The sequence below is a fragment of the Eucyclogobius newberryi genome, unplaced genomic scaffold (genome assembly GCF_026437365.1).
Source record: "Eucyclogobius newberryi isolate DKJ021-1_F unplaced genomic scaffold, fEucNew1.0.hap1 SCAF_3, whole genome shotgun sequence".
NCBI lineage: Eukaryota > Metazoa > Chordata > Actinopteri > Gobiiformes > Gobiidae > Eucyclogobius > Eucyclogobius newberryi.
Window position 1 is genome coordinate 27,723,057 of NW_027315945.1, and position 283,958 is coordinate 28,007,014.

Sequence of the window (283,958 nt, forward strand, 5' to 3'; positions counted from 1 at the left end):
ATGTTCTAAGAGACAAGAGGTTATGCACAGATCAAGGAAAACTAGAGAAAGAAGGGAAATAAAGTGATGTTTGTATTATGTGCTATAAAAAACTACCAATAATTCAAATATAACCTGCTGAAATGGGTCATATCTTACACATATAAATGTAAACGTATGTAAAAGTGACAGTCCTGTACTTACAGGGGCTGAGACCACATTTAAGGTTTTATTACCCATTTAATAATGACGTGTGCTGTGTTTAAACAGCAAAGCACACGCTTGTTTTCTATAGGAATGTCATGGATTTACTTCCATGGAATATGTAGAGATTTAGCAAACATGTCAGTTATGTTCTAACTTCTAAGGTTTAAACTTATGCATAAGTAAATTACTTTTGGTTCTAGCTTTATCTTATCGCCATAAGGCTTTGGCGTCGGGAGCGCGCACGTCACAGCAGCGCGAAAGACTGAGAAGAGTCAACACGGACTTTTGGAATAATTCGGCTTGAAATAGTCTGTTTACGTAACGTATAATGATGTTGTTGTATCCATCTATAAATATACATGTATCATGTTGTAAAGCTCTGATATTTAAGAGAATTATAAAGAAGTGTTAAAATAAAAAGTCTGGTTTAATGACAATAAATTACATTTAGAGGTGTAATAACGTCCTCATCATTTTCTGTAGTTTTTGGTTTGGGTATATATTTTGTTAACGTTTCAGTCATTTATTTACATAATATGATTTGGCCAATATGCTTTTTTTAATCAAATGAGAAGAAATATAAAATATAATCATCAATTCTGTTACATATAATGAGTTAAGCAGTATTTAATTATATTCACTTTTTCCTTTTGTGTCTTTTTTGTGTCATGTCAATCTTTGATAAATACAAAACACATTTGTTTATTAATGTATTTAATAAGAATAATGAACATGAATGAACTTGTTCAATAAATGCAAATCTGATTATAACTACAAATGATAAATTGATTTTAGCCACAGTTTTAGTTGAGTTTTAAAGCTACAATGTGGGAGTCCCTTATTAAGGAGTTTGAGTCTGTGTACTGTTCATTATTATTATCATCATTAATAGAATCAGAAAAGGTTTATTGCCATTGTCAAAGAACAGAATTTACAAACAGTGGAACTTGCTTTGGTGATTCAGTGCAACATAAAAATAGTAACAATGATAAAATAACCTGTGTAAGTCAAATAGAACATACTGAATAAGATAAGATATTCCTTTATTGTCCACACATGGGGAAATTCTGTTGTTGCAACACAGTAGATACAGAGGAAAAGGACAGAAAACTTATAGGAAGTTTAAAAAACACTCTTAATAGATCGATCTTAATAGAAGAACTCTTATAAACAAAATCTCATATAGACAGAACCTCTCATTTCTTAATAAGGAATGGAGGGGGAAAATAGAGATAAAAATAAAATAAAAACAGCGTAAGACAAAATAATACTAATAATAATGGTAAAATAAACACTCTTTTTACATCAGTTATATGCACATGAATGTGACATTATTGCGTTAAATACTGAATATCTCAGTATTTAACAAGACTTTGTTTCCATGGCTACGCAGTCTTCTGATGAAAAGGACTTCAGTAAACTCCTCCGTTCAGCTCCATCGTTTGACTGAGGGACAAACAGAACATGTCACAGCTTTAGATTATACAAGTCATTGAACATACACTTCATATGTTTGTCCTGAAGCTGTTTTACAGACACATGTGACACAGCAGTGTCTCTTTTGGTCATAATAAAACAGACATTTTATAAATTCAAAGTACTGATTCTACACTGTTTACTTTTAGTCGAGGCACAAGTTAATATTAAAATACCTTTTGCTTTGGAGTCGTCAGGAGTTTACTTGAGATGACTCTGTGTCTGCAGTGATCAGGTCTGCAGTGACCTGTAGAGCTCTGGACAGCACAGACAGACCAAACTCACTGGTCAGCACTGAAGATGAGAAAGATACTCATTAGAACATTGATATATTATGCACATTTAACAGAGAAAAGCTGGAATATGTTATTGACAGATTTACATTTCGCTCTGTAACACAAAAGTTCCTCTTTTCACATTAATTTTTAAAGCTAGAACCAAAAGTCATTTGCTTTTGCATAAGTTTAAACCTTAGAAGTTAGAACATAACTGACATGTTTGCTAAATCTCTACATATTCCATGGAAGTAAATCCATGGCATTCCTATAGAAAACAAGCGTGTGCTTTGCTGTTTAAACACTTAATTATGAAATATGTAATAAAACCTCAAATGTCGTCTTATCAGCCCTGTGAGAACACGACTGTCACTTTTAAATACGTTTACATTTATATATGTAAGATATGACCCATTTCAGCAGGTTGTATTTGAATTATTTGTAGTTTTTGATTGCACATCATACAAACATCACTTTATTTCCCCTTCTTTCTCTAGTTTTCCTTCATCTGTGCTTAACCTTTTGTCTCTTAGAACATTTAGTAGGAGAAATAATGAGTTATTTATTTGCAAAAGTCACGAGCCATCACGACGTGTCGTTCCAATGCACAAGCTAAACGTTAGCTTGTGTTAACTGTGTAATCGTTGTTTTACACTTCACATGGAACGATGTGTGAAACGTGAGGAATGACATACAAACACAACTTACGTGTATCGTTGGTCTCGTCTGGTCACATTCTTCTGCTTGTGTTCAGTTTCCGTCACATGTTCTCCGGAGGCTCGTTCATGAGGGTCACGTGCGCCCTCGGTGCGCGTACACCGTTCTCCGGGAGGTTAAAAATGTATTTTTAAAGTATTTTAGAAACAATCAAAGAGTGAAATTCCTTCTATTTTATTTTTAGACTACAAACAATTTAGCATGTTTGGTAATTTTAGAGGCCGAACTCTTGAAATGGTCAAACCAAAAGGCTGCATTCTACGAAGTGGCCACTACTCAATTTGGAGCCAGTGGCAGAGGGGGCGTACCCTATCCAGATAATATAATACATCCATGGCAGCTCCATAGGCTTATGGCGGCCATCTTGGTTTCCGGGGGCTTGGCTCTTTCACGCAGCACGTTCCGCCGGCGCGTGCGTCAAACGTCCGCTCATCAGGATTTAAGAGAATAAAAGACCTCTTGTTTGGATTAGGCATATCGATATTGACAAATTGATCATGTATTAAATGCAAGTATAACAAGAGGGTACTGTTTAAAAAGGGATATTATGCAGTGTCATTTAAAATTCACGTTATGGGCTTGTTATGGTGGTTCCTCGTCATTTAGTGTGATAAAAGTTGTATTTTAATAGAAATCTTCATGTTTAGTAATATTGTATTGTCCTGCATTCAAGGCTTGAGTGCTTTCACCTACCCCCTATCCCTGCTCACACTCCTGTTGTGATTATTTTTTTTGTTGGGTTCTTATATTAAATGTCTCGTCCTGCATTTGAGGCTTTAATGCTCAGAAAAACCCTGTTTTCACCCACCCCCTACACCTGCCCAGACTCCTGTTCTTAGTTGTGATAATTTTTTTCAGGCCACACATGTAATAAAACGAAGAAATGTAAATAACAATCTGCAGTGCGCTAAAGTGAAATGTCAAGTTTTGAACAGAAAGTCAATGAATCCATATCTGTAACGATCAATATTGCAGTTTTCAGAGATGTAAAATGTAAAACAAAATGTAAAATTACAATATACTTATGTTATAGTTCACTACCAAGTACTTGAAAAAAATCATAATATGCCTCTTTTAATGGTGTGTTTATTTTTCTCTCTCTCTGCAAGATGGTGAATAAAATGCATTGTAACATGTAAAAAAATTGAAGAAAAAACATGAATAGTTACTAGATACAGAGCAATGAGCGTGCAAAGTCATGTTAAAATTATATTATTATATGCCATCCCCACAGCAGCCTTCTACAGACTACAATCCTACTTCCAACTCCACTGACATTCTCTGCAACTTGACGAACCCGTGCGTTACTGGCGCTATTATGAAGGGCGCCCTCTGTAGGTGGAAAATCCTGGTCATTTCTAAACTAAAGGCTCTATTGAGTAATACTTTTTCATACAGTATAAATGTGAACATGCTTAATGACTAAACCAGTGGGTAGTAGTTGGGAGTTTTATGCGAAACCTGCAAAATCCTAAGAGCAAATGCAGTGTTACTGATTAAACCACCTAAAATAAACTATAACAATGTGCTATATCGTTATACAAGAGTGTTTTATTAAACATATGAGGTCTGACTTGTGAGTCACAGGTCAGTACAGCGTGAAGGCTGGATAATGAATGGATCAGGAAAGTGTTGCTGTTATTTAGATATAATGTAGGTGTTATATGTAAAACACGTGGCCACTATCGCTCCAATAATCACACCACATCACCATTTACTTCAAACGTTTTTAAATCTGCCTGTCACGGACTGCTGGGGGGAAATCAGTAACAAATATTTGCCCAGTTTTAGTGCTGTGTACAGTGGATGCTGATGAAGATGAATGAATGTTTGTACAAGAAAGCTGGCAGGCCTCACATAAGCCCACCAGACACCAGCATCTTTCAGCAGGTTTTACAGTTTGTTTTCACTGGCGCCGCATTAAAGCGTTGACTTTCCAACACATGCCCGCAAGTTCTGAATATTCATTTAGCAAAGCAATCAAATGTCCGAAAATATACCGCTTGTACTTCTAAGACTTGTTAAATGATAGTAAAGGAAGTGTTTTGTGTTGAATATCACTTTAAAAGGTTTAGTTTGTTGAAAGACTGTAGTCGGATGCTTGATATTGCTCATATATTTGTAAAACAGACATGTGTTACAACTGAAGCAGCCCATTGTCTGTGGCTGTGGTAATCTAATAGCTGCCAATTATAGGCTGTGTTCACACTTGTAAAAAGCACATCGAATTTGGGACTAAACCTGGATTAGAGCAGGACCTAACTGGGCTCAAACCAGTTCCAAACCCAGCCAAGAAGTGTGAATGAATGCACCCGTATTTCACCATCCGAGTTCCTGCTTTTTGTTTCTCTTCATCAACAAGTTTACATTCTTGCAGATTACTTGATTGTTAAAAAATGCTTGATCTATGAATTTGATTATCTATATAACCTTTATGTATAATGTATTAATAGTTTACCACAGATTTGGTGTGTTTGTTTAAAAAGAAACTTGGTAAAATGGTAATCATGAGAATTTTAAAAGCAAAAGTAAGTATTTTTCAATGTAAACTCCATAAAGGATAAAGAAATTAAATGTTTTTTTTTTTTCTTAATCCAACTGTTTACTTTATAATTCACAAAGTTGGCCACATACTAGATCAGGGGTGGGCAATTATTTTCCTCCGAGGGCCATATTCGAATCCAGGCAAGTAGCGGAGGGCCGGCCCGCGACCATTGGTGTGAAAAAAAATTATATATATTAAATATCAAATAAAATATCACTTTTCTGTCATATAGGCTATTGAATCTATTATTTAATTCATTTCACGTCATATTTATTAAGGATACAAGTGCAGATGTTGCAGAGAGTTAAAAAATATAAACTAAAATCTCTCTTGGGTCCAGATTAAAACATGCCGAGGGCCACATCTTGCCCCTGGAGCCAATATTTTTTTTTTAAATAATGAATCGGGCCGGATTATAAAGACAAACGGGCCGTATGTGGCCCACGGGCCGTAGTTTGCCCAGGTCTGTACTAGAGGAATGGTAATGGTTGTCAATATTTGTGAATATTAAAATTGTGCCGTTTACTCTCAAAATGATCGCTGCATTCCTAATGACATGCACGTTTAATGGATTTATTTGATCCGTGATTTTGACCGTTTCAGTTTCCTCACTTCACCTAAAAGCCATTGAAGTGCATCTTTCCACTGGATCATTTTCTCTTGACACAGTGTGAGCGCAAATGTTAGAAGTCAGAGCAAAAACATTTCATTTCCGAGATGACAACAAAAGCTCTGCGGTTCTCTTTTAGGGGCAACGTTCTGAGGGATAAAAGCGCCGGTTTATCATCAAAGGCTCCCACACCAGTGAAGAAAGGATAAGTCCGGGAACTGTGACGGTTTTATGATGATTCATTAGTTATTTCTGCTCGATTTTAGAGCATTGTACTGGCCAAAATGCGTGATTGTTATTAAACTGGTCTACATGCGAAAAAATTAATTGGTAACATAAATACTGTATATCTACCATTAAGTCTGTCATTTTTATTTCGTTGGAACGTCAAACAACTTTCCATAGAGTATATATAGGCTTTTTAAGACTAAACCTATACGTGCTTTTGTGTTCGTGTATGTGTGCGTGTGTGTATGAGAGTGTGTACGTGTGTGTGAAAGTGTTGTGTGGTTCCCCCTCTTTATGTGAATCACCACTGGCACAAGCGCTAATATTCCACAGCTCTGAGCCATGTACCTGAACAACGGTCGACAGGATAAACATCATTTGTTTTGTTTGGATTTTGTCAGACATTTTGAGGCAGTGATAAAAACTCGGTAACAATACGCCTTTTGAGTTTTCTCCCCTTCACCACCTTGACTGCCTCTCGACAGCTCGACTGCTTTTGGACCAACTACAGTCGAGAAAGAATTACAAAAAAAGCTTTCAGACAGGCCAATTATGGGGTTAATTACAATGCCTGTCCTTTTGCTGCACTTGGGGATTAGGGGAAAGAAGGGCTTCCATGTGTGTGATTCATGGAAGATAATTGACTTAAGAACATGATGCCTGTACAGCAAACAATTAGGTGCAAAGATTATACGGCTTTAAAAATATACTTTTCACAAATAGCGACAAGGGGGAAATCCAGTTCGCCTCTTTTATTTCAATGCATTAAAAAAACCTGTATTGTCCTTGTATATCTTTCCTTTGTATTCGCCTCCAAAAGGTATCCAGCAGCTAAGTCTATGTCGATTTAGTGGTCTTGAAGCATGACGAAAAAGTAAACTTGCCTTCTTTTAGAGCAGCCAATAGTATGCACCTTTGAAGTGCGGTGAAATAGCTGTTGGCCAACAACAAACAAAGGCCTCATTGTCAGGTTTCCCGCAGCTGACATGCAAAGCAGCAGAGCATTCATTCACAGAATTCAAAACATGCTTGTATGAACAATGGTGCCTCTCATCTGTCCATATAAACCATGTCTGATGCTCTATGAAAAAATATTAAGCCATCTTCCAACTGTTTGGCTTTAGGGTAAATAAGTGAATCAAGTGCATGCCCATGACATACGCCCATGTAGCTCCATGATAAAAAAAAAAATCACTTTGCAGAACTACTTCAAGTCATCTGTAAAACTGCATTACGGTCATTAAGGAGATTGATCCCTTTTCTGTGAGTTAAGTGTTTAGAAAAACAGGTGTGGTTATGAAATAGTTTGTGTTCTAAGCTTCTTTTAGCGACTGAAAGAGCCTAACCTTTTATTGTCTTGTAGGTCATAAAATGCTTTAAAAAAAAAAAAAGAACAGGCCTGCACACGCCCTCTAGAGGCAGACGTTTGAAACTTCTAGTAATTTTGTAGAACAGCAAGGAAAATGTAACTGTTTATTACTGTTTATTACAACTTTACAGGAAAAATATTGATGTCTTGTTTATGCAAAAAATATTCTAAACAATGTTCCACATTTGTAGCAAATGATTAAATGATTGGGTTTCCTTATCAAACACGGGAGAGAACACAGAAACGCCCAATACAACATAATAAAAAGTTATAGCTACATTTTATATAAAAGTAAGCCGTATGTAAACTTAATTCATAACAGTTTTATAAAGCAAACAAAAGCTGGGTGCTTGTGGAAATCTAAAATGTGGTTTCCCCTAAAATGTGTAGGTCATGAGAATACCGGCTTGACTTTAATGTCTTCAGATGCCATTGACCAGGTTACTTTTCTCCTCCTTCTGTTTGTCCACAGCTCTGGCCATTGCATCTAGGAACATCTCCAGATTCACAGTTGGTGTCTGAAGCAAATAAAAAGTAGTAATCAACACGCAAACCATTGTACCACTCCTTTGTGTTTTGTATAAACAGGAGATGGTGCTTACCTTGACAAACATGGCGTGGGCTAAAAATGGCAGCTTCCGGAGAGCCCTTCCACTCAAACCTTTGCTTCTTCTATTTTGGCAGAAGAAAGGAAAACATCAGCCTGAGGCGTTTTGATTTTGTGCAGACAGTAATAATTTAATTGAATGCCGTTACGTGATTTATGGCACTCACATTGCAATGCTCCTGAGCTTCAGACTGTGTTCAGAGACCTCGCTCTTTGCAAAGCCCATTGTTTCTAGTTCAAACATGGAGAACAGTTGCTGCCGAGGGTAAATGATCTGGCACTGCAAAAAGTCATACGAACAGAATATGACTTTGGGTCAATTACTTACAGTATATAGATCAGAACATGAACAGAACACATTTTTTACTTGTTAGTCAGAATTATACAAATCTGTTTTCCTAAGTAGGTGCAATCCTGTTATTTGGAGCTTTACAGAAACAATTATTTTCTTGTGAAAGTTTACCGTTTAGGACTTGAGCAATGTCGGAGAATAAATGACCTTACTATATGTACAAAATATAAACTTTATATTTACTCATTAAACTTTATTTCTAAACTTTACAAGCCTTTCACTTTTTACACTTTGATTTTATTTGATATTCTACTGCTTTGTTTGCAATCCTGAAATTGTGGGCTAAATAAAAGGTTCTCTCCGTTTATCTTCTCTTGATTTTTTTGTTCAAGCGCTGCTGACCTTCATGAGCTCTTCCAAACAGGAGAGGTAGATGTTGTAAATGCCCTTCTCTGAAGGAGGGCCGATGTACTGCTTGATGTCAGCTCTGTCCACAAACGCCAAATCAATCTTTTCCGTCACATTGGAGGTAGTCAGGATTACAACATTGGAGTGTCTAAAAACACAAGAACAGAGCAGAATGTGAAGGCTCATGCGAGTATAATAATGAAAATAAATTAAAAATAAAAATAATCAGCTAAAGCAGTATTTTCTGACCGTTTGATCTGGTCCAGCTGCGTGAGGACAGAGTTTACTACTCGGATGGCATCAGAGGGTTCCGTTCCTGCTTGAGATGCACTTCTTGCAGCTGTTAGACTCTCGACCTGCACAATATTAGAGCCACATGTTAAATACTGCATCAAACAAATCGGATTACCTCTATTCTTACTGTACCTCATCAATCAAAACAAACACAAGGGCTTCTTTGTCATCTATTAGCTGCTGGATCTTTTGAAACATTTTTGTTACCAGTTTGCCACTCTGTAACAAAAATGTCCAGTTGTAACATAGTAATTCACTCAAGCGATAAAAGTGTGTACCTCTGAAAACCACTTTGAGAACAAACTGTGGCTGTTTATCTCTACGAATTGTCCATAAGAATACCTGGAGGGGCAGGAGTCGAGAGTAAAATAAAGCCAGCAGGTGCATTATAATTACTGTTGTTTTAATAAATTAAAAAATACCGAGTTGAAAGTCTGATTGACAGCTTTTGTGCCAGAGCTTTACACAGTGAAGTCTTCCCGGTGCCTGGGGGCCCTGTGTGTCAACAATAATTACTATGAATAAAAACATCATAAATATTATTGAGCGTGTATTGTCAAAGTAATTTACCATGAAGCAACACAACCCGATTCCATGAGATCAAATTACTGTCAACATTTCTGTCTGAGAAGAAGATTGTTGTTGTGACATAATCCAAAAGCTAAGATGTAGAAATAGAAGAATGTCAAGTTTAGAATTGGTGTGGCATTAGCAATATTTGGTATAATGGTAAAAATTTAAGCAAATTACCTGGGTTTTGACTGCACTTTCATAAACCAGACTTTCCCAGATCCCGTGGAATTCAGCTGTTAAACATAAGGGAAAAATGTGGCACTTTAGTTTTGAATACACATTTTTATAACAGTTCAGATGCCTATTCACGGCATTTAAAACTTTTCCATGGAAATGTTTGACGACAGCAGACATGTTGGGTCTAGAAACAACCCTCAAGTGTTTTCAGACAATGGGCTACTCCCACAAAATCTAACTTTAAAGGTTGTAAAAGCATGCACGCATGCACGTACGACTTGTTTCCGTTACATAGAAACAAAAAATGTATGGCAATATCAGATGCGTTCTGCGTCACAAAGAGATGTGTCATCACAAATATAATAGAGCAGGAGTGGGCAAACTGCGGCCCGCGGGCCACATGTGGCCCGTAAAGCCTAGTACACACCGAGGCGTCAAATTTGCGCCCTACGCAGAAGTTAGACGCCTGTACATTTGAAGACAAACGCCCCGGACGCGCATTCTCGACGCCTCGGATTCATGTCCAGAAAATACACTCAACAGCAGACGTGCGTCTGAGTCGTCCTGCACATGCGCAGTGGGGGAGTTGTGCAGTGTTGCTTTTCTCGTGGTGTAAATGGAGTTTAATGGTGGACCATGGCTTCGGTTTATTAACTTTACAAAGTTCAAAAGTCTGGGACCCGCATATACTTCAGAGCTGAGCAGAGTTTAGTCAATATCATTATTTGCTCCAAGAGCTGCATCTAAAGATTTTTTTTTTATCTTGCGGGGTTTGTTTTGGGTCTTTTTCCGGGTCGTGCGTAGCACATCATCTCCGATTGGCTGCTGCGGCGCATCTGCCGCAGAAAGTTGAACAAAGCTGAACATGTCGCGCCGGCCACTTTGGGCGCCTCATACGTGCATTCAAAGCGTCGAGAGCGTACAAACTACGCAGGAATCGCGCCGCAAAAACGTAGAAATCGCGCCGCAGAAAACGCAGGACGCGTTCGACATGCGTTTACATAGACTTTGATGAATGTAAACTGGACGCGTCGGACGCCGCGGTGTGAAGGCCCCTTTAGTCTTTATAATCCGGCCCGCCAAACATGCCAAGTAATATTAAAAAGATTTGCCCTTAGGCATCTGTCTGCACTTGTATCCTTAATAAATATGACGTGAAATGAATTAAATAATAGATTCAATAGCCTATATTTGACAGAAAAGTGATATATATATATTTTTTTTTCACACCAATGATCGCGGGTCGGCCCTCCGCTATTTGCAAAGATTCGAATATGGCCCTCGGAGAAAAATAATTGCCCACCCCTGTAATACAGGATCATTTACAAATGGACAATTGCACTAAAATACATTGTTCCGCATTTATGCATAAATAGGGAGTATTTCCAGCTGCTAATGTCATGGTCACAAACTGAGCAGGGCAATACTAATCTAATAAACATGGGGTTAAAGCAATAATTCTGCACTTTTGTGGTTCATTTTATGATCCATTTACGTTTTGTGCGATACTTAAACCGGAACCAAAACATTTACAGGCAAACTTTAGTACATTCCTGATGCAGTGTTAAAATGTCTTCAGAATATTGTTAAAAACTTAAATCTTCATTTTGTCAAGGGGGTATCAATAGAAGTATGTATCTATACATATCCTCCACCACCCCAGTCGACGTCAGAGTTACCTGCTGGTAACAACCAGTGATTGGCAGCGTAGAGTTCCTCATCATCCTCTAAATTCAAAGTGCTTGGTCCATCCTCATTTAGAGTGAAAATGTGCACAGAGACTGCACAGTTCTTCAGATCCAGGGGCTTAAAGTGAATTAAAAAGCTACATTTAAATATGGTGACAGGGAGAAATGAAGAAATAGTCTAATGAATGAAGAGTCAGACCTGGGTTATCATGTCTTCAAGATCAACTATAGCCACTGACTGGACATTTTGGCAGAGGAACTCTTCATCAAACTCTGTCCATCTGTAGTTCCCAAATATCATACTGTGACGGTTCAGCAGAGACAGCACATGGCTCTTCACGTCTGACAGTTTGGCAATGCTGAAATATAGTGAGTGAATAAATGTATTAAAATTCAAGCCAAAAAAAATAATTTATATATATATATATATATATATATATATATATATATATATATATATATATATATATATATATATATGGGCTCAAACTTACCTTTGAGATTTGACATGGACTTCGACATTAATATTTTCAGACTGCACATCAATCTCCATTATGATTTTTACTCTGTTGAAACAAAAACCTAATTATGGAAATAACAAGCAGAGTTTTCAGACTTCATACTTAAGTAATATTTATTTTTGGGTAAAAGTCGTAGTTACTTTTCTTACTGTGTGCAATTAGTGACAAACGCTTTATGTTGACAATATTAAATCACATATACTTGTGTGCTTCATTTTAATATACCAACTTTTGTGCAGCAATTAATGTTTTGACTTTCCAATTACAACATCTCATAAATTATGAACAAGGCAGCTCTGGACCACTAGCATTACGTTATACTTACAACTAAGCTACTCGAGTAATGTTTTGAAATCAATTGACTCTTACTTTAAGTACTTTTTGGCTACTCACCTCTGGCAGTAAGTTATTATATATAAAGTACGAACTGCTGTGCTAGACTACTATTTTACCAGTTTAGCTCCGAGATAAGCTAGCGCATGTAGCAGAAGTTTAGATCGTCATAAATCTGAAAAGACGAATGATTCATAAACACACTACTCACCATTTATGTTACACGTATTCTCAGTGACAATAAAAGCAACGATGAGCTGAAAAAGACCCCGCAAAACAGCTGTCAAACTTCTTTCGAAAGAAAAAAGTCAAATTCACCGCGCACATTTGCCAAAGCGGAAGTACAACATTTGTTTTGGAAGATTCACTTCCGGGATGCGTCTGCGCTCCTCTTGTTATGCTTTTTTTCTTGCACCGAACAGCTGTACCTCTGTCGTGAAACAAATATTCCCCTAAATATCGTTCTTATCAGGATGGGAAAGAAGCACAAGAAGCATAAGCCAGAGTGGAGGACAGTCGATGGTAAATACATGCACTTTGACGCACAGAGACCCTTTTGTTCCAGACTGCTAGCGTTACGTGCTAATATCGTAGCTAGCCGCTGCAACGCCCATCATTTGAGTCATTTGTTAATATTTAGAGGATGCAAACTGCAGGGAAAACGTTACAGGGCTTTAATATTATAATAATGCATTCATTTTCATGTAAACACCAGATGTGAGAGTGAATGCACACAGAGATAAACTGGTGATGTCAAATAGTGTTGTTTAATGAAAAATATGTGATTTTTTGTTGTGACGCAATATACAAGGTAACTATACAAACAAAAAAAAACAAAAATTGCCAAGAATATCCTCTGATGGACTATTTTTTTCCATACAATATTGGCTTTTCCTATCATATGTAAGTAAAGATGTATTACATGTAAGGACTGGGTGATGATGTGACATATTATATTTAAAAGAAAAAATAGTGTTCAATGTACACTATTTGTACATAATTAGACAAGTAAACACAACATGATATTCCACAAGAATGAGACAACACAAGATTCTGACATAACTGAGTCATAGTTACTAAATCATTTTCCATGTGCGCACAATCTTGTGGCAGTTTTATCTATTAAGTCCTAACTTTGCACCAAACCATATATGTGTTTACTAAGCCCTCCGAGGTAAAATGCCCCTGTCTGATCTTTGACAGAGACATGACTGATCTCGATGATGATCAGCTGCACATCACTACATAATTTATTTTCTTCCACTGCAGACTATGAAGACAAGGCCCTCGAGAAGCCGCTCAAACTTGTGCTCAAAGTCGGAGGAAGTGAAGTGACGGAACTGTCAGGATCTGGTCATGACTCAAGTTACTACGACGACAGGTCTGATCACGAGCGAGAACGGCACAAAGACAAAAAGAAAAAGAAGAAGAAAAAGTCAGAAAAGGACAAAGACAAGTATGTGGATGATGAGGAAAGAAGACGCCGAAAGGTGAGTAGACCTACATACAGTAAATGTTTCTCAATGAGTAGAGGTGGGAGATATATTAACATACGGATATTGCAATGGTCTTGGAGATAAGCATCTAGTATAGTTTATAATAAAAAATAAATCTCAATTGCAGTTTTGTGTACAAGGGATATTTTTTACTGAGTGATATAACATTTACTGACACATTTCTGCTGGGACGGTAATACAAAATAATCAAGATATTTGTTGTTGTCTATATCACCCACCTCTATCAGTAATTTACAAATCCTATTATTTGAAAATGAATAACATTAATTGTTGATGTCAGGAGGAAAAGAGGAAGAAGAGAGAACGGGAGCAAAATGAAACAGAAGCGACTGCTGCCAGTGGCGCAATGCCAGTTGAACAATTTACACCAAAAACAACAATTAGTATTTCATTAGAGGTAAGTGGGCCTTGTGTTGTGGGTGCCTTCAGACTTGTGCCTTCAGACTTGTGCCTTCAGACTTGTGCCTTCAGACTTGTGCCTTCAGACTTGTGCCTTCAGACTTGTGCCTTCAGACTTGGTTTGGTCCTGTTCTAGTCCCATATTAGCTCTGGTCTCATCTATGTTTAGCTCTAAGTTTAGTCCCAGTTTATATGTGGTGGTGTTTGTGCAATGGTCAACGCACTCTTTGGCAACAATTATTTGACATAGTTTATCTTTTTAAGCCAGAGGAGAAGAAAAAGAAAAAGGAAAGATATGAATTTGAACCTGATATAGAGGAGTTTCAGCCCAACATCAAGGTGGATGTGGAACAGCAAGGGGACCGGCCAATCAGAATGTGCAGGACACAACAAGGCAAGTTACCAAAAATGAAATGGTATTATTTATAATTAGATTACTTGCTTACCATATGTTGTGAAAGCAGAGAGTGAATCAACTCCAAGGCAGCAACTGCTGGAACACTTTTTACGGCAGCTACAGAGGTAAGAAGCACATTCATTTTTAGATGTTGTTTATGACTATTTTAAATTGCCTGTTGTAGAACAATATTGTAATGTTTTGCAGGAAAGACTCCCATGGGTTTTTTGCCTTTCCAGTAACTGATGCAATTGCTCCGGGTTATTCCATGATCATCAAGCATCCTATGGATTTCAGCACCATGAAAGATAAAATTCGAAACAATGACTACAACACTGTGACAGAATTCAAGGTGAGAAATCTAAGCGGCTCTGGCAAAATGAAACTCTGGCTTTGTTAAAAACAATCTTTGTCCTCCAGGCTGACTTTAAACTCATGTGTGACAACGCTATGGTGTACAACCGACCAGAGACTGTTTACTACAAAGCTGCCAAAAAGTTGCTTCACACAGGATTCAAGATGATGAGCAAAGTAAGTTTAAACTATTTGGATCAATAGTTAAGCGTTTGCTTCTTATTACCCATTAGTAGATGTATATTTGTGTTCGATCTTTATTTATTTCAGACCCCAGGCTCATATAAAGCCTTGTGTTGAACTAGGCTATTAAAGAGTTATTAACATGATCTTTACTGTCACTGTTTGCAGGAGCGGTTATTGGTTCTGAAGCGCAGCATGTCCTTCATGCAGGAGATGGACTATACCCAACAGGCAGCAATTCTTGGAGATGAGGACCTCACAGATGATTTACCTCCTCCTGAGATCATGCCTATAGCGGTGGACTCCACAAAGAAGTCAAGGAAGCAACCAGCTAAAGAAGTGATCAGGTATAGTTGCAAAACTTTTGAATTGACAATTTCCTATGGGAATAATCAAGAATATGATTTGCAATTACCTGGAAATTTGCAACTGTTGCAACTGACAACACAAAAGTAGAAAAGATGAAGATGAAGATTCAGGAAAGTCTAGAGCTTTTTGAGGCAGACACAGATCCATCCTCCGTCTGAGCAGATTCTGAGGAGGAGCATGATTAGGCCCGGCTATTTATTGATTTAAGAAGTTTTTTTTTTAAATCGTACATTCAGGTAACAATAAAAAGTATAGATCCGCAACGTTGTTGAACTTTGACCAAAAGCTGTTTTTGCCTGTTCTCCAACTTCTCCAACCCCAACTCTCTAATCAGTTGTCTCCAAAGAAAATGTTAATTTGTAATATGGTAGTTGCTTGCTTTCATATGAGCTCTGTATTATTATTTCTGTTCTCAGTTACTTGTTTGAACCAGAGGGAAATGCCTGTAGTTTGACCGACAGCACAGCAGAGGAACATGTTCTGGCTCTGGTTGAACATGCAGGTGATGAAGCTCGAGATCGCATCAACAGATACATGCCCAACTCTAAGGCAATAAACTCATATTGTTGCTTGATATTGCTCATATTGTTCTGAACATTACGTTTAACATTCATTTATTGCGTGCTTTCAGATTGGTTATTTACAAAAAGATGCAGAAGGATCTTTGCTCTACACTGTTGTTAATCAACTTGAGCCAGAGGCAACTGGTAAAGCTTGAATTACTTTTTTTAATGCACTTATTTAAGATTCTGTACAGTTTTTAAAAGAACACAATTTATTTGCAGAAGATGAGATCCACAAAATGGACCTTAGCTCACTGTCACACAAGCTTCTCCCAGGGTTGACGACACTTGGATTCAAAGACGAGAGGAGGCATAAAGGTCAGCTCAGTTCAAACAATTATATGTATTCATTGTTATATTATTAATTATTTTGATGCAATGTATTTGATGATTAACCCTTTTTGCAGTGACGTTCCTGAGTAACGCCTACAATGTCCAGACTCTGCAGAAGAACTCGGTCTACCCAGACTTATCTCCTGATGAAGTGGATATGCTCTACTCTGCCTATGGTGATGACACTGGGGTACAGTGCGCTCTGAGGTACAATGTTTTAATTCATGACTTCAGTTATAAAATATGATACAATTGGTGTTTACCTTGTTTACATTTTGCACAGTATACAGGAGTTTGTCAAAGGCTGTGGCAGTGTCACAAAGCATTTGGTGGATGGACTCCTGGACAAAATGACGGCCGGAGATCACACTAAGGCTGTGAATCAGATCAGAGAGGTGGCTTATTCAACATTTTTTATTGATTACATTTTAAAACATTGTATACGGTACATAAACATAACACAAACTAAACAAAAGAGGAAGGTGAAAAATAATCAGCCTTATTTAACCTTTTTACTGAGGATCTTGTGTTTGATATTGACTTAATATGAACATTTCCTTTCAGAAAAGAAATATGACACTTAAACTTGATGAGACCAAAGGTAGCATTTGTGACATCCAGGCAAGTTTATTTGAATATGATCTATTGAAACACTATGAACAATTTCAATGCAGTATGATGCTAATACAGTGTTTCTTTGTTAGATGTCAGATGGCACAGGTTTGGGAGACAGCAGCTCGGTGCTTGATTTTATGTCGATGAAGAGCTATCCCGACATGTCACTGGACATTTCCATGTTGAATTCATTGGGTACGGGTCAACAGAAAGTTTGTTACACATGGATTTTCTTTTTTAACCGTCTACTGTCACTTTGTAGGTAAGACATTAAAAAAGGAACCAAGTAATGAGGACAGCCAGCAGCAATTTGAGGAGGCAGACAAACTCCTGCAGGAGTTTCAAGACGCTCAAGTGGACAGAGTGGGATCCAGACCCTCGTCTAATCTGTCCTCTTTGTCCAATGTGTCAGAACGAGACCAGCACCATGTCGGTATGTGGATTACACCTAACTCCATATAAATCTTCTGTCATCGCTGGATTGGTTTAATGTTTGCTGTGTCCACAGGGAGCCCGTCACACCTGGGCGTCGGTGACCAGTCTGAGTTGGTTCATGACCCGTATGAGTTCCTGCAGTCTCCAGAAGCTGAGGGTTCAGGCAACAGCTGAGCACACAGAGCTGTGTTAACACCATTACACCTCGGATGATGAACTGTTAAACTTAAACATCCCATTCACTAAACATGTTTGTACAGACTGTTTGTAGGTAATAATTGTAAAACAATACTTTGAATTAAAAGCTTGTGTCTGTATTTTTACATAACTGTGCTTTAAATGGCATCAATGGATTGATTGATTGATTGATTTATAATGAGATTATGACAGAAAATATGACTTTTATGACTTGTGTTTACAATAAATACATATCTGTAGTGGGAAGGTAGATAAGTATACCTTATGTACAAGCAAACAAGAAGTGGAAATCGGAGGTGCTCTGACTTGAAATAAAAGCCCATTGTCTATTGGGACATCCCGACACATTCTGACCACATCTTGGTCTTGTGTTCATGATACCTTATTTCAAAATCAGAAAAGGTTTATTGCCATTGCCAATGAACAAGATTCACAAACAGGAACTTGCTTTGGTGATTTGGTGCAACATGAAACAACGAACAATTTACATTATTTTGTATGTGAAAAAGAACTTGCATATATCGTCTGCATACACACATATGGACACATAATCCATATTTCTCAACTAATACAAATGTAACTATAATGATGAGTGCATGTGCCACGCCTCCTGAACAGGTCAGCCCATTAAATGTGAGTGAATTCTCATTTAAATAAACAACCTTCAAATCCAGCTACTACTTGGCCCCGTTACACAAACAATAAACCATTGTAGCTCAAATGGAGTGGGGAGAAAATTCATTGATATAAACTATACAAACCACAAATAACAATAACTGCTTTGATGCCCCATAATAAAGTTGGTAAGTTTGTCAAACATGAACAGTGAGTTGAGTAAAAGCAGAAACAGAAGTATCACATTACTGAAGTGTGGGTTCCTTGTCTGTCACGAGAACAATGAACTCACTGTTGAGAGGATATTTATTTAGGGACCACGACGTTCAGACGCATCGATAAAAGACGAAGACGCAGAAGCGGCTCCTCTGGAAAAGCCTTCGCCTCGTAGGAAGTGCGCATGCGCGGAGGGAGAGTTGCCATAGCGCTGCACGAGCTCGAGTTGATTTGATCACGTCTGTCGCGTCCTTCACTGACTTCTGACGCGTGGAAACACTGGAAACAAGCACTATTTGTCTGTATGGATTTACGTGAATATATGTTTAGAACAATGTGAAGACTGTGAAGACTTAAAGCACCTGCTCGGCTGCCAATAATGGGCTTTCAAACTGTGGAAATCTCTTGGATTTAGTTAAGTCTGGTTGGCATTTTTCTGCACAGTAAGTTTTCTTCTCTAATTATAGATTTTAACTAGTGTTTTGTTTTTTGCTTTGTTTTTGTTTTCAACTATAATGGCTGAGTGTGCTGGTTTGTGTTTCTACCAACACATAGACAAGATAATTTGGGAAAAGCTTCCTTGACAACCTGATGTCACTTCAAAACTAATGGGCAAAAACTCTAATTAGCTGTTTTTATAGTTGCAAAAGGTTTTTCTGTCAACATGTGGTGGGAAAGTGTGTTTCCTCATATTTGCTTAGAATTGATTCATTCACATGCAGAGATCCATAAATCCCACTACGGTAAGATGTATGGATAAGCTGCTATACTATTTCAACCCAACAATTCCAGATCATTCTTTACTTAGGATGGAGACATGTAAATACAGTTTGTGTGTTATAGTGAATTTATCCTCACTGAAAAGTTTATCCATTCCATAATTTGTGGATTTTGATAATTAAAGTGAAATAAATCATATTATGATATTTATGATTAAATATATTCTAGCCTTAACATTGTATTTGAGAGTATAATTGGTGGCAAAGTATGTGATATATCTAGTAGATAATGTAATGTTTTTTTTGTAAGCATTTGGCTTGTAAAACCTAATGATTTTGTTTATCATAGTCTGGTATTAAATATCCATTTTCAGGGTTGTAGTCAGGAGCAGTTTTTTGAACAGCGACATTGGTCAGATGCACATATTTATCATCTATGCTGCTCAGAGAGAAACGAGGATTTGCGAACGGTACAACGGTAGAGACAGATATTCGAGGGGCTATATGATGTGAGCAATACATATTATACCCTCAGGTCAAATTTCCTTCCATTTTTTTATTTATTTATTTATATTATTACATTTTCTGCACCTCTGAGCAAGTGCCATCTTTTTTCCATTCCATTTGATTTCTTAAAGAGGAAAATGCCTTTCCCTTGAGATTTTGCCACTGGTTTCATGATCCAGGTGCTGCCAGGGCTTCTTTTAAACTTATCTACAAAAAGATAATATTCACTGGAAAGAGTGAAAGAGCAGGGGACAAATCCATGCAGCCCTTCTCTCTTTCAATGCTTTTCTGATATCTCTTTAGATTTTTCAGCATGAGGTTTTTACGAGTCAGCTCATAATAATTGCGGAAATGGTTTATTCTTAAATGTTCCTTCATGTAAGAATGGTCAAAGTTTTCTCTTATCCAGCCCACGTTGCACCAGTTAAAGTCCCACTCTCCATCTCCTTTGACCTGCACCCAGCCTGGTCTCTGCCTCAGGACGTCCTTTGTGGTGTTGTTTCTTTGGACACATTTATAGTACACACAGGTATGAGCAGCTCTCTCTTTTTCACAGTCATCAAAGCCTTTGTTTCCAAAGGTCTTGCCTTTTGACATTCTGGATACAATTAATTGACAATTTATCGAACTAAATGTTTTGAAAGTATAAAGCTAACATTAATGCTAGTCTTTAGCTCATTTGGTTAAGGAGCGTGACTGTAGTAGAGTGTTTTATGGCGTTTGGTATCCAAGTGTTACATTACCGCCACCTGCTGTAGTTATACGTCTTAGACTTTAGACTTTCTTCTTCTTCTTCTTCCTCTTCTTCCTCTTCTTCTTCCTCTTCTTCTTCCTCTTCTTCTTCCTCTTCTTCTTCCTCTTCCTCTTCTTCTTCTTCTTCTTCTTCTTCTTCTTCTTCTTCTTCTTCTTCTTCTTTGGTGTTTTATGGCAGTATGTATCCAAGTGTTACATTACTGCCACCTACTTCTTATTCTTTTTTAGTAGAACGAGGCGGTAATGCAACACTCGGATGCCAACCGCCATAAAACAACAACAACAACAACAACAACAACAACAACAAGAAGCAACCGCCATAAAACACCAAAGAAGAAGAAGAAGAAGCCACTGGCTGCGACATCTGTCACCTCATCGAGCGATCACCAGAGAGGTAGAAGAAGAAGGAGAGGAGTCTAGAGAATAAAGTCTAAAGATGTACAACTACAGTATGTGGCGGTAATGTAACACTCGGATACCAACCGCCATAAAACACTAAAGAAGAAGAAGAAAAAGACTACAGCAAAGAAGAAGAAGGGAAGGATATCAAGAGGAAAATGGGGAAGAAGAAGAAGGATCAGCTCTGCGCAAAAAGCAATCTGGAAGAACAGGAGAGTAAATTGATGGTCGGTAGCGATTTAGAAAGCGGGAGGAGTTCCTTTTTGTTGCTATTGAGGCTTCAAGTGATAACAGGAAGCGTAGAAAGAGCTCAAGCCCCATCTGTTCAATTGCCGGTCTCGCTCCTGGCTGGTCCCACTTTCACTAGTGGGAACAAGCTGGAGCAAACAGATCTGGGGTGGCCCCAGACTAAAATGCCAGTGGGAACGCAGTTAATAGCTCTGCCTACAAGGGATGTGAAGTTAGCGAAAGAGCTGCTGAAGTGCAAAAAAGAAGAAGAGAAGGAGAGGAAGAATAAAGTCTAAATACAGTCTAAAGAAGAAGAAGAAGAATAAAGCCTAAAGAATAAAGTCGGGCGAGGAGACGAAGAGTAAAGTCTGAAGAATAAAGTCTAAAGTCTAACTGGAGTGGGTGGTGGTAATGTAACACTTGGATTCCAACTGCCATAAAACACCAAAGAAGAAGAAATAGATGGTGGTAATGTAACACTTGGATTCCAACTGCCATAAAACACTAAAGAAGAAGAATAAGATCTCACTCACATTTATCTCAGTAGTTTGGATTTGTTTAAACATCTTTATTTGTCATATTCTGTGACATATTGTGTTGTGTTTCTCCATTGAAATCACACGATGTTCCACTTCACAAGGATCTAACAACAGTGAGTTGCTAAACAGTGCAGGTTAGTCTACGCCGACGCCAACTATCGTTACCCGGCTAATTTGCCTAACCAATTTCCCCGTCAAACGAGGCCGTGGAGGCAGGGCATTATGTACAGTACACACACACAGCCCATGGACATTCACCGCTCTTTGTGTTTGTTTTCCAGATGAGCTGTTTCAATTGGAGGGCAAGACGCACAGCTCCTTTACGCAGCGGCGACAGTAGAAACGAGCTGGTGCCCTCCAAACCCGCCCGCATGAATGGGTGGTCCTGCCCCCCACAAGTGGCACAAGTCATCGGCTGGCTTGTGTTCATCTATATGGCCATTGTGAGCTTCGGCATCTATATCCCTCTTCTGCCCCCGCCGTGGAAGCATGTGGTCTATGCAGTATCCCTCGCACCGAATCTCACACTGAATCTGTCTATGCAAAGAGAAATGGCTCTTTCAGATTTGATAGACAAGATCGTTGTTTGTTTATAGTATAGACATTAGGCACAAGGCATTAGTTGTATAGTCTGATAGTACGGGCTGTGGTCGGACCAGACATGAGCTCAAAAGACTCTTATCAATTGACTTACTGTCACGAGATGAATGCCTCATGACCTCAACTAGTTTATTCAAAGCTGTACATGAACTTCTGCAACGTAAAAAAGAAAATTTACATGAGATACTTTGTGTATTTAGCTTTGGGTAGTTTTGTTTTTTTGTTTATTTATTTAGTACGTGTCTTGTAGTTTATTAGTTTTAAAGCATTTTTGACTGAATATAGCTTCTTTCTGTTTCTTGCTAACATTTCTGCCTGTGGAGTAAGAACATTGCAACTACAAATCAATTCAAATAGTCTTTCGTTATACTGGCATATAATAATAAATACATTGAAAACGGTAAAAAAAAAAAAAAAAGAAGAAAAAGTACTATATATATATACTGTCCGTACTGTGAGTTGGCTTGCTTGTTTGGCCTGGTTTACTTTAAAAAAATGACAAATAAAAGGCAAAGACTATTGTATCATCTAATTAGGATGATAATTTATACTTATGTGAATATCTTGCGGGTTAGCATGGCCATAAGCACAATGTCGAACTGAATTAGCTGTTAAGATAAGATAAGATAAGATATTCCTTTATTGTCCCACATGGGGAAATTTCATTGGTGCAACGCAGGTAGATACAGAGGTAGATACAGAAGAACAGATGTTTCATATTATGCCTTAACTCTGTGTTCAGCTCATTGGAACAGCTTTTATCTTACATTTTGTCAGTCACTTAGCAGCCGAGATCATCGATCCAGCCGATGCGAGTGTGCGAGCGAAACAGACCTACTCCAATCCAATGCCAATGTTCGATCGGACAAAACGGCCTCACGTCATCCAGGACCTGCACTGTTACCTGTGCGACGTCAACGTGTACGTTTTATTGCACCTTGGACTTGCATGATTAATTGTTAGTGTTATTATTATTACTTTATTACTACATTCATTCTCTGCATACAGGGGTCCAAAGGTGAAACATTGTGGCATGTGCAACAAATGTGTGCAAGATTTTGATCATCACTGTAAATGGCTGAACAACTGTGTGGGCGGCCGGAACTACTGGTAAGTACAAAATATGGGCAATACGCAATTACACATAATACAGATGAAGTTTATATACATTTAAGACAATAAGTGGCTGGAAGTAAGGCAACAAAGATGACTAAAGACACTATTACTATACTATACTACTATATAAACACTATTACCTCTATCATATCGTACTATAAGATGACCTCAAAAGAGTTATTACTATTATTAATATATTTAATTATGGATGAATAATGTATAACTCCACTGTATTTTGATGTATTTGATGTGACAGACACAACAACTACACTTTATTTTTGTGTTGTTTTTCGGGTTTTTTCAGGTATTTTTTCGCAGCATTGTGTTCAGCCACTTTTGGCACACTAATGCAGTTTATAGTGATTTTATTTATATTCATCCAGCACTATCTGCACCCAAACAACTTAAGGACTGCTCCACAATTCAGTAGTAAGTAAACATATTCAAGAAAATGTATTTGTTTATCTTTTTAAGACTTTGACCTCACAAAACGTTATTGATATACAAGGACATTTCTTGGACTCTGTAGCTCAACAAAATACAATATAAAACCACCTGATTTTTCCCATATTGTATAGATTTGCTGACAAACGAGACGTGGTTGGTGTTTTTGCCGGCCGCTCCTCTACAGACCACATCGGCTGGTCTCCTGGTTGTGGCCTTTGTCACAGTCTTATTGAGCCTCATCAGTCTGCTGCTGCTCACTCATCTGTTAGGCCTTCACCTTTATCTGAGTGAGAATTTACCCTGGGAATACTTTTGATTTGCTGTTGTCATAGTCCTGATCTAACCTGTAGCTTTATTTGTTGTGCAGTGTACAAGGGGATAAGCACGTATGATTATATTAAGATTCAGCGGCAAAAAGAAGCCAGGAACCAAGACCTCGAGGTGGAAAAGTCCAATGAAATGAAACATCATAGCAAAGTTCCAAAGGTGAGACGTGCGCTCTCAAATTCCACACAAAGTAGATATAAAGAATGTTACTTTAAAGGGGCACTGCGTAACATTAGAGGGGCCGCCACCAGGCCAAGTTTCAGGTCAGATCTGTGAGTTTCAATTCATTTTGGAGAAATAGAACCACCCATGATGAAATAAATGCTTTATAGTAGGGCTCAGGTCAACTAATGACAGTATTTGTGCATCAATTACCGGTAGTCGACCTTATCTGACCCAAACTGCACTCATGTCACAATCACTGTTGGTATAAAAAAAATACAGGTAAACTAAGATAAGATATGATAAGATAAGATAAACCTTTAATATCCACACAAGGGGAAATTTCGTTGTTACAACGCAGTAGAACAGGAGGAAAGGACAGGTTATAAGAAGTTTCAAAACACACTCTGAGGACTACGACAAAGTCTGAGGAATACAGTCTGGCGGTAATGCAACACTTGGATGCCAACCGCCATAAAACAACAACAACAACAACAACAACTCTTAATAGAACTCTTATGAACAAAACAAAAAACTCTTATTAACAAAACTCCTCTCCTATCTTAATAGGGAATGGAGGGGGGGAAATAAAATAAAATAGATAATAAAAATACAAAATAAAGATAAAAATCAGATAATAATAATAAAATAAAATAATGATAATAGAATAAAATAAAAATAAAATAAAGTAAAAATAACTAGCACAAGACTAGGTAATACTATTAGCAGGTAAGTAAACCGTATAAAAAACAAAATAGAACACTCTTATTTCCAGGTATTGCACATGGTTGATTATTATTATTATTTATTTTATTTTATTTTTATTTCCCGTATCATCTGTTGTTGTTTTTTGTTTTGTTTTTTCCTCTTCTGGTGTAATAATTGTTGTTGAGTTTGTGTATGTTTTATGTTCTGATTAAAAATAAAATGGTAAAAAAAAGAGTAATTAAAAAAAAAAAAAAAGTAAACACTCGGGCAATGTGAAAAAAATTAAAATTAAAAACTAGGCATTTAAAAAAGCAGAATAAACTCAATTACCATTTTACCACAAAATCCTTCTAGTAAAATAAATCAAAATTTGGGTCGACAAAGACACCATCGTCTGATTAATCGACTAAATGACTAAATACCTACAGCCCTCCCTCATAAATATGTTTATTGATATATTGTTGAACATTGCAGGCAAAGCAAATGTTACGCAGTTGCACCTTTAACCAAACCGTTTTCTGTCTTACTGTAGAGTCAAACCCGCGGCATTAATTGTGAGCCGACACTGGCCGCTAATTCAAGGTAATTATAGTTCTTATAAACTTGTTGCTTTATTCACAACATACAGCAAATACAATTAGATAATGATATTGTTTTTGTTTGATTCGTTTTGATTTGTTTGATCATTCAGCCGTCGCCTCTCGGAGTCAATATGCACTGAGGTGAACTCTTTTACTTTACTTCTCTTTGCAAGAAGGTTTTCTGAATTACTTTGCTTATTCTTGTTTAGTTGGAAAACTTCAAAACTCCAGATGAAAAGAACAATAGTCTTCATTATGGCACAGACTTAGATTTAGGTAAGCATTTTCTTCTTTGCTAAGAGTATCAAGTGAGTTCAACAGAATGAAAATATATGTGTACGTTGCTTGTGCTTCAGGAGTTTTGTCTGAAAGCAGCAGCAGAGTCTGGGGAGCGGGTTCAGAGTTTGGCCCGGAAGTTTCTGAGCGTTTGAGATCAGACAGCGTCCCGCAGGTGCAGGACCCTTTGGGCAGCTCGGTCATGACCCCAGATGAAGTTGGACCGCAACCATAAAACTCACAGTACAAACCAGAGATTGCCAGGTTTAAATGAGCTGTTGTTAGTTGTTATCAGTTTATTGTACATTTTATATGCCTACTGTTTATATTTTAAGAATTATGTAGCTTCCATTAATTATATTTGTTATATCGTCTTAACTTTGTTATTTTTAGGACAAATTATGTAGATTTTTGACCTTGACACCCAAACATGTCACGATAAAAGTGACATGTTTGTCAAGTGAAGCTAATGTAACTGTTGTGTTTTACAAGCCACGATTCAGTTGTTGTTGTTCTTGTCTTTGTTGTTATTGCAATAAAAAAAATACAAAACATGTTTTCTAAATTAAGATTGTAGAAACAATTTTGTCAAAACACAAGCTGTATTATATCACTAAATGTAAATTATTCTATACTAAGCCAAATAAAAAATATGCCGGACGAGCGTTGTAGAAGTGGCCCAATAATGGCTGTGTGCGTGTGTTTGGACATTACGTAACCGGTCCACTGTCTCCTCCTCGAATAAAAATATGAATATCGATCGTGATCATAATAAGTGGCTGTAATAAAACGTGATGATATTAACCACGGAGGGGCGCAATTGATACATGTTTTTGAAACGCTGTATGAATTATGTCATCCATGTTTACGCTTGGCTCGGACACCTTTCATCATCACACACCGCCGTGTTTCCCTTATCTCCCAGACACAGACAAAGCCCGCGTCGACTATCGAATCCAACAGTCAAAAGAACAACAGCAGTTTGTCCATGAGGAGGAGACAGTGGACCGGTTACGTAATGTCCAAACACACGCACACAGCCATTATTGGGCCACTTCTACAACGCTCGTCCGGCAAGACTACGATCGTATATTGCATTACGTGTGTGTGTTCAATGACAATAACGGAACCTTAATTCATTTATAATGACCACGTTTACGCGCGAGAAAGCCAATTCAGCCACGTTCCAGAGTCACAGAACCATCACGTCACCGTTACATTTCCATATAGACTCTTGTCACTTTCCAATTCCGTGCATAAACATGTGTAATAGTGTATAATCGTGTATAATCGTGTATAATAGTGTATAATCGTGTATAATCGTGTATAATAGTGTATGATCGTATCGTAGGAAAGACATTGACCGCTTATGTTCAAGGATCTATTTTGATTAAATTGCCGTTTGATTAGAATTAACCAAGCCCTTTCATATATAAATAATTAAAAATCCCCTAAAACACACTCAACCCGCTTGTTTGGGCGCCTCACTGGGCAATAACGCTCCATCACAGAGCAACAACAAGAAGACGACGACGCTGGAGCTGCAGCCAATCAGCGGCTGCGCCCCTGCTCAGCATCTCGGAGCGGCTGGAGAGAGCGGACACTTGAGCTCAGCAAGCGGGGGAAAACACACGCGCAACTGAGGCGACGCCGCGCGCGCAATGATGCTTTTGTGAGAACTATCGACCAGGGAGGCGCTGTCTTTTTTGTTGTTGTTGTGTCGTAGGTAATTACACACTATCTGATCTCATTGTTGTGTGTCGGTGTTTGTGGGGGATTGTCACGGTGTGTGGTGGTGCGCTTTGGCATCAGCTGATCAGGGGACGCGCGCCTTGTGTTGTCTCGTGTGTAACGAAGACTGCATGAAGATGGATTTGCATGGTCGTCCGCTCCTATGTTTTTCCCGTGGCACGTTCTGCAAAAGTGTTCTTTTTTTTTTGCGACGGTGCTTGACAACAACAAAGTGGTCACGTGGGGTGCATTGTGAGTTTCCAGCGTTTGGCAGTTTATGTAACACGTTTTTGTGCAAGAATCCTGCCAAGAAGAGACACATAGAGGTTCTGCAGCAGCTGCCGCCATATTCAGTAATATAAACACACAGCCTGGCCTGCACTCACTGTACTGTCAAAATGCAGGGCTTGGGATGTAAAGTGCTGGTGAATGACTGACAGTGGTTACATTTGTCACCTCTTTGACTGTCCTGAAATTAGGGAAGGATTAGAGTATGCAAATGTTATGTCATGTTGCTTTTTATAGCACCCGTATTGAGTAGGCGTGCTGTAACAATGGCACACTAGGAAATTTGAGGCATTTTTTTGAGAGAATACTGTATATTAGCTACAGATTTTGATTCAAAGTTTTCAAATTAGTGGTGAAGGTAAACACTCCTGTTTCTATGTGTTCTTTGTGTATATTCTGAGTGCCCAGAGTCTTCTAAAGATGTGTAAAATGGCAAGTTAGTGAATGATCACATGCAACTAGGAGCAATTGGCCAATATTAAGATAAGATAAGATAAGATAATCCTTTATTGTCCCACATGGGGAAATTTCATTGTTGCAACGCAGGTAGATACAGAGATAGATACAGAAGAAAAGAACAAATAACTTATAGGAAGTTTGAAAAACACTCTCAGTAGAAGATCTCTTATAAAAATCTTAGGATGTCCGCCAGGATAACGTGACGATCTCCGGGTAAGACGACTGGTCTCCGCAGTTTCATGAGTTCCTCCTTTGTGTAAACGCGAAAGTACAGTATCCGCCTCAGGGAGTACAGTATCCGCCTAAGGGCCATAGTTTCTGGTATATACTTTAATCTTCTATAATCTCCAAATGCAATAACCTGAAGAACAGAGTTTAAGCCACTACATGAAGTATTTAAGCGGCGAATGGCAGTAGTAGAATATCTGTGAATGGCTCTTGCGATACTATCTCACATAGGTTGGATTAGGTATGCATGAGAAGAAGACACACTCACCGAGCGTGTCCCAGATTGTTGTTTTCTGCTCTGTGTTTCATCACAGGGATCCAAGAGCCTCCGGATTCTGTCACCGACAATTAAACTCAGGAGGGGGATGTGTTTTATTTGTAATGGTGGCTCACGTGCAGGTCAAGTTTACCAAATAAAGTGAAAACTACAGTGCAAGATGAGTTGGTTTTACATGAGGAAAGACATTGTTACACTATTATTGCTTGCATTTCAGAGTAGCTTAACGTTTTGTTGTAGTGAGTTCAAAAGCTTTGTCACCAATATTCAATATTCAGTAAGGTTCAACATTATGAGAATACTGTGTAATCAAAACTGCCTCTTGTTCCCCTCTCAGAGTATGACATCAGATTTGCAGCAACAATAATCCATAAAAAAGCCTTTGGATGACATTAACATTACTGGTATTCCTTAAATAAATCAAGGTGCTTGTACACATCTAATTATCATTACAAATATTTTCCAATTGGGGGTCTATTGAGGACACTCTCTGCTCTATTTGAGTGTCCTACTTGCATTTATGGGGCATTAACTTTGTCAATGTAAACATAAAGTGACAAGGTATATGCTGCCAACACAGATTGCGGTATGGCTCCCAAATTCTATTTTCCGCCCCAGAGAACATGACGAGTAGGTGGACTCTTTCAGTTTAAGAGGTAAAGACAGACCCAGACTTTGTGGTGACCTCAGAAAGGAGCTATGGATGCTGATGTCATTCTGTTTCCTTCTTTCTACGGGGCAAGTGTGAGGGAGGTGGACTGTGGTGGTTGTGGTGGTTGCTGTGAGGGGGAAACAAACTATTACCCTAAACTACCACTCTGTATGTCCCCAAAACGATGCCTGGAAGTGAAGACTATTGTTTGAATATAGTTGACACTCTAATGTTATTGTGCAAAGAGCAGAGTTACAGCTTCCTGTTAACTGCTGACATTTTGAGGACTTGGACCATTCAAAAGATATATTGTGTTTTGACTTGGTAACAGCTATGGCAACCATGCTGGATTTTCATCACTCTGAAACACATGGAAAATACCTCGATGTTCTGATATGTGCAGTGTCTAACTTTTCTGCTATCTGAATATTTGCCAGGAATTACAGGTGTTTGAATTAAAAATACATATATATCATTCCATATGGATCCATACATATCCTCCACAGATCTGACCTATAACTTGGCCTGGTGGCACTATTTGTTTTAAGCTCATACTATGGAACATTCCAAGCAAAGCAAATACCTCTCGGGGAACGTTACATGGCGCATCTTTAATGAATTATACTATCTGGGGTAATGCTATGCTACCAGTTATGTTTGTTGGTCAACTCAGAAATTAAAAGTGAAATGTAAGATTACACTATGTATGAAGCAACAGTCCTAAATTTGTTGTGCATTGGTTGCCTGGGATCCAGACTGGTTATCTCTATATTGCATTGTACACATCTTCATAAAGTATTGGTGGCTTGTGTATTCATGGATGCCCGGCAAGAGTGTGACTGATCATGTAAAGATATGAGTGGTTTTGTATCACGACTATCATGGCCAAATTAATTGCGATTAACAAAAATATCACTGATGGTCTAAAAATGTGATGGATGTTAATCTATAGACTTTCAATAGACTTTGTTACGATCAAAATCAACCACAATCTAGAGGAGAACTTCATGGATAAGTGGCTTTTCCCTGAACAATCTGGGAGTAAAATGGTGATTATCTTGGTTGATAATTATGCCGATTATAAACGATTGATTAATGTTAACCCTTTTTATTGCGATAAACGATATTGATCAAATTAAGATTCCCTGTTGTCACTTCATCAATGAGTTTTACAGACAGACTTGTAAACCTGGCCAGTGTTTATGTAGCGGCGTTCGCTGTCCATGATGGTGTCCCTGGTTACCATAGTTACTGTCTCACATCCAATAATAAAATGACAAGCTTGCATTCCTGAGCAGCGTCTGGGAGAAGACAGCGGACTAGTTATACAACAGACGGGCTTCCTGCTGCCTTAAACTCAAACTGATAACTTGAAACGATTATTGATGTACTCTCAAAAGTAAACATGGAGATAAAACATAGTCTTATTATCATTCAGTGATTGTGATTCAGGTTTTTAGATTAGACAACATGGAGAGAATTTATACTTTTTTTGTTTTTGTAAAGAATTGGAGAATAAATGTAATCCTGGTTCAAATAATGTGGGGTTGTTCAGCTCTAACCAACAAAAACATTGCTGCATTTCAATTTCATCAGAATAATTGTGATTAATTAACCACTGAAATAATCGTTGACTGTTTTAATACACGTGCCATTTGCTAGAAAAATAGGTTTTATCATGAAGGTAGCACTGTTATCAAACCAAAACAAGACAGAAATGTAGTGATTAGTGATAAATTCTCAGGAAAAAAAATCTCCATTGGTCAATTGAAATAATTCATAATAATTCAAATAATCACAGACTTGACAACTACTAACATCAACTGCCCATTTTATAGCAAAAACCTGCATGTTATGTTTCAGGATACAGTAGATTACAATCGCCTGCGCTTCTCCTTCGGGAATGACTACAATGTTCTGGCCAGCGTGCGGCATTGTTGCTATGAATAGACACAGTTCAAAATGGGTCAATTTATGGTTAAAGCACTCATCTGTGCTGTGTATGGCCAGGAGGCGAGTGTATGTAAGCATGCTGTCATCCAGTCAAAGATTCTCTGGAGAGCTGCCCTCACACCAAATGCTTGTGGTGTAGCTGTGGTAAAGTGGAGCAGAGACAGACTAAGGACTAAAACGCTGTAAAATGATGTTAACGTGCACTTTTAATTAGGGTTAAACCTGTCAATGTGTCTAAAAATATCCCTTGCGACTTGATTGTTATATAACGTGCTAAATTATTCATTCAGAAATGTACAGCGTGATATTATTATTACTGTGGGGGCAGAGCCTATTTGCAGTGCACATGTGGGCTTTGGGTCATTCACATTAGTGCAGTGTTAATGACCTCTTATGTCGAGGCTTGTACTAATGAATAAGCCACTCGAGAACACTGACTATAAATGAAAGAGGCTCAAGCGGTTTCTTTGTTTCACATAGATTTGGTTTCCTGATAGTGAAGAGCAAAGAATGAGACAAAACAACAACCACACTGAGTCAAATGATGTAAGCTATAGGTTTTTAAAGAAGCAGGCCCTGTGCAAGCAAACGCAACAACACACGTGTTTGAATGGATACGTCATTGCCACATAATTACTGTATGTTGGGGTAGATTGACTATTGGCATGGTTACAGTCCACAATATATGCACAATTACACCAGCTAAGTCTAAAAATGCAGTTGCAAAGGGTGTTGTGGCTGATCCAAAGCATTTAAGCAAAATTGTCAGTAAGGAGATGTTGTTGCTTTGCCTGGAATGTCCCAAAGTATGGCTTTTGCTTACTAACTCCTGGAAACAAGCAGCTAGCCGTAGTAAGAAACTATAAAAGACTATGACTTTGTTTCAGATGACATCACAACATTATATTGTCATTTATCTCTTCATTTATTCTTATTGTTGCTGTTTAGTCAGCATTGTCCTATCGAAATATGTGCCTTTTATTGTTTATGAGCTAGCAAAAATTGTTATGAACTAGCACAAATAAACAGCGATTTACATTGTTATGGTGCAGATGGAGTAGCATGTGTTTCAGTGCCAACATCCGCCGTAGCAATTCACTCATTTCAATTTTAATTTCAAAATGAAATGAAATGTTACACAATCTTAAATTGGAAAAGCTTCTCAATAAGTCCCTCAAATCCAGAATAAGTGATCCCCTGAAACCCCTGAATATAAATGGATCAACCTTTACTCCCCATTATAAGAAAATAAAGAGATCTTATTTTAAATTGTTGCATCTATGTCTAATATTATAATACTACAAACTTCTTCTGTACTGTTACTCACAACCCCTTGAGACTTGTTTTACCCTCGTGATTAAGAGCTGAATGACTACAATAACTCACAATCCCATTTGTCTTGGCCTGAATGTGCGATGACATATGACTTCAAACTCAGCCATCCACAGTGTTGTCCGCGATGTCACTGCGCGTTTGTAAAAAAAACAAAAAAAAAACATGCGTCTACTGGTCAAGGCTGCGAGGCCACCAGCTCTGGACAATGGGCCCCCAGTGTCTGCAGCGCTCAATGCCATTATTGACAAACAGTGAAAATCCCACCAAGAATATACTTTGTTTTAATAAAGGCTGAGAATACAATGCTCTTGGTAGATCCTTGGTACTCATTGACTGGCGCGCATACTGGTTTAGTGGATGCTAGCGATGGGGGGCAGAGACAAACCCATTTACGTCCGTTTACATGCTTCCATTGGGGGTGTGGAGTCACTTTACGGGGTCTGTAGAAGGTTGAGACTGCAGGCAGGAGCAGATCGTATAGTGAACGAGACACGGGATCTTTTCTTGGGTTAGTTTGTCGTTTATGTCTATTTCAAATAACTAATGCTGTTAAATTAGGGTTGACAATGCCATGGTAACAAAGGATGCTTAGCTCAGTATGGGAACAGCTGGAAGGTGAGGAAAAGATGAACTAATATTTGCATTTTTGTTTTTTTTGTTTTTGCTTCTGAACATGGTTAATTACTAAATATCTTGCTTTGCTGCTTGAATTGTAAATTGTAAATCAATATGTTGTAAGGTAATAAATGTTGCTTGTACTTTAGCGGCAGTGACCAAGATAAGATGCCTGTGTCCTTGTGTGCAATAAATGTCTTGTTGAACAGGCATGGGTCAGATTATGCTGTTTTATTGACGTGTGAATGCTATAAAGTTTAACAAAGTCGTTTCAAAATGAGACGCGTTTTGATTTTTGCGTTGGCAGAGCGGTTGGTGCATGTAGTATGTGGCGTTTCCTGGTTTAACCCCTCCCCTTTACGTTCATGTTGTGTACCAACACATCCTCTCACGTCTTCACCTTTTGGTCTCATATTTTCCACAGCACAAAGAGAAAACAAAAGTCATCCACACTGAGCACTGCACAAAGGGACACGGGTTTCTGCACAGGCATGGCAGACCAGAAGTAAGTCTGGAACAGCACTTTCATTACTCTGTTTTAACTTTTCCTTTCTGTTTAAAACTTTAAAACTTATATTGGCACTACAGTTAAGCTGCTAGTTTACAGGCAGCACATTAAGAAAATCTACAGTCATTTTGATAGGCAGAAAGCCAAGGGCACTTCTAACAAGTTGTGTCTTGACCTTATTATCAAAGCACACTGTTTCTCAAGACATGCAGCGCCCCAAAGTTTTCAGTTTCTATAGGATGTGGGTTTTTTATAGCTAGAAACATTGCACTTGATTTGAACTCATTGTAGCTCTAGGCTTGTGGTTTAGTTGATGTGTCTCTCTCACCAAGGAATGATGCCGAAAAAAGTGAACCGTGATCGTATCCCAGTGACGACAGGCTATTTTGGTTAAATCATCATATTTTGACTCACAATTTCTGTGTTTAATGCAGCTCAGTGTTCAAATACAGACACTTTTCCCACCCACAGAGGTATGGCTCTGAGTGAGTGAACGGTGGATTTAACCAATAACAAGTGAGTGTTAACTCAGAATCAGAATTAGAATTAGAATCAAGGAGAAGCTTTAGTCACAAAACCATAAAATTGTGATCTGGCTCTAAAAATAAAAAAAATAAAGTGGTATTAAGTAAGTAAAATGTAAGCCAGTTTACTTAACAATAAATGTATGCAACATTTCTCTATTTGGGTCAAATGGGGACATATTAGCCACATATGTCAGTATTTAAAAGGAACCGTGTGTAAGATTATGATTATGACCTATCTGTGTCCCCAGATAATATATTTGACTGATTACAAGCGTTAGCCTTATTTAATCTTAATTACATAAACATCGGACATGATGTGATAATTTGACTGTGTTATTCTCAAAGCAATTCTCCAATCAGAAAGCAGAATGAGCCTCACATGAGGATCTCATTTGGTCCAATCCAGTGTGTTTAAACCTATGCATCTGCCCTGACGGTCACTGCCTTAAGCCCAGCTTCTGCCCCAATCATGACCCAATGCTAGTGCAGCATCTGCAGCTCAGTGAGGGAGTTCTGGAGGTTCTGAGCTGAACAGGAGTCATGGCGAATCCATAAACTGAGAATGAAAAAAACATATATGTGTCCTCCAGCTGCAGCTTAAAGCACTGGCAGCACAGGTTCAGTTGTGACAGCAGTTCTTTTACATACAGTTCCTTAAAAGAGAATTTCTCAACTTTACACCCTACAGAGACAACATAGGCGACTTTAAGGTCCAAACAGCCAAGCACCCGAACATCAGCTCTGTCCCCATGAGGCCCAAAAATGAACACTCTCGCGACCGCACCTCCAAAAGACTCTCCACCGACTCCAACGGCACGAGCGATGGAGGCATGGGCTCGTCCACGCCAGTCGAGATCACAGCTTTGGAGGAGTCATTCCGGCGCTTTGCCATCCACGGAGACACTCGAGCCACAGGCAAAGACATGCACGGCAAGAACTGGTCCAAACTGTGCAAGGACTGCAGCGTGATCGACGGGAAAAACATCACCCTGACTGACGTGGACATCGTCTTCAGCAAAGTCAAGTAAGACACCAGATAATTAACTATAATTTTGTTCATATGATGTTTGAGCATTTAAAAGAGCCATGAGTTTAAAACTAGTGCATAAGATTTCAGCCAAAACATGAACTAGAATCAAAGCACTTATTTTATTATGAGTGTTATTATTGCACTAAAAACCTTGAAAAACTTGTATTGATTTGCCAGCAACAGTGCAAATCACACACAATAAATAAAATGCCATGAACAAAACAGCAAAGTGTGGAGTTACAATATGCGGTGTTGCTTTAATATTGAGGTAGAGAGTGAGTCAGAATTGTGTGAGTTTTCAAAAAATCAAAATGCAAACTGCTTTTGACCTATGCTTATGGTTTATCATTTCTGTCAGTATTGGTATTGGTTGTAGATTTTCAGTTTGGTTATTTCTTTCCAGAACAGCGCATCGCCATAGAGTTATTCAGGCCCCTCCATCTGAAAACACTGTAATTGTAGTGCCATGTCCTCTTTGTAACGTGACCATTTTCTTCGTTATTTGATTGGGAACTCACTGCAAACTTGTCTGTGCATGGTTTAATATGGCATTTATATTTAGATGGCGTGCCCATGCACATTTGTGCTAGAGCATAGTAATGATGAATGATGGCACCTTTCGGGACAATATGCTATTTAATTTATTTATTTTTACAAGGTCAACTATTTACAGTTTACCTTGGATAAAATGAGAGCCATTAAACATTTCTTACATTACCAATTTTTATACATCCGTATTGACAAAAGTGATTTTGGCAGAAATATGTATTGGACAAATACTTTCAAATAATTTAGCTAATAATAGTAATGTGGCTTGTATTTACGAAAAATATATGAAGAGTTATTTTGCCAATGGTTACTTGCCAATAAACTCCAGAGTCAGGGAAGTCCTTTATGTCAACAACACACTGACTTGTTTGGTACAACCTATTATAGAGTCCGACTTGTCACAACCAAAGCACAAGAAAAGGTTTGGCTGTTATTTATGCCGTTTTTGAACTGCTGCCTTTTAAAACATGCATTTATAGTATATTATATTATATTTGCTTGTCCAACATCACAGACATAGTTGGTTGGGGAGTACTTTGGTGCTTGTGTTGCCTTCCTCCCAGTTTGAATAAACATTATTCTGCTACAAAGCACCAGAATAGGATATGATCGCTGCAGGCCATTCATCACCAGATCTCGCTGCATGAGAGGAAAGGCCACGCAAGTGTGCTTGGAAATACACCAATGATTTAAGTGAGCTTTTTATCTTTAGCTAGTGTCTTTTATATAGCGCCGCATTCCGCCAGTATAAGTAATAAGTGTATAATTAGTAGTAAGAAGAGGTGTTTAAAAGTGTGCAAATACAGTTTTGTTCTATTATTTAGGAAAACATTTCTAATAAAAAACAAAAGTGGCCTATGAGTCACTGACACCATTAGCTGTAATGAATGTTTACTGTTGGGGAGGATTTGCAGGATATTCAACAGCAACACTTGGACAGTCTTCTGTTGTTCCTCCGCTGTCCAATCTCACTGCAAAGGTCTATATCTGAACATTTGATGTAATACAATAACATAAATAATGTCAGAGCAGTAAATATTGTTGTTTCTCTGTCATGACAGTGCACTACACCATGCAGTGTGGGGGAGGTGCTGATTGTATGCACCTTTTACTCAGGGCATGACTGAGCCAGGAGACGGTTGCCATGCCAGAAATGCAGACATGAACTTTCCTTTTAATCAGTGTCAAAGCACTTTGCTTACGCATGAGAAATAAAACAACTTAATGAGCACCACTGGCTAATGACAGTATGGCTCAATGGATGCACATTTATCGTGAGAGTGAAGGTCTGTGGTTTCTGCCTCGTGGAGGCAAACTGTAATCTGGTATAGACTTATTTTAATGAGATGTATTTGATCTTATCATCTTATCATTCAAGATGCTTAGTTATTTATTTGCACCTGGTGCCCAAACTCTGGCCCATTGTAGAATAGCCTAAATGTTCCTTCACTCACTCCCCAAGGTCCACAAGTCTAGCAATACTGCCAGTTAAAAAACAAACCGCAAGCTCTGCCCTAAGTGATGACGTCCGTCCAACACTGGACTATGAATGTGCAGACAGGCGCAGACAGGTGCAGACAGGTGCAGACAGGTGCACAGGTTACCCTGGCTGTTTGGAGTTGAACGTTACTGTTATGTCCCAATGCTGTGGGGGTTGGGTTGTCAAAAGTATGAACAGTTAGATATTAATCAATACTAAAACTAGTATCAAAACTACATGCTCATTTGAGCAAGTATCGATACTAAAAAGATCACTTGAACTGGAGATGTTGACTTTTTCTGAACAACATTAGAATGATCTTGAGCTACATCAGACCACATAGTTTAATAAAGGGGTAGATCCCTATTTGTCCTCCGGTTTGTCTGTTCATGTTCAAAATGTTGGAGAGAAGCATTTGGGCTGAAAACTGTCACACGACTTTGTTTACAAATTGGCAGCTCACATGTGTGGGAAAGACACAGTTAAATTTGCAGTAAAGCCAAACCTGTGTTTACTGTAAATGGTTTCTATGACTCGTTGCCCCGGCACTTTACGGGCAGCAGTTGTTTAGGGAAGTATCTCCAAAGCAGTGTTTGTGTTTGTGTTACCATGAGCCTGTGAGTGGGGAAACGGCCACTAAAACACATTTAAGATCAGATATGCTTTCAAGAAAATAATCAAACCTTATTTATACATAGATTTTTCCAATAGCTGCAGAATTGTAAAAAAGGGTTTCACACCTTTATCAAACGTCAAAGCATTCCAATTATTTGAGGTAAAGTTTATACAGATTATTGGAACAAGGAACCTCCCCACTGAACCGGGAAGCACTGCACATACTGGAAGATGAGCTCCGAATGTTCCCAGTGCTCCCTCATTGTTTATGTCAGTGTTCGGGCCATCTCCACACTGAAGGATCGCACACTGCTACACAACTGTCTGCAGCCATTTCAAACTCAACAGTCTGACCTAAATGTGAGCCCGACTGCGCCTGGAGCAAAAGATGAGCACATGCTGTATTTTAGGCTCTTACTACACCATGATATCATACTGACAAGCATTTTCTACGTTTTTTTTACGTTTCAGGAAGAAATCGTGCCGAACCATCACCTATGACGAGTTCAAGGTTGCGCTTGGAGAATTGGCGAGGAAAAAGTACAAAGAGAAGAACGGTGAGGAGGCTGAGGCGGAGGTCTTCAAGCTGATCGAGGGAAAGGGGCCCATCATCGCAGGAGTTACAGTAAGAAATGTGTCAGATACTAGACTTGTTACGCTTATTCAGTTAATCCCTAATTGGAATTATTCTGGTCTCAATTTATATCTTAAGAACTAAAAAATAATAATTGTGAGAATTGTACGCAGCAAAAATATGTTAATTCTGTGAAATTTATACTAAAAAAAAAAGTCAAGCTCCATGTAAAGTTCTTTTTTATTTGGCTGTTTATGTGACAATATCATTACTTTTTCAATCAAAAAGTTGGTAATCTTAGACCTGTGAAAGAAAGCAAATTAAGGATGTCAAAGTTGTTTAGTCATAGTGCCAACAATTGTGAGTAATGGTAAAATCGTGATGTTTATGCTCAAAAGTAATTGTAACTTGAGCGAAAGTTTAACAATAGCTAAATATAAAATTAAATTTTGAATGACAATCCAAATGACATGTATTTACTTCCACAAAACACAGCAACCAAGATCTACATATAAAATGGTATCAATAAAACGATCACTGCCAACAATATATAGGAGAAGAGGTTAGAATGTTAGAATAATGAATACATTGTCTGATGAAAAATGATTTTAAAAAATATTATAAAATGGATAAAAATGTGTAATGTAATCTTTCAAACAAGGGTATAAGTGTGACCGGATCGTTCCTGCGTTTTGTTAATTAATCGAATGGCCACGAGACACGGTTTATCCGTTTATTCACAGGTAAACAGAAAAACACAAAATAAGTTCACATGTGCCACGAGGCAACTCCAGCCCAAACTAAATGGATATAACACAAGTAAATCAATATACAACATATAAAACATGAAGGACGACACAAGGGATGACTGACCTCTTCCCCGCACGGAGATATTAAAAGGGAAGAGGAACTCACGACCATCAAATTTATAAGGGGAACACACGAAGAAGAAGAAGGGGCTGGAGGACACTGTGACAGCACAATAAAACAAATACCAGGCATGTTGAACACAATAAAGCAAAAATAATAAAGATTTTGTGCGATTATAAAACAATAATACATGAACTGGTTACATAAGGACATAATTTACTTTTGGGGTTGATTTTTTCCGTTACTTTAGTGCGACACTTGAAGCTCAACCTAAACGTTTACAAGCACATATGATCAGACAATCATCAAGAGGATAAACAAATACAAAATCATTGTTCATTGTTTTTGGTCCTTATCACCCGTCTCTCATGTCGCTGGTATCTCCCTACAAGAGAGCTCATGTCATATTTTTGTCTCTTGCAGCGAGCGGTTGCCTCTCCCACCGTGAGCCGCCTGACCGACCCCACCAAATTCACTGGGTCGCACAAGGAGCGCTTCGACAACTCGGGACGCGGGAAGGGCAAGGCCGGGCGGGTCGACATAGTGGACACATCGGGATACGTCTCCGGATACAAACATAAAGGCTCATACGAGAAGAAAGTCACCAAAAATAACGAGGGCAACCCATGTGAGGATAAGAAGTAGGAAAAATAACATTTGACCAACTAGAATAATTTGCTATTAAAAGAATTCTCAAATCAAGCACAAAATAGTAGGTATTGATCTACAGTATTTTCCCATTCTTCTACGTGTGTGAGAGAGAATTTGAGTTTGTCTCGTTGTCATGAAAGTGTGAGAACTGGAAAACTGTTTACATCTATTTTTACAAAGTCACCAGCGACATTCCTATCTAAAAGTGAGTTACTGCCAAAACACTGAAAACGCTACGCTTTCAATATCGAACAGTTAATATAAAAAGGTCGTAGGTTAATTATCCAGCAAAATAATTAAGAACGTGCCAAGAAAAATAAACAATATGTTAAGACGCTGCACTTTTAATGGAAAATATCAATTCCCATGTTAAGTAAATTTTATATTTAGTTAGAGACGTATAAAGTATTTCAGGTAATCTAAACATCGGTGCCAGCTTTTGATTGATGGATCAGTATTTATTAATTTTCAAAAGCTACTCAGATTCTAATATCTTTTGCCGTGTTTGTGTGTCATTCCCATTTAATATATATTTTGATATGTTACCGTTAACCTGCCTTCAGCTTAAAGACTAGACTTTGCCAAGACATTACTTTTAAACTCAGAAAACAAAAACATGTCATATCTTTTGTGAACTTTTATTGCATAGAACCATTTCAACTATGCCTGCTACTGGTTTTTCCTGCTTTGTCTACCTTTTTATATTGGCCAAAAACCACGGGTCACTTAATGAATTGGTGAGCGCAGCTGAAGAAGGAAGCTCCGAGCTAAATTGTATAAGATTGTATTTTTTTTCTCTTCCATTTTTGAGTATCTCTCTTCCTAGTGGTAATATTTGTGGTAACGTTTGTGGATATTCCAGGCTTAATTTATGACACTGGCGTATTTTGAATTTGATTTTATGTTCATGTGTTGCCGTACTCTGTGCATGTTCTGTATATTGCATTTGATTCAGAAGCATATAGAAGACAGTGATGGTTTGTCATATCATGCTTGGACTGCTGTGCCTGTTGTCGCCACTGGACTGATAAAAATAACGAAAAAACAACAACAAAAAACGCCGTGAAATTGAGACCATAGAATTTGTATTGCTTGAAATCAATGTGTATCAATAACATGTACAAAGAAGCCGTAATGCATCAGTTGTTTTCGTCGTACAATAAGGTTGAGTCAGGCACAAAGAGAAAAAGCGTTTACACAAAAGGGAAAAAGAAATGCTACTTTTGTAAATGGGTATTTTTGCATCCTAATAATGACAGTATTTGTCAAACTACCTGTAGCCTAAGCTGATGAAGAATCATGCATCGATGACTGACTAGCAGCTCCAGTGTTTTACGTTTGCTACAGTAGTGCTTTAATGTGGAGGAAGTATTGTCTATTTTTTCATATACATTTAACGTACTATTTTGCCCTGGTGCATGCAGTGTGTTTTACTCTTCAGAGCTATTAATGTATGTTAATGATTTGTAATGCATTTAAAACAATAAATAGCCCCTATCCTCCATTTGGGTCTATAGGGGTCCTTTAAAATGCAGCTCATTTCACATTCATTTGACATTTACCATGAGGGTCCGGTACAGAGTTTTTCAAACTTTTCACACCAATTAGAGCTCAACTTGTGTTATTTTTTTGGTCATGGCCGATGCTGATTGCTGATACTTTCAAACCTAGAAAACAGCCAATAAGCCTCGTTAAAAATTTTGGGTAGATTTTGATTAATTTTGATTAATCCCCCCGAAATATATGATCACTACAAACACAATTACTGTCTATACGGTGAACTGCTTAGCATAGTATATTAATTAAATAATATACCTCTAACCCTGTTTTACTCTTAACCCATAAGGGAGCCGTGTAATCATATTTTGTGTAGTTTCCTCTTTGCACTCTGTGTTGAATAAAGCTTAATGTCTTTCCTTTCAACAGTTATAGTGGCCTTTGTTGGCAATTTAAGACTGATAAGACGATCAAAAAGTGTAAATATCGGCAGCCCTATACACCTGATTCAGACCAGGTCAACAACAGGACTTTACCAGGTCCAAATTAGGACTAGAATAAATATAAATCAAGTCTACACAATTGCTTTACTAGTAACACAAGGAATAACACAAAAGAGGACAACAATGTGTAGTAAATTAAGAAGAACTTAGAACTGCAAAGGAATCCACGTACAGCCTGAAGAAGCTCCAGTTCCAGTAGTATCTTTGCATCAGCAGCACAAACCGGTGACTTGTACGGTTCACAAAAAAACCCAGTCCAGGTTAGCGCAGAGTGTGTAGTGGTCCAGCCCTGAGGCGCGCGGGATAAATAAAGTCACAGTGCAGCTGGATCGAGCAGCATTCAGTCCACTGCTCTGTACAAAGCAGATGGAGACGAGACTGACCTACAAACCGGCATTATACGCAGCCAATTCAGGAGAAGAAAAAAAAAGCACTCACTAACAACTCCTCTGGATAATTTCCTCACAGCCGCCCATTACACCTCAGTAAATGATTTATAAATAGAAGACAACACAAACTCATAAAAAAAAAATCATAAAAACAGACCTTAATTCAAATATCAAAAAAAGAAATAGATTTTAGATAAATGTATTATGTAATGAATTTATCTGAGACTTCCAAATAGCATGAAGTATTGAGATGTATAAAAAAGACATAATGCATTTATTTAAAATCAACATTTTTCTATTTTTGAGCGATGATGCAAAATAAATAAGAAGCCCAGTATTAAGTAAGGACGGTGAGGAAAACCTGGCATTGTGGAAATTCAGTCTATCGTCATTTCAGCTGCTGTAAGATAATAAACAAATGGTTATATACTTATGTGGCACCAGTAGTTACAATGAGGAACGCAAACAAGAATGACTTACCTGTGACTTTCCTGTTTGTTATTTCACAATTTCCTCACATTCAGCTTTGTGCACTTTCTCCTTCAGAAGCTCAATTTCTCTCCTCAAATCCTCCACTTCAATCTGAGCTTCTAAAATGTATCAAATCAATTGTAGAAGCAAATCATTATAAAAAAGAAAATGGCGACGTTTTATTATCTGAAAAATACCTTGAATTTGAGAACGAGGTGAACTTTTTATCATCGACTTGAGATACTGTTTTTCTAACTTGATTAGTTGCCTTTGCAAGGACACATTCTCCTCCAGGACAATCCTTAGCTTCTCGTTCAGTTTGCCCTGTTTTGCGGAGCAGAAAGTCATTTAGAAACATGTCAAGAAGACGTTCACGTTCACTATAAATTGCTTGGGCACTCACAACAGCAGCGTGCACCTCCTCCAGCTGAGAGGACAGATTTTGAACTTCCGTTTTGTGCTGTTCCTCTTTTGCTGCAGCCTTTAAGTTCAGTGAATCAATTTGTTGTCTTAAGTTCTTGATCTCGGCCTCTCGACTGGAAATACTGCTTTCCATCAGAGAGAGGATCTGCACAGCTTGAGCTAGATAAAAGACATGAGAGAAGAGGTTTATGTAATATACTTTACTTCATTTGGGCTACTGCAAGCAGAGGCTGCATTCCTCAGACTGTACTTGAGCTTACACAGGAAGTTGTTGTTTTGATGCAGGGATCTTTCTCCCCTCCAGTGTTTATCTACAAGGTTCAGGAGCATCTCAAGCGGTTTCCTGTAACTCCCCTGAGAGATTTACAAAGATGGAACAGCAATGCAATATTAAATACTTGGAAAGCTCAAAGTAGTGTTTTAAAAAAGGGAAATAAATAGACACTAGGGCTCAAAGGATTAATTATTTATCAATTGATCTGACAATTATTTATTTTGATGAAAGAATTAGTTGTGGGATTGTGACATTCAAATTTGATCCATATGAAGCTTAAGTGATGCAGCAAGAAGACATCTCGATAAGTATACTTAAGTTGTTGTTTTTATACTCATCATAAATAGAAGAAATATTACAACACAGTAAGAAAACAAAATACAACACAAAGGGTATCTAAACGATGTCTAGTCCAGCTACAAATTATTCTATTATTAAATCAGTTGACAATTATTTAAATAATCAATTAAGTGTGATAAATTGTTTAAATTGCCCTAATGGACACTCACCTTCTTCTTCTTCCCTTCTTGCTGTGAGGGGCCACTGCCCTCTTCTCCCTTGTGAAAGCTGGAGTAAGTCAGTCTCGGTGGATGCAGTATTGGGTTGACCGGGTTTGACACATTTGCTTCAAGACGACATTGACTGGGAGGCTGGATTTCACCAAAACATGAGCCCGGATGGACAATCTGATCTGTTAATAATGAAAATAATAGACATAATAATGTTAGTGGGATCTTAAAATGTATACAGCATGTATACCATTTATCAACTTCATTTATATAGACTTTTTTTTTTTTTTTATATATATATAAACAAGGCCATTTCAAAAGAATTGCACATAATAGCACTATAAAAAGTTAATTGAACTCAACTAGTAATCATTCAAAGTATAAAATCCATTATATAATATTCATTCATTCATCTGAAAGAGTAAATTGAGTTATTAACATAAAGCAATAATTAAAATAATAAAATATAACGTTAATAATAATATGTAATGTTGGATCTCTCACCTGGATTAGGGGTAAAATAACCTTTGGCCTGGCGCCTGCTTTGTTTAGAATCCTTTATTTTTAGTTTCTCAAATAGAGGCTTGGTTTTCTCTATATAAGGACCAAAAGACACCTTTGGTTTCTCTGTTACTTTAGACGAAACTGCAGTTTCAACATTTTGTTTGGATTTCTCTTGAAGTGTGTCAGATTTCTCTTGATCTGCTCAACAAAAACAGAATATCAAATACTGATATAATAAAACCAATAACTACTGAAAGAAATGAAACATACACTGGATTATGTCGCCACCTGCTGGTAGTCAGACTTCAGTAATTATGTACCAAGGCAATTATTATTTTTTCCTTATTTTTTATCTGAATATCAAGTCTTTATTTATATTCCTCTATTATAGATTATTAACTAGGTTTGTATAATAATGCAAAAGTAAAACTGTTTATATCAGTCAATTGAGACTCACCATAAATTAAAGGCGGATGCCTCAAAATTGATTTTGCAGCATCCTAGGCACACACAAATAACAGAGTAGGCAAATAGAAAGTTGAGAAACAATACGTGTCAAAAGTAGTCACTTTACCTGTTTAGGTGTGGAACTCTTTTGCTCAGTAAAATCTCTTTGCATTTTTTCTTTGGCATCTGAGAAAAAGGTAAACCAATTGATGACAACGTGATACAATTTATATTGAAATGATATACTGCCATGTGTTACATCACTCACCTTGTTGGACACAAGTCTCAGTTTGGTCTTGCAGATTTGTTGCAAAATTTAACACAATATCAGAGTCTTTGTAGACAGACGGTCTCTGGCAAATACGGTCAACCAAAGCCAACCTTTGACTACTGATCCTTTTATTAAAAGGAAAACAAAGAGATGTAAAATACTGTACATTTATTACAATCAATTGTGTCTGAAAAATAGGTCAAAGAGAAAACTGTTGTTGTACCTTTTGTCTGGAGATTCTTTTACAAAAATGTCCTTTTTTTGAGATGGATCATCAGATGGAAATTTCATAAGAGCGAGTTTATGATCAGTGTCTCTTACTGGACAGGCATCTACAAAATGTATGACTATGTTATGGAGCAAAGTGAATAGACATTTAAAGTTCGAGAACATAATTTTATACCTAGTTTTCGTAGTTTAGGCATTGCATGCACAATATGTGGACGGTAGTGTGGATGTCTTTTCGTCAGCGGGTTTAGTCGGACATCCAGCTCTCTTAATGAGGGTAATTCATACAGAACTTTCAACTTTTCCAAAGAAGGTATGGCATTATAATACAAGATAAGCCTCTCCAAGGTCTTCAGGTGCTGCACTCCCTTGATAAATAGAAGAAAAATAGTATTAGAATCAAATGTATTTGCAGCAAACAATAATATGGAAACAAGTAGGCCTAAATGTAATCTTTATTTCAGCGGCGGCAGTTACATGTGCACTCACAATTTTATGATTCAATTAATAAAACACACAATATACAAACAGCTAAATCAAATGAGTAATTTGATTTCTTTCTCATGGTGATCACATATCTTCATCAGATATTGCAGTTTGCAAGTCATTTTAATTCCACATTTACCATTTCGATTTGTGTTTGCATGTAAACAGTTCCCTCAGGTCTATATGGACACTATAGCGACAAGGGAATAGATACAAATTTTAATAATTGTAATGCAACTGTCTCAAGAAATTAAATAGTTTCAAGTTGTAAATCTTTTCAAATTAAGTTAATTTGTATTTATTGTAGTATTATCTGACCCAGTTTAAGCTCATGCTTTGCGACCCCTGCTTTGGGAACCAGTGACTGATGAAATTATTCATCAGAGTTCTCATAAGAGCCTCTAAAGTGACAGAACAGGAGCCTGGCTGGACCTGGGCTTTTCATACCAACACTACACTAGGGCTGTATACAAGGATGTACAGTACATTCTGAAAAGGTACATTTTTACACTGTCTGAAGACATGAGATATTTTCACAAGATGTTGCTTTGAGCGTACAGTATATGGCATTACAGTTTAATATTCCAGATATTTAGATATTTTGTTTTTGACACACACTTAATGTTTGGCAAGACAAGTAAGTCTGGGAAGCAACACTTTTTTAGCATTATATAAATATCATTTCATACTAAAGCCCATACTCCGTGCAAACATTGTGCAGTTGTTGAAATCCAGTGGGAAAGTATTGACTATTGACGGGGAACACTGATTTTTACCTCAATAGACACAAGTGCATTACAGGAGAGATCAAGAGACTTTAAACGAATGAAACTCTTTAGTCCACTTCCTAAATGTTGTATTTTCTGCTCATATGTGCCCGGTAGGCTCAGAGAACGGACATCGCCTGTAAACACGAAACATTCAATCAACAATCAGTGTTATTTGTTTGATCAAGTATCTGCAAAGGCTAATGTAGCATAGCTGCTTAGCGTCACACAAGATGGTTAACGTGAAGTAAAATAATTGCAGACAATGAAAGAATTACAATCCAATACGCAAACGGTTCATTCGCTTTATAAACAATACTACATTTCGTAAACTTTACCAAGATATGGGTGTGTTAATTGAAGTTTATCCCGGATCCACTGCTCTGACAGAATGATCAACTCCGCCGCCGCCATACTTTTCGAACTGCTGCTGCTGCCTTTTGGTGCAGTCGTAAAAAAACAAAGTTATCCCATTTATACGACGACTCAACCACGTAAACCTAAATTGTTGTAATTAATTATAACAACCATCTAAAATTGTTGTTGTTTTGGGTCAATGCTCTATGTTACGATGTAGATTATTTAACGCTAATGATATTGATTTATTGATTCTTGTTTTCGTTTGGACGATATTAAAGCGGTCTTCTGGAGCATGCGCACTGAACACATATCCGGATTTGTTGTCACATGTCAAAACAAACCCCGCATTCATACTTTTGGAGCAGCGCACCCATGGATCTAGCACACCACGCGTTGATCAAAAGTGTGCTTCTATTTCATTACGCTACTTGTCGTTTATAAAGTTCTGTTCATCGTGTCTTTATGTTCACTGCACATCGTTAAAGTTCAATGGCCTCCTTTATTGTTCTGTGTTCCAACATTTGTGTGGCTGTAGCAGCATTGCATTCCTCTTACAAGTTGTTTAAGGTAAGAAACCATCTCTACTTATTTTGATTAATTTACTTTATTGTGTATGCGTGCATGCGTTTAGTGCAGTATTACAATGTAATAAAACATTATTTTATTTTTTGATATATGTATCATAAAGTCACTTTTATGCAGTCCACATATGCTGTACTGTACATAACCAAAGTTATTATTGTACGTAATACTTTTTAGGCTTATAGTTTTACTCTACTTTATTATATTTGTTTGTCTCACTTGTTTGTTTGTTGTTTTATATGGGCCTGGAGTCTGAAATAAAGCTTGATTTATTTCAGACCAAGCCCAATTAACTCCTTTTTTGTACCTTACCTAAAGTATTTTATTTAGTATTCTAATATTTGAGATAAATGGTTAGATTTTAAAGTCTAAGTTCCATAGCAAAAGAAAATGTATGTAAGTTTTAAGAGTGAAGTCATTTTGCCACTTATCCAAGTGGCTTCTTCAGTTCATCTGTTTTTATTAATTTTTTAATTGCATATTATATAATTATTTTGCTGTTCTTTGGTTTATTTTCTTCCAGAATCACAGGGCTCCATCTCTTGGCTTCTTCCTGCTTGGACTTTCTTCTGGACTTTCCACGTTAGCAACATTCAGCTCCTTCTTCCACTCTCTGCCAAAAGAACAACTGTCATGGGCATCTGAGGTCCTGGTTCTATCTTTGCTTGCCTTTGAATTTCTTTGGCTGAGTGAGGACCACAACACGGCTTGTATTCTCCTGTTTGGATCGTGCCTTCTGGTTGCTCTGAGGGACTGGTTATCAGGAGATGCATTTACACTCATGAGTCACTGCATGTGCCTGTCTTCACTGTCCTGTTGCCTCACGGTTTGCCTGTTCACCGGAAATGCCTTAGGAGCTGTTGCTGGTTTGGCTCTGGCTCTTCCTTCGGCCATGGCAACTACAGCTGCTGCCGAGGGACTTCTGGAGTGGATTTTGAGAGGCGTTTTGTGTGTGGGCTGCTGGGCGTCCACACAAGCGCTTGAGATATTTCTGATAGAAGTGACTGACAGGTGTAATATTAGCATTTAGTTTAGTTCAGGGCTTGATATTTCATCTTTAGTAGTCGACACTGCTATTTTGAAGAATTGACAGTTAATTGCTAATTTAACTAAAACTCAAGTTGACCTTAAGTTTTGAGAAATGTAGACTTTTGTTTTATAGTCAGAAATTAACAAGCTGAAAAAATATATTAGATTGATATTACAGTTCAGTGTGCATACATACAGCTAATGTCAGCAGTTTGCAGGGAAATGTTACTCGCCAAAATGAATCCCCCCATACTTGGCAAGATGGTTGTTTTACTAACTGTGTTGTGAACCAAAGATCTTTCAGGAATGTGTGCCTTATGCTTTTTGTTATTATATTACAAGATGAGACTATGTCCACGAGAACACGACAAAATAAAATTTTCACATGATTGCCACATAAATTAATGTTAAAATTATCTACGTATTTTATGTTGTTGCCATCATTTTAATACTACTTTACACTACAGCTTCTCAATGAGATGTAACTCACCAGCACTTTGCCCTTTTCTGTTGGTGCCACATGTAAACACATGGGAAAAAATTCACAATCTTTTGGCAATTTTATCTGGTTAGCTCCTGCTGCATGAGATCTGTCCCATCCCAGCTTTCTTACTATACCTTACATACATTATATACATTTTACACAGCACTGAAATAAGTTTGTATTTACACAATGGTTGCATTGATTATTGCTGAACCAGTTGGTACCAACGATAAGACAGTTTGTTGTTTCAGATCGTTCATCCCAGCAGTATGAGTGTTAGTGTTATCAAGCATCCAACTGGTCCCATTGATTTCATCAGCCTCGACAGTATTAAAATATCTGCAGTGATCTATTGTCTTGGCCCTGTTCCTCGTCCTTTCTGTTCCACAGAAACTTGCTTTGTTCGTGCTAATTCCTAAAATAGCTGTAAAGGGAGGTTTTTGCTTCAGTCTGGTCTGTTCACAACATCCTTGTATTTTGCTGATTCTTTGCAGTACTGTGCATGGGACACTGCAGATCAGAACCTCTCTCTGAGTCTAGAGACACGTCCCCCTTTTTACTGCAGTGCATGCACAACCATCTATTGGACTTCTAGCTGATCTCAGGCCCAAACTATCAGAACATAAACATATGATATTTTTTTTAGATAATCTGTGTTTTTGTTAGTGTTTCATTCTGTATTTTTTTTTATTTATTTTTTTATTGAATGTAGTTGTTTAAATGTTAAGCCATTCAGTTCTGTTAAATATACTGTTGATTTCATATGATCTAACAATTATTTATAATTTTTTACAAACAATTTAACTGTTCCAATACAACATTTAGCTAACTTGATTTTGGCCACATTTTTCATTGATTCTTCTGTTGTACTGGAACTGTGTCATATATTTGAACAGCTCATTAGCTGCTTGTCGCCCAAGTTAATTAGTCTTCACGTTGTATTTGCCTGCTAACACTGCAGCAGACAGCAGAGATGCACTGGGCATGCTCAGTCCAGCAGCTGCAGCTTGTAGGTAGAGCAAAGTGGTGAGGAGGAGGAGGGAAAAGGGAGAAAGGGGAGGAGAGTGGGACGTGCGATTCACACCGAGCTCCTCAGGGACACACGGAGGACAGGACTGCATGGACACATCGAACAGTGACATGAGACGAGGACTGAACACTGCACCTGCAACCACCGGAGTGTTATGACGGCATCAGCTGAGAAGAAAAGATGAGAGCGAGATAAGGTAAACATGGCACTCATTGTGCTTTGATTAGCTGCCTTTTCTCCATCACTGAGTATTGATAAATGAGCTGACATGTCTTCCAGGGTATTTTTGAGACGGCGTAGAGATGTATGCCTTCTACTCCCTTCTTGTCTACATCTTCTACACTGTCTTCAAGAAGGAGGAGGAGGAGGCTTTGGAGGGAGCATGTGGAGCGTCTACAGATGTACGTCTCATCTCATCTGTTCATACCCGTGTCAGTTTATCAATCCGCATGTAACATTTAGTAACATTTACGTTTGACATTATAAGAGCTACTCCCATTTAATAACTGGAAATGTCACTGCATGTAGCTTTGTAGGACAATTTCAGCATTGTCAGTGTTTGTGTGTAATTGTCGGACCCCATATGTGTTGCTGAGCTCAGGAGGCAGAACATGTTTCCATGGAAACAAGGAGCAAGAAATGTAGCCACACCCCCAAATTTGGTAAAAAGGCTTTTGCTCGGCTTCAGCTTGAATCAAGTGAGTGCCAAGATGTTTTGTATTGTACTGTATGTATTTGTATAATGAGCATTATGTCTTATCTGTTCAATAATTAGGCTATTTGTAAACTGAGTATTAAAACAATTTTTCTTGTAGGCAGCAGTAGTGACAGTGATGAGTTGTCTCCAAATGATGAAGATGATGCAGATGCCACAGATCTCCCAGCATGCACGCCTCTGGCAGCGTTCTTGTCTTTCAAACAAGAAGCTGAGCAAAAGAGGACCTCACAGCACCATCTCGAAACAGCAGCAAAGGTACAGTGTGCGGATAAAGAGTTACACCTCAAAATAGAGCGGTAAGTTTAATTTTATATGTCTCTCTTGGCTAGATCACAGACTCTCCTCTGGTGGCTGTTATGTCCCACTTATTAACTTTCCTGGAGCAGTACTCGCACTTCCAGCAGCTGCAGCAACAAGCCGACCAGTACAGGATCCAGCTGAAGAGGCACCGCGTCCAGCACCGGCGTCAGATGAAGGCACTCAGAGCATCATATCGCCAAAGACTCAAGGATAAGAACAGCATCATAACCAGCCTGGAGGAGGCCTTCAGTCAGCAACAAGCCCAGACTCCCACGAGTGAAGGTGAGTCTGAGGGGGAGGGGACATTTTCATTTTGTGGGTGTCCAAGTTGATTAAATCAGAGGGGGGAGGAGCAAGTGTAACGAGGAAGATTGGTTGGTGTGAAAAATTGTGTGAAATTATTATCCAGAGAAAGTGAATGCATGAGATGAGATTAAATAGGATGGAAGAAACAGACAAAAATATGCTTTGACCGCATATTCCTGCTAAAATGTTGATTGTTTTTAGTAATGAACATGTGTTTTGTTTACCACAGTGCCCGAAAAAAATCCTCTAAAGGACAATATAAAGTTTATTTTAACCAAATAATACCTTGAAAATCAAAATTTCAAGATATGAAGTAACAGAAGTATATGTTTCTTGATGATCATTGCTGCGTGGTACCCACTAGAATTGAAGACCTACTACCTAGAGTTGAAAAATGCATAATATTGCATTTGTTGTTCAGGAGATACGCAAAAATAAAAAAATTGTGTATATTATCTACAATGTAAAACATTAAAAAATTTGCTCAAAAGTGAAATTTCTGCCCTTTTGTGGTTAATGTTTTGGTCCATTCACGCTGTGTGCAATACTTAGCTCTACCAAGACACATTTAGCACATAACCCTAACCTTAACCGTGATTAACATACTTGCAAAGTAAGCAACAAAACAAGGTTATTTTTTGTCGATATCCCACACCTCTATTACTACCAGACCAAACCAAATGAATATTTGCCGACCTCCAAGGGCAAAGGTCATAGCATCCTCTTCCATCTTGTAACATCAATATTCAGTACTTCGCATTTTGCATGTTAAGATAAAGAGAGAAGCTTTTCTATCACACAGTGTGAAAGCATTGTGTCCCATGCAATACATGCAACAATGGACCATTAAGTAGTCAAAACTATGGTGTAATTTCTTGCTATAAATAAAATAAGATTCAATGTGGTTTTCCCGCTGAGGCACTTCCAAGGACCAGCACATGCCCAGGTCCACGTGCGCTGAGCTAAAAATAGCACCTCCCCAGTCTCATCACCCAGATGTGATGTGGCTGATCACATGCATGTTTACTACTTGTGCTTGGGCTGACTTCATTAGCCATGTTAGTCTGGTACAGATAATGTATTACATGACTTCTTTTATGTAACTGATAGCTTTGTCACTCATACATTCAAACAAACTTGATTATTTTTTAATAATCTCAATAACAATAATGCGATGATCAGTTTGATCTATAAATGTCCTGGTTTAGGTTAAAATATCACACAATATTTTAATTTCGCCCTGAAATGTTGTATTCAGACAAAATTGAATTCCCAGAAAACTAAGCAGGACAGAGTATAAATTATGTAGCAAGAGAAAAGTGATTAAAAGACAATGGTGCATGTTGTGCTTCTTCCAGCTCAGAAGAACTGCGTGCCACCGGGTCAGTGCATTTTATAACTGCACTGTGGTTCAGGCTGTACGTGCACTGCATCAATATCCACTGTAAAGAGCCCTGTGAGACCTCAGAGTGGTTAAATGTAACTGAAGCAATGCATGGTTAATGTGCAAGTGTGGGTTAGTGTGTAAAACGGAGCTATAGATATAGTTTATTAATATTGCAAAAACTTATGGGGCAATAGCTGAAAATAAGGTTTTTGGTGGAGGGTGTGCCACCTGCTATATGTTAATGCTTTGATTGCAATGTTCCACAGTAAGAAATTAAAGTTATCTATGTCCATGGAGACAAGCAAGTAATGCCACCAGGCCAAGTTCTGTGGAGAGTTTAATGCCATGTTGTACAGCTTTCCAGATAAAACAATAACAAGCATTTCACCAGATAAATCACATAGTGCACATGTATAAGACTACTATTCAGATATAATTTGAACAAGATATTCCTGTGTTGAATGCATGAGCAAATCAGGTCATGTGAAGTTCAAAGGCGATCCGTATTTCTTGATAAAGCTGTGAATAATAGATTGGACTCTGACAGATGATGTGTTGCGTGTTGTAGGTGAATGCAGCGCTGACAGTGGGACACCGGGTGGAGTTCAGGGGCTGGTGGAGTCTCTGTACGGCCTCCAGAGCGAGAGGAGCCGTCTGAGAGGAGAGCTGCGTCTGCTGCACTCACAGCTCGAGCACACGGACAAAGACCGTTTCTCCAGAATACAGGCGTTCCAGCAACAGGTACATACAATACAAATACATCATTTGCTGTGCCGTTGAAATGTTTTAAAATGAACAGAAACAGATTTCCACGTTTCCACATTTCTCATGCCTCGACCCCATGTCATATATTGTAATACTCTTTTATTTTAAAATGTCATTCAGATTGATGAATTAAAAGGATGCATAGAGGAACGAGAAGAGGAGCTATCCAGACTGAGAACTGCTTCTGTGAGTGCTTTCATTTATTAATGGGTATAACTCCAGTTTGTCTGAGAATTTACTGCGCTATAAATGCCATTTAAGACCTTTTTAGATGAGAAATGCCACATTAACTCCAAAAGGGTGATAAAAACGTACTTGTGTTTCATCAGGGCGCCACAGACTCGGAGAAACGGGTGATGTGTTTGACTGCAGAAAACGAGAGCCTGAAACAAAACCTGAGTGTGACCCAGGGGCTTCTGCAGCAGCTGTCCACCATCCCCTCTCAGTCCAGCAACATGCTCATGAAGGTAACGCACTAGCATTCACTTGTCCGTGATAGGCCTGGGTTGTACTATGCGTTTGTCTGTGTGTATGTTAGGAAAACGAGAACCTGAGGAGCAGAGTGCAGCAGCTGGAGATGTCGCTCCAGCAACGCGTGGAGCAGTTGTCAAGCCTGGAGCGCCACAGTGAAGCGAGTGAGTGGAGACGAGGAGAAGAGCTGAGGAAACGAGAGGACCGAGTCAGAGAACTGCATCTGGAGTTAGACCGAGAGAAGGCAAAGGACCCCGTGGTTAAGGTAAGAAAAGATCGAGTAAATCGGACTTGTAGTGTATTTAAAAGTCATATGTTTCATTTGACCAGTATGTGACTAAGACGGTGGAGGTGGAGTCCCCTGCAACTTTGAAGCATCTGAATAAAGTCAGACAGAAGAATGAACTGCTCTCTGAAAAGCTTGGCCATCAGAACGAGAGGTGTAAGCAGCTGGAGGAACAGATCAGGAAGTCCGACGAGTACAGCTGTAATCTGCAGCACAAGGTACACAGCATGTTTAACTCATTATTAAATTATAATACTATTCTGTACAATCCCATACAGTCTTTGTCAGTTTTTTGTCCGGTTTAAGCTGCACAGTAAAAAAAAATAGCCATGAACATCTTGTAAGCGCTGCAGATTAGTGTTAGTGTCATGATACTGAAATGGCTTGATACTTCAATACAGATTTTGATGATTAAAACGCAATTATTTTTAGACAATGTAATCTAATTTTCTGCACAAAATCTTAGCAGTTTTTTTTACTGTTACCTTGTGGTCTTATACTTTACTAACTCTTATATCGATCAAGATTTTGTCAAATGTATATGATTTTATTCAGTATCGATACTTCAAATGGGTACTTGGTTTTGAAACTAGTTGCTAATGGTTAGTATCTGGGTATTGACAACTCTACTGCATATATACACACAGCATGCACTTGCTTTTATTACAGTGCATATTGAATAGATACAATACCATTATTTTGAGTTAAAAAAAAGAAAGCGTCTTGGCTGTTGACTGTTGTCCACAGCACCAGAGCGATGTAATTGACAGATGAACCCTTGTCAGGCTATATTTGGACAGACTGGTCGTACGGCGCTGACAAAGTGAGTAATTTGCCGTTGTTCACAGATTGCAGCGTACGAGAGAGAAATTGCCGCACTGAGGGAAGCACTCCTGAAGGAGATTGGGCATTTGGAGGAGAGGAAGGAGGAGGCGGTGAAAGCTGCGGCCAACTGTTCTGCAGAGCACTTTCAGAATCTCCAGGACCAGTTCTTTTGTGAGTCACATCAAATTGGGGGCGGATTTTAAGGCAGCATTAATCTTTTATCTTGGCAGGCTTACAAAAGCGCTTGACTTCACTTCCACCGACTTTACGCTCCATGCAGACGGACTATGCCAGCCTGAGGAGCCAAGTCCGAAACTTTTCTGACTTTTATGGATCAGCTATCAATGACGCAAAAAAACAAGTATGTAACGGATCCATCCCAGTGCAAATTGACCTACAAATGTATTTTACAAGTTTGTGTTTCTGCCTTTTGTAGATTTCTGCTGCTATCAATGAGATGTCAGAAGCCAATAAAGATCTTCTGGAGAAATACAGGAAAGAAGTAGCACTGAGGAGGAAGTACCACGAGCAGCTGGTGGAGCTTAAAGGTGAGATTGAATGAATTTTCATCGACACAAAGAAGATAAAATACAGTGTTTAGTCTGTTATAGTCTAGTGTTCTATCTCATGGTCTAATAAAACAAGCTGGAAAAATGATATATTAGTGTAGCAGGGTTAGGGTTAGATACAGAGTTCATATTATATTATATGGTTTTGTATTATCATAAATGTGTGCTAAAAGGGCCAACCAAAATTATAATGTGGGACTAAACATCTGGGGTCTCATTTATAAAGCATGTGTGCGTACAAAAGTGCTACGTACATCACTTTCCATGTTAAGTTTGTGCTTTAACTTGACCTAAAATGAGCGGTTAGGTACAAAAATGCTTCACTCTGTGCATCAGAGCATTCAGAGATGACAGAAGTTCATTTGTGAACATTGATGAACATTTTTTGAGTCCGAGGCCGTTTCTGTTTAGTCAGTACGCATACTTTTAGTAAGAATTCCACAGACCCCTGGACTCCACAGAATTGAGCTTTTAAACTGAGCTGTGCCTGGATGACTTAAAGGGGGAGAGAAGTGGGAGGAGGAACGGGATCTGGACCAAGTACCGGTAACAGCCTTGCACTTCAAACTCTGCCTCAAATCAGAGTGTGATGTCTCTGGCCTCTGGAGTTTTTTGCTGTTTTAGACCACAAAGCTGAAAATGAAACTACTAAAATGCAAAAAAAAACTAGGACTAGGATCAGTAGAGAATGCTATTATAACAGCTATTGATTTTGTGTTTAGTCACACATCCACAAATATAGGAAGTCAAAGGTGAACAATGATCATTACTGCCTCTACAGTCTAACCAGAAAGACACAAGTCGCTTTACATTACTCACTCACTTACTCTCCAATGGTGGTGGTAAGCTCACTAACTGACAAGTGGCTTCCGAATCTCTTTAGTCTCACATTACATTAATACTCTGGCCTGATGGTTGTAGATATATAAAGAAAATATATCACAATGGTTGTTTTGGAGATTATATTGAGTGTATCGTCTAGAATTAAAACCATTACAAATCACCTCAAAAAGAGACGTAAACATCTAGAGTAATCTCCCAAACAAGGGTATTAAAGTGATATTTCTGTGCAATAGTTGAGCCTCAAACAAGACATTTATAGGCACATTTCAGCATATTCCCTGGAGCAAACCTCCATTTCATTTTCTGCTGCCAGGTAACATCCGCGTGCTGTGCCGTGTGAAGCCAGTGTTGAAAGAAGACCAGCACGAGGAGGGTCAGTCTGTAGTCGTGACCCCTGACCCCAACAACGAGTCCTCCCTGACTGTAGTCAACAAGGGGAAAGGGCGCATCTTTGAACTGGACAAAGTGTTCCAGCCTCAGGTCACACAGGAGGAGGTCTTTCAGGAAATTGAACCTCTTGTTACCTCAGGCATTGACGGCTACCATGTCTGTATATTCGCTTATGGACAAACTGGCTCGGGTAAAACCTACACCATGGAGGTACATGAATGTTGCAGCTGTGATTTAACTTGTGTGTGCCTTTTGCTGCGTTGGTTGACATGGTTGTGTCACACAGGGAAGTGTGGAGAACCCGGGCATTAACCAGCGTGCACTCAAACAGCTCTTTACTGTGATTGAGGATCGGAAGGACATGTGGACGTACTCTGTCACTGTGAGCTCGGTGGAGATCTACAACGAAGTGCTTAGGTAAGGTCCAGAATGCTGCTTTTTAAAGGAATTGCACATACAAAAAACACAGTTATAAACAGCAGTTATTTTCTCGAACGTATGTAGTGACAAAAGCTTAATATTGATGATAAATGATGTGTAAATTTGCATCTTGCTGCACTATATATAGCAAATATATCATCATTGAAATATTGTCTTCTATAAGTCTTCTTTTGGTCTAGTGTTAGGCTCTGTTTTGTTGAAAATTGCATAAACAATGTGCTGCCATAATCTTCAGTTATAATTTACTTTTTAAAAATGGTGTGGCCTATAATTTGTAATGATCAGAATCTGCATGATTGTATGTTTTGTTTGTCCAATTTCATTCAATCAGATGTCACTTGACTGACGAAATTAATTATTTGCTTCACTACATTTCTCTTCTCATGAGTAATATTAGTGCAAAGTAACAGTGCTCCTACTGGAGTATAATTCCTGTCGACTCCACAAACCTTTGAATACCTTTGTGATTGATGTCTCATTCAGAGATCTGCTCAGTAAGGATGGAGAGAAACTCGACATAAAGATCAACCCTGATGGAACTGGACAGCTGCACGTGCCGGGCCTGAGAGTCATCGAAGTGAGGAACTTCCAACACATCAAGAAGGTGAACATTTGTGATTGATGAAATGTGTAAAAGAAAAAGTTGAGCTGTTGATAGACGTCGTTCTTTGTTGAAGATTTTAGCAACCGCGCGGCGAAACAGAATCACGTTTGGAACGCAGATGAACCAGCACAGCTCCCGCTCTCACGCCCTGCTCTGTGTCACTGTGGAGGGAATCGACCTTGCAACTGGGTCTAAAACCACAGGTGCGTCTCACTAATGTTCTCCTACTCCTACCTCCTACTCCATTGTACATATGTCATGTGGGGAATGCAGTGAAAAATCAAGTAGGTTCTGAAGAATTAAATACCTACTAGAACACACTTGTGAGTAAAACAGCAAATGTATTTCCGCACAGCTATTAATAACTCATAAGTTAAATGTAAGTTATGAGTGAAGAATAATGCAGACTATAATTAATATAATAATCAAATCAGAGTGGTTTTCTGCCTTACTATTACGATGATTCTGGTAATGGAGAACTAATACGTTTTTGTTTTATTTTTTGCATTGTGTGTGTCTGCAAAGAGGGCACGCATTTTTTTAAGTAAAACTCAAACTACTGTAGCCTTCTCGTGCTTCAAATCATTGAATATAAAGTTGTGCCGTAGTGGTAGAATGTATAGATATGTCGCCTCATTGTCCTACAAGTTTGCATTTTCAGTGGCCTAAACACCCGTCTGTAAATTCACCTTTTTCAGGCAAGTTAAACCTGGTGGATCTGGCTGGTTCAGAGAGAGTGTGGAAGTCCGGAGCAGAGGGAGAGAGACTGAAGGAGGCCCAAAATATCAACCGCTCCCTGCTGGCACTGGGAGACGTCATCCAGGCGCTGAGGGCACGGCAGACGCACATCCCCTTCAGAAACTCTCGTCTCACTTATCTGCTGCAAGACTCCCTGGGAAAGGGCAGCAAAACGGTGATGGTTGTCCAGGTAGGCAGTGAAATAGTTTTGTCTCCGTCAGTTTTAGCCTGCGTTCACACATACTCACTAGACACCAGTGATGTAGTACTGAGCCCCCACAGGAAACAGACTTGGAGTGGATCAAGGACTTTCTGATAGATTGTTTTATGTTAATTTGAAGCTAATAGTTCACAGTAGGTCAAAATTAGTGAGCAAAGTTAGTAAGCATCTTCTTTAATGTGTTTTACTTGCGACTCGGACAATGAGGACTTGATCGTTAACATTTTTGACTCCACAACAACCTTGCTAGAGGCTAATCAGTACTAAAACTAGTATCAAAAACGATATAATTTGACCTAGTATTGATTCTCTTGGACTTATCCTGTAGTAAGACCACAACTTAAAGAAACTACTAAATTCAAATGAAATTACCATAGAATTATAACTGAAGAAAGTTGTATGTACTGTATAGCACTAACACACCAATGTATTGTATGCGGTGTCAAAATTGTTATCAATTATCAAGCTTTTTTCTTATTGAAATTTCAATATCGTAATATCACACACACATCAAAACGAAACTGAACCTGGGCTATAACATGACCAAACCAACGGAAGTCGGAATCAAACTCGGCTCAAATCTGACTTAAATCTGAACTTAAATGCAGACTTAACATACTGTAAGTACTTCATGTATACTTTTTGTTTTGTTAAAGGTGTCAGCTCTGGAAAGCAACCTTGGAGAGACTTTATGCTCACTTAAATTCGCCCAGAGAGTGTGCAAGGTGGAACTGGGCCCAGCAGCCAGGAAGATTGAATCTGGTGGATTATGCGACTGACAGACTAAGTGCTTCCCCCCTCGACCTATTATTATTATCATCATTATTATTATAGCAACAAGAATGATTTACTGTATTTGAATTTAATCCCAACTACAGCAAGAATGTGAAGACACAGCAATCTTGCACAAGGGCTATTTTGAGTTGCAATTTATGTGGCAAGAGCATGTCAGCTTCTGACATGCATTTCAGTGCTACATAACAACCCTTCTGTTTAAAAGTACGGGGATATGGGTGCTAAATAATTGTACCTTGTTATGTCAAGAACCAACCATTTGAACCTGAAATATTTTCTGTGAAGCAGTATTTGATGCAGTATTATCCAAATGGGTTTATCATTTTGGACTATATGGTTTATTTTGTCATGGGCTATCTTATTTCCCATTTTGCTCTGTAAATGTGTGTAGTTCGTGTGCTTCTCATGCATTGTTGTTATGTACTGAGGTCTGTAGACGTGCACTTTATATAACAGTGTCACTTGTGGATAAACTTGTAGCAGATGAGCAGAGCAAAGACAAACATCCAGATGGAAGTTGAACTGGTGGCCTTTTGGTCTGGTGAACTGTGCAATATCCCCCAGAATAAAGGGTCAGATGCACTTTATTATGTGAGGGCCGGTATATCTCGCATTAAAGGTCTTTAGTAGCTAATGCTAGTGAATGTCAAACCAAAAACTACGCATTGATGTATTTATCACCTTTTGGATCTTTGGATCTAATGTAGCAAAATACAGTTTGAGAATTTTACCTCTGTAAGAAAATTGTATCTGAATAAAAAATGTAAAACTATTTTACTTGCAGCCATTGCATTTGCACATTTTCCAAAAAATATAAAAATATTGTTTACAAAGACACTACTGCATATATGCAGTATTATCACAACTACATGAATAGTGACCAGTACAGTAAACAGGAAGGAGCATTTTCTCCCTTTTAAAGCTTTAGGCTACTCCTGTTGTGTCCCAGACAGTCTTTTTCATTGTTCAAATCTTCAGTCTGAGTCCCCCTCGTCTGGTCCCACGGCTCCTACAGCTCCTGCTAGCTCTTCTTCACTGCCTTGCAAACGCTCACCTGAAAGAGTGCAAAAAAGCATGAGAAGGGCTGTAATGTAGGAGTTTGCTTTGCATGGCATTACAAATCAGTGGAAGAATCACACCATTGACATTTCCTGGCAGTTTCAAGCCCCTAGAGGCTGGAAACCCCAACACAATTAGCCTAGCATTGATGCAAAGTATCAGGAAAAATGAAAGATATACTCACGTATAAGTTCAGCAATGGCTCTTTGCGTCCTCCTCTCCAACTTCTCCAGTTTCTTAGCAACGTCACGCTTGAGATCCCTGATTAGACAAAAAAGTTGAAGTCAATGATACAATTTTGGGCCCCAGGGATGTTATATTGCATCCTTTTGTCTCACCAGTCTGGTTTTCTTGGGGCAAGGTTGGCCAAATCCTATAAAATGGAAATTGTTCAATAACAGACTATTACAGAGGACTCCCTCGAAAAAGAGTTGGATCGTCTCAAGCTGCCATTTTTAAATAAATATATGTAGTATGTCAAGTATTAAGTGAAGTGAGAACTTACTACTTCTTCAATAATGGGCTCAGGATTTGCAGCCTCTAGTTGATCTTTGACTTTGTCTTCCACTGCAAACAGATGTCATTTGTTGTTACTGTATCATAGGCAACAAATGTAATAAAATGTATATATGTATAAACCTGAAGATAGAAAATTATGCATAAATGGGTTAAATATTTGTAAATGAAAGTCACCTGAGGCAGGTTTGGCTTTTGGAATCTGTCGCTCTCTCAGCTCTTCATCCTCAGGCGCGTAGTTCCTCAGTTTGAGTTCTCTGTGGACAGTTTTCAAAGAGTGATACTTCTTCTCTCCAGAAGGGGGAAGTGTCTGATTAAATATTACATTGAGCCAATGTGAAAGCTCATCTCAACTACATGTAATGCCTATGTTGTGGCCCAAGATCCTGTAACCGAGTCAAAGTGTGAATGTTTCTCATTGAATGTTCCTGCTCAAAGAAGTCCAAAATACTATGAATGACAATATCCCTTATTTGCCATAATTCCATTCACATACTTTCAAAATACAGTTCCTCCACACTATGTGACACCAGGTACTTCTGATTAGCTCTTAGTGGGACTGTTCCATCCACACTGAGCTACAATGCCACATAGTGGGAGGGGGTGTATATGGCGGCTACAGTCTGGGTGGGTCAGGAATAAGGTCTCCTTTATGTCTACAAACATGTCTGATTAACATGCTCCACCTGTTTCAACACATGCACCAACAGCTGAGGAATGCTCTTCTCGATGCCAAATTATGCCATCTTTCAGCAGAACAAGGACATTTTTAGCAAGTTTAGCTGACATCTTTGCAGAAAGTCCACGCAATATTCCAGAGCAGTGTCAGCTGTAATGTGTCATGGATCTGTGATGAAGCTTGAGAGGGTCCACGCTGCTGAATTCATCACACTCCTCCTGCCACCAGACAGACCCAGGCCTTGTATGGCTAAGGGCAGGAATGCTGGTCATGTCTTTGGCACTCCTCAGGAGACTGCTTTATATTCCTACACATTAAAATAAATGTGCAATCCTTTTTTGAACTGTACAACATCAAACTAAAAATAAATTACTTAATGTGAGTGAGCAGCATGAGACACGATGGTGTGACAGGCTTATGATTATTGGTTGATCAGGTAAAATATAAAGATTAATTGAACAATTTTTGAACTAATCTACGTTAATGTCTAATGTCCCTGTAAATTAGACTCAACAATTGTATGTAGTGTAAATCCCCTCACTGTTTGGAAATTTGATACCATCACCATGAAATTTTAATGTCAAATGCTTAAATCTATCAATTCCCGTCAGACGAGAAGAAACACAGCGGCACTCCCTCTGTCACAGTCATTAAATATAAACAATGGAAAAAGGGCCTGTAGAACAGGAAAGATGGCTGCTCCTCTTGCTCACAAAGCTGAACACACTTCAGATATTTGAGCAGTGGATAACATAAGGAGTGTAAAATCATCCTACAATCTATTCTCTGCACCAAGAGATGTCCTGCCAAAGATGGTGTTCAGATAACAGATACATGGTCTCTTTTAAAGTTTCGGTTCAAATTTGGAAAGGTCAAATATTTGCGCAAGTAATAAACCAACTTGTGCTTTTCTTCTGTATCCTCTTCAAATGCAGCTCTTTTGTTTTCGGGCTCCCCGTCTTCATGCCCCTGTAAGAATATCAACATCAAAATAAATACCGGTACAACCACAATTATTAACCTAATTAGTTCATGACTGACATAACCTGTTCTCCTCATTAACTACACATTCCTAGGGTTGCAAGATTAACACAATTCAAGTTACATAGTTTCCTCAGCAAATAACCAAGTACTCTCCTTACACAAATACAAACCTGCTAACCCTGTAGTGTGTAGATTACCGGTATGGTTGGAACTAGATTCTAATCACACTGTAATGATAAAAACAATGTAGAAAGTACATTTTCTTTTCAAAATTCCTTAACAAATTTTTGGTGTGAATCATTACTGTCATATTATGAAGAATTAAGATATAAAAGTGCTTTATAAAAGTTGTGTTTTCATGTTGTCTGCACTAGAGGATCATGGTCTATGTAGGTCCCTCCGTTTCTTTAAACTTTTTTGCACCAAAACAATTTATTTATGCATTTTAATTTGAAATGTAGTTGTTTTTATCCGCCCACTTTGACAAATTATATTTACATTACTTTTACATCCCGAGAGTGTCATTTCAGCCCTCTCACAAATGTTCCTGTTCCTGGATGTGTTTAAATGAGCACTTAGACAGAATTCTATTGAAACTAGTAAACTCAGAATTGAAGTTGTTTAAAAGTATCATGATACACATCAGAATCAGAATAAGGATTGTCAATGAACAAAATTCACAAACATAGGAACTAGTCCTGGTGATTTGATGCAACACAAACAAAACATTGAACAATGAAAACAAAACAATGAACAATGAATAGCTACCAGATATATAAAAAATGAGTAAGTGAAGTTAAAATAAGGTTAGAAATGGCATGATATGTACATAAAGTATGTAGTGCATTAAGAAGTGACCAGTGCAGTGAGTGCAAGGTGCTTAGGCAGTGTTCATGGGTTCATCGGCAGAGGGAAAGAAACTGTTCTTGTGACAGGAGGTTCTAGTCAGGATAGACCGTAGCCTCCTGCCTGAGGGGAGCGGCTCAAATAGTCCGTGTCTAGGGTGAGAAGAGTCGGCTGCACGTCCCAGAGCCCTGGAGACATACAGGTCCTGCAGAGATGGAAGTCCGCGGCCGATCACCTTCTCAGCAGAGCGCACAATGTGCTGCAGTCACCGTTTGTCCCCAACTGTGGCTCCAGCGTACCACACAATGATGGAGGAGGTGAGGATGGACTCGATGATGGCCGTGTAGAACTGTACCATCATCTCCGCTGGTAGCTTTGCTTTCCTCAGCTGCCGCAGGAAGTACATTTTCTGCTGGGCCTTCTTGGTGAGGGAGCTGATACTGGGCTCCCACTTGAGGTACCGGGTGATGGTGGTGCCGAGAAAGCGGAGGGAGTCCACATTGGAGATGGGGGAGTCTGAGATGGTGAGGGGGGGCCGGGGGTCTGTGACTTTCCTGAAGTCCACAATCATCTCCACTGTCTTCTAGGCGTTGAACTCCAGGTTGTTACCGCTGCACCAGGACACCAGCCGGTCCACCTCCTTCCTGTAGACAGACTCATCCCTGTCTGAGATGAGCCTGATGAGGGTGGTGTTGTCCGCAAACTTAATTAGATTTACAGAGTCGTGGCTAGAGGTGCAGCAGTTTGTGTACAGGGAGGAGAGCAGGGCTGTGTACTTACACAGACCTGTGGGGCTCCTGTGCCGATAGTCAGAGTGTCTGAGACATTCTTCCCCAGCCGCACGCACTGCGTCCGGTCCGTCAGGAAGTCAGTGATCCACCTGCAGGTGGAGTCAGGCACATTGAGCTGGGAGAGCTTGTCCTGGAGCAGAGCAGGGAGGATGGTATTGAATGCTGAGCTGAAGTCCACAAACAGGATCCTGGCATAGGTTCCCGGGTAGTCCAGTATTAATAAGCATTTTTGCAAAAAGCTCACAATATATTGCCGTATTGATTTTGAGTACATCCTACAGTGCACACACATGTGCCATCAGATAGTAAAGTTCAGATATCACACAAATAATAATGGAACAATAAACATATTTTTTTGTGTAAACTGAAGATGTGCAAGTCATTTGTGCAACATGATTCTTGCAATAATTGTAAGGATTGCCTAACCAGTATGACTTCAGTGAATCATTCGCGTAAAGGCTCTTTAACTCCACCCAATGTGTATTTTCCTGACTGGACTTCCTGTCTACCTGGCTAGAACAATCCAGTGGGACAGACCAAGTCCTCAGAGCTGTACAACCGGAAATATGTCAGACTCTGAGGGCCGGATTTTGCCCCGGAGGTAGCCTTTTCCGGGGGGGAGGGCGGTTCCAGGGCGCTATTTCGCTACCTTGCCGACCATAACACTTGCATAAAGAGGCTGGACTTGGCCCGCTGAAGGCTGGAGTGGGATGGTGCCAGTCCGCCGCCGCCGACGACAGAATTTGATCCAACAACTGATAACAGTGGCATTCAAAAGCACCACCTGTGGGAGATGTTCGTCATGGCCTCATATCCAGGCAATGAAAGAAATTAGCAATAACATCGTTTCATTCCTAATTTTCAATGTGCTCCCAAAATTGAAAAACAAAAATAAATAAAATAAAGCCTGTTTCTTTATTTAATTCATGTTTATTTGATTTTGTGCAGTGCAGAGCTCGCCTTCATCCCTGTATTGCCCGGACTAAACCCAGACTAAGAACACGCACACATCTCTGCTTATAAACTCCACTTGTGATCCATAAACGAGGGCAGGCTGCAGCAGAGCCACGGGAGCAGGTGATCCTGAAGTGCACACCCCCAGACTGCTGCGATGATCTGCATTAAGGCCAATTCATACTTCATAAGAAGCGAGAGGTTTGCTCGTGCACCTCGGGCTGTAAGAACAAAATTACATCATGATGTTCTTACAGCCTTTGTTGGGCAGTTCTTACAGCTGGTTCTTGACACAGCTGTCCTTCAATAGGCTCTGATTGGCTAAACCGATGGTTGTCAAACTTACACATATAACACCATCTTATTCTCAAAACTGTTAATACTGAAAGACTTTTTTTTGAGTGATGAGACCAGCCACAGCTCCATGCACGGGCACTCGCTCTGCCCCATCATTTAGAATGAGCAATAAAACAAGACAAAGCCAACTAATGAATTATTACCCACACAAATGCATCAGCATCTTCACTATGAACATGCAGTTGTGGTACAATAACATACAGAGTAAGAATTCAATGCAGTGCATCGTGAATAGGAGCTTGAGGGTCATAACCTCCCATCTGATCATCAGAATCTATGAAAGCTGTGTGCATCATTCAGAACTCTTCCCATCCTTTCCACAGCCACATTCAATTATGAAGTTCTGGGAGGAGGTACAGAGTAATATCTTTAAGAACTCTTTTATACCTTTTATGAGGTCAAAGCTGCCAACTCTATGAATTTCCAAGTATTTGTGGATTTTTCCGTACAGTGGCGTGTCAGTCAAAAAACAAGTCGTCATCTTTTGATAACGAATTGTGAAACTCCAAGAGACGTATCCACTTCAGTGAACAGTAATGTTTTTGTATTTGTACTGTACGTTGTGATCAAGGAAACACGAGTAAGCTCTTGTGTGGGCATTTTTGACAGTATTAACCCATCTCTAATAAACTTTCTTCCAACTTAACATATACATAATGGAGACTATTACAATCAACAATTTCCCACTTAAAAAGTTAAAAAGAGCTAAGCTAAGCTAGTCCTTTTAGCCTTGAGGTTAGCTTTACAAAAATACAACTCGGGAACAGCTGCTAAGAAAGAGTGAATAGAAACTCAGATAACAATCACACAAAAGGTTGAATTCATAGTAAATAATGTTACTCACTAACCTTTAAAAGCGTGACGTTAGTGCAGTTAGCTCATATGCTAACTTTAGCAAAGCCAAGGATAACCGTTTACGTTGCTTCTAAATGTTCAGCTTCAGTAAATCTGACCCAATGTCTTACCTGAAGGTGTTTATTCTTCAGGGCTTTTAATCTCTCTTTTCTTTTCAGGGCCTGTTCCTGCAGAGACCCCACGCTTTTCACGCTTTTCTCCATGTTTATCTCCTGAATGAGACACGCCGCTCTCGTCTATCGGAAATCCACAGCTTGCCCTAAATAGTGAGTATCGAGCGTCGAGCTAATCAAACCGCGTGTTGATGTCATATCTGCTTTGTGACACACTATGGACCGTGCGAGTATAATAAGACTATATTGTAAGGTCATATTATAGATATGGTCGGATGTAGATGATGTAAGGCACCCGTTTGCCCGCGTGCACCTCTGCAGACACTTACCACAGTCACCCAGGCTCCAAACTCCAAGTATGTGGAGGTGAAGTATTATAGTTAGTGTGGCCCATGTCTATAGGCTATACACTAATAATCAGGTCACAATGTCGAGGAATGTGGGGCGTCACTATGGTAACCCAGCTTCCTCGTCCACAGTGCGTATCCATTATGACCAACACTTGGACTGTGACCCACCTGTGTCTCAAATGTGTGATTAAGATTGTGATGAAAGCGGATCATTCTACTTTTCACACTATTCTGCACTATGTAACTTTTCTAATCCAACACATGTTTGTCTCTATGTAGATGTTTTACTCTCCATGGAGACCACCAGACCATTAAGTTTATTTAGAGTTTAGTCTGACTTCAAATTTTGAAGTCAGACTAAACTCTAAATAAACTTTTGGCTACTGAACTATGTGCAAGGCCTTTTAGTACAGTATGTTTAAGATTATACTTTTATGGTCAAATGTAAGTATGTCACGCACATCTTTGATACCTTTTTTGAATGTGTCAATTTTTCAATGTGTCTTTTCTGCATATTTTTGTTTACTCAAGGCCAGGACGTGAACTCAAAACCTTTAGACAGGATGTCATCATGAATGTGCTCAAATATCACCCCTCAAACCATACAAGTTCTTTTTTTTTTACTTTTCAGAGCTTTTAAAACATGTACAGGAGCAGACTGTACAGATAACAACATAATAAATAAAAATATCAAATAGTATAAATAAATTCCCAAACAATTAGTTATGAGGTTCTAAACTTGATCATTATTACTACAACTATAGTAGGGACAAAAAAGGGTTGTTCAAATACTGAAAGAAGAGAGTTTTACCCACATCCAACAGGCCCCACCCATGTAAACAAATGAGCTAATAGTAAAATAGGGAAGAGGGCAGAGTGATATATCTCAACGGTAATATAAAAAGAAGCGTGTATTTACAATGTACGTGCTTTGCCAACCATTTGCTTTCTTTATGGACATTTTATTCACTATCATCTCTATCACTAATCTATCGGGCTATGTTCAGATGTCATATGAAAAATGCTTTATTAGTCAAAACGTTTAGGTTATTGATCTTTCAAATGATCAATCAACCATCCATCTCCAGTAGTCAATGTTTTTAACCTATGTTTCAGCTTATTGCTGTTTAAGTGTTCTGCCGACGACACAACAAAGAGCAGGCTTCAAACCACCAACCAGTCAGACATAAGATTACCCCCTATAAATACCTATTAACAGCTGTAAATACGAGTGTTAATATAGTTATTATTATTTTAATTAAGAGTATAAGAGGTTTTTTATAACCAAGAGGTTTTTTTTTACAAGTTACAGTATCTGTTTTTTATTATTATACTTCTGTACCTACTGTGTTGCAACCCTAGAATTTCCCCATTGTGGGACAAATGAAGGCTTATCTTATCTTATCTTACCTCCTGCTCTCCAATTATTTTCATATTGTATTGGCCTTCATCATATACAGCCTACTGTGGGGCAAAATTCCACATTGATGTAAAAAGAGTACATTTTCATCCCTGAACCTACCTCAACCATAAAGCCTGAGAGTTTCTCGTTCTTTTTTTTTTCTAAAAGGATGAAATTAATTTGAAATGAAATGAATTTATTACAGACAACAAACAGTTAAAGGAATGCATATCAAAAACATTCAAAGACGTACAGTTTTCATAGGTAGAAATGGCTTTTTGGTTTAAACTTCTTGAAATGGTGAGCAAATATGACTTCATTTGTTTAATAACAGGGGAAAAAGGGATACCGATGATGAAAATGTACTTTTATGAATATAGAATTTGCTAAATATAAGAATTAACTTAATTGCCTTTTTTTTTTTTTTTTTTACTATAGTCTTTTGTGTCATGAAAACCACAAATTAAATGTTCAAATTTTAATCGAAAGTTGGGTTCAATGTGACTTTTTATACATTTACGTCTTTCCAAAAGGTTTTAATAATAGTGCAACTCCAAAAAAAAAAAAGGTGACTAATTGTTTCAGGGTATTTTTTTTACAGAAAGTGCAGATGGGGTCAATCGTTTTGATATACTACGCACAACAACAACAACAACAACAACAACAGCGTGTGCGTGTGTCTTTAAGAGTAGCCGTGCACCTGGGCATGGTGACACTTCATTCTTAAGCCAGTCTCTCGCCGCTTGTTGGAGAATGTGACACTGGCGTGGCTCGGTGCGTGTTGCGCTGTCATTCTGTCCGCGGGAGCTCGTGGCATGTGTCGCTTCCGTGGGAACGCGCTCTCCAACAGGAATCACACAGTTTACAACAGGCTCGCGGCCGCTACGGACACGGGTGTTCCGCGTCCAGCAGACACCTATTTCCACGCTTTCTAGGATATTTGGCGCATTTATTTATATTTTTTTGTGATTAGACACCGCGTTGTGTCGTGCAGTCCGATGCCACTTTACTAAACTTTGCGAGGGAAGATCGAAACGGTTTGTCAGTTTGTGCGTAATTCTTTGCGTGCGCCTTTTTTGGCTTCTTCGCGGCGATGGTTTCAAAAGAGCGCGGTGACGGATCCTCCGGTCTATATGGCAAACAACTTCACTCGGCTCCGGCGCTGAATTGTTGCTCGTAACGAATTGACGATGTTTTGAGAGAAAGGAGCGACAGCACGCGTTCACAAGGGCCGCGGGGATGGCATCGAAGGAGCGACTGTACGAGCTGTGGATGTTGTACTACACAAAGGTGAGCGCCGCTGACACCTGTTGTTGGAGCCGGTCATTTGACACCGGTTTCTCTCGTTTACTACAGTATTATTAACAATAACCGCACATCCAAACCGATTATGTCCATCTTTTGGGGCGTATTTGGTTACAATGTGGTGTCATGCGCTGGTGATAGCGTAAGGTAATATGAGGAAATGGAGTGTTTTGTTGTTTTATTGACATAGTGGCGCAAGCAAAGTGCTCGCTGTATGTTCAATTAAAATGCTGTGAAACATGTTTGTACGCGGGATTAGGTTAGCATCTTATTCATATGGTTCTGTGTAGTTTTAAAAAGTGTGTTTTTATGAATGCAAAGGCTACCTGTGATGCAGGTGTACTGAAGTTTAGCTAGGCTACTTCCTGTTCCTGTTAGCATACTTTCTCTTCACATACAGACTACTATTCAGTTCAATTTGATGTATTTAGGTCTCAAGTTATTGCCTTTTTGACATTGTATTCTTAATTGTTGTTCCTGTACGTCATAGTGTGGTCCCCAAAGCAATATTAGTAATTAAGGGTTAATAAGCGAGAAGAGAGAAGAGGCTACTATCCTTATTTTGTTTAATTTTAATCCAGGTTTAGTCATTTGTTCTTTGCCTGGAGACAATGGGGTTCTATCCAGCTCTGTAAGTTTCTGTTGAGTTTGTTTATTTGTTTTCTCATTTAATAACTTGTTGAGTGACAATGTCCTGACCCCGGAGCAGTTCCTGCAGCTTTTAATTTCAAAGTGGTCATTGTGGTCTCAGTGAGGGCTGCTCTCAGAGGAAGTGTGTTTCTAATCCACCCTTTGCTTCTCCTTTGGGCTTTTGCCAATGGTGATGCTGCTCACGCTCCGGCTCCCGGTCATGCCACATTTTTGACAAACCCAAATGAGTTGCACAGATGCAACAATCCTGCTAATAGTTTTAACTGTAGCATAACTGTTGAATATATTATTTGTCTTAATACTTCCTAATCTACAGTGCCATTTAAACATCACCACTTGTGTGACTCAGAGAGACACAATAGTTTGCAGACAGGCAGCAGAACCACTTTAGAGAACAATACTCCACTGCCTCTCCTATAACCTTTCAAACAGCCACTGATGCTGTGTTTTTGTTGTCCACCTGTTTTTCAAGTCCATTCTGTCTTTTATATTTATGACATTTTCACACCGTTGATCTCATGTAACCCCTCCCACAAACCTTTAAATATCATTAACACCTGATGTTCTGGAAAGCTTTTAATTTCATTCGTGATGCAAAACCTGTCTTTGAGTCATAGCAGTTACACCCAGTATTTTAATATAGGTCCAAAACCTTCAGATAAAACTTATAGAACACCTCCTTGCAAATTCACGTAAACCTGTCAAGAACTAATATATTTATATTTTATCTCAACATTGGGTTGTCATGTCTCAGCTTTAATTAACAATAAGAAGCAGAACTTGCTCAGTCTTGTTTGTGATAAGGACATTCAGTTTCCTCTGATTGTGCAAGAAATCGCATCACTGCTGCAAAGACATGTAGATCAGCTGAGCTCCACCAGCTCACGCCTGTGACTCCTCTGTGGTGCAGAGGATGTTTAGACAGTTCTGAAAGTGCATTTATACCAGTTTATGTATCTGAGGTCTGTGAAGAGAGGCTTGACATATATAAAACTGACCGTGGGTTTTTTCAGTTGTTGCCTCTATGTCTGCACATCTTTTTGTCCTTGTCAACTCTAAGTCTCAGTTTTGACAGCGGGCTGAGTTAAGCATATTTAAGACCCTGACACAATAGTGAGCACACACCTTGTCTTTCATCTGCTGAAGCTCAAACCAGCATCACTGCCTGTATTTCAGAGCTCATATCTTATCAGAAGATACTTCTCAGGGCAATGTAAAATGCTAATGCCTATCAGGCACAGACCTATGTCTGATGTAATCTCAGTGAAGGCTTCTGACATGTCGGCCCCTGTCTGAGAGAGGCCTAATGTGGCAGTGTTACTCATGAGCTCCTCAGGACACATGGCAGAAAAACTTGATTTCACGCCAGAGTTTATAAAGGTGTGTTTTATTGTATGCCTGAAGAATTAAAGTTTATCCCCTTCGGCAGGAAGTAAAAGTGTCATTAATGGAAAGAGGCATTTGGAAATCCCTATAGTCATGCACATTATTTTATCAGCTGCTGCAATAATAACAACTTTTAACACAGTTTTATTTTTTGTTGTCGATTGTAATTCTCAAGTTGTGGATACAATCAAAGAAAACATGATAGTTCCAAAGAACATTGATCAAGTGCATGATATGCACACTAAAAATAATAGTCATTATGTGGAGACACTGTTGGGATTAATTAGTACTTGTATCAATGGAAACAGTCCACAGTAACAACCAACTGTCAACATTCACTTCCACACAGCTGTGAAACCCCTGTGTGTGTTTAAGGGGGGACAGTGCCATCTTTAGCTTTTGAAACCAGCTGGACCCTTCATTGGAGTTTATTCCATTGTAATACTTTCTAATGTTGGAGAAAGTACAACCGCATTATTCCTCTCTGACAATGAGGTCCTTGGAGGTTTTAGTCCTGCGATGACTCAATCCCCTTGTGTAGCAGTGGTCGTGTTTACCACGCGAGCCTCAGGAGCAGAGCTGTGTGCTTCCACTTGTGCAAAGGCAGAGCTCAGATGAATGCTGATTTGAGTCGCACAGCTGCTGGGCTCACGACAAACACACGATTCACTTATTACTGTAGAATGAGCTGGTGATGTGTAGTATAAACTGTAGCTGTCATTTTGTTTACCATTATGCTTACAGGTATATATTCCTACTTTTATGAAATACAAGCTCCGCAGGTGGCTCAAACAAACCTTTTATTAGGAAGTTGTTTTGTGATCTACTTGTCATTAGCAATTTTCATTTCTCATTTCTAGTAACTGTCAGGAATGTAATACAGTACTTTACTATAATGTTTTTACTCTGGTAAATATCTAAATCAGACACAGCAGACATATTTAACATACTGTATATCCGTATGATGAATACCCGGTTTATTCACTATCGCTGGGGGAAGTTTCTAAAGGCCTCAGACGTTTTGGCTGAAGACGACAGGAGCAGAGTCTGAGGAGGAAGGGGCTTTGACATGTTTGGAGGAAATAGGCATTGGTTAAAGTGAACTGTCATTTCCTGGTTCCTCTGTGCGTCGTTAGAGCAGTCTCAGACAATGCTGCTACTGGTGAAGCAAACAGGAAAAATGTGAAGGTGATGAGGGTTCACTGTGGACAGACCTGGGCCCTGCTCCTCTTAGACCATGAGAGATGGACTGGCTCATAGACCAAAGCCACTGGGTATGTGATGAGTTTCTTTCAAGTCATTATAATACTGCGCTGCTTCAGTGAGAGACTGATCCACCCTCGATGTGTGAAGGAAAGGTTCCGTAGGTCTTTCCTTCCTGCTGCTGTCAGACTTTATAACAAAAACTGTTAGTACTGAACACTCGCAATACTGACCTAACCTAATACTGATGTGCAATTTTGTCATATGTGCAATTACTGTGAAATTCATGTGCAATCTATGTGCTGTCGTGATACATATTCATGTGCAATTACTGTCGGGATCACATGCAATGGTATTTATTTATTTATTTATTTGTCTATGGGAGTTTTTATTTATTTATAGGAGATCTTCTACTGAAAGTGTTTTTCAGACTTCCTATAAGTGATCTGTTCTTCTGTATCTACCTCTGGATCTACCTGCGTTGCACCAATGAAATTTCCCCATGTGGGACAATAAAGGAATAAAGAAATATCTTATCTTATCTTATCTTATCGTATCTTATCTTACATGGGAGTCTAATGGTTGTTTGGATGTTCTCCTCATTGGTGTTGTTGATATTAGGGTTGGACCATGACAAAAATGATTGAAATTTGTTTGGATTATCCTGATATTCAGATCAAATTTTTCCAATCCATCAGAAATGTGCAAATGCAGGAATATCACTTTACGCAGCAAGTGTCTTTACAGCTCTTTGCCTTTTGTTATTAAAGATGACTTACTCCATATTCTAATTCTACATACTTCATCAATTTCAATATTATCTTGTACACTATTTATCGTCCCCTTTAAATTGATATTAAGATTTATAGATGTAAATGTACCGCACCAATAGTTAAAATCATTTACTATACCTCTCCATGGAGACAAGAAAGTGATGCCATTTTTGCTCGCTCAGTAAGGATGCATGTTTTTCAAAGTATATTTGTTTTTAGAACTATACTAGTATTTTCTTTTTCGACAATAAAACATAAATATATGTAGTAAAGTTTCCGTACACGAACGCTTCAAATACATTTTTTTGTAACAGTAAAAACAATGGAAATCATGGTGGAACAAATCAAATGAAATGGTCCACTCACACAGACGTGTAAGAGAGAAGGTCCAGGCCACATCTCATTGTATCAACAAAGGCAAAACAAGATTCCAAAACTTAATTAAATGTGGGTTTTTGTATCCTTAAGGAAAATGTTATCTGCTCCATTTAATATACAGCTCATACTTTCTGGATCCACAAAGTATTTTTGACAAGGCAAAGTATTTTTGATAAGATACAAAGAGACAAGCACCATCTGAGAATGTACATAGTGCAGTGTTAGCATTAACCAATATCCTACATTTGCCTCCTTTCCTGTAGTGACTGTACTTTACCCTTTTGTTTTGGGTCATTCAAGTGTCTGATTCAGTTGTGTGCAGATGTGAGTCAGTGGACTTAAAACAGCTCATTTTGGAGAAGCTCTGAAACAAACACCAGCACCTGATATTGGGCCAACGCTGCACCGGAACATTTCTTTGTATCCCGTGTTTTGTAACTTGGATTTTGACAGATTGTAGTTGTACCTCTCATGGACATGTCACAACCTCATGTTGGTTAAATGTGACAGAGAAGTGGACTTTTCAGATCAGAGCAGTGTGTTTAGGTTGTGCTTGTCAGTTTAAAGTTAGATCACACAGACAGGATGTGTTGTGCTGATTTACACTTAGATAACCACAGCAGTTTATAAACAAATTATTAAACTAGTCCCTACTCAAACAGTCAATTATGTTTTGCCTATGATTATTGTTGATTGTGATGCCAAATAATATCTAATATTGAATGCTTATTTACCTCTTACCTTTGTGTTTTGTAAAAGGAATAATTGTCTAATGTTCTTCTGTGCGATGCATCTCTCTGCAACATCCTGTTTCAAAAACAGGTCAAAAGATTGTGTCAATTCCATCTTCAGCTTGAGAGGGTGACATGGTATTACACTTCAAATAGGCACTTAACTGCGATACTGAAGTGTGGGCAAAATCACAAGCATAATCTTACTCAGAGCTGTACTTAATTGACAAATGCATGTTTGAGCATTCCTGTGTTTTTCTGCATTTGTGACTCGAGTGCTCTGAAAATGAGTGATTGCACCATCACCTTTCCCCACATGCAATTCTTATAATTCCCTCAGGGTCATAGCCATACACATATCTTTCAAATATGTTGTGTAGCCAATGCCATTGTGGAGCCAGCAGCTGGGAATCTGTTCTGCAGGTTTGAACAGTAGTTTACGATGAACAGTTGTAGATAAATAAGATATCAATATAATAACTGGCATGATGTCTTCTCTTTACCCACAGTAATAATTCATTTCTTGTTCTACACAGAAAGATGTAAGCTATCTGCAGCAGTGGCTTGAAGCATTTGTGACGTCTTTTGAACGGCTCATTGATGTGGAGTCTTTGGAGCCTCGGAGGTGAGTTGTTTTACACACAAATACACTTAAAGTACATTATGTTAGAACGCAGACTCCAGCACACTGTATCCTTTCCTCTTCCACGCTCGTCTCACTGCAGGCCAGAGGAGAGCAGCTCTGAGGTGCCCCTGCTCCCCAGAGAGGTCCTAGTCTTCCTCAGCACCCAGCTCTGGCACAGCGCGTTGCACCTGTCACACGCGTCGGACCAAAACAGTGAAGCACCACACCCGCTATTGCTCATCAAGTTCTTCATCATCGTGTGCAGGTGAGGCCCATCCACCAGTCGGATCAATACCATCGTACTGCAATCACAATTCATCCTGTAATCACTTAAACAGTAATAATACAGAGCTACTCCTGCTGGTTTCAGTCCTACTTTACAGTTAGTTAGTTCTGGTTTAGTCCTAGTTTAGTCCTTGTTTAGTCTAGTTCTTATTCAGGCCAAGTTGTAAAAGCCTGGGTTTAGATCTCTTTTACTCAAGTTTAATGATTCTTTGAAAGTTCTATATTTTCTGAAGTGGTAAAAAAAAAAAATTAATTAAAAAAATATTGCGTGCCAGTAACTAACTTTGCACAATATATTTAGTAAAGCTGTGCAGTTGATCAAATCAGTCATTTCTAATTGTCTACAATCCAGGTAACTTGTAAGTTAAACAATTCACACAGCCAGGTTTAAAAATAGGCAAATTGTTTGAACAAGACATTTGCTATTTGTTTACTGAAATAAAATACAAAAACAAATACTCTCTTTTTAAACCTTGAAATAAATGATTTTCTTCTTTCTTCCTGCAGGAATATGGAGAACATTGACCCTGAGAAGACCCCTGGTTTTGTTTTTGAAACCATCAAGCTTTTGGCTTTCTGTTTGCACCAGGTACTGTGTAACTAGTGAGGTTTAAGTGTTATTCAAACAGAGCTCGCTCTTTATTTATGGTGTGGACTTGGCTGTGCTGCTTATCCACTCCATCATCTCGAAAGGGCAGATTTAGTGTTCTGTGCAGCAGAAGAAATCAGAGAGAATTGATCCTGTCTATAAAATAGTGTGCATCATCGACGTATATGCAAGTGACAGAACGAGTTTATGTGAAAAGAGCAAAGGGTGTGTGGCCGAACCTCTATTCTAAGAAGAGGAATGCTTTACCTGTTCTGCCCTTAAGAATCATTGAAACAATATAAGGTTGCAACAATGCTGTTTTCTTACAACTCAGTTTGTATCTTGATACATGGGTCGGGACAGTCTAACCTGTCAAATAGACTTGAACTTCTCTTACTCTAACATGGTGCCTCCACTTTTTAGGAATCTCTGGAAAACTTGTAAATACTACCTGCTTATATGCTATTGATACATTTACTAAAAACTGAAATGACCTCAATACAAATCGTTTAAGGAAGTAAAGCAGGTTTTTAAAATCACAGCAGAACAACTGTTTTTTACATGTAAAAGCACCTTCAGAGGAATTATTGAATTAGTCACATATTATTTTTAAGGTTGTTAAATATACATTGATGTCCTTGAGGAGATGGGTTTGAAACGCAATGAAAAGCTTAAACTCCCCTCCCCATTCAACTTTAAAGTATTTTTTTGCTCTTGATCAGATAAAGAAAGGCCAAGAGGAGCTGGACTCTCTGCAGTTGGTGGTGCAGTATGGGCTGGTGCTGTGCGAGAGCCTGTTTGACCCTTATCAGACCTGGAGGAGACGCTTGTCTGGGTGAGTCTTGCTTTTACTGTTGGGTCACAAAGATAACCATGTAGTTCCACACAGAGGGAAACATTAACATTTGCTCATGAGGTGGCAATATCTCCAAATCTTAATGTGGTGATCGCCACCTCTTTATTGCTTTATTGTGGAAGTAGATTTTCCCTGAATTTTTCTCATAGTGTTTGAACGCTTGCTAGGGGCTAATCAGCTACATGGTAAATTATGACCACAAGACTTATCATTTGATCTGAAGTTTGTGGCTGGGTGCTGCTTGTGGTCGAGTGGATAGCACATATGCCTGTTGTGTGGGGCAGGCCGCAGCGCCGTAAGTCCGAATACGGCTCTTGAAAATTTGCTGTGTGTCATTCCCGTTTCATGCTGCACTGTCCTTTCAAATAAAGCTTACGGGCCAAAATATCCTTTAAAAGAAAAACATTAATACATTTGTTTCTGAAACTTTATAAACGGCAATGTTTGACTAAAAACAAAAATCCACGTTTGTCTGAATTACATACCACATACTGGTTTGCCTCAGCTGTCCCTTTAAACTCTTAATATTTTTAAAAGAAAATATTAATGGTAAATTTACAGCCCACAGCGGGCTTCAAAGTGCGCAGGACTGTTGCACTCCATTGACACAGAATCCAATTAATTAAATCTTTAATTGTTTGTTTGTATATTATATGGAAGTAAATACTACTAGGTATGTAAATAAAAATAATGGTTCTGTAAAATTTGGACTACTACATTCTTAGTATCTATTATCACTTTGAACATAATGGTATTACTAACTGCTACTAGTCCCATCAACATCTGACTGTAGCTTGACTCCCAAAAAACAGTTTACCTTCTGTTTACTTTGGGTAAATTTGTGTCAAATATTTACTCAAAATGGTTTGTTTTGTGTCAATGTACACAGTAGTACGTTTAACTACATATGACACGCTTTTTTGCTCGCTCCGCTTGCTATCGCTGCTTTCCTTATTTATTTTGCTTTTTAATCAGTTTTTGTCTTCCAAACATTTTTGCTTTAGACTTTTTCAAGTAAACCAAGGATTTTAAGAACATTTTTCCAGTTTTAACGACATATCTGACGCCAGCGACATGTCCGGGAGAAGAAGTGAGAAAGACTGTGAACGCTGTCGGAAATATCAACAAGAAATTAATGAGCTGAAAACACGGATATTTGTTTTGGAATCTGAAAAAGTTCTTCACGATACCATTCCTGTGTCAACCGACGGTAAGAAGAGCACACTTTTTACAAGAAAAACTGCTACTTTCAACCTAAACCGCAGTGACTCTGTGTCGTTTCCAAAACTGTCTAAAAACCAGAAAGACCAGGCTGTTTCTTGGAACAAACTTGGAGCAAAGCCTAAACGATACAAAGATAACGTGAAGTCACCTAAAATACAGCTCACCAACAGATTTTTACCACTTTCAGAGATGGAATTAAATGAAAAAAGGAAAGATGACGTGGCCAAAATACAGCGAGGAGGATCTGCCAAGGTCACGCAGATTGTTTTAGTTGGGGACGGCGCGATAAGTCACATGACGCATGAAAAGATGAACACACATTCTTTTCCAAGCGCCACTGTTTCTGAGATAACGTCACTCCTTCCAAATATTATGGCTAAGCATGGAGGAGCTAAACAGCTGATTGTGCACGTGGGTGCAGTGGACATGCGGCGGGAACAGACTGAAGTTTTGAAAAAAGACTTCTTGAAGTTATTCGACGTGCTTGATAAAATGGAAATCAAAACTTTCATAAGTGGACCTCTTCCAAACATCGACAGGAGGATAAACAAGTTTAGCCGGCTTCTTCAGCTGAACACATGGCTGTCCAAAGAGTGCTCCCCGAGAGGACTACACTACATTGAGAACTTCTATCTATTCTGGAAACGAGAGGACCTGTTTAAGAGAAATGGCCCCCACCTATGCAGAGTTGGAGTGAGGGTGCTGACAGAGAACCTGCTCCACGCTCTGAGGCATTGGACTGGGCCTGGACAGGGTCCTGAGCAGATAGTTAGAGAAGAGAGGAATGAGAGAAGAATTCCTGCTCCCTCAACCAGAGACCGAGCCAATGTTTCAACATCAAAAGCACCACAACCTCAGCCTCCACCAAAGGATTCATCAGCAGCTGCTCCACCACCACCAGCAAAGGATTCAGCTCCAGCTGCTCCACATTCACCTCCACCGCCTCCAGCAAAGGAACAATCTTCAAAGGCCTTGGACCCATCTGTGACAAGCCCAACAACATCCCTGTCATCGCCCCTGCCTTCACACCAGCCCTGGGTTCCCCCTGCAACATCTACTCCCACTAAAGATTCATCATTCTCCTTCTCATCTCCACTCTCACCCATGGGCCTTCCCAGCCATTTTGAAAGTCTGATCAAATCAGGCATTAAGATGGCTCCACTCACGCCCAATATAGCAAGGGCTATGCCGACTACACCAACAAAAGCCCCACCACCCATCCCCCCTCGCCTCTCACCTGGTCCCAAACTCTCCTTGGCTACAAAAGCCCCACCACCCATCCAACCTCGCCTTTTACCTGGTATCTCCCATAGCTAGGATCCACTGGGTCTCAGCGTTGCCGGGACTTATTGTCACATTAAAAATCAAACCAACCCGGGGCCCTATGTAAAAAGAGCCCCCCCTAGTGCTATTTCTGTAGTCACATCATCACACAGATGGAAAAACAAAATGCGAGTCAGGCCCAATCTGAGAAATGTGATTCATATTCCCTGTGAAAAGATAAAGCCCAGTCCCACTGAAACTAGTCTGAAACTTGCTGTGCTAAATGTCAGATCCTTATGTAACAAATCTCTCTTAATTAATAATTTTATTTCTTCTTATAATCTTGATTTTATGTTTTTAACTGAAACATGGCTTGACAAAAACACAGGAAATGTAGTTCTGATAGAATCTGCTCCACCCAACTTTAAGTTTGAATCTGAAACACGAGAAAACAAAAAAGGGGGTGGAGTCTGTGCTGTCTTTAGAGATGAAATAATTACCTGCAGGTTGTCTTTTGGGGTGTTTTCATCATTTGAGTATGTATCCTTTAAAATGGAGCTAAAACGGTCTCCATCCATTCTCTTCATTGTTTTATACAAGCCTCCCCAGCACTGCCAAAGTTTTATTGATGATTTTACTGAGATGCTTTCAGTCATATGCACAGACTTTGATGGTTTGGTCATTACAGGTGATTTCAACGTGCATGTTGATAATGTTTGTGACAGAAACGCTAAAGAGCTTGATGCTGTCCTTGAAACCTTCAGTCTTACTCAGCATGTGAGAGGCCCCACCCACAGCAAAGGACACACTCTAGATCTCATAATTACAAAGGGGGTAAATATTTCAAATGTTAATGTGATCGATGTTGCTCTGTCTGATCATTTCTGTGTCTTCTTTGACCTGTCTGTTTCTCCCAAACCTCCGGTTGGTCCTGCAGTTGTTCAGAGGAGACACATAAATGATGGCACAGGTGCACTGTTTATGGAAATGATAAACTTTGAAAATGTCTCATGTTCTAATGTAAATGATTTGTTGAACTCTGTTACATCTAGTGTTTTGAATGTTCTGGACACCATCGCCGGTTAAAAATAAGCAGAAGGCGCCGTGGAGAAATGATGATTCGGTCAGGGCACAGAAAAGGGAGTGCCGCAGGGCCGAACGGAAATGGCGCAAGTCAAAGCTCCAGGTTCAAAAAGAGATTTACAAAGAAAAGCTGAACTTGTACAACCTAATCTTATGTAGAACTAGGGAAAGATATTTTTCTGAAATAATTGGAAGCTGCAGTAACAACTCGCGTGTCCTGTTTGCCACAGTAAACAGATTAACAAACCCTCCAGCTCAGCTGCCGTTAGAACTCATTTCCACATCCAAGTGTAATGAGTTTGCATTATTCTTTAATGACAAAGTTCAGGGCATTAAAAATGCTATAAATCCCACAATGCAAAAAATTACCCTAAAACCACCAAGACACTTAGAGCTAACTCACTTTGCACCAGTAACTGACAAAACTGTCCATGAGATCATCACCAGTCTGAGTTCATCTACATGCTGCCTTGATGTGTTACCCACCAGATTTCTAAAGTCTGTGCTGAACAGTTTGTTAGCACCATTCACTCACATAGTTAACATGTCGCTTCAATCTGGAACATTCCCAATGTCTTTGAAAACTGCGGTCATAAAGCCTCTCCTAAAGAAGAGCAGTCTTGATGTCGCAGTACTGAGTCATTACCGGCCCATCTCTAATCTGCCATTTTTGGGCAAAGTCCTTGAAAAGGTTGTTTACCAACAGCTCACAGATTTCCTCTTGATAAACAACTCATTTGATGTTTTTCAGTCAGGTTTTAGACCTCATCACAGCACTGAGACTGCTCTTGTCAAGGTGACAAATGACATCCGCCTGAACACTGACACGGGCAAAGCCTCAGTCTTAATTCTGTTAGATCTGAGTGCTGCTTTTGACACTGTCGATCATGGGATCCTCTTACAGAGACTAGAGGACTGGGTGGGCATCACTGGCACTGCCCTAAACTGGTTAAGGTCCTATCTGGAAGACAGGAAGTACTTTGTTGAAATTGGTAGCTGTGTCTCAGACCACATGACCCTGACCTGTGGAGTGCCCCAAGGGTCAGTCCTGGGTCCCCTTCTGTTCAACCTCTACATGCTGCCGTTAGGTCAGTTGATACGCAGTGAAAATGTGTCCTATCACAATTATGCAGACGACACTCAGATCTATGTTTCACTATCGGCAGGTGACTATGGACCAGTAGATTCACTCTGTCACTGCATCCAACAGATCAGTTTGTGGATGCAAAACAACTTTCTCCAGCTGAACTCAGACAAGACTGAAATAATCGTTTTTGGCCCACAGAAACAAAGAGAAAGTGTTAGCGGTCACCTCCAGAGTCTCGCTCTAAAACCTACAAACCAAATTAGAAATCTGGGGGTAATAATGGACTCAGACTTGAACTTTAATAGCCACGTCAAATCAATAACATCAGCAGCTTTTTACCATCTAAAAAACATTGCCAAAATCAAAAATATAGTGTCAAAACCAGATTTAGAGAGACTTATCCATGCGTTTGTCTCCAGTAGATTAGACTACTGTAACGGCCTGCTCACTGGTCTCTCCAAACGAGTTGTAAAACAGCTGCAGTACATCCAGAACGCTGCTGCTCGGGTCCTGACTAGAACCAGGAAGTATGATCACATTAGTCCTGTTCTCAGGTCTCTGCACTGGCTCCCTGTGGCTCAGAGAATATACTTTAAAGCAGCTCTGCTTGTGTACAAGTCTCTCCATGGCCTAGCACCAAAGTACATCTTGGATATGTTAGTGCCATATGAACCATCTCGGACTCTGAGGACCTCAGGGACCGGCCTCCTGCTGGTGCCCAGAGTCAGGACAAAACATGGGGAATCTGCATTTCAGTTTTATGCAGCTAAAATCTGGAACAGTCTTCCTGAAGATGTGAGACAGGCTTCAACTCTGACAATGTTCAAATCTAAGCTAAAAACAGTTTTGTTTAGCTGCACATATGACTGAAAGGATTTTTTCTTTGCACTCTTCTCTTTTGTTTGTGATTTTATTAGTTTAGAAAATCAGTTGGATTGATAATTTTTAATTTAGTTAATTTTATTGTATTTCTGTTTCTGTAATTTCTTTGTGATTTGAATGCATTTTTCCTGCTGTGAAGCACTTTGAATTGCCTTGTGTATGAAATGTGCTCTACAAATAAACTTGCCTTGCCTTGCCTTAAGTTGGTCAGAGTGTAAGATGTAAGACATAAACCTAAACTTATCTTTGAACTTTACGACAACCTTTATGATCTATTTTGCTTGAATATGTATGAAGTAAGAAGAATCTGTGTGTTGCAGGGAGGAGGTGAGCGCGCTTGAGAGGAACAAGTATAAGTTCTCCCCATTGTCTTTACCAGAGGAGCTTCCTGCACTGTTTCATGGTGAGGACAAATTTCTGTCTGATCTCTGCATACCACAAAAACACCCCCTTATTTTTCTCTTTCTTTCAACACTGACCCAGTATGCTGCTCTTTTGTCTTTTTCTGCAAACTACATCATAATATCCCCAATTATCAGGTTCATGGGCAGAGTCCAAGTATTTGTAATTACAGGAGCACACTTGATAAGTAAGCACTAATCTGTAAGCCCCAAGGTAAACCCCAGAATGAGCAAGTCTGTGTTTGCCTGAAATGTGGGAGAGATTACACTTTAATGCTTAATAGAATGTGTTAATTGGAAAATGCAAGTGACTAATTGTGTAACGCCTGTCCAATTACAAAGGCTTAGGATTTTGTGCGACGTAGATGTGAATGGCAGCAGGGGAATTCTACTGTGTGTGCATTGCTTTGGTCTCAATGGGACAATAGAGACTTCTGTGGAGACTTGATACTCATTTATGTGTCTTGAATACCTGTTTACAGAGAGTCTACAAAACAGTAAAGACATCCCTCAGCGCCTTACTCTGCGATTGGTTCATCTCCAGGGAGCTGTCATCAGCGGCGGGAAGGTACTTTATTTTGTCCCTTGTATCCAAACTTGACAAAAAAAGTTAATCGCGTTAGTAAAAGTAATATATACGACCACTTTGCAATCACATAGATAACATGACTACAAGAACTACACATGCAGAAAAAAAACTGTATCATTCATCATCAGGCTTTCTCAGTTACCAATGAAAATGAATAATGATTTATACACTCTTTATGTCACTTTTCTGCGTTCCCTTGATTCTCTGTAAAATGCCATAATTACACATTGATACATTTTACAAACTGGTGCTCTGTTTTTTGTTTTTGTTTTTTGTTTTTCAGATAAAGGGTTATTTAATTTACATATCTACGGTTGTTCATTACAGAAAAATGGCCTCCTGTCCATCAGCCCGCAGGCCGTGGAGGACTTGTTCTCTGTTCTAAGAGACTGGTGCTGCCGGACCCCAGGCGAGGGCAGAGACGCAACTTTACCTCGGCTGACACTGCAAACACTGACATCCATGACTCACCTGCTGCACGCGAGCAGCCCCTCAGACCGCCTGGTCGATATCAAGACCATGCTCCAGAGCTACTTCCTCCTGCTCAACTGGAACCGCCCGCTGTGCAGTGACGAGCAGGACCGAGAGAACTGGGAGGAGCGCTTGGTGTCACTGCAGAGCCAAATGCTTAGTATGTTTTAAAAGTCATCACAAAACATCATTTCTACTCTTTATTTAGCACCTAGTTAATAATAGATGGTATGATATGATATGCTTTTATTTATTTATATAGGGTCAGTATATAATAAACACTGCCCAAAAAGGAAGGATGCATTGTGCAGTTTTATGCAGGGGGTGCTAATTATATTATGTCTAATTATGTTAACCTATGCTAGACAGGTTTAAGAATGTACAAATAATTTAAAAGTAGTTGAATACATGATCATTTTAGCATACAGTGTAGCAGACAAGTTACAATACAAATGATCCTGCTCTTGGACCAGACATTCTAAAACTGTTCAGCCCAATCCTCCACTTACACACAAGCACATTCACATGTCATTTAAAGCCACTCATCACTCATCATCACTCATCACTCATGGATATATTGGCCCTTGAACTTCAATGTAATACCACAAAAATCTGAATCCCAGCTATACTTATTTACTGTCCTGCTTGATTTTAGACTGTGGGCACCCAAAGTCTTCAATAAATATATATATTTTAGAAAGTCTGAACATGGTTACTTGTGTATTTAAACGTGTCACTTGTGTCTTTTAGCTGCTATCCCTGAGATCCTGCAGTGCTCAGACAGACCCGTTCTGCAGGCTGTCTTCTTAAACAACAACTGCTTTGAACATATCCTCAGGCTGATTCAAAACAGCAAGGTCAGAGCCCGATCCATCTTATGTCCATTTTTGTCCTGTATGCTGCTTTTTCTGACAATCAACCACATTTCGCCAGATTTATTGACATACTGAACAATTTTCTCAGAGCCCTGTTGTTAAATTTGAAGCCCACTGCCTCCTGGGATCATCTCATGTCTAATTGTGTCTGTGTTTGTGCTTGCTGGTGTCCACATACATGTGGTCTGCAGTTGTTTCAAAGCAGCAGGTTGGAGCATAAAGTTGAGTGTGACCTCGCCACATGCTTGCTCACAGAGGTTGAAGTGGACCAGGTACTCCAGGACTGTGTCAAACTAGTCTGTCAGCAGGAAATTCAGCCCCCTCTTCTTTTGGTAACAAGAAGTCCACCCTAAAGGAAGCAGCCCCACTGCATAATACTTTGTATGGGCCTTGGTCCATTCAGACAGTCTTGTTAAATTACATAAATACAGCATATGTTAATTAGTATCAGTCTTTGCATAACTGTTTATATACCCACATTTCTACTGAGTAAGTATCAATATGTTGATACTGATGCTCCCATTCCTAAATGTTTTCTCTGATGGAAACATTCATGTGAATATTTAACTATTTATTTTGGAGTTATTACTATTTTGTCTGGCAAACAAAATGTAATTAGCAAAAATGTATAGATATGATATCACATTTGTTTAAAATGCACATATTCTCTAATGCAACCATATTGTTGATCAAATTTGTAATGGAAATTATCACCTTTCAGACTGAGGAGACTAACAGCATTATGAGAGTCACCGTCAAATAATCTTGAAGCAGTGACATTCATTGACCATGTTTCTAATGCAAATATATAAAAGGTCAAAAAACTGCAGAACTTCTTTCCCAGAAAGAGATCCAAGGACCACAACAATCCACTCGAACCATGTCTATGTCTACATACAGGGACGACTCCTAAGCTTGCAGTTTGGCTGAATTCCCTGTTGACAGCACTGGGTTAATGTTTTTGCTGTGCATGAAATGGTTGTTGGCAACGCTTTTTCACAGCTTTAATTTTGGCGGTGACAGGATAGGTGTTGAGACCCTGTCATGCATTTCATATTTTCTCATTTTGTAATGGCCTTATCTTGTCTTTTCTTGATTTTTCACTTTTTAGTTCAGCTTTGGGTTTTTGCATGTCTGCACTGATCTATAATCAATAAGCACTAATTGTGATTGTGTGGTAATACTTTAGTTTGTTTTGCATCCACAGCTCTAGTGTGAAATGGGAAATGGCACAATTTATGACATTGTTGAATAGTTCACTTGTTCTGCACAAGAACAAGCTCACAGTGCAATGACGTAACACTATTGTTATATTTGCCTTCTCATTTGAATGTAGGTTTTGGAAAAAGCTTCAGACAGTATTACCGTGCATGCCTTAGGAGTCCTCACTGCAATAATGAGCCAATCTCCCTCTGCTAAGGTGAGTGAAAATATGTCATTTTTAAATCTAATCAGTTGATTGCATGTTAGTGCATGCAATTCCTTTTTCACTGCCTGATTAGGAAAAACAGTTTCCTTATAGATCGGAAATTTATTGATCCAGCTTCTCGCTGATGGAAGTGTGCCAGCTACTGCTCTATCCTTTGTGGGATGGCTTTCTCCAGCCTATTTCTGTCTTGTCCCCCACAGGAGGTGTTCAAGGAGAGGATTGGTTACTCACAGCTGTATGACGTTCTTAAAAGTCAAGGCCCGCCCACTAAGCGCCTGCTGCAAGAGCTCATGAACATGGTACGGTGCTTATGGACCCCAGTTCTTGGGTTTTGAACCAATTATTACATTTGAGCTGTATTAAAGCCTTATCCTAAAATCTCCTGACTGTATCTTTCAGGCTGTGGAGGGAGAGCATGCTAGTGCCCATCACTTGGGCATCAGCAATGACCAGCCTTTGTTGCTGCTCCTGCAGTGGCTTCCGGAGCTGTCAGAGCAGAGGGACCTCCAGCTTCTTGTGGCTCAATGGCTGGCCACTGTGTGCGGGGGCACATTTCCCTGTCGAACTGTGGCCGTAGAGGCCGGCATGGTGGGGGCTTTGCTGCAGGTCCTTTCTCAGCCTCAGAGGCTGGACAGGCAGTGTGCAGACGCCCTGCTGGGCCTTCTACAGGACCTGGGCTCACTGTGTTTAAGACCAGAAGAGCTGAAAGGGCTGCTCAGGCTCCTCCGAGTGGACCAGGACAATGGCGCAGTGGGTGGACGGGCTCATCCATACTGCACTCAAATCGTCAGGGTGCTGTCTGCGATGGCGGCCAGGGAGGGCCAGGACCATGCCCTGCAGTATTTTGACCTTACGCCTCCAATGGCAGGCATCATGGTGCCCACTGTCCAGCGCTGGCCGGGAAATGCCTTTGCATTTCATGCTTGGCTTTGTCTCAATTTGGAGTTTCAGCAGAGTCCCTCTGAGCAGGCACTGCACTATCGTAACTCCTACCCTTCCTCTGGAACTCAAACGCAACAAGACATTGGAAAAGGACCACACAGAAAACAGCTCTACAGGTATGACAAGTCAGCAGAGTGTGTGTGTGTGTGTGTGTGTGTGTGTGTGTGTGTCTGTGTGTGTGTGTGTGTGTGTGTGTGCATATGTGTGTGTGCGTGTGTGTGTGTGTGTGTTTGTGTGTCTGCAGACAATGTCCTAAAATGTTTTCCTCTAAAGTTTTTTCACAGCAAGCGGCACTGGACTAGAGGCCTTTTTCACTCTGCAGGGCGTGCTGGTGGTGGCTGTGTGCACTAAGAAAGAGTACATGGCTGTTGCTTTGCCAGAGTGCCGTCTGACAGACTCGTGTTGGGTGAGCCAAGATAAAGATTACCGCAAAAAAATGTGCCTGATTTTAGTTCAAACTAAATAGCTTTAATCAAGTGAAAGTCAATCATGAATAATTTTAACGGCACAGTGGTGTGTATCTCTATAGAAATACAAAACTGCGTATGGTAATCTTTCATCTACTGTAACCAAGTTTTAAAAATGACCTCTTTTTGATTCTATGTGCCCTTAAATAACAGCATTCAGTGGCCATTGTTCATATTTCTGGCCGTCGCCCGTTTGGCCAGAACTTGGTCACAATCTACATTGATGGAGAGCAGCGTAAAACTGCACAGCTCAGATTTCCATCTTTTAATGAGGTAATTACATGACTTATGTTTCATTTTTGCTGCTCATATTAGTTTAATTCTTTCTGTTCAAATGTTCATACTTGTTTCTTCTTGCAGCCCTTTACATCTTGCTGCATTGGGTCTGCAGGCCACCGGACCACTATCACTACCACTTCTCCCACTCTGCCCCCGTCATCCACGCCTCCCGCCGAGTTTGCCTTCCCCACACACGGCCCGGCTCTACTCAGGTCTCAGTCTTTCCCTGCTTCGTTCGCCGGTGGACACTGGGGGGCAGTGGGGGAGTCTGCAGTCCACACAATCCCAGCCGGGCTCCAAGACACAGAATGGGGGACGCCCACTTCCCTGGATGGGCTTTTGGGCACGGCGTTTATCTGTCATGAAGCCCTGCAGCCGGCACAGGCTAGGGCACTACACACCGCCGGTGGGCACGATGCCAGAGATTTGAGTTACATGCTGCATTTTACATGACTAACCTCTTTGTTTGCTTTACGTCATAGGCCCAAATCACGTGTCCCTATTCAAGGCAGAGGGAGAGTTATCTGAGCTTAACAACAAGCTTCTGCTCTACTACACTCCCCAGGTGAAGAATGCGTACTATGAAAAGTAGAATTTGCCATAATAATCACACTTAACAGAGGGGAGAAAATCACCTTATTGCTGATAGAGTAATCACTGAACTTCCAGCAATTTTTACTCCATGTGATTGTGAATTGGCCTAGAGGTGGGTAAAGTAGCCAGACATTGCACTCAAGCAAGAGTAACATCACTTTGAAATAATATTGCTCAAGTAGAAGTAATAAGTAAGTGTAAAAAAGTGCCATTGCAGAAACTACTACTTGAGTACTGAGAAAGTAAGTTTGGATGTGTATTACAGTATGTATTTAATAGATTCCTGAATTTCTGAATCTGAATGTAAGGAGTAAGAAGTGCAAATCCTTTGCCAACATGGAGCGTTTGTTTCTAGACTCACAGTAGGAACAACTCCACCATAGAATTCTGACACTCCACCTCAAATATTATAGACAGTATCAACACGTTATATGAATTCAGCTTATAGAAAGAAATTGTTATTGTTTTCTTAAATGTTTATTTCTTTTCTACAGGCATTTAAAGGCCAGATATGTCTAGATTTGGCACCTAATCACCAGTACGATGGCAGGCTGACAGGTCATCAAGTAGTCAACTGGGACATCAAGGTTATTTGTGTTTCCGCTTTACAAATTCAGTTGCATTTCTTCATCAGATAACAAGTGTTGCGTTCTTTTTTCTCTGGCAGGACGTTGTGAATGTGGTGGGGGGGATCGGTGTGGTGTTGCCTCTTCTGGAGCAGGTTTGTGGGGCAGAGCAGGCGTACAATGGAGGCCAGGAGACTTCAGACCTTCTCGGACCGGAGCTGACCTCACCCCGGAGTCCCACGGGAATGCTGCTGCCGCTCAAGAAGTCCTCTGGTGGGTTCTTGTTATTTTTTACATTTTTATTTCTAGAGTTGAGCTGAAGATAGGGCTGTGAACATTTTAATTGTGATTCAGTAATTTGTAAAAGTCAATGATATGTCTGTGTCTGCAGCCAATTCTCTGCCTGTAAAATCATGTGTTTTGGAGCAGAGTTCAGATTTTGAAGGAAGAAATTAGATTTTTTTTTTTTTTTTAATGAAAATGAAAATTTATTTTCAGGAATTTAATATTGAAACCCTTTTTATTTGCTTTTCATAAGTAAGACAAGATAATATAGATATTAGAGCCTTATCTGAAGAGGATATTTCTACATGCTGGGGAATTTGTTAAGATTTAAGTACAATCAGATATAACATTTCGTAGATAAATATCACTCAAATGCATAATATTTAATATATTTCAAAGAACACATTTAAAATTGTCAACTGTTGCACAATTCTTTGTAAACATCTGTTACGGCTAATGAACAAAAATACGTCTGAGATATGTTCGAGTGACTCATTCTGCGATATAGTGGTTGTAACATTTACATTGGTTTGTGGTTGATTCAGGAAGTTGTCTTGTTCCATTTTTCAGAGGGACGTCTTGAGAGAAACAGCGTTGCAGCCTTCTTGTTGATGGTGAAAAACTTGATTCGTCACCACCCCGTCAATCAGGACTGTCTGCTGCAGTGTCATGGGCCCAGCATCATCGGAGCCATGCTCACCAAAGTGAGTCTGACGCTGTCCAGACCAGAAGGAGTTTAAATATTTACCATTTAGCTGAGAATGTTCAACCTTTTCCATTCTGCCCTGCTGCATAATCACTGTGTATCGAGATGATGTGGCTTAATTCAAACAGTAGTGGCCCTTTCAAAAGGACTCGCATATGAGTGCACCAGCTCTAGGTCTAAAAAGTGTTATTATAATTGTACTACGAGACTGGTTTACAACAGACAATGAGTAGATAAAGGAGAGCTACACTTACGGGTGACGTTTTTGTTTATATAAGAGCACTTCGAATCTTTTGCAAGGCAAATGTGGTCTTGAAAACAGGTCTGGAAACATACAGTCCATAGCAACATACAGTATGTTGTTCACTGAACTGAAAGCACCACTTCATCAGCATCCAAGTGTTTCTAATAATAGTGGCTTTGTGGAGCCTGGTCCACATATAAATACACATTAGTCTTTTACACCCACACTTCCCATTTGTTTCTCAGGTTCCAGGAAACATGATGGACATGAATGTCTTAATGGCGTGTCAGCTGCTGCTGGAGCAGGTCTTCTCTGAGGGCAACAGTTCACTCCTGCAGCAGCTCTACCAGCACCTGCTCTTCGACTTCCGCATCTGGACCAAAAGCCACTTTGCTGTTAGTCTCGGTAAGACTCTGTGGCACTGTGTTAAATTACTATTTTTCACACTGTAAAAACATTCTAGCTACAATGATACTCTCTATTTATCTAGGTTTTATGTTGTTTATGCTATACTATATATTGTATGCAAATTAATCTTACCTTTGGGTTGACATTGACCTGCTTTGGCATGAACGCTGAAAGTAGTGGCCAAATATACTCTCTCTTTGTTTTCACAGCTCATGTCCAGTATTTGTCAACGGTGATAAACAAAGGAAAGCAGCGGATGAAGAGGAAGTTTGGAGTACAGTACATCCTGGACACCATTCGGACCCACTACAAGTCAGTGTCATTAGAGCATAATTTAAAAAGGCTTTGAGCTTTACTACTTAACTGACGCCACCGTGAACATGTGTGTCTTTGCAGCGTGGAGAAAGATGGCAGCCCTCTGTCGGATGAGAAACAAACCATACAGACGTCTCTATTTGCACTACTCAAAGATTTCCTAAAGTCCCCGACACAAGAGGAGCTCCAGAGTTTCTTTGCTTTCATTTTGACTGTCGGCGAGGAACGGCAGGTTGTGCACATGTTTCTAATCTATATGTGTTTCTAGATAAGCTTTGATTAATAAATAGTCTTATCATTTGACCTTTTCATTGGATATTTCTTAAGTACTTCACCTTAAAAAACATTTGAATTTCCATCAGGTGGTTCGGGCACTGGACGTGTTGTATGATTTGTTGAGAAACACTCCTCTTCGTGAGCAGGTCCAGACTTTCCTGCTGGATTGGGGAGTGGAGCAGCTGTACTGTCTACTCCTCACGCCCAACTTTGGAGACGAGGCAAAAGAACGAGTGTTTAGGGTACAAATGTTTCTCTACTGGTAAAGGGTATAAACAAAAAACACACTTACTTATTGTATATTTGTACTATTGGTAGGTTTTATATAAAATGATTAAAAGTGAACGGATTTCTGAGCGCAACAAGCAGAAGATTAAGCTGAGAGATGTTGGCTATCTGGGTCTGGTTTATCGCCTTGAAGATTTCCCTGTAACCATGACCTCAGTGAGATGTCTGTACGAGCAGGTCCTCGCTACAGGTAAATGTCTGTTGTGACAGAACACAGTTTTCATATATACCTATCTTATATGTTAGCAGTTTTTGACCATAGATTATTCCACATTTATTTTCTTTCCATATCACAGATGCCACTCCAAACTTCAGAGACCTCCTGGCTGTGGTCTGCCTTTCACATCGTGCTGAACTCACTGTGAGGTTAGATGTTTGTCGAAAGGTAAGTCTCAAACTTGAATGAATTTGACTTAACTTAATAGATTTTTGTTTATGTTTAACAAAGTCCAGCATTATAAACCATTCCTATATCAAATATATATTTTATTAAGGATATGTTCATTGACTGAATCCGGCTGATTTGATGTCAATAAAAAAAAAATTCAGTTTTTTTTTATTTCAGCTCTTCCATCTGATTTACGCCAATGCGGACTATGTAAAGCAGCTGGCCAAGTTGCCGGGTTGGCAGGATGTTTTAACCAAACTCTATGTGAAGGAGTCGTACGAGTCTCGCGCGGCCAGTGTTGCCAACTCCAGCTCTCACAGCTCGTTTGAACCCACGTACCGCGCTCCCTTGTGCAAAGACCAGGCTTTGGTCATAGACGACGCAGAGCTTTTCCTCAGCTACCGCACATCTGAAGACATTGAGGATGAGGAAGAGGAGGAAGGGGGACATCGTGACATGTCTGAAGGATTTTCTGATTTGTCTCAGTCGCCTCCAAGTGCTGAAGGAGGACGACTTAAAAACTTCACTGGATCTCTCCATTTTAAATCGTTTGACTCTGTGGATCAGGAAAGTCACTCCTCTTCTCTGTCGAACGCTGTGGACATAACATCAACTCGTCCAGACGAAGAGGGCAGAGACTACCAGCCCCTCTCTCCCTTTGGTACATCACCATTTGATTTGGACTTGGGGGGCATGGGGGACACAGGTACTCCCACTGGCACACCCTCCCCTTTGGAGAACAACAAGCCCTTTCCCCCTCTCAGACCCAGGAAGAGCTCCAGTTTGTCAAACGTGCTGGACGACACCAGCTACAACATCGATCAGCCCACGGGAGACACCATCTCCAACACATCCAACCCACAGGTACACGTGCTTCACATAAAAGGAAGGACAATATAGTACATTTTCATAATACATCAGGAATGTGCTAAAATTGCCAGTAAATGTTTTGTTTGAGTTAATGACCACAAAAGTGCAGCAATATTATATTTTTCTCTGGATGATTACACGGGCATTTCTGTATCTTTAAGTCAGCTTTTTGTTGTAATTTTTGTAAAGATTTAATTATAGATCTAATTATGCAGGGGTCCAGAACCACGATATTTAGTTTACATCTCCACCATTATTACACATAAAATGATCAAATTACATTTTTCATGATTACAAATGTGTGTGTGTTTTATTTTGTTATATTTTCTTTAGTGTTTGATTCTTGTTTTTTGTTTTTTCAGCAGACGCCTGAAGAGGAGCTGTGTAATCTTTTGACAAACATCGTTTTTTCGGTGTTGTGGAGCAGGCGCGGGGCCGACATGAACGAGGACGTGGTTTGGAGGGAGAGAGGACAGGTCTTCTCTGTTCTCACTAAACTGGGCTCCTCCTGCCAACTGGTTCGTCCGCCTGATGACATCAAACGCAAGTGAGCCATGACGACCAATAACACCACACCTTCACTATTGATTTTTTTTCTTTATTAGTGTTTTCATTCAGCTTAGTTTTTGTTCATGCTGTCAAGTCCAGCTTGTCCACTGGACAAGTTTTAAGAGTGAATATGCTTAACTTTTGTCCAGATCATGTGAATGTTAATGCGCTGGGAATTAAAAAAGGGCTGATGATTCAAGCTCCTGTCCACACACTGTCCTTGGACAAGAAGACACTTAAGCCACCTTGTCTCTAGTGTCTGGGTCAAAACATCTATTTTAAAATAAGCATCAGAATTAGATGAATTGAGCATGTACCAATACTAAGAAGAACACTTTGAGTGAGAAAAATGGCTTGCAAAGTGAACCTTGAATGTGAAAGGCAATAAATAGCGTTAAAAGTCCTTTTGGACAGTCTATGCACGTAATACTGAACATTTGACCTTTTTATTTCATTTACCATTTCTGTACAACAGTGGATTAGTTTTAAATGCTCTAGATGAGTTTTCATATACTTCTTTCTCTTGTGTTAGTCTTTTGGAGATGATGCTGGAGTCGTCTCTTACGGACCTGAGGGAGGCCCAGGGCGTCTCTCTGCCGTTCTGTCCCAGTCTTCTGCGGCTGCTCCGGCTGCTGCAGGACTTCCTGTTTTCTGAGGGCACGGACAACCGCTCGCTCTGGAGTGAAAAGGTGTTTATACTGAGTTTCACATGATGGAAACTCACATTATGGTGTTAATTTAAGATAGAACTCTACCCAGACTATGGTAGCCCTAAATCATTCCTTTTTAAATACTACATTTAAATATTAAAATACACTAAATGGTTAGCAAATGTGTCAATTAAAAGCACAGTACATAACTTTTTGGATGTAGAAAGTCACCTGCATAATTCCATGGAAATAGAAAGTTAAAACCATACGTCATTATGGTGATTGATGCGTTTATGCCATACTGTGGAATATTATTGCAAAAGGAACAACATTTTCATGGAAACGGGAGGAGGCTCATCCAGGCCAAGTTTTTATACATTTTTAGTGCAACAAAATCATCTAAAATGAAAACAAAAAACAAAACATGCTTTTGTTCTTGTCAAATCTTTGGGTAAAACAAGTTACGTGCTGTGTTTTAAACCATATTTTACAAACACAAAAACAATAATACAAGAAGAAAAACTAATCATGTATTATTTACAGTACTGTATATTGTAGTGTATTGTAGTATATTGTAGTGTTCTAGGGGTGTCTGAATGTGATTATATTACTGTTACTATTTTAAATACATACTTGTCCTCAAAACACCTCAAGAAAATATGTCAAAGGTTTTCTGTTACTCAATAACACAATCTTAATTTACTCACTTTCTGTCACCGCTCATTTGACCAACCCACTTGTAAAGGAAAGAATGTTTATCGGAAATAGAATTATCCCTGTAAGACAAAGCTGTAGGGTGTGACTTATTGACGACGAACCTTTTATTGTTGTGTGTTGGCTCAGGGTGGAGGGCGCTGACTGCATGCGGCACAAAGCACATGTTTAAATGCTGTTTAAGCTACATCTATTGCACTAAATATCTGTAATTTGTTGTTATTCCTCTGAGGTGTGGACACAGGCTTTGTTGAGTCCTTTGTTCACAGTGGCATTGACTGTTGCAGATTTTCGAGGGGGTGGTGAACCTGCTGGACAGGTTGCAGGCTTGGCACAGCACTCCCGGCAGTCCAGGCAACACGGAGCTCAAAGAAATGGCCCAAATCGGTCTCCGCATCATCACGGGATACATCCAACAGCAGAACACACAGGTCAGAAGCACAAGTTGAAAAAATGAATTCAACTTTTATAGTCCTGGGGAGATTTGTCCTGCGCAGAGACAATAAAAACAGGTACAATTAAACCCTTCAGATCCAAAGTTAAATCCAGATTAAACAAACAAACAAACAAACACACAAACACAGGCTATCCTAATAAAATGCCAATAAAACAATCAAGAAAATTTACATATCAACCAATGGATAAAAACACACTTACACACAAACCATGAGATAAAACGATACAAAATAAGTGCACCGACACTGTGGGTAATCCTTCACCGGTGCTTTAAATTAATTAAAAGGCAATTATTTAATGTTTTGTTCCACTGGTTCTCTTCTTGCATTCAATAATTTACATCCTACTTTAGAATATAATGATGAGTTCTGTATCCTTTTCCGGTAATGAACCTTATTGGGGAATAATAAATGGAGTTCAGAGGTTTTAAGACTGTGGCTGTAGAATACAAAATATATAATATCACTTTAATCCAGAACTGAAAGACATGTTTCCTGGATTAAATTAAATAAAAATTAAGAGGAATACACTTTTTATTCTGAAGAAGAATGACTTTAATCTTGTACGTGTTTGTTTAAAGAGAATTTTTGATTGATTCACATGTAAGTACAATTGTTTGTAGTAGGGCACTTGTGCAATCACATTACCATTTTTTGAGTGTCTTTTGGAGAACAGCATACATTTTCTTTTGTTTGAATTCATTAACAATTTTAAATTAACGCAGTTTTTGTTGGATGGAATGAAAATCCACTTGAATATTTTGAATCACAGCACAGGTAACATATAGAATTGCATCATCTGCATACAAGTGGATGCTACTAAGTTTTAGATTATGCCCAATTGAGTTTATATCAATTGTAAATAAAAGTGAGCCAAGGACAGACCCTTTAGAAACCCCTTTGTTAAAATAAGAAAATTCAGATTGAAAGCCATCAGCAGAAACAGCTTGAGCTTGAGGTCATCTGCAAACTACTTTTTTGCATTTGAATCAATCATTTGAATCCCAAGAGCATCCAGATGATCCAAGAGAATACAGTGGTCTACAAAATCAAAAGCCTTTGACAAATCAACAGAAACATTCCTCACGATTATCCAATGCAATAGCAATATCATTTATAACTTTGGTAGCAGCTGTGATAGTACTATGCCCTGGTCTAAAACCGGACTGGTAGCTATTTAATTTAATATTTAAGAAAACATGCATATGCTTATTAGCTTCTCCAAGAAGCATGTACTACTTTATGCAAAGGGAGAAAAAAAGTCCTTATGACATGGACATAGCCACTTACATTACATAACTTATAACATAATATTACTGAAGTAAAAGTACAAAGTAGTGATCCTGGAAATTACCTGGAAATAGTAAGTGTGAAAAAAAATATTCAACTCAAGAAAGAAAAAGTGTAAGAGTAACTGTCTGCTCAGAACCTCTGCTTTAAATTTGAAATTAATGTTAATAATGCACATTATTGATAACAGTTTTCAAAGAATAGACATATAAGCATATCTGAAGGAGCGCTGCAAGAAACACAAATGTTGAAATTATTTACTTTTGTCAACATAATGCTTTTGTCACTAATTTCTCTCAGAGGGAAGAGTAACCCTAATATTTTTACTCAAGTAAGAGACTGTTAATAAGATAAGATAAGATATTCCTTTATTGTCCCACATGGGGAAATTTCATTGGTGCAACGCAGGTAGATACAGAGGTAGATACAGAAGAACAGATCACTTATAGGAAGTCTGAAAAACACTTTCAGTAGAAGATCTCCTATAAATAAATAAAAACTCCCATAGACAAATGAATAAATAAATACATAAATACCATTGCATGTGATCACGACAGTAATTGCACATGAATATGTGTCACGACAGCACATAGATTGCACATGAATTTCACATGAATTGCACATGAATTCCAACAGCAATTGCACATATGACAGAATTGCACATGGTTAGGTCAGTATTGCGAGTGTTCAGTACTAACAGTTTTTGTTATAAAGTCTGACAGCAGCAGGAAGGAAAGACCTACGGAACCTTTCCTTCACACATCGAGGGTGGATCAGTCTCTCACTGAAGCTGCTCTCCAGAGCGGAGAGAGTGTCCTGCAGGGGGTGACACTCATGGTCCAGCATAGATGTGAATCTAGCCAGGACCCTCCTGTCCCCCACCTCCTGCACCGAGTCCAGAGCACAGCCCAGGACGGAGCTGGACTTCTTGATGACTCTGTCCAGCTTCCTCCTCTCCCTCTCTGTGATGCTGCTGCTCCAGCAGGCCACACCATACAGGAGGGCTGATGCCACCACAGAGTCGTAGAAGGTCTTCAGGAGTGGCCCTGTCACTCCAAAAGACCTGAGTCTCCTCAGGAGGTAGAGCCGACTCTGGCTCTTCCTGTACAGTGCGTCTGTGTTATGAGTCCAGTCCAGTTTGTGGTTCAGATGAACACCCAGGTACTTGTATGAGTCCACTCTCTCAATGTCCTGTCCCTGGATGTTCACTGGTGAGGGGGCAGTGGGGTGGCGTCTGCGGAAATCCACCACCATCTCCTTGGTCTTCCCCGCGTTGATGAGGAGGTGGTTCTGCTGACACCAGTCCACAAAGTCCTGCGCCAGTCCTCTGTACTCTGCGTCATCGTCGTCCGTGATGAGTCCGATGATGGCAGAGTCGTCAGAGAACTTCTGCAGGACACAGCTGTCCGTGTCATGTCTGAAGTCTGCAGTGTAAAGGGTGAAGAGAAAGGGCGCGAGGACAGTGCCCTGGGGCGCCCCCACACTGCAGGTCTGAGTGTCAGACACACAGTCCCGGGTTCTCACAAACTGGGGTCGGTCTGTGAGGTAGTCCAGGATCCACTCTGCCAGGTCATACTCCACACCAGCCGTCTCCAGCTTGTCCCTCAGGAGCAGCGGCTGGATGGTATTGAAGGCGCTGGAAAGATCGAAGAACAGAATCCTCACAGAGCTGCCAGGCTTTTCCAGGTGAGAGAGAGAGCGGTGCAGCAGGGAGATGACGGCGTCCTCCACTCCGATGCCAGACCGATATGCAAACTGCAGCGGGTCCATGGCTGAGCTCACGGTGGAGCGGAGGTGGTCCAGGACTAGCCGCTCCAGTGTCTTCATCAGGTGGGACGTGAGAGCCACTGGCCTGAAGCTGTTGAGGTCTTTGGGGCGCGGTGTCTTAGGCACAGGTACCAGACAGGAGGTCTTCCAGACCTGTGGTACCACCCTCAGCTTCAGGCTCATGTTGAAGACATGCTCCATAACTCCACACAGTTCATCTGCGCAGGACTTAAGGAGCCTGGGGCTGATGCCATCAGGTCCTGCTGCCTTCCTCACTTTAATCCTCTTCAGCTCACTCCTCACCTGTGCTGCTGTGACAGTCAGTGGTTGGCAGGGGGACCGTGTGCTGGGGGGATGGGTGAGTCCAGGCGAAGTGGGGAGCTGATGGTCCGGGGCAGATAAGCGAAGAGGAACAGATGCAGGGCATTGTCCAGCTGTGGAAGAGGGAGCATGCAGCTGTGCAGGGGGAGGGGCGGGTGACCGATCAAACCTCAAGAAGTGAGCATTTAAATCATTCACCCACTGTAGATCCCCCTCTGTCTGGGCAGGGGGGATTTTGAAGCCCGAGATGGTTTTCAGGCTCCTCCACACTCCCTGAATGTTCTTTTGCTGCAGCTGCTCCTCCATCCTCCTCTTGTAGCCGGCCTCAGCCTGCCTGATCTTCCTCCTCAGCTCCTTCTGCACAGTCCTCAGCTCCTCCTTGTTCCCTGACCTGAAGGCTCTCTTCTTCTCCTTCAGCAGAGCCTTCAGTTCACGGTTAATCCATGGCTTGTTGTTTGGAAAACACTGCACCGTCCGGGAGGGAACAATGTTCTCAAAACAGAAGTTGATGTAGTCCGTGATGCACTCTGTGATGGTGTTGATGTCCTCCCCATGTGGGTCATAAAGCTCAGTCTAGACAGTGGTGCTGAAGCAGTCCCTCAGAGCCTCCTCGCTCTCAGCAGACCACATCCTCACCTCACGGGACACCACAGGCTCCCTGCGCACGATGGGTTCATACACAGGCCTCAGATGTACAAGGTTGTGGTCCGAGCTGCCCAGGGGAGGGAGGGGGGAAGAAGAATAAGCCTCCTTGCTGTTGGCAAAAAACAAGTCCAATGTTCTATTCTCTCTGGTGGGGCAGGTAACATACTGGGTGTATGTTGGTAGAACAGAAGAGGGAGAAGCGTGGTTAAAGTCACCAGAGATGAGGAAGAGAGCCTGTGGGTGCTGTGTTTGCAGCCTACAAGTGCAGGAGAGCAGTGCTTCACAAGCATTTTCAGCATTGGCAGACGGGGCCACATAGACTGCGATCAAAATCACATGTGAGAACTCCCGGGGCAGATAATATGGCCTCATGCCAATAGCCAATAGTTCAATATCCTTGTTACATAGCTGCTCCCTCCCTGTGCAGTGTTCGGGTTTGGACCAGCTCGTGTTCACATACACCGCCAGACCTCCACCTCTTTTCTTCAAGCATTCTCTTGTTCTGTCCGCCCGCAGCAGATGAAAATTGTCCAAACCTACAATAGAGTCTGGCAATAATGTCAATGTAAAATAAATTACTCAAGTTGGAGTCCTAGTATGGGGTCAGAAAACTACTTCAAAAAGTACATATTCTTCAAAAGGTTACTTTTTTAACACTAGTACCTACTACATGGTTTACAATACCAGTACCTACCTAGAGCTATAAAATAAAAAGGAACTGTGTCACAAATTTTGGCCTAGCCCTTCCGGTAACTGGACAATACTTTTTCCTATACATAATCAACACCTAGGCAAGGCAAGGCAAGTTTATTTGTAGAGCACAATTCATACACAATCCAATTCAAAGTGCTTCACACAACAGTAAAAAAAAAGCATTAAAATCACAAAGACATGATAGAAACCACAGAACAGTTTAAGACATAAAAAAGAAGAGTGTAAAGAAAATCCTTTCAGTCACATGCACAGCTAAACAAAACAGTTTTTAGCTTAGACATTGTCAGAGTAGAAGCCTGTCTCACATCTTCAGGAAGACTGTTCCCGATTTTAGCTGCATAAAACTAAAACATGTCCGAGATGTACTTTGATGCTAGGCCATGGAGAGACTTGTACACAAGCAGAGCTGCTTTAAAGTCTATTCTCTGAGCCACAGGGGGGCAGTGCTGTGATGGTACTTCCTGCTTCTCGTCAGGACACGAGCAGCAGCGTTCTGGATGTACTGCAGCTGTTTTACAGCTCTTTGGAGAGGCCAGTGAGCAGGCCGTTACAGTATTCTAATCTACTGGAGACAAACACATGAATAAATCTCTCCAAATCTGGATTAGACACTAAAGACCATTTTCACCTAGAACCATAACATTGATGTCATATTTATGAACTCCATAAAAGACAATTGCTGTGAATAAAAAACAATGGTTTTAATGTTTATTTGTGATGGGATTACCATTTATCTTTCTATTGAGCCATTTTAGTTGCGAGTGTGCAAACTGTCCAGAAATAAAGCAAAAAAATAATTAAACAAAAGAGCAGTGGAAAAAAATGATGAAATGTTATGTCACTTCTGGTAAATACATTTAACTCTCTATAGTGTCAGAATACTTTTGAATGAGTGCTAAGTTTAGTATTCAGCGTCTTTAAATCTCCAGTGGTTCTAACTGAAAATTCTATGTGTGACGATCTTAAGCTCGATAGGCCTGTCTCAAAACTACTACAGTATCTTTTCACCCTTCCTAAAGCATATCTCGAAACATAAGACACATTGAGAACACAAAATAGTTAAATAACAGACACAAAGATAAGGGTAGAGATGCTAACTACAGTCATTCTTGTCATAAACCGCTGCTAAAATTCAATTATCTAAGGATTATTTGGTCTTGATCTTGGACATCACAAACCTTGAAGTTCTCCCAGTTAAAACACAAAGCACATTTCCTGTTGTACCTCCCTCATACTGCACCCACCACCTGCAGAAGGAGAATAAAAGTACAAAGCTGTACATATTTATTCTACTTGATAAGGGCATTAAGATAAAACTGCCTCAGAAATACCAGGCCTTGTATGGATTTCTGTTCAAAGGCATTGCAGTCATTCCTCTGAGGGAGTGTTCAGAACGAAGGGCAACTCCTCGCTGGCCCGTGCGGCTTCTGCTGCTCTCGCTGGAGGATTCTGGGATTGAGTGCTCATAAATAAACTAACCACTAATCACACAGCCACAGTTGTTTTCTGTGTAACTAATCAGAAAGAAGTATTGTTTTCAAACATGTAAACATGGAAATAGCAGAAAGCCAAAAAACAAATGTTTTAATCTATAATTTTTTGGGCCCAATTTTTTTAGTCAAATTTCAAAAAACTATGCTCTTCATTTTTTGATTACAAAAAATAGTATAGACCAGAATATATGTCTGTTTAAACCAAAAGTGTATTTCTAGTGACAACCTATAAATCTATATTAAGGACTATACTATGTCTAAAGATTTACTATGTAATTTATCTGGTTTCCACGGTGCTTCATGGCATGGTAACATCTCCATAACATTTGGAGACATTCAAGTGGCAGATCCTCTACCAGAAAAAATACATAGTGCACCTTTAAGAAAGTATTAAAACTGCATTACAGCGGCAATGCAGTTTATTATTAATTATCATTAAAATGACTCAAACTTCAACCAGGGCTTTTAAAAATATATTATTTCATTCTCATTAAAGCCACCGTTTAACCCTTGAAGTGTACGTTTTTTCCACTGTCTTATATCTTATCTCTTTGCTCTTGGAAACGTGCTCAAAAGACATAAATGAGCAAAATTGCTGAAATGTCTCATATCGCTGCCATAGTTACACTCTAACTGGCTCCTCTGTCAAAGAGGCAATCGTCCTTCTTAAGCTCTCCTTTTGTCCCGTATAGGTGTGTGTGATGGCCCATGTGAAACTGCACAGCCTTCTTCAAACTGTCATGTGCCTGAGCTGGGAGGAGGTCTGCTTTCTCCTGGGGCAGCTGGGCGCCCCCTTGTGGCCAGAAGAGTTGAAGGAAGACACCAATGGAGACTGTGCTGATATTTTCTCTCAGCTGGTGCCTATCGTTCGCACGCTGCTGGACCAACATGCCGACCCGGTTACGATACAGCGGCTGCTCCCAAACCTGCCTGTCACCAACGGAAGCATCACTTTTGCCCAGGATCTCAAGGCCTACTGCCGCACGCTCGAGTGGCAGGGCTTCTTCCAGCAACAGGTTTGGACAATAACTATATAATACCAATAACAGCATTTCTATTTTTGCATTTGGTTAATTAAGGGCAGCAGTAGGGGTGGGTTGATATTAATAAATATCTTGATTTGAGTGTATCCCAATACTGTAATTCAAATGATATTGTATCAATCCAACAGAAATGTGTTAAAACATGTCTTTAAACGGATTAGCTGAGGGTTGATTATCAGACAAATGGGAAATGTATGGAAAATGAATCACAAAAGTGCAGAAATAGCATCTTATTTGAAAGTTTACGAATTCATTTTCATTTTATGCCAGTTATTTTTTTGCATTTTACTATAAATAATATACTTGATTAAAATTGTGCATATCTTCAAAATAACATTCACGATATACAAATTCCAATATATTTCCCTCCTCTGGGCAGCAGTGGCTCTATGGTTAGATCGCTTGTAAGCCTAATGCATTATTTATTATATTTAAATCATCATGCATGTAAATCATATCACTGCAACAATAAAGATTTCCAACGCTACATCATAAAATGTGTATACTTTTGTGCCGTGACATGTTTAACAGTCTATAACAAACAGATCCCCTCCTCTTGAGTCTAAACAACCTTTATCATTGCTCTGTGTGACAGTGCAGGGCAATCAATCAGATTTGTTTAGGCTGATTTTATATACGTGTCTTCAAATACTTTAGCATAACTTCATCTTCGACTATATTTTTAAAACCACACGGCAGGTGATGGTTACGCAGTCACTGAAAGCATGTATATATTTATATTATATTTCAAACACTTGTCTTCAGGCTACATTCTTTACTTTCAGTTTTATGGACTGGAGCAGTGTTAAAAATGTGAACCCTAATCTGGAATCTTGTTTTCTTCTCATTTTCCAGGTGCAGCCGACCAAAGAGCAGTACGAGCTGGACACTTTCGGCCGCTGTCACGACATCATGTCCAACTTCTGGAACTCGTGCTTCGATGACCTCATGAGCACAGCTTTCAGACGGGACAAGGACCGATCGGACAGCAAAGCCAAGTTCCATGTAAAGTTTCTCAAAAATGTTTTTATTTATCTCAAAAGAATTGAACCCTGAACACATAGGCTGGACACAAATAATACATAAAGGTAAAACATGACACAGAGGTTAACTACCGGTAGTAAAGTTAAGGTTAAGGTACATTTTATTGTCCCCGTAGAGAAATTACAGAGGATTCCAAACGACAGGCCAGGGCCCAAATCGGGCTCCAGAAGAAATATTATACATCTTTGAAAATATTTTTTGTTATGTTTCACTATTTCCCTGTGCTTTACAATGAAAATATGCTGTACAATTAATCTGGTAAACGTAAACAGCAAATATGAGCAAAAGGACAATTTACCAAATTACCAATTACCAAATATTTTCTAGGTCTGAAACAAAAATTTTATAATTTAGTGGAATTAAATTTAGTGGAACAAAATTACTTTTAATGACCAGAATGAAGACTAGGACACAGTTCACGGTGTCAAAAATGTTTCTTGGTACTTTAATTGTTTTGTAGCATTATTGTTTATTTATGTGTGTTTTTTTAAATATGTTGTCTACTCTGAGCTGACAATACCTAACCCTGAGTATCACAAAAAGCCATATGAATTACCCAATGTATATTGGCTTAAAGTATTGTCTATTTTGTGAAATCAGGAGGTCATTGTGGATGCTTTTGTGAAGCGAGTAAAGAGCGAGAACGTGCGGTACCACAGCTGTCAGAAGCAGCACTCCACCCAGCAGGGGGTAGTGTGGCAGCACTGGAAATCACTGCGCATACTTTTCACCAGTGAACGAGGAGCCTGGGCGCACAAGTAAATCACAACCACTCACTGCTGTAAACTCCCTACTTACTGCATATTGTGAATTAATGGTTGTGTGTTTGCTTATCTATCTACAGAGTTCAGCCCCCGGTGAAATGGACGCTGTCCAACGCAGAAACATACTCAAAGATGCGACTTAAACTTGTGCCCAATTACAACCATGATGGGCACATCGAGGCCAGTGCGCTCAGAGACAATATGGGTCAGTAAATCTTCTATTCTCTTCATGTGACGAACATTAAAAATATACGTCTAAATGTTGGGTCTGATGCGTTTTAGGAGCTGAAAGCCCTCGTAGCTCTGAACAGCTCCCGTTGGCTGTCGCAAAAGAAGCAAAAGTGAGCGACATGGAGGACGACCAGCTGGGAGACGAGGACCTTATGTTTTTGGATAAGAAGTTCGTATTAAAACCTCAAATATCAAACATAAAAGGTGTATACTTTCCTGTTGCCCGTTTTTATAGAGATAATACTGCATTACCTGGAATGTTCGTCAATATTACTTTGAATGTATCTATGTTGCATTTAATCTTTTACAGCAATTTGTGTTGCTGAAAAGAAAAACACTTTAAAAACAATAGAGGGCTCACCTTTCCACAGATCAGGGGTCTCATTTATGAAGCGTACGTTAAATCCAAAAATATCTACAAAAAGACAGTTTTACATAGAAATGTGCAGTCGGGTGGTGCACAAAGTCTGAACACTGGCTGTGGGGGCTGTCAGAGTGTGTTTGTCTGTGTGTACACTTTTAGTAAGACTTATGCATTTATAAATGAGATTGCTGACCAGTAACTTGGTGCCACCTGCTTGTTTCAATGGAGATAGCTGTGTATAATGCAATACTGTGTGACATTCCTGGCAAAGCAACAACATCTCCATGGTGGCAAGCAGGTGGCAAACCCTCCAGAAAAGTCACATATTGCACCTTTAAAAAATACTTTAAAAACCAAAATGATTAATGGGTCTCAGCGTCCTGTTTTGAGGACTTTTCACCGCTCCAAAGATATGATTTTTTTTGTTTTGAATCGTTTATTGCTGTGGCCCGGTCCTTTTATGTGTGCTGAGTTACACGTATGTTCTCGTTCCTGTAGAGGTGAAGGAGAAGACGAGAGCCAGAAAGAGAAGCTGGTTTTATCTGAGGACTGTGACCTCATCACCATTGTGGATGTGGTCCCGGGTCGTTTGGAGGTCACGACGCAACACATTTATTTCTACGACATCAGCGGTGACAAAGAGGAGACCGAGGAGGGTAGGAACGCGTCTAAAAACGTCTCTCGTATTTCGATTAACGCTCGATCTGGACGCACCGATAAAGAGAGTGTTTTACAGGGATTGGCTTCGATTTCAAGAGATCTCTGACGCATCTCCGAGAAGTTCATCTGAGGCGCTACAACTTGAGAAGATCTGCACTCGAGCTGTTTTTTATTGATCAATCTCATTATTTCATCAACTTCAGAAAAAAGGTAAAGTTAAAAACAAAGTCAGTATTTTATTGATATGGAGAATGCTCTTGACATTATTTTGGATCATCTTTTTCAGGTTCGAAACAAAGTCTACTCGAGGATTTTGGGTTTGAGGCCCCCAAATCTGTTTTATTTTGGCTCCCGCTCACCACAGGAGCTACTTAAAGCATCTGGTCTAACACAGGTAAGTTTTTATGTCATCTATTTTCATTTTTTTCAAACTTTATAATGCATATTTTAATAACCAAATGTGATGTCTACAGAAATGGGTGTGCAGAGAAATCTCCAACTTTGAATATCTGATGCAGTTGAACACCATCGCAGGGCGGACGTACAACGACTTGTCTCAGTATCCCGTTGTATGTATTGTTTTGTCTTCATCCTCACTAACTGCACTCACAACTAACGCACTTTCTTCTTGTCTTTAGTTCCCCTGGGTCCTTTGCGACTACACCTCCCCGGTCCTGGATCTCGACGACCCGTCCGTTTTCAGAGATCTCTCCAAACCCATCGGCGTCGTCAACTCGCGACACGCACAAGATGTTAGAGAGAAGTAAGTGGTGCTCTTCAATGTCTTTGTATCTGACGTTGCACTACGTAAACTGCAAAGCTATAAAGCTAAATGTTCCAGTTGGCAAATTGTATTCATTGTAAGAACTTCACTACATACGACTAACGCTTTATTAAATGTGACAAGCTCCTAAAATACTTTAAAGGGGACATACTGTGCAAAATTAAAACTTTGTGAGCTTTTAACCGACAGTGTTCTCTTATCATTATTGTGCTCAGAGTTGTATGCACGAGTAATTTTGTATTGTCCTGCTTCTGGGGCTTGAGTGCTCAGAAAATATCTGTTTTCACCTTGCACCTTCACCTCCCCTTTACTAACTTGCATTTATTTTAGGAATGTAGACTCAGAGTCATACGCTTCAGTTTCAGGAATATTGTGTAATTTTTCATCAATAAAACCAAGTAAAAATTCACTGCTTTCTTTGGTGAATTACAACTAAGAAAAGGCTGATCATTAATGCATTTTTAAGGAAGTCAATGGTACCATTTCTCTTACTAAGCCGTTTTAGATCCACTTTGCTGTTTACAGTGAACAATAGTATAATAGTTTATTACAAAATACTGGGGGGAAAAGCATTATGTCTCTTTAAATTTAGACTCATGTTTCGATGTATTCTGTCAGATATGAGAGCTTTGAAGACCCCACTGGCTCTGTGGACAAGTTCCACTACGGCACACATTATTCAAACGCTGCTGGAGTCATGCACTACATGATCCGTATGGAGCCCTTCACCACGCTGCACGTCCAGCTGCAGAGCGGCAAGTAAGGCACGCTTATATGGAGTTTAATGCTTGATGTCTTCTCTGCCGTGTGATTAAATATCTGCTTTGTCACACCAGATTTGACTGCGCAGACAGACAGTTTCACTCAGTGGCAGCAGCGTGGCAGACGCGTATGGAGAGTCCAGTGGATGTCAAAGAGCTCATCCCGGAGTTCTTTTACTTCCCAGAATTCCTGCAAAACATGAACGGTTAGAAATCTGATCTTGTAACTTTTTTCACTGAGCTATTTAATTTCTATTACTATTATTAGACAAGGCCATAATTACGGTTTTGTCACAAGATTGTACACTGCTTCTTCTGAGAGTTCAGACTTCAGTGATTGGCTGAATAAATCTGTCACTCACTCGGAGCTTAACAAAGGCTGAAGGAGGAAAAATGAACAGCACATGTCTAGAGCTGCATTAAACCAAAAAGCACTGAATGACAGTGACGGTTTCTTTCCAAATACACAGATTGTCGCAGGGTTAAATCACAATTCATGTTTAGGGAATAAATTGAGTGAATATGTTGCAGGTTTTGATCTGGGAAAGTTGCAGATTTCCCAGGAGCCAGTGAACGACGTACTGCTGCCTCGCTGGGCCTCATCTCGAGAGGACTTCATCAGGAAACACAGACAAGCTTTGGTCAGTGACAGACGGACTGTTTTGACACTGTAGTCCCACTGTTGTTCTCACACTTTATGTATCATCGCAGGAGTCCGAGTATGTGTCCAGTCACCTGCACGAGTGGATCGACCTCATCTTTGGGTACAAGCAGAGAGGAGAAGAGGCAGTGGAGGCACTGAACGTGTTCTATTACTGCACATATGAGGGTAAGGAACCAGTCAAGCACGCCAACTAACTATTATATTAGTAGTCAACTAGTCAAACTATTGTAAATACATTATCAACCAAAGAAAGGTTGAAATATGCTGACTGAAGATTTCTAGATAGAGACTATGTTTCAATAAATTTGAATATTGATGAAAATTAGACATTTTTTATTTTCTTTTGACATTTTGGTTTAATAATGTCACTGTCTGTTTTAGAGTTTGTGTAGTCCAGAGAATGATTACAATTAAAATATGATTATTTTGTTATAGTCGTCTAGTCAAGATTAGTCGATTAATCATTGCAGCCCAAACAATCTAGAGTGATTAAAATTACTTGAATTCTAAATAATAGTTGTTTAGTCTACCTGTAGTTTAGAGTTACTCTTTTCAGTACACTGCTTCTTATTTGACAATGGGGTGGGAAACGTACACTTCACCAACTGCCTAAAATCCAAGTCAGGACTAAACATGGACCGGCCTCCTGCTGGTGCCAGAGTCAGGACTAAACATGGAGCGGCCTCCTGCTGGTGCCAGAGTCAGGACTAAACATGGAGCGGCCTCCTGCTGGTGCCAGAGTCAGGACTAAACATGGACCGGCCTCCTGCTGGTGCCAGAGTCAGGACTAAACATGGAGCGGCCTCCTGCTGGTGCCAGAGTCAGGACTAAACATGGACCGGCCTCCTGCTGGTGCCAGAGTCAGGACTAAACATGGACCGGCCTCCTGCTGGTGCACAGAGTCAGGACTAAACATGGACCGGCTTCCTGCTGGTGCCAGAGTCAGGACTAAACATGGGCCGGCCTCCTGCTGGTGCCAGAGTCAGGACTAAACATGGGCCGGCCTCCTGCTGGTGCCAGAGTCAGAACTAAGCATGGGGAATGTGTGTTTTAGTTTTATGCAGCTAAAATCTGGAACAGTCTTCCTGAAGATGTGAGACAGGCTTCTACTCTGGCAATGTTCAAATCTAAGCTAAAAACAGCTGTGCATATGACTGAAATGATTTTCTTTCTCTCTTAAACTTAAACTGTTTTGTGATTTCTGTCATGTGGTTGTGATTGGTGATTTTAATGCATTTTTCCTGATGTGTGAACCACTTTCAATTGCCTTGTGTACAAATTGTGCTCTACAAATAAACTTGCCTTTTCTTGCGTTAAACTAGTCAAAACAAAATCAGAACTTTAACTTTAGTCATTTATCCACATGTTTGATATTCTTTTTATTTTCAGGTGCAGTGGATTTGGACGCTATCGCCAATGAGACCGAGCGCAAAGCATTAGAGGGAATAATCAGCAACTTTGGACAAACTCCCTGTCAGCTTCTCAAAGTACATTACCCCAAACACTTTATTTTCTTTAATAGTACTTTAAAAACTTGAAATGTTTGTCAACATATTGTGTTTTCAGGAGCCACATCCTCCCCGAATATCCAAAGAGAACGCAGCCCGGCGGCAGGTCCGTCTGGACACTGTGCCTCCAAATATCTTTGAGCAGCTCAATAAACTCAGGCCGTTTGTTGAGGTAACGCAACATATTTACGTCATTACAGTTGATTTATAATGGCCATAATGCTGACTTTTGTTTGTGCTCAGTCTGGACACTTTCATGGAGTAAAAAATAGATAATTGCGATTTTGTTATCGTGAAAAGATTTACGATTTGTGTTTTAATCGACTTAAGATCAAAGTTCACACATAAAAGGTGTCCAGAAGAATAAACAATAAGACTGAAATACGAAATACTACAGGGTTAGTTTTTATGCGGAACAAAGACTGGATATTTTGTTGTTAGTGGCAGAAAATATGCTAGTTTAAAATTTGCAACTGTCATTGTGTTATCATTATTGGGTTGTGATTAGTCCGGCAACTGCAGCAGCCAGATTTACTCGTACTGTCCAGTCCATTCACGTCTTTCATCAAACTGACCTGTGCGTTTTAGGTTGTAAGCGATGGCCACGCCTTGGTCCATGCTGTTGTACCAAAGAATCAAAATCACTCGATCATCCACGGTTCTGACACGCTGGTGAGCACAAAGCAACATACACTTACAGCAAAAACACTTTAAGCGCGTGCATTTTGAAGTAATGGCCGCTGTTGTCTCTAGGTGACTGTGAGCTCCAATGGTTTGATCGGAACGCACAGCTGGCTCCCGTTTGACAAAAACATCGCCAACTACTTTACATTCACCAAGGACCCCACCATCAGTAATCCCAAGTGAGCGATATTCCTCTTTCTATGCCTTTGAATTGTGTGTTGAATATGGAAGAAACAATAATAATGACAACTTCTTTGAGATGACTGGGATTGCAATTATTTAGAACAAAATTTGCACAGGGATCAAACATGCACGAACAAACATAAAATTAAAGAAGGAAGCTAATCATTTTTACACCAACTCTTAGAGTTGGTGTAAAAACAATCTAATCATATTTTTTTTGTTTTTTATCATTGTAATTGTTATCTGGAGTACACAGACTCTAAAATACATGCCAAAATGTTTTATCACAAAGACGGTGGGATTATGTGATCAAAATGGCAAAATAGAATAAACAATTTCAGGTTTTGATCAGTAATACATCTTATTTGTAGATATCAATATATGATACATATGTGCATTCAAAATTATTGTTTGACTAGTCAACTAATTGAAAAAATAATCTTTAATTGCAGCACTAATTAAAATGTATGATCTAATCTAGAATATAAAGTTAGTATTAGTAGGTATTTATCTATATTCATCCTCTCTGTGAATATTTCACATTTGGTTCCTGATCCCGGTTTGGAAACACTAATAAATAATACTACCATGGAAATAGTGTTTAATTTTTAATTGCCCTAATAATCTTGATCCTGCTCTAAACTCACCCAGACAAGATTTTGGGTTAAATTTGGGGTTGTGTTGCACAGACGTTTTTTAAATGGTCTGATGATTATTCCATCTCAGCTCAGACTCACTTCATAGGTCAATAGAAATAAAATGTTAAAAATACTGGTCAAAAGCAAAGCAATAAACAATTAAACAAGATATGTTAAAATATGCACCAATATAAAAGATTTGTATTTAGCAAGAAATTTATATTTATGTGACAATAAAACCCACAACATATATAAGAATAATCCTATAATAATACGAATAACCGCGTGTTCTTCAGGATGCAGCGCTTCGTGTCCAGACCCTTCGCTCCCGGCGTGGACATAAACAAACAGGTGCTGGTGGTGTCGAACGACGGCCGTCTCCTGTTCAGCGGAGGACACTGGGACTGCAGCCTCCGGGTCACGCTGCTCGGGAAGGGCAAGCTGGTGGGACGCATCTGTCGACACATCGGTGAGGGAACTCAAAAGAATGTCTATGGATGCTTGTATCATCAACATGTCGCGGGGGGATCACACAAGCATCGTTTTGGCCTTAGTTGTCATTAGCTCCACGTTGACGCGAGAAATGGAGAGTCATCTGCTTGTCTCCATAGAGATTTGGCATTTAGCTTATTTATCTTGAAAAACTTGCTTTCCTGTTATGGATATGGTTGCGTTTAATGCCTTATTGTCGAATATTTCAGTCAAATCCAAGCAGGTTGTGTCGTTCTGTTTACAGTTATTGATCTTCTTCATTTGTATCTGTGTGTTCGTTCAGATGTGGTCACGTGTCTGGCCCTAGATCTCTGTGGAATCTACCTCATCTCCGGCTCGCGGGACACTTCCTGTATCGTGTGGCAGGTGCAGCAGCAGGTCAGCTCCCCTCAACCATGAGCACAGTGAAACCACCAGCGTTACACACCGTTTCTGTGTCTGACTTTTCACCCAGTTTGTGATCGAGATAAGATATGAGAACGTTTAATCGTCCCACAAATGAAACTAACAATTTAACTAGAATGTTAGAATAAACTTTGGGTAGAGTTAGAAATGCCTCAGTATCAGCCGTGAATAATAATAGATTACTATAGAGTATTTTGAGTGCAATATAAATCTGGGCCATAATCACACCTGTCACAATAATAACAACTGGAAAGAAAAGTTAATACTCCTGTAAAAATATTGACTTGAGTAGTACCCGTTTGTCTAGCTTCATAAATGTACTTAAATGCACATATACAGTAGTTAAAGCCTGGTTCTCTCTTTTACCTCTCAGGGCGGGTTCTCCTCGGGCCTCTCGCCTCGTCCCGTGCAGGTTCTCTGTGGACACGATCAGGAAGTCACCTGCGTCGCCATCAGCACTGAACTCGATATGGCTGTCTCCGGGTCAAAGGTCAGACACAAAAAAAAAGTGTACAAAATTCAAGGGGAAAAACTTGGAAGAAAAGTACAGACATGTTAAGTCTAGTCCGGCTTTTAAGATATGAAATCCAACACTTAACCAAACAAACCTTCTACAAGTCTATGGTATTCTAAGTACTTTGTTATTATTTACTCCATATTCAAGCAGCCCTATTGCTTTTATCCTCAACACACACGTCGTCTGAATCTGTGTCGCTCTTAACGTTGTGACTGTTTAATGTGGAGCAGGAAACACCTAATAACTATGAAACAGATGTAAATACCAGAGACTCTGCAGGAAAAATGCCCAACACAAGTTACTAATAAAAAGAAGAATCTTATTTCTCTTTACGCGTCTGTTTAAACTTACACATTTATTGCAAAGCCTCAGTTCAACAAAGAAAGATAGCGATGTCACCACCGCGATGTCAAATGTTAGTGTTTTGTTTTTTGTGGAAAGAAACATCATTACAATTACAACTGTGAAATTCTTCGTTTTCTTTCATTCCCGGTGTCAATAATTTGCCAAGTAAATTTGACAAACTACTATTGCTCTGACTATGGAACTCAACAGTGTCGCAGAATATAAAATGTAGAAAATAAAATAAAGCAAACTTGCAGCAAAATGCATGTGCAGTTTATACAGTTTTTTATTTTCATACAATATAATTAAATGTTTTATGTTCATGTTTCACTACTCGTTTGCATATGCCTCAAACCACCACTCATGTCCTACAACAGTGTAATTGTAACTGTCCGAACTCTGTCTCTGCTCTGTCAGGACGGGACGGTAATCGTGCACAGCATCCGCAGGGGCCAGTTCCTGCGGAGCCTCGGACCCCCCAGCGACGCCAACGTCACCGCGCAAATCTCTGAGCTGCAGGTCGGGATGGAGGGCCACATCGTCGTGCAGACTTCACTGGAGGAGTGCTCTTACAGAAAGGTACAAGAGCCAGAGAGAAGGCTGTGCCTTGGGGCTACTTTAAAACAAAGCCAGATGATGCCAATGTAATGAGTCATGGAATTGAATTGGTTTAATTAGAAAAGATAAAAGTTTTAATTGTGATTGCTCAATTTTTAACAGAGGATTTATATAGAGTTTTTCCACCTTCAAGGCACACAACAAATTATCTGGATTGAAATATTTGGCCGTAATATCCAGCCATGGGATCCAATGTTTGTTTTTTATTTATTTATTTGTTTGTTTGTTTGTTTGTTTGATGTACCGTATTTCCACACTATAAGGCGCACTGTCAATGAATGGTCTATTTTCGATAATTTTTCATATATAAGGCGCTCCAGACTATAAGGCGCATTAAGCCAAACAAAACGTGTACCACACAAAATCGCTTCGAGGTCAGAATTAATCCATATATAAGGCGCACTGGATTATAAAGCGCACTGTAGTTTGTGGAGAAAATTAAAGGCTTTTAAGTGCGCCTTATAATGCGGAAAATACGGTAGATATAGTCATTTCATTTGATAAACCAGATGCGTATCATACTCGTAGCACTCATTTTTGAACGCTTTTAAATATGATTGATGCAAAACAGAAGAAAAAAAATAATAATCTTTATCGGTTTATACTTTTTACATTGAGTATATTCACATAGTTTTTCTGTGACCTGCTCGGCACTGGCTCTATCCACATTTCCGTGTCAAGGTCGTTTTGGCGGTTTTCAATCTGGGTTCTTCCTCTGAATAAAAACATGAATACATTTCCGTTTCTCTCCGCTCCTTCAGGGCAAATACTCTGTCCATGTGTATTCGGTTAATGGCTGTTTGCTGGCCTCGCTGCCTTTGGAGGAACAAGTTACTGCTCTGCACCTGATGAACGAACACGTTATACTCGGCACCGTCAAGGGAAGCCTCCACATCCGACAGCTGCACAGGTACGAACGAGGCAGAAGAAGCAAAAGTGAACGTGACAAAGGATGAGATCGCCGCTTGTTTTGGCCGCACCGTGCAGTAACAGAGGGGACCAGTGTGGATCTTTGACCACCACCACAACGTTTTTAGTTCACTGCCCGCTGTGGTTGTCAAACAATTCTAGCCACATTCTTGTTAAAGCACGTCATAATAGATACAATGTAGAATTTCACAAATAACATTACAAAAGCATCCGAAAATGTATAATGAATCATCTGAAATTTAAACATGTAGGTTTTTATTTAGCTTTTTGCCTTTTTTAAACCTGTTTTGTTCAACTTTCATTGTCATTTAAAGGTGCACATTGTAACTTCAGCTTGTCTCATGGAGGTGCTATTGCGTTGCCTGGAATGTTCCACAGTGTCATATTAAACATATGAATCTTGCATTTGCTCAACGGCAAATGTTTAATTGCAAGGAATGACTTTGAAAAAGCGTGCGTTAACACCGCGCGTTGGGTCACCTCTGCACAGATCTGACCCGTAACGTCACCAGGGCAAACGTCCTCTACAAACAGAAAGCTGAAACCTATGAGAAGGAACAGTACGTTTAATGCCATACTGGGAGACATTCTAGGCAAAGCAACCCTGGCACCTTTAAAAAAAACAGATGTTATGCCTAATTGCGTGCTTATGAAATGATGAGCTGCGTGCTGAGCGGTCTTCTGTGTTTGGTCACAGTCTGGAGGCGGCGGTCGCCCCCTTGGCCTTGAAGATCCCGGTCAGAAGTGTGTCTGTCACCAAAGAGTGCAGTCACATCCTGGTGGGGCTGGAGGACGGGAAGCTGATTGTGGTGGGGGCCGGGAAGCCAGAGGAGGTGAGAAACTGAGGTTGTGCGGGAGCGGGGGCCACGCTGTGTGTTCTGTGTGTGACGAGGGGCATTTTTTGCTAACTACTCAGAGATATCGGCTTTAACATGCAAATAGGGAGGCTTCCAAATTCGAGCGCCGACAATTTGTTGAATGCTCCCTGCTCTTCTCCCCCATTTCACACCATACTGTCCTGACTAATAAACACAAATATGTTTGAAAGGAAAAATACTGATATCAGCATCATTAGTTCATTAATTAATTTATTCTGAAATGAATACATTTGACTATTTTGCTCTTAAAAGTAATTGTGTTAGTCCTGCAGCTCTGTCTGTGCTTTTAAAGCAGATTTTGTTTTTCTTTTCTAAATATCTTTTAGATGTGTAATGTTTTTAAATGTGTTTATATCTTTACTTTGGATTCTTACCTGGGTAAATAAAAGGTAAATAATAATTAAACATAAAAAGTGCATATTTATGTTTCTGCACTTTTGTGTTAACTTGATCTATTATTTATTTATGTGATTCATGAACCTCAATCTCTGTGAGTTTTGGAAAACAAGAGTCAGTTTGTTTATTTACTTCCTCTGACATTAGGGTATAACAGGCTTCTGCTTTTCATTTTAATGTATGAAAGTCAACTTCTCCATCACAATTAACATATGGCTATGGTCCTAATTTCTCATCAATCTGAAACCCATGGATTAGAGCTTTTATAGAGCTCGGGGTTGAAGGCTAAAAAGCACAAAAGGCACATAATGTTTTTTGACAGCAGTGCAGTCCGCATATGCATCAGCCAGAATATCTTTAAAAAGTAAATTAAAGCGAAACAACCCAATAAACGGCTGGTTCACTACTGGTAAATACATTTAAGATAAGATAAGATAATCCCACACAAGGGGAAATTTCGTTGTTACAACGCAGTAGAAACAGGAGGAAAGGACAGATTATAGGAAGTTTCAAAAACACACTCTTAATTGAACTCTTATGAACAAAACAAAAAACTCTTATTAACAAAAACTCCTCACCTATCTTAATAGGGAATGGAGGGGGGGAAATAAAATAAAATAGATAAATAAAAAATAAAAAGATAAAGATGAAAATAAGATAACAATAATAAAATAATGATAATAGATCAAATAAAATAAAGTAAAAATAGCTAGCACAAGACTAGGTAATACTATTAGCAGGTAAGTAAACCATTTTGACCCTAAACTTCATCACTTTGAATGACCAGTCACAGCAGAGCGTCCCTCCGGAGAATATGATCTAACACCAACCATTGTGTGGGGAAAAACCGTCTCAAAATGGCACCTATAACTGAAACTCTCGAATAGCTTGTCTTTGGTGTGTTTGTTTTGGCCCTGCAGCGAGGATTAACAAGAGTTTTCGTTTTTCTCTCAGGTTCGCTCGGGACAGTTCTCGCGTCGCCTCTGGGGCTCCACACGTCGCATCTCTCAAGTGTCCGCAGGTGAAACCGAATACAATCCCTCCGAGAGCCAATGAGACGGCGGGACAAAGGGTCGAAAAACGTAAAATGCAGATTCCTTCCTTGGACTGAGAACAAGCCGGGGAGTCGGCACCAAAACACTGAGCACTTTTATTATCAGCTATTCAGTTTTAATCAGCGTCATTCCAAAGAGCGGCTGTTGCGGATGAAGACGGAACTTTTAGAGTTTGAAGTTGCATATCGGCCGCCGACACACGCGTTCGACACAAAGAGGAAGTGCGCACTCTTGGGCTCGATCATTTGCTCCGATTGTCTGCAAACTGCACCTTTTTTGAACATATGACTCTCCTGGAAACTTGAAGAAAAAGTGCTCTGCAGAAACGAAACAATAATGTCTATTTTTCCAACGATGCTGTTAATGGTGAACAGTTACTGGCTTTAAAGATGCACTGCGCAACTTTTCTAGTCGAGGGTCGGCAGGCCAGGGACAAGGCCTAGTTACAGGTCAGATCTGTGGAGAGGCGACCCCTGTTAAGATAAGATAAGATAATCCTTTAATGTCCACACAAGGGGAAATTTCGTTATGCTCCGTATTGGATTTTTCAGCGATAAAAACACCTGTAATTAAAGCGGCTGTACCTGATATTTGTCCTGCGTTTTGCCAGATACATTTTAAAAGCCGCTCTTTGAGACAAAATGAGATTCATCGCGGTGAAGAATCCGGATTACATGATCGCGTTAGGAATGTGAGGAATAACTGTGGACCAAAGCAAACTGTTTTTCTCGTTTTTAAGTCAGTAAAATCTGGTACAGTGCCTTTTAAATAAATACAACATGCGTACATTTAATACTGTATTGTGGAACATTAAATGCAAATCAATAACGTCTCCGCGGACACAAGCCTGTGGCACATCCTCTACCAGAAAAGTTACACAGTGCACCTTTAACGCTCTTGTGTTTGTTTGAATGTTGTTTGTCGGTTTATATTCTCTTTGGAGTCGTGATTGTAGAAAACGTACGTTGCCTTATCCACAAAAGCCTAAATGTTTAATCTTGCTACTGTTACTCTTTTTACAACTTTTATTCTTCAATAAGTGCCTTTCTTCTGTCAAGTTTGAGCCATGTAAAAACACTGAACACAATAAATCACTATACGAGTCACACAGGCACAGTTGTTTACTTGAAAATGATCAAAATGTGTGCACTTAAACCCTAACGGAAATTATTAAATTGTACATTTTCTGTTTCCTTTGTCCTTCAAATAACAGTTAATTTCTCATAAAAAGATATCAAAAGATACAGGCCACTACGCTCCAGCTGAAACTATCAACTAGGACTAAAACGAATGAATCAATTCATTGCGACGAAGCGATTATTTGAATAATTGTCAACTTGCAACCGCATAATAAACCGCAGATTTCCAAACATGCGATGTGCTCAGAGAAGAACAGCAATAAAACTTAAAAAAAGACACAGAAAATATGTACATTATTTTGTGGTTTTGATGAAAAAGCTCCTTTGTCCGCGAGAAAAACTCTTATCTGGATGTCAAGCAGCATAATTCACACTTCATCTAGATCAAATTGAATAAAAAATCTCATGTTTACGGGCCTTTTTCGTTCTAATTTCGTACTCGATTAATCGGAAGAATGATCGCTAAACTGATCGATTAGCAGCAGCCCTACTGTCAAATACTAGGACGCCGGGAACAAGCTGGTTGGTTGGTCTGGTGGACTGTGGCGACTTCTGGAATCCATTTCCTGCTCGCTGCTTTTACTGTGGTCGGAAACAAAATGGTTGTTTCGCCGCGTCACCACGAGACGGAGACAATAGAAACATTTAAAACCCGGCCATAGCCATAACATCCGCGCGCACAAACGTCACGGATTGCCTCACGTGTAAACGAAATTAAACTGTATTACAGAGTGAGCCACTGTCTTTTGGGAACAGTTTTGACAAATGAGCTGTTTCTGGAACCATAAAATGAAACCTAGCCACCATTTATAGCTGACGAGGCCAAAAATGAGACTATTTACATGACTTTGTTTCGCTGGTGTATATACTTCTAAATGTACGTACACAAACGGAATAAATAGCCTGCACAACATTTACTGTAAATCCTCAAAGCATAAATCGGAAAAATATTGTTTCATAGTTTCATCGTTGTATCCACGGGTTTCAGAGGGGAAAATGAGCACAGTAAAACTAAATATTTTATCTTGTGAATGGTGAAAAGTCCTCAAAATGTCACCTATAAACAGGATGCTGTAACCCACAAATAAGCAAGTATTTGTCAATAACATGTGTAGTAAATGCTTTAATACAATTTCAATTCACAATCATTTGAATTTAGCGATCAGAAACACTTTCACACAGTCAGGGCTTGTTATAAGAATAGTCACGATTCAACTTGTGGTATAAAGTAGGTAAATGTGCGGTGCATGTGGTGCTCCGGTCTTATTTCAAAGGGATTGAAAGAAATTATGTCAACTGGATAGTTTAGATCAGAAAACCTTTAATGGTGATTGGTGAAATTTCACTGTGGCAATGCAAAGGTCAAGAACAGCAGAAGAAAACATTCATGCAGTCAGAAATTAAAGATAAATAACAGTTTATAAAAAAAAAGAAAAATAATCCAGACTTAAATATCACAGTTTAATTAGAATTTTGCAATATACTTTGGACAAAACAAAGATAAAATTAAAGCCGCAAGCGGCATCCAACGGCCCTCGCGGGCCGCCGGCCTTCCGACTCTGTGCTTTCGACTTGATAAAGATGGCGCCCGTATTGTGTTGAATTAGAAAAGAACTTGACAGACGGGGACACATTGGACATGGCCAATCCAGTGCAAATCAACACAAGTGTCAGTCAAATTTGCTGCGCCGCCGCACAGAGACCGCAGCACTCTGAATATAAATATGGATAACTTTTGATGCCCCTCTTGTGTAGATGATATTTCCCAAAGTAAAGCTTGATCGGACTATTGCCCACGGAGGAGTTCATTAAAGTGTGAAGCGTAAATGTGAACATTTCAAAGATTTGGCGTTTTTCCCATTTGTGACAGTATATTTGCAGCTGCACGGCACAGAGACCGTACCACTTAAAATCAAAATATGACTAATTTTTGATGCCCCGCTTGTGTAGATGATATTCCCCAAATATGAGTTTGATCGGACAATCGCCCTAGGAGGAGTTTGTTAAAGTGTGAAGCGTAAAAATGTGGTGATTTGAGCAATTTAGCGATTTTCCCATAAGGATAACATGGGATGTTTCTGTCATCGCTACAGTTACGCCGTACAAAATATGACTTTGGCTCTCATACTTTTATGATCAGGATGGCAAATTAGAATTTTGTTCAAAATATCATGTCATTTGGAAAAACTCTATTGTTTATAGGCCACTCTGAAGGCCAAATAGTCAGAATTCTGGGAAACGTTTGCGGCTCCGTCGCAGAGACCGTAAAAGCTATCCTTAAAATTTGGATTACTTTAGATGCCCCACTTGTCTAGAGGACGTACACCGATTTTGAGGTCGGTGGGCAAAACGCACTAGGAGGACTTCGTTAAAGTGTAAAACATAAAAATGTGGTAATTTGAGAGATTTTGTGGTTTTCCCATAGGGATAACATGGGAGGTTTCTGTCATCGCTACGACTACGCCGTAAAACTTTAGGCATTTTTGTGATTGGCTTTTGTGATCGGGACGGCAAAATAGAATTTTGGGTAAAGTTTAGACAATTTTGGTAAAACTAATTTTTGACCTTCAATGTTAATTTAAAGGTCACTCTGTAGGGGGCGCTATCGCGCCCATTTCAATTTTGTCATCATAAACTGGTCCAAACAAGAAAGTTTAACAACTGATTCAAATTTGGTCCTAATCGGACTGGTTTTGATCAAATGGGAGCAATTTTTAGATCGGCAATATTCCAAAATAAGTTGTCCAACTTTGCGGCTGCGCCGCACACAGACCGTAAAAGGTTTCTCAAAAAATTGGATAACTTTAGATGCCCCACTTGTCCGGAGGACGTACGCCGATTTTGAAGTTGGTGGGCAAAACGCCCTAGGAGGAGTTCGTCAAAGTTTGACGTGAACAAAATGGCTAACACAGCGTGTTTTCATTTTCAAAGGAAGATGGCGGCCATAGGGTAAGTCTGGGGGCGTGGCCACAATAATATTTTTTTTTTGTCCTCACGAGAGGAATGCGTGTCCCGAATTTCGTAGCTTTACGTCAAAGTTGACCTCGGGGCGTCTCCCATAGGCGCAATGTATTTTGACTTTTGTCGGTGGCGCTGTCGCGCCATTTTTTAACGAAAAAAAAAATGGCCCAGAAAAAACAAAATTTTTCGCCGATTCTGAATTTTGGGCAAAGTTTGGTGAGTTTTTGAGCATGTTCAGGGGGTCAAATTAGAGCTCAAAGCGCTGAAGAAGAACAAGAAAAATAATAAAAATTAAAGCCGCAAGCGGCATCCAACGGCCCTCGCGGGCCGCCGGCCTTCCGACTCTGCGCTTTCGACTTGATAAAGATGGCGCCCTTATTGTGTGTTGAATAAAAAAAGAACTTGACAGACGGCGACACATTGGACATGGCCAATCCAGTGCAAATGAACACAAGTGTCAGTCAAATTTGCTGCGCCGCCGCACAGAGACCGTAGCACTTGGAATCAAAATATGGATAAGTTTTGATGCCCCGCTTGTGTAGATGATTTTCTCCAAATATGAACTTGATCGGACAATCGCCCTAGGAGGAGTTCGTTAAAGTGTGAAGCGTAAAAATGTGGTGATTTGAGCAATTCTATGATTTTCCCATAACGATAACATGGGATGTTTCTGTCATCGCTACGGTTACGCCGTACAAAATATGACTTTGGCTCTCATACTTTTATGATTTGGATGGCAAATTAGAATTTTGTTCAAAATATCATGTCATTTGGAAAAACTCTATTGTTTATAGGCCACTCTGAAGGCCAAATAGTCAGAATTCTGGGAAACGTTTGCGGCTCCGTCGCACAGAGACCGTAAAAGCTATCCTTAAAATTTGGATAACTTTAGATGCCCCACTTGTCTAGAGGACGTACACCGATTTTGAGGTCGGTGGGCAAAACGCACTAGGAGGACTTCGTTAAAGTGTAAAACATAAAAATGTGGATATTCGAGAGATTTAGCGGTTTTCCCATAGGGATAACATGGGAGGTTTATGTCATCGCTACGACTACGCCGTAAAAATTAAGGCATTTGTCTGATTGGCTTTTTTGATCGCGACGCCAAAATAGAATTTTGGGTAAAGTTTAGAAAATTTTGGTAAAACTAATTTTTGACCTTCAATGTTAATTTAAAGGTCACTCTGTAGGGGGCGCTATCGCGCCCATTTCAATTGTGTCATCATAAACTGGTCCAAACTAGAAAGTTGAACAACTGATTCAAATTTGGTCCTAATCGGACTTGTTTTGATCAAATGGGAACAATTTTTAGATCTGCAATATCCCAAAATAAGTTGTCCAACTTTGCGGCTGCGCCGCACACAGACCGTTAAAGGTATCTCAAAAAATTGGATAACTTTAGATGCCCCACTTGTCCAGAGGACGTCCGCCGATTTTGAAGTCGGTGGGCAAAACGCCCTAGGAGGAGTTCGTCAAAGTTTGACGTGAACAAAATGGCTAACACAGCGTGTTTTCATTTTCAAAGGAAGATGGCGGGCATAGGGTAATTCTGGGGGCGTGGCCACAATAATATTTGTTTTTTGTCCTCACAAGAGGAATGCGTGTTCCGAATTTCGTAGCTCTACGACAAAGTTGACCTCGGGGCGTCTCCCATAGGCGCAATGTATTTTGACTTTTGTCGGTGGCGCTGTCGCGCCATTTTTTAACGAAAAAAAAAATGGCCCAGAAAAAACAAAATTTTTCGCCGATTCTGAATTTTGGGTAAAGTTTGGTGAGTTTTTGAGCATGTTCAGGGGGTCAAATTAGAGCTCAAAAAGCAGAAGAACAAGAAAAATAATAAAAATTAAAGCCGCAAGCGGCATCCAACGGCCCTCGCGGACCGCCGGCCTTCCGACTCTGCTCTCTGCATTTTACAGAGATGGCGCTAACGCAATTGTCTAAGAACTAAGACAGCGACACATTGGACATGTACAATGCTGTGCTTAACCAGTGCAAATGAACACAAATGTCGGTCAAATATGCAGCTCCAGCGCACAGAGACCGTGACACTTGGAATAAAAATATGGATAACTTTTGATGCTCCGCTTGTGTAGATGATTTTTCCCAAATATGAGCTTGATCGAGCTATTGCCCACAGAGGAGTTCATTAAAGTGTGAAGCATAAATGTGAACATTTCAAGGATTTGGCGTTTTTCCCATTTGTGACAGTATATTTGCAGCTCCACGGCACAGAGACCGTAGCACTTAAAATCAAAATATGGATAACTTTTGATGCCCCATTTGTGTAGATGATTTCCCCAAATATGAGCTTGATCGGGCAATCGGCCTAGGAGGAGTTGGTGAAAGTGTGAAGCGTGAAAATGTGGTCATTTTGGAGATTTCGCTGTTTTCCCATTTCTGACATATATTTGCGGGTCCGCCACACAGAGACCGTAGCACTTAGAATCAAAATATGGATAAGTTTTGATGGCCCGCTTGTGTAGATGATTTTCCCCAAATATGAGCTTGATCGGACATTCGCCCTAGGAGGAGTTTGTTAAAGTGTGAAGTGTAAAAATGTGGTGATTTGAGCGATTCTACGATTTTCCCATAAGGATAACATGGGATGTTTCTGTCAACGCTACGGTTACGCCGTACAAAATATGACTTTGGCTCTCATACTTGTATGATCAGGATGGCAAATTAGAATTTAGTGCAAAATGTCATGTCATTTGGAAAAACTCTATTGTTTATAGGCCACTCTGAAGGCCAAATAGTCAGAATTCTGGGAAACGTTTGCGGCTCCGTCGCACAGAGACCGTAAAAGTTATCCTTAAAATTTGGATAACTTTAGATGCACCACTTGTCTAGAGGACGTACACCGATTTTGAGGTTGGTGGGCAAAACGCACTAGGAGGAGTTTGTTGAAGTGTAAAACATAAAAATGTGGTAATTTGAGAGATTTTGCGGTTTTCCCATAGGGATAACATGGGAGGTTTCTGTCATCGCTACGACTACGCCGTAAAAATTTAGGCATTTTTGTGATTGGCTTTTGTGATCGGGACGGCAAAATAGAATTTTGGGTAAAGTTTAGACAATTTTGGTAAAACTAATTTTTGACCTTCAATGTTAATTTAAAGGTCACTCTTTAGGGGGCGCTATCGCGGCCATTTCAATTTTGTCAGCCTAAACTGGTCCAAACTAGAAAGTTTAACAACTGATTCAAATTTGGTCCTAATCGGACTGGTTTTGATCAAAAGGGAGCAATTTTTAGATCTGCAATATTCCAAAATAAGTTGTCCAACTTTGCGGCTGCGCCGCACACAGACCGTTAAAGGTATCTTAAAAAATTGAATAACTTTAGATGCCCCACTTGTCCAGAGGACGTCCGCCGATTTTGAAGTCGGTGGGCAAAACGCCCTAGGAGGAGTTCGTCAAAGTTTGACGTGAACAAAATGACTAACACAGCGTATTTTCATTTTCAAAGGAAGATGGTGGCCATAGGGTAAGTCTGGGGGCGTGGCCACAATGTTTTTTTTTGTTCGTCCTCACGAGAGGAATGCGTGTCCCGAATTTTGTAGCTTTACGCCAAAGTTGACCTCGGGGCGTCTCCCATAGGCGCAATGTATTTTGACTTTTGTCGGTGGCGCTGTCGCGCCATTTTTTAACGAAAAAAAAAATGGCCCAGAAAAAATCAAATTTTTCGCCGATTCTGAATTTTGGGCAAAGTTTGGTGAGTTTTTGAGCATGTTCAGGGGGTCAAATTAGAGATCAAAAAGCAGAAGAACAAGAAAAATAAAAATAATAATATTTTTAGCAAAAACAATATAGCCGTTTCCACTATAACAACAAATTATACATCGTTTGAAAGCTCTAAGCCTTCCCCATGCCGCCATGGGGTGGAATCATCATTACGAGCGCTTACGCGCTGGTCACTCCCCATTCCGTCGGGATGCCCCGCCCACTCCCCATAGACTTCCATTGATTTGAGCAGATACAAGCATGGCCCATGCCTGCGGCATGGATTCTCGCGTACAGGACGATGCCAGGAGGGTTTTTGGAGGAATGCAGCGCTTCGCGCTGCTGTTGTCAACAATTTGTGAATGGGCGTAGCCCATTCACAAATTGTTGACTATTTCTGTCATAGCAGGAGTAAGTATGCATGATCCATGCCTTCGGCATGGGCTAGTTCACTGTACTTGCCAGGGGCGACGGGGCACCAAACATGCGGGCTGCGCCCGCATGTTTGGTCAGACAGTTGCAACGCTGCCTTCGGCAGCGTTGCGGGAGCAATAGGCCCTCTGCCCTGCTGGGGCTCGGGCCTAATAATAATATTTTTAGCAAAAACAATATAGCCGTTTCCACTATAACAACAAATTATACATCGTTTGAAAGCTCTAAGCCTTCCCCATGCCGCCATGGGGTGGAATCATCATTACGAGCGCTTACGCGCTCGTCACTCCCCATTCCGTCGGGATGCCCCGCCCACTCCCCATAGACTTCCATTGATTTGAGCAGATACAAGCATGGCCCATGCCTGCGGCATGGATTCTCGCGTACAGGACGATGCCAGGAGGGTTTTTGGAGGAATGCAGCGCTTTGCGCTGCTGTTGTCAACAATTTGTGTCATAGCAGGAGTAAGTATGCATGATCCATGCCTTCGGCATGGGCTAGTTCACTGTACTTGCCAGGGGCGACGGGGCACCAAACATGCGGGCTGCGCCCGCATGTTTGGTCAGACAGTTGCAACGCTGCCGAAGGCAGCGTTGCGGGAGCAATAGGCCCTCCGCCCTGCTGGGGCTCGGGCCTAATAAAAATAATAATATTTTTAGCAAAAACAATATAGCCGTTTCCACTATAACAACAAATTATACATCGTTTGAAAGCTCTAAGCCTTCCCGATGCCGCCATGGGGTGGAATCATCATTACGAGCGCTTACGCGCTCGTCACTCCCTATTCCGTCGGGATGCCCCGCCCACTCCCCATAGACTTCCATTGATTTGAGCAGATACAAGCATGGCCCATGCCTGCGGCATGGATTCTCGCGTACAGGACGATGCCAGGAGGGTTTTTGGAGGAATGCAGCGCTTCGCGCTGCTGTTGTCAACAATGAGTGAATGGGCTACGCCCATTCACTCATTGTTGACTTTTTCTGTCATAGCAGGAGTAAGTATGCATGATCCATGCCTTCGGCATGGGCTAGTTCACTGTACTTGCCAGGGGCGACGGGGTACCAAACATGCGGGCGCAGCCCGCATGTTTGGTCAGACAGTTGCAACGCTGCCTTCGGCAGCGTTACGGGAGCAATAGGCCCTCCGCCCTGCTGGGGCTCGGGCCTAATAATGATCATGCAATTAAAAAACCCACAAAACTAAAAGGTACAATCAGTGTTGGGAAGTAAGACAAGGCAAGGCACGTAATTCACAAGAAAAGATGAATTAAAATCACAAACATGAAATCTGCTTGACATTAGTGAGATAAAATAGAGAACATGATTCCCTCTCTGATTCGTGATGAATAGATAAAGGACAAATGTTGAAACAAACGTACAGTGAATCTATTTATATGTTGCGTTTTTACACTGAAATATGATGCAACTCTAAGTATTCAGAACACAGAAGTGGGTCATGTGTCAGATTATGTTACAGAATACATTTTAATGCAGGTATTTGATATTCACTATTGTTCCCAACGCTGTGTACAAAAAGTGGCTAATGTGATATGTTTTAAAAATCTTCACGAGTACCGGTATTGTTACTTCAAAATCATAGTACTCAAGTAAAAGTGCAAAGGTTTAGGTTTAGGTCACTTCTGTTCAAGTAAGAGTAAATGTCTGGGGATAACATCTGATTTATAATTTGAAGTTAATGTCATTTGAAGGGCAAAATATTAAATAATGCAAAAGAAATCCTATATTTTCAAAGGACCGACACAAAAATGACAAAAACATATCGGAAGTCGTGCAAGAAACGTTCATATCATTTAATATTGTCAACATAAAGCTTTTGTCACTTGTACATTTACACACAGTGGGAAGAAAACCTAAGACTTTCACTCAAGTAAGAGTCCTGTTACTTCAAACTAAAAGTTACTCAAGTGGGAGTAAAAGTATGCTGTCAAAAAACGTGCAATTTCTTCAAAGCGTTATGAGTAAATGTAACTGAATACGGCCCGTCTCTGGTTAAACGTGTCTAAAGTCCTACACTAATGCATGTATTTGTCCTCTGCTGTTGCATGTGTCTGTGATGTTAACTCTATTGCAGTTGAAAAGGTCACAAGTGAGGAAGAGAGGAGACTTTGATGTCCTGGTGGGCAGAACATCCTGTCGGCCCGCTCATAAACACCTCCGGGCACAATCCTGTGGGGGGGAGGAGGAGGAGGCGGGCCGATACAACAGTCCCGAAGATGGCGGCCAAACAGCAGAACAGAAGAGCAGAGCCGCAGAGCAGAGGAAAGAGCAACCACAGAGCCTCTGGTGGGGCGGCTCACAATGGTGGGAGGGGACGACACCTCTCCACCAGTTACAGCGAAGTCGTCTGAGGCTCGGTGTGACCTCTGCAGACCTGAGGGCAGTCTGCGGGGGCTCGCGGGGGTCATCTCGGGCAATCCCGTTCTCTTGTCGTTGGAAGGTCAAACTGCAAAAAGCCACAAAAAGGCCTCTGACAAGCCTCCGTAAAGGACTGCACAGCGCGCTCGTCCGATAATGTGGTTTTCCTGTTACATGCTGTAATTTTGACCATTCAAAAGATATCATATTTGTGTCTTGAAATGTTGATAACCGTGGCAACTACTCATCATTCTGAAGCCCAGGTATAATGACCAAACTAAGGACTCACGCAACTGTTGATCCTTCATAAAAGTGAATGGAATATATTTACTCAATCCCTGTTATAATTACACAAACAAAACTGTACTTTGCTCAGATCCAGAAAGATAAGTTGCTGTATAAATGAAACTCAGAATCAAGAATCAGAAAAGTTTTATTGCCATTTTCACATTGCCACGTTGTCAAATTGGAACCCGTTTAAGTGGAAAGATTAAACATAAAACAAGGAACTATAATAATAGTTGGCTTTGACACAGTAGTAGTTCCTGATTTGGGGGTTGTGATTTGAATTCAAGATCAAATTTATTCATTAATACCACTGCATTTAATCCAATTATTTAATAAAACAGTATATTGTTGTGAAATTAGATCCAATAACACAATAAACTTCACACAGACATCTTTAAAACTGATTCGTTTGCATGATGGAGATTTTTGAAGTCCATTCAGTGGCGATCGTGATTTCTTTCAAAGGTTATGTGGTCACAGCTTTGAAAGTTTGGGAACTCCTGAAATAATGTGCTGATCTCCTCAAAATATAAAAGTTTGGTACTTCTAATGACTACAAAAAGTTGTTTTGATATTCATTGAGAAGCATAAAACTAAATATCTACTCATTTTGTTATACTATTTTTGTTTTTCCTTCTAAAAAAACAACAACTTTATTGATTTAGGAAGAATATGTTTGCTTTGATAGTATGACTCAAATGAAGCCTATTCAAGTCTCATTTATTTCCTTCCTCAAACTCAAATATTCAAGTTTGAAATAGTCACAGACTGTTTAAACTCTGCAGCTCCAAGACACTGCAAACGACTTAAAACACAGAAGGAACATATACGTGCACACAGTTTGTAAATCTTGTGATAAAAGAGCGTGTGTATTTCATATCTGTGGGGCCTCCGTGCTGTTTTTAAGTGCACATAAATAGCCCTGATGCCCTGCCTGGATCACAGAAGAAGACGTCCATGTGTGATTTAGCAGAGACGGCATATCCTCTCCTGTCTGCCTCCTCCCTCTGCGCCCTTTGAAGTGCAAGTAGCTCCTAGTCTGAAACGTCTCCCCATTTGTTTGCCTCAGAAGTCCCGGGGCCCCCTGCCATGCATTCAGCAGAATTTACAAGGCATGTCATTTAGCCTGCGTTGGTTTTCTAATCTTTTGAATTGCTAAGATCAAACATGTAGTTTTACGAGCGCCTTGTGTGATTGTCCTGTGCCTCCTTTGTGACTGATAACAACCTGAGCAGCTTCATAAAAGTGTGACTTGCATGTCTTTGGTCACATTTATGGCCCCAGAACGAGGGTTTGGGACACCTCTCTGTGGAGCTGATAACCAGAGCCACACCACACTCACTGTACTAGCTCAAGTCAGAAAATATTATGTATTAATAAACAGACGGTTATTTTGGATGCACATTTATATTTATGTATACATTGTTATCCAAACAGAACATGTCTCATATTATATTGAAACCTTTATCAGGATCATTATGACAGCAGCATTTTTCAAGTATCGTCATAAATAAAACCACAGTAAAGTTCGAAAACAAAACTTCCTGTACCATTTGTTCACTTATGTGTAGTAATCAATGGAGGGGAAGAAAAGACTTGAAAAGGAGTGGAAAGAAGAACTACTCCCAGGTCCAGTTCATGAACCCTCTGGTGCATTTATATTCTTTTCTGGATTTAGGGTCATTTACAATACTTAATTCACTGTGATGATAAATGTAGGCACACTAGATGTATTATAATTGATTCTGATGATACACTATTGGCCACGTCCTTCTGTAATAAAACAATTTCAAATGAAACAATTTCTGTAACCAAAGTACTGCACATAAAGTTTACAGCAAGTGAAAATATAAATGCACAAATACTACTTTTAAAAGGGTACATCTACTCAAGTTAACACGTAAGAGTACTTTTACTGCAGTGATCTAAACCATGCTTATCTTGATTAGAGTCTGTAAAAGCACATGTTTTTAGAGGAGCCAAAGATGTGGATCTCGTTGGACAAAAGTCATCTCCACAGATATTCTAGGCACATCCGGTTTCCATTGTGCTGTGAGTTTCAGAGTGCGATCCAGAGCAGACAATATATATAACAGCTCCATGTTCAGAGCCGAGAAGAAGGTATTCGACTGTTACTGCCATGGTTACTGTTCCAGCCGCGCGTGTCAGAGATGCAGCCAATCACAGCGCGTCTGTGGAGCGCGCAGCGATGGGAGGAGAATCAGGCTCCGGACACTTTTCTTTAGGGGTTTTTTTAGGACTTGAGCTTCATGTGTCGCTAAACCACGGGAGAGAAGACACCGCGAGCACCTTTAAACTCTCACAAATACAAATGAAAAAAACATAACAACAACGACGACGATTTTTTCCTCCGTCCTCGGGGATTTACTGCGAGTTTTCCTGCGCGCAAAGACGTCGACTATGAGCGTTCTACTGGGAGCGTGGATGTTTTCCTGACGGTTTTCTGCACGTTTCTCTGTACAGTGGGAGATCTTTGTAGTGTGTGTGTGTCTGAGTTTTTTTTTAACGTGCATTTTTGGTCAAACCGCGGAACGAAGCGGCAGATTGTCCCGCGATGACGATCTGGAAAACCTCCGACATGAGTGGGCTGCTTGTCTGCGCGCTGCTACTTTTAAAAGTAAGTTTTTTGTTTGTTTGTTTGTTTTTTTTGCACGGCGATACGTTTAGCAAACACACCCACTGCAATCTGGTACCGCTACATTTGTTTACATTTGTGCCATTACTTTTCTACATGTAAAACTGTGCGTAAAACTATGTGTCTGAACTTAAACGATCACAAACCGTGCCATTCTTTCCACACTTTCTTTCTTTCTGTCGTGGGAGCGGTTCGGGGCTTTTATCTGGGATTATGGACGTACATCTATAGAGTAAATTACAGCTTCAGTGACTTGTGGTAACGTGGTATTTAAAGGATATCAGCGCGAACCGAAAAACAGGCACAGGCGCAGCCAATGATCTTGACACACTTCTCGCCTTTGGGCTCCGCGGTCCTGCCCTGACACGCCGGTGCGACTGGTGGAACTTCTATTTGGTTAAAGTGTAATGAAAACACTCTTTTAAATGTCATTTCTCATTCCCTCCTGATGGTTTTAGTGTTGTAGCCAGGCCTGGATTTCCGGAGCTGAGCAATTATCATCATTTTCTCCTACTTTGCGGTGTGTGTCACGTGACTTTCCAGCGCTTAATAGATTACAGTCAACGTTCCAGAGCATTTAGTGAAGCATCCTTTTGTCTTAATTAGCCTTAATAAAGCATGAACAAACACGTGAACATAATGAACAAACTGTTTATTAAGAATCAGTTTTTGTCACTTCACCTAAAAGAACAGACACAGGAGCAAAAAGTATAAGTACTTAAATGTAAAACCTTTGAAGTACCTGTACAGCACATATTAGTTTGAGAACTGTTTAAGCGTCAAAGGAGGTGATTTTATGCTCATCTTTTTTCAATTTGATTTGTATGTGTGTATTTTAGTTGTCTCAAAGCTGGGACTTGAGCTCTAAAACTTTATGGCAGGATGTCGCCATGAATGTGCTAAAAATAACCCCTCAAATCATATTAAAAAAAACACTGGCTACTTTTCAGTCTCGTTCAAAGCGTAGTGGAGAATAAAGTATACGTACCTACTGTTAAATGTAGTGAAGTAAAAGTAAAAAGTATCCATTGTAAAAGTACAGATACCTTCACATTTTACAGTACTTTTACAAGGATTCAGGCTTAGAAACATCTAAGTTATGAGTAGCTACTAAGCCTGAATCATTGTTAATTAACTATTTGTTCATCGTGAATTGAGTCTTTGTTCATGCTTTTTTTTCAGACCGTTAAAAGTGTAGTGACTATAAACTGTTACTTTATTTCCTTTTTTGACAATGTCGCGTGCACATTCTCCGTGGAAAATACAGTCCGTCCCATTTAAATAGTTCCTCATGCCTCTTGTGTTTTAAAGACTGTAATCAGAGCAGTTGGGATGTTCTTGTTCGTTGGAGGGACATGCAGAGAGCGTCCTTATTGTGTTTATGTCCACGCTGATTGGATTAACTGTGGAAATTCCAGCCGATACGCTTCAAATGTGGTCACTTCAAAAGATCTGAAAATGTCCCAGGCATCCAGCCACTGTGTGTGTGTGTGTGTGTCTGTGTGTGTGTGTGTGTGTGTGTCTGTGTGTGTGTGTGTGTGTGTGTGTGTGTCTGTGTGTGTGTCTGTGTGTGTGTGTGTGTATGTGTGTGTGCGTCTGTCTGTGTGTGTGTGTGTGTGTGTGATGACTGAGTGTGTGTGTGTGTCTGTGTGTGTGTGTGTGTCTGTGTGTGTGTGTGTGTGTGTATGTGTGTGTGCGTCTGTCTGTGTGTGTGTGTGTGTGTGATGACTGAGTGGTCCCGACAGCCGTGGAGTCGCGAGTCGCACTCAAAGCTCGTCGGTGGTCCCTCTGTTCCCTCTGTTCTCGCTGGGGAATTGTTTCATGGTTTCAGCAGCTTTTTACCTTGATTGAAAGAAAAAGCAACTGCAGCTCGACCTTTCGGAGACTTGTGCCCCGCGATTGACAGTATGATGTTGTTTAGATGTTGGACAATCGAAAAAGGCATGGTTTTTGTGTTAAAATCAGTAGTAAAGTAGTACATTTTATTATAGACACAGAAGTAAAAGCGTTACTACATAGAAAATGGACTTAAGTAAAGGTATAGAAGTGTCTATTTAAAGATATACTACTTGATTTAGACTGAATTGTGCTCATTTTGAGTTGTTTTTGTTCATTTCTCTTGTCATTTTGATTGATATATTTTTGCTCAAAGCTGAGACTTGAGCACAGAACCTGAAACCATACGGGAAAGTGCTTTATACTTTTCAGACCGGTTCTAAAATCTGGTGCTGTTGAAAGGTTAAGGTTAAGGTAGACACTAATGTAGTCACAATACTAGACTTTAATTCACTTTTTGTACCGTGAGGTCTGGTAAAACTAAAAACTAAAAGATCATTCTAAAACTGTTCTGGAAAGGTCAAATGTTACTTACTGTAATTACTCAAATGAGAATTTAGTTTGATATTAGTTTTAGTGTCGATTAGTGTCTGATTTGTGATACTTTTGACAACTTTAGTAGCTACTCTGAGCCACGCTATAGCCCCACAATCCATGTCTAAGCAGATTAGAAGTGATTAAATAGATAAACACGTACGTATGGCGTGTTAAACCTACAGCATGGGCCTAAGTGAAAAATGAGGAATGACATCAAGCGTTAGTTCTGAACCTTTGTTGACCTTCTACGGCTCTGATGTTGTCGGAGCGATAAAAGTTGGTGTTGTTTTTGGAATCGGACTTGTCCAGTTGGTAATGTGAAGCATTTTTAGTGTTTGTGACTGGAGCAGTGCGGGTCTAAACCTTGAGACCGGGACTAGAACGTGACCAGACCAAGACTACGTCCGGACAAGAGCAACGCGGGTTGTCAAAAGAATCGAAAATATTGTATTAATTTATACTAAAACTAGCATCGAAATCTTTCCTGAACAGTTTTAGAATGATTTTGAGCTTTATCAGGACCAGTATAAGATCTCATGATAGCGAAGAATTATTATCAGTATTTGTGCTTAGTCTATTGCTAAGTCTATTGTTTAAAACATTTACAAATCTGTTTGATATACATTTAGAATAACAGTATTAATAATAATATAGTGTAAATGACACGTCTTTGTTAGTCGTATTATAAATATAGATATATATCTTTTTCATCAGAACATAGAACAAACACAAACTCAACAACAACATTATTACACCAGAAGAGGGGTTAAAATAAAAGCAAAACAAACAAAAGGGGGAAGAAAAACGAAAAAAGATATTGTTTTCTTTTACTATCACTGTGGTATCAAAATTGTTACAGAGTTTGAAGCCCCGTGTCGACATCGAGTTTGAAATGTGAGAATCGTGACAACTTCAAAGGCAAATATTGTCTTAAAAAACAGACAGAAAACACAGTGATCCCTTCCCTAACAGAGAGAGGAAGAGAGAGGTCTCGGAGGTGTTGGAGCTGTTACTTTTCCCGTTTGCTGCAGGTGAGATGTTGGACATCTGTTTGCTCTCGTCGGCCCCGGGGCAGAGCGGGCCGGTGCTTTGTAAAGGTGTGCGTGGTTAAAATGCCGTTAATTCGTGCTCTGAAGAAGGAAGGAGGGGAGTCAGTGAAATAGTGACCTCCGCAGACACACCTGGAGGGCTCGGCAGACTTCAAAGAGCCTCTCACCCAAACACACACTCTCACGACTGACACCCTGGCCCCGGGCTGCATTCACCTCCCTGATCTCACCCTTTCTCCCGCCTCTTCTTTCACACACTCGCTTCATTTACACCTTTATTGTCATTCGGGTCGACCCAAAGTAGTGTTGTCACAATACTGACATTTCAAACTCTTATTTTGATACTAAGCAAAAGGTTTGATACTTATACTAGTTTGGATGTCACAAAGATGAGAAAGAAAACACGTTATTTTTTAAAGTATAATGCCGTTTTTGACAGTAGTTTGTTTAATATGTTGTTTAAATGTTGTCTTTTACTATAGATTTGTGTCATTCTAAAACTATTCAGGAAAGGCTAGTACAACCTTCATTTGAAATAAGTTTGTGTTTTTTTGGGCTTTTTTATTGTTGCTCCAATGAATCACAAAATGGTGTGATAAACAATTTAAAAAAAACTTTATTCTGTTCTGAACAATAACTGGCCCCCAAAACCTGGCCTAATCTACATACTTTTAAAACTTGACACACAAAACATAATCAATGAATAAGAACATTGGCAATAAAATGAAATGTTAATAAGATGCTTTAACTGGTGTCAAAACTAGATACTCATTTGAGATTCTGTATAGTTTCTGAAAACACAACAAATCGAACTTTCCTGAACAGTTTAGTCAGTGAATCTAATAGTTTAAGACCACACGGTAATAAGCATGATAATAATATTAATAATAATGAGATTCTTCTTTGTTATGGAGTTGAAAGCTACATTCCATCGTTTAAATCGCGGTATCAAAAGTGGCATTGAGCCCTTTTCACATCCTTATCTTGACACTAATAAATCTATATAAAATAATCGCAATTTCACAGATTTTTCCCCATAAAGGAGCAGCTGTAGCCTCTTGCCGTCTGCTGTTTTCCTTTGCCCCCTTGAATCCCGTCTTGATACTTTCCACTGGGCCAAAGCCAGCTGATTAAAGCCAGCCACTCCCGCTCAAGCCTGTAGGAATGTCTCATGTATCCTTTATAACTCTCCATTACTGACTCCTAGATAGTAAGGCACAACTGTTGTTTTTTTAGGGGTGAGATACGGCGATAAAAGGGGTTCGGTTCGGCCCCGTGCTCCGGTTATGCGTGATTTCCTTCCTCCCACAAGCGTACTGTAGGTCCGTGCTTCTGGTCTGTTTGGCCTGTTTGTGTAACCGCACCGTGTTTTCGCTGTAGGTCACTCTCGGAGAGGCCTGTGCCAGCGGCAAATTTACTGAATCGGGTCAGTGTTGCAGTCTGTGCCCGGCTGGATACGGCGTCGCGGCGAAATGTGGGAAAGAGGATACCAAGTGCCAAGCGTGTCCGCAGGGTGAGCCATTATCGTACGACCTCACTGAACCCACTGCAAACATGTTCTACCTGATTTGTGACTAGAGGTGTGCGGTAAATCATCAAAGTGTTGTTTTGATGACGTGAGACATTAAGGAAACGTCGATGCGATAGTTCAGGTCACATCCAGATGATAAGAAGTTAAAAGAAATCATAATTGTGACCATTTTATAAAGCAAAATCAAGACATTTCCATAAAGGTATTTATCTGGTTGTTACGTACTTTATTTATATAGCACATTTCATAAACTGAAACTGTTTAAAAAGTGCTGCACAATACAAATGAAACATACAGAAACAAATATGAGATATAACTGTATTAAAAAAAAGTAATGTAAAACCATCAGTGTGTTTATGTCACATTGACTTAAAGTTTGATTTTATAATGCTGGTCACATACTTAAGGAAGGATCATGTTTTAAGACAAAATTTCACTTTTGTTTGGTCTTCCTGATGTCAATTGTAACACCAGGAGTTATGAATAATTGTAAAAATCATTCAGTTTGTTCTGGATTTTTGTGTTTTTTCTTACAGTTCATTCACTCTTAATGTCATTGTTGTGATGAATTATTACTACGATCAAAAGCATCCGTCACCCACCCTAATTACCGACATTTTTTCAGGCACATTTTCCTCGTCCGAAAGCCTCGATCTGTGTCTCCCTTGCACCAAATGTCCATCCAGCGTCCCGACTGTGGCGCTTTGCTCGGCCGCGCAGGACACCCATTGCGAATGCGACAGCGGCTTCTTCCTGCTGTGGAGCTACGGCCTGTGCGCCCCGTGCTCCAAATGTTCTCGTGGCCAGGGCGTGTTTCGGGAGTGCGGATCCCAGGGTGACACCGAGTGCAGGGTTTGCGGCGCGGGGACCTTCATAGAGGACGGCGCGGGCACCAGGCCGTGCCAAAACTGCACCATATGCTCTGAAAACGAGGTGGAGATCCGCTCCTGCTTGCCCGTGTCGGACACTCTGTGCATGGGTAAGAAGGAAACACAGCTCTGTACTGCATCACACAAGTATTGTCATCGTGCTATGGGCTAACACAGCAACCGGTGTAATATATGTCAGTAGCATCAAGGTTATGAATAAAGTTGTCCAGATTATTATAGGGATTCGGGGAAATATATTGAAATTTTGATAATATCGTGTTTGTTGTTTTGAAGATAAGCAACATTTAAATATTGAATATCATTTATAGGGAAAAAAAACTGCTACAAAAAGTGATGATTCAAAATAAAAAAAAGTTTTCATGAAGTTATATTTCTCCAGACATTTCACATTTGTCTGATAATTGAAGTTTTAACACATTCCTGTTGGATTGACATAATATTGTCTGAATATATGATCGGAATACTCCAAAAAATATATACATATTTGTCATTATCACCCACTCCAATTCACAATAAAACTGTAATAAAAAATTAAAAAAAGGAATTATGAGACTTTCAGCATCACAAATAGGTCTATGCTTTGAAAAGATAAACATGTAAAGTGATTTTTATCTGGCTGTTCATGTCATACTAACTTTACTTTATCATTCAGAATTCTCAAAGCTGGTTACAATGGCGATGAAAAACTATGAAAGGAAGAGAATTCAATTGTTTGCGCAAAGTGTTAATATTCGTTTAAAAATGTTAACAATCATAAAATGGGGACGTTTCCTCTCACAATAATCGTAACTCTAGAATTTGATATTGTGACATCCTTGATTAAAGTTAAAAAATGTCAGATACTAAATAAATTGATGCATTCTGTTTTACCCCCTAGAAATGTTAAAACTGTCAAATCTGACTGTTTCTAATTAGACAATATTTTATCTTTAGCAAACTAAGAAAGAGCCGTGCGAGTTGCTATAAGCGCTGTGGGAAGTGAACGTTAGCGACGTGCCAGAGGAGACAGATTTAAACACCTACATCCTCCTTTCACGGTTCAAAAATTTAGACTCTCCAGCTTTAATAATGATTTCCAGATTTCCTTTTTTGTCTCGGTTTAGTCCTTCCTGGTGAATTAAGTCACATTTTGCTTTAAATGAACCGAAATAATTGCTGTGTCTCAAACCACATCTCGCACTATTCTTTTTTTTATTGCAGACACACTGTAGCAATCGAGTTTCGTGCGTTCCTTTTTGTTGTAGTTGTTGAAATAACTTAAAGAACATATGGCCAGCACCTGCACTCACACATCCGCAGAACATCCCACCTGTGAAACTCGAGACAAAGCAGAGAAAATACTTAAGCGACACAAACACAGAAGTCAAGAAGTCCAAAGACGCGGTCGCGTTTGATCCCAAACGGCTACACTTGCCCGGGTCGTCTTGTACACGCGCGCTTCGGAGGTCGCGGTCCTGTGACCCCTGGAGGTCGTTGGAGGACCTCGTGGCGTTTGATCCTAAAACGGGCCGACCACAGGAGGCAGGAGTCGTGTAGAAACAGAGGCGACTGACTGTTTGTACACCACAGGGAGCTGCAGGACAAGAGCTACTATTACTGCACGCTAGGATTTTGTATTAAACTGTAACAAACGTATATCACGATTTAACATTTTGTGCATCGCAAACTGCAATATTTATCTGAAACAGTTTGATAAATTCAACAGTTTTAAACAGGAAGTAGCATTTCACCGTAACAAGCAGCAGATTTAAATTGACATGTTTTCATCGGCTGGAAAATAGACCTACATGTATGACCTGGAGACTGAATGTGTTTTAAAAGCTACAGGGGCGGAGATAGGGGGTAGGGGAAAACACTTTTTATGAACAGTGAAGTCTCAAATGGAGAACAATACAGGATTACAATAAAAATAGAACTTTAAGAAAGGTAACGGTGAGAGAACACTGTTATATCATGGTTAAAACACTCATTAAAGTCAAATTTGCATAAAATGTCCTCTTTGAAATAGCTTGAATGCATTATTTATCTTAATTTGAGTGGTTGTGACTACGATATTAATTCAGTTACTAGATCTGGATTTAGTTTATCCATTGATTTTTTCTTGTTTCAATTAGGCCTGTCACAATAACATATTTTGAAGTTCGATATATTGCTACAGAAACTATTATGATCAACAATGAAACCACTGACACAGATACATTAAAGCCTGATGATCCAAAAAACACATTTCTTTCTTTCTCACTAAACAGATAAAAATCATAGATAAATATAGCGCCGTAGATATACATTTTTCACTTTGCATCTAAAATTTTAACATGCAAAAAAATAGATATCGAGCCTAGAAATCAAGTCAACATCGTGACCTTTCTAGTTTTCTGCCTGTGAAGTAACTAGTGATGTTCACCTCATTTATGACGCCGACCTGTCCTTTGTTTTATCCTCACAGAACGAAAGCTGCACATTTTGTCCCGCCCCGAGTCCGACTCTCCTCGCAGGCCAAACCTGAGCGACGCCACGGACGAGGAGGAGGTCAGTCAAACGGGGTCGCCCAAGTACACTCCGCAAGAAGAGAGCAACAGCAGCTACAACATTCTGGTCTACGTGTCGGTCCTGGCGGCCGTGGTGCTGGGCCTGCTGGTTTACGTGGCTTATAAATGGTGAGCTCTTCAATCAGATGTTTGTCCTTTGTTTGTTTGTCCTTTCTGCTGCTGTAACACTGCCGCATTTAACACATTTGTCTCGCATTTATTCAGTCGCAGATGTTTTTACTGCCCAAAGAATCCCTAGAAAAACGTGCATTCTTCCCGGGAGCTGATTTATCGCTCCACAGATCTGACTTGTAATTTTGCTTGGTGCTTGATTCCATAGAGATTGATGTGTTTAATGCTATACTTTGGGACATTATGGGCAAATCGAGAGCAGGCAACGGAAAAGCCTTGATTTTATTGATTTTTATTTATTATTTATTATTTTAACGTCTACTTTTTATGACCTATTTTAATTATTTATTTTCGCTTTTTTGCTACTTTTCATTCTGTTACTGCTGTTCTTGTACCTTTGATTTTTGCAACATTGAAATTTCTATATTGTGTGACAAATAAAGTTTTTCTCTAAAGTTATATTTAACATATTTTAGTCACATTTTGTTCTATGATTACTTCTTTTTGTTTGTTCTATTGGCTCTTTGTTACAATCACCTTCTCATCGTTTCACAATAATGAGAAATTGGGATCGTTGACATCGTCACTAACAAATGAAAACTAAATATTACATCTTTAGAATGGGGAAAAAGTCCTCCGAATGTTGCGTATAACAGGAAGTGGAACCCCATGAAGTCATTGTCGCCTGTACTTTTGTAACGTGACTGTATTTCATGTCCCTGTGTTCAGCTGGAGGACGTGTAAACAGAAGGCAGCTCTGACTAAAGCGCGCGCCGCTGAGGTCGGGACGTCCACGGAAGCAGAGAAGCTCCAGAGCGACAGCGGCGTGTTTCTGGACTCACACAGTCTCATGGACAACCAGCCCAGCAAAGGTGAGACACAATACTGCTAATATCAGGTAATACAGTAGTGATAAATGTACTTAAAGATGCACTGTGGAACCTTTCTGTCTCCATGGAGAAGATGCTTTGCCTAGAATGTGTCTTAGTTTGATACTTTTTCATTGCTAAACAAAATACCTTGAAAAACATGACTTTTTACTGCGAGCAGGCTTGCCTCTCCATAGATTTGACGTGTAACTTGTTTGCAGGTTAATGCCATACTGTGGAGCATTAACATAACATCTCTGTGGAGTCAGGCAGATCTTTCATCAGAAAAATGACATAGAGCACCTTTAAAGGCTCACGCAGGCAATGTTTATTTATTTATAAGAGAAAAAGTAGTTCCTGTTGGTGCCATTTCGATGACCAAAAAAATATATAATGGCTTGTTTTGAACTGTTATGCACATTTTTCATCACTAATTACTTAATAAATCCGAACATTTATTACATTTTCACAATAAAAACAACGAGGCGTGTAACGAAATGAAAATAAAGACACATTTAAACAGTTTCAGACACACAGTATGCAAGCAATTAGTCCATGAGTAAGGGCAAGGAAATGTAGCAGCTGCCCCTCATAGCTTTACAGACGGGTTAAATAAATGGGCTGTTCTTTGTTACATGGACCCTTTCACTGAGCACGCTCTTCTTTGACACAGGCACAAAGCGGGACAGCAAACTGGACAACCGTCTGTACGTGAACCTGCCTCCGCACAGACAGGAGGAGCTGGAGAGCCTGCTGCAGGAGGGAGCGCGCGGCTGGAGGGAGCTGGGGGCGGTCCTGGGCTACGAGAGCGACCAACTGGAGCTGTTCGGACGAGGAGAGGCCCCCGCCCACACGCTCCTCTCGAACTGGGCCCAGAAAGAGGGCTCCACTCTGGGACACCTGAGCTCGGCGCTGGCCCGGATCGAGAGGCCGGACGTGGTGACGGCGCTGATGTCGCCTTCGCAGGGAGTTTCCGTGGTCTGAGAGAGAGAAAGAGAGAGAGAGCAGAGACAGAACTGCACTGACAGGAGACACTTTACCTGTCACTAAAGACGACACCTCCAGGATCTGCTCTGTCGCAAACGCACGGACTGTAAAAGGAACTGAACGTCTTGAGAACATTCGCCTGTCTCGCCTGAACACAACTTTGAGAGCCTTGTTGAGCGACATGCGTTGTACCAATCCTCCGTGGAGAATCATTTGTGCCAATAACGCTGAAGAAACAAGTTTACGTGTGATTGAAACAGTAATCAGTTTGAGTTCTGTGTCTGCCGTGTGCTTTGTGACTCTGCAAATGGCTCGTTTTTAATTGCCACAACACAAACCACTACAGTTTGACGTTCTCCAAAACCCTCGTTAACTCTATTCAACTCCTCTGCCTTTGCTTTTCTACAAACTGTCAAATATTTGAGTGAAACCCAAAGTCAACGACCTTCAGAGCATCTTACTGTACTTACTACTATGTTTGCATTCAGATCTAATAACTTTTCCCAATTATTCAACTGCATTCAACTATTGGTGCCTGAGAAATATGTGAATAGCTCTTTGTAAAAAAAATATTGAATGTGATTTGTATGTTTTGTCCCTGTTGTGTGCCTGCACAAATAAGTAAACAGTGTCTGTCACATTTAACACACAGCTCATGTATTTACACCTATTTTTGTATCTAATAAAGACAACAAAAAGCAAAAGCTTATCAGAAGCATCACAGTTCTGTCATTTGCAAAGCTGTTTTTTTTTACCTCTACATCGATTTAACGTGTTTTAAAGTTTAGGTTAGTTTAAGTTAATGGAATAAGTGATAATTGAATTAGAATAGTCATGACATACATTAAGCGTAGACGTTATATATACTGAGCACAGATTTCAACCTTAAGGTGAAGGCAATCTCTGTTATCTTGCATAAAACTTGATGATAAACCATAAAAGTAGTTTAATACAAATTGATGTGAAAGTTGATGCTGTCAGTAGCATTGGTGGAAAGTTAAGTACCGTATTTTCCAGACTATAAGTTGCAACTTTTTTCATAGTTTTGGCCGGAGTGCGACTTATACTTATATACTTATACTCCGGAGCGACTTATATGTGATATTATTTATTTTCACACTTGCAACCGCATTTCATACTCCAGTGTTTTTTTTCTTTTCTATTATGCATTTTTGGGCTGATGCAACTTATAGTCCGGAAAATACGGTACTCAAGTAATTTTTTAGCCATCTGCACTTAACTCAAGTCATTTTTACAGATAATACTTTTTACATTTACTTCACATTTTAAAACTGGACTGAAAAGTAGAACATACTTAAAGCTGTCCACGGTGACATCTTGACTAAAGGTTTTGAGTCCCAACTATGAGCAAACAAAGAGCAAACAAAACAAACAGACATAAAATTCACTAGAAAATTACAAAAAAAAACAGTACATTTAGCATCACGTCAACATGTAAAATCTGCGTGATAAACTATTTACTATGTGCTTTTTTAAACGAGTACTTTTACTTAAGTAGATGATTTTTTTTTTGCATGTGCTACCGTTTGCTGGTCAACACAAAGGTTAAGAAAAACAAAAAACAGAAGGCCCATTGTTATCGAGGACGACAGGCAATTGACAAAAGACTTTAGAGTAAACTTGTGTCAACTGTTCAGTCGCGTTGGGCCACTTGATGGGAACTGTTGTCCATCTTCTGGCCTCATCCCGCTCAGATCTGTTGAGGATTTGTGCCTGTGGATTTTAAGTGGGAGCAGGCGCTGTGCACGGCCCGGGGCGAGGGGGCTCTAGATGCCGTCACACTCTCCAGACGGCACTGCTTAACTGCGGTTTGGATCGCACAGGGCAACGGGGCGGAGGAATGCGCGCACACAGAAAGAGAAAGAGGACGAGCTGCAGGGACTCTTCACACAACAGCTCTAATGAACACGCTCGAGTTTTGGAAACATCTGGTTCAACGCTCCCTGTTGCTCTGCAGACTGACGTGCAGACGCGTGGAAAAGAGATGGGTGAAAGAAGACTTAATACTTGTAGGGGAGATGTAGAACAAGACCGTGAGAGCCAGAGTGGCCTGTCAAAAGTGTACTATGTATGTTTGGGGTTCAGAGTGACAAAACACAGTGTAAGTAGAATGTCACCAATAAACGGGAGGCAGAGACCCATGAATTGATGTAGAAAATGTAGTGGAAATGTGTAAAAGTATCGGTACGGTTGCATTGGTAAAAATGTACTCGATTACAAGTACAGTTACTGCTGCCAAATTTGTACTTAAAGTGAATATGACGGGTTTGACTACATTTCACTATAACATAGTGAACATGATTGTATTTAAGATTTTACTAAACATTTATAACTACTTCCTGGTTGGACATGGCCAACAAATATGACATAGGTAGAGGCAATTCCACAGCTATTACCTAGCAACCATACAGTAAAGGACCACAACCCATAAGAATAGCACAATAGTTATGATTTGACAAACAATAATGTTAATAACTTTTGTTTGTTAAATGATTGTTTTAATGGTCAGAAAATTGTAGCTGTATTTTCATTGCCATGTCGCACACTGATGACATCACAGAGGGATTCGGTTTTAGAATGGCTCTACTTCCTGTATTTTCACTCTTATTTTTCAAATTTTCTTCACAATCTGCTTCTTCAGATGTAAAACTATGATAAATATTTACCACAGAGGCCATGCCACCAAACTAAGTCATAAGAAGAAAAATGTCGTATAGGCTTTAAGTAGTATTTTGCACATGTACCTTTTAATTAGAGGGCAATTTACTTTAAAACACAATTTTAGTATGAAAAGTATTTTGGACAAATCAATTAAACTAAATTTGGTGAAAATACCAGCTATCATGTTACTGATCAGCTCTTTGAATGCTTAAGTCTGATGATGGATTTATTTCAAAGTGGAAGATACTCTGAACAACAGTAAAAACAGAAATTAGTGTGTCAGACCATTTCCAAAGAATAGAAATGAGAAAAACTAAATCATAGTTTGCAAGAAGCAGTTCTGAGTGATTTAGGCCCAATATTGTCAAAACTAATGTCAAAGAAAGGATTAGTTACAATAACCTTTTACTCAAGTACAAGTAAAAAGTATACGATAAAATTACTCAGATAAAGCTCACATGGATGTGTCGTGAGTTCGATTCCTGACTCAGACCTTTACTGCATGTCCTCCCTTCTCTCGCTCATCCCCCATTTTACTCAAATGTAACTGATTATAATATAAACTACATCTACTAATTAACAGGAGAGAAATGCAGTAAAAAGAACCGGTGTTTGTGCTTTTTTGAACACATCACAGTCATTTCAGGCACCGCGTGACATTCCCCAATACATTCATAAAGTCCAAATACGTTTACAAAAAGGTTTATTATCTTTAAAATGTTTGTACACGCAGTATGACAATGTGCTTACGCAATAATTACAGTAGAATAGGGTGAAACATATTTTGTACAAAAGAAATTAACAAAAACAACATAAAAATAAAGAAAATCTTCCCCATGGTTGAAATAAAACTAAAAGCTGTGTGAGGGGTTTGGACAGTGAGTGGACTGCAGGAGCCGAGCTGGTGAGAAGAGCGCCCTCTTGTGTACAGCTTTGGTAACTTTACATCATCACTATTTACATTTTAACCATGGAACAAATGATAGTCCTTACAAAGTGACTGCTACTTCTTTTTAGCATTCCTAAAACTTATTTCTCAAGATATTCACATGACAAATGTACACGCTGGAAAAACATTAATGCATCTTTATTTTCATGAACTGCGAGAACAATTAAGTTAGTTTGAATTGATAGAAGTCCAGGACTTCAGAAGTCCAGGACGGCCGGACTTTAACCTATGAAAAACACAAAGTATATGGAGCACAGAAGAAATGTTAAAACTGCATCACTTGAACACCCGCCACCTGTTACAAGAAGAACCCATATAGATTCTTGGAAGAAAGAAACTTGAGTGGAATTAAATGACGGCACGCGAAGCAACTGCCATTTCACAAACGGATAAAAAAGACACACTGGTGGAGGACAGATCCCAACATGTAAAGTCAAACCATGTGGAGGTACTCGGGGTGTGACGCCTGGAAAACTCACCTTAAACAAGTTCAAATGGTTTGGGTCAAGTCCTTGTCTTGACCGGAGAAAGTTTCGACAAGTTGGTGTGAAATAAACAAAATAAAAAATACCAATGGAACAAGTTAAAGTTGCTGTAACTGTTCTGGTGTGGGGTCCGCCCGTCCGTCTCTATGGAGATGTTATTGCTTTGCCTGGAATGTTGCACGGGAGGGCATCAAACGGATTTACCTCCATGACGACGAGCAGCTCGGCAGTTAGAATGTTTTCCATTTATCCTTAGCTATAAACACATGTAATTGAGTTAAAATGTTTAATGCCGTACTGAGGAACATTAATGACAATGCAATGACATCTCCATGGACACAAGCAGGTAGCGAAACCAGAGAGGTTACATAGTGCACCTTTAAGTTGAGAACAAATATCTTGATGTACTCAAAGAAGACATATTATGCTTTTTCCAGGTATTTAGTATCAAATTATAACATAAACGTGGATCATAATTTTAGTCTAGAGGTGGGCAATATATCAAAATTTTGATAAACTGAATATAATTTTTATAGTAAAAAAAATGCTACGAAAAGAACTGATAAAAAAAAAGAAAAAAGAAAAATGTTCTGTGGTAAACTTTCAAATAACATGTTTTAAAGGTGATATTTTCTGCACTTTTTCTGATTAATTTCACATGTGTCTGATAATTTAACCTCAACTCTTGCTGTTAAAGACACATTTGATCTCATTTCTGTTGGATTGACTTAATATCGTCTGAATATCATCATTGGAATACATTTTTGCCAATATCGCCCAACCCTAAAGTCTATCGATTTCCTGTTCAGAACTGCATAGTGGTTTTTCACCAACCTTTACATGTTTGGAATCATTGAAAGTTAAGTACCAGGATGTGGGCAGGGATAGGGGGTAGGTGGAAACAAATTATCTGTGCAGGATTGTGCATGAGTCAATGAATATACAACTTTGAGTAAGCTAATGATGAAGGAAAACCATTATAACATGGTTGGTTTGACATAATATGTCTCCTTTAAAAGCGAATATAAAAACTTCGCCAAGTAACTGATCAAAATGATATTCTTTCTCAAGTCAGTTCATTTTTAACTTATGTAAAATGGATGTTTTTCCCCCATGTATTTAATGCAGTCATAAAACTCCTCCACCAAAGAGGAGTGGATCAGAAGGCAGGGTTCACACCGGAAGTCTGGACCTCCACAGCCCAGTTAAAAGCAGCACCAGTAGATAGATGAGCACTCTAATGGAGAAGGGTAAACCCAGGGGTGTAGCACGGCATTCTGGGTACAAAACCATCCACAAGATTGTTCTGATTGTGATAAATGCCCTGGGGCGTAGGTGAACCCTCCAGTGAAGCCCCCAAGTTAACAAACCACACAACTCACTAAACCCCAAAAGCGACCGGTCGGAGTCATCCTCATTTTGGGCTGGTCGTGGTTAAAATGGAATCGAGGTGATGCTCCTGTTTAAGAGCGATAAATGAAAATAATGCTAAAACAGTTTTTGAAGAAAGTCTATGTAGCACCTGTCGGCGTCACCCTTTGTGTACACTGCCTCTGCACCCAAGGGTCTCGCTCAGTCTTTGAAAAACCCAGAGCGTTTAACTGCAGCAGTGCAATACCTGGAGACGGATTGGTAAAAGACTGAGCAGTTCTGGCTCACAGTTTTGGAGGCTTGTTGCACTAGTACACTTCTGTATCCTCCTTGGGCCGATACACGGGGCCAAACCTCTGCATGTACTTCTTTATGTATTCCTTGGTCTTGTGCTTGACGTTCTCGTTACACTCGAGGTCCTCAGGATTGTTGCACGCCTTCAATTCCTTGTTCATTACCCCATGAGTCAGCTATGAAGACAAGAGATATACAGTTACAGTTAGACAGTTACGTATGCTTTTCATGGCATTACTGTGCCACAGACATTTCATAGACATAACAAAAGGGCCACAACAATCATAGCAATATGTTTATATTGATCAATATTGAATATATATTGATTTATCATCTTTTAGAACTTAGTTGCTCAGTGTTGTAAGTGTTTGATATAAAAAAATCCAAGGCAAAAAAATAAAAACAAACAATGTAAAGAAAATTGTTGTAAAAAATTGCTAATCGGCCCAAGCCCATAACATTGGTATTGGCCTAACATTTCCATATATGTGCCCCACCAAAAACTATACAAGGTGTTCAGGATTGGTGTTAGCACTCCACCTGGCAGCCGAGTGAAACAAACAAAAGATAGCTTGACAATATAAGCACACAGTTGTAATGAGAGCAGGTCTGGCGATGATTTATGGACATAAAAAGCACACAAGATCTGGGAGCTCTATCTATGACATCACAAAACTGGGATATGGGTTCTCCCATCTCTCCTATGGTGGCCAACTTGTACATGGAGCAGATTAAGAATAAGGCTTGGCCTTTCTTGATTGTTCCACTATCAGAGGAGAGGACGGGGAAACTCCAAACAGAGCAATATAGGAAACCTACACACACAGATGACTCTAACCACCCACTACAGCCCAAACTGGGAGTGATCAGGACACTACAACACAGAGCCCAGGAAGTGCCCACCAGATCAGAGGGCTAGAGGAAGGAGAAAAAACATCTCTCATCTGCTCTTTCAGCCTGCAGTTACCCCGCTGAGGCTCTCAAAGTTGAGAGAGCCAAAAAGCAGGACAAAAGAGACTAATAAGAAACAGAAACAAGAAGAAATGGCATCCGGGTTATAGGAGTAGAGCCACACTTGGATGAGCCAAAATGTCTTGTTTTTCTAAAAAACTGCATCTAGATGACTTTAACTGCAGCTGAGAATTTGAGTTCACACTGGTTGTTTTAACCACCTACAAACAAAGACGGAGGCTGTCCAATAGAAGGAGAAGGTGGGAAAAAGTCTTTGAGCTGCATAAACAGACAAGCAATGGATTCAACATTACAGTATTCCCAAGATTGTTATAGGGATCTGATCACGTTTGATTTTTTTCACCTTTTATCACTCGCCCTTTAAAACACGAGGTTCATTTTCTTTGAGCAACCTGTGTCCTATTATTTACCAAATGAAGTGCATACATTAAGCTCACAGGGCCAGTTAATTGGGAACATGTCTTCACTGTTTTGGTATGTCACTCCTCCCACACACCATCTTTGCCTAAGGACATGCCCTTCAAAAAGGAAATGAGTGCATTTTGTATATCGAGTGTTCATACAAAGAACACTTACTTTTCTCGCCAGGTGTTTGAAGTCTTCAGTGTTGACGATGCGTCCCAGTTTGCAGTCAGGCTTCCGAAAAGGATTTAGACAGTGTACAATGAACTGGGACATCTAATGAGCACAACACACACAGCATTACACAAGACTGCAGGCTGCATTAGACACTCTTGCAAACATTTTACTACAGTGATGAAAGAACAGCTCACCTCTTTACGGAATGACTCTTTACTCTTTTTCGCCAATTCACTGGACGTGTCAGCTTCAGCTGTTTTTGTTGAAAACTGGAAAAAAGTAAAGAAAATTAGCAATCATTAAAAACGTATTTTCAGAAAAAACAGCTAATGAAGTTTAGTGGAAATATCCTTTAAGGCTAATGGAGTTTAGGTCATTATCACTCAGGAATGTGCTGGTCCTTCACTGAGTGTCTTTAAATCAACAACGTTCAACGCCAATCATTAAAATTGTACATTTTTTCAAATGTAATTTGTAAAAGCTCACCTTGGAAGGATTCTCATCGTAGGTCGGAGTTCCCAGGTCCATTTCAGACTCGTGCTCCATGGAAGTGGTGTCAGTCGTTACATCCCAGGTCGGAGGATCCCACTGTGTTTGCCTGAAAAGAAAGGTCAGTTAGTCAAACTTAATTTAGCTAGATAAATACTAGGCTCCAAGTCCATAGTAACACAGACCTTGTTGCAATATGGTAGTAGTAGATCTTGCCCTCTGGGTCCCGAGCCACTTTCCAGTTTGGAGGTAGAACGATAGTTTTGGGCTTGGGAGGAGAAGGTGGAGGCAGGTCCACAATATTGTTTGGTACGATCAACTCCTGATCAGACAAATGGAGACCATAGTAGAATGGATTAAACAAAGACAATTTGGAATAAAAAATAGTAGGGCTGGGCAAGTAAACGCGTTATTATTGCGTTAACTCATCACTTATTTAACGCGATCAATTATTTTAACGCGCGTTAACGCAGGTCGGATTCCCCTGGTCCGCACCAGTTCTAAAGCCTCGTACAAACCGCTGCGGACGAATCGCGCCCGACGCAGAATTTGAGCGCGTGAACATTATTTCTAACAACGCACCGGACGCGCGTTCTCGACGCCCCGGACTCATGTCCGTAGAATACACTCAGCAGCAGACGTGCGTCTGAGTCGTCCTGCACATGCGCAGTGGAGGAGTTGTGCTGTGCTGCTTTTCTCGTGGTGTAAACGGATTTTAATGTTGGACCATGGCTTTGGTTTATTAACTTTACAAAGTCAGCTTCTATAGGCGCAAGCCGCCGGGGGCCCGCCGGGCGCCGTAGCTGGGGAGATCCGCGAGAAGGGCCCAGCGCGCGTCCTTATTCCCAGTTTTAGGAATCTACAAACTTTTATGGTTCTTTTCAATGCCCTGGCAGTGGCAATAAGCTTTAGTTTTGTGTTTGATGACATTGTTTAAGTTAAAATGTACACAAGTGGCCTGTTAATCTTTAATGATTGTGGCTCAGGATTTTGTGGCAAGTGAATACTTAATATTTTATTTAACTGCTACTGAATAAAAATGCTGATGCACTTTAAACTTCTTTTGAATTTTGCACGTAAAAATGCAATTAATCGCGATTAAAACTTTTAATCGTTGCCCAGCCCTAAAAAATAGACATTACTGACATAAAGCAGTGTGTGTTTTACCTGAGTTTGGGAGGTGACAATTGTGGTAACAGTGCCTCCTTGCTGCACTACCACCCCCTGCTGGCCAGGATACACAGGCTGACTGTGCAGGTAATTGCCCGCAGGATCAGTGTAAGCCTTCATAAAAAAAAACAAGTAAAACATACAATCCATATTACTGGTTACATTAGTTAAATAATAGAAGTGCACCTGTATGACAGGAGCACTGCCTTGTGGGTAGGCGGTGGGGATGCTGTAGATGGTGGGGCAGGGCTGGCCCTGGTAGTAGATGGCAGCCTGTGGCTGAGGCTGAGCTGGAGCAGTAGTGTACTGTTGAGCTGTAGTTTGCACTGTGACTGTCTGCTGTGTACTGGGGTCCCACAGAGTGGTGTAGCTCTGGCCCTGCACTGAAGGGGGCGCAGGGGCCGGCACAGAGAGCACAGCCACCCCAGTGTCCTGAGACAGTACAGTGGGCTGTGGATACGGCTGTGAGGTTCCAGGCGGGAGGGGTTCAGTGCTAATCTGCTGTGTGATAGTGGACACTGGAGCGGCTTGAGGAGTGGAGGACGGAGAGGAAAGCCCCAGCGGAGGAGTCTGTTCATAAGCCATAGCTCCGTCTACTGGAGGGGTCGGCAGCAGCACTTTGCCTGCATTAGGGTTGGTTGGATCTACAAAAGATTGGACAGGATATCCAGAAGGATATGTAATAAACCCGGAGGTGGAGGCATAAGCCAAGGCCGGGTCATAGCCCAGACTTTGGAACTGTTGCTGAAGCTGCTGCTGCTTCTGAGCCTCGCGTTGAGCCACTTCCTGTTCAAAGAGTTTCCTGCGTTCTTCTGTTGAGAGCTTGTTTCTTTCCTTTCCTCCGACACTCCTTGGAGTCTTGCAGTTTACATTGTCGAACCTGAGAAAAAGGATTATTTTTCAATTGCACAAGTCACTGTGCAGAGTGCGTGTTATTACTCACCGCTCTTCAGTGCGGCGGCTGCTCCGTTCATAGGACGACGGAGGGGAGAGAGAGCGCCGCCTGCGTCTTTCACTGCTGCGAGGTGTTCGGTCTCTTTCTCGGTCTCTTTCTCTGTCTCTTTCGCGATCCCGTTCATACTCTCGCTCCCGGTCTCTCTCCCGGTCACGCTCTTTATCTCGCTCCCTATCTCGCTCCCTTTCCCGCTCCCTTTCTCGATCCCTTTCTCGATCCCTTTCTCGATCCCTCTCCCTCTCTCGATCCCTCTCTCGGCTCCCTGAAGCAGGACGAGCTGTGTCCCGATCCCGAGTGCGGTCTGTTAAGATAAATCCAACTAATTAATGTCAGAAATAACATTATAATAAAATTATGCACCATCAACGATTGTTATACCTTCTTTTTCCACCTGGCTCTTTTTAGGTATTCTGTAAACCTCCTGAAAACAAAAACATTTTAGGTAACAAGACAACAGATGGTGCAGACATCTGACCATTTTAACAAACCTTTAAATCTTTCCAGCTTTCGAGAAGTCTGGCTGCCATACCACTGATATCCATGGAGCTGAGCTGTGGCTCCTGACTCCTCTCACTCTCTACATCAGAGAGGCCTTCCTCGTCATCCTGGGAGGGCGTCCCCACCACAGAGGGCTCCACTGAGGTGGCTGCTGAAGGGACACTCACCTCAGGGACTTCAGAGCTCACCCCCACATCAGCAACAGAGTCATTTGGCTGATCAGTGTTCGCCTTTTCTGGCTCTTGTGCCTCGTCCTGCTTCTGTGCCTCCGCCTGAACATCCACTGGCTCCGACGCAAGTTCGGTGGAGGCAGGATCAGGGTCAGACGGGGCAGACTCTACTCGGGCAAGTTCATCTCCCTCACACGCCTGACTTTTGGGTTCCTCGTCTCCCTCGGACACGTGAGCTTTGGGTTCCTCGTCTCCCTCGGACACATGAGCTTTGAGTTCCTCGTCTCCCTCGGACACATGAGCTTTGGGTTCCTCGTCTCCCTCGGACACATGAGCTTTGGGTTCCTCGTCTCCCTCTGACACATGAGCTTTGGGTTCCTCGTCTCCTTCTGACACATGAGCTTTGGGTTCCTCACCTCCCTCGGACACATGAGCTTTGGGTTCCTCATCTCCCTCTGACACATGAGCTTTGGGTTCCTCGTCTCCCTCGGACACATGAGCTTTGGGTTCCTCATCTCCCTCTGACACATGAGCTTTGGGTTCCTCGTCTCCCTCGGACACATGAGCTTTGGGTTCCTCGTCTCCCTCGGACACATGACCTTTGGGTTCCTCGTCTCCCTCTGACACATGAGCTTTGGGTTCCTCGACTCCCTCTGACACATAAGCTTTGGGTTCCTCGTCTCCCTCGGACACATGAGCTTTGGGTTCCTCGTCTCCCTCTGACACATGAGCTTTGGGTTCCTCGCCTCCCTCTGACACATGAGCTTTGGGTTCCTCGCCTCCCTCTGACACATGAGCTTTGGGTTCCTCACCTCCCTCTGACACATGAGCTTTGGGTTCCTCACCTCCCTCTGACACATGAGCTTTGGGTTCCTCGCCTCCCTCAGACACCGGACTCTTGGGTTGCTCATCTTTGACAAGCTCTTGCTCAGTCACCTGTTCAAGCTCCTGTGTGGAGGCTTTTGGTTCATTTTCACTCTCATCCTGATTTTCATGAGGCCCTTTTAAGACACTACTTTCCTCCATCGGAGACTCATTTGTGTCCTCTTTGACCTCGATCTTCTCCACAATCATCTCAGTGTTGTCTTGGTCATCACTGGGCTTGGACTGATCTTGAGTCTTCTCATTTGACTCTTCCTCCTTCTCTTCTTTGACCATGTTCTCAGGTTCTTTAGCTGGTTCTTCAGTCTCTGCCTCTGGTTCAGGTTTGGTCTTGTGGGCCTCGGACAGTCCCGCACGTGAAGACTCGTCATCATCTTCATCCTCATCCTCGTCGTCTTCTTTCCCATCTGATGCTTTACTGGCATCAGAGAGGGCACTGTCCAAACTATTTTCACTGATGATTTTAAGGGGGCGAAACACAGAAGGTTTGGCTGAGTCATTGTCCATTTCTGCCCCTGCTCTTGGGTTGGACCCATCTGGAGTGTTGAGTGGCGTTTGAGCTCGGGATGTGTTCTCACTGGAATAGCCATCGTTCTCTGTGGGCTGAGGACAGGTCTGTGCCCAGCGCTGAATCAGGGTCAACACTTTGCTCTCCTCTAACATGTTCTTAGTAGAAATAGGCAGCACAGCCAGAGTCTTCAAAATCTGCAGAAATAATAGAAATTAAACTTAAAAATGTTAAGTTAAAAAACAAAGCCTGTAGCCTGAATAAACAATAACCTGCTAATAATTATTCAAAATTGTTAATATGAAATTATACAGGTAAAATATTTCATGACAAAGAAAAAAGTGAATAAATGCAATAATTTTTTAGCAAGAATTGTAAAATTTTCAAAAGAAGACAAATTGATACCGTTTATACTTTAGGAAACAGTTCATTTTGAATAGTCTTGTGATAAAGTAAATAAATCAATGACACACCTCTAACTGCAGTTTGATATTATTGGCACTGTTGCCCTTTGCTTCTGACAGTTCCACCATAAAGATCCAGAGCAAAGACAGGCCGTGGTGATCCAGGAACTGCTTTAGGCAAGATGGGTTCTGAGTGTCCTGTAAAACAAATGATAACTGCATCAGACTCAGATAAATACTTCCTCAGTCACTGCTGCTGCCTAGACACTGTACCTGGATGAGTTTTAGACAGAGCAGTTTCTGCTCCATAGTTTCCACTCTGACCATTAACCTGCAGAGAGCCACCACCTGCTTTTCATCATACAGGCCTTCTCCATAGTCCAGTAACGCCTCGAGTTCTTCATCAACCTGGAACAAGAATGAAACCACATAATTTAGTTTTTACATTATGTAAAAGTTGTTTATATTCCTGTATACATTTTCTGTATTGATTCTCAATGATCTAAAGCAGAAAGAGCTCCTCATTCTGGGTTGCCAGATCCCATCTATGACTGAATCCAGTCTTCAATTAAAAAAGCCAGGCTCTACAAGCTGATGTGTCCTCAGTTCAGCTATTTTAAACCAGGGTGAATGTGAAATATATTACCTTTATTACTTGTCAAATTCTTGTCATTCAAAATAAATTTGGAATACCTTATATCAATATCAAGGGAAATAGTTTTGTACATTGCGTAAATAAGTGAAAAACTGACCGTAGTTAGAGCACTTTTCCGGTTGCGATCCTTTTTCATCCTCCCTCCGGCAGCTCGAACACTCACACGATTTTCTCCTCCGAGGAAGCCTCGGCAGCTGGGAGCTCCACAGTAGCATTTCTGAGCTTCTTTGCTGAAAGATATTTTTTTTTCTTCAAACAAATAAACTTTACTTAATCTTTTCTGTTTAGTATAAAAATATACATGTGTACCCATATCTCTGGAACTGATAATCAAAGGTCAACTCAGAGCCTTCTGTAACAGCTTTAGTGGTGAAGAAACCAACACGAAGCTGCCCATTCACTGTCCACTAGAAATAAAAAAACATGAGTTTTAAAACATGAAGTGATATTTGAATTATTTCTTTTTATCCGGCCACAGTACCTTTTGTGTTTCACAATTGGGTTCGCAGCTGTGATTCATGAAGCGGGAACAATTGCCCTTCAGTGTAGCATCGATGATCTGGAAACACCATATAAAACTATAAAAACAGTTACATCCAGATTGCAAAACGTTTATAAGTTAATATTTACCTCATTATTCTTCAAAGCCATAAAGTAGTAGTGGATGTTCTTCATGCGGGCGTATTCCTTCACTCTCGCCTTAAACTCCTTATGGTCCAACACCTCCCCACAGTACTCCAAAACAAAGGTATTTCTGGAAAAGATTTAACCTTTTTAAATTTCACAAAATGCAGCATGATGCATTTAAGATTAAAAACACATACGCTGGCATGTCTTTAGCTGCTCTTAGACCCCAGCCTTTGTCCTCAGTGAGAATGACCTCAAAATCTGCATGTTGTTTCATTTGAAAACGACGATTAGAGCAGTAGACTCCATTTAGGCACCGAGATGAACTGAAAATAAAGGTTTGAAAACTATTAACAACTGAAAACAGTGTCAACACTGGAATAAATTACGTATGTATTTATCCATCTACTTAGATCCATAGAAGTTGAAATACCATTCGATCATGAGCAGACGATTCAAGCAGTCTTCACCACACGCCATCACTCCCTTTGAACGTTCCTCTCTGGGCAACATGGGACACTCGCACTGCATCCGTTTGATATCTCTATGGGATTTGCTTTTCTTTCTGTGTACATATTAAACAACATATTTAAGGACATTTAAGCAGAGACTACCAGAGAGGGTGAACTTGGAATAGTCACTGACCTCTCAGTAAGATACAGGTTTTCTTCTATTAAGTCGAAATACGGCGGCATCTTTCTAGACTTCGCAAAGTCTTTCCATTTTGTGGCATCTTGAAAGTCCCGCAACTGAAGCAACGGAAGCTGCACATTCGTTTTGACTGGTATATCCTTTACTACGTCTCCGCGTCGCTCCTTTTTGTTTGTAGGTCCTGCTTCAGCCTCATTGTCCGAGTCAGACTCTAACTCAGGTCGCCTTTTCTTTGGTGGACCTCTGGATCTAAGGGACTTGAAACTTTCTTCTTTCGTGGGCTCGGTTGCTGCCGGGCCTCTACTGTTACTGCTTATTTCATTACCTTGCACAAAACTAGACAAGCCTTGACAAAGCATAGGCCCAGTGGATTCAGCAGCCGTTTTCCCTCCACTGTAGACACCGTGGTCATTAGTGAGAGAGTCCGGGTGAATCTCATTTGAGTCCTGGCGAATTTGTGTAGCGGTGGAGGGATCAGTGATCGAGTCATTGCTTTTTATTTGTGAATAGGAGAGAGTTCCTGTCAATCTGCCATCTATCACATGGCTGCTGTCGGGCTGTGGACAGGTACTACTGGGTTGCTCGGCCTGAGTGTAGTTCCAAAGAAGATTGTAACCATTCTTATCACTCAATCCATTGGCACTGGAGAAATTATCTTGTTTATAATGTGAAAATGGAATTTCATTTCCACTGCTCACATATTGTTGGGGGGCTTGCTGACCCAGAGAATTGAGAAGACAGTTATTTTCTACTGCTGGCATGTGTGTAGTTAAATACAACTGGGAGCTCTCAGAATGACTGGTGCTATCAATCATATTACTTTGGGACTGGCACATTGCACTATTGGCTGGATCTGTAGCATGCCCCTGAATGTGTTGGGGATCTGTACCAATTTGCTCTAACGCATCTTCGCCCGTGGGGAGGGAATTTTTGGGCATCACCATTACCACGGAGTGAAGGCGCTTTATCGCCTCGCCACAATCAGAGTCATACTCTGAGTTTTCACTGTCACTGGCCTCACTGTGTCTCATTAGTAAATTCAACCGTGGATGTCTGCTTTTGCCGGCATTCATGATTGTGCTGTCATCATTTGAAAAAGACTTCTTTGCCACTTGTTCGCTTGGATTGGTGCTGACGTGTCCCTCCAGAGACGCACTTAGGTGTTTACAGCCATCCGACATATGGGCTTCAGTGGATTCAAGCACCTGCTGCTTGGTTGTAAACTGTGTTCCAGCCTCTACACACAAGTTTTCTTTTCTTTCAGTGTCTGCTTGACAACCATCAATAAAATCCTCCATTTGCATGACAGCTTCAACAGGATTACTCTCTGAACTGTACATTTCATTTGAATGATCTTCTGTACCCTGCCCAACAATATCCCATCGCGACTTTCTGTTAGCAATGCTGGTTTTTATAACATTATCATCATGTTCTTTACATGTTGGGCTATTTTCAGACTCTATAAACAAGAAGTTCGGGTTATGAGACACATTGGGGTCAGGCTGATTACTTAGCTCTACCTTTCCGGTTTTGTGAGTTCCCTTGTTTACCGAGTGTTGGTCATGTAGGACACCCGATGGTTTAGGTAGCGATTCTGGTGAACGGTCCGCAGAATCTTTATTGCACATTACATAATTACTTTCACATAGTGCAGGGATTTCATTTGGCATCACTGTCAGATAATTTGATTGGCCAAGGCACACTTTATTCGTTTCTATGACAATATCAACTTTGTTCAGATTTTCATTTGTGTCTAATGATAGAATTATTTCTCTCTGTTTTTGAAGCTCTGTCCTTCTGGAGTCATTTGTTTCTTTTGAACTCATCGATTCAATTTTGTAGCAAGTTTGCTCAATTCTCCCTTCACTTTCTGAACATGGTTCAGTAGTGGATGGTGTGATCTGTGGGCTATGAAATTTGTAATTTGATTTTCTGTCTGGTGTTCTTTGCAAGTCTTCATGATGTGAAGATGAAGAGGATGTTGAATGTTTCGAGTAGGGCTTATTTGTTTTCTGTGAATGTTTTGCATATTCATCCGAGCGTGAGCGCTTATCAGAGTGCAAATTATCTCTCTCTGAGTCACTTTTCTGGTGTTTCTCTGTCGAATGAGATTGTGTGTACCTGCTGGGCGAACTCAATTTACTATTGATGTCCAATCTGTAACCTGTGCTGGATTTATGATGGTCATTAAGAGAAGAACCCCTGTGCTGGGAATCGGAGTCTAACGGGTGTCTTGAGGACCTTTCCAGTTTGGATAACTGATGGGATTTGTCTAACTCAGTAGAGTCCACTGTTTTAGAGGCGGACTTCATATGAGAAGATGTAGGCTCTTTGTGCGAACTTGAACGGGCTGATGCGCAACTTGATTCACATGTTCGTGTTCTAGCTTTTCTGCGGTCCTCTTCAGACTCTGAACTATCCCGATTTCTCTCAGTACGAGAGCGGGAACGCCTCCTCTCTCGGCGAGGAGAGCTCCTGTAGGACCTCCGGTCAGACTCATGATAATGCGATCTGTCAGAGCGAGAGCTTCTGTCACCTCGGGATCTGTCCAGTCTGGAATGAGTTGAACTTGTGCGAGAGCCTCGCGATCGAGAGCGTGAACGCGACCTTGACCTTCTGCGATCGGATCGAGTTGAACGCGATGAGGTGTATCTTGAATCTCGGTCGGACTTAGAGTGACTCGAAGATCTTTCATATGCGTCTGAGCGCTTAGAGGAATTTTTTTCTTTCTCCTCAGAGTGTGAACTAGAAGAAAACTTCTTTTCATCTTTTCGCCTACTACTTGAGCTTGATTGACTTTTGGAGTCAGATGATTTACGGGTGGAAGACTGGCCTGAATCTCCGTCTGACTCAAATCCAGGAGGGGCACAGTCTAAATGAGTCCGGATTGTGCTTTTATGTCCCTTGCTGTTAGATTCCGAGCGGCTGTAACAGGCATCTTTTCCTGAGGAGGCAGCAAGTGTCTGAAGAATAGCGGTAATTCTTGACTCTGGTGATACATAGTGAGCATCTGTATTCTGAGGAGATGCAGATCTTTCATTACTTTGTGAGTCACCTACTACAGAAGATGGTTGTTCATCAGTCACAGAGACATTAACGATATGGTCTGTAACATGTGTCTTTGACAAGTCTGTTTTAAGTTTACTTGGGGAATCTGCAGGTTGAGGAGAGGCATCTGTTCTCGTTTTTTGCACAGTTGAAGAAGACTTGTGCTCAGGTTTGGAGTCTGCATGATGCCCTTTCCCTGAAACAGACAGCAATGGAGAACCAGGGTCTGCTCCAGACTTTTCAGGGCTAGACGGAACGAAGAAAACACTCTGCAGTGGCTTCTTGGTCAGCGAGAAACTGAAGGACACTTTCTGACGACTCTGATCTTCAAGGTTGACCTTCATCTTGGTTCCTTTAGGCAACAGATGGTTTGACAATAGGACTCTAGGAGACAGGCTTTTGATTAAGGCTGCCTTGGAGAGACCTTCCACCTTGACCTAGAATGAGAAACAAAAAGCTCTAATACATTTGCACTTCAGAAAACTCAGACACAAGAGTTACACCCACTGATGTAAAAACCGCAAAACCAACGAACGTACACTACTTTGTTTATTTAAAGACTTACTGAGGCACCACTTCCCTCTTCTCTGTTTTCATAATAGAACATCAAAGAACCATGAGAAGAGAAAAGAAAAAAAAAAAAAAATCAATCGGACAATCTGCTGCACTAACATACCGGTAAATGACAATCAGCATTTTGCCTAAATATCCGTTGAACATCCAACTATAATTAGAGTTCCATGTTATTCAATTAATGTTTTATTATTGCTTATGCGTAACTCACAACAACCCCAACTAGTTATATAATAAAGTAAAGTAAAATAAAATAAATTTTAAATATAATTTATGTCCTGCTGAATAACAGAAAACAGTTGCAGTGCAGATGACAAACCATTAAGAAATTATGCAAAAGATTCAGAAAATTCTATATAGTAAAAGGTAACAAGGAGAAAACTAGTGGAAAATGTACAATGAAAGTATTATGCACATTTTAGAATAACATGCTAAATTATATTCTAAAGTAGGACTGAAAGTCAAAAAAATAATGGCAATAAGGTAACCAGGGCAGAAGGAGTTTCTGTCAGAGAATATGGAGAAGTAATGCAACAATGCATAAAAATGTACAACTAACATTTAAATATTGTCAACCCGCAGTACAACTTTTTTCAGTTCACTAGCTCCTCAAGGACAACATGTAAATATAGAAACAAAACGGAGCAGAATGCTACTAATCACCATCAATATTTACAAGATGGAGTATATTCAAGTACAAATACACACTTTATAAATCAACTTTAAATATTCAGCAATTTGTCAAAATTCACTCTCAAGCATGAGCTTATTAAATATAATTTGCAATCAAACATATGAAATGTAGCTTTTTATGCTGGTATCCAAAAAGACGGTGTTCAAAATGGTAGGTTTGAGAACTGTCCATCACCTGATTTCTGACTTGAGCAGTGAGTCCATGGAGAAACGAGTCAAGGATTGGAAGCCCTGGGTCAGGTGGCCATGAATAGTCCAACTCAGAGAAACTGGGCCTCCAAAGTGATGCCACACCTGATCAGAAAGAGAACAGCTCCATGAAACTGGGCAAGAATCATCAACCAGTCAAAAAGGCTGTGATCACATAATGTGTGTAACGATGCTAGACACCATGTAATATATCTGCAGTAAAACAGATTCAGGTATGTTTTCTGGAACCGCCTTTCCCGCTCAGTGTTATCAGCCTGTGATGGCCACGTTATGTGTTGCAGCACCAGCAGAAATAAAAATATCACCTTTACCCATGGTTATTATAATAACATGAGCTCATGAATATTGCACATGAAAAACACAAATACATGTACTGCAAACATAATTTGTTCACAGATTAAATAATCCAGTCAAATCTAACATTATTCGTCTGTAATACAGTCTTCATGAGAGACCAAAATGGCCAGTGTGAGAATGCAGTCAAAACATGGCCTCAAAACTTGTTGTTTTGGTCATTTAGAAAATGTATTTTAAATGTTTGGATTCGTACGTGCAGTGGCCATTACCCATACCTGCAAGTAATTACGTATTAGTAGGATTGACAAACAAAGATAGTTAGATAACTACACACAACGAGCTTTGGTCCTTTACAAAACCATTGGAGTGCCATCTTTAAAGGCCTTAACTTAGAGCTACGAAAGGAAACAGCCCTTGTTAAAATTCCCCAGTGCAAAAACAAGTGTCACATTCTTACAGCTATTTAAATGTTGCTCAAATACACAATATATGCACTTTTGATTTGGTGTTTATATCCAGCAAGCAGCGAACAGATCAACTCGATTAGCATTAGCCCGGATGGCTAACCTAGCTTCTACACTCACTGCACAGCAGCAGCTAGCTTAGCTTAGCTCTATTCTGCAGTTATCCACGAGAAATAAATGATATTCTGTACTCGAGAGGGTGCTAATGGCTGATTGTATGCATATACTCAACTGTCTATTGTATAAACTAACACATATATGATGTGGTGACCGGTTCTCAGTACCGGCTTCAGATATGTTAAACCAGCGTCTGCCCTCTTTGGTAACAAAGTGTTAGATGATACATAAGACAAACGACTACTTACCTCATTAAATACTCGTGCTTTTGGGCTACTTCCTTCATTGTATTTAACAATAACCGACTGAAGCCATCAAGTAACGATATTTGCGGATGCCAAGCCCACGGGCCACGGGCTGAAGGAAATGGAGCTCTGCAGCCTGTGCTCCGCGGCTCCTCCGCTGCGCCTTAGCTCCGGGTCAATCTCCAGCCTGGCTCCAGCTTCAGCCTGGGTCAGCGTCAGGCCAGCATGGGCAACAGAGCGCAACTCAAGTTGATTTAAGACCCTGTTTTAACTTACGGAATTTATTTTCTGCCTAAAGGTAAATACACAGCATAATAATTCACGAGCGCGTCCTCGACAAAGTGTGTGTTGGTACCTGAAAGCACCATGGCCAGTAATCACGTGACGCTCAATGTAGTTTGTTTTATATAAACTTTGAGTACATTGAAATAATATTGACCACACAGGTCTTTGTTGGTATGTGCTTTGTAAACAGTTACGCAAAAAACTTTGCTTGTTTCCTTAAAATGCATAGCTCTGCAGTTGTGTTTCCGCTCTGTTCCTCACGGGGGCGGAAGCACACATGCTTCACCACAGTCTAGCGCAGAAGAAGCTCGATGCTCTCCTTTCTCTTTCCTCCTCCGCCCCACACCGGATCCTGCCGTCGATTTTTGGTGTATCTCACCTACTTTTGGATTCTTTCCCCCGGACAGATACTTTGGTTGGATTCTTTTGTTGGGCGTCTTGTAAGTTGATGTCTGAGAAGAAGATGAGATTGTCACAGCGCCATTAGTGTTAAAAGTGTAGTTCGTTTGTAGATCTGCTGTGTCATGTGGTTAGCCTTTGTTAGCGGCTCTGAGGCCTATAAGCTAACAGGCTAACGATGACTGCGTGTTGCTCCTCTGACATTATATCCGTCGGCTTTGCTTGTAATAGGCTCTGTTGAAGGTTCATTGTGGTCTGGGTGTGAATTTTCATAGTCGGTGTGTCTTTTCAACGCGATACGATGTGTCTCGAGACGACGGATGCGATGCGGAAGTTCATTTGTGGGTTGACTTTATTTTTTGGAAAACCTCTACTCTTCTGGAGGTTGTAAATATTACTTTCTCCAAATATGTTTTCAATCTGCAGCAAGATCTTGCAAGAATACAAAAACGTCCACTTAAAGGAGATTCATTTTGAATGATCACATTTTTACATTACCTTGAATAGGACCCTCTATGACCTGATCTCAGACAATTGTAAGAAGAAGAAAAGAATCCTTTGGTCCTCCAAACACTCAAGTCATTTTGTGCATTATTTCGTGGTAAGTTACTTTTAGTAACCCCAGCTGCCCTTGGAAAGACTGACGGAAACCGGACTGCCTATCTGTGTTTTCTCTTTGTCCTCCACCATCACTCATACGCCACATTCATTCTGGGCAAGGTGCGTGAAGTGTCTTGCCTAAGGAAACAACGGCAGATTGTACTGGACTGGAGTGTCATTGTTTAACTTCAATCATCAGATGAGATTGGGCATTGACTAGCTGATATGGTATGGCAAATGTAATTATAAGGACTTTGACTCTATAGTTTTTGCTTTTGTCAATGTTTTTGATGAACTGAGCATCTACCTACTACCACATGGCTGTTCTGCTGAGCCGTGCATGTAGGTGGGAAATTTGGCATTTGTTGGTTACTCTGGTTTTGAGGAGCCCCTGCTAGAAATGTTCATGGGGATTTATTCTAACAAGGTCATAGTAGTTGTCACATTGAATAGTTTGTGCTGTTGTACGTTACGGTATTGTTCCTGTTGGGAAATTTGTCTACACTCCTTCAATGCTGCTGGGTCAACCTGTGGGGAGCTGTGGGCGCCGCAGTGCAGCACCTGGGAACCTATCTCTCGATCTTTCCGATCAGCTTCATCAAGACAATCTTTTATTTGTGGACTTGGGGCTCGTTTTTGACTGCGGAACTGATGGGGGTCATCCTAATAAATAATGAGAGTGGCAACTTTTTTCATCCTTTCTACACGGCAAACCATTCATTTCAAGATCAAATTTTTGTCTCATGCATGCTGACCAGAGCTGCATAAAGTGTTGCACAACAGATTTGTATTGATTAAGATCAATTCTGTCTTGGGACCATCAAACCTGTGATTTGGGCCATAATGTGTGATCTGAATTCCATATACCAGCTGTAAATAAGTGTTTTTATAATTAAGTATCTAAGAGTTGTCTCTGACTGTGTTGCAACACCCCATTGTGGGACATATAAAGGTTATCTTATTAATTTATTGAGGAATTGGAATGGATTTCCCCCCCCCCCTTTTTTTTTTTTGAAAAATGTGGTACTACTTTTGAGTTTATTGTTGAATTGCTGGGTTGCAGATTACATCACAATTTTTCATTGGCCAATAGTTTCTAAAGAAGTTAGAAGTAAAAATAAGCTAATGTGCCTGGTCAAAATGCTCCAATTCAAGAAGAGGCTTGAAACTGCTGTGCATCTGGGAGAATGGCTTGAACTAGAATCTGAAAAACACCAATGGGATCATCAATATTTGGGACTTTTTTCTTCACTTAGTTTTGGAGAATAATTGTTGGCATTAATGCTTTTGTGTACCCTTTTGTCTACAGGTGGTGTTTCTTGGTCAGCATGGCAGTCGTCATCCGTTTACAGGGACTGTCGATAGCAGCGGGTTCTCAGGACATTCGCAAGTTCTTCACTGGCCTTAGAATTCCAGATGGGGGTGTCCATATAGTTGGAGGCAAGTTTAATGAAGCATTCATCATTTTTGGCTCGGACGAGGATGCAAGAATTGCCATGACTAAATCCGGCAATTATATCAAAGGCTCACCTGTTATGTTGCTGCTGAGTAGTAAAACAGAAATGCAAAATCTTCTGGAAAGAAGCTCTATGAATCTGGTAACGGACCAAAGAAAAATGCTGAATGAAAAATCAAGACCTCTGAAGGTAGAAGAATTTAGGGGTCCCAGAAGGTCTTCAGGTCGGTTGGGTTATTCCCCACCTACACATCACAGACGGGCTTCAGGCGTTGAAAAGGACAGACAACTGATGCTGCGAGGGATGCCCTTTTCTGTCACAGAGAATGATGTGCTCAAGTTCTTTGAGGGTTTGGCTGTAGAAAAGATGGTTATTCTGCAGAACAATCGAGGACAAAACAATGGGAATGGCCTTGTGACATTTGCATCAAAGGAAGATGCTACCCATGGGTTAAAGAGACACAAGAAATACATTGGTGCAAGATTTGTTGAGATTTATACTTTAAAAGAATGGCAACAGGTTTTTGGGGAGATCCCGTTGGATGAGGCTCGGGCTGGTATGGCTGAAAGGTCTGAAAGGCTACAACAATTGCCTCCTCGCAATCAGGAGACTTCACAATACCACATAAGATCACGGTCCCCTTTAGCCCGTGGTCCCTCACCTTCCAGCGGTGAATACTGTGTTCTTTTGGACAATCTGTCCCATGCAGTGGAAAAGCATGACATCATGAAGTTTTTCAATAGAGCCAGGCTTGGGAGTGATCAGATTCTCTACCTGCTTGATGGCAGTGGGTCAAGATCAAGACGTGCATTTGTTCTCTTCAAAAGTCTGCAAGATTACCGTGATGCCTTGGATCGTGACAACCGGGTGATGATGAATCGAAACATTAATGTTCGTCCGATCTCAAGAGAGAAAATGCTCAGTCTTCTGGAAGATCAGAAGCTCGGAGACAAAAGCAGTGTCCACATAAGGTCCCTTCCATTTGATGTGAGGAAAGTTGAGATCATGGACTTCTTGATTGGATTGAATGTGGCAGAGGATGGCATTATCATACTGACTGATCATAAAGGAAATGGTCTTGGTGAGGCTATAGTTTCATTTCAGACAGAGGAAGAGGCTATGGAGGCTGTTATGCTCAATGGGAGGAGGTTTCTGGGGTCGGAGGTTCGCCTACGGAGAGTTTCACAGTCTGAAATGGAGGACATGATTAAACCACCTTTTGCACTGGGGTCATCTTCAAGAGAAAACCGTAATTTTGACACAGCCTATGTCACAGACACAGACTTTCTTCCAAAACGACCACTGAGAGACGAGCGCTCCCGTGCCTCTAGGGACTTGACAAGAGGCTCGCAGAGTGAAGGCCGAGAGAGTGCACGTGGTGGGGCCAGGCCTTCTGCTCAAGATGGTCCTACTTGTATAAAGCTAGTCAACCTACCATTTAACTTGAAAGTAGAGGAGGTTTATGACTTTTGCTATGGCTATAAAATAATCCCTGGATCTGTATCGCTGCAGTACGACAAGAATGGGGCTTCAAAAGGCACTGCTACAGTGGTGTTTGAGTCCCGGCAGGAGGCTCTTACAGCCATTGATGAGCTTACTGGAAGACCAATTGGTCAAAGAAAAATTCAGCTTGTATTTCTTTAAAAAGAAATGTAAGTTTGTGATCTCAAAAACACGAATGGTGTTTTTACTTTTTATATGCCTTTGCTTTACCCAGTGTGGCATTTATGTAATTATGGAGCATACTTTTCTTTTATAAAAGAAATGGTTTTGAAATAAGATATCTTCTATTCAGCGCTTTTGTGTGTTACAGCTCTGTTGCGTGTTACATATTTGCATAAATAAAAAACTGTTGATACTGGCTCAAATTATTTGCTGTACAACCAATACAATAAAGGGAAGCTTGTGATAAAATTGCCAAAAGGTTCTGCATTATTGATGATTATAAATTATTAACAGTTTGACGTTTTTCCATTTGGATTGGAATAAAAGTCCTGAGAAGTTACTCAAGAAATCTTTATTAAAATTTGAGTGGAATGAAAGTGGAGTTTTATGTATGATTTGATGGTTACAACTGGATTTCTATTAACATTTACATTTTTTAGACTAAGATAAAAGTCTGAACGCTGTCTTCTTCGACTTATCCAAAATACATTACTTTTTACACCCATTACAACAAGCTTGCCTTCGTTTGACGAAATTCACATTGAGAATAAAAAAATATTATCCAGGCCTTTAATCAGAAACTATTTTGCAACTTCAATACCAACACAGGCAAGACCATGAAAACTTCTTCATAAAGAAGCCATATTTCTTTAATTTATCATATCCTCTTGCATCTAAAATATAAGATAAGATATTCCTTTATTGTCCCACATGGGGAAATTTCATTGGTGCAACGCAGGTAGATACAGAGGTAGATACAGAAGAACAGATCACTTATAGGAAGTCTGAAAAACACTTTCAGTAGAAGATCTCCTATAAATAAATAAAAACTCCCATAGACAAATAAATAAATACCATTGCATGTGATAAGACACATTTTTTAATTTTGAGCCAGAATCTTGCAATTTCTGTTCTTCAGAGAATGAAAATATCAAGGTCTTCTGGGTCAATGTACACGACTGGATATTGTTGAACATTTAAAATGTGCCCAGTTAAATTTCTGAGTGTCAATCTTATTATTGTGCTAGAAAAAATGATACATTCTTATAAATGGAAAAAGACTAGACCTGTTTTAACTGCTTTTCTAAATTATTTTGAAGTAATTGATGCTCGTCAGTTACAGAAACAGGAAAACTTTTAATAATTCATAATGATATCAAAAAGTCTTTGCTTTTTTAGGTTTCTAGAAAACCTACCGTGTGCCATATCGTGTGTACGTGTTCTAGACACTTCTCAATTTATGAGGAATACTAGTGTCATTGTTTAATGTGGCCTGCCTAGCATTTAGGGTTTCCAACCGTCCCGGATTGCCCGGTCCAGTCCCGTATTCCAATCACAGCCTCGCCGGCCAATAATTGGCAACTGCAAACGCGCTACGCACACATTTACCACGCGCCTCTCGAAGCTCCACTTCCTGGAATTACCGTGACAGACGCGCATCTCAGCCAATCAGCGCGCAGCAGCCGGAGTTCGGCTGCTGCGCGCTGATCCGAGGTTAGATTGAATTAAAATACCTGGCCTGTCCTCGCTCTCTGATGCCACCGCCAGCTCAAGATCAATTATTATTCATATCCATAGAGGGAACAGAAGGTAAAGCGTCAGTTCAGTTCAGTGTCTGCAGCCTATGGTTATAGTCTAATGCTAACATGACATTTGAGAGAAACTTAATTATAATTACTAATCGTCTTCACTATTCCCATGAACAATACATCCAAGCAAGTACAGTAGTGGTTTGCCAAAATTACACTGAAATTAGTAGGTTTATGGTATGGCTAATGCAATCTTGTAATTTCTGTAATTATTATTGGTCAGCTGTTGGCGCGCGCGCACCTGGAAGAAAGTGTCCCTCATTTGGGGTTGAGATAGTTGGCAACCCTACTAGCATTGCACATGTTATTATCACTTAAAATATTTTTTGACTAACGACTCAATCAATAAAACCCAAGAAACTGCTTAAACATTCCAATCAAATCAACCCCAACAGCGTTATCACATCTTTAAGTTATATATCAACATTTGAAAGATATTTTTTTTCTTTTTTTGACGTTAGCAACATTAGCACAACAATGCATCTCTAACTGGAGCAGGTTCACAGACAGCAGGGGGCAGTAGAGAGCAGGCGCAAATATCACGAGTACTATCAATACTTTTAATTGTAGGACGTAAAACTAGGATTGGCTAGTTCGGATTAACTCTGGGTTCTGGAATGTTGCCCGAGTTTCCAACATCCCAGTAATATATTAACGTAAATTCAACTTCTGAGGACAATTAAAACGCAGCAATATAACATGGGCACCGCATGGGCATAGGTGTTTTTCGTGCACACTCAACATGGAAGGACAATTTTGGATATTACAAGATTTTAGGTGTTGATATAACAATACTGTTCAAATAATAGGAAATTAAAACGTAAGGGTCCCGAAACCTAAGTGCGCTTATTTTATTGGGATTAGAACGTGACTTCCAAAATAGTTTTATTTTGAGTTTCCAACAGGAAGTAGTTTTATTTTTCCGCTAGCATGACACCGTGAATCACGGCAGCTTCACTGAAAACCACGCCGAGAAAAACTTTGTACAACAGGTGATTATTAAATTAAGTGTATTCAAACTTACTTTCCATAACAAAACAACTGTATTTTAACTTTTTCTCATCTCGTAAAGCTAAAATATGAGTTTGTACGTTACGTTTCATTGGAATTTGAAACTATTTAACATCACTGCTGGATGTTGAGGCACCGAGATTTTTAGTTAAAGTTTATACAAATACACTGGATTCATCTCTTATATTTTACAGTAAAAATACTATTGATTACATCCCTCTATCTGAATAGTTGACTAATGGTTTTAACGCGAGTAGCTAGTTTATTTAAAGGAGCAATAATGCCGGTTTAGGTGGAGGGTTTTAACGTGAGTAGCTAGTTTGTTTAAAGGTGCAGTATGCAGGTTTTATGTGGAGGGTTTTTTCTCCATGGAGATGATGTTGTTTTTTCACAACATGAAAGCTTAGCAATCTCCACAGATACAAGCAGGTGACACCACAAACCCAGAATCTTTTGCAATTAAAAATAATTGATCTATGAAATAATCCAAGATCATGTTAGACGCTAAATATAACATTTTCCCATTCAAAATATATATTTATTGTTAAATTGATATGTGGCAGTTCACATTTGTCCTCATTCTGAAACCAATGGACACCAAAACAAAGTCGTGAGACAAACAGGCGACCGACCCTCCTCCAGAAAACCTTCGTAGTGCATATTCTATCATTTAAAAAGTATATTCTGTTACAATGGTAATTGCATGGTCAAATAATACTCCTGTACATATAGAATTAACTCAGTCAAAGTATTGGTAAAACTGAAGTAGCTGCTGTTGAAATTACTTGAACGCAGTATGAATAAAGTATGAATCATTTTAAATGGTGTGAAGGATAACTTTGTGGCTTTAAAAAAAATAATAATACAGTTGGTTACTTCAAAACACAAGAAAAAAGTTTTTATTCTTATCCTGTTCAGTCCACCCTGTAAATGTAAAAGATTACTGTTGATGAGAAAGACAAAACACATTTTTGGTTAGAATGTGTCCATTGGAAACAAGTTTGTTAATCTATATTTGTGTCCAAAAGAGAAGGAAGAATAGCCCAACTCAGAGCTTTTTAGAGCTGGAGTTTTTTTAACCACCTCTAAAATAGATCAGAACCAAGTCACAATAAACTGGCTGCACCACAACCTCTACAGACTCCTCTCTTTAAGTGGAATCATAGTGATAAATACTCCACAAAATATGCCTCAAGTGAAGTGCAGATTCTCAAAAACTGTACTTTGTGTCTGAGCGTCTGTGGTTTGTTACTGACCACCTTTTGTGAGTCTGAAAGGCTCATATAGATACATTTTATACAAATGGTGCACTTTGGTTTTAAATAGTTCATTGACTGAATGTGTAAAAAGTAGGATTACTGCAGAATGGAGGTTTCAAGAAGAATACTGCAGAAACAACTGGAACCTGCGAGGCCACTTCGCCGGTGCTTTCGTGTCAATGTTGGTAAGTGTTTCCCACCAAACTTTTGTGATATTGGACATCAGAAAATAAAAGTATACTATCCATCTTTGCAGAGCCTACCCTCAACTCTTTCTCATGCACACAATTGCAACCGGTGATCGAGGCAGTAAGTCCCGAGGTAAAAGACTGCAACATTGTTCATCTAACTGTGACGTCATATGGACTATCCTAATAATCCTCCATTGTTTGTTTTATTTACAGCCTTACATTGGCATCGAGCAATTCTACCAGATTCTGAACCTTCATAAAAAGAAGAAAGGTGCACTTTAAATTACACACAAATGCAACGCGTCTTCTTTGATAATGACTTTCCTCATCGCTCTTTTATACCAGACAGGATTGTTTACTCGAGGGACTTTTTAATTGATCTGGCTGATTGTCCTGAGTCTAGGAAGAGACCGGAGTTCTTACCTGAGCACCCCATTGTCTTATCAAATCCAGTAAGTTTAAATGAGCTAAACAACATTTATATTGTTACATATGTTACTGTATGTATTTTTTTTTTCTTTCAGCGAGACCCTAAGCACCCACCGTCCTCTGAAAAATGGGATTGAATATTGAGTTGTTTGATTTTCTGGTCTTGTTAGATTCAGTCATGCTTTTTTTTTACGTTTGACAATCTAGGCTGGATTTGAGATTGGATTTGTACTACAAATGATGCTGTGAACATGCTAAAATGACATCATCCGAGTCAAAGATGGTGGAGTGCACTTTCTACATTTCTCCCTCCCCGACTCACTTTCCAATTTCTCTGGAATTATTTAAAATGTGCATGTTTATTTATCTTAAAGTAATGTAGCTTGGTTTGGTGTGGGGTTTTTTAATCAGTAAATGTATGTCCCTGCTATAACGGCTTTGTTTATTAAAAGGGACATATTATGTAAAATCACCTTTCATGAGCTTTTATCATTATGTTATAATGGTGTTTCCTCATTATTAGTTTACTCAAGTATATCGATTGATTGATTCGTGTTTGAGTAAACCTGCATTTTTAGATCAATGTTGTGGCTTACAATGAACACAATGTAAAGTAATGAGCTACTTATAGATTAATACAAACAATCTGAAAGTATTAAGTGCATATAACAGATGAGACTACACATACAACATGATCACTAGATTTTTCTAAACATTTTGCCTTGTTGACATAATGTTACTTCCTGGTTAAACATGGGGAGCCAACATGTCATAGGTACAACTGTTACCTAGCAACCATACTATAAACAAGGGCCAAAACTCATATCAATTATAATTTGACAATAAATAGTATCTGATATCGCCTCTATTAATTTAAATGGTTGGTGAAACTCAGAAAATTGTGTCCGTTTTCTAGTGGCACGTTGCACATTGATGACATCACAGAGATTCCGTTATAGAATTTAGCAGCCCTGTAAGTTTAAAGGTTTCTTTTTTTCAAAATGTCGTCACAATCTGCGGTGGCAGCCCACAAGTCCGAAGATTCACTAGTTCAATTCAATTCAATTTATTAACAGCCGCCTCTGAGGGCCGCAGTGAGAAATGAATCAACAATGTCTGTGGTGGCGAGGGACAATGTCCCAGAGTCCTCTGTCCTTAGACTCTCCTTCTCGGCCAGGAAAAACTACAAAAAACCTCCTTGGGAAAAAGTAGGAGCTGGACCCACTCTTCAGGCAGATGAGGGACCGTCTGAGTCGAGCTGGACCCACTCTTCAAGCAGATGAGGGACCGTCTGAGTCGAGCTGGACCCACTCTTCAGGCAGATGAGGGACCGTCTGAGTCGAGCTGGACCCACTCTTCAAGCAGATGAGGGACCGTCTGAGTCGAACTGGACCCACTCTTCAAGCAGATGAGGGACCGTCTGAGTCGAACTGGACCCACTCTTCAAGCAGATGAGGGACCGTCTGAGTCGAGCTGGACCCACTCTTCAAGCAGATGAGGGACCGTCTGAGTCGAACTGGACCCAATCTGCAATATCATGGATACAAAAAATGAATATTTACCCCAGATTCTATCCCATCAAACTAAGTCATAATTAGGAAAAAGAAAAAAGATGAGAACCTGCTGCTCGTGTGACTGGAAACGAAAATTGGGTTTAGAGAGAAATGTTTTGTCGATGCACCGAGAAAAATCTAGCCTTTGAACACACTCTGGTGTTTTATGGCGGTTGGTATCCAAGTGTTACATTACCGCCAGACTTTATTCTTTAGACTTTATTCTTGTTGCTGTTGTTGTTTTATGGCAGGTTGGTAAGTGTCGCATTATCGGCAGACTTTATTCCTCAGACTCTGTCGTATTCTTTTAGAAGTTCTTCTTCCAGTGCCTTGGTGTTTCAAAGCCCATGAGTTCATGTTGTTGTTGTATCCTGTAGAAGTTCTTCCATTACTTTTGTTGTTGTTGTTGTTGTTTTATGGCAGTTGGCATCCGAGTGTTGCATTATCGCCAGACTTTATTCTTTTCAAAGCCCATGAGGTCATGATATGTCTTTGTGACTAGAATAGTTGTTGTTGTTTCAGAGACCAACCGGCTTTATTCCAGAGAGACTTTTCTTCATCTTCCTCTCCTTCTTTGACGTTCGGTGCTTCCACCGTACAGCTTTATTCTTTAGGCTTCATTCTATAGGCTTTAATACTTTATTCCTCAGACTTTTCGTAGTCCTCAGACTGTCGTAGTCCGTAAAAGTACTCCTTCCATTGCTTTGGCGTTACAAAGCCCATGAGGTCATGATATGTGTTTGTGACTAGAATAGTTGTTGTTGTTGTTTCAGAGACCAACCGGCTTTATTCCAGGGAGACTCTTCTTCATCTTCCTCTCCTTCTTTGACGTTCGGTGCTTCCACCGTACAGCTTTATTCTTTAGGCTTCATTCTATAGGCTTTAATATTTCCACTGATGTCGCTGCTTGGTAGCCGTGCGTCTATGAGACTGGACGAGGACAGGAGACCACCCCCACCCCCATCTCGTCACTCTGATCACTCTGACTCCCCAAAAGCAGACCCCCATCACTCCGACTCCCATTTAGCGCCTTTAGCCTGTTTTCTATATCTGCCCAATCAAGCTCCTTTGTTCCAAGGAATCTCCCTGCAGCTTTAGCAATGATCCTGATCCTTTCAGTTCTGCTTTGAGTCTGAGCAGCACAGTTTACAACATCCACCATAAAGAGTACAAAATCCTCTCTATCCACAACCAGGGTATTCTCATTAATTCTGGAACCTGCACACTTGGGACCTCCACTCTTGAAACCTTCACACTTCTTGGGAGCCACGCTGGCCTTTCTCATTTCGCCCTGGCTGGGAGCAGCGCTGGCTCCTCTCTCTGTATTTACTCTAAACTCGTTACTTGAAACTTTCTTGACTGCATCTGCATAGGATATACCTTGAGAGACCTTTATTTTATGCACCTCAGCAGCTCTTTTGCTAAACCTGCATCCCCCGTAGGCAGAGCTATGTTCTTCCCCACAGTTACAGCACTTCAGTTTTGCTCCCACGTCACACCTCCCATACTCGTGATCTCCTGCACATTTACCACATCTTTGCCTCCCTCTACAGACCGCTGCAATATGCCCAAAGCGCTGGCACTTAAAGCAACGCAGGGGCGGTGGAACATATGGCCTAACGTCATGGCACATGAACCCAATGAACACCTTACTAGGCAGGCACCTCCCTTCAAGTGTTACCATTACCGACAAGCTGTCACATCTTACCCCAGACCGGGTCACCTTCAACCGCCTAGCGTCCACCACCGTAGCTCCAGTCAAATTCTCCTTAACTTCATCCACAGACGTCGCCGTAGGGACACCTACGATAACTCCTCTGACCGTGTTTATTTCAGCATCAGACACAAGAATGTCCTTTCCACCCAGACGTTTAGTTCCAATCGCCTTCCGTTGCTGAGCCGCGTCCTTGCACACGACCAGCAGCGAGCCATCTCTAAGGACATTCGCACTCTTGATCACTCCCACAGCTACAGTTAGGCTCTTTGACAATGCCACTGAATTCCACTCCTTAAAGGATGCACTATCCTGTGCAAGCTTTATGATCACCTTACAGTCTCTGCTCTCACTCCGGATATCAATAGCTTCAGCCTCATCCTGCTGCTCATTCCCAGAACCCTCGGACGAGCTAAGGGACTTTTTACGTTGTTGTTGTTGTTGTTGTTTTATGGCGGTTGACATCCGAGTGTTGCATTACCGCCAGACTTTATTCCTTAGACTTTGTCGTAGTCCTAAAAGTTCTTCTTCCAGTGCCTTGACTTTCAGTGCTTTGTCCTCAGACTCTGTCGTAGTCCGTAAAAGTACTCCTTCCATTGCTTTGGTGTTACAAAGCCCATGAGGTCATGATTTGTTGTTGTTGTTGTTGTTGTTGTTGTTGTTGTTTTATGGCGGTTGGCATCCAATTGTTGCATTACCGCCAGACTTTATTCCTCAGACTTTTCGTAGTCCTCAGACTCTGATTTGTCTATGTTGTTGTTGTTGTTGTTGTTGTTTTATGGCGGTTGACATCCGAGTGTTGCATTACCGCCAGACTTTATTCCTTAGACTTTGTTGTAGTCCTAAAAGTTCTTCTTCCAGTGCCTTGACTTCCAGTGCTTTGTCCTCAGACTCTGTCGTAGTCCGTAAAAGTACTCCTTCCATTGCTTTGGTGTTACAAAGCCCATGAGGTCATGATTTGTCTTTGTGACTAGAATAGTTGTTGTTGTTGTTGTTGTTGTTGTTGTTGTTGTTGTTGTTGTTGTTGTTGTTGTTGTTGTTGTTGTTGTTGTTTTATGGCGGTTGGCATCCAATTGTTGCATTACCGCCAGACTTTATTCCTCAGACTTTTCGTAGTCCTCAGACTGTCATAGTCCGTAAAAGTACTCCTTCCATTGCTTTGGTGTTACAAAGCCCATGAGGTCATGATATGTCTTTGTGACCGGCTTTATTCCAGGGAGACTCTTCTTCATCTTCCTGTTGTTTCAGAGACCAACCGGCTTTATTCCAGGGAGACTCTTCTTCATCTTCCTCTCCTTCTTTGACGTTCAGTGCTTCCGCCGTAAAGCTTTATTCTTTAGGCTTCATTCTATAGGCTTTAATATTTCCACTGATGTCGCCGCTTGGTAGCCGTGCATCTAGGGCCTTCGCCCGCATGAGGATTGGCCATACTGGACTCAATTGGTCACTGAGTAGGATAGGCAAACATCCGACCGGTCTGTGTGGTCACTGTCGGGTGCCAGAGACTGTCGAGCATGTGCTGATTTGCTGTGAGGCTTATGATAGGGAAAGGGCCGGGTTGGCCTTGTGGTTTCGGAATAATGGGCGGGAGTTCAATCTGCGGAACGTTCTGGCGATCCAGTCACAGGGTTTGTGTCAGGCTGTGGTTGCTTACTTATGTAACACAGGGCTGGGTAAACGTTTATAGAGGTGGGGGGTGTTGGAGACTGAGCCGAGGATGAGGAGCAAGAGGATGTTCTAACGCGCTTGGGCTTCATGGGCTTAGAAACGCCAAAGTGATGGAAGAAGGACTTCTAAAGGATAAAACGACAAAGACGTCCCATGACCTCATGGGCTTTGTAAAACAACAAAGATGTCCCATGATCTCATGGGCTTTGTACTTCCAAAGCACCGAACGTCAAAGAGGGCGAGGAAGGTGAAGAAGAGTCTCCCTGGACTAAAGCCGAAACACCAAAGTGATGGAAGAAGGACTTCTAAAGGATAAAACGACAAAGACGTCCCATGACCTCATGGGATTTGTAAAACAACAAAGACGTCCCATGATCTCATGGGCTTTGTACTTCCAAAGCACCGAACGTCAAAGAGGGAGAGGAAGATGAAGAAGGGTCTCCCTGGAATAAAGCCGGTCACAAAGACATATCATGACCTCATGGGCTTTGTAACACCAAAGCAATGGAAGGAGTACTTTTACGGACTATGACAGTCTGAGGACTACGAAAAGTCTGAGGAATAAAGTCTGGCGGTAATGCAACAATTGGATGCCAACCGCCATAAAACAACAACAACAACAACAACAACAACAACAACAACAACAACATCTACGAGACTGGACGAGGACAGGAGACCACCCCCACCCCCATCTCGTCACTCTGATCACTCTGACTCCCCAAAAGCAGACCCCCATCACTCCGACTCCCATTTAGCGCCTTTAGCCTGTTTTCTATATCTGCCCAATCAAGCTCCTTTGTTCCAAGGAATCTCCCTGCAGCTTTAGCAATGATCCTGATCCTTTCAGTTCTGCTTTGAGTCTGAGCAGCACAGTTTACAACATCCACCATAGAGTACAAAATCCTCTCTATCCACAACCAGGGTATTCTCATTAATTCTGGAACCTGCACACTTGGGACCTCCACTCTTGAAACCGTTGTTGTTGTTGTTGTTGTTGTATCCTGTTGTTGTTGTTGTTTTATGGCGGTTGGCATCCAAGTGTTGCATTACCGCCAGACTTTATTCCTCAGACTTTGTCGTTGTCCTCAGACTCTGTCGTAGTCCGTAAAAGTACTCCTTCCATTGCTTTGGTGTTACAAAGCCCATGAGGTCATGATATGTCTTTGTGACTAGAATAGTTGTTGTTGTTGTTGTTGTTGTTGTTGTTGTTGTTTTATGGCGGTTGGCATCCAATTGTTGCATTACCGCCAGACTTTATTCCTCAGACTTTTCGTTGTTGTTGTTGTTGTTGTTTCAGAGACCAACCGGCTTTAAAGGCGCTAAATGGGAGTCGGAGTGATGGGGGTCTGCTTGTGGGGAGTCAGAGTGATCAGAGTGACGAGATGGGGGTGGGGGTGGTCTCCTGTCCTCGCCCAGTCTCGTAGACGCACGGCTACCAAGCGGCGACATCAGTGGAAATATTAAAGCCTATAGAATGAAGCCTGAAGAATAAAGCTGTACGGTGGAAGCACCGAACATCAAAGAAGGAGAGGAAGATGAAGAAGAGTCTCCCTGGAATAAAGCCGGTTGGTCTCTGAGGAGACCTTGCTCAACACCCGGTCTGGAGAGACGGGAGATGGCGGAGGAGAGTGGATCGGGGATGGAAGACGTTCTGGACGGCGTGGAGGAGCAGCCTTTTCTGCCTGCACGTGCCCGGAAACGTAAAAAGTCCCTTAGCTCGTCCGAGGGTTCTGGGAATGAGCAGCAGGATGAGGCTGAAGCTATTGATGTCCGGGGTGAGAGCAGAGACTGTAAGGTGATCATAAAGCTTGCACAGGATAGTGCATCCTTTAAGGAGTGGAATTCAGTGGCATTGTCAAAGAGCCTAACTGTAGCTGTGGGAGTGATCAAGAGTGCGAGTGTCCTTAGAGATGGCTCGCTGCTGGTCGTGTGCAAGGACGCGGCTCAGCAACGGAAGGCGATTGGAACTAAACGTCTGGGTGGAAAGGACATTCTTGTGTCTAATGCTGAAAGAAACACGGTCAGAGGAGTTATCATAGGTGTCCCTACGGCGACGTCTGTGGATGAAGTTAAGGAGAATTTGACGGGAGTTACTGTGGTGGACGCTAGGCGTTTGAAGGTGACCCGGTTTGGGGTAAGATGTGACAGCTTGTCGGTAATGGTAACACTTGAAGGGAGGTGCCTGCCTAGTAAGGTGTTCATTGGGTACATGTGCTATAGCGTCAGGCCATATGTTCCGCCGCCCCTGCGTTGCTTTAAGTGCCAGCGCTTTGGGCATATTGCAGCGGTCTGTAGAGGGAGGCAAAGGTGTGGTAAATGTGCAGGAGATCATGAGTATGGGAAGTGTGACGTGGGTGCAAAACTGAAGTGCTGTAACTGTGGGGAAGAACATAGCTCTGCCTACGGGGGATGCAGGTTTAGCAAAAGAGCTGCTGAGGTGCAGAAAATAAAGGTCTCTCAAGGTATATCCTATGCAGATGCAGTCAAGAAAGTTTCAAGTAACGAGTTTAGAGTAAATACAGAGAGAGGAGCCAGCGCTGCTCCCAGCCAGGGCAAAATGAGAGAGGCCAGCGTGGCTCCCAAGAAGTGTGAAGGTTTCAAGAGTGGAGGTCCCATGTGTGCAGGTTCCAGAATTAATGAGAATACCCTGGTTGTGGATAGAGAGGATTTTGTACTCTTTATGGTGGATGTTGTAAACTGTGCTGCTCAGACTCAAAGCAGAACTGAAAGGATCAGGATCATTGCTAAAGCTGCAGGGAGATTCCTTGGAACAAAGGAGCTTGATTGGGCAGATATAGAAAACAGGCTAAAGGCGCTAAATGGGAGTCGGAGTGATGGGGGTCTGCTTGTGGGGAGTCAGAGTGATCAGAGTGACGAGATGGGGGTGGGGGTGGTCTCCTGTCCTCGCCCAGTCTCGTAGACGCAGGGGAGTCAGAGTGATCAGAGTGACGAGATGGGGGTGGGGGTGGTCTCCTGTCCTCGCCCAGTCTCGTAGACGCACGGCTACCAAGCGGCGACATCAGTGGACATATTAAAGCCTATAGAATGAAGCCTGAAGAATAAAGCTGTACGGTGGAAGCACCGAACGTCAAAGAAGGAGAGGAAGATGAAGAAGAGTCTCCCTGGAATAAAGCCGGTCACAAAGACATATCATGACCTCATGGGCTTTGTAACACCAAAGCAATGGAAGGAGTACTTTTACGGACTACGACAGAGTCTGAGGACTACGACGACAGAGTCTGAGGACTACGACAAAGTCTGAGGAATAAAGTCTGGCGGTAATGCGGTGGGGGTGGTCTCCTGTCCTCGCCCAGTCTCGTAGACGCACGGCTACCAAGCGGCGACATCAGTGGACATATTAAAGCCTATAGAATGAAGCCTGAAGAATAAAGCTGTACGGTGGAAGCACCGAACGTCAAAGAAGGAGAGGAAGATGAAGAAGAGTCTCCCTGGAATAAAGCCGGTCACAAAGACATATCATGACCTCATGGGCTTTGTAACACCAAAGCAATGGAAGGAGTACTTTTACGGACTACGACAGAGTCTGAGGACTACGACGACAGAGTCTGAGGACTACGACAAAGTCTGAGGAATAAAGTCTGGCGGTAATGCAACACTTGGATGCCAACCGCCATAAAACAACAACAACAACAACAACAACAACAACAACAACAACTATTCTAGTCACAAAGACATATCATGACCTCATGGGCTTTGTAACACCAAAGCAATGGAAGGAGTACTTTTACGGACTACGACAGAGTCTGAGGACTACGACAAAGTCTGAGGAATAAAGTCTGGCGGTAATGCAACACTTGGATGCCAACCGCCATAAAACAACAACAACAACAACAACCGGCTTTATTCCAGGGAGACTCTTCTTCATCTTCCTCTGTGTTCTTCTTCCATTACTTTGACGTTTCAAAGCCCATGAGTTCAAAGTGGTACATTACTGCCAGACTTCATTCTTTAAGACTTCATTTTTCAGTCTGACCGGCTTTATTACAGGGTTGACTCTTCTTCATCTTCCTCTCCTTAGACTTTATTCTTTAAGACTTTATTCTTTATTCTTTAGACTTTATTCTATTCTTTCAAGTACGTTTTACGCCTTTGAACACGCTCTGTTTTCATGAGCGCATATGATCCATTGGCCGCGCGCTGGGGGCGGGACAGGGGCGGGACAGAGGCGGGACAGGGGCGGGATCACTGCAGTGGGAGGAACTTTGTGTCCACTAAGCGAAATTAATTCACTAACGCAGGAAATAGAGGTCATTCCACGCGGAGGCATCCCGTTTTATTTACGTTTATGAAATTGACGTGTTGTGATCGGCTTTACCTGCGCATGAACGCGACCTACTTTGATTGATCGAGGACATTTGGGGAAAATATCCACCTGTCCATCACTCCATATCGGCTGTTCATTCAAGATAAACCGGCTTTCCCTCCACCGTCCAGGTACTGTTATTGCTCGATTTTATCATCTCTGTGAGTTCATATTTATTTTCTGGTCATAATTTGTTGAGCGTTTTCAAAGAAGATGGATTCAAGGGACGGACAGCGACCTGCGTCATGCACTACGTAAGTATTTCCGGTCACGTACATACATTTCTCATTTCTTTTGGTTTCAAATAAAGTGTGTTCACTTCTGTCAGTTTTATGGCATTCTCTCTGAACACTGACCTCTTGTTAAAGTCCAACAACTGCTATATACAGTAGTAGCTGATATATAACTTATGGCCAATGTTGTGGAAGGATACGTTGTTATATTATTTCTGCAGCCCTTGCCTTAACTAGACCAAACCCAAACGCTATGTATAGATTGTTGTAGGTCTATAGCATCTGTGCAAACCACTCTGAAACTTTTCCAACACACAGGTTTATTTACACCCATCTTTGCAATAGAATAATACATCATGTAACTCTATGAACTCAGTGACAGGTGATTTACTGTGTTATTATTGTGCCCAAGGGGGACAATCTTTGTAGTAAATGTGACTCTTTATTCCCAAGGCCCATACTGGTGCACAATCCCCACCTGGATGGGCTGAAAAATGACATTCTCTACCACTTCAGTCTTGGAACAGTCACCCACGACCTTCCTGCCATGTTCGGCGATGTTAAAGTAAGAATTGCGTTATCATTTTACAGTGTGTGTCTTTTACTTTACATGCACACGTTGACATCTTGTGTGCAATTTCAGTTTGTTTGTGTCGGCGGTAGCCCATGGAGAATGAAGTCTTTCATCGAATACATGGCCAGTATACTTGGGATGGAAGACCCCAAAGCAGACTATCCAAATATCTGTTCTGGAACTGACCGCTACGCCATGTACAAGATCGGACCTGTTCTTTCAGTTAGTGTAAGTATATTATTATCTGTAGTATTTTTTAAAACATTTTTTACAACACACATCAAAAGAGGTAATTTCTTTTCCAGCATGGGATGGGGATTCCTTCAATTTCCATAATGTTACATGAGCTAATAAAGCTACTCCACCATGCACACTGCACTGACGTTACAATTTTCCGCATTGGGACTTCAGGTGGAATTGGTAGGTATATTTATATATCACAAAATAAGTAAAAAGACATCCTCTACAAGAATACATCATTTATTTTTTGTTGACTGCTTTTTTTAGGGCTTGAAGCCGGCACTGTTGTTGTCACTAAACAGTCGGTTGATTCAAATTTCCTGCCTAAGTTCGAGCAGGTGATACTGGGTAAAACTGTCATGCGTAACACAGATCTGGACCCCAAGCTGGCCCAGGAGTTGCTGGAGTGCAGCAAAGAGTTAAACCTGTTCAACACACATTTAGGAAACACCATGTGCACCATGGACTTCTATGAAGGTAAATCCAATAATTTTGATGCCAGATCACAGGCTAAAATTATGTCATTTATAGGATACATGTATTGTGCTTAGGTCAAGCCCGTCTGGATGGTGCTTTCTGCTCCTACACCGGCGAGGATAAACAAGAATATCTCCATGATGCTCAAAAAGCTGGTGTTTGCAACATTGAAATGGAGTCATCTGTCTTTGCGGCTATGTGCAAGATGAGTGGCCTACGTGGTAAGAAACCGTTCAATGCCAACATCAGATATTGTATTTAAATGTTCATTTATAATAATATACTCTTGTATATTTGTTCAGCGGCTGTGGTGTGTGTCACATTACTGGACCGTCTTAAAGGAGATCAGCTCACGAGTGTTCACGAGGTCCTCAAGAGTTACCAACAGCGGCCGCAGATACTGGTCGGCCACTACATCAAGAAGCTCCTCAACGACCAGAAAGACTGTTAACACCAAAGTGCAGATAGTACATTCAAAGATATTATATACAAAGAAAGACCAATGTTTATTTTAGTTATTTATTCATCCGCCTTTGCCTTATGTTGTATTACAGAGGTCTAATATAATTTTCCTAAATATTGTTCCTCAAAATGTAATATTTTGTGTATGCATTTAGTTTAGCAAGTGATTTTATTATATGTTTTGATAAATTATGATTAATGTATTGAACTCTCAGGTGCTTACAATACTAAACTGTATTAAAATGTATTTTAGTAGAAAGCTATATGTATATCTATATGAAAAAAAATACAAAAATAAAGCTCTAAACATTGTCATTCTCACACTTTTACTTCTATAAACTACATAAATAATTCCAAAATGTTTTGACACATGAATTTACATAAATGCGTCTATCCATTGCTATGCCTTTGATCACAAACCATCCACAATCTGGAGTCCAAGCCCGACTATTACAGCCTAATAACACACATTTTACACACCATCTTAGTTTGGAAATTGGGTGATGATTTAAATATGATGTATGATGTAGGTTAGTATTTACTGTATGCGTATGATGACTTTCAGCTTCTCCATGAGTCAACAAAGGCGCGTGACGTGCCATGGTGACCACTCTCGAACTAAGGATGCCCATTTATTGAAAAGGCAAAAACTCTGCGGCCTGTTCCCAGCAGTAATCTCGCATCACTGCTGTCTTGGAGAATAGAATAAGCTGCATGACTGCTGCTGGGGCGCATTCAGCTGCACTGAGTCTGCGCGTCAGAGGAGTGTCCGTGTGCGCGCCCCCGTTACGCACGCACGCTCCTGCCTCCTGCCATCCGTCCGCTCTGGACTCGCAGTGTTCGCTGACTCAGTGCCTTAAACAGCATCCCTGTTCACCGGTACACAGCTCCACGACCCTCTGCGGAGAAACAGCATCCAGCATGGCCAAGACAGCAGCAGGTGAGTTTTTCCATTCAATCCCTTTTTTTCCAAACCCAAAGCGTGGGCGTAGCATTGCGCACTCCAACACGGGTTATTATTTCATCTTTCGGCCTGGTGTGGTACGCCTTACACAAAATTGTAGCCTTAATCAATCATGTGTGGGGGGTTTAACTGTCTGTCATCACGTTTAGTCAAATAAATGAAGTTTTTTTTGGGGGCAGTGCGTCTTTGTGCGTCTTGGAATGTAGCCTTTATAATTAGCCAGTGCGTTTACAACCCATGTGCACTCGCTTTAGGCTTCCTTCTTTATTGTCTTTTATTCATTTGAATCGTCACTATTGTAATTTTCTATTATTATAACAGTTTTGTTGGGGTGCAGTGTTACAGGCTTAGGTGGAGGCTGCTATATTTACACCTGCAGTTGATGCTACAGCGTCAGCATAATGCAGACGGACCCCACCCAAGAGGCGAGGATGCGAGGGTTTAGCGCTCAGACCAGGGGCGTTTTAACACTCATTCTTTTACAAAAACCGCGATAGCCTAAACACATTTCACACAAATATGGATGTTATTAAAAAGCAAATGATCTTTTTTGAAGATGGATAGTCTTTTATGATTTACAGTGTTCTAGGCCTTTGGTGGAGCCTTGTGGAACGTTGATGGAGGTTCAGGTTGCAATCTAATTTAAGGGTTCGTGTTAATAAAGTGGCATAGGTTATATAAAACACCTTGTCTCTGCTTTGGTGTTTGGATGCAGCTTTGGATGATCCAAAGGAAAGGAAACAGGTGCATGACAAGGTGGGAGGCAAGTCATCACTGCAAGGGACTTTCTGCAACACTAGAGCCCAGGACCCAAAATAAGTATGAGCATATGCACAGTTAGAAAACATGCCAAGCAAACGATTGTAAATGAACTATGAAATACAAGTAATACGAATGATTCCATTGGATTTTGTTTTTCTTTGACTTTTTGTTGGCACACAAAAAATAAAAAAATAAAAAAACACCTACAACTTTGAGCAACTTTACTGAATTGCCCATCCACCTCCTCCTTAAGGAATCAAAATTTGTGTCTGAAAAAAATTATTGTACTGTACATCTGGTGAAATCTGTTCACCATATTAATTATTCAACAACACTGTAAGCATTCCCATTGGTTCCTAAAGAACGGACGACTGATGTGAATTGGTTTATTGACTTAATTTCCTTGACTTAAATGCAGAGACGATCATCAGAGCAGAACTTTACTTCATCAATCTGCGTTTCACAATTTTTAAAAACAAATTTTCTCTTTTTCATTTTCTTACAGCCTACAAAGAAAAGATGAAGGAGTTGTCTGTCTTCTCCCTCATCTGTTCCTGTTTCTATCCAGGAGCTCGCAAAAACCTGATGTGCGAGTTTGAAGGTATCGATCCATAATGTTTGTACTAATGTATTGATTTATTTATTTGATTCGACATAGATTTTTGTGTCATTTACAGACATGGAGGTGAAACCAATAGACAAGCGAGCATCTGGCCAGGCTTTTGAGGTGATCCTTAAGCCCTTGTCTCCAGTGTCGGAGATTTCCCCCGGTTTGCCCTCTCCACCCAAGAGGGACATTTCACTGGAGGACATCGAGAAAAAACTGGAAGCAGCAGAGGAGCGGAGGAAGGTGTGATGCTCCAAATAAATTGTACAAGTTAATGAGGTACAAAACTGTGCAAAGGTTTCAGGAAGGTGTGAAAGGAGAGCCAAGCTGTCCTTTTAATACATCTAGAATGACTATTTTTACTCTAGTCTGAGAGAATGTGCAGTGTTAAAAATGGTACTTTGATTAAGATCCAAAAGTGAGTTAAGGAAGTCTTCACCATTACGAATTAAAGCCCAGACATGCGCTGCAGTGGCCCACGCCTGACATTGAAGGATAGGTCAAAAGACAAAAATAGATTTTCCCACAGACTATTTTCTACCAACCTCAACAGTAATAAAACGTATAATTTGGTTCTGTTGTAGTGATCTATTTAATGCTATTAAAAAAAACACACCAAAAAAAAAACAACAACTTTGAAATAAACTTAATTAATATCTAAATGATCCAATCTGTCATGGGGTCATTTAAAACTTAGAAATTTAAAATGTTACTGCAACTGCAAAGCTATCAAATAAATAAATAAAAATATATATTAAAAAAATTGATTGATTTTCACTTAATTTATTATCGACACAGGTAGCTAGTCTGTTGGGAAAATGGGTTTTGTACTTTCAGGACCAGACATTTACCCCGGAAACTCCTGGCTCTACCGTTGTCAGTTTGGGGCATCATAAAAATGACTTTTCAGCGTGTTCAGCCGAGTCTTCTGGTGTATAGTCCTTTTAAATTCACACAGGAGCATTCTTTGTTTGCCTTTTCAGTCCCAGGAAGCTCATGTGCTGAGGGTCTTGGCCGAGAAGAGGGAGCATGAGCGGGATGTGTTGGTCAAGGCCATGGAGGAGAACAGCAACTTCAGCCGGATGGCCGAGGAGAAGCTGATGCTAAAGATGGACCAAATCCGAGAGAACCGCGAGGCTCAGCTGGCCGCCATGATGGAGCGTCTACAGGAGAAGGTGAAGACATAGAGCTGCACTTAGATGAATAATAATAATAATACATTCACAATCTGACAACGGTGCTGTGTTGTTTGCAGGAAAGACACGCCGCTGAGGTGCGCAGGAACAAAGAGATTCGGGAGGAGCTGACAGCATGAACCCAGTGCTTCTACAGTTAAACTCCATCTCACCCGACTCCTCCACACAGCATCACTATAGTACAGACACTTTCAGTATTATTTATGGATACAACAACAGTAACAATACATTCAATTGATTAGAGTAGAGAGTATAATTAAGTATTTATCTTGAATTATTTATTTATAGCTGAGTGAAGTGCATTAAATGTACAACACAGTATTTTTTACTTTGTGGATATTTATTCAGTTTCTTGAAAGGCCTTTGACGGTTGAACTGACTGTGTTATGTCATGATTATTTATGATCATGTGTTTGTGTCTTTTGTGAAGAACGATGGTTGGTGAATTACAGATAACAGACTTTTCTCACTGTTTCATTCGTATAGCCCACACTACATAGAAATAGAAATGCCAAACACGCATTTCAAAGCCTCCACTTTCTCTAGATAGACCTTCAGGTGCTTTATTAAAATGAAGAATGTTTCTGCCCAACGGGAGCAGCTCTTTATACACCTGTTTTTTTTCACCGTCCTTTGTCATTTTACTCAATATTTTGTCAAATGGGCTGCACACTATTTGAAGAGCTCATTAATGGATTGTTATGCCACACAAACATACTCTGAATAGTGTCCTGGACAATGGAATGTGTTTTTGCTCCAACCTTGGTATCAGTATTAGTGAAAATAATTGTGTGTCTGGCTTTCAGGACGGGACATATCCATGCGCCTGTATTTGCGTTGGCTCCCGTCATGGGGCTTACAGAGGACAGGGGCACTCTGAACTAGTCTCTTTTTAAATTCACAGGTATGAACACACTGCTGCTTGTATGTTCCCCTTCATAAACTCGCTCTGTTGAAGCTTTGATGAAAAAAAAAGAAAAAGCTATGGGTTCTGTAAATCTGGCATGCAAATTTTGATTCTTTTCTGTGCTTAAAGGGAAAATGTAACGGCTAATAAAATGACAAGTTGTATAAACATCTTCACAAGCAACGATTTCTTGATTTTCATTCATCTGTGATGTGATCAGTGACGTGGATTCAGTGTCGCGCTCAAATAATAAAGACTATCCAGCTTGTCCAGCAGGTGGCAGTGTCTATCAACTAATTAGGGCAATATTAGAAAAAGATTCAGTCTTTGTCATCTGGACTGTTTTTTTAGGAAAAAACTGAGTAGAAAAAATAGACCAAAACGTCTATTATTTAAAAAAAATAATAACAATGATAACGTTATTATGATAATTTTAATATAGATATCTGTTCAGAAAATACACCTATTGTCATTCATGTTGCATTGGATTTTTAAAAACTTAGCTGAGTCTCTGTTTTTGTTGTCCTTTACCTTTTAGGTCAGAGTCCCCATCCTGTTCACACTATTGTCTTTATTTCAGAACAGCCCATTCTGGTGAGGTCAGGCCAACATTGTAAAGGATTTCCTCTGGCTCTTAATGATTTCCTGGGTATTCAAAAGGGCAACAATGGTGTCCGATTCAGTTACCTACCTGGCACAAAGTCAGGTGGTGGCATTTGAGCCCATAAATTGTACATTTCGACAGGTTCTTATTACCTTTTGTTCAACCAACATGTGAATCTGAAATCCTAAATCAGAAAACATTATTACGATGTGATATCTTATAAGCAAACACAGCATCCCGTGTTATATTGAACAGTTTTGTATTTATTGGTACAAAAATACATTATGATTTATCTATCTCCCTGTCAGGGAGAGCTTTTTCATTCTGGGGGGAATTTATTCCAAAAAAGATGTTCACTGAAGCAAATTCAAAAGTGTGCTTGACAAATGTGGAAGGCAAAACTGGTGGAAGGCAAAACTGGTCCACACAAATGTTTCCAGAACTTATTAATGGGCCATAAATCGCATTTAATTCATTGAAATAAGGGCATATTTACTATGGTAAATCTGTCATAAGACAAAATAACAGACACTTTTATCTTTTAACAACCATTCACAGTTCACGGAAGAGCAGTTCATAGATCCTGTGTGTTCTTGTGTTCGGTTGAGGCCCAGCTCAGCTGCTGCCTTCAGTCCATGGACCACTTCAGAAGGCTCCGATCTCCGTGCCCCACGGCCTGTACGGCTTAGACAGTGTGGAGCTGGAGCTCAGAGCTGCTGGAGCCACCAGAGGCAAAGCCCCGATGGTCAGAGGGAACGTGAGGGAGGAGAGCGACGACAGCAGGGGAGGGGAGAGCTTGGATCCCGGGATAGTGAGAGCCAGTGGCAGGTTTGCAGGCAATCTCAGAGAGTCTGTGTGGGACAGGACAGTCAGGCTGGACACTGGAGACGCCTCAGAGGACGAAGAGGGCGAGGATGAAGAGGACGAAGGCGAGCTGCTGCTGCCCCTGGGGGCCAGAGTCCTTCCCTGCAGCAGGAGCTGGTGTGAGTGGGCTGATCCGTAAGGGCCCCAGGCCAAGTGTTCCAGTCCAGAGTGCACCTCTCTATGAGAAGCGTAGTGACTGAGGTGGGACACTAGCCGTATTCTCAGAGGATCTGCGCTGTCCCGTCCCTCCATGATGCTCAGGTAACGGGCCGTCTCTGTCAAGCACTCCCTGAAGCCCAGACTGCGGTAGTCTTTAGCCAGAGCATACGCCTCAAAGTATCCTGCCACAGAAACACTTCTTAGTGACAGTGATTAAGGCCTGACATTGTCATATTCTGCTAATAAATCTCTAATTACCTTTGCCACCAGAAGCATGAAGCATCTTCAGATGGTCTACGGTCATCTGCAGAATTTCAGCTTTTTCCAGTTTAGCTGATCCCTACAATAAAAGGACAGTTTTGTTCACCTTTTTTGAAAGTTGTTCAGTTTCCATAGGCTTATGTTAAGCCGTGTTCCATTTACCTGTTTCTCAAAGGCACTTGGCACCAGTCTTCTCAGTTCTGACAGGCTGTTATTGATTCGATCACGTCGTTTTTTCTCAATAATCTGAAAAGAGAAAGGTCACACTTAAGTCAATTAACACAACTACAGGAGGTGCAGACTTGAAAACAAATACCCCTCTCCTTACCCCTCTGCGTCTTTTTCTGGCCTGAACCTGCGTGGTGGTGGCTGGTGACACGGAGCCATGTGAATCCAAGTGACTAGAGCTGAAGACAAAAATAACAGTTAGCTCAGTAGCCCAAATCATTTTCAGATTAAAAAACAAAAACAAATTAAGGCTAAAGCGTGTGCAAAAAAAATCAGAAAATATAAATGTACCCCTATTAGAGGCTATAAAAAAGTGACCAACCCAATCTCGTCGCCACTGTCCTTCTCCACCTCCACATTATCATCCAGGTCACTGTCTGAGGAGCTGTAATTGTGACTTCGCTTCATGTTGCTTTCCAAACCCGCGTAAAAAAGTGCGTCTTGGAGAAGTGGTGCGTCCCCGGTGCGCAGTGAGAGCGAGGAGTCTGCGCGCATCTGTTTAAACCTCCCAGATTTGTTTCACTTCACTCCTCCGTTCGCGAGGGGGCGTGGCGGGGGTGGGGCTCCTGGGGGCCTTGGACCTCCTGGAGTCTTTTTTATTCTAGGTGGCCAAAAAGTGACGTCTGTTTTAAAGCTGGTGAGATATCTGCGAGTGAATGTCTCACTTTCGAGAAAAAATGTGTGAAAATGTGTGCTTATAACAACCTCAAAGGGAGTTGTGCCAGAGTAGTAATACCAAAAAAACAGCAGTGGTGGAAAATAGAAGAAGTATCACAAAGACACATATACACTCATATTTATTTTGAAGCTGTTGCTGATAGATGGATTGATTCATATGCACTGTCCACATAACAACATTAAAATCAGAAGTGGGTAGCAGCCTACTGAGCTACATTACTGAAGTAACGTTTAAGGCATATTCTATATATTTTTCCGACACCATACTTTTACTGGAGGATTAGTTTGAAGTAATAGTACTCTTACTTTTTTAAATTTGGTGATTCTTCCCACTGTGAGCAGTGTGTTGACAATATGCTTGGACACTTGTGTTTCTTACACCGCTAATACATTTTTCTAATTTGTTATGTTTTGTAAGTTACTCTTATTTAGTATTTTCCCCAAGTAGACTACTTTTTGCACTCTAAAAACTACTTTTACTTGAATAATATTATTTGGAAGTAACTCTTACTTGATTTTATTTTTGGCTACCCACAAGCTGAATCATGTGGAGAAAAGACACAATGAACACAATTGATTTAGTTTTTTGTGTATTTTGAGTTAATTATGTACATAAATGGATAACACCTCGAGAATACCTGATCTGTCTGATCTCGTGAGAAAGATTGCTTCAGTTAGTTCTGTGACAAAGTGCAGCAGTGAGCGGCAGTGGCTCAGAGCACTTATTATTACTGGCACCTCGATCTCGACTTGGACCAGTGCATATCTCGTTTTGTCCTTGGGTAAGACACTTAGCCCATCTTGCCTATATTAGGAGTGGGACGAGATACTTTTACAAGATGAGATTAGGTCCATTAGAATGAGACAAAAATACATTTTAGGATTTATTTGTTATTTTACTTGACAGCTTCTTCCCTCTTTTTGTCCAATCCCAACCTAAATAGTCCAAACGTGGTCTGTGAGTGTTGGTGGTCCTCGGAGGGGTCAGTGGCGCGGATTGGCAGCCATGCTTCTGTCATTCTTTGCCATCACTGAGCCTGGACTGTGACTTCTGGTTTGCGCTGACTGGTGCTCTCCGGGCCCGTTCTCATTCATGTCCCGCTGGGCGCTTCGTTCAAGTGCAGCGGGTCCCATTGTGGCCCTGGCTCTGCCCTGGTGCTCCGTGCTCAGGGACACATGGCCCATTAGCAGAGTGTGTTGTTCATTGTCGCTGTCAGCTGTGAGGCTCCACAACCGCATTGATCAGCCGGGAGGCCAAACACGCAGCACTCGGAGTTGCTAGGCGCTCCTTGGAAACCCCCCTTTTAGACAGAGCACAAACGGGTCAACTGACTGGCACCGGGGCAGCTTCCCATGGATCCGTCCTGGGGAGAAGGAAAGAGGAGCAGAAATATTCAGTAAAGTAAAAAAGACATCATGTGTGACTTGCCTTGTTGAGCTGAAACAACTTAAGTGAAACACTTCGGGAGGAGCTTTCAGTGGCCTTCAGCTATGTTGATATTCTTGCAAAGACAACAGAGCATATACTAGACTAGAGCAATACTTCCCTTCAAGTAGGGTATTAGTACAGTAGATATTATGTCAGTTCATAAGAATGTTTTAAAACATGTCTTTATTTGCACCAATTGCGGTTTATTTATCAGTCAAATGTGAAATGTCTCCAAAATGAATCAAAAGAGCAAAAACATCAACATATGCCTTTAAAGTTTACAAAAAAACGTTCTAATTTTTAATAAACTTGTTTTGTGGCAATCTTGTAAGACAATGTATATTTCATAGCTAAAGAAAAGAACTATTGTTAACATTTTGTAAAATAATTTAACTGGAAAGATGTCAGTAAATCGTCTGGGAATATGACCAAATTGACTTGGACATACAAATCTCCTCAATGAGTATTTATTTTACTTAATGTGTTTCATTCACAATCCAATCTGCCTTTGACTATAGTGTTCTTATCTATTTATTTGATAGGGACAGGACATATCAATGAACATATGTGACAGTTAGCCTACAGTGTGAATATGTCAGATTATGAGTTCTAATTTCCACCTGACAAGACAAAACATCACACAAACATAACAGTGAAAGGCGAGATTTAAAAGTGTTCACAGCTTTCTTTAATCCAAACTTTTTATAGTGCGATTTAAAAATTGAACTGAACTCTTAAGCTTGCCTGTACTGTGACCATTGTCTTGTAATCTCCCTTATGACCTAAGTGCCTAAATTTAAGCAAAAAGCGTCACTCTCTTTTTGGCACAAACCCCTTGGGAATGGGACCCCTCTTGCTGTTTCCTGTTGCATGTCTGCTTAGGCCGTCAGTGAGAGTGTTGCCCATTCCAGTGCCTTGTCTATGCGCAGCTGTCCGTGTCTTCTGTCCCTGAGGTCAGCTGTTAATGTGCTGCGCCGGGAGAGAGAGCAACTGCGGGCAAACACGCCGTTCCAAGAATGTCAAAGTAGCACCGGTGACAGATACGACACGCTTCGGTCCGTGGCGGAGTGGATACAGCCACCGTGAACCTTGACACCATCCCTGACACGCACATAACCTCCCTTTGCCCCTGTCAACACACGCCCTCACTCAAAATCACGACCATCTTTAGCGATTTCATGCATTTCCGCCACACATTCTATGCTTTCCACAGTTTCATTGACAAGAAGCAGGCTGTTCATAATCGAAAGAGGTCTATTGGTATGTGTCCTCGGACTGGACTGTGTGAGAGGGACAGTCTGAGATCACTGGGTTTAATGATGGCACTCAAGTAATAGAGACATGTTTTTTATCTTAATGGTGCACTGTGTAACCTTTGCCATCAGTTTGTCTCCATGGGTGTCATTTTATTTGCCTGGAATGTCTATAGAATATTGCCATTCTGTGGAACATACCAGGCAAAGACATCTTAATGGAAAGTGGCAGGCCCAAGAAAAGTTACATAGTGCAGCTTTAATGCATTTTTTCCACAACCCTCTCATGAGCAACTTTACTTGTTATTATGATATATTTAAGAAGACTACATGAAATACAATATAACTATTACTATATATACACTGAACCAACAATCAAGGACTGGGCTCAAATTATAACAATCAATTATGACATTCATAAAACTGAAAAAGGACCTTTGGATAAAATGTATTTACTTTACAGACTTTGGACTAAATGGGACATAAACATTGGAGTTTTATGCTCTCTGCGTGTCATGTTTTGTGTTTTGTTTTAAACATGTAAAACCTGAAAACACTGTGGTACAGGGTGCGCAGCTGCCCTGGACGTGATTGAGAGAGACATGGCAGCCAACCTGTGCCAATGGCCTCTTCACCATCACCACCCTCACCACTCACACACCACATTCATTGTCCAACCAAGGATGTAACGATACTATGATTGCATAGAACCAGATCTGAAGCACAAACTGCATCCACACAATATTTTGCACGGTTTCTTTTTCCACAAGATTCCAGAGCACTCTTTTTCCACAAACTTCCCTCACTCACAGCCTGGTCCCATTGAATTCAGTTGTTGTAGAGTGCTTGTTGACTAGAAGCCTCACCCGGCACCAGTCTGTAGTGCAGAAAGCTGAGAGGTATAAGCAAGTATTTGTTTGAACCTGGCGTGTGCCCAGCTGCCTTCCTCAATCTTCCCTGAGGTTTCCCCTGGTGACTCTTTGTGTAGCGGAGTGTGCACTGGGCTGTGTGCGTGTGTTTGTGTGTGTGCGGCTCAGACTGTGGCGGAGGTGCCGTTTCCCACAGCCTCGATCTAATTCTGTGGTAACTCAATCTCCGTGTGAGCGCTGCACGTCGAGTGTTCTCCCGCCCGTGCACCATCTCTCCGCGGCCGCCTGAGTGCATGAGTGTGTCCGAGAGTCCCACCAGACCCTACCGGACCCCCCTCCTCTGTGCGGGCCCCACTCCCATCAGGATTGATTTACTATGTCAACCGTTGGGGCTGGCTGCAGCAGCGACGCTCACAGCCGTGCCGGGCATCCTGTGCACACCGACGTGGACAAGCTCACTGGAGTAAAGCAACAGCGTTGTATGTAATATGGAGTCCCCGTAAACACAACACCACACAACACCACGCAAAACACCTTATGCAAGAAAGAGAGGGCCACCCATTAAGCTGGTCTCAAATAGCCGTGAGGAAATGTCTCCCTGGCGACTTCCATGCAACAATGTTATCCTATGGACCACAGCTTCCTGCTTGTTCCTTGCAGCCTCAGTCAGCACCCAGGCGCTATATTGAGTAGGGACCAGACTAGACCAGTGTCTCATTCACACTGTCTGACCATAATACGCCCGCTCATTCAGTACTTTCCTGTCTTTGTTGGCATTCTTGCGTGCTTTCGAATAGGTTAAGCTGGAAGGATATGCAAACTCCCCTGTTTCATTCTGGAAATTGATAAAGAACAGCATGTCTTTGGGTCATGGATTGCACCAAGAGAGTATTTACGGATCTTAATTGTGTACCATGCCACCACAGACATTGTCTGACTTCATCGCCACCACAGACATTGTTGTTTCATTTCTCCCTGTGGCCCTCAGAGGCAACTGTTGTTGTGATTTTGGGCCTTACAAAAATAAATTGATTTGATTTGATGAAAGGATTTGATGGAGCATGCTTTACTGAAAAGATGACAATGTCCTGTACTTCTTTAAGTAAACACAGTGCAATAACAGGGCAAGCTCTTTTACCCACAGCACAAACAATAGTATTGTTCAGATGGTTTACCACCACACAGCCCATTACCAGTTAACTTGTGCAGAGTCACAATGGAAGGAAGGCAGATCACAAGAACAGCTCCTAAATAGCTCCACAGGAGACTGCAGTATGAAATGTGCAGAAGGACCACAGAGAGAGGCACTGTTAATGCCACACATTGTGTTGCCACAGGAAACAACATCATTTGTATATTCAAGTCCATCCATCCATTTTCTACCGCTTGTTCCCTTTCGGGGTCGCGGGTGACTGGAGCCTATCCCAGTGACTTCGGGCCTTAGGCGGGGTACACCCTGGACAGTGGCCAACTTGTCGCAGGGCCTGTGTATATTCAAGTGTTTGTGGTAAATTATATTGTTTCTTTTTCTGATTTCTGATCTATTCATTTTCCCTGGAAGTTGAATGTAAAACATAGGAAACAGTTTAGCAGTTTCTCTGTGCACCTGCTCCCACTCGCATTAAAGACGAGATAATGCAGCTCTCAGTGATATTTTCAGCCAGACTGGGTGGACGTTGTTTTACAAGTTTATCAAAAACTTTGTGCTCTCCCAGCTTTCTCTCAGGGGTTGCTCTGTGCCAGCTGTCTGCGCTAAAGTAAAGTACTGCGTTCCCAAGCTCCAACCTGTGGGAAAATCTGTTGTGGCCAGTAATTGATTCCGCCCTGCCAGCCCCATTACTCTCCAGTGCAGTCAAACTGCCAGTGATCTGCAGAGGCCGGTTAGCACTGGCTCTTTATTCTGCTCCACATACAATAACGTCACAACTACAGCCATTGCTGCTGTTTCAACAAAATATCTACAGTTTATATTAAGAAAGTACATTACATCAAAGCGGTGTAACTTTTCTGACAAAAGGTCTATTACTCGTCTCCATGGTGATGTTTTTTCTTTTCTTCGAATTTTCCAGAGTATGGCATAAAAACGTGTCTATTTCCATGGGGGAAAGCAGGGGATGTCATTAGACCAAGTTACAGGTCAAATCTGTGGAGAGGCAAGTAAGAATGCTTGTTTTTCAAGATATTTTTTTATTAAAACAAATAAATAAATGCACGATAGAATGTGGAACATTCCATGTAAAGTATCACTATGGAGACAAGCAGATGACAGACTCCCAGAAATGTACAGTGCACCTTAAAAATGAAATAGTATATGGACATTTTTTGCTCAGATTTTCCACATATTTCTGCCATTGAATAATGAGATCATGTGATCAGATGGTTGAGCCACACATTTCCCACCCAACGCAATTGCAACAGCCACTTCGTAAAATGTTTCTAGCAAATCTATTATTTCTCATAAAGTTAGGGTTAAGTTTAGGAATAGTTAGTTTGACGCAGTTGAGTATTTAGCCGTGGCCTAACATGGCTCTTCATCTTCATCTGTGTCTCTGTGACTGTTGCCTTGTCTGGGCTCAGCAGGTGCAGTGCCATTTACTTAAGAGAGTGTGCTAGAGATAATCCGGCTTTCACAAATACATATGTTTTCTGACATGTTTTCACTTATGGACTGAAAAGCGTGACTGTCACCTCCTTCCACAAACCTATAATGATGATGCCCCACAGAAAATACATGTAAAAAGACTTTGGGGGCCTCAAGTCAAACGAATTATTGTGGATTCTCATGACTTTGGAAAGCTTTGTATAACTACCAGCTGAGGGGCACACTTTCCCATGTTGTAAGGGGTCGAGAGGCCACATTCAAAGCACTGCGGCAGTTGTTTTTCACAGAAGATCCAGCCTACAGTTCAGGATCAGAGAGAGCATAAAAGCCAGGCGGAGGATGCTTCACTATGTACCACTTTAACTCTGTGAAACCCCGTCTGGTGGTGGTTCGAGCCCACAGGCACTGCCTCCACCTCTCCCCTCTGCGCAGGCTGAATGAGCGTGTCTGTGCGGGCCCCTCTTGTATAGGCATCGGTGTGCTGCTGCGGACCAAGCGCCTTGGGCTCAGGGAGCATGTGGGATGAAGGGATAAGAGAACATCAAAGCAGGAAGCATGAAAAAGCTCAAAGCACACAAGCAGGAGGCACCTCTCTGACCCCTGCCACACACACAGAGCATGGGGCTGAAGAGGAGTGGGATACAGGGCCTCCAGAGTGTCCCACCAGCATCAGAGAGGGCATGTGAGCCGCTCAGCAGATGTTTGAAACCTGCTAGGAGCGACAAACTTAATGTTGCCCCCTGTTGGTGTACACCGGTGCTTTTATACAGCTGACAATAAGTGTTTATTGATTGAGGGTGAGTTCAATCTTGTCTTGCTTTGGTCCTAGTTTGAGTCCAATTTAGTCCTGGTTTAGCGCAGGTTTAATTCCAGTTTTGACTTCACACTGCAAAATTCAACTTAATCCTGAACATTTTATTTAGCTTTGAATATTTTGGCACGTTTTTGGTACATTTAGTTAATAAGTCTAATCTACTTTTAAAAGAAAATGTTTACTACTTTTAAGAGATTTATTTCTTATTAATACAAACTAATTGGCCTGTTAAAGATTGGATTTACGTGTAAACACAGGTAGTATTGTTAGAAACCGACATAAATATAGTGAAACCAGCCACAAATGCCCTAATATAGGTTAGCAGGTTGCATTATTTACCTGATCCAGCCATAAAGCTGTCAGTTAAGCTTGAACCATTGAAGAGGGCTGCATCATGAAGGGCATCTGATGTAAAACAAATGTCAAATTGCAGCTGGAAAGGCACCTAATTTAGAGAAAAGTGAGAGAACATAATGTTAATATTTACAGCAGCACGTTCTTATATGTCCAATACTTGAACAGCGCCGAGTAAAAGCTTCTGCATTTAAATCTTTCTGTCTCCAGCAAAACAGAAGTGATGCAGCAGTGATCTCAATTAACAGGGTTAGCCTCCATTTTCTACCTGCTGGTTAACAAACAGTATGCATTTTAGGGAGCCAAAAACTTGCAAACTCCCTCTTGGCCTGAGCATCCTCTCTCCATTATTCATGAGTGCTCAGGTTGGACCCTGGGAACAAGCTGAGCGGGGCCCTGTGTCAATACGAAACACTGGCCGCCACAATGGGATCTGCCTCCAACTACACTGTTGACAGACACCAGCACAAAGGAGCTGAAAGAGGTCCCCCTCCGTTCTCACACACACCGAAGAATGAGTCAGTGTGCTGCCGCTCGGCCCCGTGTTTGTACAGTATATACAGCTTTTGTGTATAGCCACTGTTCTCCCATCAATGGAGGCTGAAGTGTTGATGAAAACCATGAGGAAAAGTCTTCTCTGGAGCTGCCATGGAGAGTTCATGTTCATTAGAGGGGCTCCGAGGCCTGTCTGACGGCATTTGCATGTGGGCAGAGCAGCACCGGCCGAGAAAACAACAAATAATCGGCTTACTGGGTGGGGATAGGAGCCTTTAGTGATATATGCGTTCAACTGCTTCCCCTGTTGGACTATAACTTTATTGGTCAAAGAAGCGGAGAAGTTTGTTGAGGTAGTTTGAGTCTAATTTCCCTCATCATTCTAACACAAAGAAAGTCAAGTTGATGTTAGATTTTCAAAGAAATCTCCAAAACATTTGCAGCAGTTGAATAAGCCTAAAACACAATAATTTTTGTATGAGTTAATTCAAAGTCCTTAAAACAGTTCAGAGGTAAATATAAGTTTGTAACAAGGAATTAAGTCATTGTACATTGACCCAGTTGAACAAATATGCTATATAAAAAGAACACATGCAAAAAGAAAGGACATATTTTTTATACATATACATCCGAACACACATCTACAAATCTACAAGCTACTGAGAGTCATCACCACCGCCATTACCATTAAACTAACTATATTATACACAATATGAGATAGCCTCACTGCATTAATTCATAATTCTTGGTAGTATTAATTGCAAGTGCTGGATGAAAAATTTCATGGTAAATAAATAAATAAAAATCACCAATGGGACTTCAAATTCTTGCTGTTGTTCACGAATCCCACAGAGAAACTCAATTAACAGCACCAAGGCCTAAATAGTGGTGCAAAGTTCCTGACCACATAACATATGAATATATAAAAGCCTATAAAAAAACTTTTCACTAGAACTAGCTGTAATTTTACTAAACATTTCAAACTAAACTAGAAACAATAGAAGTTTATAAAAAGTTGAGATATAGCAAGCCAAACTTACTGGTAAATTGTAGGGAAGACACGATTCATCTCATTGGTAATTTTATAGCGCCATCTTATGGTGAACAGAAGCATCACTAGTCCAGTTGCTGTAGTAGTTTGCCCGTTTTATGTTGTATCTTACAAACTTAAATATTTATCATGCATGTAAAAAATGACAAGTGTTAGTTATTAGCTATATATTCTAGCACATTCTCCACAAAACAGCCGGAAGGAGTAGCCTAAAGGCCAATTATTTGTACACAATTCTACCAAACCAATTCTACCAAACCAATCCTAACAGACATCTTTTGTTTTCAGTTTCCATCGGTATTTGAGGGCCTTAACCTCGGGTCTTTGTGCTTCCCTGCTCCATCACAAGTGCACAGCATCCATCATCCATGACATCCATGCAGGCCTAATTGAAGGACACGCCCATGATCACCCGCTCTCCATTGAAACCCCGCGGAGCCGCTCTTGATTGGTCGGTCTGAATTAAACACGAGTCTAAGCTGGCCTCAAATAAGACGTTTTGGGGCCGTCTGGTCTCCGTTTCGCTGCCCAGTGAGGATACCATCTTGTTTCTTTGTACAGCAAACTGACAATACTTCACTAACATGGTTGAACAGTTTGCTGGGACCTGGAAGCTCACTTCCAGCGACAACTTTGACGAATACATGAAGGCTATCGGTAGGTCTTATGTGTTTTAAATGTACTTTATTTGGCTCTAAGATTTCTTAATTCAGGTTTGTAACGTCATGTCATTGTATGCAGGTGTGGGCTTTGCAACCCGTCAAATGGGCAACATGGCCAAGCCTAACCTTGTGTTTAGTGTGAGTGATGGGCTCGTCTCTATGAAGGCTCAGAGCACTTTCAAGACCACCGAAATCTCTTTCAAACTGAACGAGGAATTTGACGAAACAACTGCAGACGACCGAAAGACAAAGGCGAGTTTTAAGACCCCCCCCCTCTCCTTTATGTGTATAATGTCAATGCTTTAACACTTGTCTTTTACTCTTTAGACTACTTTCACTCTTGAGAACGGAAAACTGGTGCAAAAACAGTCGTGGGACGGTAAAAGTACCGTTATTGAACGTGAGATTCAGGATGGAAATCTAGTGGCTGTAAGTTCATAATTAGTTGGTAAAGTCTTTACCTGTGATGCATGCATTATTGCTCTGCAGGTCTTGCGTTGCACCCAGTTTTTCTATTTAATGTTTAATGTATTTGTCTTTCAACAGAAATGCACCATGGATGATATTGTTGCAGTGAGGACTTATGAGAAGGAGGCATAAAATGACTTCTGTATGTCTTTGCCTCAATGCTTTTCAATAAAAAAATAATCATGTGTAATTTGGAGTGGATCTTTTAATACTGGGGTATGAGTTTGAAAATGGGCCGGACTTAGTTGAAGATTACAGATGGTGGCTCAAAGCCCCTTTGTTCTGACTGCTATAGTGGCAGCCTTATGACAAGGGGTGGCCGAGTGCATTAGGCCAAATCCCTGCGAGGGGCTGGGCCACTGACCTCAATTGTACCTGACCCTTTGTCCTGGACGTGGAAGTGAAGCAAGTGGACATAATTGCATTTAATTGGTTTTAGTAGGACTTAATGAGGTGATCACTGCAGGGGGCCATAGCGTTAGTCCTCCTTTGGTTGAACAGGTGTAACTAATAAGATGAAACTGGATCGAGCTTTCTTTCCCAATTTATATGAATGATTGCACAAATGAGTCAACATCAAAGATATGTTCATGATGAACCGATAGTATTTGTCCCAGTTCTGGATAAACTTGACTGAGATTTAATGCAGTTGTGCTTCCCTCTAGTGGATGATTGCTACAAAGTCATTTTGTGGAAGAATCTATCCATTGCGGACTTTTAATCTCTACAAAGCTTTGTGCTCGGTAGAAAGGGCCTGTTAAAATACCGTAAACTATTTTTTAAAGTGTGGATTGACGCAGCGTGATGACGTCGTACGTACGTGAAACGAACATCCGCCATCATCAAATATGGCGGATGAGGAAAACACAAACATGGTGGTCGACAAGGATAAAGACGAGCCCTTTTCGAACACCGTGAAGCCTCTCATAGATGTTTTAAGGAGAATCGGCGGCCAAAGCGATTCGGAAAACAAGTGTGAAGCCGCTGACAGCTGCTCCACCACAGAATACTGCGGGAGACTCCAGGCGTGGATGTGGCAGTACCACACCGGATACGTGCAGTGGCAGAGCTGGCTCTCCGCGACCGCCTTGTATCCTTACTCTATGCAGTTACCGAACATGCCACACATGGACCTGAGCCACCACACCTGGGCCCATGCTCTGGCTCTGTCCCCTTACGCCCCGGCCTCGTCCTCCAGCAGCGGCCGCCCAGGTGACGCTGCTCCCGGGGCTGCAGCGCCGCAACGGCCGCAGGAGGATGGAGACGCGCAGAGACAAGGTGCAATAAAGCTACGGTATATATATACTATTGTCTGGCCCCAAAAAGTCTCCACAGAAGTAAAACGTCACATGCTCAAATACAGAGGTGTCCAAACTTTTGCCCACCGAGGGCTGCATTTTGAAACTTACGGAGTGAAGTGCCACAAAAGACATGACAATGAATTAATCATTCGAAATGTTGTTTAGAGCCTCCACAGCTTTAATGAGGCTTGGGACTTTAATATTGGGTCTGCGTCACATGAAAGTGGTTGTTATTTAGGTTATGATATCAGATTTTACAGTAAAAAGTACTACCTGTTTGTTTGGAGCCAATTTAGCAGGAAGCCCAAGGGCCAACAACAATTGGTCCATGGGCAGCATTTGGCCCCTGGGCCATAGTTTGAACACCCCTGCTCTGTTTCGTTTTACCTCCGTTCGCTTTGATATTAAACAATGCCACAGCAAATGCAATGCTGACACATACTGACATCTTTTCCATGACCACGGGATTTGTCATTCCACATGGTTGTTTCAGAAATGAGAAGCCGCTCACTGCATCAGTCGAGATTAAATACTGTGTTGCAGCTGAAAAGATCATCACCCATGCTGCAGTTTATCCAGTAGGAGGCTCCGACCTACTGTATTTGCTCAGTTGAATCTAAGTGGACACTTTTCTTTGGCCAGACAGTGTAATAAATAGAATAACTCAAGTCCACAGAAACTAGCACACCAGTGGCTAAAACAATTGTTTCTCGTTCTAGGCCGAGAGTACAATATCCCCTCACCTTTGCAAAGACTTTTTGCTGAAATGGTTGATTTCTTCATTTTGTTCTTTATCAAAGCTTCAATTATTATCAGTATTATGCACTTAAGTGGAATAAAGTGAGTATAAGACATTTTATGTCCATGTCAATAACAATGATGTTTCAGACATTTTATTATTACTGTTTTAGGGATGTGTCCAAGTTTGCCATGCATTTTATAGTGGAAGAAATAGATGAAGACACATCTATGGAGGAACTACAGAAAATGATGCTGGTGGCTCTTGTTTACAGAATATTAGTTTGCTTTTATGAGGTAAGATCCATTGTGAATACGATTGAACAAATCATAGACATGTTTACTCTGTTTGCTTGTTTTCTCTCAATAGATCGTGTGCATTTGGGGTGCCGGTGGAGCAACTCCAGGGAAGTTTCTTGTTGGACTGAGGGTTGTAACATGCGATTCTTCAGTCCTGGTTCAGCCCAACAGAGTGTTTGTTGTACCTGCGACCAATGTGTCCTTTTCAGCGTGAGTGCATTATTATGTCACTACTTTCACTTTTGTAAATTTTAAAGAAGTTCAATGCTGAACCTGTTGGTCTTGGCTTTGTTTTTCAGATCCACTGTTCGAGCCTTGAACAAAAACTTTTCGATTGCCTTCTTTTTCCCTGCCTTCATAACGCTGCTGTTCTTCCAGCACAACAGGACTGTCTATGACATGGTTGCTGGTACTATTGTTGTTAAGCGCTCCAGGTTGAGATGACGGCACAAACCAAAGATGTTTCTGCAACACAACTGTGCTGGCAATAAGTGTTATTATTTAAAAGTGCTTTACAAACAGTGCTTTGTTATATAAAACAGGGGTTATTTAAACATTTAGGACAAGTTATTTACTTTTTAAAACTTTGATTTGGTTGAACTTGGACAGTATTTCTGCATGAGTGATTGATTCAAATTACAGTGTACAGTATATGTTATTACCCAAAAAATTATTTACCACACAAAGAGTATCTTTTTTCCCTAATTGCATTTAATTTCACTATAGAAATTACATTTGTCTGTATTTTCAAGAAGTGAAATCATTTAAATTATTTAAACTACTGGAAATAGTTTACTAAAGTTCTCTGACTCAAATGTATTATTGTAATCAGTATTCATTTTCCCGAATTTGTGTATAAAATGTAATATAAATGATAATTTGAATACTCGCGAACAGACATGGACTAAAGTGCATAATAAATATTTTAAACATAATTTAGTAAATATTTTAATTCTGTTTACATATTTTCCTTTATTTGATTTGTCTGACCTTTTACAGGGTTTTTTAGTTTAGGGTAAAATCACGGTGTGCTTTGATTTCAACCTAGTACAGGTGTAAACTGCAGTTTTCCAGATCTGGATGATATATGGAATCATAGTAGTTATAAAGTGACATTGTTCCAGCTGGTTTGGTCTTTACTTTTCTGAGTTCACTTGACTCAAACAGAACTCTGAACTCATTATGAATTTATGACGTCAAGGGACAGAAAAAAACAAATGTTTCAGTTTTTTCTCTAGTTTAATTAGTTCCATATCAATCATGGCAAACTAGTAGTAATAGGTGTAGTAAGTAGTTAATAAGATCTTTGTTAGTGTTTATTAGTGAGTTTTAAACACTATATGTCATCCATAAACTAAAGTGTTACCAAAAAACAAATAATCCAACATAAAAGCAAAGTACACAGATTATTTCTCTGACATTATTAAACAGCACTGTACCGAGCCCCGGAGCAGGTTAAAATCTGTCAAATTATAGTGAAAAAAAGATGGAAGTCAGTGGACCGGAAGTAGACAAAGTACAGTTATAATCACTTTACAGCTGCGCACGTGTCATACCTGAACCTGTTGTAATTCCACCACGCCACCATTATTATTGAACAGGGCTGGCATTGGAGCGCTGTTAATGTGATTTCTGCTTAGATTGTGTTATGTTATTCTGTGCCATGTGCTACTTTGTGGTTCTATTGGAAAAAAAACTTTGACTATATCCACCAACTTGGGAGGTTTTCACACCTGCAGTTGACTGTCCAATATGTGGCAAGTGCTGACAAAGTGGATGTGGCTGGTGCACTAAATGGCAGTTTCAGCTGACAGTCACAGATGGTGCTTCAGATTATTTCAGATTACTCTCTGCTTCTGTGTGCCCCTTTCCATTAATGAGTCCCCAAAGTTTATTGTTATAACATCTGAGGTCTGACAGCGCTACCTGAGTGTTGTGCTGAGTTTATATTTATAATCTTGTGTTGATACTGACTCTTATTTAGCCAAATGTAGGACAGATTGTCATTTTGGTTATTTTATCACAAACTTTTGTCTGTTTCATTATTTGCAAATAGCTTTCAGTGTACATCACATTTGGTTAACAATAGACACCTTGAATTTCTATTACACCAGCATTTCAGAGAGGAGGCAACTGGAGGCAAAGTGACGTAGAACGTTTTAATGCTATAAAAGTCTGAGTTTGCTTGTTTATTTTTGCTGTGAAAATCTGTTACGTCTGTGGTAACATAGATAGTAGGTAAACTTTTAGATAGTAGGTAAACTATTAAAAGTCAAGATTTCAACTTCAGGTAAAATGTGTGTACACTAATCGGTTGGTGGTGCGATTGCAGCTGCCTCAGGGAAATACTGCCGTTGTATCCTTGGGCAAGACACTTAACCCGACTCGCCCCCAGTGTCCCTGAACATCTGGTGTTTGATTGTGTGTGTAATTGTGTGTGTGATTGTGTGTGAATGGGTGACTGGTTCCTTGATGTAAAGCGCTTTGAGTGCCTGGATGCTAGAAAAGCACTATGTAAATGTTACCATTTTCCATTTAATCTTATGATTGAAAAAGATGTGAAAAATGCATTTGAAAATGTTTTTTTAACCATGCTCTAATGTTACTCATGCATCTTGATTTTTCACATTTTGTGATATTCTGAAATTGCATTATGTTCCACTTTGCTTTTGCCTCGGGTTGTCTCCATTCCCTAATTTAGAATGTATTTCTTTCTTGCTAGATTTGATCTTTGATTCAATGTCCAGAGACTCTGAACTATTATAGGCAAGTAAAAAACACACGGTTAGCAAGTAACATTTGAAAGGAACAATAGACACCTGCGAGGAAATAAAGTCTACATCAAGCTGTAGTTTTAACCTTGTGAAATGGGCAATTGAAACGTATTATTGATAGTCTAAGCAGAGCCTCTACAGACAGAAGATCTGAGTAAATTATAACATTCTTAGCATAAGCGGCGGTGCTTATAGGTGCAGGGGTCTGCACTTTCCCTTCACCTCAGAGTGACTTTGCCTGTTGATATTCTTCTCAAGTAATTACAGGCTGCTGGGCACTGCCTGAATGGACACGTCTGTTGACGAAGGCGCCACATGCTGATTTTAAAGCTGTTGCTATCAAAAGATCTGCTCCGCTTCATATGTGCAGTTATCTACTCCAGCCAGAATTACAGAACATTTAAAATACAAGAAGAGCTGCTACAACATGTATTTACATGGACATAACTCAGAAGCCTGAATACTGCCCTCTCATGTCGTCTATTGAAATTACACTGCAGTTTGTTGTAGAGCAGAGGTCACTGAGGTCATTTTTAAAATCAATTACTCACAATGATTGTAAATGATTTGAGCCACCTCATTAAGTTGGTGTGGGACAATTCATTTCAATCTGAAAAAAAAAATAAATAAAAAAAAAAAATATATATATATATATATATATATATATATATATATATATATATATATAAGTACAATATGAACAATATTGTATAATTATGGGCTATCTCTCATTTCTTTCAGCATATTCACTTGTGACATTGTGATTCATTTAAAATTTTTCTTTGGTGGCTTCATTCCTCCTCCACAACTCACTCCCACAATCCTTTGGATGCCTAAACTCTGTTTTAGTGATGTGCGTAAGCAGGAGTCTGCTATTTTCAGCTGAATGAACAGGCTTTTGGCAGAAAATCTGAAATCGGTTTTGCTCTGCTTGATTTTGTCACAATATTCAAAGTGTATATTGGGAGCATTGTTGGCTGATCACATTTCCAAATGATTTACATGTTTTTACGTTCTCAAAAAGAGCAGAGTTAAACCTAATTAAACCACAACGCTTTTCTAAATGTCTAGAATTGTCCCCAAGAATTTGCATGCTATAGACGTAGACGTAAAAATAGCCCTATTAACAAACTCAAATCAAGTCAGCAGCCTTCTTATTCTATATATGGCCAATAGCTCTTTGAACTGTGACCACAAATTAGACTATTAAAACACATGATGACAAAGCAGTGGTTTTGTATCAGTGCTGTTGAGAACAGTGCAGCTGACATGTAAATCATACTGAGACAAAGGCCAAACAGAGTGGAGGGTTTCACCTGAGAGAGAGAGAGAGAGATCCTTTTAATTATGCTGGATTCAAAGGCTTTCAATTGGTCCCTTTTAATGTGATGCTCCACAGTTTGGAGACCCATGATGTTGCCAACCATCTTTCTTAATGGGGACCAGAGACTGTGGAGCTGCCCTGTTGCCATGGCAGCAAGCGCTTTCCCATTCTCCCCACGCAGCATCTGGAGCGCGCACGTCGCTCTTCAACAGGAACGTGAACGCGCAAAGCTGCAAAGAAAGTTTGCGTTTTTTTTTCTTGGCAGTTATTTTGCACCAGAAAGTCATGATGCACACAAACGCCACATGTTTCTATGTGTGAACAGCCCCGTTCAGTTTTGTTTGAATTGTATCTTACTTTACTGGAATTATAGCCGTCTCAAAGCTCACAAATCCCCCGTGAAGCAGCGTGTAAGGCAATACCGAGCCCGTGACTCAAAGGGTCACGTGGTTTGATGAGTAATAGTAGTAGTAATGCTGATTATGAAGTAGTGTTTTCCCGTGGCTCCTGGTCCCGCCTCTGAGTCCATGGACCATGTGTTTGTAACATGTCTGGACATATCACACTGTTGTTCAGAACTCCAAGAGCTCAACTGCACCGTCACAGAGAGGAAACTACAGGAAGGTAAATAATAGAACACATAAAGACTTGACTACATTGTAATAATGTTGCTATAATGTTATAATGACCATTGTGCACAACCCTGAAGAGTGTTGTGCACAATGGTACGATAAAACACTGGCCAGATAAAGCCATATGAAAATATAAAATATGCTAAATTAGTAGTTTGATTAATTTCATTCACCGTGGCACCATTACCTAGGCTAAATGTAGCCTGTATTTTTATAATGTCAGAAAGTGTTATGAACGCCTATAATGATAATATTTAGAAAGTTAGACACATTCACAATGGACAGATACAAATATATCCAACGATCCGTGTTTCCTATTTCAGGAGTTTCCCCCACTTTGTTTTATTGTTTCTCACATGACATTCTAGGCAACATGAATACAGACTTTAATAAAATAGTGAGTCAGTTCAAGTCAGAAACGTAATTTTGTCGCGTGTTGACACTGACATTCTGCTGTTTTCCCCTCAGTCTCTTATTTTTGATTTCTCCTCCTTACAACAACTCCATGAAGTATAAAGTAAGACAAAGATAAGCTGGGTCCACCTGTCAGGAGCAACCACAGAACACAGTACAAGGTCTAGACTTATTAAAAAATACTATACAATTCGTCCATAAAAACACGCTTAGTGAAAAAAAAGAAAAATAGCATGACAAGGATAAAAATATAGGATCTTTATTATCAAATGGAAATTGCTTTCTATCTGAAAAACAGGCCAGCTAAAACTTGCTTGGCCATAAGTGCTGTACCAGTGACGGTGGCCTATCAGAAGTACTGCCCTGGAGGGAGGGCGGGGTTGTTTATCATTAATAATTGAAGTATGTGAGCGATGCAAGGCCTTAAGATCTTGAGCATGACAGTTTCTCTACAGCTGTGTATAGAGGCTGTGCTGGTTATAGTACGGCAGCAGCTTGTATGGGCAGATTAGGGGGAGATTTGCCTCTTCTGATTTACTGTATGAAAATGAACGTGCATTAAAACAGCTTTGATGCCATGATTTAATCCAGGGTATTTACCGTCTATGTCTCTATACATGAGTGTCTATATGCACTACTTTGGCTACACGATATTTTCACATTGCATCAGAATTGTCGTAAAATTATGTTCAAGTATCGCACAAAACATGAATTTACAATTATTATTATTTTTACCACAAATGGACAGAATTATCATTTGTTTGGAAGATTACACATGACCTTTTTTGTCTCTTTGTGCTGTCTTTTTGAATCATTTAAATTTCAGACGATAGACTCAATATTCTAATTTAGCATATCTCCAAAACCACAATTATGATATTATTGTTGTTTCTCTATCTATCACCCAGCTGTAACTGTAAATTAACTTATTTTTAATAGGTTTTGACAATAGACAGACATTTTCAACACAAAATAATAGTACTTTATGAAACACTGTGTTCTTTTTACACTTGCTCTGATGAAGCTCAATATAATTACACAGCTACAAACATTGTAGCCTGGATACTCGCTCAACGGAGTTTCAGTAATAAATAGTATCTGATTTGCAATACGTTTGACTACTACACCGAACATGTAGCCTTTCTGAGCAAAACCCTCTCCAGATTTGGCTTTTCCCCCTCCCTGTGCCTTGGTCGTCTGTTGCGCCCTCCCCCTCCTTTCCTCTCTCTCTGTGTGAGCGTAGTCTGGGCACCGGGCCAAGTGGAGTGTGTTTTTTTGAATGAATACCTGATGCGGCTGATGAGGCTGGCTGGGGGAGGAGCTGTCAGTGGAGTACTGAGAGAGAGAGAGAAAGGAGTGAGGAGGGGAGGGAAGGGAAGGCAGAGCGAGTGAGCGAGCAAAGTAGCCATGCAGAGAAGAAGCTGGCAGTCTGGTGGCCTTGCATAACACACGCTGGAGCAGGCTCTCTCTCTCTTTCTCTGTTTCTCACAGGATTTGGAGCTTCAGCAAGTGGGGGGACCTCCTTCACCACCATCCCATTGCAGAAACACTGAAAAACCTGAAAGAGGAAGAAGGCAGAGGTGCAGTGGCAACAAACAGGGCTGGAAAGGAAAGCAGCAGCAGCAGCAGCAGCAGCAGCAGCAGAAGCACAAAGAGGGAAGAGGGGTCCAGGAAGAGAGTGAGGAGACACATCCAACACATACACATTACGCACTCATGCACGCTCCGGGAGGCAGGAAGATTCCTTGGACATGCTCTGCACAAGCAGTGGCTGTGGAGAGACTGGTGAGCTATTCTTAGTTCTGCTTCTGGAGGAGGGGAGAAGGAGGAGGTCCAATCTTTTGTGCTTGATTTGTGGCATAGTAGTATTTTTCTGCCCCGCTTCTACACTCTCTCTCCACTCTTGGTGCCGTTCCGTACAGCCCCTGGGAGGCAACAGTCACAGCATCTTTGGGGAGACGTAGATGCAGAGGATTCGGCTACTGGACCACTGGAGCTGGAGATGTTTTTGCCCACAGGGAGATTTGGAGATGCACTTTGAGGCTGTGATGTGCGATGCAGAACTCAGGAGTCATTGTGAGGAACAGCTTTAACCCACTGCCTGCTCTTACTGTCTGCTTGGGTCTGCTGCACGGTCGGTCCTCCTCTTAAAGGGACACGCACGTATGTTGTACTGGGGAAAAGGCCAGTAAAACAGCTCGCCGGGGTGATAGAAACAGCAGTGCACTATATTGATTTGCTGTGTGCGTTAAGAAGCGGCGGTGTTTGTCATAGGATTGAGGTTAGACTCTGATAGAATTAGTGTTCGCATGCGCAGAACATTTCACTCTGCCTCCCTTTCTTTTCAGTGCCTGAGCTGTCATTGATAATGAAGTTTTTGTTTTCTAAATTTAGCCGTATGCTGTGCACTGTATCTAGAATATATCCTTGACTTGAGCAGTTTGATATAACTGCAATGACAACAGCCTGAAGTGGACTGTTTGTGCCCTGTATTTGCACAGTAACATGATCACAAGCCTATGTGGCTTTACCAGTTATATTTTGATTCTCTTGTGGAGGTTTCACGACTGCAGCAGTGTTATTGCCGTTGCTAATGATGGAACCGAGTTAACAGGATGTGCTGGTAGTACAGCTGCGTATAGCTGGGGGGTCATCTCACCTGAATGACACCACCACATTCACTATTCATGGGTTTCAGAGTGATGAAAATCTAGCACAATTCAAAACAATGCAAAACAAAAGCCATCTTCCTGTCTTTAGAACGGGGAAAAGTCCTCACATTGTCACCTATAAACAGGAAGCTGATGCCCATGAATACACATACAGACTATTTCTATTTCTGTGCATTTTTTTTTCTTATGTGGGAGTATGAAAGCGGGACACACGTGATCACTGGCTGTGGGAAAGCATCGTTTGTGAACAGAGAGTAGCCTGTCTATTCCACTGCATGATGGGGGTCTCAGAGGTGACAATATCAAAGCACTGAGCGGATGCATGGGGGGTTGTGGCACTAAATCTTGCCACTACGCTTCCTTCTTGCACGTATAGTAGCATGTATCTGATAATATGTTACTTTGAAAAGGGGTAAGGGACAATCATGTGGCCATTTTACATGATGTCAGTGGGTTTGTCCCGGTCAAATGAGGAAAAGACACCTCAAGAGCATCTGTTGTGTTGCACCCGCCCGTTACTACGCTTAACGCCTGAACTGCGCACCCAGGTTGTACTCGGAAGAAGTGATGTCATTACAGTGTAGACACAATATATTGCCGAGGTGGGGTTGCTGCACAGCGTAGCCAGGGCTGTAGCAGTAGCGGCGGTGTTGCTGCTGCCGTTCGGGGGGGATCTCGCGGCAGGGTGGGGGCTATGGCGCTCCGATGCTGCAGGCTCCGCTCAATGTGGGTCAGGAGAAGCAGTGCTCTCCTATTGTTGTTGATCAATTCTCTCTCGTCTTTTTACGCAAATCCTCCATCTGTCATTTCCTCCTCACTCCTATAGCCTCCTTATGCATGCCTTATGTTACAGTGTATAGAGAACAAGATAATGACATAAGAGAGGCTTTATTCGTCCCACAATGGAGAAATGACAATGATGCTACAGCAGCAGTATAAGAGCAGCTGTATAAGCAGAAGTATCACAGATTTGTAAGATAAATAACAATGCAAAAATGCATGGACCTTAAATCATCTGGATGTTTCTGTACATCTGTTTCTTGTTTCTGTGCCCTGCTTTATTGTTTTATTGTAGCTCTGTGATTGTATCAAGAAAAATAGACCAGTGTGAAGAGTTTATACAGTGACCTTGACTAAACCGTCTCGTACGGGGCATGTGATGGACTGACCAAATATTGACCTGTGTGTTTTTCTCACAGGCCTTAATGTAACATGACTATAACTGCAGCTACAGGCAACCTCCTCCAAATTGGGATCATTTAGACCAAAAGGATTGTTGCACTTAATGAATTGTAGGTGGAGAAAAATGAGATGTGTGATGCTTTTGGCTAATGAGCTTTGAAAGTCCAGTGACCTGGAGATAAGTGTCTCTCAAACAGATAAAGCAACACTTTCAAGATGTTATTCGTCATATTTCATAATTTCTTTACAATCCATGTAGTTCCTTAAAGCTTTATTAATTATTGATAAATATAACACATATGATTCTTTTCTCAGATTGAAGACCACCACATTTTGGTTTGATGTTATAACAACAACAAATTAAATGTGAATTTTGCAGCCTTACTTTGCATAAAATCAAATTTATGCAAATGTAATGTAATATGCAAATGTAATGTAATTTCTATTTAGGGTACAATTGAGTAAATATGCTAATGAGATCATTTCAATATCTGTTAAGTATTTTTTATGTTGTTTTTACCGCCTCAGTGAATTAAAAAAACAAGCAAATGACTGTGTTAGCTGCTTAATAGCTCATTTATAAGTTTTGGCAGCCATATCCTCTGGGTTGTATACATTTTGCAAAAATAAGTTTGAACTGAGTGATGTGTAGTACGTGTCAAAAGTGACACAGGATACCATCTAGTGGCTAAACAATAAATTGCTTTAAATTGTCGTATTGGAAATATCTGGAACACATTTGACTTTTACATTAAACATAGCATTTGTTTCAACTGTCATAGCGTATCTGTTGTTTTAGTACAAATATAACAAATAATGTATTTAGTTATTTGCTATTTAGTTGTTTGAACAATGATTTTCTTCTTCTCTGTTTCAGATTCCGGTTGTGCTTGTGAAGGAGACACTTTGTCCAGAGATGATTCCCCATGAAGAGGCCAGAGCTCATCTAGTGAGCTGGAGTCACTACGTTGTTTTGAGTTGTAGACCTGCGCTTGTTCACCAGTGAGCACATTTAAATCCAGTAACTCTCTTCTACTAAGAAAAGTCCATAAAACCAGTGAGTTGAGAGGAGAAAAAACACTTTCAGAGGCATAGGAGCCTTTCTTAATATACCTCAACATACTTAAACTTCTCTGGCAAAATGAAATCCAACCAGGAGCGGAGTAATGGATGCCTGCCACCAAAGAAGCGTGAAATCTTGGCCCTGGAGCAGCGGCCCATTGTTGTGGCTGCACCGGCACCCCCAGCTGTGGTCGCTGAGAGTCTGCACACCGAAAACCTAGCGTGGCTGGCCAGTGTCGCGAGTGAACGCTGCAAATCCAGAGACGCAGAAAGCCCCAGATGTGTGGTGTCCTCCGCCTCCTCAGCCTCTCCATCCCCGTCAATATCCTCCACCGCTCTCGCTGCAGTCCCCTTGGCCTCCCTGCCAACAGTTTACCCCACATCGCTCCCACAACAGGCCGGGGCTATCCAACTGGCCCAACTCGCACCCAACGTCCAGTTTATCAGCTCTGGGCCGTACGCTGGCTACATCTCCTCGCACATTATCACCACTAACGCTAACACAGTGCCAAACAGCTCAATGGGACATCAGCGCCAACAAGTAGACGGCTACACGACCGCGTTCATCTCTTCAAACACCAAAGCAGAGCACCAGTTTCCGATGGGTCTCTCCCCCACTGAGCTCACACCCGTGTCTCTGTCCAGCAGCCCGCATGTCCCCAGCCAGTACATCCATCTGGACAGCCGAGCGTCGCTAACCATGAGCGGGAACGCAGTCGCTTCACCCACAACGCACCTCCAACTTCACCAGCACCTGCCCCAGACTCTCACCCTTGCCCCCTCTCAGCTCGTCGTCCAATACACGGATGGGAAGAAACTCGATGGCAAGGTGAACGGGGAGCTGGAAATGGTCAAGCACTCCAAAGCCACAAGTCAGCAAATAAACCACCAGCCGATTCAGAGTTATGAAGCCAGACACATCCTCTTGCCCGCGGATTACGGCCAAAACTCTTCGGGGCTACAGACCTCTCTCGTGTTGGTCGCTCAGCCCAACCACATCACTGATCACGAACCAAACAAGATCTCCATCGTCCAGACGGACAAAGGAGGCATCTGTTTAGGCAAGCCGATGGCCAGGACTTCCTCGTTCACTCCCCTCTCGTCCTCAGAGATGGTGAAATCTGTCGCTCCGCACACCGTCATCCAAACCACCCTCCCCCACGAGGAGCTGCCGGCGAACATCTACTCCAACACCCAATCTCCAATTATCGGCTACATCACCAGCGCCAACCACCAGCATGCCTTGAGCTACCATACGGCCCTGCCCCAGCACGTGGTCATCCCCAGCGGCCAGTCCCTCCTCATTCCGGTCAGCAGCAACAACAACGGCACGGAGATGGAGGTGAGCCGCGCCGTGACCTCCCTGACCGCCACCACGACGCCACAGATTTCCACCGCCATGCCTCACGCCTATCTGGCCACGGCGCTGTCCAAGTGCGAGGCGTTAGCGCCAGATGGGAGCCAGGCTGTGCCCGCTGTGACCCAGGCCCCGGCGCTGCCAGCTCACCCCGCTAACCCCGCCCCCTCGCCCACACCTTCTCCTGTGCCCGTGTCCGTCCAGGCCTCTCCCTCCATCTCCTCGCCCTCCTCGCCCGTGCCGCTCCCTCCCTTCTTCATGAGAGGGTCCATCATCCAGCTGGCGGACGGGGAGCTGAAGAGAGTGGAGGACCTGAAGACGGAGGACTTCATTCAGAGCGCGGAGATCAGCAGCGAGCTCAAGATCGACTCCAGCACCGTGGAGCGCATCGACAGTGGACAAACGCCCAACGCTGTGGTCATACAGTTTTCTGTGGGAGAGCTCAAAGCACAGGTGAATGATTTTGTTTTGTCAAAGAATGATTCACTATTGTGTGCCGGATAAACACGCTGCACAATCATTTTAATACATGCTGAGGAAGTTGCACCGCGTAACATTTCATTGACCATATAAAAATTGGGACCATCACACCTGAAACTAAACCTGGACTAGACCAGGACCAAACTCAGTCCACATCAGCAATAAAACAACTGTGTAAAACAATTACTATTTATTTAACTTTTATTCTATGTATCTTATGTGTTGGTTGCTTACCACTAGGGTTCTCAAAAGTATCGAAAATCAGATGAAAAAAAACAAAGTACTATTTTTTTTTTTTTGAAATATGTTTTAAAATAGAAATTGGTATTGAGTATTGAGCACGTTTCTTAATATCGAACTTGACAACACTATAATACCCATCACAGCTAAAATAAATCCCATTAAAGACTATTTGTTCTTAAACGTGTTTGTAGGGAAAAAAGTCTTGTATTTTTAATATCTTTTATTTCTATTTAAGGTTGCCTCTCTAATCCCTCACTTCCTCACATTACATTTGTCTGCCCAAATTGCCCCTGTCGTTAGTGTCCTCCGTGAGCCCTTTGATTAACTATCCATTGTCCATTCCAGCGATTACGCCGTCGATCTAAACCTATAGGACTTTATTCCGATGACCTCTATTATATACATTGTGACTATTGCCCTCTGTTTGTGGTCCAGGTGTGCGTGGAGGTCCTGTTGGAGTACCCCTTCTTTGTGTTCGGGCAGGGCTGGTCGTCCTGCTGCCCGGACCGGACCACGCAGCTGTTCGAACTGTCCTGCGCTAAACTGTGTGTGGGCGACGTGTGCGTGTCCCTCACCCTCCGCGCCCTCAGGAACGGCTCACTCTCAGACGGGGCGATTTTGGGCGCCAAACTGAAGAGCATGGACCTCCCTGTCTCTTGTCCGAACACTGAGCCGCAGCCGAACGTAAGGAACAGTCCTGGACATGACCCGAGGGAGGAGGCGGTTCAAAACGACAAGACTGTAACGCCGCAGAGACCGATAGTGCGGAAAAGACGTTGGTCAGCGCCTGAACGGGACCAAACTGAGAAAGGGGAGGAGGAACCGCCCGTGTCCCTGCCCAAACCCTCTTTTATCCCGTATGACGTCAAAATCAGCATCGAGGGACACTCCAGTGCAGGAAGTGAACGCTGCTGAAACTTTTACCTTATTCATTTACTTTCCAGACTACTGTAATATAGCCTGTATGCACAACAAAACATACTGAACACCTCTTTCCCTCACAAAAAAAAAAAGATTATCAGTGGTGAAGTATTACTGGTGCCACTCTAATAGAGATATATTCAACTCGAGATCAGTGCAATCAATGGTGAAATGGAAGCGGCGTGAATGTTTGAGAGGATCTTGTGCTCCGGAGAAGTTTTATATTGGTATATATAAGTGGTGTTGTGGTTCAAACCTGACAAACCAGCCGACCAATGCAGAAAACATACGCTTAGTTCATGTTTATTTGGCCCATGAAGAGTAGAGGTTGGAGACTGCTGACTTTTCTTTTTTTTGGCATTTTCTTTTCTCTTTGTTTTTATGTTGTTGTATGTTGTTCGACAGGTCAGAAGAGCCCAGGCATATTTATAGCTTCTACAGATTTCCCAATTCACCGCATCAACATTTACGTTTCCATAATGGTCTCTTATTTGAATGATAATTTCCCTTTTTAATCAACTGTCTGCCCCAAAGCTCCAGCCTGTATTTTGATCAGACTAACCCGTCAAAAGGAAATACGTGAAGCTATTTTTAGGGCAGCGTCAACGTCCGTCCGTCCAAATTTGACTACACAGGTCTGTAGTGAGTAGGACTGTCCTAATATTTAATTTCAGTGTTTACGATTTTTATTAGAAAAAATAAGAATAACGAGTTGATGATTATTCACGTTTACTGAGCTCATGACTAAACAACAGTGTAATCTTTAATTTTCTTTCATTCCCATTGTCTAACTTATAAATATTAAGTTACTATTCAAACTTTCTTATTGGCAAATTAGTTAATGTGACAAAAACAGCCAGACAAAAAGCATTTTTTAGACTACAGATTGTTTTGAAGAAAAAAAAGGTAAAAAGAGTGCTTTTAAAATGGTCAGGATGATATATATTTTTAAAGTTTTCTTTTGGTTATATTGTGACTTGAATAATCATGATTCATCATTAACTAATAATCTTGACATCCCTGTAGTGGATGCCTAAAAATCAATGCTTTATATTATTTTATTATATTATAATAGTTTTCAAATGCAAAAGAATGCATTGTATATTTACTGAAATCATAGTAGTTTTATATCACATCATTTTGGTATAAATAACAAAATCAGCCTCGCATATTGGCTCTGAAGCATCAGCTTTTCATTTCTTCTGCATTTCTGCATTGGTCATGAACAAAAAAAAATAATCATATCGCCGGACTTTCAGCAGCTTTGATCTCCAGCTAATTCCACAAATCACGAGGTATGATAAGAAACAAGGTCCTAGTCAGTTCTTATGGACCAATGAGAACAAAGGGCAGGAAATGTTACACTTCATATCCTCATTCACAAATAACAATAATCATGTTTTTAGACCCAGGTATAATGTTCGTCTGTGTGCGCTGTCTCGATAACTGGACAGGAAAGGAAATCCATTTGAATTAGCTGGACTGATCGCACTGCGTTAGATCCCTCATTAATTCCTGAAGTCTGTGAGTTGTCATTTAGTTTCTTTCGTTACAGAATATAGCCTTAATGATGTTTTCTACAATAACAATTACTCCGGCTGTTAAACGTCTTTACACTACAACCTTCACATCCTCAATAGCGGCATGTCTTTCTCCAGTTCATGCCTGGTGTTTTGGGTATTTTTATCAAGTAGAGTAGCGCCAAAAAAAACAAAACAGTTCATACTCAGGAATAGTGTGCATTTGTGCGTGCGTTTGTGTGCGTTTTCTGAGCAGCAGCACTTTGTCGTTGGTGGTAGAGAGTCAACATTGAAAAAAAAAAAAAAAATGGCAGCGATGTCCCGTTCCTCAGCTCTTGAAGACTGTTTATTGAATTCACTTCACCACGGCGTCTTTTTGCGGGTCCATTCAGGAGCATAATAAACCAGGACAGGGAATGTAAACATAATGGGCAAACTATTTTTTATTTTTGATGACGGTTAGAGCTACTTTTGAAAGAAAATGGAAAAACTGCAGAGCTAACTAGCCACCGTGTGTCGATATTGTACAGTGAATTGATTGTTTAAAGTGTACAGCGTTACTTTGTATAGATATTCTAACCTTTATGTAGCCTATGTGACAGTGACTTCTTCAATCATTCCATCACAGTTCAAACTCCACTCTGCACTTCTTCTTCTTCTTCTTCTTCTTCTTCTTCTTCTTCTTCTTCTTCTTCTTCTTCTTCTTCTTCTTCTTCTTCTTCTTCTTCTTCTTCTTCTTCTTCTTCTTCTTCTTCTTCTTCTTCTCCTCCTCCTCCTTCTCCTTCTCCTCCTCCTCCTCCTCCTCCTCCTCCTCCTCCTCCTCCTCCTCCTCCTCCTTCTTCCTCTTCTTCTTCTTCTTCTTCTTCTTCTTCTTCTTCTTCTTCTTCTTCTTCTTCTTCTTCTTCTTCTTCTTCTTCTTCTTCTTCTTCTTCTTCTTCTTCTTCTCCTCCTCCTCCTTCTCCTTCTCCTCCTCCTCCTCCTCCTCCTCCTCCTCCTCCTCCTCCTCCTCCTCCTCCTCCTTCTTCTTCTTCTTCTTCTTCTTCTTCTTCTTCTTCTTCTTCTTCTTCTTCTTCTTCTTCTTCTTCTTCTCCTCCTCCTCCTCCTCCTCCTCCTCCTCCTCCTCCTCCTTCTTCTTCTTCCTCTTCTTCTTCTTCTTCTTCTTCTTCTTCTTCTTCTTCTTCTTCTTCTTCTTCTTCTTCTTCTTCTTCTTCTTCTTCTTCTTCTTCTTCTTCTCCTCCTCCTCCTCCTCCTCCTCCTCCTCCTCCTCCTCCTCCTCCTCCTCCCCCTCCTCCTCCTTCTTCTTCTCCTTCTTCTCCTTCTTCTTCTTCTTCTTCTTCTTCTTCTTCTTCTTCTTCTTCTTCTTCTTCTTCTTCTTCTTCTTCTTCTTCTTCTTCTTCTTCTTCTTCTTCTTCTTCTTCTTCTTCTTCTTCTTCTGTGTTTGAATTCACTGTCATGAATGTCTCTTGGGAACATGTCCATTGAAAACCTCTCGAACACGATGTAAAGGTATCACAAGCACAGATATCGCCCACAAACCCTTTCTCTCAAACGTGTTTTCTTGTGAACCAGACTGTTTCCTGTTCGTGTGGAAATGCTCAGGCTAAACACTGCCCCGTGACTGTTCTCCTCTTAGCTCTTAGGCTGTTGTTACAATGTCAAACCAACGCCTCATCAAAATGTGCTCTCCGTGTCGTGATTAAGTTTGTTTTTTAAAATTTTAATGGATAGGCTTGTCGATAAAACGATATCAATCTAATCATCTGATACAGGACACTTTTTGCCCACCAACTCCCCCTCTTGTCCTGCTCGGAGTGAGTGACAGGTGGATTTAACCAATCACAGGGAAGTGAGAACTAGGGCTGCAACGATTACTCGACTAATCGTGCTGGTCGACAATAGAAATGAATCATAATATTTTGATAATCGCTCTCTTGACTCTAAAATACTTATAAAAGTCCTTTTATAACAAAGACAGAAAAGATATTACATCAAATAGTCAAAAAGGTGTCAAAACAGTGTTGATTATTTTATTAATAATGCCCTTTATTTAAAAATAAATCTCTATCTTGATGCCTTCAGTCAGCATATTTCAACCTTGCTTTGGTTAAAAATGTATTTTAAACGTCTCAGTGCACAATAGAAATAATCATTTGAATAGTCGACTGCTTAAATAATCAATAGTTGCAGCCCTATTTTGAAAACTTTCAGAATGAACACGTGGAAAGTAAGCTTGTTCATAAATGGTTATAATAAGATGATATTAAGTCTTTGGCATTGCACATAATATTATTCTTGGCAAAAGGAAATGCGGTCTGATGTTTTTCACACCGGATTGAAAACAGAAGAAAAACACATACAAACAAGTCTCAGCGGAAGAAGAAGTTGAAAGCTGCAAAAAGTAATTCAGTTTTATGTATGTTTTGATGATGTTGGGTGGAGGAAATCACTCTGAAGGTAAAGAGTGTTGGAATTGCACTTTGAATTGTAGGTTATGGAGTTAATTGAGTATTGTACAGCACGACCGAGGCAAAGCCCTGTCTCAGTTTTCAATGTAAATAGCCAAAGTCTTCCATTCTAATGTTTGTATGTGTACAGACCATCAAAGTGAATCGTTCTAATTCATCTTTCTCTGACAAACTACGGCTTCACTCCAATGTTTTCTCTCACCAGCTCTGCCCATCAGGGGTTCTGTAACCGACAAATCTCAAGCTTGACATACATGTGTGTTTTACCATGTATGTTGTAAGTATCAATGATGTTCCCTCATGTTGATGATGTCGAGGTTTACTAGTCAGAAACTGTTAAATCTTTGCTTCAGATGTTTGGTTTTGATCAAATATATACAAATAAACAATACAAACAAAGTGGACGTTATTTGACATGCATTATAGCCTATGCAACACAATTATTTGAAAGCTTTTTTTAAAGGTACGACTCACCCAACCTCTTAACTTAATTGAAAAGAGAAACAAATATAGATTTTTTTCTACATTCAACGTTGAACTTTTAACTTCTTTCTTTCTTTAATCCCCCTTTTTTCCTTTCAAGCACAAACTTTCTAATCAATCTTTGCCAAGGCTGTGTCTATCAAGGCTCCATTAGCAAATGTCTGCAAATGTAGTAGTATCAACACGCCACTAGAGGTCACTGTGTATCCTTCAATTTCCTGCCACAGTTTTCACCACGAGGGGACTGAACTCTTCATCACTTAAATAAATAAAGCATTGGAAAATACAGAGCTGGGGAGTACTCAGTTACACTTGTTTTAGTAACTTTTTTTTTTGAAAACTTTCAACTTCTCATGAGTTCTTTTCAGACACCATACTTTTACTCCTACTTGAGTAATGTTTGACAGTGTAACTGAGGAGTGTCAAGCTCATTTAGGTAAAAAATAAATAGCTTTATATAGCCTCGTAATAGTTATATGTGGACACTGTTGCTCAAATCTGCAGCAGATGAAAGACTGAGACCATATTTATGCATCAGCAGCAGGAACAGGGCTTATGACTTGGGTTTTGACAATTCTCTTTTAAAAGCTGAAGGTAAATTTACTAAAAATTAGTTTTCAGGACTCGTAATAAATCAAACAAATTTCAGGCGGAATCCATATAAAATCCTATTAGTTTTTCATTTTATTTTAGGGTAATTTCTTACCTGTGGGTTTGGAGTCCAAACTGACCCTGATGCTTCCCAGAATTATTGATTTGACTGGAAATAAGTAGAGCATATTAGTTTTTTTGAATTTCTTCAGCACGGTTTTCAAAACAGGGCCCGTGTTTTCAAAACCCTACACACAATTGGCACAACCACACACCCAATTAGCAAAACACTACAGATTCTGTGCAAAATTAAACACTCTTGTAAAAACGATACACTTCTTTTTAAAAACCACACTTTGTTACCATATGAAACCTACACGTTTCACATTACTATACTCTGTTTGCACGAGTTACACTCTGCTGTGATAAACCTAAAACACTTTTAACAGTTCTAGAGTAGGCTACTATCAACAAAGTACTATTACTGTCAAATGTAAATTCACCAAACACTACACAAGACCAATGTTGCAGACTGAAGAAACTCATTTATTTCGAACAAAACGTCACTTTAGGTATTGTAAGTAAAAACATAAAAAATAAAAAAAATAAACTAGACATTGTCTCTTCGCCTAGCTGGATCAGGCCAGAGAATTTCATCCACATCGCAGGCAATGTTGTCATTGAATCCATCCTTGGATTGCTGCTACCTCCATCTGGTCACATGGCTCCTCCATGGATTGGATGAGGGGCACCTCAGCCTGGAGACAGAGATCATATACTTTCCACCGCCATGCCGAAAAAAAACTCTTCTATAGGGTTGAGGAATGGAGAGTATGGTGGAAGATATAAGACGGTGAAATGTTGATGTTGCTGAAACCAGGTCTGGACCAGAGCAGAGCGGTGGAAAGACACATTGTCCCAGACAACAATGTATAGCAAATTATTGATTTGATTGGCTGCTGTTATGTTGTGCAATTGGTCCAAGAATGCAAGTATGAGTGCTGTGTTGTAAGGCCCATATGGGCATGGCGGTGGAGGACTCCATTCTGTGTAATGGCTGCACAGAGTGTTATATTACCCTCACGTTGCCCTGGGACATTGACTATAGCCCTTTGGCCAATGATCCCCTCCTTCATGTCCTCGTCAGGTTGAACCCAGCCTCATCTATGTAAATGAACTCATGCTGGATCTCCTCTCCATCCATTCGTAAAACTCTCTGAAACCGTAACCACGTCGTCTTACTCTTTCTCTTTCCATTGTGCTTGAAGACCGATGAACTCACCTGCTGCTTTTTATAGTGCTTACACACCTGATTGGTGCGTCTACAATGAAGCAAAGGAGTGTTTGCACCTGAGGACTGTTTTGAACCAATGAGTTGGACTGTGTGGTCATTTGACAGTCAGTGCTTTGGTATTGCAAGGAGGTGACTTCATGATAGATTTGTGTGTGTTATGTATGTTAAGTGTGTTTAGTGTTTTGCAAATCACTGTGTGTAGAGTTTTGCAACAAGTGTGAGGTTGACAATGTGCTTGTAGTTTTGCAAACATGGTCTGATGTTTTGCTTCTTGAGTGTAAGGTCTTGCTAATAGTGTACTACTTTAAATTTTAGTGTGTAAGCGAGCCAAAAAAACTGTAAGCAGCTTGTGAGTTCCCTTTCATTACATGGTGGACAAATGGAATAAATAAAGAAACTTTGTGGACTACATTTGGGAGCAGGCATCTGTACTTTCTAAAAATCTGGACAATTCTTTATCCAGATAACAAATTGATGTTTCAATATTTCTCAAAATCTATGTGAATTAATTTTACTTTTTACTCTTATAGTACATTTTTAAAGGTGTACTTAAATACTTATAGTAGATTTTAGATGTGATATTTTTACTTTTACTGTTTGTTGTTGGCCCTGTGTATATAAACCCTCTTTTTTTAAAAACTTATTTTTACTCTTTCTTGGTAGTCCAACTACACTTTGAACATCTACTTGAGTAATAGTAGTTTGAAGTAACTTTACTAAATCTTTTTAGCTACCTTAACGAGCTCTGGCAAAATATGAGTGTAAATTAAAGTAGACAGCAGTTCTCCAACATCACTTTATTCTGATAAAGTTCACACTTACTACAAAACACAACTATGATCTAATCGTCAAAGACTTTCCTTCATTTGTCTTGGCTCTGGTAATGATCAGTCCAACACAGATACAACTTTCCCACAGCAACTTTCACTATAAGTTGTGCTTTTGATATGACATTTTATATCTCGATTTTTGGCTGCTGTGGTGATTAAACATAGACATTTGATAAAGAGACAGATAAAACTCACTCGTTCTAACAATAATTTACTTTTTTGCTTTCAAACGTTACATGGTGGTGCTCAAATCAAGACAACAGCTATTTCCCCCCCTTCCATTTACACTATATACAAAGACAATGAAAACAACAATAAAATTATGCCAGTGTAAACAAGACATCAACACCCGAATATTGCACATACATTCATAAATACACATCAGCTTTGTGCCCTTTGTGTTTACGCGTGTGGCTGCGTGTCGGTTTGGTGCGTATAGGTCCGCTGTGGTGGGGATACATTCGGATAAATTAGATCAGAAAGAGGCAGAATTCAATACACAAGCGCCACACAAACGTATATACAGAGCCTACACACTCGGGGCCCCATGTGCCTTGATCTGACGTCTTACCGCGTCTCGCTTCTCAGCACGCCAAAAAAAACGTTGATTAATCTGTAATGGTTTTGCCTCCACAACGGCCCTCTCTATCTTCAGCTTGTCGGAGTGGATGGATTACCCAGAGGCGCTGCTTTCATGTCCCGCGGCCTTCGTTCACCGGTGCGACGGCCCTCCGATTGTCCGAAGACGCCGCGCAAGCGCAAAAGACGTGTCGTTCAAGTTCATCGACGGATTTGAGTCGCGCAGAAAAGGTGCACGTTTTTCTTCCCGAATCATTGTCCTCTGCAATTGAGAAGTGGCAATCGTGGCAATTAGGCGTCTCCCGCGTGATCGGAGGTGAGCTGCTCCTGGTCGGAAACGTTATCGTCCGCCGGCGGTCGCGCCCGGTCGAAGAAACCGCACTGCAGATGACAAGCGTAAAAGGTCGAGAGAGAGTTTTGAAGGAGAACCGAAGGCGATTTAGCGTGAGATTTACCTTCCACATGGCTAAGGTTAGCATCGCAAGCACCAACAGGCCCAAGAGTATGGCCAGGACGATAACCCAAAGCGGGACTGCGAAGGACACATCCGGAGTGCCCCATAACACGTGAGTCCCCATCTAGACACGAAGAAATTAGAAGCAGGAGTTAAAGAAAGAGCTGGAATGAAGGGCAAGAGGTAGTATTAGATGATTGTAAAGGAATCGTGCAAAAAGACAATGCAAAAATATTGGATCTAATTCATTTTGGTGTGCGGGATTGGGTCAATACACTTGTTCTGTTCATCAAATGCCAAACTATTGTGATTGAATAATACCAACAGAACTGACAATATAGTTCTACATTAAAAAATAACCAACAACAATTCTTAAAGCTGCATTTACATGCTTTTTAAACTGTGAAAGAAGGAATTAGGCTTTTAAATCTACTTAATTAGTTCATAGCTCTCACAAACCCTTTGGCACATAGTTAATGTTCACATGAATGCATTTTTGGGCGTTTGTAAAGCATCAAAACGGCTTTTGTCGGATGGAAAAGTGAAACAGGGGTCGACGCACTGACTGTATAAGAAGTAAAACTTGTCATCACTCTGCCCCACTTGCTGTGATCGGCACATTGGACCGGATCAGTCGTAGTAATGCTTGAATGACTTTTACTTCGAGGTTTGCGATTAGACAGACACAATGTTCTGCTGCTTTTACAATAAACTCTACGGAGGGAAAAGTACTCAAGTCGGGCACAACCACATTTAAGATGAACAAGATGATTACACTTTGTATCCGTTTTTGTTTAATCTGGAAAGGCCACAAACCAGGGCAAAACATCGACTTCTATTTCACATGACATACGACCAGGCATGTCACGATATCAAATTAAGATTATTGTGAGAAGAAACATCACAATTTAATGGTTATTTACGATTAATAATAAAAGCAAAAAATAAAAGCAAAATCTTGCTTCTTTCTTTCTTATACATCATGAAATCAAACTTTCTGAACGCTAAAGTAAGGTTCTTGTGATATAAACTAAAACTCATAAAACATAAAACTCACTATACATTCAGGTGTACTTTTTGTGGTCCCAAATGGATAAAAATCACATAATCTTGCCTCTAAAATAGTCAACGGTTAATCTTGACACCTTTACATATAACTAACCTAATGTTTGTGTAATAATGTGAACCTTTTAGCACCAAACTACACTTGCAGCAGACGTTATTAGACATTTATTCAGTGCAGTGTTCTCATTCCTAACCTCTTTTTTTACATCATATACTGTACGACTGACCTAATGTGAACCGACCCATCGCTTAACAACAAACTACACTTGCAGAATTAGCATTTATTCAGCGCAGTGTTTTTCTTACCGAGGTAGTGTGCTGAGGTAGAGACGTGGGCTGGACGCGGTACGGCATCGTAGTGACCAAGAACGAAACGGTGGAGTTGAGAATGTAGGGGTCATTATGTCGCTGTAAACACAACAATCTGTGGTTAAATGCCCCATTGACAACACGTGTTCTCTATGAAGCGTAATTGAGTGCATACACGGGTTAAGAGAATGAGCGATTCGCTATTCAAATATAAAAAAAGTATGAAGGCTTATAAAAGCAAAGAGGGGATAATGGTGGAAAATAACATTTGTGTAACATTTGTCAGCGTCAAGGATTATTTCTGTGCTTTATTGTGAATCTGTAACATTTCACAGCACAAAAGAGACTTAAATGTAGTAATAATAATGTAAATTATTTATTTTGCACTGTACAAACTTCTCATGGAGCTATAGAAGACCATACATCAGTCAGTCTTGGCGGTGTTATGGTAGCCACAGCCGTCCTGGGACTTAAAGACGTAAATGTGGCACCACCATTCCTCACACGCATCCACAATCAGACACTGTGGGGGACGTGTCTTGCCCAAGTACAACAGTTAGTGGAGCAGAGAGCCTCCACCTGAACGACTTTTGCCTTTTGGGCTATATTCTTTTGACACATTATGCATTCTTTCTTATCCCACAGAGGCAGACGAACTAGTTTGAAATGCAGAAACTGAAATGAACCAAAAACATGAAGTAAAAAGCCTTGACATACAGGTGATTGCAATTGAAATTCTAAATGTGAACTAGTGCAAAATCTAAACAAGATGAATATTATTCTGATGTGTGTGTTCAGACTAATGCGTCCAACTGGATTTTGATGCACTATCAAGTCATTTTAGATCAATTAGAGCCATTCAATATGACTACAAAAAAAAAACAAATACAAATAAAATGGCTTTTCACTATTCATTTCCAGCATAATAACAATACAGACTTTTAATGCCATTTTACACACAAAATAATAGTTACATTTATAACTATAATTGTACAGTTCTTTTCTATATTTTTGTTTTTCTGTGAATGATTTGTATATTGTTAAAGTCCGTATCTGGCACTGACCTGGAGAAAAGTGTCTGCCCACATCCTGGAGCGGACTTTGACCACAGCGCTCTGTCCACGGTCCAGCCTCCCGACCACACACTGGATCCTCAGGCAGGAGATGTTCGTACAGTTCTGAGGAAAAGGTTCAGACACGGATTATATGAAACACACTTTCACACAAAAAGAAATGTCTACATAATGTTTTTCCATGTCAATATTCACATCAGAGCTAGAAGTAGAAACATACTAATATACTCTCTTCCTCGTTCCACATATTTGAGATTGTAGCTGTTGTGAAAAGCTTGAGGAACACTGTTAGATGATGGAAGACATACCAGGGTTTTGCCTTTGTAACTGTGAGCAGTGGAAATGGCCCGTTTGCTGCGCCGGTGCGAGGTGCTGGTGTTTCTCAGGAATCCCAGAAGTTCAGGTGTGTCCTGAGCAGAGGAGATCTACAGACACAATATGGATTTACTTTAGAATCAAATCATAAAAATTTTAAAATAAAAAAAAATGCTTGAGTCATGGGCAATGTTTCAATTAAATTATGAAGCAGCTTAAAAAACTAAATAAATCTTTATCAATCTAATTTACTTCATAGGGCTAACCCGTTATTCTATCATTTGGCAATTTAGATTAGATTTCTCATCTGACGGACAAAAATAAAGACTGAAAACATGACTATCTGACCTTTGACTAACTGCATGTCATTACATCTCACTTAAGACATAATTGTGCCCTTATTTCCCCCATGTTTTCATCTTATTGGAAACTGCACTTACGTCCACTATTAGGCATGTTTTCCGGCCGACGCTAAAACCAACTTGCACGGGCCTGGGCATCATTTGGAATAATCAATCAGGCTCTAATGGATGAACCAGGAGTAATGTAATAAATATCTTTCAATCAGAGGTTTCGGCGAGAATGGAAAGCTAAATTAGTGGTCAGAAGTCTTTACGACGTGAAAGCTGATTGTTCACATCCGCTGAACAGGAGCCTCGTGTTGTAACATGGTACAGTGCCGTGTTGTGAGTGCGTGTCCGCTCAAATGAGGCTGTAGATATGTTTTTACCTGGAGGCCGAGGGGGTTGAGGCTGGTATTTGTCCGGCAGCTAATTGGTCCGTCAGTTTGAATCTCCATAGCATACAGCAGGTTCTCATCGCGGAAACGGGCCGGCCAGCCAACCTGCAGCTCCGCCTCCCGAATACTGCTGGGACCCCAGTTATGCAGCTGCAAAAACAGAAACAGACACAGACAATGAGATGCTAAAAATATATATCAAATGCAAATATTCAGTCATGTACATGCACGGGACACGGAAATGAAATTCACAATAACAAATGGTGATGGCATTAGCAAAGACCAGCTTAAATGGACTTAAATGGCTCATAATTAGCTGTTAATGGGTTGCACCGATCCGGCTTTTTCAGTCCCAGACCAGTAATTATACTTAAATATCTGCCAATGACCGATATTAGCCGATACCAGTGAAGGGACTGAATATCAGATTTTTTCCCAATCAAAAAACACATTGCATTGTGTTATGTAACTGTTATTTATCCTGCATGTAACTACAGGACAGCTTGGTATGAATAAAGTTTCACACATTATGAGATGTTCTGGGCCAACATCAGCCAGTAAATAGTTTTATTACATCCAATTAAAGAACGGAATCAGGATATCAGCGAAACCAGTATCACAGAGCTATTAAGATTGTAGATTCTATTTGAACGTGTCGATATCCAATACCAATATAGGTATCTGTGCATTCATAGTATGCATTTGCTTTAATTTTTCTTTGTTCAGTCCGTTTTGCATTAGGTAAACAAAAACACAGACATGTTTCCATGCTTTTTTTTTTTTACAAAACCATAACCAACTTCAATTAATCCATAGCCTAACTTTATGTTGTTTATCTGATTTTGTAGGATTTACCTCATGGGGATCTGTTTTTGGGCCACATAAAGTTTATGTACCGCATACACAACTATACACTACCATGGCAGTACAACCTATTCACATTTTATTTATAAATGTTTCAATAGGGCTGCACAAGACAATGAATTGAAATGGGAAGTTGAGGTTTATTAGTTTAGAGGTTCATTTCAATCGTCTCTCAAATGTTCACGCTCCTAGATGTGTTTATAATGTGCACTGTATGAACTGAATTGTGATTTAAAAAAATAATGACAAATCTAATCGTAAGCGCAACCATGTAAGCTTCTAATAGTGGGACATTGACAAGTTTTAGAAGTTACTCTTTGTCTAGTAGAGTTAACTATTTGAGTGTAATAAAATTATGATGATGTTATTATTATGTTACATCCCTTCTGGAGCAAATGCCGTCATCTATACGAGTATATGAGTATAGATAGTATTAAAAAAACAAATTAAACCCTTTTAAAACAGCGATACGTGTGTGGTTTTACAAATGTGTACATACATCCTCCGTCTCCTGGTGCTGCTCCAATACAGAAAGGAGAAAAAAGGACACAGCGGAGAACGATGTCAGTTTTGGTTTTCCTTTTGTCTTCATTAGCCCTGTCTCTTGTGACTTGTGGCTACAATTAGGTTATCATAACTATAGCATGAAGACACAAGCCACCTGCCACGGGGTCAAACTGATCTCGATGCAGCCGTCATCCACTGGGGATTGAAACGAGAGACGAGCTAAACCCTCCGCCTTCACCTGCTCATCAGTCCATTTCAGAGAGAGGATAAAAGAATGATAGGCTTAAATGAACCATCAATTCAATTAAATCCTCTTTGCGGGTTCTCACTGTCTGCTGCGCGCTGCACTTATAGCCGTGGTCATTAACGTTAAAGCGAGTCCTCCAAACAGGACACGAGCGAAGGGCCGAGGGGCAGGAATTCCAGCGCGAAAACAGCGTCCGCTCTAACTAGAAGCAGCTGGCGAGAGGGGAAAAAAAAAGTTCTACAAATGAAAATCATTATCAGCTGCACTCTGGCCCAATGAGGCAGCCGACCTTTTAAAAGCACAAGAAATCACATGCATACTTACTATTGTAAACTGTCGCCGACCTGTCTGCCCTCTATCTGCTGCGGCCCTGTCTGTTTGACTGTGCTTCATCTGCAGCTTAAATATGACACTATATCTTTACTTCAAGTTGTGCTTACATATCCAAATCTGTATATTGCTAACCTGCTAGATTTACTTGTTTCATTTTTCTCTGCTATCAATATTTACATTTGAATATTTTCGTTTTCCCGTTAGGCTATATTGTTTTAATATTGCATTTTCTCTTCTATGTGTGGATTGTGGCTCAATTTCCAACTTTATTTTTGGACACATATTTTTGTTCTGGGAGTCCTCAAGGAGCAACATAAACTTACAGACAATGTTTCTGATGACAGCATTCAGTGTGAGAACTCCACTGCCACTTGTCCAATGAGGGAGGCAGTGCGTCTTTGAAAGCATCCTGCAAACATGCATCTGCTTTTACTGTAACTGCACCACACGTGAGCAGTAAGCTGTAGACTATAAAGTACCGGTGAACTTAACAACACTTTTTCCTGTATCGATTTCTGTATTACTCATTATATAAATTGACCAAACAGAAATTCTAGTCTTGGGTTAGTTCAAGTTGAATCACACTCTCTCACACACACACACACACACACATTGAAAGCCTCTATTGTAAACCGTTGCCAGGGCGTCTGCCAAACATGCCCTCATATCGACTTGACTGTATCTCGGCTTGACCTTGTTGCAGTTATTACTCATTACACAGGCTCCAGTTCAGTTCCCTCCTCTTTTAGCTTTACACCTTACACCTCGTCCAGTTTCCTTTCCTCTCGTTCTTACTTTTACTGCAGTAATTAGTCCTTAGCTGGAGACCTTTGATCAGCCAGAGCTCTCCTCTTTATGGAGCGACTGGAGCTACTCTGTGAAGAGCAGTCCAAGAACACATTTTGATGTGTTACAACTTCCACTTCTAATTCTGGACGTCTTTCATCTTGTCAATAGATGTAACAAGTAGAAACTAAAGATCTGACGACTGTTCCATGGAGATGGTATTGTTATTGTGCCTGCAATGCTCCACAGCATGGCATTAAACTTATATTGCTTTAATTCAATAATAGTATCATGAAAATAAATCAAATTTGAACTCTGAACAAAGCCTTTTTTCCACAGATCTAACCTGTAACTTTTCTTTTCCTACACCTACTTGACTTCATGAAGTTATATAACAAATGCCATACTGTGGAACATTCAAGACAAAGCAATTACATCTCCATGGAGAGAGCAAGTTGCAGACCCTCCACTGGATAAGTTACTTCTTGCACATTTCAATTAAGAGTAATTGTTATTGTAAGTAACTTTTTCTGTCATACATTTCATTCATTACACCTCAAATAGAGCGATATGACAAAATAGGAAACACTATTTCCCTCATACTGAAATTTCAATTCAATTTTATTTTTATCTAATTAAAAACAAATAAAAATGGCTTTCAATATTAATTTCCTGAACACAAACAATACAGACTTTTAATCATTGAAATTTAACACGAAATATAGTCAAATTTCATCCTCCACATGCTTTTACTGACAGAGGACAAAACTGATCACTGACGATTAGAAATGACTGAATCTCCAAAACACTGCAAAGGGTTTTCAGCAGTGGCGTCTCACTTGACTTCAGAGCGATGTGTCTGGGCCTCTAAACACCTGCCACAGACACAATAACCGGATACCTTTGGAGCAGACTTTTGGTGGCAGGAAAGTAGGCTATCAAAAAGAAATGGATGACACAAACTGCACCGACAATCAAGGACTGGACCAACATTATAATCGAAATATGTCAAATAGAAACAATCACATTTGACAGACTTTGGACTTTATATTTGCTTTAATTCCTTTGGATGTCTTTTGCTGTGTTTGCTTATCTGTACAAATGTATTTAATTGCACCGCCCTAACCTCAGTGTTCTCGTTTTAACAAAATTCTTCACATGACGTTCTTGCTAGCCTTCAACATCAGTTTGAAAAGGTAATAATACTCCCTTCAGTCCAATATATTATAGTATAGTGCCTAAAATCATAGTACATGGGTCATTAGGCATTTTATAAACTTTCCCAGTGTTAAAAAATACCGCTGACAAAGTGTGATTCAACATTTACCTCGTAGATGTGTGTGACTTGTGGACCCACGTCGTCCTCTTTCACAGGTTTCTTCTTGGGCTCCCAGCGCGGGAACGGCAGCACCACTTGAGAAGGATGAGACACTCTGCAGCGAAAAGATGCGAGACTTGTGTAAGAACGGAATGTTTGGACATTTCAACTTAATGCAAAACGGCTCAGTTATGAAGAGTATCGATGTAAACATTCTTCACCACATTCCCTTCAAATCTGTGGAGGATTTTCCAAGTCAAAGGTCGATCATTCCTGTCGGATTGTTTTACTTTGTTGCATAATTCTGTACTGAAATTTCCTGTTCTTGCATGTCCTGGGTTGCAGAAAGGTCGTATCGTCCTGGTAGTGCTGGTATTGTCCTTTTCTCCTTTTCGCTGTGCACTTCTCGATGTGTTTGATTATTTGGGTGAACAAGGGATTCAAGATTCAATTTAAGGTTGAAAAATATGGCGACTGAAACTTCTGGATAGAGAATATTTATGAATGAAGTGTATTGATAATGAAAATCTGAAATTATTTATTCCATTTTGCCATATTGATTTAATAACGCCATGTTTTAGACGATTTACAATGATTAATTTAATTGTCAGACTAGTCACAATTGTTACGGTTAATTTCCACACACCCCACTTCAAAATCGGGGGAAAACAGGGACTAAACATGGAACTTAACCAGGACTAGACGAGGACTAAACCGGGACAAAACCAGGTCTACATAAGAGGTAAACCGGGTTCAAAGGACAAGTGTGAACACAGTCAAAATTCTTTAGGAATAAGGATTTGGTACTAGTATAACATTTACATAGGTATAACAGTGAAAACAAACATATGATCAATAAAAATTGTATTAATGTTAATGTAAAATCAAAGGATACAGAGGAGCTAAACAAATTGTAGCGCAGATATGTAAGTATATTATCTATATTATCTATACTGCACATAGCCCAGAGTAGGTATAGGAATGTGAGGAAGCAGATGAGTGTTCTTTTCGACGTGTTTGCACCTACAATTATATATATATATTTTTTAAAAAGTCTCACCACTGGATACCAGAACAAAAATGTACAAACGTGCATTTAAAAATAAATTAAAAATCTGTCTATAAAAAATCTATAAAATCCGATATAGTTACCTAGTATTGAACTATAAAATAAGGAGATCAGCATTACACATGTTGGTAATTGTAAACTGCAATATTGATCTAAAGCGGCTTAAGAAACTGCAGAACTGGAAAGTCCTGAATGATTCAAATAATTGATGATGGGGGTAGGCGAAAACCGGACTTTTCTGAGCTCTCGAGCCACAGTTATAGGACAATACAGTATTACTCCAACATGTAGGAATCAATCACAATACTACTCAGAGTAAAACAAATGAGGAGGGAAAAACTGATAAGGTTTAACATGGTTTAAATCTGCTTTTGCACAATATATCTCTTTTAAGTATCAGACAAATGTGAAATTACCCAATTTTCATTTTAAAAAGCGCTTTTTCCAACATTTTCAATCATCAATTATATTCTTGATATTCAGATTTCGCATTTTGTCAAAACAACATTCACAGTATTATCCATTTTGTCGAATATTTGCCAACATTTACCATGACTTTGTTCAGTTATTTCCTCAAAGGTCTTCCTCGCTCTTCTTCTAGGTCGTGCTGTGTTTATGTGCTCAGCTGACCACACCCGAACAGAGCCACATGAGCTCTGTGTTTGAAGTCTCTCTGAGCGTAGGCTCTGCGGCCGTGTCACACTGTGACAGCGATCCGACATGATTAGTTTATTCTGAAAAATGTGTTTCCCTGCTGTTCTCCCTCTGTTTATGAACACCATCCACCAATTCAAACAATACAAGAGCATCGGTAATATCCTGTCAACCTCAAAAAGTTTAAACTGAAACAAGATCACATGGCTGGCTGGCAAAATCACGCCAAAGTAGAATTCGTCACCGTCTTATTGGATGAAAACAAGTTTGACTTACCCACGAATTTCCAGCTGTGCTTTGGCAACAATGGAAAGATCCAGAGTCACGCTGTTGCTGTCAGGATTGTCTTTGTTGGAGCTGTAAAAGAAAGCCAAATGGATTTTATGTTAATCTAACCTTAAACTGGCATATTCACAACAATGTATTTATTGTTAGTTTGTGATACTGGAAAATCATATCATGTAATGCAAGTGGGACTGCAACTAATGACTGAATAGTTGAATAGGCAGCGATGTATTTTTCAATTAAGGCCTCAAGACAGTGAATATTTATGAATTAAGTATATAATTGATGTGAAATTGTATACCTATTTTTTTGTACATTTTGAGTTAATAATGCCGCTGTTTTTTGCATGTGTTTTAAAGTCTGTCTAGTCCAGATAACAATTACAATCATCAAAATAGGACAATGGCTATTTTTTTTTTTTTCAATAATCAACAAGCCGTACAAGCAAGAATAATAAAATGTTAAGTGACTTGATGTTTTCTAATTAAACTGCAGGTCTGTAAATGTAACTGTACATTTTGTTTGCATAGTAAGCATATCTTTATTTTTATCCTAGAGTAGATTTATTTTATATCGGTTGTTTTATCATTGTTCATTGTTTATGTTGCACTGAATCACCAAAGCAAGTTCCTATGTTTGTGAATTTTGTTCATTGGCAACGGCAATAAACCGTTTCTGATTCTGAGGTCTATCAACTCAAATGCTGTAGTAAAAACAAGACAAATACATCATCCATAATCAACAATTCAATATAGTCTGACGCTTAATTGTTGTTTTTATTATCCTCTGCATTAGACTCATGCTTCAAAGCTCAATGTTCCATGATGTTCCAGATCATGTCAGATTTTGGATGTGACTTTCAACATGAAGTTTGTGATCTATAAAACAACAACTTGACGTGAAATTGGGCTAAACATTTTGTAAGAATTCTATGTAAAGTTTTATTCATAAATGAGACCTCAGATCTTGTGCTATAGAGTTTTTAGCCAATTTGAAATAATAATTGTTTTAGGCCGATGGGGAAAGAAACAAATGACACACAAACACAAACCCTGTATTATGAGTTTAAGGACACATTTCAGCACATCTCTTTCTCGTCTTTGCTGTTTTAAAACTGTTCGGAAACGTCTCCCACATCAGCTAACGATATTCTACTATCTGACTATATTCCCTCTTTCACACTGAGCATAAATCGCCCTCTAGCCCTCCTGTCTGGTAGCTCTAACCTCAGCATCCGTTTATCAGTGCGTTAATCTGGCCTCTGACTAAAACTCCTCTTGACATGAGATAACCCTGTGATGTACTTAGCCCTAATGCTATCCATCCTGGTCGTTCCCATAGTAAATCACAGCATCTAAAGTGAGAAATTCCCTGCCACTGTGTGAAAATTGGGTCTTTGTCTTGTGATGTTCTCTAGCACGATCAATACAAGAAGGAAAACAATAGACATGTTGTGCGGTGCTTGTCTTGGCGCTGTACTTCCTCCAGGCCTTCTGTCTGGTCCTGTTTGCGCGGTTAGCTTCATCGCACCGCAGATACTGACAGCTTTGGGAAACACACTGAACATATTTGCATGGACAACAACTAGTTCTTTGTGAGGGACTCAATGCTGGGGATTTTGTACAAAGTATCTTTGTCACGACATTCGATTCGGTTCATGTGTACTGATTAATTGAGATAAGGGCAGGACAGGGAATATGATTAATGTACAGTTTTTGGTGTATAGTGATGTCCAGGACCTAATCAGTCATATAAATGATAAAGATAATCATTGGGGGATTTTTCTTCTGGAAAGCTCTTGTGATTATTTCTTTCCCTCATCAACCCTCATCATGCACAAAAGGAAAAATCTTCCAGCTAAGATTCTGAACTCAATATGGCTGCTCACTGCTCCTGACAGGTCCCAACTGCATTGAAGAATGGGTCAAATCCAGAGAAATGATTTTCCCACTGGGACAATAAAGAACCTTAACCGTATGAAACTATTCTTCCACTAAACAAGATAAATTTAGACTGAAAAGAGAAAATTAAGAATAAAATCAGCCTTTTTCAACATTTGAATTTGAAAAATATTACATATCTGTCAGATTTAGGACCTTTGTGTTATTGCAATATATATTTTTTCTGTTGCCATATTAATTATTGCCACATAAATAGGTCTACATTTGTGATGTATTATAAAAACTAATAGTCTTTGGAATGACCAATAAATTTGCATCAAAAACAGGAACAGTGGCCATGTGAAAGCCATGAGTACAGAAAAACTGTCTCCTGCTCTCCATCTGAGAGTGTGACAGTGAAACCATCATATTAAAGAAGATGTACGTGAACGTGCCGGCGAATCACCTGTGAACCTGGAGCTCGAAGCTGATCGTCGGGCCTGCATCATCCAGCCTCTGCACGGAAAACCTCAAACCTACAGAGAGCTGGGCACCAAAAGAAAGACGGACAAAAGGGTTAAACTCAAAGTAGGTGGAGTGACTGTAAAAAGATGACAGGAGGCAGAGGAGATGCATCTGTTCTTCAAAGCCGTGCGATCTTTAAAGGGTTCACTATGAGTCAGTAAACACATCACGTTAACTCCAGGTTCAGTTATGAGCTGAGGACCATGTTTGTAAAGGGTCAGCAGCAATATCAAACCTGACAAAGTCCAGACAGACGCACACTTAAAAGCTACAGTTAAGTTTCTTGTCTCTCTTCAGCTTAAATCCCCTGCCCTCGAGAATAACTCAGAACACATGGGACATTTTGCTTCTTCATCATCATTTCCTAAAAAACAATGTAGCTTGCTTATGCCCTTGTTTGGACGTGTGATGCTAAGAGGTCAGACGCACGGCCAAAGGAGGAAATGACAGCATGTTCAAGAAAGAGCCCTGGGGGAGTTAGAGAGCTGTGGACAAGGACATCTTCACAGGGACACATACGAAAGATCAAAAACAAGATATTTGGAGAGGAAGACGTCACTGTCAAAGAAGGACGTTGGACAGAGGACTTCAAAAGACCAGACTGATCAGAGGAAGTCATTGTAATTCATCACGGTTGAGGAAAGACATATCTGCAGGGCTGGGTACCGTTCAATTTTAGGCACCAGTACTCAAGGTTACAAGATTGTTTTAACCCTTGTGTACATTTCTTATTTATTTGAGCACAACCAAAAGTTACTTTTTGCTAAGTTTGCCTTGTAACTTCCTGTAGCGCTGTCTCTGGATCCACATTTTTGTCCAAATTATCTGGTTAAAAGAACAAAATAAAATGTACCAGACATAATTGCAACTATTATAGATAATAATAGTTCTTTGCAGTCAGTGTTGGAAAGCCATAACGGTGATAAAACCTTCACTTTCCACAGACAGTGAAGTGAGTTAAGAATGGCATTAAAGGCCTTAAACGGGGAGAGTCATAGAGGACTTACACGATCTTAAGTATTTTCACACATTTCCCTGCATCGTGTCAGGCAACGTGACCACACAATCTGGTCTTTTTGATTAGGACCCATTAATTACATGCATAACTTTGAGGAATAAACATAATCATGATGGATTGGGTTTAAAAGAATGTACAACTATTCATTTCAACTAATTAAATCTGCAATTTAGATGTTTGTGTTTTGAGGAATGAAGAAACTATGCATGCTTTTCATCATTAAGGATTTGTAATAAACCAGCAGACAAAGACAATGACACCGATACTTGGCCTCAGGGTAGAGAGCGCGTCCACCAGACAGAAGTATATCAGATCAGTGAATTGGTTTAGGCAGTAGCCAATACAATACCTCAAACATGGAGTTTTTCCCAGTACTATGAGCCAAACAATATTTTACTAAGTTTAACAAAAAATCAAAATTTTACTTTCTCATTGATAATAAACTCAAAACTCAGTTAAAGGGAACGATCAGTTTTAGGTACTCTAAAGTCTAAAGTAGGTACTCTTTGGTCTTTAGTAGCTTCCAGACAGTACTTCAGTAATATATATTTGACAGCGTAACATTTACTTGAGTAACAATGTTGGTTCTTCTTTTCACTGAGTAAATCTTCAAGTGACACAAGTTTGACTGTATTAAAGTAACAGTTTCTTGTAACTCTCTTTCAGATGCAATTTAGTATTTTGCATGTTTGTGATGAATCCTTTTCATCACAAACATTCAATTTTAATTATTTGTTGCTTTTGTCTCACAATGAAATCAATTTTAAATCATAAATCAGATATTATGTCTTATAATTACTTCAGAAGTAGTTTCTTAAACTACTCATACTTCAAGTAACGTTATTCTTACTTCTTTGTCTACTCGACCCACCTCAGAGCAAAAAGACCTGAAACTCCAGAACCACTACAGCAGCTTCCCCTCTGCTTTCCAAGGACACTCAGGTGTGTCAAAGGCTCCACCGTGAACTGCAGTGATGAGAATCAGTTAGCGGCTCAATGTGACACAGTCTGCATGAGGTTTGTATGTTCTGCATAAGCTCATGGATTCCTGAACGTCCAGCGGGGCAAAGGAGAGTTAAATATGGGAAACATCTGGAGGGCTGGAGTGCCCCCTTGTCCTCTCCGCGTTATAACCCCCTCCCCCAAACGCTGAAACATGACCACACAATTGATTTATCAGAACGCCATGTGGCTAAAACACCACTTATTTGGCCATGGCACTTTTAAAAGAGTAACATGCTTTTGTTACGTAGTGCTTGGGTAACGACTCAAAATTACAGTATATTATTTTGTCAATGGGATTTCAGTAAAATCACTGGTAACTACAGAGATATGGACCTATATATACATATTAAACAATGGCTTTAAAGCTCTAGTGTAGCGTGACATTCCATTTATTTTGGGCCTTCTGCCTGAAACAGTGTGGAGCAGAATTAGATTCAGTTCACCAGAAGGGGGCGTTGTACTAATGCTGCGATCATGTGATCCTTGAGAATTGTTTTATCTGCATTGAAAAATGAACATAAATGCACAAGTCACTTACTGTGTGGAGATGAAACAAATCTGCTGTAATTGTCAGGTTGTCAGTTGTCCATATCATGAAAGCAACACATTTGTGCAACAGAAGGCTTTCGAGAAGACTGATGACAACCAGTCTCACTAGTTAAACACTGTTAAAGAACAGACTCAGTGATTTTATTATTGGTGACATCAAAATCCGGAGTTTCTGACATAAAAGCAGAGAAATGCAAAAATGTCGTAACCCCGACTTGTCTTCTCGGAAACCGAGCACCCGAGGACCACATGAAGGCAGCATGAACGTGACTACACATCTGTCCTGGAGGTTTAGAGAGAATGAAGCAAAAACAATTTTGTCAGATATTGTTTCTTCTTAATGTGCTTTTCTAATGCAGGAGAGTGTATTGTATAGTATAGATGAGTGTTTCTCAAACTGTGGTAATAGTACTACTGGTAGGACATAAGCTCCTCTTTGTGGTACTCAGACTCATGTAGGTCTAATGCTTGTTTCATTATGAATACTGGTACATTTATCTTTTTTTTTGTCCTCCTTTGGTTTAGCCAAATTATGATTGCACATTCATGACATCAGAATTTGGACTAAACAATAACTAAACCCAAAACTGAACCTGGACTTGCCCAGAACTGAACAAGGATGATGACAAGACCAAACCAAGTCCACATCAGGAAAAACGGGCTCACTTTAGTAGTGTGAACACACTTATACTGTAGCAACAGTTCAATGTTCAATGTCCAGTTCAGCCCTAATTTAGACCTTGAATAGTCCTGTTTTATACGTAGTTTAGATCTGGTGGTACTTGGTGTGAACCTTTTGAGAACCTCCGGCATAGACAATAACTCAAAAATGATCAAAACCAGCCCTTTATGTAAGATTTGTTTTTTTTTTTAAAGCTCAAATGTGTTCACAATCTCACCTGTGTCCCAGCCACCATCGGGTTGCCCATGTCACACGCGACCATTCTGGACTCATTGACCATCTTGTACTCACAATTCAACTGCGACAGCGCCTGGAGGAGGAGGAGGAGGAGGAGAGTCGGTGAAATGAAATGAACGAGCGAACCAGGGCATGTGACAAACAGGCAGCAGCACGAGATGTGAGAGAAAAAGCAAGAACAAGGGAGGACCCACCATCAAAGGGGGAAGGGAGAGAGGAGACGCAGAGGGAGAGGAGAGCAGAGTGTGATGAATGCTCTGACAGTAACAACCTCATCAATCAAACCTCCCTATTACACACTCATTAGAGCACACGGACACGCATGTACACACACACACACACACACGCATAGACACGCGCGCTCGGACACACATGCCAGTTGACCCTCTCCATTTCCGTGGTCACTAATGCAGCTTGTAAGTCCTGATAGGAGCTTTTGGGCAGTCGGCAGTGGAGCGTATTCTGTTGATAGCTTTGCCTTAATCACTCACAACGAACATAAAGACAAAACAGGATGTGATGTCGTACTGTAAAATATGGTCAGAATTTGACAGCAGTTTCTCAGGTACAGTTTAGATTTTTGGCATGAGTTGTACTTTTAAGAGTAGTTCCTACACTACTTTTTTAATATCATTTTGTGAGTAACAACATTGTCTTCCTCTTGTGATGTAAAGTTTCTGCTGGATAATTTGGCACATGTTACTCATCCATCTTGCATTTATTGATATAGCTCAAAAAACAGGCATTCTTTCTGTGAGTGGCCTAAAATGTCTTCACATGGATTTTATTTATAAAACACTACATGGAAGTCTTGCCAAAAGTTTACATATGGACAAAATGCAAGCTTCCATAAACCTCCTCAAACTCACTCACTTCTCAGCTCTGAAACCTTCTGCACACATAGTTCAGAGAGTATAGAGTTTGGAGCAGCTCGATTTCAAGATGGCTTTTTAAAGATCAAAACTTAAGGTGGAAAGTCAAATACGTGACATTTTTGTACGTATACATTCTTTATAAAGGAGACCCCGGATCTTGCCATACTGTGGAGAATCCCAAGAAAATAATATCTCTAATGTTTCCATGGAGACAAGCAGGTGACAGACACTCCACCAAGTTACACAGTGCACCTTTATTAAACCTTTATTTTTTGTTTATTTTTTATCTCTCTGACCTTTCCTTTAAAAATGCCAGAATATGCGTATTTGTCTTAGATGAAATTAACTCTAAATTATAAGTCAGATGTTACGTTCAGAATCAATCATGTAGTTACACTTTGTATTTTTGGCAAATTTGGCGTTTTGCTGCCCGTATTGCACATCATCACTTTTTACGTTTATTGGAATAACAGTAACTTATTATATTTTGTATTCCAAAGTCACTCTTACATGAATACTTTGTGCACACGATCCACCTCTTGCTCTGATCATAAACGTGCGGCTAACTTCCTGCTTTGTATCCTGAGTAGGCAAAAGCGTCACTCGAGGGATGAAATTACAGCTAAGTCCATTAGATCATTTCTAGATAAGCCTGTAAATCTATTTCCACTGTACATCCTTTTGGGCTTTACGATGTAACCTGCATAATTGATTTCAGACACATATGTAGCCCGTGTTTGAGCGTGCTGACCTCCACACGACGCTCCACTCCGATGTAGTCTGCCTCAGGAGGGAGGAGAACATGGAGCTCTGTCTCGTAGGCGCCTTCCCCGAGGTTAGCTGCGTGTACGATTAGCATGAGGAGGTTGTCATCTCCAATTACCAACTCTGAGTGGTCCCTGAACAAAAAGAACAACAAGAGTTAACATAACTTAACATTGGACGAAATATTAAGAAACTGGGTCAGCACGAAAATAAGGTTCCTTAGTAAATTATTTATAAGCACCAGTTATTTCTTTATCAGCACTTAGACAATTACTAGTATTTGTAGATGGCTTGTAATACCTTATTAATGTTAGTAAGCCATTAACCAAAAACATGTGAATGAATAGAATAAACTCAATAAGCTGCTTATTAAAGTATTTTCAGTGACAAATGCTAGTAAATGCCTTATAAGCGCTTATAAACAAATGTCTAATGCTTATTAATGCATGACAAATAGTTTATTAAGGAACTTTATTTCAAACCATTAACAGAAATGGCAGTATTCAAGTTACGTATATATATATATATATAACTTTGAGAAGCACTACACTAAGCAACTTTTCTGGTAGAGGGCACCTGTACGTCTCCATGGAGATGTTATTGCTTTGTCTGGAATGTTCCACAGTATGGCATTTACCATATATACCTCCACCAAAGTAAGAACATGTGTTTTTCAAGGTTCTTTTGGCCAATAAAACACATGTAATTGAATAAATGAACGATAAATAAGCTTATTACCATAGTGAAGAACATTCCAGGCAAAGCAATAATATCTCCACGGAGACAAGCAGATGGTTGACTCTCCACCAGTTAAAGTTACACAGTGCACCTTTAAAAGACTCCATGAAAAGGCGTGTGGTCATAAGTATAACATTCAGCACTACATCGTCTCATTATTGCACGTCTGTGAGAGGTGACATCGCCCTGACCCCACCGCTCGCCCCTCATTCTCGCGCTTGTGTTTGGAGATGAATGCCATCGAGCTCGGGGCGACGGGATGTTTACATAATGTTGCAATGGCGTTACATTACAGCTGGAAACACTATAGAAAAGGTGAATTTGCACACAAATCCGCAGCAGCAGCACCGCGTATGGTATATGGTGTGACAAATGGCAGATGGCGTTTCTGCTTGTGTTTTGGTTTGTGACGTCGGGAGCGTTTACAGGTTGAGGTCAGAGGGCGTGGCCGTGTCAGGGCTTACATCGCCGCAGAGATCTGAAGCTCCGGGATACAGATGTTGTCGTCACCACAGTCCAGGAGGATGTAGGACTGAAAAACAAAAGAGAAGAGTGCACAGGGGAAGACCATAAGGAAAGATTTACTCACATATAAATAGAAACATATAGTAGTGTTGGAGGTTTGTTCACTCGATTTGTAAACGTCGATCAAAAAAATCGTTTTTGATCAAAGGGCAGAAAATCTACATACATCTTTGTGGGTTGTTTTTTTTTTACATGTGGATAAATTAGGGTGAAATATTCTCTAAATCATCAAATCAAACAGTTGCTTTGAACGAATGCTGCATCAGAATTTGTTTTCAAACTTCATTTTGATACTGAGGAAAAGGTTCTGGCATTCAATATAGAATTATGATTCACAATGATACTAATAATAAATGAATAATACATTTATACAACAGAATATCATTTGTAGATACCCAAATCCAGACTTATTCATAAAGCACTTTAAAAACAACAACAATTTTAGCCAAAGTGCTGCACACACCGATTTACAATGGAAAAACTGTGAAAACAACTAGACAAAAAAACATGATCAATTGGACAACTCATTCTTGGTTAAAAGCCAAAGAGAAAAAGTATGTTTTAAAAGTATCTAGAGAATAAATGATCATAAACAGCATTTTTTACTCAATAACATCATATTGCATTGTGATACAGACCTGTTTTAATATAGAGGCCTCTGTGAAAGAAAGTTTGGACTCCCCTGACATATGATGATACTCAAAATCTAGTTCAAATCTAAGCTAAAAACAGTTTTGTTTGGCTGTGCATATGACTGAAAACAGTTTTGTAATTTCTGTCACGTGTTAGTGATTTTAATGCATTTCTCCTGTTGTGTGAAGCACTTTGCCTTGTACTTGCACTTTGCCTTTGCCTTGTGTACTTATTGTACTCTACAAATAAACTTGCCTTGCATACTTCCACCTCACCCATCACATCCACATGCGCGTTTCGACACATTTCTGTTTCTGACATGCTCTGATGATAGCTATAATGAGAAACACCCCAAAAATGTAGATGATAATTAGTCAATATCGCCGACGCCTATACAGTGCGTAGAAAAGCTCTGCTCAAGTCGTTTTCTCAAGGCGCTTTAGATAAGACTCACATTTCCTTATTACTCCAATTGTTTATTTTCACATTTCCTGAAAAAGAGCTAAAAAATCCCTATGTAAAACAAATGTCTATCCAAAACAATAAGCTGGTGCACTGCCCAGATGTGTGTTACGTACATGTTCTTGCAGGAAGGTGCCGCTGTAGTGGTTGAGAACAGGCGGCAGGTCTTTGCCCTGGACAGACGGAGCTAAACTGTAGTTCAGAGCCAGTGCTATGGGGGTCAGCTTGTCCCTGAATTCATCCTCTTCCTGTAAAAACATCAAACAAGACAAAAAACATAAGTCACAGTGTTGGGCTGACTGTTTTGAAAAGTCACAGTTGGCGTGTCCTGAAGACTTTAAATGCTGTAGGTAATTATAATGTTTTTCTGCAGACTATCAACTATGGGGTATTTTTAATTTAGTGTAGACTCTAGTTATATTCTACTTTGATTTTAATGCATTTGTATTGTGACTTTTGAATTTTTTTAAACAATCTGTGCTATGTAAATACATTTTGATAGATCGATAGTTTGTTCTGTAGTTCACATAATTCTTGTTTCAGTTTATCAGTGAATATAAATGTCTATAATGTTAATTACGGTTAGTCAATGTATGTCACAAATCCAATCGGAATCACAATACTCATACGCATAAAATACTATAATAATTCCAATTACTCTACAACAACGTGCTGTTGACTTACTTTCAGGTAAATAGTGTAGGTGACGCACGCTCGTGGTTTGCGTTGGCTCAGTGTTAATGTTCCCGTGCGCTGCGGCTGCTGCGTGTCCATGAAGAGGATCCGTTTGACTCCGCCTCTGCTGCCTTTCAGCCAATCCAGGTGCAGCTCGGCCTTCAGGTCTGAACACAGAAATACACTATGTCTCACGCATAGGCCGCTTTGTATTGAAATGGGATTCAACACTATTCAGGCAATATCAATTCACAAATGTCTCCCTATATTTACATTACTATTATTCTCATAACAATACTGAGCCCCAGTTGGCAATCATGTCCCAAAATCTTAACCTTCACCAAAAAATCGGTTCGTAAATCTAACCCTAACACCATAACCTGATTGTCAAAAATATATTGTAAAAAAAAAACATTTACTAGCATAGCCACCAATGTAAAGTGGTGGTTGCGTGGCAGCTGGGTTGTGAAAAGAATTATGCAGGAATTACAAAGACCCTACAATTTGCATCATTGAATATTAAGGAATAACTTTCGGAGTACCACCAGATCTAATCCAGGACTATCAGAAAGGACTGAACTATGACACAAGTAGTTCTTAATTAGAGCCTCTCAAGACGAAAACATTCAAATAAACAGATTTTAAACTAAAGACTTTCACCTATCATCTAACCTCACCTGTAAGAATTAAACTATGATTCTGATGCATGTATTTGGTCATTTTTACAGTCATTGTGTTTGTTCCCGGTTTAGTCTTGATGTAGACTTAACTTGGTGCTGTTCTAGTCCTGGTTACGTCACAGTCTAATCCAGCTTTAATGTCTATGTGAAAGTGTGAATGTAGACCTTGTTCTACTACATCAAATAAATGCTATAAAGTCTGTCTTGGTCTTCTTTTTGATGCTCCTGGTGTGCGCTCAGGTTTTTGTAATGAGTCTGACTCCGTCCCACCCACTGACTGCGGTTTGTCTCACTGCAAACAGCTACTTACCGACAGAGCTGGGGATGCCCACTCCACTCACTGCAGCGCACACGTCAACCTTTAGACTGGGGAGGAAATGTGGAGGTGGAGGGAAAAGAACAGAGGAGGAAATATCATTAATACTGAATGTTACCATAGAAATGAATCAAAACAATAAACAGCCTTCATGGGTTTCTTTCTGTTGAAAGGGACATTTTAAAGACTTTGACCATATTTAGAATATTGCTGTATTGAACTCGACTGTAGTCGGCTAGAGACATTTATCGTGCATCGATTTGTCAATCAAAAAGTGTGGTGAAGGCAAAAGCTCTCAAAAGTATGAAGCATCATTATGATCTGACAAAATAATTATCTGACTCAAACCACACTCATAAAACCACAAGCTTGCAGGATTTCATAAAATTAATTCCCCGGGGCCTCGTCCCGGTGGCACGTAGGGAGGCGTACAGGAGGCCTCCAGAACAGATGCCCGAGACTCAGCTGCTCCTCTCTGCGTGGAAGAGCAGTGGTTCTACCCTGAGCTCCTCCCGTGTGACTGAGCTCCTCACCCTATCCTAAGGAGGAGGAAACTCATTTTGACCTCTTCTATCCACGATCTCGTCCTTTTGGTCATTATCCAAAGCTCATGACCATAGTCTAGTTAGCAAAATGCTCACTTATTTAACTGTTTCTAGAAAATGAGTTGATTATAGTTCATTGTGTGTCTGTCAAGCATTTGCAACTTTTTAATTTCAGCTGTGTAACATCTAATTTCATAAAATGGCTTGATTACAATTTATCATGTGTCTGAGAAGTTCAAATCAATGTTTTTCCAACACAATGTTTTTCCAGACTGTACATTTAAGTACTTAATGAATCCATACGCTGCGTTAAATTGGTTAAGTTTTAAGTATAGAAAGATAGTTTTGGACATCTTTTGTGTTAAGTAGAGAGGAGAGTAGGAAAGAGATATAATAAGTTGGGGCATTTGGATAAAAAATAATGACATCTCAAAGATAAAGTTACATAATTGGCATGATTAAATGACTAAAAAACTTAGTTGGACCTCTAAATGAGTGTGTATTTTGTAAAAATCATTAAGTGTTAGCAAGGCACGGTTCATTTCTTTACCCCAGAACGGCGCATCTCGTGGGACTCGGCCGTGCACTCAGACATGGGAGACTGAGAAACCTCTCTGCATTTCCTCCACTTATGTGCTTATTATGAACACTCGTGCTCCTTTATCACAACGAAAATCACGCACAGGAAAGTGACTCCCACACATTCAACCCTGAACACTTAATATCGACTAATTTAAGGAAGCCTGCAGAACTATTGCTCCATAAAAAAACCTAAATGACCTCCTGTGATTTTTGTTTGCTTGGTCCAATTCCCTCAAGTGTAAACGCAGATGTTGTAGACGACTGTTTGTTAACAATTAGGGGCATTATTAGATGACACAATAATCGTAGGGTAGTTATTACAAAGTGTGCGATACAGATGTGAATTTAACCGTCTCTGTGTGCGATAAAATGTTTTAAATTTTCCCCTTAATTCATTTTGACCCCTACAGGTGGTTTCACGTGCCTTTAATACAAGTTTAGAGGGGTGTGCACAAGTGTGAGGGTCTGTAATAAGAGCTGCATGTCAAAGTTAACAGTATGCAGTGCGGAAATGACCATTTTACTGACAACAGCTCTGGTCCAGGGTTAGTGGTTATTACTGTATATAATTACCCCAAAATGGCATCTGTGTCGTCTAGCCATCTCTGAAAACTAAACGTGCATAAAGCGAGTCTCAGTTTAACACTCAGTCGTCATTTTGGCCTTTAATTTAAAACATTACCTTCTTGTTAAGCCACTTCTAATAACCTCGGACAGTATTAAAACTCATATAACAAACTGAATAATTAAACATGCATCTATGTCTCAATTTTCAACCAAGGAGTCTTCTAAGCACTTAAATTAAAAACCTTCCTGTCAAGCAATTGCAGCGCCTTCAAGTGTTGTTTTTGGACACTTTAAGCCTTTGAAAACCTTGGATTTGTCTTAATTTCAGCAGAGTAATATCTGATTTCATGTCTCGCCCTCAGAGAACTTTACTGTTTAACATACATCTCAATTGTGCACCCAGGAGACTCCTTAGCATATGATTTAAAACTAGTCATACATTTTATTGTCGAGGTAAAAAGCTCTTATTTGATTGCTAAATTAGTTGAAATTTTCGATTAACTATTTTCCGTCCCATTCTAAAGTCTAAATATCAGTCCAAAACCTCTCAAGCTTGTTTAACAACCTTGTCTTACAACTGCATATGTGGTGTAATATCTCATTTCAAATCTCGCTCTCTACTATACTGTTTATTTGAATAACTCGCGTGCGGTTTCCACAATTTAGCAGCGTCTGTCAATCCGAACCAATTGTATTAAGGTAAGAATCACTGCCAACTCTCTCGAGTACATACGCAGATGCCATGTTGGCGACGTGCCGCGCACACTTCGCTCGTCCCAACAGCGCTGAAGACATACAGATCCAATAAGTCAAGAGCAACACTGATCTGTGGTGGAGCAGCAGGGGACCGCTGGCTTTTACCCCCGAACAAGACTCAAACTCCAGACCAGTCAAAGTCAACCGGCCTCCCACTGGAACAATAATATAACCAAAATAGCAATATGCAGTTTCGATTTAATCTTAAATCAGAGTGAGTTTGGACTTGCAGGATCTACGAGCACTTGCACCCAGAGTTATTTAAAGCGTTAACAAAAAGGCAGTTGATGAATAATGGCATTCGTCTCTGGAGTGAAGGTAAAATACGGGTCAGAAGTCTCAGGGAGTGTGTGATTTACAGTATGTATTCTGAATGGGCTTTTACTGCATATTATTTTACGACAGTGCATAAAATTGACTGGTTTCCTTCGGCAGTGATGTTGTTATTCAAACACTAGGTTCAACACCACTTTATAGTGTAAGGGAATATATAGTTCGCTCTGTAACAAAGAATGTTTGAAAAATAAGGCCAAACTAGAGCACGATGTTTGGCTTTGAGCAACATTGTAAAAGAGAAAACGTGAATCGTATTCTCAGGCAGTAGTTTTTGTTCCATTGACATGTGCCACATTTGCTGCAGTACAAAAGAAAACGTGTGATGAATAATTCAAAGTTTGGATGCAGATGATGTTTGAGATATCAGTATTTTCTAGATGATAAATAATAGCTACTGCATAAGCAAAGTAATACAGTAGAGTTGCCTGTTAAGTAGCTTTGTTTGACGTTACACATTTGATTATACAACTTTGAAATCAGAGGCGGGGTTTACCATGTGACCATAATATCCGTGCGAGGCAGGCGGCAGTGTCTGTCTTCAGGGTTCAGGATTCTCGGAGTCAAGATCATTTGAGCCTCCACCGAGATCACAGCTTGAGCCCTACGGACACAGACGTCACACTTTGTACAACACAATTTATAACCGGTGAAATGTACACAACTTAAACGTTCTCTTACCTGTACACAGACACTTCACCTGCACCAAACGCCCCCACAATAAGATCTGGAAGGAGATGAAAGGGGGAAATACACATTGTGAAGTGAATGAGAAAAAGGGGACTGGAAGTTCTCTGTGGGGCTTCAAAGAAAGCGACAGATGGGAATGATTTAAATCCTCATCAAACACAGACTTTTAATATACGTTCACACACTGGAACATGGTTATCTCATTGGCTTTTTTAATATAAACCCTTCCACACATAACATGTTTCATTCTAAATCTAACTGAACTATATTTATATTAAGACTAAAATGTCACATGATACAGTTTTCAGTTAATCAACAATAGCAATCATTCCAGTCACAATATATTCATGAGTAACTAAAAAAATAACATAGAATTCAATCTTTACTCGAAAAATTTAGACTAAATGCGAAGTGCTTTATATTTGGCTGTTAAAAGTCACATTAACTTTACTTTATCATTCAGACAGTTTGATTTCATAAAGCTGGTCGTATACAGTACGTACTAGAGGTAATCTGTTAGACAGAGGGAGCATTTGCATGGCTAAAATCATCAGAGAACCCATTAATTAGGTTTTTTTGGTGTGTGTTTTGAGAAATCTGATCGTCCAAAACACATGGGTCTGTTTATTGGTCGATTTTTAAAGAAACCATTGTATTTGAATCACAAAGTACAAAGACATTAAAATAACACATTTTCTCTATCATTTGTTTGCCCATTTTGATTTTTTCAACAAACTGCACAAGTGTCCACAATCAGAAAGAAATCAGTTTACACATCAATAATTCGATGATCAGATTTCTTATGTGCATGGAAACACGTGTGACTGTTGTTTGGTGCTGGTGTTAATTATCGTGAATAATCGGAAAAGGTTGATGTTTCGTCCCACAACAATCTTAACCCGAAAAATGTTGAGATATTCCAATAAATATGGAACCAACGTGTGCACAGTTGTTACTCAAATAGAACAAAGTTACGGAAGCTGTTTAATATAAATTCCATGGAAACCTTCCCCTTCATGTCTTTTCCCGCTCTTTTAGGATGATTCACGGATGGATGTAAACGCCTGCGTGGCGCGGGACAGGAACGCCACATTCCAGTGCCGTTAGTAAATTTCTCAACACTCCAATCACATCGTTTCCCCACAACTCCAAACTGTAAGCATCAGCAGACTTTTTCTCCACAGTGTGACTTTTTTGGGAGGGTTTTTGATGATTGTTTTTTGTGATAAATGAATGCACACTTTTAACTGGCGCTGCGAGTTCTAAAATCGACCCGGAGCTTTTAACGGCTGCGGTCGGGGGACACATACCAGTTACATGTGTGCGCGCGAAGACACAGAGACAAACGCACGAGCATTGATTAAAACAATGTGAAACTGGAGAGAGTCGCTTAATGAATACAAGACATCGCTACCAGATGCTCCAACAGCGAGCTGCGCAGACAGGCTATTCTGCTGTCTGTAGGTTGTGTTTCTCGTGACATAACAAAGATTTGATCGATTCATATTTAGCTGAAGGGCTGCTGAGAATTCTGTGGTGGAAATTGGTCAAATCGCAGATGTTTTGAGCGGGTTTGTGGTTAATACTGGTGTAATTACTGGGCTTGGTCACATGAAACACAAAGCATTAGGTTCAATGTCTTCATCTGTCGGCAATAGTGAAGGAAAGAAAGAGGTGAGCGCTCGGGAGTGTGTTGACATATCTCAGGGAAGTCTAATTGAATTAATGTTAAACCAATATAGATTTCAGGATGCTAAATTAAACTTAACTAAACTTACGGAGATAGTGTGATAGATGTATTTACCATGAGTGAAACAGCAGATTATCAGGTTGTTCCATTGCTTTTTAGGTTACCTTTTTATTAATGTACTTCTTTGGACGTACTAATTGGGACTAAACTGGAACCAAACGCAGAACTAAACCTGGTCAAGATCAGGTCCAAACCAGAACTGGAACAGGACCAAATCAAGTTTACACCGGGAGTGAACTGGGCTAAAACCAGGAAGATTAATGTGGCAAGCAAACAAAAATATTAATTATTTCAAATCAGTGAATTGCCCATGGTGTAATAGACCGGTGTCCTCAATCTGCATTTAAAATATTTGTAGAATTTCATGTTTTAATTGCAGGGCAAATGTATGACAAACAAACACTGGTCTGGTCGAAGAAATAAATGAAGAGTTAATAAAAGAAGACTAAATTAATCTTTTCAGAATGAAAATTTGCAGTATTATTATTACAGTGTATTTATATAGCGTTTTTCCACCTTCAAGACACTCAAAGCGCTTCACTAGTCAAACTGGGTGAACTATTTTGCCTAAGGACACAACAACATGCCCTCTAGCGCCCCACTGTGGCACCTGGTGTTCCTACAGCCTCCTATCCAAGCACAAACCAGGTCCTTCCCTGCTTAGCATCCGAGAGCAGCCGAGATCGGGCTTTGGAAAAGCAGGTATGGCCGCGAGCACAACCTGTGTTTATGATAGCATGTGATGATTGCGATTTAAAACACAGTGGTCAAATGTCGACTTGTTTAAGCAGCTATGACCTGCCGCCAGACTAATCTACGTGAATCTCTGTGTGTCTTTTCCTCTCCAGTGGATTTAAAAAGAGGGAGACTAATTGAAACTGAGACTAGAACATCTGTTTCTGGCTTGGACCGAGCGTCGTCGAGTCCCCCTCAGACCGCAACATTAAACATTTAGCCCCCGTCCCCTGTATGTCGCTGCGCTGTGAAGTGGATGTGGGAAGCCTATAGAGGAAAGCACATGAGTGGAACAGGCCTAAAGATGTGGCTTTTGTAGCGCTGTTAAAGAGGTAAGAGAGATGGGAAAACAGAAGTGAAGAAGATTAGGTGAAAGGGGGAAGGCGAAGGGAAAAACGGGGACGGAGAGGGAGAGAAAGGGGGTGTACGCTTGGCTTGTAAAGTGCAGTCTGCAAAGATCATCAATGACAAGGTGTGTTTCTGGCAGAGAGACAGGCGCGCTGGGAATACCTCGCTCCAGCACTGAAATTCCTGATTCGATCCAAGTTAAGGAGTCAAAAATCTACTTTTTGGCTTCTCTGTGTGCGTCCGATACAGCGGTTTACGTTTCACACTTGGGTTTGCTGTGGATGCCAAACGTTTATCCACAAAGAGAGGGCCAGTATGAGGTTAAGGCCAAATGCATGAACTCTATACACAAGGCCAAGAAGGTAGTGATGAGTCTTATTTAGCATTTATTATTCAAACTATTCTTATACATATACCAGTTTGACTTAATGAGCTAACTATGCAAGTAAAATGTTGTGACAAAGTATTAAGTACCTGTTTTTTTTCTTTTAAAGTCTTCATTTCCTGTAGTTCATTATGATTTAGCCTGTTACCCAGCACCGATATTTTGATACTTTGAATACAAATTTCCTTAAAACACAAATAATATATGCCGTTCAGATTCAAATTTGTTATGTGACCGTCATTTATCCTCGCATAAACTACAGAACACCCTTGTATAAGTTAAAATTTAAACATCTTGAGACTTCTAAACGAGAGGGCCAAACAGAACATAAACATAATTGATATCCTGTAACCGATACCAATCCAGCAGCATTCCCGGACGTGACATACTGTTTATCGTGAAATATGTCAGATCATTTAAAGTTATTCAGTCAATCACATTTAACTTTTACTTGAGTGCGTTGGTTCTTGAGCTAAAACACTCTCGCCAAAGAACCGTTTCAACAACAAGTATGAAAGAGTGAGTGAACGTGCGCAGAAGCTAATTCAAATACCATCCACCCCGCGTTCCTCTCCATGTCAATCCGATTTCCTTACACGGAGGAAAAGCCGCTCGCCGTCACTGTTGATTTGAGGTTAGTGCGAATGTGCGCAGACATATTGAGCTGTGGAGCCACAAACCAACGCACTGACATGCCCGGTTTATGTGCCAGAACTAAAGGAGGGGAAGGGACCATTTGGAAAAAGTGTGGAACCAGTTTCTACTTCGACAAACTTTATTAATCCACAATGTATTTCTTGGGCACATCCACTCAAGATGACAAAGGAAAATAGTAGTAGAAACCCTAGTGATATGCAAATAGAATATTATAAGTAACCTAATTGTATAGCATAATGTCCTGAAATGTATTAAGACTAAGTAGTAAAACTTTATAATAGCTACAGTTTTATTAGCCTAAATGAAGCATGAACAAAACTTAATTCATAATACAAAAAAAGTTTATCAAGGCTGATTCAGGCTCAGTAACTACTTAATTAATACCCTAACTCCCATCCCTTAATTAAGTAGTTACTATGTCTGAATCATTCTTACCAATTCAAGTTTTGTTTATGCACTGTTTCCTCATCATTAGTTTCCTCAAAATTGTTTCACATGTTTGAATAATCCTGCCCTGCAACTGAGAATCATTTGCCCCCTATCGTCGCCCACATCCCTGCACACACGTCAGGTTCTAAAATGTTACGTGGCCACAAACTTAAAAACATGTAAATGACATTAGTGACATGGCAAAATGTCACTGTGAAGAGGCGGAGCTTATCAGTTCTGCAGGCAATGGACTTGTTTCTATTACTAAGCTGTTTTGGGTCAATGTTTGTGGTTTATTATGAACATAATCTATAATAATGATGATGTTATAGTTCAATACTAAGTACCTGATAAAAAGCATATCCTTTAGGGTGTAGTTATCATAAAGTAGTACTGACTATGTTATTGAATAATACTACATTATAGATCACATGTGAAAAGGCCCTGTAATTACACATAATATTAACCGTACGCCAGATCGAAACATTTTAATTTGGACCCTGAAACCAGATCGTACCATACAATCCTCACTAGTTTTAAACTCTGGTCTCATTAGAATGTTTTGACACCACTTAAATCCAGCCCATGGACATCACACTACGACTGCAGCCTTAAATGGACACAGTAATACTGAGTAACTGATCTGCTCTACCTGCGAGTCTCTGCTGTGAAAACACAGGCTCCACGCAGAGTTTAGACAGACTGTCAAACTGTCACTGGCCCCACGCTCCCACTGTCTGTTTGGGGACTCGCTCCAATGACTAAAGGTCAAAGGTCAATGGCACTCGGTGGAGAAGGGTGTTGATTTTAAAAAAAGAAAGAAAAGACTACTTTGTGTTTTGATGGATTTTTAAGAGACTGCAACTTTGAGGTGGCCAATGCATCCTCTACAAATGAATACTGAAAATGCGGTTTGGAAAATAAGCAAAATGTCAATTCTTTTTACGTTAGCATGTTACGTACATTTCTGTTTGATTGCAAATAACAAGAAAATAAACCAAAATATCCATACAATATATTCCTGAAAGTAGTCCAGAATTGTAAGAGGTAGTAGAGCTGAATCATGCTTTACTATGGCATGTCTTTATACAAATTGGTTTAAGTGGACTAAAATGTAAACTATTTTGGACAATGTTTACGTTGGCAGACCTTGCTAATATAGTTTGTCTTGCCCCATAATTTTGTTTCTGCGCTGAAACAAAACATGACACCGAGCAATAAATCTGACGTCTGCTGGAAAACCACATATTAGCCCTAACTCAAACTCTTAAAAAGAGCTGGACTTTTTCTGCAACAAAGTTACAATTTCTTGGACGACGGAAATGTATTTTGGCACAAAGTTTGTCACAGCAGCTTAAGCCCAAAGGAAACTTCAATGAGACAAATAAAAGGTGATTAAAACACCTTAACGGCCGCTCCTCCCCCACACGTCCTGACCACAGACCTGGACACACCTCTGTCTGCGACTTTCACTGCCAGACCATGTGATTGACATGCAAAACAGTGCATCACTGCGACCTTTGACCTCTTTGTTCGGTCCTACATTCACCTTTTGGCAACGTGACCCCTTCAAATTCAGATTTGACCCCAACTTTCCACTCACCTCGAACTTTGCAAAAGCATCATTCTTCTAGATTTTAAAACATAAGTTACGCTATCCAGCATATGAAAAGTTTTTTTTTTTTAATTTTATTGACAAGGTTAATTCATGTTTTAACCAGCAACATGACAATGACTTTTTAAAGTTGTGACGGGCAAAATGGATTGAATGGAAATAAATGGGTTAATACATTTTTGGTAACACTTTAAAACAAGGCTTCTTAATAAACAATTTATAATACATTAATAAGCATTAGTTATTTGTTTACAAGCACTTATAAGACACCTAAGAGTATTTTTCAATATGTTATTGGAAAGTAGTTTGATAAGCAGCTTGATAATACTCATTTTCTACATGGTTTATTAACACACATGTTTTTGGTCAATGGCTTATTATAATTTATAAAGTATCAAACGCCATCTAAAAATGCCAGCACTTATACGTATACGTGTGTCTAAACAAATAACTAGAGCTTATTAAAACCTTATACATACCAGTAGTTTACAAATGGACTTTACAAATGTATGCCTATATTTCAATCTTGAACAATCCTTTTTGAAGATTGTGGTTATCTTTATACATCCACGATCATACAAGAGGCAAAAAGGGCAGTTTTATGAAACCAACTTATTCTCCAGCTAGTGTTTAGTCTAGTGTAAGAAGTACTCCATTTTGTTGAAAAAGTATGGATACAGGAATTTAAAAAAAGTAAAAGTATCACATAAAAAAATGCTATTGCAAGTATTAAAGTGCAACCTAAAAATGTACTTGAGTAATTAATCTTGAGAATTATTGACGCATTAAATTGTCCTCTTGATAAACTATTGTCCTGATTTTGGTCGTCAGAAGCAGTTTCCTGGTCATTTACACAGCTTAATTTTGTCCGCTCAAAGCCAAGACCTGCACCTCGAAAATGTCATCATAAACGTGCTAAAAATAAACCCCTCACGTCAAAAAATACTTCAGTCCAGTTCAAAAATGTAGCGCTGTAGAAAGTGCAGATAGCAAAAGTAAAATCTACTGTAAAAATGTAACGACAAACTTTTGTAATTTGTTATTTTTGTACTTTGTCACTTTTAACCACAGTATAGTCTCAATAGGAAGCACGTCCAGCCCTGATCCGATGTGAAACTCCACTTGTGACGACCAGGGGCTGTTTCGGTGTTTAAGTGTGTGGCGCTGCAGTAATGACATTGGCTGTTGACAGGGGCATATGGCGGCAGTAGCAGACCCCAGACGTGGGTCCTTTCATGGGGCTGATCAAACCGCGCTGCTCCCTTTGAACCGTGTGACTTTACTACCTCAGTAATGACACACCAGACGCTCGTGTCGCACTTCCGTCGCTCCGCGCTCTTTAATGACAGGCGGGCCGTGCGTTGAGTGGGTTTAAAAGGAACTGCGCGGACCCCTGCGCCACCCTCGACTTTTCACCGTGCTTCCTCAACAAAAACCCAAATATAACTCCAATAACCTGTAAACGCTTTAGTACTACTACGACGGTCTATAATGTGACTAGGCGCGAACGCAATTAAAGGTTTTCCATTGGACGGTGGTGGGAAGTTGTGACATTTACTTTAGTAATTAACTGGCATCCGTTTCTATTTTTATTCATTATAGTGGAAGGAAATTCTAGTACTATTCTAATCTAACTCGTAATTGTGTTGTCTCTGACTTCTTGAACCTGAAGTTACAGCTTTTTTTGCATTTGGCCGACACTTTGATTTGCAAACGGACCAGTAGCGTGCTGATTTGGCAGGTTTTTTACATCAGATGCCCTTCCTAAACAAACTATAGGAACGTTACTGTGACTGGAGTGAGCAATGTCTTTCCCAACGATCATATGTGGTCTGACAGGAACCAAACTGGATATCCTCTGGTTTCTATACAAACGCTAGACCTACTACACCACTGCAGCCAGTAGTGCCAGATGTATCACTATAGTGACCTCTGAGTAGGAGTTAGTAAGCTAGGTTATGTAACAAATACATTATTGTAACATTAATCAGTGCGAATAACTTGTAAAGCAAACACTAGATTTACTGTTGTGTTGGACAGTCATTTTCCTCCATCGCTCAAATTACATTTTTCGTGAGCAGTTCTTCGAGTTATGCTGAAGAAGGAGCGAGAGTGATTTAGAGGGTGAAGCATTCGTTAATGAACCGGAGAGTTGCTGGTTCAATTCCGAGCCCATATTGTAGTAGCTGTTGTTGTTGTGTCCCTGTGTCAGACACTTCACCCTCTTTGCCCTCTTCACTCACAGTCACAGTCATTTGTCTGGCTAATCTACCTAATCACCATGCAACTGGTTTGTTTTGGCACCCGCTGACAAAAAGAAAAGAAAAATAACGATTTGAAATTCTCCTAAAGCAATATGTTAAAATAATAGTCAATTTTCTTCAATATAAAACCACGTTTTCCACTTCTGCCATTGCGAGCCCCATAAGTTAACCTGTATTTGTGTGTCATGTTTGCACAACGGGAGTGGGGCCAAAGGGAAATCATTCTTTAAAACATCTCATTTATCTCCTCGATACAGAAACAAAGCCCGCGTAATGGACGGTGGCTGCGTGCAATGGAAAAAAGAGGCCGTACGAGCGGTTTCACATGCCTTCTAGCTTTCCAATGGACTTTTTTTACATGTAAATTACACCGTTTCACGCATATTAAAAACGAATCGCTTCTGGACGCCGGGCTAAGTGCATGTCGGGGCAGTACTGTGTAAAATCAGAAGTCAGAGGCGTGTGGAAAAGTCGGGAGGAGGTGTAACGCACAGAGCCGCTTTGCGTGTAATTTGATTGAACATTTGCTTTGTCTGCGGCGTTGAGACGATATGGTTTGGGCTGGAGTATCTGGTGGACTGCGAACATAAGGACAATCTATTATTCAGCCTTTTCTTGAGTAATATAAATCTCTGGAGAATGGACCCAGCGTCGGTACATTGGCGCTGGTTCCGACACACGTTGTTCCTGATGACTTTAACAGACAAAGGGAGGTTTTGAGGAATAATAAGATGTATTGAATTGAAGTAGAGGAGCGGAGGAATGTGCAAAGTAGCTGGTCTTCACTTTTGTTTATTAGCTTTGAATCTTTAAGCATTTTAACTTGTACGGATCAGTTGTGAAAAGAGCTTGATACTGATTAAGGCTGTGCAATGAAGAGAATTTGAATGATATAAGATTTAGTCAATGATATTCTTGGGTTGTTATAATCAAGAGGTCCACAGTCAGTAAAATATGGTTTGATGCAGAGTTTAGACTTTGGAGGAATAAATTAGACTATAGCACTGGTAAAATGTCTGTTTTTTGTGCAGGAAATGTATATGGAAAGACATTTAATTTGTTTTTAATCAGACAAACTCAATCAATATGAGGAAAGAAAAGCTCGAACTTCAACGTGTGATACAAGTAAACAGTGTAGTACAGCAGTAGTAGTTGCTGTTATTGTAGTATTTACCGGGATACTGATTCTTGTCCAGATCTTGGCCTCCTCGTAGAGTGAATCCAAACCCAGGTAACCCTCCACTGTGCGCCCTGGACTTCAGCTCTTGGCTCATCATCAGACGGTGAGAGGCGGCGTCTTTGTTCCCGTTGAAGATAAAAACTCGTCCTCCCCGATCGTCCCCGCCGAAGGGACATCCCACCGCCACGTCTGAAGGAAGAAGAGAAAGATGGTTTGGACATCAGACGGGTAAAGGTCCCGCAGAGGCAGGAGCAGAGGAAACAACAGACAGCAGCAGACTCAAGATGGGAAAGAGCTTGACCCTCTTTGGAAACTGCTCTGGGGATGAACGTTTTCTGTTCTGTTTCATTTGTTTCATTTTTGTATTTCAGCTTTGTTCCAGTCAGTTTAAAAGATGTATTCATTGGCTTTTTAACTTTTTCTGCTCTTGACAGTTTGCTGCACTGCCCTTCCTTTCATCCCCATTTCACACAATACTGTCAAGTCTAATAAAGTGTAAGGGCCAAAACTTTTTTTTACAGTGTCACAAAGTTTGATTTTGGCACATATCAATGAAATGGTGAAACTGCAGTACATGTACCGCTGGTGGTATGTGGGGCCTTCTGCAGTTAAGGGACAAATCTATGGATGTTTTTGTTTGTTTATCATTATTTAGACTTAACTTATACATTGTTCAGTGTCATTTAGACCTGGTTTAGTCTAACTTTAGACCAGGTTTATCCCTCATTCAGGCCTTTATCAGGTTTTAGAGTTTGAGAACCACTGTATTATACATGTGGATTTCAGTGTTTGGTCATGATGTCAATAAGCATGAATAATCATGATGTAAAACTAGTTGCAAATACAAAATAAAAGTTAGATCATTATTATATTATTTTATATAGTAACCAATTCTCCAAACTTGTGCTAGGCAATATGATATCTATCTATCTGCCCCAGCGGCATTGAAGGATGGGTCAAATGCAGAGGACACTTTTCCCTTGGACAAGTGAACCTCAGTCTTAAGCTTTCACTTAATAAGGCAGTCGATTTCTCACTTAAAGAGGCACAAACTGATCACTGACGATCAGAAATGACTAAATAAAACCCAAGGCAACACACATTGACCCTACAACCGGCTAGACCTTCTGTAACTTCTATTCCACTTGCAATTCTTGCTCCAAAACGACTGAGATAATGGGGCCAGTTGTCCACAGCAGCTCTCAACACTTGACTCTGGAAAAACTCCTTTGGGTAATGTCCACATAAACAATGCCCACACGCACAATGAGTCACGGACAAAAAAAACTGCAGAGAAATCGATCTATAATCACCTGTCACTTTATGTAGCAACGCACAACCGTCACACGAGCGTATTTATTTAGCTGTTTACGATCTCATATCCAAGCACCACACTGTGCTCCATCACGCTTTTGTGCTGCAGGACCGTCTCTCTGCAAACACCTCTAGACATCCTGTTTGTCCCGGGACTCCGTCTCTTTGGGCCTAAACAACTGGTTCCACATGAAGCAGATTGTGGGGTAGAGAGAGGATAAGTGCAACCATGTGTCTCTGCAAGTGTATACAAGAGCCAATGAGCTGGACCTACGTACGCGCGGCGATGTGGAGGTAGCAAACGTCTTCAGATCATGTGAAAGTCATGGCTATCAACCTACGCAACGCAAACAAGTAAGATCACCCACTGTGACTGACTCGCACCGAACAAATCTTACTGTTGCTGCAATCGCGATTACATTTGCACTTACCAGGAAAACCCAGCTCACAGTGCACATTTAAATGCATCCAAGGGCAGTAACATTTGAGAAAAGACTGTATAATCAACTGCTTAACTAACGTGTGTTTCATGCATTTCAGAACTCGCTTGTGGAGGTTTTAACAACAGAGTTAGTCGTTTTCATACATAGTCATAGTTCTCAATGGGGAAGGCACATTTTGTCGTTTGCGTGTTTAAATGGCATTTATTAATTATGACCGTTCAAACTATGTCCGGGCGATATGGCACAGAAAATGTATCAATTATTTCCTTTTAATAGATCTATCATAAAGCAACATTTTATTTAAAAAAAAACAAATAATCAATATGAAGTTTTATATTTCATAAACATAAAAATTAGAGTTTGAACAGTGCCATTTAACACCACAAATGTCAAATGTATTCCTCCAATGTCTAAACTCTGCTCTAAATCACGTGCTTTTTGACTGGATTGGTTGTCGACTTATTAGTTACAAAACACCATCATTTTGACCGACCGGATCTTTATTCTCGATTAAAATTTGATCAACTGTAAAGCAATTTTGGATTATTTTGCAGTTAATCTTGTAGACATACTACAAACAATGTAACTAACTACTACTACTACTGCACTGACTCAGCCTTTTCAGTTCCAATACCAATATCGATATTGATACTTGGCCATATCTAATGAACTAAAACTAACATGCATTAAATTTTCCCCAAAACACAATTAACTTTTAATGAATTCAACTATGTCATGCAACCATGATTTATTCTTAACAAAGTAAATACAGAAAAGCTTTTTATAAATAGCAGTTCAGTCTGAGACGATCTGGACCAAACAGACCAAAAAAGGATCGGCTGAATCGATATCCTGGAAACAATACCCACTGCCGATACCGATACCCGATACCAGTCTCAATAACCCGGTGGAACTGTTACCACTCCACTCACGAGACAAGACGCGTCAGAGAGGCTGATTAAAATTTAAAACCACAAAGAGCCACGTGCCAAATGAACCTTTCCTCTGTGACAGGACGACTCGGTTTACAGTCAATAAATCTGTGAAGTCGAGGAAGTGGACGTTTGCTTTGAGGATATCGTGGAAACGGAGGTGATGACACAGACGAGAGCCGTACGCCGTCATCACTATGAGCTCTGTCTGTCAGCAATTGTCCCTGGACTCAAAGAATAGGCAGAAGGATATACTTAAAAAACTGCTGAAATGTCAGATCACATTCCTGCACAGTGAGAGGCACATGCATTTATTTCTATACTAAAACTAGCATTTGAATTTGGGCTGAGCGTTACGAAATCAACCTTTCTTTCTTCCATTGAGCAATCGAGATTATTATTTTGTTTGGATTTTTTAAACTTAACAACATTCAAACCTTATTATAACTATTATTTCTAATTTTGCTGTTATATTGTTGTTTCATGTTGCACCTTTTCACCGAAGAAAGATCCTAATTTGTGAATCTTGTTTTTATTCACTGACGATGGCAATAAACATTTTTCAGATTCTTCTTTCTGAAAGGCTTTTAATCATTGACATTTAACATAAAAAACGATACAATTCCTTCTTCCATCTGAGTCTGAAGTCTTCTCCAAACAACATATATTGAAATAGTTGGATCTCAATTAAATTCAAATTCCACAGCCATAATTTTTTGAATAATATTATTGCAGTAATTGGACAAATCTAAGTATTGGGGGAAAAGTAATTGGTTTTAGTAGTTTCTTACCGAAGTATGGGTCAGAAGAACTCCCATTACGTGACAATTTCAAAATAAAATGAAAAAATGAAACATTGAAAATAAACATGAATTGTCTGTGTGCTGTACTTTATGAAGCGTGTAAAATGTGATGATGATGGTAAATATTGAGGAAACCTTGTCTTGGATCAAAGACTTTGCAGCTTTACTGTTTTTTAGTGGTTTCGTCTTTCAACTGTAAAAAAGGAAGTGCTTAAACTCAGCCAATCCTATGGGAAAAGGCACCTTCTGACAGCTTCAAATTGACATGATTTATGCTTTTGCCCTCAAAGCTTCCTTATTGATCCACTAAAGTTATTGATTATACGGTTAAAGCCTTTAACGAGGTGAGACATAACGCATGACAACAACACACCGGGTCCATTAATAAATCATAAATCGATCGGTCAAAAGATCACCAGATGTGCACCGTCATTTATTTTTAACTTAGTGGAGCATTTGGCCGCCAGGTTTGTCGACATATGTGCGTGTTCCTTCTTCCAATCAATGGAGGATAAAGCAAACACTCACAAGAGGAATGAAGTCAGGCTGCAGGACAGGCCCCAGATGATTTTATCTCGGCGCAACATCTGGTTAGTTAAAAATAACTCGCAGCACAGAACACATGTGGCCTTAAACCCGGTGATCACAGGAGGAGAGGAGAAGTTCACACAGACAGACCTTTCATCGCCATACTTCCTGATTGGCTGAAGAGGGTTTGCGTTTCTCAGCGCAGGAGCATCTGATAGGATTTCCTCAGCCAAAGACAAAACAGCAGGAAACACGGCCAAAGATTTGTCTCTCATCAGTTCAGAACACTATCCATGTGGCCACGACCCTTCACACGGATCTACTTCTCAAGACTTTTGTTGGTTTTATGTTTGAATGTAAAGTTTTGCCTTATTTCCCCAAGTTTGACAAGTTTGGTGATGTTGTAATGTCATGCAATGGTCACAGTTTTACTCCCCTGTTGGACATGAGCAGCAGATACGCAGGTGACGGACTCTCCACCAGAAAAAGTTACGTAGTTCAGCTTTAACTAGACCAAACACCAAGAACCGTGACGTTTAGCTGGGAATGTCACACAACACAAGTACAGCGCCCAGAAGGCTATGGAATGATCCAATCTTGCTCCAAATTATTGTAAAGATAGAAATTAAATAAAGTATGTTCTGCTTTAAAACATATTAAATGTCAAGTCCAAATTTCCTCTGCTTAACTTTTGACAATAAAAATAAAAAACTTAATCAGAATTATGACTGTTTATCTCCGAAGGGAAATTCTTATCTCTACAGACATGCAACCGACCAGCAGAAGGAAATAGACCTGACTAAATCCATAATCCAGCAGTCCTATCAGATCCTTCCGTGTGCGCCCGTCACAAACCTCCACAGTGCAGCATCCTTTCTGATCGTTTCTTACCGTTGTATCCGTCCTGGTTGACGTCTCCCATGGGTGCTATAGCCGTGCCAAAGCGGCCAAAGGTGTAGGTCCCGGTGAGGGCGACGGGGCTGGTGAAGGTGAGCGGTCCCAGCTGCAGGTACAGGTAAACTCGACCGACTTCTTTGGGCTTACTCTCCATCTCTCGCTCCATGTACAGAGGCGCTCCCACCAACACATCCTCCATCCTGGGACAGCACAAAGAGACAGCTCCGACTAAGACCAGAGTATTACTGCAGAGGTGCGCGGACACATTTCAGGGAAAAAGTATGCGTTCTGTTAAATATATGACTTTAGTAAGTAGAAGCACGATGCCCAAGAAATGAAGTAAAAAAGGACTTAGAGAAACTACTAATTGTAACAGTTTGGACAAAAGAACTGATTTGTAAATGGAAGATACTGTGATTGGAAGGACAAAACACTAAAACGTGTTATTCAATCAATATATTACATAGAACTTTACTTGTAGACTTACTCACAGCAGGAAAAGTAACCAACATTTAGATATATTTGTGCTTGAGAGAACGTGTTCTTTTCACTTAAATGGCCCTGATTAAATAAAGGCATTTAAACATTATAACCTTAGGGAGCCGTGCATCTGTCGTCTACTCATTTCCACCACAAGCAGATCGTCTTCACATTTAATTAACCAAAAGAACCAGGTACTTGTACTTTTAATCTTCGCATTCATGCATAAATTCATAAAGCAATGCCCATTTTTCATTTTTCGGTTGAACAAGTCGTGTATTTGGAAAGTTCTGTGTGAGACTTACCCATCTGCATTGAGGTCAGTGACGGCCACAGAATAACCAAAGTAAGAGGCCATCTGAAAGAGAGAGAGAAAGTAAAACATGATTGTACAAAAGACCTTCAGCTCACAAGCCACTGTGCACCTTTGATATCTGATTTATTTATTTATTTTAGTGATATTTTCTACATTACAGATATGTGAGTGAAACTAGGGCTGGGCCAGATCAGGATTTGGGGAAACATAATACATGGGAGGTATATGGAAACATAGATCATATTGCATTTGTTGATTTGAAATGTGCAAAATAAGAATATCACTTGTTTGTCTATCATTAAAACAGTTCAAAAAGAGACAGAAACGTCTTGTATAATCTCTTAAAGAAGATAGAGAATGATATTTCTGCACCTATGGGCATTAATTTTGCACATTTAAGAGAAAATTACTAAGTTCACATCATGTCAATTTGACCAAAATGGCAGATTGTCACAGGAATAAGATCACAATTCCATTTTTATTACCATATTGCCCAGCTCTAAGTGAAATCTAAGTTGGGTAGAGTTGATTGAAAGGGAATTACATTATTTTTGAGGGCTGACACGTTGAATACAGGACACGATTACACAAACATGCATGAACGTTTGCAAAATTCAAATCCAAAAAAGCATATTTTTGGGATGTAAATCACGAAATAAAAAATGTCTCAAAATATTTACATAACCAAAATATCAAGTACAACTCTGATTCATCATGAAATAAGTCTTTTTTTTTCTCTCACTGCAGGATATAAAGTCATTCACAGAGGTCGTGGCAACAGCCTTGGCCTGCTACCAGTCCTTCAGTCTAGATACATTTAATTACGTACCTGTTCCCCAGAGAAGTTCATGAGGAAGGTCATGTTTGTAGAGTTAATCACGGCCACCTACAACAAGCAGATACAGACGTCGGATCAGTCACAGCGCAGAAGTTGATTCAGTTCATTTAAAAAGGCTTTTGTTCACAAAGAAACCTGACAAACGCGAAGAATGCGCGAATAATGTACAAAACCACACACAACATTTTAAACAACTGAAACTGCTTATATTTCAATGGCCTCCCCCACCAGCTCTGGGTCTTTTAACATTCCCCCCTCATCCCCCCCGTCCTAACCCGGGTCTGAGGGGGAGATGGAGAGAGTAAAGCGAGGGGGGGATGCTGAGAATTCCTTCATAAGACCTAAAATAACAACCACATGGAGACAGCCGCGGGCTACATGCTAACACACACACACACACACACACATAGACGCTGACCTGTTCACAGATGTCTCAAAGACGTACTAAATGGGGATAGACTTGAGAACACAGCTGCTTAAAGATGTGCAAACACAAATATGAAATCACTTGCTTAAATGTGAACTTTCCTGCACTTGGAGTTTGCAGGACGAGTCAAAGAAGGAACCTGATTGGACCTGACAGGACAATCCAGCCTTTTCTTATCTTATATTGTATGGCGACATCTATAGCAGAAGTAGTAGTCCAGTCTGAAGTAAGAGTAATGTTAAGTTACAATAATATTACTCAAGTAGAAGTAAAGTTCAATAAATTAGATTTAAAAGTATCATTAAGAAACTTTAACTTTAAGAGAAACTGGACGGATCTAGTATTCTCAAAGGGTAGAACACAAAAAAAATAAAGATACAAAATTATATCTGAATGAGCGGGGCACTTTTGAAATGATATTGAATAGCGTTTTTTTTCTGTTTTACGATTACATTTGCAATATATTCTAAAACAAAAAAAACTATTCACATTGCGCATTTCAACTAAGGCCAATGCGCATTGACATTTGAGGGTAGACCACAACGTTTATAACAAATTATAAACTAATACAAGAATTACTTACATTTTTTGAGAGGACCAAGATTAGCATGTTTTATATAAATAATGCGATCCTTTGAAGACAGGATTTGTATTGTTGTCTACCTAAATAGCCTTCGTGCAATGCTAATCACAATCATTTTAATTGCGTTTTTGCCTCATCTGGGACTCATGCTGCAGCCCTGGTCCAGTATAGATAGGTGACGTTGCAGACTCGGCGGTTCTTAAGGGTCACTTGTGTGTGGAGAAGGGTTAGGGCGGGTTAGGCGGGGTCAGCGGGCTCCACATGCGGCGGAAGCTGTGTGTCATTGAAATGGATTGACACAGCTCGCCCCGGGGACATGTTCCCAAGAAGAGAACAGCACAGATAAACCACTGCGCACAAACAGGAGCGCGAACTGTGGAAACCTCCAATAACGGCTTTACGGCGTATTTAGACAAGTGTTTGGAGTCATTTTATGTTTCTTGAGGATTGAGCAGAAACATCCACTAGTACTAAGATACTACTTAGATATTCTAGGGCTACAAAGAGTTTTTTACTTCCTTCGACCATCTTTAAGTGCATTTTACATTTTTGGCAATTCTCAAGTTGATGTCATCATATATTCTCAACACTCTACTGTGCGCTACGTGTAGTTTTAACATTTATTTTGTATTTAATTCATGGAGTAGTCTCATAAAACAGCTAAAATATAATAGTGTAATCCTCCCAAGTGATTGGAACTAACAAAGTGCAACTTTAATCTATGTCGACTGATCTAACGGCTCTAAATAAATAAGTATATCAAAGTCTTTTTCGGAAAAATAGTTCAACCAATTCATACATATTTTATTAATTGCCAAAAGTTTCATGCATTTTACGTTTCCATGTGTTTCGTGTACTCTGGACTCCCTCATAAATTAGACTAAAATATCAATGGCAATTCCTTATAAGAAATAAATAAAAGTTCTGAACATAATTGCAAATTCTTGTTGACGAAGCTGCTCAGTGCACAATGTTGACATCTTATTTCTGTACGGTTTTGCACCTGATGCAAGTCACTTCCATAAGATTGCATTGGTTTGTGACTTGATAAAACAATACGGTATGGAATATGTTGCTGTAACAATTACGCAGAAATTCATTCAACCATTTTCAGCCTTCACTCAACACTGGTTTTGCACATACAATGCAGCCCTATATAATCACAACTAATACAAACATGTGATGTTGTTTTTTCAGTTTATCATCAGCATTTGCGTCATTGTTTGGTTAAAAAAACAACCTATGCAAGTCTCACTCACGTATCCAAAATTCTGCGCTCCTCTTGGGACTCCAGCAATCAGCTCTGAAAACACAGAAATAGAGCAAGTCCTGTATGTGTGCATGGGAACATTTGCAATAAAAAAAATGTCAAAGTAAAACTGAATCCCACTGCTGAGCCTGAGCCCACCCGGAGCTGAGCTGGTGACGACGCACGAACTGATCGACCGATCTCGACGTGGGACTGATTGATGAGTGTGGTGCTGAGGACGATCTGAGGGTCCCACCCAGATAGAAGAAGACAGGGTCGCCCCTCTATTCTCACTGCACCGAGTCTAACCAATGACTCCACCACAAATAATGGCCCAAACATGAATCGCAGTTACAGCAGGCTCGTTGGGCTTTGAGGAACAAGACCACAGACTCATCAAGCGGCATGTGTAAGCTCTTAAGTCGTTCTTTAAGACGCTCTGACATCGGGGGCAAGGGTTTGTCTGGGTTTAGGTGTAAGGAGACTCGTAAAGATGCAATTAGCAAAGGAAAGCTGTAAGTGTTACAGTTACAGTAAGAGGTAAGATGTTATGTAAGTGAGTCGTCCAGGCGTGTTCCAAAAATAACCACTGTTTCAAAAAGTCATTCCCAAAAATGTAGGAAATGACTTGACAAGGCAGTTTCAGTGTTAACTCCTCCTCTTTGCACTATAAAGCCAAGTTCCAAGACGAGCGGTTTTCTAAGAATTGTCAAAAAAAGCTCTTGGATGAGAGTTAAAACGTCTTGAATACGCCTGCAGCTAACGATCATTTTCTTAATCTATTTATTCATCTGGTGATTTGTTTTTGAAGTTAATTTATTGCCAGTAAATTGATCGCTCTGTTACTAAATTTGACACATGTTTAATTTTAAAGGCATTTTGATACGACTATAATTAGAGACAAGGTTGTTTTTGTTGTTCGGTCCTGGTTTGAGCCCAGTTTAATTCTGATGTAGACTTGGTTCGGCCTGTTTTAGTCCTGGTTTGGCCCTGGCTTCTGGGTTTAGTTCTAGTTTAGTTGCAATGTGGTGTTTGTACGAATGTGAACGCACCCACGAGTCTTTATTAAGTCTAGATAGTGATTATTCAATTACTAAATTACTTGACTACAATTTCAGTAATCAATTAGCTGCTGTTCAACTTCAACTTTAGCTCAGAACCTTGTCCAGTCCTTTCAGAAACATAAGTAAGCGGTGGACTTGATTCAAACGAAATAAAAGCGTAAAATGAGCAACGACTTGAGCTTGACGAGGACGCAATAAAAACGGCCGAAGCTGCGGGCGGCGTGACTGTGGTGGGAACACATTTTGTTTTGGTTTTCTGTATTTTAAATAAGAGAACAGTGTTTTGTTAAAAGTGCTTATGTGTTTCATTTGTGGTACTGAAAACCGATGGCTTGTCACACATGCTTTTCATTGGACTTCAGAGCTCAGCCCGAAAGCGTTCAAAGATTGGAATCAAAACACTCCAGACGAAACTGGCAACTCATCAGCGTGCAAAAAGGAAAACTAGAATGTAATAATCTGTCGTTTATTGTGTCATTTTGGCCCCTTTGCATGATCTTGGGTTTCTCCAATCAAAAGTGAACTCAGTACCACCCTTGTCCACCTGCATGTGATGTTTTTTTACTGCGGATGTGTTTTTTACCACCTAATATTTCATGTCCACAGACTCGACTAGATCTAGAGAAGCCATAGAGTCCTCCACTAATCATTGTCATGACAAAAGCAGGACAGGAACTTCCTTTATCAGTCGCCCCTGATGTGCTGTCCCTTTAAGGTCGTGACCTCGCCCGACAGAGATGGTTTTCATTAAGGCGCGTCTGAACTCGGCACCCCAGATGTCCGCCCTCCGTCTTCGTCTCGGCCCGAACAAAGACTGGGGATTGGTGGTTGTGTCTCCTCACCTTGTGTCGAGTCTCCCGTGAACTCTCCGACTGCCACGGAGTAACCTAAAGGTGCGAGGAGAAGGTTACGTAAGGCGGGGGTCAACTGTAATAATGAAGCAAAAACACACAACTAGGAATGCCACAATAGAACGTTTTATTGTGATGTTTTTGTGAGAAGAAATGTTGCGGTTTAACACATTTTTCAGGATTATTGAAGTGGAAAAAAATTTCTTTCACTTTTGTGACAACTCCAATCAAACTTTGTGAATGATAAAGTAAAGGTAATTTGACGTAAACAGGACATTGTGATATCGATATTATTGTGATATTTGTATATACTTTTTGACATAATAATTTCATTTACATTAAAACAAATATATTAAGGCTAATTCAAACTGAAAAAGGAAAGAAAATCTCCCTTTTTTAACATTTCTGTCAAGTGGATGACTTTGGTGTTACTGTGATTTATTCATTTTGTTGCGATGTTGATTATTGCGTTGGCCATTATTGTGCTATCGATACGTTTGCGATATATTGTGCAGTCACAAGTCTACGTCATGTGAAGGCAAATTACCCAAATAGCTGTCATCGTGGAACTCTTCCGCGGATCGAGTGGACTTCTCTCCTGGCACTCGTCTGAGCACCGCCTTCAGCGAGTATCCGTTCAGTATCTCTGCGATCCCCGCTGTCATCACCTGACCTGAGCACGAGACACAGACGGAGAAAACAAACATGAGCGAGTCACATCTGGACAAGGACAATGGCTGTTGCTCTCAAACACTGTTTCCCAAGACAGTTATAAATAGACTATTCAGGTCCCCTCAAAGTCTATTTTGTCTTCTTCTACCATGGTCTAATGACATGTTTTGTAATGTACCATCATTAACATCGACAAGTTGGTACTAGCTTAATTTGCATGAACATGGCTGATTTCGATCATTCTCCCCAAATTGTATAATTTGAATTCTCAAATTCATCTAGTTTTTTTTGAAAAGCAGGTTTGTAAATAAAAGAGCAATGTACACAACACAAGAGGTCATTCGATATGAAACATGACGTTTCATATCCTATGACCTCTTTGCACTGTTCCCACAGATTTATGTATATTCTTCTGCCAGCTGATTGGTCCAAACTATCAGCTACTGCTGCAGATTTAGGACGGATATGCACAAAACTATTGGCACTATCTTTAATCGTTGGTACCATAGTAGCACTCAGCCCTAGCAGCAGCCATAGAATCTGGCCATACCTTGGCCTGTTCAAATATGCAAGTGTCCAACAGCGCGTCCAATTTCTCCCAGAGGAAAGCTAAAACACATCGTTACCAGAGGAATAACTGGAAAAATACACCAAAGAAAATATCCGTGTCCTTTGGCGAGAGCTTTGTGAATTATAGCTGCGCCCTCTCGCTGACACACAAACAAAAGTAATCCTCTGCTGTTGCACGGGGGGTCAAACAAACAAATGATTTTATCAGCAAACTGCCTCAACCTTCGATAAATTCTCCTTTATGTGCGTGCAAATGTGTGGACTGACAGGGAGGGAAACGCGCCCTCTTAACCCAACCTCAACTCTGCCCCAAACTCTGCTCTTGTCTCCAACTCCGAGTCGTGAGTTATCACTGCAATAATAGATCACCAAACGAGGGCTGCATCTGATAAATGAGAGCCACTGTCCCAGAACGTCACTGCGGATGCATCGCTCAGAGCTGGGTCTAATTTCAATGTATTTTTCATTGTATGATAACAAGATCTAGGGGATTTCGCAAGAAGATTCCCACTGGGGGGATACAGATAATTGTTGTGTAGTGGAGCTTGTAAAGTCCAGCCGGAGTGCTTTTAAAACATTCAGGGAAGTGTTTTAACAGGAGGCACGGAGACCTCAACCTGCATTCGACTGTCTGGGTCACTCTAATCCTCTAAGTATGTGCAAGAAACAAGATCTTGTGCAAAATGTAAATAAAAACAGGCTTGAAGGGCTCAATATTCCATTAAACTGTCTGTTTTTTCATTTATTTAGAGGAACAAGATGTCTCAAATCAGTGTATCAAAGCAACTATAGCAGAACATTGAACTATTCATCCCATCTACAAATAGTCAACACGCAAATAACAGCCAATTCACCAATCCCTCAAAAATAAGAATTCATAATTAGAAATTGCTAGCCTGGACAGACTCATCTACCTTTAGACTGTCTGGTTGGCAAATTTGCGCAAGATGAAATAAAAGCAAGACAGAATCTCTATTATTAACTTGTACGTACGCTCTTGATCTTACGCAGCTCGGCCCGACAAACAAGCATCATTATGCACAAAGTCAAATAGGGTTTATCCTGGCTCTTTGTTTTTGAACTCTTCAGGACACAATATGCTCTTTGTGAGAACTATAACAAACATCTGACAGGACTGAAATAACGGCTTTAGAAACATCTGGATTTGGGCTTTTCGCACAGTGGAAGAAGCGGCATCACTTCTACCATCTTAAAATGTAATCCTCTTTTAGCCTGTTTTGTAGTTTCACTCCAAACCTCACCGATGATCTAATTGGATGAATAAGGCCAGGTATGACTTTGGCTATTACACGTGTGGTTCAGTTCCAACATTTGAGAGAAGACAGAAAAACAAACTGCTAAACTAACACAAGACTCAACGAACTACAACATCATGCACAACATGATTCCACCGAGACCGAATATTTTGTATATTTTTGCCCTGAGAACTGAATTCAAATCTCCTTCGGGTTCAATAAAAGATCTATTTCTGTGACCATTTATTTCAGTTTGATTGGGGGAAATCTCGCAGCCCTCACAGCAACCACACCGCCTCACATCCTTGGCTCTTTTAACTAATGATCTGGCAAAGAGTAACGCACATTTCAAACACTGAACACTTCTTGAACCTGATTGAAAACTGTTCCCAAGCGAACCCAGCTGCGTCTACTCTCACACCTCGCTCTGGGGGAGTCCAAATGCTTGTCTTCAACAGCTGAATCCTCGCCGTGCCTACATGCTTAGTCTAGTCTGGCGCAAGCAGCAAACCAGCAAAGCATCAAGCGGCACATCCATCTTAAAGTCTTTATCTTAAACGTATATATACTTTCCACTTTTGAATGTACACCTTCAACTTTTGACTTGGCAAACGTGCTTCGAAATCTCAATCGATTCACGCCGTCTGCATTGTCTTTTCTGTTTTCTTGTGCACGTGCTGCCGCTTTTTCAACAACTTTCTGCACTTTGGGAAACTTCCTCAGAATCTTTCCATGTCCCTCTGTGCTTTATCGTACCGGAGCAAAGGGGTAGTTCCTCTCCACTCCATTACCCCCTGATCAGTTCATTACCGAGCCCAAACACTCGCTTCCTGCTCCACTGTTGCACGAGGCACAAACGATGAAGGCAGGACCAAAGTTGGGGGCCTCCTTGAGCTTAACTACTCCAACCACTTTATCATTCTTTGAAGTGGAAACTGTGTCGCGCATCTTATATTTGAACATTTTCCAGCGGTTAAGTCACTGCGGCGTCACGTGCATCACAGATATGGGTTTATTGTAACGTCGGTACCTTGCCAGTAAAAGCTCCCAGGTCCTCCCACCACCAGCGTTCCGTCCTGAAAAAAATAATACCTGATGGTTATTGATGTACATTCGATGCCTCTTACAATGCTTCAAGGTCGTATAGAAAGCTGAATGTACAGTTCTGATCTCTTAAGAATATTATAACCTTATTTAAAAACACATATGCACATTCATCTTTGCTTGAACATTTGTGCATGTTTAGGCTGTCTCCCTCTCAGAATGCGAAATATCTTGATCAAACCTGTGATGTCATCAGGTGGAATATTTTTATTTGTAGTTTTTGTAGCATTTATGAGTTAGAGAACTTTAAAAAAAAAAAACAGTATTGCATAAAACACATATTTTGAAGATGTGCAACTACAGTGGGTGGCAGTAATGTAACACTTGATTACAAACTGCCATAAAACACCAGAAGAAGAACAAAAAAAAATGGACAGAGTGGAAAAAAAACAAAAAACAACCAACCAGCAGTTTCAAATCATTTCAGCACTTAAATGGCCTTCATTAAGATGCTTGATGTATGTTATTTACATTATATATTATATTTGTATGCTCACAAAAATGGCAAATGACTAGTTTGTCAAATATTACCGGTATATACATTAGTTTAAGCTGGAAATCATGAAATAGTGTAGTTTTAAGCCCGACTTTGGACACCTTTAAAAGTCTGCTGGAAAAACCACAACATCACGCACTAGAACCAGGCATAATATAATTTACATAATGATCAGACATTTGAGATCATCTTATCGACAACAAGAAAACAAATTAAACATTAAAAACAAACGTGATACATAATGGCAATGGGGTGAGCAAATGGATGAGGATGTTTGTCATTTAATCTTGTCTGAAGTGTGCATATGTGCGTGTTCAGAGTCATGCACGTTACCGCCCTGCAGAAAAGGAGCATTTCCTGTACACGGGGGTAAAGCTGGATCCGCAGGTCAGAGGTCAGAGGTACAGTGAAAGAATGCGCGCACGTGGATGTGTCTTGGGCTCTATTGTGTTTTCAGCCGGCGGGTCACGTCAGGAGTGGAGGGTCTCGAGGGACAAACTCTCCCTCATCTCGAGCTGGTTCATAAATCTCAAAAGGGAGGATTGTGTGCACACTTAAGAGGGGACATGTGTGTGCTGTGGTCCTTTCGGGAAAACACGGATTTGTCAAAGGGTTTGTTTTGACGTTCACCTTTGTGAAGTCCACGCTGAAGCCGGCCTGGCAGAAGCCTTGTCCCTCTGGATCTGGGTCATCTGCATAAACACAACAAATCACAGCATATGTTGACACACAAAACAATTTCAGTAAGTGCAGCATAAGTCTTGTCTATTATTTAGTTATATGGACTGAGCATGAGTATCAGAGTGGTGAGAAATTAGCACTGTTTCCATCGCACAGCTACATTTTCAATAGATTAACGGTGAAAAGTGCTCAAAATGGTCCCTATGAACAGGAAGTTGAAAATAGGGTCGTCAAAAGTATCAAAAATCAAATACTAATCGATTATAAAACTACATACTCATTAGAACAAGTGTTGATAAATGCAAAAAGTCACAAACTAGACAATAATTGACCATTCATGAACAGTTTTAGAATGATCCTGAGCTTCATAAGAACTAGTTTAAGACCAAATATAGTAACATAGAGAAAGAACTAATATTTTGTGTTGAAAGTGTTTTGCTACACGATTAATCCGCCTGGTTTTATCTGTTTTATCAGTTGCTTTTTTTATATAATTAAATCATTAGAAGCATAAAACTATGCTGCCCGAAGATCAAAACTAATAAAGTTATTGTACGTATAAGGTTTTTTCAGTAAAACAAGATCTGTGGTGTTTTTTTTTTTGCAGTTTTAACTTAATTATTGCTCTTACTTTGAAGCAATACTGCATTACCTAAAACACTTTATTACAAACTGCACTCCACGGACTTGTTGTGATGTAGCCAGAAAAATGTAGGCCTCTGTTTGGTGCAAGTGTCAAGAGTGCAGGGATAAACAGTGCTTTAGCTGATGACTGATGCTGCTGCCCCCCAATCACTGACAAGAGCCATTTCACCAATCAAGACTGACATGTTAAATATTTGTACCATGTCATTTCCAGTAAAAGCACCATAAAAGTGTAATGAAAAGCACTTCTAAAGCAAGATTAAAACGTTCCAAATCATTGCTAAAACTAAAGGTGTGTTTTGCATTAACTCTAATATCCCAATTGCCTTTGACACCTAACAAAACAAGATTTACACCAAATGTTGTGAGGTGTGTTTTTGTTTAAGTGACTTCTCACTGTACGAGCTCTTTACAAACTGACTGCTCTCCAGTGCTGTCTGTGAGCCAGCCTGAGGTGAGGCTTAATGATGCGTGACTCCTTATATGCATACATAAACACAGTTAGGGGCTCAAGCAAGTATTCTCGGCAGATTTAACTAAGACTTTCACAATAAAAGATACGTGTGGAAATGCCTGTGTGTGAAATAGTACACTGCCCTTGAGCAAGCCTGTCAATACAATTACAATAATGACTTATGGTTCAGTTTGTGTGTTGTTTCTTTTAAAGAACCTGTTATTGTCACGAGAAAGGAACTCTTATGTCAGAGTTTGTTGAACCTAAAACATGCCCAATAGTCTAATCAGGCCAGTAGCCAGGCAAGGCAAGTTTATTTGTAGAGCACAATTCGTACACATGGCAATTCAAAGTGCTTCACGCAAAAGGGAAAATGCACTAAAATCACAAAGACATGACAGATATCACAAAATAGTTTAAGACATGAAAGAGAAGAGTGTAAAGAAAATCCTTTCAGTCACATGCACAGCTAAACAAAACTGTTTTAGCTTAGACTTGAACATTGTTAGAGTAGAAGCCTGTCTCACATCTTCAGGAAGATTTTAGCTGCATAAAATTTAAACGCAGATTCCCCATGTTTAGTCCTGACTCTGGCACCAGCAGGAGGCTGGTCCATGTTTAGTCCTGACTCTGGCACCAGCAGGAGGCCGGTCCATGTTTAGTCCTGACTCTGGCACCAGCAGGAGGCCGGTCCATGTTTAGTCCTGACTCTGGCACCAGCAGGAGGCCGGTCCATGTTTAGTCCTGACTCTGGCACCAGCAGGAGGCCGGTCCATGTTTAGTCCTGACTCTGGCACCAGCAAGAGGCCGGTCCATGTTTAGTCCTGACTCTGGCACCAGCAAGAGGCCGGTCCATGTTTAGTCCTGACTCTGGGCACCAGCAGGAGGCCGGTCCATGTTTAGTCCTGACTCTGGCACCAGCAGGAGGTCGGTCCATGTTTAGTCCTGACTCTGGCACCAGCAGGAGGCCGGTCCATGTTTAGTCCTGACTCAGGCACCAGCAGGAGGCCGGTCCATGTTTAGTCCTGACTCTGGCACCAGCAGGAGGCCGGTCCATGTTTAGTCCTGACTCTGGCACCAGCAGGAGCCCGGTCCATGTTTAGTCCTGACTCTGGCACCAGCAGGAGGCCGGTCCATGTTTAGTCCTGACTCTGGCACCAGCAGGAGGCCGGTCCATGTTTAGTCCTGACTCTGGCACCAGCAGGAGGCCGGTCCATGTTTAGTCCTGACTCTGGGCACCAGCAGGAGGCCGGTCCATGTTTAGTCCTGACTCTGGCACCAGCAGGAGGCCGGTCCATGTTTAGTCCTGACTCTGGGCACCAGCAGGAGGCCGGTCCATGTTTAGTCCTGACTCTGGGCACCAGCAGGAGGCCGGTCCATGTTTAGTCCTGACTCTGGCACCAGCAGGAGGCCGGTCCATCTTTAGTCCTGACTCTGGGCACCAGCAGGAGGCCGGTCCATGTTTAGTCCTGACTCTGGCACCAGCTGGAGGCCGGTCCATGTTTAGTCCTGACTCTGGCACCAGCTGGAGGCCGGTCCATGTTTAGTCCTGACTCTGGCACCAGCAGGAGGCCGGTCCATGTTTAGTCCTGACTCTGGCACCAGCAGGAGGCCGGTCCATGTTTATTCCTGACTCTGGCACCAGCAGGAGGCCGGTCCATGTTTAGTCCTGACTCTGGCACCAGCAGGAGGCCGGTCCATGTTTAGTCCTGACTATGGCACCAGCAAGAGGCCGGTCCATGTTTAGTCCTGACTCTGGCACCAGCAAGAGGCCGGTCCATGTTTAGTCCTGACTCTGGGCACCAGCAGGAGGCCGGTCCATGTTTAGTCCTGACTCTGGTACCAGCAGGAGGCCGGTCCATGTTTAGTCCTGACTCTGGGCACCAGCAGGAGGTCGGTCCATGTTTAGTCCTGACTCTGGCACCAGCAGGAGGCCGGTCCATGTTTAGTCCTGACTCAGGCACCAGCAGGAGGCCGGTCCATGTTTAGTCCTGACTCTGGCACCAGCAGGAGGCCGGTCCATGTTTAGTCCTGACTCTGGCACCAGCAGGAGCCCGGTCCATGTTTAGTCCTGACTCTGGGCACCAGCAGGAGGCCGGTCCATGTTTAGTCCTGACTCTGGGCACCAGCAGGAGGCCGGTCCATGTTTAGTCCTGACTCTGGCACCAGCAGGAGGCCGGTCCATGTTTAGTCCTGACTCTGGGCACCAGCAGGAGGCCGGTCCATGTTTAGTCCTGACTCTGGGCACCAGCAGGAGGCCGGTCCATGTTTAGTCCTGACTCTGGGCACCAGCAGGAGGCCGGTCCATGTTTAGTCCTGACTCTGGCACCAGCAGGAGGCCGGTCCATGTTTAGTCCTGACTCTGGCACCAGCAGGAGGCCGGTCCATGTTTAGTCCTGACTCTGGCATTTGCAGGAGGCCGGTCCATGTTTAGTCCTGACTCTGGCACCAGCAGGAGGCCAGTCCATGTTTAGTCCTGACTCTGGCACCAGCAGGAGGCCGGTCCCTGAGGTCCTCAGAGTCCGAGATGGTTCATATGGCACTAACATGTCCAAAATGTAGAGTGTACAGTCTGAGTCCATTATTACCCCGAGATTTCTAACTTGATTTGTTAAAAAGGCCTGAACCTGATTTTGAACTATGAGCCAGGAACATGTTTAAGTTTTCCCTGTTAACAGAGTCCAGTTGTTTCTACTACTGTCTGGGATGATATGGTTCTCATTAATCTCCATCCACATGAACAATGGCAGGATATCAAATGTTTTAAATAAAAATTCTTGGAAAACAACTCCCTGATATTTTTATCCAAAGATATTACAAAAAATGTGCACATCCTTTTTCAGTAAATATTAGTGTTTAAAGAGTCACAGTCAGTGTTAATGTCTCTGGAAGTTGGTGTTTGCAACATTTATATCGTGATTAAAAATGTCATAGCTCATTACTAAAAAAGGAAATTATGATATATCAATAAATTAATAATATTGCAGAAAAGATATTTCTGGACTTTTGTGGTTGATTTTATAATCTGTTTATGTTTTGTGCTGGACATTTACACACACATTTAGCACATTTCTGACGCACTGTGACAATAGCATCTGAATATCATTATTGTGATAATGTAAAAAACAACAACATTTAATGTGGCCCAGCGCTAGTGGATTATTATTTGTTATGATAAACGTATCAGTGACATTACATAGTCATATATTAGTACCACTTAATGTAATCATTTCTGCAGCGCGTGTTTATATGGCAGTTGAAAACATGTTGTCGTGGCAGCCGCCTTCACCCTGGAGAACAACACAATTACTCTCGTCGTGATTAGTCCGCACCGACAAACACTTCTATAATGTCTAGAGTGTATTTGAACAGTAGGGGATTTTTGGCACAAAGTAAGCCATATTTTAAACTCCTTTTGAAGTGCAGTTTATGATGTGCCACTTGATAACACGCATTTTCCCTTATCGCACTTTTGGTGGAATCCCCGTGTCAGAGCGAGGGGTGAGCGAGGTCGAGGAGAGAGACCGAGCAGCAGATAAAAGTCAGAGCCAGAAAAGGAGTCCTCTTTAGAGCACTGATGACAACATGAAGAGGACCACAGAGGGGGAAAGATAAAGTGTCAGACGGACAAATTATCCCACAGAAACCGGGCAGTGAAACGCAAAACGAACGCCAACTAAAATAAAATATTCTATCAGTTTATGACCTCAAGCTTATACAATCAATTTCCCCTGTAAACAGTATGTAGGGAAGGTAAAATCATATTGTCAGCTCTTTGAAACACTGAAAATAAGTTCAATCCTGTTTTTATTAAGAACCTATTACTGAATGTTGGTGGTGCAAATATCAAAGTAACAAACAGTAATAAAGGTTGTGACAGTAACTGAAAGTAATAGAGTTTTCACAAAAAGTGCAGTCGGCTTTTAGTCACTGAGTCGATTTATCAGTCACTGTTGTCAACTTATTTCATTATTTAGATTCAAACAATTCATACGGACAACAGCAGAAGTGTGAAGGAGTTGGTGCAGGATTTGGGAGTGTAATTGTGAGTTTAATCTGCCTTTTTACACATGAATACTTCGTTTCCCAGAACTCCTTTGTGTTTGTAGTGGCTTTTGCGTGACCTCCTGTGCAGTCGTGGACACAGAGAGGATGAAAGGGCAGATCTGACCTATTCACTAGTTTGAAGTTTGCTAATGTTTTTGCGAACTAATTATTTGAGGAGGAATTTGGTTCATTTGTGAATATTAAGTAGATGTAAGTAAGATATAGAAGACTGTAAATTAAAATGTTTAAATGACTTAATTGGTAACAAAGTGAACTGTGTTGTGCATGAGGCAGTAATTAACCAAAGTAAGTAAATAAGTAAGTAAGTAAGTAAACAATGTAGCCTAGTTTCAGAAAATATATATTTGTAGGGCTACCGTACTCTAATAATGTCAAAGTTAACATAGAATTATTGTTCAGTTAATGAGCGACACTATTACTTACATCACTATCTATCATATTGTGTGCACTTTTTATCTTCAGTGTGGGGTATTTTCTAGTTTTTGAAGTATATTAAAAGATGAGTTGCATATAATCAAAGTGCAAACAAACATATCTATGAGTCATTATAGGCTGCATATGCGTTTCACTGAGCTATGACTGCACTCTTTTGTTTGAACAGGATCGTGGGCTTAGGTAGGTGTATTGCAGAATTCAGGCTCAAAGATGGTATTTGCAGATGAGGACAAAGAGGAAAGGGGGCAGTGAATTTGAGACGGGGCAGACGGAGACTGACTGGTTCTGCAGGGAGAGTACTCTGCGTAGGCGCTGAAGTTCTGGACCGCCACATAACACGTCCCCACCGGGTCCTGCTCGCCGCTCATCTTCACCGTGCGCCAGTGGTACAGAGGGGCACAGGCCTGGACACGGACAAAACACAGCATTTGTTATATATTATTTAACATATTTATTATACCGTATACATGCGTTCGCGGTGACGTCATACAGCCGGGACTTCCCCATAGCGGCCATTTTAAAAGGGGCACGCAATATATAAAAACCAACACGACTGCATCCTTTTCTACGGCATAATGAGCTACGAATACTTTGATTCTTTAGACGATAACGGCAAACTAAGGTACACGACAAAGCTATCATTTCTTGGTCAGTCAACAGAGCACTGTCCGAACAGATTAAGCAGGTTTTTGGCATTTTGGCCTCATAATTCCTGGATTTCATGGTAGTAGACGTGCTGTTGTGCCCCTTTCAAAATGGCGGATTCGGTTGCCACTGCACAAGTTCCCGGATGTGCGAACGCATGTATTTCCTGCACTAAAGGGCACACTGGATTATAAGGCGCACTTGCCAATGAATGGTTTATTTTTGATCATTTTTCATATATAAGGCGCACCGGAATATAAGGCGCATTGAGCGAAACAAAACATGTACCACATCAAATCGCTTCGAGGTCAGTCAGCACAACCAGAAGTAATACATATATAAGGCGCACTGGATTATAAGACGCACGGTCGTTTGTTCGGAAAATGAAAGGCTTTTAAGTGCACCCTATAGTGCGGAAAATACGGTATATTCTTTCAAAACAAGAGCTGCCACTTACGATTATTTTAGTAGTTCACCATTCAGCAATAATTTAGAACATTGAGGCTCAAATAAAGGTTGAAATAAAGTATTTGCTCTTTTTGACATTTTGTAATTTAATAATGCCACTGTCTTTCTTATAAACATGTCTTTGTGAGTGTCTTAGAGGCTTAAAGATGATTATTTTTTATAGACTGGTCACAATTAGTCGGTTGATCATTCTTGCCTTGGTGAAAACATGCAAAACTACAGCTAATTAGACTAAGGTAGACCTGAAATAGAAATAAAGATTGATGCAAATACTGAATTGACGTGAATGATATGCAAACAAATCAAGATAAAAGCAAACAGGATTGCCCCAATTGACGTAGAATAACTGTGATACGATATTCAGCAGTACTCACCACCACTTTCTCTCCGTGCGTCCTGACCGAGGCCCCAAACCACTGATGCGACTTGAATTCCAGTGGCTCCCGAGTGCCGTTTACCTTTGTCATTCGGTTATCTGCAAACACACACAGCGAGAGGAAACGAGCACAATAAAACCAAGCAGAGCAAAGGACATTTCATAAGAGAGCCTATAAAAGCTGATATTGACTGTGGCCCGGAGCAGACAGAGCGGTTTAGATGGAAAACATTTGTCTACGATACGGCAAAAAACATCTTTAAAGAGGCCTGTGTGCAACAAACATCAAAACAACATATGCCCCCCAGAGACAGGCATTTGTGGGGCATACGAGTTTTGGAACTTTCTCATAAAACCGAACAGCACTAAACCTGAAAGCGCTCGCAGCCCTAAACCTTTCCAGCATCTAACTTACACATGACGACCATATTCCCCAACACTCCGCAGTAAAGTGTCATGTTTGGCCTGTTCCCGAGCGTCTTCGCTTTGTTGGAGAGTTTTTCCAGCGTCTTTAAATCCCAGACGGATGCTGTAAGCTTTCGTCAATAAACACTTAATTCGCACAGATGCGCACACTTCCTGATGGACTTAGAGTAATAAACGTAATCATTGTGGAGTTTGGACATGCCAATGGAGGATTTTAATATCATTACTGAGGGAGTGTTTGGAGAGCACGCCAGCACAATGCCAGGTCTTTACTCAACGTGGGGATGAGCTTGGTGGTAAATGTGCTCTCTATTATCTCTCAAACTTAGACTTGATTTGCAATTAAAACATCTCAAAACAATTAAATCCAATTTCATGTATCACTTTTTTTTGTGTCATTTTGCAAATTGGGGTCAATGTAGTTACACACTCTCTGAGAATGAATGTGGATAAATGTAGAGGATTGTAAAACGAGGGGTATCTGGAGTGGTGAAAATATATATATGGGAATAGTGGAATGTAAATGAAAAAACAACAACAATTTAACAAACTAAAAATAACCCAAAAAATCCCCCAAATTCTGCCGTTTTGTCCTTGAGCAAGTCACTTCATCCACTTTGCCTGCAGCACCAGAGTACAATGGAATATAAATGTGAACATCTGAGCATAAATGACTCCTTCTTGTGCTGAATGAATGAATAAAGGTAGAACGGCACTATAAAGGAGTATGTGGTATATATTATCTAGGTCAGTCTGTGGGGCTGTAGTGTAAGGATTTATATGGACCACATCAGAAAGGAGAGTTATCCAGAGTTTTGGGAGTAAATCGAGTTGAATCTTCCTTTTCAATGGGAGATGTTCTGTCCCAACACTTCATCAGAATCCAAATCACTTTTATTCATCCCCAAAAGAAAAGTCTTTACATACAGAGCATTTGTGCAAGATTTAGAGAGCTTTTGCTATTGCCACTCCACATCCCCTTATGGTCAGATAATCGATGTGCACAGATCGTGTCTTTGGTCGACCAATCATAGTCTTCTAGGCAACTACAGCCTCAGCACAAGGCAAACCCCAGATCGCTCTCTAATGACACCCCCCCCCCCCCCCCCCCCCCCCCCCCGTGCCCTTGCGAATAAAAGTTGACATAACCTTTACCTTTACCTAACCATTACCTTTACTGCTATTTATTAAATATTGAAGGTTCTTTATGTAACTATTCAGGTGGGATATCTTCCACTTTCTTGTCTCCATGGAGATGGAATACCTTTCTTGGATTTATTCATTTAGGGGGTTAAACAAAAACCTTAAAAAGCATTCTCTCGCTCTCCTTCTCTCTCTCTCTCTCTCTCTCTCTCCTTCTCTCTCTCTCTCTCTCCTTCTCTCTCTCTCTCTCCTTCTCTCTCTCTCTCTCTCCTTCTCTCTCTCTCTCTCCTTCTCTCTCTCTCTCTCCTTCTCTCTCTCTCTCTCTCTCTCTCTCTCTCTCTCTCTCCTTCTCGCTCTCTCTCTCTCTCTCTCGTAAATGCACCTTTTCAGTAACACAACAACATCATCAACAACAACAACAACAACAACAACAACAACAACAACGACAACCTGTCACTTGGCTTGGTGGTGTTACCTGCTTGCCTCCGTGGAGATAAGTTTAATGTCATACTGTTGGATATTCCAGGCAAAGCAATGACATCTCCATGGAACCCCATGTTAAAAGTTCTTACAGAGTGCACCTTCAGCCCCAATCCAGCCACATGGGTTCACATTAAGTGCATTGTTTTTGCCGTTCCAAAGCCTGGAATAAATAAATGGTTGTTTCTGGAACTGCAACTGCACTTCCCGCTGGTGTGGTAGAGGCACATCGATCCCCGTGGATCCAGATGCTCCTCAACTGCCTGGAGAAGTGGTCTCTACTCCATATGGACGGTTCTTCATCTGCCTGAAGAACTGGTTCTCCTCCTGAAGAACTGGTTCTCCTCCTGAAGAACTGGTTCTCCTCCTGAAGTGGCTCCAGCTCCACTGTCTCTCTCTCGCGTCCGTCTGTCTGTCTGAGGGAGTCGGATCTCTCCTTCACTGTGGAACTCCTCCAGGTTTCTACTTTTTGCCAAAGAGGTTTGGTAGTTTTCCTGGCCAAGAAGGAGGGTCTAAGGACAGCTTGGGACATTTTGTCTAGGAGACGGGACGCTTGGACATTGCCAAGTCCCTATGAACATTTTTCACTGTCACCCTGTGATTTTGGGCGTGACAAAAATAAATTGACTTGAATTGAATCAAAACTACAACAAATCCATATGCAAATGATTGTGCACAGAAAGCAAATGATTTGTCTTTAAGAAACACTTCCAAAGAAAATATATGGAGATACTAAACATCTTGACTTAGATCTTTTATATACTCATTTGCTACTGTTGTCACTAAAGTCTGCTGCTAAAGCAAATTCAACATCTGAAACCTGTTCCTACTATGTTCCTACATGTATCTGATTTATGGAGGTTTACAGACAATATGTCACCAATATGTTTCCGTTGCAGAAGCCTTGCAGCTGCTACTGACTCCCATCAGCGAGCAAAGACACTTTCATTGACTAACAACAAACAAACAAACAAACAAACAAACAAACAACATACTGAATATTATAAATTGTACATAAAATGTACATTTAGTTACATAATTACCTCCAAGGGACAAGTGCTGCGAATTAGCTCTGGCTACAAGCAGTGTGATACAATTGGACTGTTGTGCTACAGCTTGTCAATGTTTTACCCTAATCAAATAAACCAATGAATAAATAAATACTTAATATCTGCATTAAAATGTATTTGTATGCTGTGTTTTCTATTTTTCATACAAATTCAGTTTCAGGTCAAGCCTAAATCATGTGTTCAATTACCACAATGCATTCTTCTGATTGTAGAAAAGTAACTGTATTCTGACCACTGTACTAGAATACAGGTCAACTAATATTCTGAACATGTATTTTTGGTACATGTTTTAAGTTACTTTCCAACACTGATTGTGGTGCAAAAGGTACTTTGTCACTTATGGTGGCGGGTCCATTACCTGCTTGTCTCCATGGAGATGTTATTGCTTGGCTTGGAATGGTAATACACTTATATTTCTATCTCCATGGAAACAAACTCTAGGTGACACTACCACATCAAGTTACAAGTCAGATCTGTGGAGAAGACTCACTTTGAGAGCGTTCAAGGCAATAAAAACACCTCTATACAAGATGGACACATTTAATGCCATAGTGTGGAACATTCAAGGCAAAAGAAGAACAAGTCCTTGGAGATAAAGCGGGAAAGCCGAAAAGTGACATAGTGCATCTTTAAAAGGCAATATTAAACACCAAAAAATGGAAGGATGGAGAAGCGCAAAAGAATATAGATGCCAAGATTATTCAGTGAATCAATAATTGTGAATTTTTGGTCACAATATAATCGTAAATATTAAAAACGAATGATCGTGACAATCGTAAACAGCATCAATCAATCAATCAATCATTTCAGTTCAATCTATTCTCCAAAAACGTCAAACTACATGTTAAATATGTTTCTATTTTTGTCTGTTTAAGTGACAATATCATAACGCTCTCATTCAGAAAGCTAGACTTGTCAAAGAGAGCAAATCAACTAGTTCAATCAGGTTTGGTCACAGTGCTAATTAACCTGAAGAATAGTGCATAGGCAAGGCAAGGCAAGTTTATTTGTAGAGCACATTTCATACACAAGGCAATTCAAAGTGCTTCACACAGCAGGAAAAATGCATTCAAATCATATAATCGTGATGTTTCTTCTCACAATAATCTTAACTCTAAAATGTGATATCGTGACATACTTACAAAAGAAAAAGAGACACAGATGCGTTTTGCAGCATCTAATAAAAAGCAGACCTCGCCCCGTTCTCTTCTAAAGGAGAATAAATTCCCATGTGCATACAGTTACCCCCCCTCTGGTCTCACCATGGCTCCCCCTCTCTCTCTCTCTCTCTCTCTCTCTCTCTCTCTCTCTCTCCCCCTCTCTCGCTCATGCACACGCTTACAGGGAAAAGAGTGCATGAGAGACACTCTCACACAATGATGATAAATAGACAGACATAATCAACACAAAACCAAGCACCTTTTTACCAGATGATTTTAAAGAGCCCCATATGCTTTATCTCAGTCATTTTGTCCGCCAACTTTACACTTTACTTCTACTAAGATACATACACGAACATGCCAGACAGACATTTTGGGCATGATCCATCTCTAGAGTTTATAGACCAAAACCCAGCATAAACTAATAAAACTGTACGACTGTTTTTCCCAATAAAGTAGTCAACTAACTCTCGAATGTGTTTCATGTTGCTAAACTATTACATCCAGGTGATTGAAGTACAAAGATTGCCCGATATTTATTCACAAGAGACCAGTGTGCCAATTGTGTCAGTGCCAAGCCCTGACGTATCAAGAGAAATGCACGGGTAAGGACACTCATGGCAACTAAATATGCAAATCTCATGCACAACAAGATAAGATAAGATATTCCTTTATTGTCCCACATGGGGAAATTTCATTGGTGCAACGCAGGTAGATACAGAGGTAGATACAGAAGAACAGATCACTTATAGGAAGTCTGAAAAACACTTTCAGTAGAAGATCTCCTATAAATAAATAAAAACTCCCATAGACAAATTAATAAATAATTACATAAATACCATTGCATGTGATCACGACAGTAATTGCACATGAATATGTGTCACGACAGCACATAGATTGCACATGAATTTCATAGTAATTGCACATGAATTCCAAC

The 283,958-nt window shown here is 40.4% G+C and overlaps 19 protein-coding genes and 1 pseudogene across 26 annotated transcripts in view; 13 read left to right on the forward strand and 7 right to left on the reverse strand.

Annotated features, from left to right (window-relative positions):
- Positions 1–7,781: 7,781 nt before the first annotated feature.
- On the reverse strand, positions 7,782–12,793 carry trip13 (thyroid hormone receptor interactor 13). The gene is made up of 14 exons (XM_072460125.1): positions 12,511–12,793; positions 11,940–12,011; positions 11,645–11,804; positions 11,437–11,563; positions 9,758–9,813; positions 9,578–9,668; positions 9,430–9,502; positions 9,286–9,349; positions 9,140–9,226; positions 8,963–9,069; positions 8,708–8,861; positions 8,181–8,293; positions 8,009–8,078; positions 7,782–7,924 (listed from the first exon to the last, which is right to left on the reverse strand). Exons 2-14 carry the CDS (start codon positions 11,996–11,998, stop codon positions 7,829–7,831), a joined length of 1,257 nt encoding a protein of 418 aa, XP_072316226.1. The 5' UTR covers positions 11,999–12,011; positions 12,511–12,793; the 3' UTR covers positions 7,782–7,828.
- Positions 12,658–17,768, forward strand: brd9 (bromodomain containing 9). The gene is made up of 17 exons (XM_072460124.1): positions 12,658–12,821; positions 13,569–13,789; positions 14,097–14,213; positions 14,480–14,613; positions 14,684–14,737; positions 14,820–14,964; positions 15,033–15,143; positions 15,318–15,496; positions 15,935–16,067; positions 16,150–16,225; positions 16,304–16,399; positions 16,489–16,621; positions 16,698–16,809; positions 16,979–17,035; positions 17,119–17,224; positions 17,292–17,462; positions 17,538–17,768. The coding sequence occupies exons 1-17, from the start codon at positions 12,773–12,775 to the stop codon at positions 17,636–17,638; spliced, it is 1,995 nt and encodes a 664-aa protein (XP_072316225.1). The 5' UTR covers positions 12,658–12,772; the 3' UTR covers positions 17,639–17,768.
- Positions 17,769–18,633: 865 nt separating this feature from the next.
- Positions 18,634–26,090, forward strand: zdhhc11 (zDHHC palmitoyltransferase 11). The gene is made up of 9 exons (XM_072461490.1): positions 18,634–18,936; positions 21,920–22,141; positions 22,981–23,159; positions 23,247–23,348; positions 23,659–23,783; positions 23,933–24,088; positions 24,169–24,287; positions 25,789–25,855; positions 25,936–26,090. The coding sequence occupies exons 2-9, from the start codon at positions 21,920–21,922 to the stop codon at positions 26,088–26,090; spliced, it is 1,125 nt and encodes a 374-aa protein (XP_072317591.1). The 5' UTR covers positions 18,634–18,936.
- LOC140374551 (probable tubulin polyglutamylase TTLL9 pseudogene) lies at positions 19,540–20,347 on the reverse strand (annotated as a pseudogene).
- A 7,060-nt stretch (positions 26,091–33,150) lies between the features above and the next one.
- tppp (tubulin polymerization promoting protein) lies at positions 33,151–41,727 on the forward strand. Of its 2 annotated transcripts, none has more exons than XM_072460037.1 (5): positions 33,151–33,286; positions 33,818–33,898; positions 35,117–35,452; positions 38,574–38,727; positions 39,970–41,727. In XM_072460037.1, exons 2-5 carry the CDS (start codon positions 33,885–33,887, stop codon positions 40,189–40,191), a joined length of 726 nt encoding a protein of 241 aa, XP_072316138.1. In that variant the 5' UTR covers positions 33,151–33,286; positions 33,818–33,884; the 3' UTR covers positions 40,192–41,727. The 2 variants fall into 2 exon arrangements, with proteins under 2 accessions (XP_072316138.1, XP_072316137.1); XM_072460036.1 differs by lacking the exon at positions 33,151–33,286 and adding an exon at positions 33,362–33,393.
- Positions 41,728–42,822: 1,095 nt separating this feature from the next.
- On the reverse strand, positions 42,823–47,404 carry cep72 (centrosomal protein 72). 2 transcript variants are annotated; one of them, XM_072461322.1, is made up of 14 exons: positions 47,305–47,404; positions 46,976–47,103; positions 45,889–46,081; positions 45,709–45,817; positions 45,483–45,610; positions 45,342–45,400; positions 45,225–45,267; positions 44,768–44,965; positions 44,264–44,445; positions 43,741–43,834; positions 43,461–43,639; positions 43,255–43,381; positions 43,067–43,173; positions 42,823–42,986 (listed from the first exon to the last, which is right to left on the reverse strand). In XM_072461322.1, exons 1-13 carry the CDS (start codon positions 47,378–47,380, stop codon positions 43,085–43,087), a joined length of 1,605 nt encoding a protein of 534 aa, XP_072317423.1. In that variant the 5' UTR covers positions 47,381–47,404; the 3' UTR covers positions 42,823–42,986; positions 43,067–43,084. The 2 variants fall into 2 exon arrangements, with proteins under 2 accessions (XP_072317423.1, XP_072317421.1); XM_072461320.1 differs by having other exon boundaries at positions 42,826–42,986; positions 43,067–43,176.
- A 2,825-nt stretch (positions 47,405–50,229) lies between these two features.
- LOC140373565 (kinesin-like protein KIFC3) lies at positions 50,230–60,879 on the forward strand. The gene is made up of 19 exons (XM_072460119.1): positions 50,230–50,647; positions 50,731–50,852; positions 51,053–51,149; positions 51,267–51,424; positions 51,499–51,751; positions 53,731–53,903; positions 54,048–54,113; positions 54,257–54,394; positions 54,466–54,663; positions 54,729–54,902; positions 55,533–55,680; positions 55,740–55,870; positions 55,946–56,057; positions 57,235–57,521; positions 57,598–57,728; positions 58,236–58,356; positions 58,430–58,559; positions 59,055–59,284; positions 59,971–60,879. The coding sequence occupies exons 2-19, from the start codon at positions 50,754–50,756 to the stop codon at positions 60,091–60,093; spliced, it is 2,769 nt and encodes a 922-aa protein (XP_072316220.1). The 5' UTR covers positions 50,230–50,647; positions 50,731–50,753; the 3' UTR covers positions 60,094–60,879.
- Positions 60,866–67,432, reverse strand: ccdc12 (coiled-coil domain containing 12). The gene is made up of 7 exons (XM_072460120.1): positions 67,261–67,432; positions 63,265–63,332; positions 61,862–61,941; positions 61,674–61,735; positions 61,507–61,541; positions 61,353–61,429; positions 60,866–61,163 (listed from the first exon to the last, which is right to left on the reverse strand). Exons 1-7 carry the CDS (start codon positions 67,351–67,353, stop codon positions 61,084–61,086), a joined length of 495 nt encoding a protein of 164 aa, XP_072316221.1. The 5' UTR covers positions 67,354–67,432; the 3' UTR covers positions 60,866–61,083.
- Positions 67,433–70,208: 2,776 nt separating this feature from the next.
- Positions 70,209–118,397, forward strand: nbeal2 (neurobeachin-like 2). 4 transcript variants are annotated; one of them, XM_072461451.1, is made up of 55 exons: positions 70,209–70,305; positions 75,979–76,067; positions 76,168–76,332; positions 76,860–76,941; positions 77,664–77,776; positions 83,657–83,739; positions 84,220–84,305; positions 84,654–84,957; positions 85,548–85,654; positions 85,864–85,944; positions 87,009–87,092; positions 87,302–87,400; positions 87,501–88,159; positions 88,317–88,449; positions 88,664–88,783; positions 88,871–89,195; positions 89,272–89,354; positions 89,878–89,970; positions 90,051–90,222; positions 90,805–90,938; positions 91,430–91,589; positions 91,802–91,904; positions 91,989–92,139; positions 92,270–92,425; positions 92,502–92,661; positions 92,768–92,856; positions 93,037–93,723; positions 94,095–94,276; positions 94,811–94,967; positions 95,930–96,073; positions 103,020–103,343; positions 104,226–104,375; positions 105,015–105,172; positions 105,259–105,383; positions 105,461–105,578; positions 106,272–106,429; positions 106,510–106,643; positions 106,720–106,827; positions 106,907–107,002; positions 107,072–107,196; positions 107,836–107,976; positions 108,054–108,184; positions 108,510–108,619; positions 108,690–108,807; positions 110,032–110,129; positions 110,209–110,322; positions 110,739–110,822; positions 110,904–111,013; positions 111,952–112,124; positions 112,431–112,525; positions 112,926–113,042; positions 113,832–113,993; positions 114,794–114,942; positions 115,660–115,795; positions 117,191–118,397. In XM_072461451.1, exons 1-55 carry the CDS (start codon positions 70,255–70,257, stop codon positions 117,290–117,292), a joined length of 8,388 nt encoding a protein of 2,795 aa, XP_072317552.1. In that variant the 5' UTR covers positions 70,209–70,254; the 3' UTR covers positions 117,293–118,397. The 4 variants fall into 4 exon arrangements, with proteins under 4 accessions (XP_072317552.1, XP_072317554.1, XP_072317555.1 ...); XM_072461454.1 differs by having other exon boundaries at positions 70,228–70,305; positions 94,092–94,276; XM_072461452.1 differs by lacking the exon at positions 70,209–70,305 and adding an exon at positions 73,480–73,631 and having other exon boundaries at positions 94,092–94,276.
- Positions 118,398–130,706: 12,309 nt separating this feature from the next.
- nradd (neurotrophin receptor associated death domain) lies at positions 130,707–141,926 on the forward strand. Its single transcript, XM_072461267.1, has 6 exons — positions 130,707–130,844; positions 135,665–135,797; positions 136,441–136,794; positions 139,152–139,362; positions 140,095–140,237; positions 140,908–141,926. Exons 1-6 carry the CDS (start codon positions 130,782–130,784, stop codon positions 141,216–141,218), a joined length of 1,215 nt encoding a protein of 404 aa, XP_072317368.1. The 5' UTR covers positions 130,707–130,781; the 3' UTR covers positions 141,219–141,926.
- A 2,663-nt stretch (positions 141,927–144,589) lies between these two features.
- setd2 (SET domain containing 2, histone lysine methyltransferase) lies at positions 144,590–161,339 on the reverse strand. Its single transcript, XM_072461450.1, has 21 exons — positions 161,213–161,339; positions 160,052–160,199; positions 155,557–159,047; positions 155,345–155,476; positions 155,109–155,237; positions 154,915–155,038; positions 154,766–154,843; positions 154,594–154,691; positions 154,382–154,514; positions 153,903–154,037; positions 153,699–153,827; positions 151,656–153,422; positions 151,546–151,588; positions 151,156–151,468; positions 150,399–151,092; positions 150,210–150,326; positions 149,228–149,364; positions 149,040–149,151; positions 148,748–148,822; positions 148,551–148,652; positions 144,590–147,178 (listed from the first exon to the last, which is right to left on the reverse strand). Exons 3-21 carry the CDS (start codon positions 158,952–158,954, stop codon positions 147,017–147,019), a joined length of 7,878 nt encoding a protein of 2,625 aa, XP_072317551.1. The 5' UTR covers positions 158,955–159,047; positions 160,052–160,199; positions 161,213–161,339; the 3' UTR covers positions 144,590–147,016.
- Positions 161,340–163,646: 2,307 nt separating this feature from the next.
- rbm12bb (RNA binding motif protein 12Bb) lies at positions 163,647–165,747 on the forward strand. The gene has a single exon (XM_072460280.1). The coding sequence runs from the start codon at positions 163,822–163,824 to the stop codon at positions 165,592–165,594; it is 1,773 nt and encodes a 590-aa protein (XP_072316381.1). The 5' UTR covers positions 163,647–163,821; the 3' UTR covers positions 165,595–165,747.
- Positions 165,748–169,524: 3,777 nt separating this feature from the next.
- On the forward strand, positions 169,525–170,231 carry gra (granulito). Its single transcript, XM_072461491.1, has 5 exons — positions 169,525–169,659; positions 169,731–169,795; positions 169,879–169,936; positions 170,011–170,117; positions 170,190–170,231. Exons 1-5 carry the CDS (start codon positions 169,581–169,583, stop codon positions 170,229–170,231), a joined length of 351 nt encoding a protein of 116 aa, XP_072317592.1. The 5' UTR covers positions 169,525–169,580.
- A 9,273-nt stretch (positions 170,232–179,504) lies between these two features.
- On the forward strand, positions 179,505–181,394 carry upp1 (uridine phosphorylase 1). Its single transcript, XM_072459912.1, has 7 exons — positions 179,505–179,607; positions 180,040–180,151; positions 180,230–180,388; positions 180,466–180,580; positions 180,668–180,877; positions 180,952–181,098; positions 181,180–181,394. Exons 1-7 carry the CDS (start codon positions 179,567–179,569, stop codon positions 181,326–181,328), a joined length of 933 nt encoding a protein of 310 aa, XP_072316013.1. The 5' UTR covers positions 179,505–179,566; the 3' UTR covers positions 181,329–181,394.
- Positions 181,395–182,089: 695 nt separating this feature from the next.
- Positions 182,090–185,958, forward strand: stmn2a (stathmin 2a). Its single transcript, XM_072459913.1, has 5 exons — positions 182,090–182,279; positions 183,571–183,666; positions 183,743–183,915; positions 184,656–184,847; positions 184,928–185,958. The coding sequence occupies exons 1-5, from the start codon at positions 182,261–182,263 to the stop codon at positions 184,985–184,987; spliced, it is 540 nt and encodes a 179-aa protein (XP_072316014.1). The 5' UTR covers positions 182,090–182,260; the 3' UTR covers positions 184,988–185,958.
- Positions 185,959–186,621: 663 nt separating this feature from the next.
- On the reverse strand, positions 186,622–188,407 carry LOC140373444 (hairy/enhancer-of-split related with YRPW motif protein 1-like). Its single transcript, XM_072459911.1, has 5 exons — positions 188,214–188,407; positions 187,992–188,064; positions 187,826–187,909; positions 187,661–187,742; positions 186,622–187,584 (listed from the first exon to the last, which is right to left on the reverse strand). The coding sequence occupies exons 1-5, from the start codon at positions 188,384–188,386 to the stop codon at positions 187,025–187,027; spliced, it is 972 nt and encodes a 323-aa protein (XP_072316012.1). The 5' UTR covers positions 188,387–188,407; the 3' UTR covers positions 186,622–187,024.
- Positions 188,408–197,924: 9,517 nt separating this feature from the next.
- fabp4b (fatty acid binding protein 4b) lies at positions 197,925–198,756 on the forward strand. Its single transcript, XM_072461085.1, has 4 exons — positions 197,925–198,093; positions 198,178–198,350; positions 198,426–198,527; positions 198,645–198,756. Exons 1-4 carry the CDS (start codon positions 198,021–198,023, stop codon positions 198,696–198,698), a joined length of 402 nt encoding a protein of 133 aa, XP_072317186.1. The 5' UTR covers positions 197,925–198,020; the 3' UTR covers positions 198,699–198,756.
- Positions 198,757–199,399: 643 nt separating this feature from the next.
- LOC140374271 (protein FAM8A1-like) lies at positions 199,400–201,840 on the forward strand. Its single transcript, XM_072461115.1, has 5 exons — positions 199,400–199,844; positions 200,587–200,707; positions 200,779–200,902; positions 200,976–201,115; positions 201,205–201,840. The coding sequence occupies exons 1-5, from the start codon at positions 199,415–199,417 to the stop codon at positions 201,347–201,349; spliced, it is 960 nt and encodes a 319-aa protein (XP_072317216.1). The 5' UTR covers positions 199,400–199,414; the 3' UTR covers positions 201,350–201,840.
- Positions 201,841–207,199: 5,359 nt separating this feature from the next.
- LOC140373830 (ataxin-1-like) lies at positions 207,200–214,824 on the forward strand. Of its 3 annotated transcripts, none has more exons than XM_072460524.1 (3): positions 207,200–207,834; positions 210,781–212,775; positions 213,481–214,824. In XM_072460524.1, the coding sequence occupies exons 2-3, from the start codon at positions 211,045–211,047 to the stop codon at positions 213,958–213,960; spliced, it is 2,211 nt and encodes a 736-aa protein (XP_072316625.1). In that variant the 5' UTR covers positions 207,200–207,834; positions 210,781–211,044; the 3' UTR covers positions 213,961–214,824. The 3 variants fall into 3 exon arrangements, with proteins under 3 accessions (XP_072316625.1, XP_072316626.1, XP_072316627.1); XM_072460525.1 differs by lacking the exon at positions 207,200–207,834 and adding an exon at positions 207,878–208,255; XM_072460526.1 differs by lacking the exon at positions 207,200–207,834 and adding an exon at positions 208,065–208,183.
- A 6,277-nt stretch (positions 214,825–221,101) lies between these two features.
- itga8 (integrin, alpha 8) overlaps positions 221,102–283,958 on the reverse strand; it is a 64,112-nt gene continuing 1,255 nt past the window's right edge. The window contains exons 3-30 of the mRNA XM_072460059.1: positions 278,741–278,841; positions 277,534–277,657; positions 271,601–271,662; positions 270,401–270,446; positions 267,420–267,545; positions 266,864–266,908; positions 264,968–265,011; positions 262,690–262,746; positions 261,850–261,902; positions 261,059–261,264; positions 256,142–256,336; positions 246,776–246,821; positions 246,591–246,698; positions 243,306–243,361; positions 242,325–242,482; positions 241,757–241,888; positions 240,485–240,552; positions 239,269–239,416; positions 237,623–237,715; positions 234,093–234,172; positions 231,738–231,818; positions 229,748–229,853; positions 225,675–225,833; positions 224,938–225,054; positions 224,621–224,734; positions 223,554–223,655; positions 222,184–222,306; positions 221,102–222,109 (exon numbers count right to left, since the gene is read on the reverse strand). Coding sequence (XP_072316160.1) covers positions 222,020–222,109; positions 222,184–222,306; positions 223,554–223,655; positions 224,621–224,734; positions 224,938–225,054; positions 225,675–225,833; positions 229,748–229,853; positions 231,738–231,818; positions 234,093–234,172; positions 237,623–237,715; positions 239,269–239,416; positions 240,485–240,552; positions 241,757–241,888; positions 242,325–242,482; positions 243,306–243,361; positions 246,591–246,698; positions 246,776–246,821; positions 256,142–256,336; positions 261,059–261,264; positions 261,850–261,902; positions 262,690–262,746; positions 264,968–265,011; positions 266,864–266,908; positions 267,420–267,545; positions 270,401–270,446; positions 271,601–271,662; positions 277,534–277,657; positions 278,741–278,841 — 2,840 coding nt within the window. The 3' untranslated portion in view covers positions 221,102–222,019. The remainder of the gene's footprint in view (positions 222,110–222,183; positions 222,307–223,553; positions 223,656–224,620; positions 224,735–224,937; positions 225,055–225,674; positions 225,834–229,747; positions 229,854–231,737; positions 231,819–234,092; positions 234,173–237,622; positions 237,716–239,268; positions 239,417–240,484; positions 240,553–241,756; positions 241,889–242,324; positions 242,483–243,305; positions 243,362–246,590; positions 246,699–246,775; positions 246,822–256,141; positions 256,337–261,058; positions 261,265–261,849; positions 261,903–262,689; positions 262,747–264,967; positions 265,012–266,863; positions 266,909–267,419; positions 267,546–270,400; positions 270,447–271,600; positions 271,663–277,533; positions 277,658–278,740; positions 278,842–283,958) is intronic.

What these genes read in the sequence shown, in the direction of transcription:
- trip13 (XM_072460125.1), bottom strand. Translation starts at nt 11,998, where the DNA reads ATGGAGATTGATGTGCAGTCTGAAAATATTAATGTCGAAGTCCATGTC. An exon ending in TTGAAGACATGATAACCCAG is followed by an intron (nt 11,564 to 11,644) that starts GTCTGACTCTTC and finishes ATTCACTTTAAG; the next exon opens with CCCCTGGATCTGAAGAACTG. An exon ending in AAGCTCAGGAGCATTGCAAT is followed by an intron (nt 8,079 to 8,180) that starts GTGAGTGCCATA and finishes CTGCCAAAATAG; the next exon opens with AAGAAGCAAAGGTTTGAGTG.
- brd9 (XM_072460124.1), top strand. Translation starts at nt 12,773, where the DNA reads ATGGGAAAGAAGCACAAGAAGCATAAGCCAGAGTGGAGGACAGTCGAT. An exon ending in CAATTAGTATTTCATTAGAG is followed by an intron (nt 14,214 to 14,479) that starts GTAAGTGGGCCT and finishes TATCTTTTTAAG; the next exon opens with CCAGAGGAGAAGAAAAAGAA. An exon ending in ACACTGTGACAGAATTCAAG is followed by an intron (nt 14,965 to 15,032) that starts GTGAGAAATCTA and finishes TTTGTCCTCCAG; the next exon opens with GCTGACTTTAAACTCATGTG.
- zdhhc11 (XM_072461490.1), top strand. Translation starts at nt 21,920, where the DNA reads ATGAGCTGTTTCAATTGGAGGGCAAGACGCACAGCTCCTTTACGCAGC. An exon ending in GTGGGCGGCCGGAACTACTG is followed by an intron (nt 23,349 to 23,658) that starts GTAAGTACAAAA and finishes GGGTTTTTTCAG; the next exon opens with GTATTTTTTCGCAGCATTGT. An exon ending in TGGCACAGACTTAGATTTAG is followed by an intron (nt 25,856 to 25,935) that starts GTAAGCATTTTC and finishes CTTGTGCTTCAG; the next exon opens with GAGTTTTGTCTGAAAGCAGC.
- tppp (XM_072460036.1), top strand. An exon ending in ACAGGCATGGCAGACCAGAA is followed by an intron (nt 33,899 to 35,116) that starts GTAAGTCTGGAA and finishes TACACCCTACAG; the next exon opens with AGACAACATAGGCGACTTTA. An exon ending in CCATCATCGCAGGAGTTACA is followed by an intron (nt 38,728 to 39,969) that starts GTAAGAAATGTG and finishes TGTCTCTTGCAG; the next exon opens with CGAGCGGTTGCCTCTCCCAC.
- cep72 (XM_072461320.1), bottom strand. Translation starts at nt 47,380, where the DNA reads ATGGCGGCGGCGGAGTTGATCATTCTGTCAGAGCAGTGGATCCGGGAT. An exon ending in GCCTAAACTACGAAAACTAG is followed by an intron (nt 45,818 to 45,888) that starts GTATAAAATTAT and finishes TACATTTTGTAG; the next exon opens with ATGCCTGTCCAGTAAGAGAC. An exon ending in AGGAGGTGCACGCTGCTGTT is followed by an intron (nt 43,382 to 43,460) that starts GTGAGTGCCCAA and finishes TCCGCAAAACAG; the next exon opens with GGCAAACTGAACGAGAAGCT.
- LOC140373565 (XM_072460119.1), top strand. Translation starts at nt 50,754, where the DNA reads ATGTATGCCTTCTACTCCCTTCTTGTCTACATCTTCTACACTGTCTTC. An exon ending in GTAAAACCTACACCATGGAG is followed by an intron (nt 57,522 to 57,597) that starts GTACATGAATGT and finishes TGTGTCACACAG; the next exon opens with GGAAGTGTGGAGAACCCGGG. An exon ending in AAACGGTGATGGTTGTCCAG is followed by an intron (nt 59,285 to 59,970) that starts GTAGGCAGTGAA and finishes GTTTTGTTAAAG; the next exon opens with GTGTCAGCTCTGGAAAGCAA.
- ccdc12 (XM_072460120.1), bottom strand. Translation starts at nt 67,353, where the DNA reads ATGGAGAAAAGCGTGAAAAGCGTGGGGTCTCTGCAGGAACAGGCCCTG. An exon ending in AGCCCATTATTGAAGAAGTA is followed by an intron (nt 61,542 to 61,673) that starts GTAAGTTCTCAC and finishes TCCATTTTATAG; the next exon opens with GATTTGGCCAACCTTGCCCC. An exon ending in AGCCATTGCTGAACTTATAC is followed by an intron (nt 61,164 to 61,352) that starts GTGAGTATATCT and finishes GCACTCTTTCAG; the next exon opens with GTGAGCGTTTGCAAGGCAGT.
- nbeal2 (XM_072461454.1), top strand. Translation starts at nt 70,255, where the DNA reads ATGGCATCGAAGGAGCGACTGTACGAGCTGTGGATGTTGTACTACACA. An exon ending in GGTTAGATGTTTGTCGAAAG is followed by an intron (nt 92,857 to 93,036) that starts GTAAGTCTCAAA and finishes TTTTTATTTCAG; the next exon opens with CTCTTCCATCTGATTTACGC. An exon ending in GGGCCGGGAAGCCAGAGGAG is followed by an intron (nt 115,796 to 117,190) that starts GTGAGAAACTGA and finishes TTTTTCTCTCAG; the next exon opens with GTTCGCTCGGGACAGTTCTC.
- nradd (XM_072461267.1), top strand. Translation starts at nt 130,782, where the DNA reads ATGACGATCTGGAAAACCTCCGACATGAGTGGGCTGCTTGTCTGCGCG. An exon ending in GCGCGCTGCTACTTTTAAAA is followed by an intron (nt 130,845 to 135,664) that starts GTAAGTTTTTTG and finishes TTTTCGCTGTAG; the next exon opens with GTCACTCTCGGAGAGGCCTG. An exon ending in GTGCCAAGCGTGTCCGCAGG is followed by an intron (nt 135,798 to 136,440) that starts GTGAGCCATTAT and finishes ACATTTTTTCAG; the next exon opens with GCACATTTTCCTCGTCCGAA.
- setd2 (XM_072461450.1), bottom strand. Translation starts at nt 158,954, where the DNA reads ATGAAGGTCAACCTTGAAGATCAGAGTCGTCAGAAAGTGTCCTTCAGT. An exon ending in TATCAGTTCCAGAGATATGG is followed by an intron (nt 154,515 to 154,593) that starts GTACACATGTAT and finishes AATATCTTTCAG; the next exon opens with CAAAGAAGCTCAGAAATGCT. An exon ending in ATATCAAACTGCAGTTAGAG is followed by an intron (nt 153,423 to 153,698) that starts GTGTGTCATTGA and finishes TTATTTCTGCAG; the next exon opens with ATTTTGAAGACTCTGGCTGT.
- rbm12bb (XM_072460280.1), top strand. Translation starts at nt 163,822, where the DNA reads ATGGCAGTCGTCATCCGTTTACAGGGACTGTCGATAGCAGCGGGTTCT.
- gra (XM_072461491.1), top strand. Translation starts at nt 169,581, where the DNA reads ATGGAGGTTTCAAGAAGAATACTGCAGAAACAACTGGAACCTGCGAGG. An exon ending in GTGCTTTCGTGTCAATGTTG is followed by an intron (nt 169,660 to 169,730) that starts GTAAGTGTTTCC and finishes CCATCTTTGCAG; the next exon opens with AGCCTACCCTCAACTCTTTC. An exon ending in CCTTCATAAAAAGAAGAAAG is followed by an intron (nt 169,937 to 170,010) that starts GTGCACTTTAAA and finishes CTTTTATACCAG; the next exon opens with ACAGGATTGTTTACTCGAGG.
- upp1 (XM_072459912.1), top strand. Translation starts at nt 179,567, where the DNA reads ATGGATTCAAGGGACGGACAGCGACCTGCGTCATGCACTAC. An exon ending in CCATGTTCGGCGATGTTAAA is followed by an intron (nt 180,152 to 180,229) that starts GTAAGAATTGCG and finishes GTGCAATTTCAG; the next exon opens with TTTGTTTGTGTCGGCGGTAG. An exon ending in GACCTGTTCTTTCAGTTAGT is followed by an intron (nt 180,389 to 180,465) that starts GTAAGTATATTA and finishes TTTCTTTTCCAG; the next exon opens with CATGGGATGGGGATTCCTTC.
- stmn2a (XM_072459913.1), top strand. An exon ending in CCTGATGTGCGAGTTTGAAG is followed by an intron (nt 183,667 to 183,742) that starts GTATCGATCCAT and finishes TGTCATTTACAG; the next exon opens with ACATGGAGGTGAAACCAATA. An exon ending in CAGCAGAGGAGCGGAGGAAG is followed by an intron (nt 183,916 to 184,655) that starts GTGTGATGCTCC and finishes TTGCCTTTTCAG; the next exon opens with TCCCAGGAAGCTCATGTGCT.
- LOC140373444 (XM_072459911.1), bottom strand. Translation starts at nt 188,386, where the DNA reads ATGCGCGCAGACTCCTCGCTCTCACTGCGCACCGGGGACGCACCACTT. An exon ending in CAAGTGCCTTTGAGAAACAG is followed by an intron (nt 187,743 to 187,825) that starts GTAAATGGAACA and finishes CTTTTATTGTAG; the next exon opens with GGATCAGCTAAACTGGAAAA. An exon ending in TCATGCTTCTGGTGGCAAAG is followed by an intron (nt 187,585 to 187,660) that starts GTAATTAGAGAT and finishes TTTCTGTGGCAG; the next exon opens with GATACTTTGAGGCGTATGCT.
- fabp4b (XM_072461085.1), top strand. Translation starts at nt 198,021, where the DNA reads ATGGTTGAACAGTTTGCTGGGACCTGGAAGCTCACTTCCAGCGACAAC. An exon ending in CGAATACATGAAGGCTATCG is followed by an intron (nt 198,094 to 198,177) that starts GTAGGTCTTATG and finishes CATTGTATGCAG; the next exon opens with GTGTGGGCTTTGCAACCCGT. An exon ending in CAGACGACCGAAAGACAAAG is followed by an intron (nt 198,351 to 198,425) that starts GCGAGTTTTAAG and finishes TTTACTCTTTAG; the next exon opens with ACTACTTTCACTCTTGAGAA.
- LOC140374271 (XM_072461115.1), top strand. Translation starts at nt 199,415, where the DNA reads ATGGCGGATGAGGAAAACACAAACATGGTGGTCGACAAGGATAAAGAC. An exon ending in TATTAGTTTGCTTTTATGAG is followed by an intron (nt 200,903 to 200,975) that starts GTAAGATCCATT and finishes TTCTCTCAATAG; the next exon opens with ATCGTGTGCATTTGGGGTGC. An exon ending in ACCAATGTGTCCTTTTCAGC is followed by an intron (nt 201,116 to 201,204) that starts GTGAGTGCATTA and finishes TTTGTTTTTCAG; the next exon opens with ATCCACTGTTCGAGCCTTGA.
- LOC140373830 (XM_072460524.1), top strand. Translation starts at nt 211,045, where the DNA reads ATGAAATCCAACCAGGAGCGGAGTAATGGATGCCTGCCACCAAAGAAG. An exon ending in TGGGAGAGCTCAAAGCACAG is followed by an intron (nt 212,776 to 213,480) that starts GTGAATGATTTT and finishes TTTGTGGTCCAG; the next exon opens with GTGTGCGTGGAGGTCCTGTT.